This window comes from Ptychodera flava, chromosome 5 (genome assembly GCF_041260155.1).
Source record: "Ptychodera flava strain L36383 chromosome 5, AS_Pfla_20210202, whole genome shotgun sequence".
In the NCBI taxonomy this organism is placed as follows: Eukaryota; Metazoa; Hemichordata; class Enteropneusta; family Ptychoderidae; genus Ptychodera; species Ptychodera flava.
Window position 1 is genome coordinate 34669605 of NC_091932.1, and position 288358 is coordinate 34957962.

The following is a 288358-nucleotide window of genomic DNA, read 5'->3' on the forward strand; positions in this document are numbered from 1 at the left end:
AATATGAATTTACATATCATAGATCAGTTGCTCCCATGATGCATTGCTCTTGTCCACGGTTGGCTATCTTAGCTCTGAGATTTTTGCCTTGGATTTCCCCGGACTGTGTTAAGGCGGCCAGAGAGGGCCCCTCACAGCAGTCTGGGTAACCTCGACTACTATGACAGCAACATGTTGTTATCCATGTACAAATGTGATTGGAATTGAAATTTTTAAATTTCTGCCGGAAAAACGAATTCACTTAAGATATGAACAGAGATGTACTCTCTTAAGATATAATATGGTATAATATTGCAACTGGTTCCATAACGGAACATATCTGTTAAGGTAAGAACGTGAGAATGATTCTGTGTGGCAAGCATGGGGTTTAAGTTTTAAATAGTCATTACTTGATCTCGTATCGGGATAGTTGAACTCGGCACCATAAAAATTCGTAAAGTCATCTAAGTTAACATCATTATATCCATAGTTAACTTATAAAAAAATAAGTCTGCTATTCCCCTTCTGTATGTAAGGGGCAGAAGGTTAAGTTTAGAAAGCCTGTCTTTGTCATCTAGATTTGGGTAATGAAGGAGTAGCCCTTCGTTGAACCCTTCCAAAGCCTTGGTATTATGTTTGGATATATCCGCTAACAAACAACTACATTATTCTAAGCAACTCCTAATTAGGGCTGAATACAAACTCTTACTGACATTTTGTGGCGCATCGAAACCTAAAATTCGCTTTATCATATCTGATTTACAATTTGGCTTACTTATTATTCTTTTTGTCTGGTTATTCCAAACCAAGGTGGAGGAAATAAATGTATCCCTACTCCCAGGTCAGTAATTGAGTTAATGTGACATAGAATGGTACAAGATAATGGGATTGCCACGGCGAGCAATTGAAATAATAATGACGCTTAATCGAGCGACAGCAAAGATTCCATATATCACCCCGCTTCAGAGAGGAATTAATATCGTTCTGCAGATACTCACAGTCAGCAAGCAACACTATTTATTGCTCTATAACACTTTGAATCATCAGGAGACAAACCAAGAGTAGAATATTGGACAGCACTTGTTATATCATTGATATACAAAAGCAAAAGAAAAGGTCCTAATATTGACGCTTAGGGAACTTCTGAAACAACCGGGAGCCATTCTGAGTCCTTCGACAACATGTTGCCTTTGTCCAGATAACTATGTTTGTTACCATGTTAATAACTCCGAATGAATCCCAAAAGATTTCAATTTATTTATTTACTGGGGAGGAACACTACTAAAGGCCTTCGAAAAGTCCAAATAAACCATATCAACTTGACCACCCTTGCCCAAAGTAGAACCAATATCATTAAAGATTCGAAAAAGTTGAATCACGGATGAACGTCCTTAAACAAAGCATTGTTGCAGATATCGATGATAGATGTGATCCTTTAGGTATACATATACAAATACTTGCAGAACTTTTTGTATATAGCGCCATGCTCGACTAGCGTAATGTGAATTTCGTTAATGGGCCAGGATCGACTAGCGTAAAGCTATATTTCTGGCTCCATATTACCATCGATTTGTAAATGTTGTATTTACCTTACATCGCACGTGACGTGTATTATTTTTCATATTAGGGTAATTAAAAGTAATTATATCAATACAGCCCTCTCCAAAACTTTACAACAAATACTTAATAAGGATACTGGTCTATAATTGTCAACTTTTTATGAATAGGAACTACGTCAGTTGTCAAGTAGTCATCAGGCAATGTACCTGTTTTAAGTGGTAAACTAGTTGCCTGGCACACTGTTTAAGGACAAGTAAAAAAATACCATCCGGGCCGATGGCTTTACAAACGTCAAGGTCAAGTACAATATTCAGCTTTTCATCCAGAGTAAGTGAAACATTTCCTAAAGACATATGCTTGAAAATAGGAATATCAGCAAAAGTATATGGGAGTTGGACTTCGTGAAAACAGAATAAAATACAGTTGTTGAAAAGAGTGGCCTTGTCGTTAGCAGGAGTGGCTGAACCTTGCTGGCTCAAAGGACTCTTCGGTATAATGATTTGAAACGCGTCTTAGACAGAATAAGAGTCCAAAACCGCTTTGGATTTTCGACTACACTATTACTCAGACTGTCAATTTACTGATGACATTTCGTAGTCGGCATATTTTAAAGCCAAAGTTTACGAAATTTCGCCCATTACCGCGAAAGATTTGATTTCTTTGCTCTTCTCAAGGCAAAATGTTCTAATTTTTGCATATGCCTCATGTCCGAATCGATCCAACCCGGTGCTGATTTATCCTTGCCCTCAATTTTGGTATATGAGCAGCCATTCCTTTAAAACGATGTTTCTTAAGAAATAACCAGGCCGAATTAACATCACTCGAAGAAAGAATATCGTCGAAATTCGTATTAGATAAAGCAGACCTAGTAAGATCGAAATTTGTGTTTTTCGTTATAAGTAAAACGGGATCTGCGGTATAAAACTAAGACTGGCAATCGGGAATAATGAATTCAGACAAATTATCTACAAATGCAATGTACATGAAGGCATATGCATGTTTTTGTAAAAATGAGTTAGTGCTGAAAGCTCTGCTGACAACAAAATGTAAACCACAGCTCAAAAGTGAGTTTACTAAGTCTTGAACTCCTTTTAATATTTTTGACAAGTCTTATCCTTAGGGTTGAGAATATTTTTTCTGGTGTCCAGAGCCTTTGTTTATTTAAAAAGCCGTTTAAGTCAGTCCTTGAATCCTTTCTGTAACACTAGCTAGTTGTAAGTTTAGAAGCCATTTTATATCTAGGTTAGTTCTTATAAAAGCAGGACTCCACAATAATCGATTCGGCGCAGTCTAGGGAGTGAAATGCACAAACGACTGTACTACCAAAGTAATTTGTACCAAGCTAACAATAATGTAGACCTTTTGCCCTGCGGTATTTTGTATACGGTTATTACGGACGCTCACGTTAACCAGGCGCTAAATTAGTATAATTTCATAATCATCATTTTACACTAGGCAATCTTAGGACTATCAATAAGGTTCAACGTCCACTGTTACTTTTGTTGGAAAGCTCCCGTACCCATCATGCATTCAATGTTTTCAATCGTATGATTTTGAATCATGCATAAGATGAAGACTGAACAGTCCTGTTCGTTTGCACTAACACAAAACGCTATTTCTTTAATGCGGACTGCTTCATATATTGTTAAACCACATGATCTCACACTTTATTCCGAGGTTGGTGAAAAGCGATCAAGATTTATCCATCGTCCAACATTTTGACTTTTGATACGATAGAGCTGTTGTCAACGGTCAACTGCCAGTAACAGAAGACTTAAAAGTCAAATATAGCAGGAATTACGTTGATAAAGTAAGTATTATAATTTTTGCACTTTTCTCAGCTGATTTTGGAAAAAAATTGTTTTTTAGCTATTTACTTTATTAGGCATATGACAACAATCTTTCGTCTTGTTTTTACAGATATCGAAACACTTTCATCACTTTCCTCGTCGAAATGATGTGTATTTTGACCAAAAGAGTCTTTATTTTGTATCTTCTCACGTGGGGAGCGCTCTTTGGAGAATTTAAGCTTACGGTCGCTGATCCTCCATCGTTGGCGACACTTGGTGAATATCATGACAGTGGAAATGACATCGCAACTCGGACAGATAGGCGTAAGTCTGGATCGTTGATGACACTCTGTAAATAAGCTTGCCCTGGACTTGAATCTGACTCATACCCATAAGAAGTGGCACGTTGAACTTGCTAACAGCTTCATTGACTATATATTGTTCCATAACTTTTGTTCTGTTCGGAGAAAACGATGTCATTCGAACGTCGCTGTAATTTGATAGCGGCGATCAAGCCATTATTTTCAGCAATCCTGTAACCCGACATTCCTAAATCAAAAGTCTTATCTCGAAACTTCTAATATTTCATCAAACTAATGATATAATCATAACAATACTGATATCAAATATTAGTTGATATTCTCTGTCTCTATCTCTCTATTCCTCCTCAAGCCTAACTTTACCTCAGTGCAATTTTATCTGTCTCAGGCCTTCGTGTCTATGTATGTTTTCCCCCTGTTTTCATCACGGTATTCTTGTTTTCTTGTTTTGTTCACGTTCAATGGTGATACCATTTGTGTACATGTACAGTTTTGTCTAAGTCACTTTGTTTCAGTCTAGCATTGCCAACAGTACTAGTACAAATGGATTTTCACATTCTATCTATGTTTTGTTTCACTTTGCACGTCCTTCTCAAAAAAAATTGTTGGGGGTAATACCTGTTTTCTTTGTACAATTAATACAGCACTTCAGCGTGACTCTGAGATTAACGCAAAACACACAACGCGTATCTCGCCTGTATCAAGCACAGTTCGGTTTGAACCGAGTGGATGCCGTCAAGTTGGCAGGTGTACTATCTCAAACGGGTATGTCACCAATCGGACCGATGTCACATCCCGTGGTAGTGGCTCGACTGCAATTAGTGATGATCAGCTAGAGTTGAATAATCGAGCCAACACCAGGGAATGGACAATTCAAAGCAATCAAACACAAGAACGTTTTAATGCGACGCAGAGTAGCAGAAAACACAACTGCACCCAGCCAGAACGCTCGTAAGTATAATATTTCTTTTTCGACACGAATTCAACTGCAACACTGACAATATCAGATTCACATGTAAGTCGTTTAGACAAGCTGCTTGCTTGTTATTTTGACAAACATAACAAACTGAGATATTCAAGTCAATGATAATAACAAACATGTCGAAAAGACAAAATATAGAGTGACAGTTAACGGCGATGGTGTTTACCTTTGCATTGGGTGAAGAATATTGGGTTAAGTGATATTTCACATTGGATTGGTATTACATAACAGCACGAAAACGATTTCCCTTTAGCCGAAAACCTGAAATTTCATGAATTTTCATTTTAAAAAAGTAAAAATATCAGTTAAATTATGAAGATGTTCAGATTTGGAGAAGTAATTTTTGCTTTAGTTGCCTTTGCATATTCCATTGCTGATATTTATGAGGAAAACATTAATTTTAAAGCATTTGGCAGGAAATCCCATACTTTCAAGTATGGTGAAAAAAATCAACACTGATCAATGGTGTAAACATTTTTCCAAATTACAAATGTAAACTGATCACTAATTTGTTTAAAATTAAAATTCAAAAATTTCAAAGAAATGTTGATATCAGTACTCAATCACAGAAAAATTCACAACGAAAAAATCACAATGTGACATTTATGGTTTTTAAACCAATATTTTTGTGTGTTATCTTACACTTAATGGGTTTTGTACTGTGAAGCCTAGACTTGGTTCAAGTCTGTGATTTGTGAATGTTTAAGTGGAGTGAACGCAATGATTTGTATTCTGCTTTCATGTGAAACGCGCGCGTGAGTGGACGCGATGAGTAGGGTGAACGCGATAAGTGGAGTGAACGCTGTGCAGCGGAGTTTCACCCGGAATCACAGACTTGGCTTTCTTGCACGATCTGCGTTGCTATAAATTATTCATGAGATGACGTTTTCTTTACTCATATATTATTCATAAGATGACATCACTAAATTTTACACATTGGGAGGAGTTACCAATTGACCCAAACGAGACGTGCATAAAACTCACATGGCGTTGTTGACAAAATGTCGAGTGCGATCACTCCCACAAAAGTCAGCACGACCTCTGTTGTATCACCGAAAATGCGTGAAAATATCTGTGTTGTTTGTGGGGCCCATGTTGCAAAATGCGAAAATCGTCGCCAGTTATTCAAGGATGGAAAAAGACACCGTCCTTACAGTTGTAGCCTGTTCTCTTACGTGCCCAAAGCGATGGAAATCAAAACAATGTGGGGCGACTTCGTATGTCAGTGATTTTCCGCTGCCGGTTGGTGCGCAGACGAACACATCTTTTCCCTCAATGTAACTCTCAACAAGCTTCTTTGGTAATCTCGCATGATTAGCGATGGTCGACCGATCAGTTGTAAAACGCAGTTGATGTACGAACTTGATGCCATTATTCGCCCAGATATAAAACGTACTCGATGTCTAGCTTTGCACTGAGATGACAACAAACTTTTGAATGCATGCAGACCATGCGTTCTTCTTATTGGCCAGAATAACGGCGGGGCTGTCAATCATTTTGTATTTGCTCTACGTCACTGTGTACACAGTCCGTCTCACCGCCTGTACTTGCAAGAAGTCCAAGTCGGTGAATCCGGCAGAAACTAACTCACTACTGCGCAGACTCAAACTCGACGCATTCAATAGCTGGGAAAACCTGGCGTGAGCTGCCAAATTCCGGATAGGTTTGTACGAAATAGGAGAGACACAAGAGAAACTATTATAAATGATTTTATTTTTTTTAATTCACCGACTTGAACCAAGTCTATGTGAAGCCTATAATTGTTGCATAAAAAGCATCGATGGCAATTATGAAATAGATTTACAGGAATTTCCACTAAAACACATGGGACTTCTTTCGTTTATGTGGTCATTCAAAGTTAGTTCTCATACAAATCAAGAAATTTCTTGCAACAGACACAACCAACCATGCAAGAAATTTCTTACAAGGGACACACCCATCCATGCAAGAAATTTCTTGCATGGATGGGTGTGTCCCTTGCAAGAAATTTCTTGCATGGATGGGTGTGTCCCTTGCAAGAAATTTCTTGCATGGGTGGGTGTGTCCCCTGCAAGACATTTCTTGGACACACCCACCCATGCAAGAAATTTCTTGCAAGGGACACATCCATCCATGCAAGAAATTTCTTGCAAGGGACACACTCATCCATGCAAGACATTTCTTGCAACAGACACACCCATCCATGCAAGAAATTTCTTGCAAAGGACACACCCACCCATGCAAGAAATTTCTTGCAAGGGACACACCCATCCATGTAAGAAATTTCTTGCAACGGACATGGCTCAGAGTTGCAGGAAATTTCTTGCAAGGGTGGGTGTGTAATTTGACTTGAAAAATAACGAAATGCCTGTTGCTTGCATATTTGCACATATTTCCATGGAAAATCATATTAGAGGATATATTATATATTAAATTTAGTTATTTCCATAAAAATATCTTAAACTATCAAGAAAGTTCAACCACTTTTGATCAAATAAGAAATTTATGGTGAAATTATCAAGTAAAGCAGAACTGAATATTATAACCAGTTATTTAAGTGGAAATATTTCAAAAAAGTGTGGTTTTCGTTAATTGGGAAATTGTTTTCGTGCTGTTTATTACATATAAGCTTTAAATGCCGTATCATATTGAATAAGTATCACTTATTGCTAATGTTAATTACATTTGGGTAATACACGCGTTTATACTTGTTATTTTCATGCAGACGTACTGAACAAAGAAGATCAAACAACGAGACCAAAAGTTGTGAATCCCTTAATGATAGTGGGGATAGGACAAGACAAGCCCGAGAACGCAATCCAGCATTAGAGCCGACACTAATTTTTATATTTGCCGTTAATGTCTTTGGACTGGTACTAAACGTACTGTTTGTGACATTGAATCGGTTCGTCAGTCAACTGCGAAAGAAATCTTGTACTTTGACGATTACGTTAGGTATGATTACAATCATGTACTGTTCATTTCAACTGGTCAACTTTCTATGTACATTTATCGACCATAATTCAATCGTAAGGAAATCGCTCGGTGTGGTTCTTCAGTCCGGTTGTGTCGCTGCTGCGTCACTCACAATACTAGGTCTGGCAGTCGAGCGCTATGTAGCTATTTGCAGGCCTATGTTTTACAATACAATTGATTTCCCATTCGCTAAAGTATATGCGTATGTCGCCACAACTTTGTGCGCTGCTGTCACTATTACTTATGTTTGTGTTGACCTCCTGCACATGACAAGTGATGGCATACGCTTACCTAAGGCGCCATTATTGCAGTCAGATTGGGGTATAGTACTGTTCGTCTGTAGAGCAATTTCAATATCATCTATGCTATTCCCAGTTGTGTTTGTTATACCTTTGTATATCCTTATAGCAAGGAAGATTTGGCAGTCTCGGAGAGCATTCGCTGAGCAATCGACCGCAGCCCAGTCCAACAAACACCATGCGGTAACCCTAACGTGTTTCTTGATATCCTTAACGATGTTCGTTATGCTCGCCCCAGAGGTTTTACTGTCCATTTACCGATTATATAATCACACACAGGAAGCCAAGGATGAGTTAACACTTCACTCTGGTTTTCAATATTTTCTCATTTACAATAAAGTTTGTGGCATGAATATCAATGGGTTTATATATAGCCTGGGTAGTTCAGAATACAGAAGTTACATGTTAAATTTATTCTGTTGTCGTCGAAACGTCAAAAGCAAAAAAAAATGACAAAGCCAGTCATCTAACAACCCATCATGTCTGTGATTAACCCCTTTATGTGGTAACACGCATAGAAAAATTTATAGAAATGTGTCGAACACGTGCGTAAATCTTAGCAAACTTGAAGATAAACTGAGCTCAGTGATATGTATATCTAAACATTAAATGGATCTGTAATTTTGACAGGTAAATTTGTTACGAAGGAACTCATCGATCCCTCCACTGCTTCTATTTACGAAATCTTACTGTACTTGAAGATTTATACACCTGTAGCGCGTGTTAATTCCGTATTGACGGGATAATCAAAGGCGATACCAAAAATTATACAGTCGTGAGTAAATTGGGATCATTGGCAAACAACATCATATGATTGATTAAGAGTATGCAATTAAAGCACCAGGGTACACATGAAATGACAACACATACGGGTGCGCACACAGCAAAATTTGAATTCTATTAAACGGACAAAATCGTTTACTTTTCAAATTTGAGCAATATTTATGTTGATCTGCTCACTGAAACAGGCTAATTTTTAGTCGTCATGTATCTACTTCCACTGTACTTGTAGATTCAGTAATAAATGCTTCGATTGCATTAAATTTATATTTCATACCAAAGTCATGTCTTCTGCAGGTCTGCGAGAAAAATCGCCTCGCTTTGGTCGGTAATTAGGGAGCTGTCATTATTTACGGCCGGGGGATGCGGGGGAAAACCCTTAAAAAGAGTGGTTCAATAACAGAGCTGAGATGTTATAATTTTTTCTGACTGCGACCCCTCCACACGATGTAGAGTTCATGAAGCACCCGCACTTACATACTCGCTAGTACACATCACAAACAAACTTTGTTTAGAGCAATGAATTAATGCATCAAAAGTTACAGTTAATGAAGCTCCAAGCAAGTTCAACATGAACTTCTTATGGGTATGAGTTAGAATCATGTCCAGCGCAAGATTATTTAAAGGGTGTCTTTGACGATCAAGACTTACGTGTCTCTGTGTGAGTTGTGATGTCATCTACACTATCATGATATTCGCCATGTGTCACCAACGATGGCGTCTCGGCGATCGTAAATTCTCCAAAAAGCGCTCCCCATGTGAGAAGATACAAAATAAAAACTCTTTTGGTCAAATACAAATCATTTCGACGAGGAAAGTGTTGAAAGTGTTTTGATAGCTGTGAAAATAAGATGAAAGAGGGATGTCATATTCGTCATAAAAGTAAATACCTCAAAAACTCAAATTTTACTGATATCAGATAGCTAAAACAGTGCAAAAATGATACTTTATACTTACTTTATAAACGTAATTTAGGCTGAATTTGAATTTTACGTTTTCTGTCAAAGGCAGTTGACCGTTGACAACAGCTCTATCATATCAAAAGTCAAAATGTTGGATGATGGATAAGTCTTGATCGCTTTTTCCCAACCTCGGAATAAAGTGTTTAACGATATCTGAAGCAGTCCGCATTTAAGGAATAACGTTTTGTGTGAGTGCAAATGGAAAGGACTGTTCAGTCTCAACCTTATGCATGATTCAAAATCATACGATTGAAAACATTCCTGAAATGCATGATGGGTATGGGAGCTTTCCAACAAAAGTAACTTTGAGCATTGAAACCTTCGTGATAGTCCTAAGATTGCCTTTATTGGGCAAAATGGTACGAAATTATATACTCAAGCGCCTGTGGTTAATGTGAGCGTCAATAATGACCGCATACAAAATGCCGCAGGGCAAAAGATCGACATTATTGTTAGCTTGTTTCAAATTACTCTTGTAGTACATTCGTTGGCGCATTGCACTACCAAGACAGCGCCGAATGGATAATTGAAATGGCTTCTAAACGTACAACTAGATAGTATTACAGAAAGGGTTCAAGGACTGACTTATACAGCTTTTTGGACTCCAGAAAAATATTCTCAACCCTCAGGATAAGACCTGTCAAGAGAATATTAAAAGAAGTTCAAGAGTTAGTGAGCTCCTTTTTGATCTGTGGTTTACAATGTGTTGTCAACAGCTTTTATTCAGGGTCATCGAAAGTCACGTTTCACCATCATGTTGTACTGTCTCACACGGAAATACAGCAATACTTCATTTCTTACAAAAACATTTGTAGATAATTATGGGTAAGCCATGCCATAGGAAAATTTTGTTCAATCTTATTATTAGGAATCGACAATACAGAGGAGCTTCTCTATGTCTGAATTCATTATCCCTGATTGCCAGTCTTTGTTTTATGCCGCAAATCCCATTTTACTTATAACTAAAGGCAAATTTCGATCTTACTAGGCAGGCTTTATCTAATACGAATTTCGACGATATTTTCTGTCGAGTAATTTTTTGTCAACTTCTGTAAAATATAGTCTTGTACAGGATTAAATTGTGCAAATTTTTGAAAACCGTTCATTATAATCAATTTCTGTGAAAACCCCTCGGTACTCGAGGGAGGCATTGCGGAGTAGGGGATAGTACAAGTGACTGAGTATCGGAGGATAGTCAATTCGTAATTGTCAGTGGGTACATTATCCTGTAATTGCATGTTAGATTGAATCAATTTGAAAAGGATTAGAGCTTTAAAATCATGTACTGAAAAATTTCTTCCGAAAGGAGTAACATTCAAGGAAACTTGCCGACTTACACTTTTTTCTGTACAGTTTTGTTTCAAAATTCACAGTTGCAGAGTTTCGACTAAACTTTTCCAATACCGAGTATTACTGAGAGGCCTGCACCCAAAAACTTATTATCTGTAGCAAAGACATTGGCAGCATCAAATTTCAACCAATAATTTCCCGCGGGCCTGTGTCAGGTCCATATCATAAATTGATTTCTGAGTGTTAATGGAGGGCCTTCAAGTGTCCATTTTGTATGAAAATATACGCAACTATGGTTATCGAAAAATGTTTTGGTATGAGCTGAAAACTCTGTACATGCATATTAGGAGTACTTGACAATTGCGATCTAAAATACAATTAGTTTTCTTTACAAACAGTACATATTAGAAGATTTTTATTATATTTGCCACTGATCTTATTTATTTTTATTCAAATCCGAAATTAAAGACCGCTAAGCTTTCTAAAGACATTCAACTGTTCACAGATAATGACAGGGATTTTATTTATTTACAGGCACGCCTTTTGATCCCAACGACTGAGTTTCTGATTCAGCTGATAAGAAGATAAAAAACGTGCTGCATTAAAGTTTTCCTATGAAACAAAGGCTCAGTGTGTAAATTGGACGAAGGATAACGGCTATAAACCTTTCACCCAGGAGATGGCTTTGTACAGATTTAATCAAATGCTTGAATACATCAAGATCGGCTATCAGTCACCCTCTATACCATGTATAATCTTTGTTCGTTTCCGCTCCATGAATGAAATAAAAACAGGCACGTGTCAAGCTTTCTCTTTGTGTAGACCTGTTTCTTTATTGATATACGTATTGCCAACAGTTTCGGTTTTCGTACACAACACGTTTTAATAACCGCCTTTTGATGAATAACGCTTGCGACTAGAGCGATACAGATGTGGTTGCCTCTCTCTTATGCTTCCAACTTGTGAAAGTCTCACATGTTATGATATTGGAATTAATGAAAATCAGCAAAACTGCATCGAGCTGCAATAATTGTAGCCCATGGGCTGTGCACCGGCTTTTTCTCTCGTGTTGGGTGTAGCGCTGGCCATACACTAAACTGTACCTGTCGTCTCAATGCTAATATCCAATGTTATTTTGTTTTTCAGTGTCTTTTTAATGTGTATAGGAATTGTGGATTTAATTTCGCTCTTTGTGTAGACATTTCCTGGCCTGTTATAGTTACAATTCTTTTATCAACTATTTTGACCATATACTAATGTGATTTAATTTTCTGATTTTGTTTTTCCTTCTCGATGGTTCGAAGCCTCAGTTAGGTGATAAGTAAATGAGTGGAAAAAATAAGCAATTAAGAACACGGTTGGAACTAATTTTGGATAATTGGATCTTCATATTTTTCAAATTTCTCAAAAGTGTTAGGTGTCCTATATCTGAATGCTGCAATATTGCAAATTACTCATAAAAACAGATGTATGACTTGAAAAGAAAAGCAGATGAGCTTACATATATTTTGCAGATTAAACCAACATTACAATCAAATTATCCAAAATTAGTTACAATCGTGTTTAAGGTAGCTCACTCCTTGAAAATTAAAGAGTGACTTTAACTCTCGCCAGGTGCTCAAACTTTCCCCAAGGAAAACTTTCAACCATTCCCTTTAAAAATATAGAAAAAACCAAGTCATCGTGCAAGGGAAACAAATTACAAATTTTTACAATATTTTTTTAAAATTCGAATTGGCCGCTATCCCGATTTTCACAAAACTGAGCCAGTGAAACATTTATTTACCAGGGCCGATAAGCTTTAAAATTAATCCTCACAAGTGCTAGGTCCAAAGAATATCATAAAAGTTTGGTGTTAGGCTGTTAACACCAAATACTTCAAAATCACACACTCACGCGCTCAGTTACTAGATCCACAGAAAACTGACTCTTTCAAACATGAAAAACGTTTTAAGTTTTGTGCGCATGAGTGACATCTTATATAAGGCCACGAGAATGGCACTGTCTATTGGAAAAACATACTGGTATCTCCACAGGTTGATGCCTACTTTCCCAAATCGATATTTGTTTCTTATTTGTGTTTTTGGCTTGTGACATGTACTTATCCTTCAATATTGTATCCCTCAAAACTAGTTCAACTCTTCAGAATAGGTCGAGTCACGTGAGTGAAGATAGTAAACATATAGCGACAGAATTAGCAATAAATAATACATCTAAGTGACATAACTCGTATTCCACGGAGTATGAAACCATAAAGCAAGTTGACACCGAAGTTGACCTTTTGCCTGTGCTGTAAATAAACTTTACTCGATTAATGACACCAGGGGCGTTCAAGGATAATACAGCAGTTGGATTTCCAAAAAAATGCCCTTTCATGACTGACGGTGTTTTTATGAGTTATTTTATCTTCTTATCAACTGAATCGGAAACTCAGAATTTGGGATCAAAAGGCATGCCTGTAAATAAATAAAATACCTGTCATTCTCTATGAGAGAAATGTCAAATAAGCAGTCTCATCTCTTTAGAAAGCTTAGTGTTCTTTAATTTCGGATTGAATAAAAATAAATAAGATCAGTGGCAAATATAAATCACTTATGAATCTTCCAGGATGTAGTTATTGCAAAGAAAACTAATCGTATTTTAGTGCACAAGTATCCAGTACTCTTAAGCATTTACGGAGTTTAAGCTCATACCAAGAAATTTTTCGATGACCATAGTTGCGTATATTTTGATACGTGAAAAGCACTCCATTAACGTTCAGAAGTCAATTTATGATACAGACATGACAATAATCGCGGGAGATTATTGTTTGAAATTTGACGCTGCCAATGTCTTTGCTACAGTTTGTATTTGAGTAAAGGCCGCTACGTAATACCGGGTATTGGACATAATTTAGTCGAAAACTCTACAGCTGTGAAATTTTGAATCAAGACTGTACAGAAAAAAGTGTAAGTCGGCAAGTTTCCTTGACTCTTACTTCTTTCGTAAGAAATTTTTCAGTACATGATTTTGGATGTTTAAATCTTTTTACAATTTATTAAATCCAACATGCATGCAGGCGAAGGCCCAATTACAGGATGATGTGCCCACCGACAATTACGAATTGACCATCCTTCGATACTTAGTCTGTTGTACTAACCCCTACTCCACGATGCCCTGCCAGCGGGGTTTTCACAGAGACGAGAGTGATTAAAATGAACCGTTTCCAGAAATTTTTGCCCGATTTATTCCTGTGTATTACAAATGTTGAATATGCCTATTAAAGGTGATCTCAATTCAAAATACATTTAATTTATTCATATTTCAGAGCAGTTTTTACTGTGGTTCATTGTCACAGTATTTTTTGTTAAAATCTCTAGTCACCTGTATCTATCTGTCACGGAGAAAACTCCGATAAAGATTTCTTCCCTTCACAAAATACTCAAATAAAGTATACACATCAAAAGGTTTTCTGAGCTCGAGCTCGTTTATAAAATTCGTTTCCAACAACTATTACTGTAACAGTGAATCTCTCTCTCTCTCTCTCTCTCTCTCTCTCTCTCTCTCTCTCTCTCTCTCTCTCTCTCTCTCTCTCTCTCTCTCTCTCTCTCTCTCTCTCTCTCTCTGCTATAGAGTACCCGACAACATAGTCTCTGAATAAAAGCGTACAGCTCAATTTTAATATTACGTTCGTGTTATTCTGCAATGTGTCATTACACAAATATCAAAATTCGTCACGTGGCCACATAAATGTCACAGCTGTGAGATTAATAATACCGGAAAATGGGCAAAGGTCGTTTCAGAAAAAAATTCAAACGCCAATGTGTGGATAATATGGTAGCTATACGAGGTCGAAGATATGATATCGCTGACAAGCACTTCTGATTGTTTACATTATGCGGTTTCACACGTAGAAGTTGAAATCCCGAAGATGCACATCGCCCGCTGCCGTATGTGTTTTCAAGCAAAGTCGCTTGCGCGTGCCTCAAACAAGCACAGAATCATCTATATAATGGTCACTGTATCACTGTTGACGTGGACAATAATATTGATGAGCTCTGGATACCTTGAAGATGTAAGCTGGCATAAAGGGTAATGTCGTAGACGTCAACAAAGTCGAGCCTTCTGTAACTTGAACTGTGACATATATGCTTATGATAGCACCATGTTGGTAACATGTGGTGTTTGTATTATTTAAAATGTTTTTAATGTTTCTGGACTGAAGACAGAAAATATATAGTGAAACAGGCTATGCACATATTGATTTGTGGCTGCATTTTGGCATAACCTCGACGCCACTGTGACGTATATTGATTGAGTTTTTATCTCGGTATTTGATTCAAATGTGGATCGTCTGTTTTGCCACCAATCCTCAGCATTGCCCAATCATAAGCACAGTCACTTGCGAGGCTTAAAAACTATATAACGCGTACACTAAAACGCCTCTCTAGCGCTGTTCTCCACACAGTCCCTCGAAAAGGCCCCGGGAAAGGACATGAAAGCAATCTCGCGTTTTCTCTCCGTCAGTCATTTGCTCATTATGTCGGCACAGCGAAGCGTCCATTCCTGCGGCGTCATCTGGGCCAAATTTCCTTTCTAAGTAGGAAGTAATTTTACCGGTACCGTGCGTAATGACATTTGGCCTGGCGGCGCCGAAAATGATAAAGTAAAGAGCTAGACTAGACGTATAGTCGTACTTGTGCAGGTAGAAAGTACCTCTAGGCTCTACCTCTGTATTCGGACTCGAGATATGTGAGGACCATAATCAATATCAGGGAACTTTTCATTGCTATCTAAACTTATGTTCAAAATCTTACCGATCTAAATAGCGCTAATGCCTGATCGTCCTCGGCGGCATAAACTTTAGAAACTTATTGGTGTTCGACTCGCCAAATTTCGCCCTCAAACAAGGGAAAGAAAGGAATGTGACTCAGGCGAAGGGGAAAGTATGAAATTTTGGGTGGTAAAGAAGCAAGCGACAGCTTCGTGAGGAATACATTCTCCTCCCCTATCGTGTTGCCAACAAAATAGCTGTGCCCGGGCAAAAGCTTTGTGACGTGCCTTTCCGTTAGTTGATGGATGGTGCATACGTAGTTGCAGCGTAATCTTTAAAACAAATTTCAGAGATTTATACGTGCTGAGATTGGAGAGTTCATTTAAAGCTCGCTCCATGTAGATTTTCTTCTCCTTGTCGAAATGCCTGGTGACAACAAGATAACAATATGTATTTATGTAAATACCCGATGCTCTTGTGACATACAGAACAGAATTCCAGCAATTTCAGAATTTCACATGGTACTCAAGATGTGGGGTCGGCAAGAGTGGTTTAGGGCCTATTGTATAATTCAAACTATAGTATATATACAAAGAAGAAGAAGAACGCGTAAAATACATTCAAAGGTTAAGTTTTAAAGCTATTATCCAGTCAAACTGATGATTATTTCTGTGAACTATAGAACTAATTAAAACGCAAAATAGATCAAGGATTTAGTTCAATACAGTATTGTATATAATATGGTGAATACAGTTATTTGGATTAATGTTGACGATAGCATATTTTTTCTCTCCCATCCGGGCAGTTTATATGGCCACTCAGCATTTGACAGTCGGCCTCAAGAGAAACGATCACACATCAACGAGTTCCCATGGATACAACGAAGAAAATGTCTCCCTAACTTCTACACAAACAGGAGGCGGAGGTCATCAAATGTTGGCCCTGAAGAATCAATGTGGCCTCCGACAGACTACTACAAAAACGGCACTGTTGTTTTTCTGCATCATCATAAAGCCGCCGGAAGCTCTGTTCGACAGTGTATCAGCGACATGAAGCCATTAATTTCGCTGAAAACTGTTTCTCATGAATCTTATTCCGGAATCTTCAAATCTCTACGATCAAACGACACCTTTATTTTCAAAGTTTACGTCGGTGGTTACACGTTTGGTCTCTGTGATTTCGTCTCTGACCGCCCGTGTTCCTATTTTACTCTGCTTAGAGATCCTTACGAGCGCGTCATATCCGCTTATGAATACTGCAGAATGTACACAAGCGACCACATTTGCTGGGGAAAGAAGGCGACAGCAAGCAGCCTTCAAGATTGGGTGAAGTACCACAAAAGTTTCTTTTTCTACCAACTGCTTTTCAGGCCAGAATTTTGTCAGCCCACGAGCAACATTGAAGCACGCCCTCTTGGGCAAGTACACCAGAAAGTTCTACCATGCTGGTATATTCAACAGGCTTTGATTGACAGCGAAGTCAACGACGATGCGAAAAGAATTATGCTTGACTACATCCTAGCAAACTTAGAAAACTGGTTTGCTGTCATCGGATTAACTGACGAATATGAAATGTCGCTCCGTTTGTTAGAAAATGCGTTTTCCTTACCATTCAACAGGTGTCACAGTATGAACCTGAAAGGAAACATTACAAAGTCTTTGACCGAAAGGGATATCTCCAAATACAAGGAAGATTTAATGTCAGATGCTTCCATTAATAATATATTGTATTATGATCTTGAAATTTACAGAATGGCAACCAAAATATTTGCAAGACAGAAGGAAACATATTACCGTCAACAGTTCGAATCTCGCAAGTAATAAGCTATTTATATACATGAACAGTTCCAGAAAAATCACTATGGTTTCGTAGTGAACACGACAGCAAGTCATAGATGCAGGATTTTACCGATTTTTAATCTCGAATCTACTTGCGTCGTCACTGAGGTCGATGAAATCATGATATACGACATTTTATTTTGGCCTTGCTAAAATTTCGATTTACTCAGGAGCTCGAGTGATATTATTCCTTGGAATTTTTAAGAATTTGAACTTCTATGATATTTCCATTACGCTGTGTTTTACTTTTCGTTTCAATAAAAAGTCTCAATATGGTGTCTCTCCCGGAATCATTATCCATACAATCATTCCGCTCTCAAAACCAGTTGCTGTAGCTTGTGTGACGTAGATCTAACAACAACAAACAAATTAAATGATCAAAATGCCATTTTCTATACCGTGATGATGCAAACGATATCGCCGACAAATTTCCATTCTGAGAAAAATTGCTTTCCGCGGGTATTTTTCCGAGAAAGCTACATGCATTGATACTGTTTCGTCCCCAGTTGGTCCAACTTTAACCCAGTTGGCTTTACAGAAGCGGGTTAAACCTCGATTTTAGTATTCTTGTTGAAGTGGGTAAGGTTTTCTGGCGGTTCATGAGAAGTGGGACAAGTTTTGACAATGCAATACATACATACACATCGATGCTTTTAAGTGGGCGGAAAATATTTAGACCAAAATGTGGGTTTGAAAGTAATTGTAAGGATACAATTGCGAATGGAACGTACACGTTATGGGTGGGTTGGGATGTATGACGTACAATAAAACATTTCGTGATCAAGTTTATATGTGCAGAGGTCAATATCAATAGTGCGAATTTTGCTGATAAAATTATCTGAATACTATCATGATTGCCTTTTGCATGATCTAAAGTTTGTTGGATGCAGAAAACAGTTGTCGTCGACTTGAAGAGAGAAGATCATTAAAATGGTATTCTAAAGCAGTTCCTGTTTATTAATTCGTTCAAACTACCCCACAATACTACGATGCGTGCATAGGTCCTTATAAAGCCTCTTCGCCTTCGGTAACATTCTATGAATCAGCCTCAGGTTGAGTCAACAGGTGCTCGGAGTTTCAATTTGATAATACATCATTACACCTCTCCTATAAGCTTTGTACTGATCTCGTGATTGGCTAAAACTCGGCCACGTGATATTCCAAAAAAGTAATAAAAATTGATAACATAAGAAGATCGTGCGGCGAGGTTATCATCAGTATTTCGATCAGGATCATCATCCCTTGGGCAGGCCATAATTCGTGATATTGCCCTCACACTCCTCACATATTGTTGGGCGGCCAACTTGACAGAAAACTTATAATGTCTGTTTGCTCCTTCGGTGTTTGAAAGCTATACAATATTCTTTAATGGATGCCCTGCATAGGGAAGGCAGAAAATAAACCTAATTGGACTGACATCGAAATATTAGCTTTAGCTTCAGGTCCCCACTTACTACCGTGACTTAGCTTAGGGTCTAGGCTGACAACCTCATAATACTTTAATGATTCGCCAGTGTAAACAAGCGTCTCCCTTCTAGGGTATACTGTCTATGTTTTTCAAGGGGCAAAATAGCTCTTTTTGACCTTTTTCATGAACTTTGTTTGACACTAAAAGTAGTTTGTGTTGTTTGACTACCCACATGTGCACAACCTCAACTCTACTAGTAGCCAGACAAGATTATTTAAACATTTTACGGTCTGTCCTAAAATTTAAAAATCAAGTTCCGTGCACAGTACTGTCCCCATGCATGGATGAACTTGCACTGTTAAAAAAGTCTGGACCTCATGCAAGCTTTTTGCAATGAAATCTATATTGGTGGTGTGTTTCATATACATAAGGATGGCAGTTTTCATTTTCGATGATGATGGGAAAGCAAGGCGGAAAAGGATTGAAAATTCATTTTGTCTGGAGGTCACAAACAAAATCGTATATTTACATGCAACAAAAAGTTAATTTTTACTAATACACTTTTGCAGCTATGTACCGTTGTACCCTGAGTGACTTGATGATAGTATCCCAAATTTTCTTGATATTGAAAAAGGTCAAAAAAGAGCGAATTTGTCCCTTTGCTCTCTACTGTACTGCTTTTATACAGTATTTTGGTAACGCGTTAGGCCTATAACTGCTTGTGAAGACTATTTTGACTATACCATACGATAAGGTTAGTCGTTAAACTATAGATTCACCAGAATACTGCTTAGTATTTAGTTAACCTCCATGCCCCACTTCAGCTTATCGGTCGGGGCTGTTCAAGTACTGATGTGCAAATGATCGGCCATTATCGGCTAAGCTTCGTGTGAATTCGGACCATAACAAGCGTACTTCCGGGTTAGAGCAAGGTCACACACTACTTCTGGATCGCTGAGCTGTTACTCTCATCACCTCCGTATTTATATTTAGAATTTGCAGCCATGGGAATGTGTTTACCGTGTTTAGGTGGTTCTAGTAGTGACTATGATGACCCAGACCCGGTAAGGAATGTCGAATACGAAATAATTTTTCGTACAATGCCGAGATTTCCGAACTGTGGGTTCAGAAAATTTGCACATCCCGACGGTTACACTACCAAATTACGCGCAATTTACGAGTAAACACTACACTACATTGTCTGGACCAGAGTTCAACAACTGCTGGACATTGTACCTGTGTTCGAGAGGGAACTGACTGCAATAATTTTAGTTTAAGCATTTTTTGATTCAATTTGTTGGTTCTATAAAATTAGGAACACTTACTGTCTCAAGAATATTTTAAAGTCGGTCTGTTGTTGCTGCGGATCCGTAGCCCTACCACTCCCTTTGCTGGTTAACGTGTTGGGGGAGTCCCCCAACACAACCAGTAAAGGGAGTGGTAGGGCTACAGATCCGCAGCAAGTCGGTCTGCTGATGGAGGTAGAAAGAATCTCTTTCTACCTCCACGATCTGCTCAAACGGGGTTCACTAGAACGTACAAACCTTTGTTGTGTGGATTTCAATAGGCCCCATCAATCATCTTGATCAAGTACAAACCAGTATTTTCGGGAATTTGGCATCACTAGGTGTCGTCCAATGACAACACTACAATGTAAATCAGACTTAGTATTTGACAGCAGGAGGAGGAGAGGGAGGGAGGGCATGGCTTTCCATATTGCGGGAATCCCACAATCCTGCAGACTATTTAGTATATGAAAAATGGAACACTGTACATTGTATAACCTTCATGATATTATAGCTTTGTCAATGCCACTGAATTTTGTGATGTCATACTCGCAGATTATTACTGATAATGTGTCCGAATATCCAGCATTGTGGCCCCAGATGTTTTCTACATCTACAAATTCCCTGGCACAGCCAAATCTATAAAATAATAGCAAATGTACCCCTCCCAGCCTATGATGGACTCACCAAGCTTTGCATTCTTTGAAATTCTCAGCTTCGCCTTGTACATTATGTCAGGCAAATTTTGCTTTCGTGCATTATGGGTTGGAAGGGGATCCACTATTGCTTAATTATTGTACCCGGTGTAATGAACAGTGATAATTATTATACACCTATGGAATTGCTCCAGAGTCCAAGTTGATGAAATCTTCAACATTGCTTTCAAATTCAAGCTTTTAGAAATCTAGTCTTACAATCGGAAACAACATGTACACTATACTCGTAAATTCCTTCTTCGCAGATCATGTAAAATACCAGTCTCATTGACTGCTTGGTACTGTATGTCCCAATTTGTATGGACAAACAGACAAATGAGCTGTGACAATACAGTATTCAATGTACAACACTGCACATTTCTCTTTCCTGTTATTCAGATTTGATGAGGTGATGTCACCAGACAGAATCCAGGCATACATATCTTACTATATGCACACTCATCAGAGTAACCAACATACACATGGACAACTGTGCAAGATACTGTAAACATGGACAGACACACACATCTAACCGTTCCACTGCATTCCTTAAAGACGATTATTCAAGACTTGTCATCCAACCAGTTATTCAACAAGTACACACAGTAAGGGTTCCCCAAACTTGTACCCATCAACACATGTACAATCCTTCCAGCTTTCCAAGATCCACCACACACACCCCTATTTTGATATGTCAAATTGAGCCCTCAATGACTTGCTACATACATACTTTGATTTCCCTCAGGAGACAAAGAGACAGCAGCAGGCAGAAGCTGCCCTAAAACGACAGCAACAGGTATGTACAATCATTTGTAGAACACAAATAGTGTCTCTAAATAGTCTCCAGTTTTATCTGGTTGTGAACATTATGTCAATCACTGATTTGTGCCACTGATGATATAACCCTTTCCTTGATTCTCACAACAGGTGCATTTTGTTAGTGTTTTAAATTTGCCATAGAAAGCTGTTGAACCTCATAAAAATATGGTATTCACACAATTTATATATTTTTAAGTAGATTATTTGTTGTTTTTCTCTGTCCCGTACAAAGCCTGTCTTTAAAACTCTATCATAACATCAAGTATTTGGTGTGTTCGAAAAGAGGAAATTATCCCAAAGCAATAATTCTTATTTTGTCACTTCTCTCTATCATAGCAAACAGTAGCAAAGTAAACATGATGTGTGAATTCTATTAGTTACGTAGCAAGAAGTGTTCAGAATGTTTACACCAACTCTACACACATTATACAGTGTCTGCCATGATCACTGTGTTTTCCCCAGAATAATTAAAGCACAGTAGCCACTTACTTTTCTTTAATTTTGGTATAACAATAGACATTCATTAACATAACAATTATAATGCAAATTAGCTTCTATGCTGCTGTCAGAAATTCCTGGGGAGAACAGTGATTTAGAGAACAGTTGCTCCTCTCTGCTCCTTGTAATCAGTTGAATTGACAGAGTAAGAATAGGAAGAATGAAGAATAAGTCAGGGGTTTCACTAAGTTTTTAAACAGGGGCCATATGAAAATTACAGGGGGCCAAGCCATGCCGGAACCATCAAGCATGAGGATGTTTGGTTATATAACCCCCACCCACCGATACATGGTTCAAAATTAGCTATAAAATCTGGACAAAACATTTCATCAATCACAATAAATGGTAAGTTACATGTTGATTTTCATGCAATCTTTCAGAAATGTACAAAGCCAGCAAAATTTTTTCATCTCATCAAGTTCTGAGTCATTATGATCATCTGCAAAGGAATCTGCATCCAGGCCAATAACTTTAGCAGCTATTGTAATCTCACTTGTACAATTTAGGATGTAGTTTGCCCATCTGGCCTTAACTTCATATTTTCACAGATCGACTCTGAGTATTGATTGTCAAAAATATACTGCAAAAATGAGACACCATTTTTGACACAAATTCTATTAATACTAAATCAGTGTACCCCTTCAATCTACCATATAAATGCATATTCAAAAGATGCAGGTAAAAACAAAGTGCTCGAGAGTTATCACTAAAGATGGAATTCATCAAATCAAGAGTGATTTCAAGTGACTTATCAGTTTTCATAACATTAATTGCCTTCAGGAAAGAAGTACTTCTACAATATTTGGTTGTGCCACTGATGATATAACCCTTTATATTCTACAATGTGAATGCCAAACCCAGCTTTTAGTAATTTTGACTAGATCTTTTCGGCCTTCCATACATTTGTGAGTACATTACTGTCAATATGGCCATTACTGAATCCAGCGCCTTGAAGTGCATAGAAAGCTTTTCGACTTGCATTTATTCCATTTGTAATGAGTTCATTTGGATAAGACGATGAAGTGTAACACCTAAATAGTTCACACTTTCACATTTATCCAGTCTTACACTGCTCAGTGACCAATATGGATGGGTGTAAGTGTACATTGACTGAAAATAACATAGTTTGTCTTTTTTGGATTGAAACACAAGCCATAATTTGTAATATATCTGTTTGCAATCTTGATCATATTTGAAGACCAGTAAAAGAAAGGCTAGCTAATATTAAGTTGTCAGCAAAACAAAACAAATTATTAATCTTGATACCATTAACACATGACGACGATTCATCTTGATAAAACAAATAGGCACAGGCATGTTTGATATGCTTGTACTAGGATAGAATAGAATGCAATAGAATAAAATACAATACAATACTTTATTAAAGCCCCAGTGCTGCTAACTTTAGATGGTTTTTTCATTATTTTTATTTTATAAATCAATTGCAACTTCTTATTCTACTCCCAAAGAATGTTGCAACACCCACTATTTAGCTTGTCAACTTAGCGTCTATGTGTGTAAAATGCATGAATATTGTTTACATTTGACTTCTAGTCCGGACCAGAAGTCAGTTTTCATCAATAACAATGCAGTTTACGACCATAGGGGCTGAGTTAACAAGCTGGATACTGTGTATATCAACATTCTTTAGGGAGAAGAACAAGGAATTATGGTTCACATTCAAAATAAAAATGGTGAAATTATCATCAAAAGTTAGCAGCACTGGGGCTTTAATCTCTGCGGAAAAATAACAATGTCTGCTTCAAAACATCCAATAACAAACAATAGACAGTCAAATGCATTCACACACACAAAAAAACATACAATGTGACAAAAACAAACTTGCTTAAAATTTGCCCAGCTTGATTTAAAATGTTTAAAACACTGTGTGCATGCAAAGGGCACTCTAAATCATCTACACTTCTTTCGATATGACGACTATCAAATTCTTTGTGTAATGGATGTGTCACATCACTGAGGATGGTATTTCTCTTTGTAAACCATTTTGTCTGTGAAAGTGTTCTGAAAGGAGCATAATTTCCACCCAACCACTTTACTAGCATTTTTAATTACATTACATGCATTCACATTCTCCCAGGCTGAATCCAAAGGTATCAAAGATCCTGAAGCTTTGAAGAGAAAACAGCAGAGGCTGGAGGAGGCAGAGAAGAAAGCTGAAGCAGCTGAAAGACAAGGGGGAGGTGGAGAGGGACTCAAGGTGAGGGGTTATCAGTTGCTACATGTATTACCTATGTTATGTGAATGCGTGATTTGTATATATAAAAAAGAGCAAAGAATGCGATTTATATCATTTCAAAAAGCTTTCAGATCCTCTATTGTTCAATGTACTCCACACCGCAGGAAAAACAGAGAGGTGACTAATTTAGATAACAATGCATAATATGCATATTCGTTTGTTGTGCGTATGTATTCCTCTGCTTTGGTCATTAACATACAAATAGATTGCTCCAAAAAGAGAGGAGAGGCCCATTCCTCAAAGTCACCTTGTGGAGAACCCTGGTTGTTGGTGATGTGACTTGGGTAGTGAGTAATGCACCTCACTCATATGACAGAAAGTTTTCACAGTCCCTCACATGCTCCAGCTCCAATTCTTCCCTATTCACCGATGTACCAATACTGATATAACTGAGCAAGGATTGCAGCAAAAATGATTCTCAGTGTGCTTTGTTTTATATAAGCTCAGTCAGCAAGGGTTGCACTGGTGATCACAGCTTGAATAACTACCGTAACTGCACATGTTACATGTATGGGAAAAGGATATCTGCATGTACCAGTATAGTGTTCAGTGTTACCAATGAGAGGCTGTGAGAGAAGGTTGAGTATACACAACTGTGATGAAAAGCATTTAAGCATTAAACTTATACACAAGCAAAAAAGTTATTCTTACCATCCATAACATCCCTGAAATGTTTTCAACTTCCAAATTTTAGATAAATTTAAAATTACATCTCATCAGATTTTCAGAAAAAGTTTGACACTGAATCAATCTATAAGTACCATGACATTTTTATGGTAATAATTACCAATATTTTCATCTGTTATTTTCAGTGGCAAGTAGGACAATGATAGATTGGATGGCTTCAATCAACCATGCAAGATATCTCTACAAAAGACATGAACTCATGACAAACGCCAAGATTATATTGTAATTATGGCAATGTTGAGTCATTGTGACATCAATGTACTTCATTAAAATAACTTTGTTGCTTGCTGTATATAGATATTTTCAAGTGACGCAGTCAAGTCTCTAGGTTGTGGTACTATTACAAATCTAGCCTTGTGATTGTGCAAACAAAAGTTAATTTTTTTCAAACGTTGAGGGCGCTAAGTGGAGAAAAAATTGTTGAAGGTGATAGACATAAAAAGACTTTTTCAAGCAACGTCTTGGTTTCATTGAAAAATGTAAATTTATTGTATTTACCATGCAAATAATGGTACATTTGTATATTGAAATGAAATTATGAAAATCTTTGATTGTTTTTGCAAGACACACAATTGAATACAAACAGTAGATGTTATTGCGTTTTCATTTCTGCTTCAGGAAGTTTCTTTTTAAGCGTTAGAATATAATTTTTAGGTATCTGAGCAATGGCTTTGAAATCAATTTACTACATATTTATTTTCACTACAATGGTTTACTGTGCGTTGCTTTCGATAAATAGACACAGTACATGACATGCTTGCATTTCGTGTATACCATCGTATTATAAATAGGCAAAGTTCATTTAGCTGGGCAAACAACAAAATGTGCTATCCTCACTAACGCATGGGTTTTTTATATCCTTTGTCACCCTGAAGTTGAAATGTTAAATTTGTTTTGAAGAATTTCAACATCATTTATATAATGAGAGAAAGTATTTTTTTTGATTTGATGGTCAGAACAAATCTAGGAGAGTCAAAAGGTATGTACATGTCTATATTAGAGTACATAAAATGTCCAATTCTGAAATGAAATTTGATGAAAATTTCAAGGGTTTCAAGAGAAAAGCTGTGGTAGAGCTGTTGATGAGACGTCGCTTACTCTGTATATTTGTTTAAAGCTTCTGAAGTTTACAAAATAGATGTTACTAAATGAAATCACCAAACGTAACTTTTCTGAAACAACACTGTACATGTAACTGTGTTTAGAGCTTAGTTATAATTATTCATCGGAAGAAATTCAATTTTAAACTTGTAAGTGGCAAGTTGACAGGGGCAGGAATTGAAGAGGTTAAATTTTTGTATGGTGTGTAACATGTATTGGTACATCTTTGTGGTCAGTCAGATATTTGAAAATGACCAGGTCAAACCACAAATTGAAATGGACAGTGATACAGAGAAACATGCATTAGGGGAAGACTGCTTTAACTTGCATGGTACCTGAAACCATAGACAGTGGAGGGTCTTCCCCCTCCACTGTCTATGCTGAAACCTGAGTCCTTGCCTGACCAACTCGGGTGACAAACAGAAGACTTTTAATCCCCAAGGTGTGAATGTTCCCTTGTTATGTTTATCTAATCCAGCTGGTGCCATTTTAGTGCCATTGTAGGAAAGGCAGGTCTGTGAAATTGATCCTCTAGGGAAGTAGGGTATTCCTAAGTTAATGGAGCTTTCCCGTAATGTTTGTAAACAGGCAATATGAGCCTTTCACTACTGGCTCTGTAGTTTACCTTGTCACTTGAGGTCTTTAGTAAAATGCAGGAAAGAACTGTTGTTACTTTCCCTTCTTGTGTAACCAGAGTAGACTGCACCTGATTTACAGATTTAGGAAATCTTGAAATTCAGCCATTTGTGCAGCTTATGCAAAGTCATTTTGAAACTTGAAAAACGTAAAATTCAGTCTTGATAATTTATGAAACTGAAGAAGTCAAGACTTTTTAGAAAGTCGACACACAGTGCGGTTACCAGAATGAATTTCAAGTATCAGTAAATTTCAGGTAATTTTGCTCGGCTCAAATCTGTATTGTGAAAGAGTATTCTGTGAAGAAAGAATGAGCAAAAGTTGTAGACTTTTGTTTCTTTGGTTCTTACTACCAAAACAGATAGTTGATAGGTGTGATATTTTTGATAGTTCAAAATTTGACAAGTATAGGTAATCATTTCAAACTGAAAGAAGATGAAGAGTTGTAAAGTGTTGTTTTCCATCCTATATTTCACCATAACAGGTAATGAAATTACAGAATAAGCTATTTGATTCAATCCATTACCACCTGTCATGTGACTACAGATCAGAAATTCCTCTGTGTCTCCTTATGCTCCATCTTTGTCACTGCAACTCAATTGCATGGCACTCAATAAAATAATTATCTTAAATCAGAAACAAATGATGTGCTTAAGTGTGTTTGTCATCGTGGAGAAATTTTGGTACATGTTAGAGAGTCAGTATGGAGATGAGTCACATTGTAAAGTAATGTTACCCTCAGATTGAATATAATATTAACTCAAATTATTTCTGTGTGATTGCATAGCATATACATTCTGCTACATTGAACAAAGTTTCTATCAGCTATACATACAGTACAGCTCAAGTGTAGCTTTCCAACCTCGCTAGCCTGGGGTCAGCCTGGGGCGCAAGCCAGGCTAACCTGGTGTTAGCGACCTATTGACTGGCGCTGGCCAGTGCATCAGCGCCTTTTCGCTGTAAGGCATGAAAACAATGGAAGCCAAATGAGCATGACATTCATGGCAAAACAAAGAAACAATTCACACCTTCCCCAAAGTATGCATAGGGAATGTTTCCTACCCTTCCAATTGCACAGTTGTCTTCAGAGGTTGGGCAGTATTTTTGACGAAGTGAAGACGATCAATTTGTCTGCAAACTGTAACAATCCCAGTTAAGGTGGTTGGAAACCTTCTGTATGTACCATTGCCATTATTGTAACGTAGACTGGTGTTGGAAATTTATGGAAAATAACAACTCGACATCTATAGAGGTAACTGAAAACCAATGTAAGATACTTGAAAACTTTATTTATTACTTATACCATACATACCGGTATGACTTCCGCAAACGAAAAATTGGAAATTATTTCCATCCTTCCATTTGTACAGGTATCTATGTAATTTAATCTGCAGTACCAAATTTGAACCTGACATGGGCATAGAGTCATTTTTTATTCAGCTGCAAATGATTTCTCCTGTCCCAGAGGTTGACATCTCCCTTTGAAGATATTGGGAACATACCTAAACCTGGTAGTTAAAGAGTTAAAATTGTGGTACTGTTTGAATCACATGAAGAAATTTCTACCTGACAGATCAAGTCTATTATGATGAAACGTAACAAAGAACGATGTTCATTTTCTGCCAGAATATTTCCCTTGTTTGCAGAAGGAATTTGCTTTTAGTTTTGCAATCCTTGGCATATTTTCTGGTTCAATTATAATCGTGCCAGTTGACTTTTGAAAAAGTTGTTATAATAATAATAATAAACTTTAATTCAGGATAAAAGCACAATAAGTATTAAAAATACAGTTTGTTGCATCCCATATAAAAAAAGAATAAACAAAAAAGGACATAACATAGTACATAGACTAAAAAAAACCTGCCACAAAAGCTAAAAGAGTCAAAAGTTACTAGGTTAAAATATACATCGACTTTCTATATGTCGCATTAAAGCTAGAATAGACAAATGCATCCGAATTTCGAATTGTGGCTAACACGCTATTATCACTATTTTGCAATCGGTCTGAGAATTTAAACAAGAACTTGCGTCGCAGAGCTTGGAAAGATGGAATTGAATTTTCAACAAACATTGCACTTGCACTACAATCACGAGGCAAATGCATAAGAATACGAAACGCATTGTTGTAAGACACTCTGAGGTTGTTCATACTCTGACGGCTGAAATTCCACCATAATTGTGAACAATACATGTTGGTACAGTATGAACGGAAAAGAGTCACCTTAACAGCATTATTACAACTATGAAATTTACGTAGGAGTGAATTCGCATAACCATAAAATTTACGTGTTTGTCTCTTAATGTCATAGTCATCACACAAATTATCAGTGAATACATATCCCAGGTAAGTATGTTTTGAAACGGCATTCAGTTTCTTGGCGCTCAAATAGACAGGTGGAACCAGGTCAACAGAAAGCCCAAATGAACGAGGGATAAAGTACATGCATTCTGACTTTTTCGGGTGATATACAATGTCATGTTCCACTCCATAATTTTCACAAATTGAAATCAGTGCACGCAAACCTGCAATCGATGGACTCATTAAAGCAGTGTCATCTGCATACATGAGGTGGTTTATCATCAAACCGCCTACATTGCAACCTTTGTTACAACTACGTAAGCGAATGCTAAGGTCATCCATGTAAACATTGAAAAAAAGAGGTGACAGGATACCTCCTTGGCGAACACCATTATTCACTGAGAAGAAAGCAGAGAACACATTGCCCCACTTCACACAGAATTGTTGTGTGCGATACCAAAAAATAATGAGACGAACAAAGTACCAAGGCATCTTTCTGTCTATGAGCTTTTTGAACAAAGTCCAGTGGTTGACCCTATCAAACGCTTTGGTAGCATCCAGAAAACATATATATACAGGACTGTTAAAGTGGCGATAATAATTAATTATTTCCTTCATCACATAGATGCAAAGGTCAGTTGAGTGACCGCTCTTGAAGCCAAATTGATAATCTTCTGTGTATAAATAAGCTTTACAACGGTCTAAGATCACTGACTCAAGCAATTTTGACACTACTGTTGCGAGTGCAATTGGTCTATAGTTGTCTTTACTTGTCAGATCTCCCGATTTATCTTTAACAAGCGGAACAAGAACAGTTTTCATTAAATTATCAGGTAAATGCCCATGGATAAGCATAGCTGAAAAACACAATGCCAGAATAGTATGCAAACGATCATTAGCATGTTTAAAATGCTCAGATTGCAGACCATCGAAACCAGCTGCTTTCCCCAGTGGGAGCTCATGAATGGCTTTACTAATTTCTGCAGCTGTAATTCTTGGAATGTTGCTTTTGTTATAGTTACTGTTTTGCCAATTAGAGACGAAATTTTCGTGACAATTGTTGGTAACAGTAGACAGCAGGGTGGAGAAATGATCCTGCCACATATTAGAAATATCCTGTTGTCCAGAAACACCACCTACATTAGCTGAGAGAGGCGCGGCGTGACTGTTCATCAAACGAACGTTTTTCCAAAAAGTCCTGTGGTCTTTGCCTCTGAGTGAAGCAGCGAGACCGTCGGCCTTCAGCTCATTTTCATGACGTCTGCATAACCTAAGCGCTCGTTTGAAGTTCGCACGGGCTGTGCTCATTTCCCTATAGATAGGCCCAGTTCGAGGTTTCCCCAGGTTAAGCCACAATCTGAATGCATTTCTAGCATTTTGGTGAAAGTCTTTCACGTAATCGTTCCAGCCGGGAATGACGTAATCGGTCTTTACATTCTTGCAAGAAAGGCAATCCGCAGCTGCATGACCAAGCTCATGAATTACATTATTATAGAAACGATCGATCAACGATCTATGATTGCTGTCTCTGCAGAACTTATCTTGGCAATATAATGCTTCAACAGGAAGAGAGATTCGCTGCAAATAAAAGTCCGACAAATAATTGAAGGAACGTAATTCCTGTTCATTGACCTTCGCCCAATGAACACACTTAGTTATCTCTGAATTAGATATAGTACTGTCATCTAGCAATGGAAGATCTTCGAACGACATTAAAATGGAAACAGGTAAATGGTCTGAAGCCACGTAATCTGTAAGGATCTTAATAGAGATAATGGCATCATGAGCTGATCGCGATGACACACAGTGGTCTAACCACGAGGTTGTGCCATGAGTATCACTGATATAAGTGAAAACATTGGAACACTCGCCTAGGATAGTAACGTCAGATATGGTATAACCATGCTCGTTGCAGAATAAATCAAGTTCTCTGCCAAAGGGTTTGCCAGGATCAGCATTCCAATCGCCGACAACAAGAAAACTGTTGACATCTGGGTCTGATACAATAGTTTCAATTTTCGACAGATACTCAGCGAACTTGTGATAATTAGTGTCACAATCGGTCGGAAGATAGACACAGAGGATAAGAAGCGATTTATTGCCACAACGTATCTCAAGCCCAATAATGCGACTGTCATTATAATGTTTATACTTGATACTGAAGATATTAGCAAGCGATTTCCGCCATAGGACAGCAACTCCCCCATAGGGTCTACCCACTCTGATACAGGTGTCATCACTCATTGCAGAAATACCAGATGCATAGAAATCCTTGTGTATGATCGAAAGTAACGGCAACTCAGGCTTACATAGCCAGTGTTCTTGTAAAAGTATAATATCATGTTCATTGCACAGAGATCGAACAGCGTCAATGGTAGATTTAATACCGCGACAATTAAACGTTGTAATACGAAGAGGCATTACTTATTTGATGGATAAAACTTTCTCACCAGAACACCAGCAGGCCAAACTGACGGATCCAGCAACTTGTCATATTGACCATTTTCTACAGTGACAAGAAATGACGAGTATGTATCATACTTGGTTTTAAGTTTCTCACACTGCATACTCAAATCAATTTTCTTTCTAATATAACTCTCGACATCGGCTACAGAGGTTTTTGGTAATAACCTGCTGATAAACAATCTTGCTGGAGGGCGCGAGTCAACAGCTTTCAACGCAGCGTCCATGTCACCACAGGAGACCGTACCAATGCATAGCTTTGTACGTCTAGGTCTTGATTTCTTGTAACTTACTGTCGTAAAAGGTCTGTCGTTACTGGAAAGCGTTGAATCTGATCGAATAGCATGCGTTTCTTGTCTATATCCTAGCGCACGTGATTTGTTTTTGTCATAAATCACAACATCCGCATACGATTTTCCTCCCGTAGCAGCAGTTGTTCGGCTGCATACGCTGGATTGCTGAGATTTACAATTCTCTTCGGGACGATCGTAAGATAGCTCCGACCGATGTAGATCTCTTGCCAAAGTAGAGTCGAGCACATTTACAGCATCGGATTTTGAATTCGTTCCACTAGATACATTTTCTGATATGTTGGCGAGTGACTTCACACACAGCTGCTTCAGTTCATTGACTTCAGCACGTAGACTTTCGATTTGGTCAACTGCTTTCTCACCTTCAGATAGATGACCTGTACCCTTTAGACTCATTACATCTTGACGCAGAGAACGCATTTCTTTAAGCATAGTTGACACGTCGATATGGGACATATCAATTGGCGGAAGTTTGGCCAAATCTTTTGCTACAAAACACGGCAGTACAGCTGGGTCAGTTTGATGGAATAGGACCAGTATGTCTTGTACACTGTTGGACTTCTTGTGTTGACCCTGTCTCTTCTTATAGCGACCATTCGCATCGGAACATACTAGATCATAAATTGTTCTTTTGGCTTTCTCAATCTCTTGGTCGTCAAAATTTTCAATACAAAGCTTCACGATAATGTCATTGGCCAGCACATCAATTTTGTTTGTTATAAAACACAGTAGCTCATTAATTACGACGCCATTAACCACGATGTTCTCTTCAGGACATCCACGACTATCAGACTTACTTGGAGTCAATACTGGTTCGTAATTGCCGAAACGTTTCTTTTCACATACTGAGCAAAGGTCGAGATCGCCTTGACACAACCTGACTAACCTGGTCACAGTTCCACAGTCGTTGCACGCAACCATTGTAATCAGTTATGCGATGTTACGCAATGAACAACGCACACCTGGGAGCCGATCTAGTATTCTTCAGGCAACGGACACGTCAATAAAGCCACCGATGAAGACGCATGAGAAACGTGAGAAATACTCCAACAAACACTGCTTCTTCGACTATTTGTCGGTCCAAACGTGCTCACCAATGATTCATAAAAAAGAATATCTCAATTCCAACCAAATACAGGTCCGAAAAGTACTAAATTTTTGCAGTAAAATGCAGAGCCGATACAGAGCTGTCAGCACACTCGGAGCCAATTTGCATGGATAAATAGATAAATAATTAAATCAAAATCAAAATAAACATAGATAAATTAGTGAATGTAAACATTAAAAAAAATGACTGGTAATACTGCTGACATAACTAAGTCAAGGAAACTGACAGCATTTATTGTAAAAGTGAAACACATTTCAGGGTGTGCTGATGAAATAAACAGGGAGTTGTGCCTATTTTATTACAATATGCCTTGACAAAACCGAAGATGTAATTCTGATACCCGTTACTTTGTTGTCTTGTATATCCATAATTTTGTTGTACTTGTTTGAAGAAACAATGGGACTAAAGTTACTGATGGTCAGATCAGAAGGAAAAACAATGTCATGTGTTATGGTCAGTTTTCAATTACCTCTCAAAATTTCAAAGTACATTTGTCACTCTTGACTAGAACTTTCACAGAGAATTGACTGAATACAACAGATCATTACATCAAAAGCTTAGCTCCAGTTAGTCCAGGGCAGTAATTAAAACAATAAACAATGGAATACCTTTCGTGGATTTTTAGATATGTAAAATAGGAAAATGTTTTGGTATCCGTTTCAATCTATTCCATTCGAACTTCTGGCTTTTCAAATCTGAGAAACAATGTACGAACGTCGGAGGAAAACTAATATTGAGTGTACGTGATGATGGGCGATGTTCTTTTGTTTCAAAGTTTTGCTATGACGTCATGCAAAGGATTCTGGGTAGCATGTGCGTATTTCAGCGGGGCCTTTTGCAGGTATGGGACACTAGAGCTGGAAGTTGTTGAAGTCGATTAGCGTTGAATTTCGCTTTTTGATTGAATTTATGCGCCAAATTTTCGTCCAAGAAACAAAGAAGCCACGAGAAGGAAAATTTCGAAAGAAATGTTTGAGGTAACGGTCATGTTTGTACTTTCATTAACTTGACAAGCAGTTGTCATCAGTGAGACCTAGCCGACCTTGACACTGTAATCGAGTTCGAACTTGAAGACAGTCTGATGTGCACCGATCCAGCTGCCTTTTTTTCATTGTGGGACTCGGAATATTAATGTTGAATTTTCTTTTCATCATGTTTTTATTGTAAACGTTTCGAGTTGTGCTGCTATACTCCGGGGCTATACTATGAAAGCTTAGGTAGGCACCGGGGCGGGGGTAGGCATTTCTGAATCTACGTGTACCTCTGCCGTTCCATCGGGTTTGAAGTTCGTTTATCGCAGTATTTTCGTACTTTACACAGAGCTTTCATAGTTTCCAATTATTTTTAGAGAAAACTCAATTTTTTCAAATGATTCGACGCTGAAACCTTATAAAATGATGATATTTTTTTGAAAAATGCCACTATGCAAAGTTTTCTTTGGAACAGACGACCACATGTTCAGCAGACGATACCGTAGTCGCTCAGTTTTGCGATCACCATATTTGAAACAGTTGGTCAGGTTAGGTTGTGCGATTTTTTCGTTCCAAGATTTTACATATATTGTTGGTTTAGGCAACAAAAAACTTGTGCTGTTCCGATAACATGGTTTTCAAAAATAGGGTAGGTAGGTCAACAGGAATTTTTTTTTCCAAAATATCTTTATTTGTAAATATGTATTTTTCAGGGGATCAGGGCAGTCAAACACTGGTCACAACATTTCTAGAAAAATGTATCATACATATAAAGGGAAACAAAACAAAACATTAAAGACATCTTCGTTCAAGCAAAAACAAATGCCAAGTAACGAACGCGTGATTTTACGGGTTTTTTTCTTTCTTTTCTTTTACTTCCGTGTTTACGTAGCGAAAAAGTTTGGGTCGGCAGGTAAAAAATAGGTCGTGTTATGGGAACAGCACAGTTTTTTTTTGTTCGGCCTCAGGTAAAACGACAAACTCTACGCTGAATTCAATTCTTTGTCTTTTAAGTTTTGTTTTTTAATCTTTGAGAAGCAGGAAAGCTCAGACGTTGGAAAAAAATCACTAACTCACGTACAAGCACCAACCTGCCCGGTATACCAGCAATATACTAGTATTTTTGTATTATGTTTTCACTTAGGGGTGACGTCAAAAGTTCAATGTAGGATAAAAAACTTAATTCCCTTAGTTATCCCCAAACCCCCCACCCCCCTAGAAACTTAATCGACTTATATTGAACATATTGGCAGGCTCTTTCTATGTAAAGTGAAGCAAAGGACCAGTCAATTATGGGGTGAAATAAAATAACGACGAAAATAATACTTCATTAACACTGAGAACACATTTTAATTTTGTGTGTTTTATCTTATGAAAATTACAATATTAACAACAAACTTGAAGTTTATCGATGAGTGAACAAGAACAATACAAATAAAGTCAAGGTTTTTTCTTTCAGAGGTAAGACCTTAAATCGATTTGTCGGATAGAAACTTTGTGGGGTCAAAACCCCCCCCCCCCCCAAAAAAAAAAAACAAACAAAACTAAAAAGAATTAAAGTTTTTATTCGACATTGAACTTTTGACGCTGCCCCTTATTATCTTGCTATAAGGATGTATGAGTTCCTCTCAGATATTTGGTGTTTTCAACATATGTGTTTGCAATTTTAAGTATCAATCATTGGAAAAAATTATCTGTAAGTTACCCAAGCTTAGCTTTATTGCCTTTGTGTTGGCTTGATTTATAACCGTTGTCCACCATACCTAGGTTTACATAAGTCTTACATGTATGATAATAATAAAGTGCGTTTTTTGTCAAATGCATGATCAGAATTTCCAGTATTTTAGCATAAAAGTTGTTTTCTCTGTCATTTACTTTTAGGAGAAATAGTTCAAATAGTAAATTAAGTGACCATCATTGAACGGTGGTGTAATGAAAGGGACAATTTTTGTCGCCTTTATAAAATAAACTCTAGTCAACTTTTCTCAGATTTTTGCCAAAATTTTGATAAAAAACTACAACCAATGAAATATGATGCCCATTTGGTCCAAAATTATCAAAACATTTCAGAAAAATTCAAGATTCTGCCCATAGTTTTCTAGCCATTTGATGTGAATATTGCATACCCATGGGAAACAGGTATAATGAACGAAAGTGATACTCAAAGTTTTGGTGACCTATTGACAACCTGTTTTACTCTCAGAGTTGTAACTTGTATGCAAATTTTTATAGCCCTCATGACAATGACACAACCTTCTCAGCACTGATACATACTGTAGCAGGGCTAAAATAGACCATGGGTTTTCTGTAGGGAGGAGGAATAATTTCCGTGTAAAAGTGACGGACCAGCCATGGCATGCCAAGTACTGACCGAATTTGAGGTCTCAGGCTTTAGGAGTTCATGTGGGCTACCATTTCATGGATTTTGGTAGCCCCAGAGAAAAGTTGGTAGTCTGTGGACGCAGGACTATCACTAATTTCAAGCCCTGGATGAGTAGGTGACAAAAGTAACTATTCTGATGGCAAAATGCAAATTAAATGCAAGAATGAAGTTTTAAAGGCTACTTTCTAAATGTTAACACAGCTCTTTTTTATTATTTCCACTAGTCCTTACACAGATTTTATGCCACATGTACCTAAATTTTCTACAGATGTTACATTGTAGTTGAGGAGCCCATTTTAGCTCTGGTATATCCTGATTTTTATTCAGCCAGCATGAACCATATGAACTACTGTAATCCAATAAGAACGATGCATTGCCGTACTTGGAACACTTATATAACGTAATTCAAGTATGGAAGGAGAGCAAGCCATGTATGAGACAGTATTTCCCTTTGATTGACCAAGTGTAAAGTGAGAATACAGATTATCTGACAGAAATCCAACAAAGTGAATATATTTAATACTCCAACAGGAAATTAGAAACTGTGATGCTTGTGTATGTATTCCACTATTGGTGTCAAGGGCCAGTCATCTCACTTTCCATATTTCATTGATAAGATGAAGTACTGTAAAACGGACTCATGGGATTTGAAAAGGTAATAAAGGTGTGATTAAGGCCCAACAGTTCAGTAATTCTTCATGTTATATTTTGGTTTGCATTCAGCAAGGGTTTATTATCCATTTAGAGGATTTGTCATCAACGAATTTAAATATATTATTAAGGTGATAGTATGTTGATTGATAGGTAGGTATCTTTCTCTTCAGTCAAACATTATGCTACATGCATAATCATTATGTTACACTGGCACCAAATGGATCAATTTTAAGACACTTGCATTTCAGTATTGGCATATTTAAGGGATGGTGCGCTGTCCTTAACTTTTGATCGAAGAAATAGTGGAAAACTCAAATAAGAAAGACACGCTTGATGATTTCAAATTGTAGTTTTATGCACAGTACTAATCATAACTGTTTTTTTAAAGATACATGTAGTCATTCATCCCCAAAATATTTATATACCTACCAGTAGTGAATATAAGATCACAGTACTTTTAAACACCGCCAATGGCATAGAAATACATTTCCTACTGATCACATAACTTTTTCCAATGATGTTGACATGGGAGCCTCTTTTTAAAGTTGTATTGATCAACTTTGTATCATTTCAGAAGTCAGTCACATTTGTAGCATTGTGACAGTTGGCTAACATCTTGAAAAATTGATGCGCCACTTACAAAATCAATTTTCTTCTTGTTGCCTTTGTACACCTGTTGAGGAAACATCCAAATTGACATGATGTTAATATGGGTCATAAAAATACTTAGCTCAAAATGAATATCACCAAAACTCGGAATTAAAGACTTGATTAGTAAATTCTCCTAAGAAATGTGACACCTGTTTTCCAATAATGAATTTCCACTCACAATATACAATTCCAGTACAGTACACGTCTTCTATCACTTAGGTATTCTGTATGATTTAATACTCTGTGCCCATAAAGTTTGATCCCTAAAGTAAGCTCCATTTCCTTTGTTCAGATAATTTGTATAAAGTGTAACTTCAGTTGTGATGTCAAGTTGATCAACTTGTTTATGCGACAGTTCCATCCTGTCAATATAATAGGATTAATCAGGTGGATGCAAAAAGCGTAATTTATCATGGCATCTACTTTTTCTTCAAAGGAAACTTTTATGTGTCATAAAATACATCTACTGTATTACATCATAGACAGTAGCTACTACTGTCTGTAATGACATGTACATCATCTGTGATATTTTAAATGGTAAACTATCACAACTTACTCCTGTAGGAAATCTTTTACCTGTATGTTGTATCACAGTAACCTTGATACATGTATGTATTTCCAGTGGACTACGCCTGTGAAGAGTATTCCAAGTTTTCCTCTTCAGTTTATGTCAGCTGGACAATTTGCATTCAGTCATTTTGAAATTGAAATGCAAATTATTTCATTTCAGATCTCTTTTTTCAAGTTAACTTACTCCATTTTTTTTGCAACCACTGGAGATACTCTTTTGATCATGATTTTTAAACCAAAAAAGTCTTCATATTATGCAGTTGTTATTACATTGTACATGTAAGTAACATTGGAGTGTAAGTTTTACTATAATACCTAAGTGAGGCCTCTGCATGTGTTGAGTGTAGAATTAGTATTTGAACAGTCACTCTGGCATTTTAACTTGGGTCTTCTAAGTGGATACAACTGTCATTTATTTATTAGTCCCCACGGACACCGTCCGGGGGGACTTATAGTTTGGTCATGTCCGTGTGTGCGTCCGTGCGTGCGTGTGTGCGTCCGTGCGTCCGTCCGTTCACGCAGATATCTCAGAGACGCCTGGAGCGATTTCGTTCAAACTTGGTACAAGGATAGTACCCTACCTCATACAGATGCACATCGATTTGTTTCACAATGCGATCAAATTTGGCCGTGTTAGAGGACTTTTTAGTTTTCACCTCCATAGACTCCCATGTATAAGGCAGTCCATAGACTCCCATGTATAAGGAAGTCCATAGACTCCCATGTATAAGGCAGTCCATAGACTCCCATGTATAAGGCAGTCCATAGACTCCCATGTATAAGGCAGTCCATAGACTCCCATGTATAAGGCCAAGAAAAATAAAAATTTAGTTTCTCATCGTATTCGTATTGCAAAAAGGATGCAGTTACACAGTTTTTAGTCCCCAAAGATAAAGTCAAGGGGGCTTTTAGATTGGGTCATGTCCGTCCGTGAGTCCATCCATGAGTCCATCCGTTCACGCAGATATCTCAGACACTTTGACAAAATGTCATGTGACCTTAGTGACCTTTGACCTCGAATATACATATTTGTCCATAACTCAGTAACCACAAGTCCTAAACCTTTCATATATGGTATGATGGGACACCCTATGACACCACATATTGTACCTCATTAATTATGTGCATATCTAATTTTGAGTGAGCCAATAGAGCTAGAGGTCTGATTTTTTGTATATATGGATAACTTAGCAATAAAATTTTTTTGACAAAATGTCACGTGACCTCGGTGACCTTTGACCTCAAATATACATATTTGTGCATAACTCAGTAACCACAAGTGCTACACCCTTCATATATGGTATGATGGGACACCTTATGACGCCACATATTCTACCTCATTAATTATGTGCATATCTAATTTTGAGCAAGCAAATAGAGCTAGAGGTCTGATTTTTGGTATATAGGGATAACTTAGCACTACAATTTTTTTGACAAAATGTCATGTGACCTCGGTGACCTTTGACCTCAAATATACATATTTGTCCATAACTCAGTAACCACAAGTGCTACACCCTTCATATATGGTATGATGGGACACCTTATGACACCACATATTGTACCTCATTAATTATGCACATATCTAATTTTGAGCGAGCCAAATAGAGCTAGAGGTCTGATTTTTGGTATATAGGGATAACTTAGCAATACAATTTTTTTGACAAAATGTCACGTGACCTTGGTGACCTTTGACCTCAAATATACATATTTGTCCATAACTCAGTAACCACAAGTGCTACACCCTTCATATATGGTATGACGGGACACCTTATGACGCCACATATTGTACCTCATTAGTTATGTGCATATCTAATTTTGAGCAACCAAATAGAGCTAGAGGTCTGATTTTTGTATATAGGGATAACTTAGCACTACAATTTTTTTGACATAATGTCACATGACGTCGATGACCTTTGACCTCAAATATACATATTCAGGGTTCTGCCCAGAGTTCAAAGAGTGCTGGACGGCTCATTAATATTCATGAGCATTAATATTCATGAAAAACTGTAACATTTATATGCTTGTATTTTTACATTCTTAGGGCTTGATATACAAATAATAGCCAATTCCACTGTACCTTCAGAGTATTTTTTCAGTTTTAACTGAACAAAACAGAAAGAAAACAATCTTTAGTACTTGTAAAGAAATCTTTTGAAGCTTCTGAAAAATAATGTACCACTTTTTTGTCATCATTTTCCTGTGCTTATATCATCCCTCACCACTATGAAGTTTGGATTACCATTGCACTGTACCAGCATCCAGTGTTTTTTCAAATGACCTAGGTGGTCTTGTTACTGCTCATGCGCAGACTCTATAGAGTTTAAACCAAGAACTTAGGGGTTGGCTAATCGGCCATAGTTTTGAAAGTGGAATTTCTCGATGTCAAATTCACTTCAATTGCTTCTTGATAGTCATTGTAGAATGGGAAAATTCACAAACAGAGAGGCTTGTTGCCACGGACAAGTAACTTTTGGCTTATTGACCTGAAAAATAAGTGAATGTTCATTGATAATTCAAAGACTGGATTCGTTGACACCAAACTTGCTCGTGACTTTCATTGCATGCAGTCTTTCCACAATGCCACTCATTGAGTTTGAACTGAACATTGAAGAGTACGTTTTAGTTAGAAGTCCTGTTTTTTGTGCTCATTTTCGCTTCCGTACTTCATTTTTGTGGTGTTATAAACCTTGATACAAAGCAAAAAAACTTCAGTTTTTCTCCTTCTTTCGATCGTACAGAGATACTGTGTGACAGGAAAACCGTGTCTAGTTCATTAGGGCGATGATCTTGTGAACGTACGTTCAACAGCTGAACAGCTTTTCATATGCAAAATCAGCGTACGGTAATCAACCAGTGGTATTGTTTAAATAGCATTTTATTGAAAGGCATTCTATAGTACCATTGTTTTATCAACTCTTCATGCAATTTTATGAACTGCTTGACCTCAAAAGTGTCACTCATAGACATTCATGTTGACTGTTCAAAGCATTGAACTGCAAGTGCCGGTCGGTCACTTGTCAATGCTGGTCGGAAATTCTGAGTGCCGGACGGGCCCGTCCAGCGCCGTCCGGCGTGGGCAGAACCCTGCATATTTGTCCATAACTCAGTAACCACAAGTGGTACACCCTTCATATATGGTATGATGGGAGACCTTATGATGCTTCATACTGTACCTCATTAATTATGCATATATCTAATTCTGAGCAAACCCATAGAGCTGGATGTCTGTCATACATATGCACATAGATTTGTTCTGTGATACGATCCAATAAGGCCGCCATGTGGCCATTTTATTACGATTCTTTCATGTCCTGAACTACAGCTCAGACATGTATCAAGCGAATTTAGTCAAAAGTATTTTTATCACAGACCTAATGAAGAGGACTCTATCCTCTCTGAGGACCTGTAATCAAAGTACCCATTAACAAGTGGGGACTGTGTCATCAACGATGACTTGTTCAACAAATTTTTTTTTTTGTGGTAAAGTAAGACATGTTATTCATTCAACCAATGTTATAATTTTTGGTGATAACATGTAGGAGGAAATACCGGTATACCGAAGATCCATGAAAATAAATGATGTGCTTAAAATCTCATTTGGCTTCCACCATTCCTTGAGACGGAAAACTTGTGAAAAGCGCCCTCTGCAGACAAGCTTGATTTACATGTGTCATTCAATTTGTTGAACAGAGAGAGAGAGAGAGAGAGCAGTAATTTGGCATAGTTTAAAGCCATCAGTAATGCTAACTTTGGTCAGTTGTTTGCATATGTTTTTTTCAAATGGTATCTTTAAATTAATAGAGTAAATGATAAATGAATCACACTGATGCCTAGCCTGGCTAACAATTGTACACGATTTATAGTAAAACAAGTGATAGTAAAATTTTTGTCAGGACAGGAATTCAAGCTTTATTGATAAACAAAACTGAAGGTAGTCACACTGCTGTACATACTCAACCACATCAATGTAAGTTTTTCTGTGGCGTCCATAGACACCCGAAGCTGTTCTAAGCAGTTTGGTCAACCTAAACATGTTGACTCAGAAAGGAAATGTGCAAAACTTTGGCAGAATGCCAGAAAGATATACATATTGACACACAAATTATGGTATTTAAAGGGTGTACAGAGTGTTCTAACTGTTATGTACAAAGATTACAAAACATTGTAAATTACTTAAATCATTTTGCCAAGGTTTTGTTTCATTGGATCTCTGAAAGATCTATTTGATGTTGCCTGCACAAAAAGAAATGAAAATAAAACCACAGTGAAGTTGAGTAGATCACAAATGTATGCTAATGTTAAGGTGGAATGCACCTAGGGGACATTTGGACTCTGACACTTTAAAAAAGTTCTTTTGACCCACTACCACAGTTTGGAGGCTCATTTTGAAACTTCTGCAGTAAATAAAGTTTCCACTGGCTTAATTTTGTGAAAGTAGGGTATTTTATTTTCTATAGAGATAACACAGAGGTAGCTGCCATTTTGAATTTCAAAGATCGATAAATGTTTGGTAATTTGTTTCTCTTGTACTAAAAATTTGCTTGGTGACTCACAAGATTTTTATTCTTGATTGTGAAAGAGAATGTTAAAAAGTTAACTGTTTCATTTTTGAGGCACGAACTACCTTAATCATACAAAAAATTAGCCTTTTGATGCTATAGCAGTGTCCTTCATTAGTTTATAAGACAAATGAAGTTACTGCTTTAGTCTGTGAGGGCGCCAATAGCTTGACACAAATTTTGGCACTTGCTTAGTATTGCTGGTAACGCTAATTACTGGTACACTCAATGTGAAGTAGACTTTACCATTCATTCCTGATGGTAAGAATATACAATATGGACAGTCAAGGTTGTATCTTTGTTAGAATATAGCTCACTCCTGTTAAGTGTGATTGTAAATTGGATACAATGTGCTAACAAGTGATTTTGAAATAAAAATATCACAAATTGCTCATCAAGTTGGCCTTCTGATCAAAGAATTTTATGACTAATAATTTGAGCTGAAATGGATTAAATTTTTACACTATAATGGGTTTGTTGTTGGTTCTGACAGAGAGAGTATCAGGAAAAGATATTACTTTATTAATTATGCAATTGATGACATTTAAGCAACGATATTCTGGTATGAAAGTGTGCATGTGTGTGGACTTATGGAGGTGAACAAAGAGCATGTTTAACTTTTTAAACTCTATGACACAGTGAAATTGATTAAAAGAAGGCTACAGGTTCATAACTTAGAATAAACAAACAGCCTGTACTATATTTCTGAATTATAATGTTCTATACACTATGAAGTGAATATTTTTCTTTGCAAAATTTATAAATTCTGTCATTTCCCTTACAGCATTTCTGTCCGATTTTATTTTTCCTTTATGTGCCAGATCTTTTTAATATAATATAGATAATGTTGCCAGGTGAGAGCTTTACTGCTTTTGTACCAGGTTGTATGGTATTGGTTCTTCCAATCGATTGCATGTAATTTGTAAAATGTCAGTTCCTTCATATATTCACCGAAGAGAAGAAAATGTCTTCACCCATGTAGCACAATGGTTTCATCCTATCATGCTTCTATTTACTTTCATTGCATTGGGAAACACCCTAACCCCTGTAGCACAATGGTCGAGTCCACTTTCTAGCAATCAAACAGTACAATTTTAATGACAATGTTGTGTTTTGTTGTAGGAAGGAGAAATGATTGGTGGCAGGGGATGAGAGCCAGCTTCCTCATGTTTCAACGAGAGGGAAAGTCAGACAGAGCAGGAACACTGCAGTTCAAACATCGTAGCTGTGAAAATCTCTCAGCAGCATTGTGTCAAGGTTATGATATCACGCTGAGCCCTCCACCTGGATCTATTTAGGTTTTGCAGTTGGAGGCATCACACACATGTTTGGGCTTACGGAAACGCCACACAGTGGATAAAGTTGGTGCTGGTGTGAGTGCATTAGGAGCAGCCTTAGAAGTGCTGGTGATTATATTACATCCCAAGGTTGATACAGCATCATAGGAAATTGCAGTGTGTACTGAGATCAAGATGGCAAAAACTTTGACAAATTGCTTCTGTGTGGCAATCTGTATTCTGTTGGCATTTGACTTGAAAGCGGGCCATGTGTTGGCAGCGGTTCGCAACGTTAATATCGGCTTTCTGATGAGCAGTGAGCATCACCGTGAGTATGTGAATGAAGTCCTACGAAACCTCAACGAACATAGCCAGCTTCTACCTTCCAACACCAAACTCAATGCAACATTTGAAGTCATGAGTTGGAACCCAATAGAAAGTGCACTGAGCGTGTGTAAGACTTTAGTACCCACACAAGTTTATGCAGTGATTGTCAGCCATCCTGCAAATTCCTCATCAACCTCACCGGCGTCCATTTCATACACGTGTGGATTTTATCGAATACCTGTCATCGGTATTAGCACAAGGGAGTACATCTTTTCAGAAAAGGTCAGTATTTGTCATGATCATCCTAGTTTATTACTATTTGTGTAGTTAACATTTTGGCCTCAACACTCACTGCATTATTGCAACATGGCAAACTTGCTCCCAATATTTTACTGTGCATGCTACTGGATTTTACAAGTAAGCCCTGTTATAAAGTACCGGTAAGGTCAGTTTTGTCAAATGTAGCTCTCCAATATAGCTCACACTTTTCAAGGGATTGATGGCATTATTTCAAGACCTTTTGCTCTATAAAGCATGAACTACCTTCTAAAATTGTGGTAAAGTGATTGTTGGAGATTAGATATAATTGGAAAAATATTTTCCAATGAATCTTGCTTGTGACATATTTTGATAATGATTGGATAATTCTTATTAATTAGTTAATATATCTTTCTCTAACCAAAAACATAAATTAATAAAAAAACCCAAAAACAAAAAGGGCAGAATAGCTGCAGGTTTTTGACTTTGCTTTAAAAATGACTATGTATGAATGTTATCTTTATTTGAGTTCTACAGCAGAGCTGACAACAGGAAAAATTACATGAAAAATGTGTAGGTGATGTTACCATGCTATGAGGCGAAACAAAAAAACTGAAATTTTCTGTGGAAATTTCTTTCGTGGTTAGCCGACTGTGATAATCTGCACACATTCAGTGATGGGTTCCGTGTTTTGCTGCCAATGACAGACATCAAACAATTCTGCAGCAAATTGAACTAATTTGGTGTCATGTTTGGCCTTGGGTAATAGAGTTGCCTCTAGCTGACTCACAGATTTTTCAAGTAAAGGCAGCATGTACTGCAATTCGAACAGTTCTGGTGGTCGTTGATTATGGGTAATGTTGCCTGTAAAAATGCATGTCTGTGTGTTTCACAAGTCTTAACTACTCCCAGAGTTGACTTAAACAGTTTATTTCTGTCAGTACCAATATAACTCTTATTTTTCACTGATTTGCCTATAAATTACTTTCAGCAAGAAAAAGCAGAATTTAGAAAAAAGAAATCAGCTCCACTGCAATACACACTAACCACTTGTGGGTGTACATTTACCCCTGTTGTTAAGGTTTTAACCTCAAAATTTAATTCTGATCTTTTGATTGAGTTGTGAATTATTGAATGTTCACCAGCTCAGGATCTTTTACTCATATCTAAAGTCATAAATAATGAATCCCATGTGACATAGATACATTGTAGCTCTCTCTTTAGTTCATACTTTCCTACATGTATATGGTTAGAGTAACTTGGAATTTGTATTTTTTATTTCACTTTATTTTGGACTAAATCAGTCCATATAATTCTGATTTCACACGTATGAAAAGTTTCTTAAAACATTAAAAAATATAATGTGTTTGATATTGTTTGATAAAATGAACAAGAAATAATATTCTTTTTGCAAGGTATTTTTTTGAAAACGATGGTTTTGGTTGTCTTTGTACCTTACCCTGTACATTCAAGGTCATTTACAAAGTTTTCAATAAAGTATTGCACAAGTGAGGTAAATTCATTTTTATGAAATATTTTCAAAAATTGTAATACTGTTAAAAATACCGTTATGTTAGAATGTGTTCTGTGTTTCCGCTGCCTCTTGTTTTTTTTCGCATTTTCAGAAGAAAATCAGTCGTTTACGAAAATATTCGAGTTAGTATTCGTACATTTTGCGAAGATATTTGACCACTATCCACTATGAAAAAACGTTCGTAGGGAAATGTAAACATTGTTTTACGCCAAACCTTTCATTTTGCCGAGTTGGTAACGCGAACCTGGCCCGAAAACGCCATGGTTTTACACACAATAGAACACAACTCAGTCCCTCTACTAAAATGACATCGTCCAAAATCTTCAACCAATCAATGACTCTGTATCAACTATAGTTAAGTCTCTGCGCTCGTAATGCCCAGGTTTTGATGTTTGGTCCACTTGCGTCATGAAAGCCATCTTTTAATTGGACAAAGCATTTGAAAGTCCGACACACAGCAGATGGCGCATGGCAATTAGTCAGATATGGAGCGGTCGATACTGCTTGAGATCGAGGATCACTAAACTAGTAAGAGGTCCGATCTCCGAAACTTTACTAACTTAAAGGCATTACCGGTGGTAAGCTTTATCAGACAAAGAAAGAGATTGTGTAGCTTTGGCTGCCAAGAGCCACAAACTGCGACATTGCTGGAGACTTCGCAAAAAAGAGCATGCCGTTTTGAACTACGTGAGCTCGGCAAGATGTTGTCACTGTGCTGCAGATTTGAATATCATAGAGAGCTACCCACGTTTGAAATTGGAAAATAATTTTAAAGATGGTCATACCAGTTCCGTAACTCAAATCTCACTCAGTAACATGATTGGAATATTGATTTTAGATACACTCAGTGTGACAGTTTTCGGACAGGGCAGTGAATTTCGCCCAACAGCCATTTCATAAATGACGAGCAGTATGAAATCTTATTACCACACCCTTCAAAACTTTATTGTGTTTATCCTAAAACTGTTAACAGGACGGAAATGGTATTTAGGGGGTCAAAGTTGCCGAATTTTTGACTAAATGTTGAGTGCGTAGTAATCAGACTGCTATCGTAGTAATCGGACCATGGAGGTAGAAGGAGAGATAGGACTTGGTCTTTGGAATGTGATTACAGGGGATAAATATTGATATTTTGGAACTTCAAATACCCGATTTTCAATTTCGATGTGTTTAGAAAACTGTTTGTAAAAATTTCGTGATAAATTAATTATGTTCAATCCATGGTCGACGCAACTATACTTTGATATGGTTTCTATTTAGCACGTGTATGGTGCTTACATATCGGACATGGGCTGTCTCTGTGTGTTGCTTTCGACACCTCGTATTGTACGGTGTGTTAACTTCGCCAAGTTTGTAGCGTCCGATATAGCTTCTACCAAAAAAATAACTATTCACAACGGGACAGCAGTATCACCTGACTTAATATGCGGACACATGACTTGTGAAATGCTAGTATCAATACAGAGCGAAGTGAGTACAACGAACAGTGCATTATGTCATTGAATGCCCGAAAACTGAGGTCGTCCGAAAACTGTCACACTGAAATTAGGGGGTCTAATTTAACTTCGAAAATCATTTAATTTGTTTTGGGATTGAGTGTTGGTAATGTACAGTATTTATCTTTTATTCGGTCTAACTTGTCTATATTGACATCCCCATTTATTTTGTCCAGCGAATCAAACCAGTATTATTGATTGGTTTACATTTGTGGCTTTTTATTTTATATGAATTATCGTCTTTTTGATGCATCTCTTGTACAGACAGTCTCGCTTCTCCATGGTCCGTCCACCCGGCACAGCACTTTGTACTATGGTGCAACATACGTCAACACGTACAACCCAATTTACATAAATATCAAAGCTCACAAAAACCCCCGAATATGATATAAAAAGCACGTCACCGCATCATTTTTGTAAGCAACCGAGGATGAGAAATAAACTTAATTTTTTTTGCCATAATACCTGGTATTTTATTGTCATTTAGGGAATATGACTGGACAACATTGCTGCACAGAACAAAATATTGAAAAATGCAGGTCTACATTGTTACTTTCACTGTCTTACATTTCAGTATTTTCACTGGAAATAAAGATATCTGACTTCACAAGTTCAAACTTATGAACGTACGAGTATGATTTGTTTCAATTGACTGTATCAATTATGATCAATTCAAGAAATACAGTGAAATTTAGAGTGTACTGGGATGGCCTATTTTTTTATCGAGGAAAAAAGTCTATATGGTACTCATTGCATGAGAAAATTTTTCTCAAAATGGAGAATTTTTTCAGCACACCATTCTCATTTTTGAGAACATTACCTGCTGACCAAGAGGAAACCCGGGTGTTGAATACTATAATATTCATGTAATCTTGCATCTGATATCTCATTGATTGTACAGAGCTTAAGTGGCACAATTCAATCCTAGCTTCATCATCTGTTTTAAAGTTACTTTGGGTTTGAAAGGTCATGGACACAAATTATGAAAAACTAGTTACAACAGAAAAATTTATGTAACTACTTGCTTTAAATAATTGCTACAAATGTAGCTTTTATCACAAAATGATCTTAATTTTGGTCACAGAATGTACTTTGAGTTGTATATGTGAACGAAAGTGACAGGCATAGTAATATGTTGAATATGAAATACAGTAATGCAATGAATATAGGTTCAGCATACAGTGTTATCGTTTCAGTGGCAAATTGGAAAGTGTACATTCTGTATGCTCCAATGCCTCCTCTAGACTAGCATATCTGAAATATCATGTAACTTGAACTGTAATGATATCTACAATCCATTAGATATTGATTTTTCCGCTGTAAGTGATATTAAGAATGTAGAAATGTTTTTTCTGGCAATCAGGTTCAGAGAGATGTAAAGTTAATCAAACTAAGTCAGGATTGAAGTGACCTATTCCCATTATTTCAAAACATTCACATTTATATAACATGCAGTAAATCATTAGTTTTTGAGTGATAGACATTCAGGATTCATGCAATTAAAACGGCCTGTATCAATCTTATCTTGGTCTTATTTGTGCATTCCAGTTATGATGTATCTGTAACTAATATAGCTATGGATGATCATAAATTGTACTTTTATGTGTTTTTTCACTGTCTTTTATGATGGCAATTTAGAATAGTGGTTGTGATTATATTATCTCCTGTTTACTACAGGTAATCAGTCTTATAATCTTAGACCATTACAAATGCAGCATCATCAAGGTTTAATCAATTCTTTGGTAGCAAGTTATAAAACCTTTCACGTCACATTTTTACATTTGCGACTCGTAATCCACACTCTAATGAAAATCGAAATAAAATGCAGCACGTGTCCTACTTTCCTCCTATTTTTGCCATAAACTTGTGAAACCTATATTAAATTTTTTTATGCACTTAGTTAGAACATTGCTGCATACATCATTTTTACATGCCTCATACCGGTATATTGAATGTCACATGCCCCAAAGGATTCAGCATATAACTTGTAGTTGATGACGTAGCAGGGTGCATAGTCATTGCTTGACTGAAACTGACAGGAAACTCTTTAAATTTACGACAATTTGGGATTTAAAAAGGATCAAATTACATGATTGGCATAGGGAATCCCAAATTTACAAAATTACCATTATGATATGAGAGAAAAATTGACAAAGTACTCCATATCAGTGATTCAAATATATTCATGCATTTGTTTACTGACAAAAGTATTTATTTTTTTAACGGATGTACATCATGTAGAATGTATAAATCAAGCATATGGTGGTCATATGCATATAAAACCAAAGATTAAATACAGTGCATATGGAAATAGGTAGGAAAGGCATGTAGTACAAAATTACAGCCCCACCAAGGGATAATTTACATGTAAATGTACCCTTGAGGCAGGAGACCAATTGCCCTCCTTACATTGTCGGGCAAATAGTCACCCACCCTCGAACTTATTAGTTCCTTGTTTGGACTATAATGTACAATACTGAATACCGATATTTAAAGAAGTCTGTACAGACATGCATGTCCGTACAATCAATCACGCTGGAAATCTCTTCCATTGATTTTTAATTTTCTTAACTCCAAATTTACGATAAATTTTCAGTTTTTAATTCCGACTGTACTTTTCATGATCGTTTTTAATAACGTTTGAAAGTTTGTTCTCGCCGCAAAATTTTAAATACAGATGGCTTCTAATTGATGAATGGTACGTTATTTGTAGAATATAATAAGGACAAAGGATAATACTGGTAGATGAACACTGTGATTGTTACAGTAGTTGTTTATTGTAATCATGATGGTTTACTGATGGGAAGACTATTGGTGACACATTTATTGGTACAGTATCAATTTACAACCATAATGCACCACTAAAGCTGAACATACCAACTCCCAGCAATAGCAACATGTGACTTGAAAAACAAAATGAAGATTGAAATTTTTCCAACCTATTGTGCAGTCAAAGTTGATAACCACATTTGATATTTTCTACACAACTTACATTGATAGGCATGCAATTTTGGAAATTTCACTACATTGTAACAACAAATCTGTTATACTAATTGTTTGGGCTAGGGCCCTGTATAAGCTTAAAGCTTACGAAAAATCACAATGCTTTAACACAAAAATGCCATACATGACAAAAATGCACGTGTTACAGCTGTTTATCCCATTGATGTATGTTTTGATTGTACTGCAGCTATGGCTCTATAAAAGCAGTAAAAAATATCCCAAAATACACAAATGGTATGTGGTGGTCAAGAACCGAGAACTTAGGCGTAAGAAAAACAATTTTACAAAAGATGATCATGGTACATGCATGTACATTCCAGATGCAGATCTACATGTACCTGTTGATAACGGACGCATATTGTAAGTCTCAATGCAGTTTGATCATTGTTCACAAATTTTAATGTGTTAATAAGAAACTTCTCCACAAAATTCTCGATTGTAAGCTTACAGGTTACAGGGAATGGTTAAATATATATTCAATGTAGCTTCCAATGCTATGATTAAAATTATATAAATCACCGGATAAGGGTGATTAGTAGTACAAACAATAGCAATACAGTAATTTTATACAGGTGCCACCATTTAAATGTCCGTTGACAATGTTCAGCAAATGTTGTCATGCATGTGATGCTGTATACTGGCAAATCTACAGTTGTGATCAGCGCTATTGTTTGATCATGTTTTAGTTTTCAATAGTACAGAAAAGTACTTTATAAGACAGCTGCTGTCTAAAGTACAAAGCTGTAGAAACGAACAGTCTTGCTAGGTCGATGATTTCATCATAATTATGTATAAAAATGTATACCAAATATCAAAGCTATTACATGAGTAACTTTTGAGAAACAAATATTTTGACCAAAAACGGCAAAAACTGACCCAAAAATACAAAAATTGAAGATTTCATCAAATTTCACTATATCACACTAAGAGAACCCCCAGGAACCTGTATACCAATTATCAAAGGTCAAAGGCATCAGACAAGTAGTTTTTGAGAAACACATTTTTTGACCAAAAATGGCAAAAATTGCACCAAAAAAACAAAATTGCAGATTTCATCATATATTCTGTATATCATATTTAGTTTATCTGTAGGAACCTGTATACCAAATATCAAAGCTGTCAGACGAGCGGTTTTGATGAAATAAATTTTTGACCAAAAATGACAAAAAAATTCCTTAAAAATACAGATTTGCTTATTTCATCACAATTTGAACAAATCCAAGTTGGGTTATCCCTAGGGACCTGTATACCAAATATCAAAGCTGTCAGACGAGCGGTTTTGATGAAATAAATTTTTGACCAAAAATGACAAAAAAATTCCTTAAAAATACAGATTTGCATATTTCATCACAATTTGAACAAATCCAAGTTGGGTTATCCCTAGGGACCTGTATACCAAATATCAAAGCTGTCAGACAAGCGGTTTTGATGAAATAAATTTTTGACCAAAAATGACAAAAAAATTCCTTAAAATACAGATTTGCATATTTCATCACAATTTGAACAAATCCAAGTTGGGTTATCCCTAGGGACCTGTATACTAAATATCAAAGCTGTCGGACCAGCGGTTATGAAGAAGAAGATTTTTTACCAAAAACGCCTTTTTTGGCACTAATTTGCATATTTTCAGCAATATCAAAAAATCAAAAAAAGCACAATCATTTCAGGTCAGCCCAAAGTACTTACATGCTAATTTTTAGCTCCCATAGCCATATTTATATATGGCAATGGAAGCTATTCTTATAGGCTAGGAAAATGTCTGTATGTATGTATGTCTGTATGTCTGTATGTCTGTGTGTCTGTATGTCTGTATGTCTGTATGTCTGTATGTCTGTCCGTCAACATCAAAAACTCCAAAACCGCTGTACATTTCATCTTGATATTGGTGTGTACATGGATGATGGGCTGTAGATGAGATTTTGTTCAAATGAAGTTGTCATTGCCAAAATATGCAAATTAAGTGAAAAAATGTAAAAACAGTCAAAATTGAAAAAACTCAATAACCACTGAGCAGATTACATGAAAAATAGCAATATGGAAGCTATTCTTATAGGCTAGGAAAATGTCTGTATGTATGTATGTCTGTATGTCTGTATGTCTGTGTGTCTGTATGTCTGTATGTCTGTATGTCTGTATGTCTGTCCGTCAACATCAAAAACTCCAAAACCGCTGTACATTTCATCTTGATATTTGGTGTGTACATGGATGATGGGCTGTAGATGAGATTTTGTTCAAATGAAGTTGTCATTGCCAAAAATATGCAAATTAAGTGAAAAAAATGTAAAAACAGTCAAAATTGAAAAAACTCAATAACCACTGAGCAGATTACATGAAAAATTAGCAGGTAAGTACTTTTGGCTGACATGAATGATTGTGCGCATCTTGGGTCAGTATCTTGGACTTGCTATTTTTCATGAATTTTTTTGTAATTTTCTCCCATTTTTGGTCAAAAAATCTCCTGCTCTGAAACCACAAGTCCGATTGATTTGAAACTTGGTATGGAAGTGCATAGGAGTGACCTTTCCCAAATTTGGGCAAATCGTGGTGAAATTTGCATATTTTTAGTTTACACGTCCATAGACTCCCATGTAGAAGGCAGATCTCCATAGACTCCCATGTATAAGGCCACGAAAAATAAAAATTTAGTTTCTCATCGTATTCATATTGCAAAAAGGATGCAGTGACACAATTTTTAGTCCCCACGGATGAAGTCCAGTGAGCTTATAGATTGGGTCATGTCCGTCTGTTCGTCCATCCGTGAGTCCATCCGTTCACGCATATATCTCGGATATTTTGACAAAATGTCATGTGACCTTGATGACCTTTGATCTCAAATATATATATTTGTCCATAACTCAGTAACCACAAGTGCTACACCCTTCATATATGGTATGATGGGACAGCTTATGACGCCACATATTGTACCTCATTAATTATGCGCATATCTAATTTTGAGCGAGCCAATAGAGCTAGAGGTCTGATTTTTGGTATATAGGGATAACTTAGCAAAACATTTTTTTGACAAAATGTCACGTGACCTCGGTGACCTTTGACCTCAAATATACATATTTGTCCATAACTCAGTAACCACAAGTGCTACAGCCTTCATGTATGGTATGATGGGACACCTTATGACGCCACATATTGTACCTCATTAATTATGCACATATCTAATTTTGAGCGAGCCAATAGAGCTAGAGGTCTGATTTTTGGTATATAGGGATAACTTAGCAATACAATTTTTTTGACAAAATGTCACGTGACCTCGGTGACCTTTGACCTCAAATATACATATTTGTCCATAACTCAGTAACCACAAGTGCTACAGCCTTCATGTATGGTATGATTGGATACCTTATGACGCCACATATTGTACCTCATTAATTATGCGCATATCTAATTTTGAGCGAGCCAATAGAGCTAGAGGTCTGATTTTTGGTATATAGGGATAACTTAGCAATACAATTTTTTTGACAAAATGTCACGTAACCTCGGTGACCTTTGACCTCAAATATACATATTTGTCCAAACTCAGTAACCACAAGTGCTACACCCTTCATGTATGATATGATGGGACAGCTTATGACGCCACATATTGTACCTCATTAATTATGCACATATCTAATTTTGAGCGAGCCAATAGAGCTAGAGGTCTGATTTTTGGTATATAGGGATAACTTAGCAAAACAATTTTTTGACAAAATGTCACGTGACCTCGGTGACCTTTGACCTCAAATATACATATTTTTCCATAACTCGGTAACTACAAGTGCTACACCCTTCATGTTTGTATGATTGGACACCTTATGACGCCACATACTGTACCTCAATAATTATGGGCATATCATATTCTGAGCAAGCCAATAGAGCTGGATGTCTGATTTTTGGTATATAGGGATAACTATAGGAGAGAAATTTTTTGACCAAATGTCATGTGACCTCGATGACCTTTTACCTAAAATATATGTTTATGTCAATAAATAAGTAACCACAAGTGCTTGTCCTTTGTATTTAGTAGGATGGGAGACCTTATGACAACACACGCTTTACCTCATTCATTATGTACACATCTAATTCTGGGCAAGCGAATAGAGCTAGATATCTGATTTTTTGGCATATAGGGATTAATTAGCAATATAATTTTTTTTTTTCAAAATGCCATGTGACCTCGATGACCTTTGACCTTTATTATACATATATATGCATATTTCAGCAACCACAAGTTCTATACCCTCCAATTTTGATAGGATATTAGACCTTAAGATGTCACATCTTGTACCTCATTTATAATGCGCATATGTATTTCTTGGCTGGCCAATACTGCTAGAGGTCTGATCTTTTTTCCCGATTTAGAACCATAACTTAGACATGCCTCATGTGTTTCAAATTGGGAACAACGACATAGATCTATGTGCCCATAGATCTCAACATATACACTCCAGTGATACTTCTTAATGACCACATTTTCCTGCCCCATTAAGACTAATACTCCTATTACAAGTGGGGACTATGTCATTGTAAATGACTTGTTGAGTTAATGGTTGTATCACAGTATTCGATATATCTAATTCTATATTTTTTCCATTTTATATTCTGAATAAATACATTAAACATATTTCACTGTCTCCAGTACATTACATTTAAGTATTTTCACTTCATGCACTTTATCCCTTTCACACATGTTCAAATATCTGACCAGAGAACAAACACTAAATAGTCCAGGATGGGAGCTACAGTGTCATTGACGCTATTTTTCATGTATTCTGCTCAGTGGTTATTGAGATTTTCAATTTTGTTTTTACATTTTTCACTTAATTTGCATATTTTTGGCAATGACAACTTCATTTGAACAAAATCTCATCTACAGCCCATCATCCATGTACTCACCAAATATCAAGATGAAATGTGCAGCGGTTTGGAGTTTTTGATGCTGACGGACAGACATACAGACATAAAGACGTACAGACATACAGACATTTCCCTAGCCTATAAGAATAGCTTCCATTGCCATATATACATATGGCTATGGGAGCTAAAAAATTGATTTCAAGGACATTGTTTTATAAGGACGTCCAGGAGAAAGTCATGCTTACATTTGGTAGCCTAAATTAGGTGTTGAATGGCTTTGTTTTTGAAAATTTCAAATTCAAACTGACCAATCGAAAAATATTGAACATACAAATTCAAAAACAACCTTGAAAAAGTAATGTTTGTGATGATTTTAGGCTTACTGATATCACTCAGTATGTAAAATAGAGCCAACACCTCTCAAATAATCTTTATACTGCAGAGACCAAAGATGAATTGTCATTCAGAAACATACTAGTGTTGTGTGAACATATGTTTTCAGATATTCATCGGTGATAATTGCCTTGGGTCACCGTTGTTAAAAGAAGCATATTTTGTGTTCAGTGTCATTTTTTACTACTGCATTACAGCAGATTGCAAACTGCCGATTGCCTTTGTAGTTTTCATGTAACATCATAAACAAAATTAAAAATCTGTATTAATGATTGCCATTCAGTGTTTTGTAATTGCAAATTTCCAAAGCCTGTCAGTGACTTCATAAAAGTGATGTGTGAATGCCATGATGTGTATTTTAAAAGGGCCAGCAGCCGTAACTTGTGATTATTTTTTCACAATTTTGTTTCTAATGTCAACTACAATTCTTGTTCTACTCCCCAAAGCATGTTGAGAAATGCAGTATTCAGCTTGTAAACTCAGCCTGTACCAAGTGTTAACGTGTTGTTGACAAGTGAACTCAGGTCTTGATCAGAATTCAAATGTAAACAATAACAGTGCATTTTACATGTACATGTATAGATGCTGTATCGACAAACTATACAGGTGTCCAATGTCAATGCTTTGGAAAGAAGAACAAAAAACTGTAACTGACATTAAAACAATGGTGCAGGAATAATCTGTAGCTATACTGGCCCTTTAAAATATCACTTATCAACCTGGTAGCATTTTTTCTCTATCATTTATGTAAAGGCTATGTTTGTAATTCATGGCGGTCAAAGCTCTATTCAAAAACCAAAACTAACAAATTGAACTACATAGATTTCAAAAGCATGTACATGTAGCCAATATAACAACTCATCTGTGTTCTCAATTGATTTTGGTCAGAATTTTCTCTCTCTCAAAACATACTTCCAAAAAATACTAGTATTTTTGATAACCATCAGATAACCAATCCATCCTCACTGAAAAGTTAACTTAAGGTAGAATGCGCCTCGGGGACAGATCCAGTCGGACTTTCAAATTTCTACAATTCTTTTCTGATCTACCACTTGTGGGCACTCATTTTAAAGCTCTTGGAAAAAGAAAAAAACTTTCACTAGCTTTGTTTTTTTTTAGAATCTAAGATTTAATTAAAACTGGAAAATCCAAAATTTAGTTAACGCAGGAATAGTGGTCATTTTGATTTTCAAATATTGCAAAATGTTGGGTAATTTGTTTTGCTGGTTCCAAACTTTGCGCTGTGACCCCCAATTTTTATTATTGATTTGATAAGAGAATTGTTGAAAGTTTCATTCAGGAAAGTTTGAACAAAATTTTAAGTTGTTCACTTTCGAGGCGCATACTACCTTAAGTACTGCTCATATATTTTCCATTTCGCTGGAACGTAATTATCAGTAATCAGAGCAGCATGTTTGAATGCCCAGGCGTGACAAATGCTTGTTGACTTTGCTTTTTACTCAGAAAATGGCGATTGGATTATAATATGCTATAAAGAAATGATCAAAATAAGTTGAATAAATTATCAGTAAGCAACATTTCTGTGAAGCAGTCTTTTCAATATTTTAACCTTTTTTAATTATCAATTTATCATTTTCACAATCTCTGAGGAAGCTTTGTCTTGGTTTAATACATGAATATGAAATTACGTATGATTCATCGGTAATCTTTCTGTAAGTTTATCATCTTCGTACACCAGTGTAATAATAGCTATCATTTGTAATTCTAAGGATAAGGATGAGGCCAAACATATTTTCCAAATGAGGTAGAACCATAAATATGTAAGGATTAATGCAAAGAGTTATAGGGACATATAAAATGTACAAGTATCATCTCCTTTAGCATTTTATAAAACAGGTCTTTGACACCTGTACATGTATGTGCATACTGAATATGTTCATATTGATTTTGAAAATGAAAGCAAAATGCAAAACATTCATTGTGCAGGGTGAAAAATCAGTCTATTTCAATCCATGAGTATTTTTGGCTTTTCCCGAAATAGACAGTGCAGAATATCACAAAATACAGGCTCCTGTGCAATTTAAAAGAAACTGGGACACTTATCTGTATACTGTTGCATCATGGCAGTTGATTTTAAGTTTTACAGATCATTTGCATTTTTATCTCATATACTGTAATGTAAACGTTAAGGTTTTGAGCTGGTATATAATATACCTATTGCAGCATACATACCGGTATGTGAAGGTATCAAGCTTTTAATTAAGTTATATACAAGCTGTACCTACAAGTTGCACAACATATTCCACCTGGGAAAGACCTACACTCAGGTAGATGTCACCCAGATAAAAAAAGGTCTGAGTTTGGTAAGTGCTATCAAGGATTATAAAAACATGTTGGGTCAAATATAAAGCTCTTGATGCCTGCTTTGAACATATCTATACGTAAACTGGTAATTGCAACAAACTACATATTCAGCAGTTACAATTAAGTGCATATGCTGGCTGGGATTTTAACTGGCTGTGAATACGCAAGTGTATCGATTGCACTTGGGTCAGGAGGTCATCACCACAGAACCGCTGCAAGCCAACCCATATGCTTCTCATGAGTTTATTACATGTATGACACCAATCGATGTCTTTGATTTAGCTTGCAAATAATGAAATATGTTGACATTTGAATAAATCAACCTGTACCTTCTATATCACTATCTACGACTCATGTTTTACTCTTGTTAACTACCTTGACTCTGACAATGTGTATTTTCGACCATTTTTCAGTGAGCCATTGCTGCATTCTGCTCGAGTTTTGAACCTTTGCCATCTGTAAGGCTCTAACACATTCAGTGTGAATACGCTAGAGGTCAAAAATTTCACAATTTATGCAGAAACTGTCAAGGGCTCATGGAAAAAATGGTTGAAAATACATGTTGTTACACTGGAGGTGTTACTGTGAGTTACCAGGAGTGGGAGATGAGTCCAAAATACAGCAGTCACTGGGTCAGTGATAAAGCAGGTAAAGGCTGATTTGGCAAAAGTAGCTGGCATTGAAAAGAGAAAATGTGAAAGACAATAACGTTTCAACATTTGAAACTCTTGTACTGTACATGTATAGATCTGCAAACAGTTGAGCAAATAATTTACACATCCACCAGCCCACACCGGGCTAGAAGCCAAATGAAACTGCTAGCCTAGCCTTTTTCCATTAGCCCACCAGCCAACACTTTGTCACCACCTGAAAAATTCAGTTGTCAACTTGGCCAGTATAGTAGGAGCAAACACTACTAGCAAGCCATACAAACTACTAGTAGCTCTTGAGTTGGAATTTTGAATTTGTTCCATAGGTATTAAACATAATTGCAAACAGTGTTTCTTTCAAATCCATTTGTCTTTTATCATTTCCAACTACCAACCAACTCCACTGACATAGAAATGAATAGAGCAACGTGATTTGACAATAAATGATGAATTATAATTTTTTTCAAGTTTCCAGTAAATTTTGTATTACAAGAATGGCTCCATTGAAAGTATCAGACTTTCTATCAAATGTTTGTTCATGCTTGCATGTATATTTTAACACTTCGTGTTTAAAATATCTACTAGTAGTAAGTTTTGTCTTTGCTTTGTGACTGATTGATAGTCACCCATTGACTATTGATACCCTACAACATATATTTACCAAGTGGAAAGACTTAAACAGCCACTACCTTGAAATAAAGTTAGCAATAATGAAAAAGTTTATAAAATTCTCTGTGCGCGAAAATAAAAAAAAGCACCGGTAGGGTAAACCAATTCAGGTTCAGATTACAAGTATATCCTGCTACCTGTTTATCCACAAGGTTAATTATTTTTAAACGTTATTGATTGATTACTCTGTCAGGCTACTGACAGATCATCACCAAAATATGACAGTGCTTAACCTATTAAAAAAACTTTGCAGTATATGAGAAAAATAAAACCACTTATAGTTACTTTTTCAAAAGTTGTGATCTAATTTCAATTATTTTATAATTTCCCCATCTGTGGCTTACATCATTAATATTGTGTGACCTTGACCATGATAACTTGTTGCCTAAATCAGGACAATTCTGTTGAGGACAAGTTTTAAATGCCTGTGTCAGGCTTCAGATTGTCTTGCCAGGAAATTTACTTACTAGATTACAGTTTCAATGGAAAACAAAAGGTTACAACAGCTCCATAATCCTCTTACACAGACTAGAACAAACTTGATCCCTGGGATCGAGTCCTCTACCTTTAAAGGGTTGTGCCAGGTAGAGTTGACTTTTCAGATCCTCAGATTCAGATCCTCAGATCCTCAGATTCCAGATTCAGATCCTCAGATCTCAGATTTCAGATCCTATAACTTCAGATGCAGATTCGAATTTACAAGCCTTTTACAATACCCGTATTAAACGTATGCTTGCAATATTTAAAAATAATAATTTGAATATGACATGTACAAGGCATTTATGAAAACAAAAAAGTCTACATAAACGTTTTCGCTCAACAAGTTTCAACGAACACGGGTCTGCAATTGCAGATTAGCTAACTTGCTTCTTCCGACCCCTGAATTCTGATTTAGCCCGGGGGCTGCGGTCACTGGCCTCCAACATGGATTAGTTATATTCCCTAGCCATCAATATTACGAACGATGGTAAAATACGGACTGTCGATAGCCAGCATTTACATGATTGTCGCGGTCTTGATCGTTCGATCGCCGCACAGTCCCTCGTGAGCTATTCAGCTCTTGGACTATTCGCTCCATAGACGTATGTGTCGCTTATGTACATACGTCTATGGGGCGAATAGCCCCAGAGCTGAATAGCTCACGAGGGACTGTGATCGGGGACACACCCGCCCGCGGGTGTGTTTATCTCTATGATATGGTTCGCTGATCACTGCGTCTCACGTGACTTGACTAGACGCAGCACGTAGTAAGACGCAGATACAGGCAAACCGCCATTTTGAAATGAGACAGTTTTTGGTCTCCCGGAAGCTGTTAATTGCGCATGCTCGCACATAGTGCATCATTTTTTGTCGCGTGCTTTTTAGTCTAATCTGGTACCTGCCAATATTTCAAAACTTGTAAAAATGGTAATTACATCCTTTGTTAAATTCTAGCCACGTTTGCATCATGAAACTGTGATAATTTTAGCTTAACTTCCAAGTAAAATTGAACAGCCAATGACAGTGCCCCATGATTCAACAAATCAGATTTTGTAATTCGATACATGGCGGTTTCCCATTACCTGCCTCTTTGTGCTTGTCACTGAGGCGGGGACCAGCCAATATGATATGAGGGAACGTTCACGTAATAACAAGTGGAATAATTGCACACCCTGTCTTCGACTGATGACGTTCTGATTTGAGATCGAAGTTTTTAAGTTCAAGATTCAAGATGGAAATAAAATAATTTCTAAAGCCTTTTCAAATCTAATTATATTTTATTTATCAGTATATTACATCAAACTTTGAAAATTGTGAAATTTTAATTCCGAATCTGCGTCTGAAGTTATAGGAACTGAGGTCTGAGATCTGAGGATCTGAATCTGAGGATCTGAGGATCTGAATCTGAGGATCTGAAAAGTCAACTCTACCGGTTGTGCCAGCCTCAGATTGTCTCGCAGGGAAATCCACTTATTAGATTACAATTTCAATGGAAAACAAAAGGCTATGACACTCCATAATCATCTTATAGACTAAAACAAACTTGATCCCGGGGATCAAGTCCCTGGCCTTTAAGCAACAAAGTACTTTCCTATCAAGGACACCTCTTTTAGTAAGGACTCAACCAGGTCTTTTGAAGGATAGTAGTACTGTGTAGCTGTAGTAATATTTCATTTTCACTGTTTTTGTTGGAAAAAAACAAATACATTTTCTAATTGTACCCATAAATTATGTTGAAATGCTAAATAGCAGCCCTGCCATCATTGTGTGCAATGCACAATATTGTTTTCTGGCAAATATTCTAGCCTGTCTGGACTAAAATTCAGTCAGCAATGATTATCATTTTGACGTTTTATATGCACTGATAGTTGATCAGTTGAACAGTAGGATTTCAAAACTATTTGAGTATTAGAATGTGAATCTATTGGACCGACAGGCCCATTGTAAACTAAAGGATGTAACAATATAATGAGGTAGCTTGCGCTGGTGTATTAACTTACCAAGTTTAATCTGCAATTTGCTGCTGAGAGTTGTTTTTTCACTGTGAGCGCATGGATCGTAAGTGTGAATGCAGTAGATTTCTAGTTGAGATTTTGTTAGGTGGAGCAATTTAAAATCAGATTTTCTGATCCAAATTGAATCCTCCAATTTCAATCATTCAATTCCAGCATTGCGGCTTCTGTCATTCACAAAGACCCTGGTAATATCAGGGAAGTGTGACCAATTAATTAACTCAGCAAGTTGTCCTGACACACTGTCAGGACATGCTACATTGCTGGTACCTCATGTTGAGCTGTTTTTGTACAGGAGCTTCTGTAAACCATTAGACCATTATGTTATTGGTCTCCAGCCACTGAGGTCTGGTACACTACAGGTCATCATTTGTTATATGATACCATCGATATGCAGCGCCAGTTATCATCCCGTCCATTGGGCCTTATAAGCAATAGATATCAGTGATTTTGCAGAGGAGACGTATAACCAGGAGAAGATAATGTGACCCTTTTTTCAAGCAACCTTGTAGCTTACAAGCTTATTGGGTTATTTTAACACTGTACAGAGAAAATTAATCATTGAAAGAATTTAGCCATATTCCTCAAAATGAGTCATGCATTTAACTTACTAAGTTAAATGCATAACTTACCATGCTACCGAAACTTCACTATAAAGAAAGTCAGATATGATTTTATAAATATACCAGACTGAGTATACATATATTTATTATTCTTAGGTATTACCATACATTTACCTCTCACCTGTGAGATATCCTTGAGTACCAGCACTACTATTAATGGAAATAAATATACGTACACATGTATTTTCATATTACAAAACACAAGGTTTATTACGCTGATAATGAAATAGGTATGGTTTAATTCATTCATGAGTCATGATGTAGACCTGTACAACACTTCCAGGACAACTTTGTCTAAAACATAGTTGGGGATATTTCTGTTAAATTTTCTGAAGACTCAAGTGGAATATCAAAAGACTGATTTAAGGTAAAATGAACTGTGGGGACAGATAAAATTTTTCCAATATCTTTCTGGTCTACAGCATGTTTCGGCTCGTTTTAAAGCTGTAAGAGTCAGAAAAAATTTTGTCTTTGTTGTTCAACAGTCAAAAAATTTATTTTTCTCTATGGAGTTAATACAAAGATAGTGGCCATTTTGAATGTTGGTAAATATTAAATTATTTGTTTATCTACAATAGCATCAAACTTTGCACAGTGATCCCAGATTTTTATTCTTGAAATGGTATGATTATAAGATTCCTTCAGGAAAGGTTTAGCAAAAGTTTAGGCTTTCACCTGTGAGACACAATTTACTACTTTAATTAAAGCATTGACTATACAGGTCCACTAGCATTGACTGTCAAGTTTATTACTAATAGTACTATTAGCAAATGTGTAAATTGCTTTTTTCTGTATTTTCTTGAGTTTTTCATTCATGACACATCAGTATTCAGGAAGTGGAATCTTTGATGCAGCACTTTTCATGAGAGCAAAATTACTATAAAATTGCTGACTCCTTTAAAGGTATACTATGCTGAAAGGTCGTATGGGACCCATACAACCAATATACCAACGGTAAGCACTGTATCCAAGGTACGATGGTGATAGATGAAAGTTAAAACATGTCTGTCATAATCTACATTGTATAATTTAAATGTTGCAGCTATGATGATGAGGTGCATCTAGATATCGTGCATGAAATACACTGTTTGTAAACAAGAAACTCGCACAGGCACAGTTCTGACCGTGGTTTCCCTTTAACATAATGGTAGACATTAGGAACGACTGTTGCGACTTATTTTCCTATCCCTTGTCCAAAATAGTACATTCAACAATCTGAGGATAATGAGAAAGAACAGGCATATAGATATCCTACATGTGGTATTGATCAACCCTTCTAAGTTCTACCTGTCTTACAAATTTGTTAGACGAATAAATAAAGAAATAAGTAAATAAATAAATAAAGAAATTAATAAATTCATCACAGCAATATTTCTGACATGAGCAAATAAACGATATGCAAAGTAACAATGAACTGATTCAGGGCTTTAGGAATTCAGCAACTCTCGTTCCATACTGTAAGACTATCTTGTGATCATGCTCTAAAGCTCAGTCTGAACAGAGAGTTGACCAATTTCGCTTGTTCATCCATACATTTATGTCTATTAGAAATTCAGATGTTATGGCTTTCAACTGTGTACAGCTATATCTGGGAGCAGTACAGTACTTATGTTGCTATGGTGAATTGTTGTGATAATAGAACAGACTGTTGCTGGTGTTTTTTATTAAAAAAACAAATCTGAGCAGATTTGTAACAGCTGATCCATACAAGGCATCTAACATTAGATCAATCCAGTGAAGGACCAATCAACACATGTCAATCAATATTATATTTGTTTTTCTATGAGTTTTTTAATAAGGAATTTGATCCCTTTTTTATTTTATAGACTGAAACACACGGTTAATCCTAGCCATGTAATTTACTTGAAGACTTTCATGTGATTTTTATAGAAATGTTGATGTTTGTTTGCTCACAATTGTACTGGTAGTTGACAGTTGTTCAGATAGATCTGATTCACAGTATGTATGTTTACACAGGTATAACTCAATACATACAATATAAACCTGCATTTTACAATATTAATAATGCAAGTTCTCATATGCTTCAGGATGATAATTGTATTAGTTACTCTCTGTTAAATTTTTGAGGTTTTCTCACCATAGGGATATAGTGTTGACAGTACCAAGCGTCTTTTCATGACCAATTCACCCTAATTGTATTATGCTGGTTGAAGAAAATGATAGAGAATGCAGATGAAGTTACACCATTTGGCAGTGGATTAGAAGCAAGTTTTCGCCATAACTTTGTTTCTTTCTTTGGCTCAACTGGTACAGTGTATTGAACCCTGTGAATGATAATGCATTTTAATTACTTATGTGTGTAACATTGTACAATTCCAGTAATTTACTTACAAGCTGTCAAGGCAAAGTGCCATTAATACCTTGGTACTATTTACTAAAATATTGCAGTTAGCTAGTTGAATTAAAATTTGTACCTTGGCACTATCAAGAAAATATTGCAGTCAGCTTGTTTTATCACTGTTGCACTTTATCCTACATCGCAAAACTTTAATGACCTCATAATGTTACTTTTGACATGTAACAAAAGCTAGACTTTAAAATTCAGATAATTTACTTAGGGAAAAAACACTCATATTATTCATACCTGGTTTCTGTAAAAATTACAACAGACTTGTGTCTTTTTATCACAGTTACAGTTTGCCCAAAGTACTGTAGTGAAAAACCAAATTGGTATACATGTAAACTTGCAATAATAATCCAAACTTGTAACAAAGAAAGACATGCAGGAATTTTAGTTATATAAACCTTCGCACCGCCATGATAAGGCCCGTGTTGTTTATCATCATCGATGACTGTTGACCTGTTTGTTGGGAAGTCAGGGTTGGAGAGGGAGAACATATAATTCATAGGATGTTATTCCTCACCGGATGGCTTTATCATGTCAAGCAATACTGTAATATGTGTACTTGGAGCTTTAAAAACCCACATCTAAAACATTTGGATACCTTTCAAATATATTTTTCATCACTGCTGCAGTTTGCCCAGAGTGATTATAAAACCAAATGGGCTCCTTCGCTGTACAAAAGACGAATTAATTAATAGAGTCATAGTAACCCCTCTTCTGCTCAAGACAATCTTGTTCATTTCCTCTTTCACTTAATGTTTAAGAGACTTGCCGAGCTCTCTTGTGGGCTGCATACTTTAATTTAGAGAGTGTTTGCCGTAATTGAGAGAAATAAACAGTCGCATAGAAAGACTTTAGGAGTAAGCTATATGCCTAGTGAATATTCCCCTACAAAGGTTGAATTAAACAGCCCACTGAGTAACAAATTTGAAATTTACAGGTGTCTGTGAAAATGATAGCGAGCTCCTTATTCTTTAAATGTCTTTGTTGACAGGTGTCACACAGGTGCTTGTTGTTGACGAGCTCAGGCCATACATACACACAATATGCAAACGACTTGCATAAAGCTTTCAAACAGTTGGTGCAGGTGTGATTCCAGAGACTTTTACATTGTTGATTACAGTGCAATTTACTACCAACTCCTTAATGGCCTATACATATAGATATATCTTAATTGGCAAATATACGGTATTATACAGTAGTACTTACTTTTTTGAGAGAGCTACAATGTAAGACCACTCTCTGCTAAAAAGATTGTCTGTTTGATTTAGTAGTTTTATGTTAATTTTGAACATTTTCATTTCGAACAATGGTGTTTCTTACAAATTAGAGTATACCGTATACTGTACAATAGAAAGACCGGAGGCTTATAACATTATGTGTACATCTGGTATATCCAAGGTTACTTCGCACTTACATCAACATACATGCATGTACTTATTGAGTAAAAATTCGAAGATGCAGATATTATTGTACGACATTTTTTAAAAAACCTTTCTAGATACACCTGGTATGTATTATACAGGTTATTTAACATAAACAAAATGTCTCTTTGTAAGTAACCACCATTCATCTAATGTTGGTATATCCCACCAAAACAATGTCACCTGCAAAGTAGGGCTGCACTACTCCAAATAGACAGCTACTCTCACAAAACGACATGTGTTCATTAAAATGAATATTGATCCAAGGAAAATGTCATTCATTTTCCAGGTTTTGAGAACAGTTTAACGCGAACACACTATAAATAGTTCTGCTATTAATGTTTCAAGATATTGATTCTTATTTCAAAATGAAGTGCTTGTGATATGAGCTGAGGAAAGTAGCCTTCATTTGTTGCATTTTATTAGACCAATGAAGAGCTTTGTTTAACCTTTGTTGACATTTCCATTGAGACTCCATTTCATTTAGATTTTGATTGGCTTTCATTTTTTGTTGAATACTATATTGTACTGAGTATGAATTTCTTTCAAGTCTAATTAAGTGTTTAATTTACACTGTACATTCATTCATCTAGTTTAATATATTTCTTTTGGAAAATTTTCAGCACCATTCAAGCAGTCTGTATTCACAGTTAAATTTATAAGCTAAAATCAAATAGTACAATCAACTTATATTTCTGCATGGACTAGTTATGTTGTGTGGGCATGGAAATGCATACTTAAATACGATGATACAACCAGAAGGTATATATGGCCTGATTATCAAAATATGAGTAGCTTAATACCATGTACATGTAGCTGTATCTCAGATTAAAATATTGTTGAACATATTTCAGGACAGTCTTCATAAATATTAAATTGATCACTGTTTTTTTATAGGGGTGTTACTCAGCAAGTTACCAGACATTATTGATTGTATACATCTTTTGTTCAGGCTGTGATTTTAACAGTGTATCCCAGTCATGTCACTACATGTAGGCTAGGGTTCCTCCCCTGCAGCATAGCATTAAGGTACAACAAACTGTTACAGGGTTCCCAAACCATTTATTTACCGATATCCATATACATATGTACATCTGAAAAAACACTACATTAAATTTGTGAACGGCGTTTTCCATTTACATAAAAGGTTGTCTTAACAAAAGGAACGTGGTACTGAGATTAGGAATAGGATAAAATCAAAGACTGTAGATCCCTCAAAATAACTTCTAATTTCCCCCTGATCATGGACTATATAAATGTATCTCTGCAATAAATCCAAATCTTCCCTTGAATTTGCTGTGCAGGGCGTTGCCGTTGTAGGCAATTCTTCTTACTGTGGCCCCATAACACAAGTTAAACATGAAAGGCTTGGTAACGGTAGGCATACATCTTGATCTTAAGAGTCATAAATTTGTCTGTCACTCGTAAAAATTTGAGATCGCCCTTTGAATTTGTGATACTGTAGCTTTCTAGCATTATTCTGGGCTTTCCAGTAGAAGTAACACATTGATACCAGCACATTTGCCCAGATTTTATCACTGACAGTCACTGATAATTTACTACGTATTGTACATAGGGAGTATGATGTGTTTTATTTCTCTGCTATTTTTCAGTATGAAATGTTTTGTAAGGAAAATAACATTTCATGTTGCTTTGTGTCGTAATTGTCTGAAATGTACCAGTACATATAAATTGTTTCAAACTGCGCTTCATAAAAGCAAATAACCCAAGCAGAAATAAAGTAACTTTCCAAACACCATATACCTTTACAATGTACCAGAAATGAAAGCACATTAATTGATATCAGAAGAATCATAAATGTTTTGCTTTGATGGCTTCATTCTCTGAGTCTGAGCACACTGTTATGGTGCTGATCCCAATTGAAGGTGTTTGTTTGACATTTATACTTCACATTCATGATATTTGTTGTTGCTTACAGAAATTCAGGTACATTACATGTACATCTGTTCATATCTGTATTTTTTTTTGCATATATACTGCACAGGAAAATTTTCAGTTCACATCTGGTTAATTAATTTGAAAACTCAGAATGTAAAATGAGAATATTTGTGGTATAATTAAAATTGCCAATTACTATTCTGTGCCATGCGTTTTATAAATGTCAATTGTGTTCTTTTCCTTCTAATTGGGACAATACTGTACCTGTCTTTTGACAACTTTTAAATTTTTTTTGTTCCACAAAATAATTACATTTTTGTCCTTCTACCATAAGGATATATATTCAAAATATTAGCCTTATCAACACAGCACATAATTGTGTTCAAATTGCAATGCTTTTGTGTACAACTGAGTTCTGTCAGTCTGGATTAGAATGCAGTTTCCAACAAATTGGATTAATAGACTTTGTATGTTGGGCAGGTTGTCACAATTTTGGGAGTTGAACTAACATGTAAAAAATGTTCTTGCAAATTCCTCTACCAGTAGGTAAAAAGATGCAAGTTCCTGAACATTTGAAATATACAATTACCTCGTTATGCCCATCCTAGTGATGTTTACAATTATATATCCACTGTGATATTTTGTTGTAACGTCTACATATGAACATGCCTGAAGGGTGCGCTGAAAAATGCAACTGAATGATTAAAATTTGTGGCTTGCATGATACATTTAAGGCAAATATGAGCCCGTGTTGAAATTCAAAAACTCACTGACCCCCCTCGTGGGCATTTCAAAAAAATGGTGATTCCCCATCACCAAAGTAAAAAACAGGGTGACCCCCCTCCCGCAGTCAAATTAACTGACCAGTCCCTTAAGGTGTTCATTGAGGTATGGAGGATTTGTTGGATGTGATGTTGAATTCTGTGGAAACTAGATCATATATTTTCTAAATAAAACGTGACACTGAGTACACAAAAATTTCCATATTTATGCACAAGGCAGAATAAATTAAAACTAAATTAAGCCTCACAATTTGAGGTTTTCCCTATCATTTGTAAAATTCTGGGTATGAGTATAATATAATCAGTTATTTAAATAATACATGACAACCCAGTGATGGTATACCAAGAGATTTTGACCAGTTCACGACATATATACACAAGCGATACCGAGTGCATATATGAAGTGGACTTGTCAAAACTGACTGGTATACCATCGCTGGGTGTGATTTATTGCTATTATATCATAACAGTATATTGAAATTCTGGCATTGAACATCAAGAAAAGGATTTTTGATCAAGTCAAGAGCTTGCACTTGTGCCAGCCATGTTATATCACGGATATGCCATCATGGTTCTTTTCATGTCTCAACCAATCAGATTGCTGCATTTGCACTATCAATATACTGGTATGGTATAATACCCAATATCTCCAGTTCCTTGCGTTGTACATGTACATGTTTCAACATTTGTTTTTGTGTCATTTGTGCTGCGTCAGACGCTTAACTTCATCTTTTGTCTAACGCGGCACAACCGACACTCCTGCTGGTACACAAAGGAAGAGGCGATATTGGGTGATACACATCAAAAATTAGTGTCTGTAATATTTTTCTGGGTTTTTCCATATCCAGACGTCAGCCATACACACTACATTATTCTTTACAGTGGCCTTTCACTAATTTTCTTTTACGGATTATTTGATTTATTGTTTGATTAATTTTTGTTTTTGTGTAAAGTGAATTAAAGAAATTACAATTAATGAAAATGTTTGCGACTCTGAAGTTACTATTTAAATGTATATTTTAAAAGTTTTTAATTTAAAATTAACTTCATCAATTTAGTTTTCTGTCAACTGTTGAGCTTTCCAAGCGGTTTATAAGCAGACTTTAAATTGTATTTGAAAAAGATTGTTATTATTATGGTCCCCTGTAGAACTAACTATTTGTACATTCACCTTATGCAGTACACACTATACCCGCCATGTCTATATCTACATCTACCTGCCATCTATATACAACTACGTGTCACGTTGAATGGTACATGTATATAAAGCATCTGAAATGCAAAGAAACCTTAAATGCCTGTCAGCTTGTTACTCTTGCTGAGCTACATGACACCAGAAAAGCAAATCTGCCTGGCACTTGTGTGTTTGTCAAATGTTTGATATGCGTGTGATTAAAGTCAGCTGTCATGTGCTTAACCTGAACAACTTTGACAAGGAGTGGGGACCTGTAATAGTGTAAGCTCTATAGAAAAGTGTGATCATTTGAATAGTTTGAAACGCTATTCAGACATATATGCATACAGCACTGTATCTCTAGGTTACACATGTATACCAAGTTTCACATATGTGACAAAAGTAAAAAGTATGAGGTTGTCAGTAAGATTTTTGATAAATGCATGCATGGATGTGTTCATTAGCCATGGTGGGATATACAATGTGAAATCTCATGTCTATCTCCTGTATTCCTGTGTCATTTTCGTTCAATAAAAATCTTGGTCTCTTTGAATAGAGTTGCAATGTTTCAGAGTGCCGCTTGAGCCAGAGAAAAGTCTTCAATTTCCATCTGTCCAGAGAAAGTCCATGTAATATTATGTTTTATACCAATCTCAGTTTAGACGCAAAATTAACTGCCCTGTATTCACCAGTTGAAATCAGTCTCCAACTGGCCCCGAACATGAATTGATCTTCTAGAGTGTAATTTATAAGCAATCGATACAGTAACTTAAAGGAGGTTATTAAAAATGGAGTTACAGATTTATCTAATAGAGTTTAAATAAATAACAGGAGACATAAATAATTACAGTACGGATGTGTATAATTTTTCAAAATGATACATACAAATATTTTGGGTAAATTGATTTATTTTCCGCAGTACGACATCTTACAGGTATCTTTGTTGTAATGATTCATATTTCAGGGCTGATACAACAAAAATTTTATTCAATCTTTTGTATGATAAAAGCATTTTTTGTATAATAATTTATACCAGTATGGTGCGCAAGAAATTGAAAATAATTGTAGTTATGAAGTAGCAATGCATGATGTACCTAAGTGATAGGCATACAACTCAATATTCATCTGTTACTCTGTATACTGCAGTACGGTACCTCTGACCAACATGTCTTGAACTCGTCAAAATCTTGTGCTATAAGCGTTGTAGCTAGAGCATGGTTTATAACGTAAATGTAATGGTACTAATGCACCTTTTTCAAAAGGGAGGTTACATTTCTCACATACTGTAATTGTTTTATTATACAGCAATTGTTCCAAGTAAAACTATGGAACCCCTTTGTTATGTAATCTGTACAACTTGAAATGGTAGATTGCCACATACAGTAAGTTCTGCGGAAAACCTGTGTCAACAAAGTGACACAAAAACCTGGGTCAGCCCACAGACTATATCGTAAATTTTGTTATATTGTTGAATTTGGAGAGTTGTGGATGAGTGTGTGCATGGTCATGAATATTTGTCAAAGCTAAGGATCAATCTAAACCTGCATACTTAAATAATTGGAGTGAAATACCGGTTTCTGAAGTAAAAACAAACAAAATGCTGAACAACACTAAGGGACACCTTTCTTTGTACTTTAAAAATACTAAAATAAATAGAGTCGTTGGATTAATATTGATTGCCAGGTATGTGACGATAGTTAAACATGCCATGCAAAGTGAAATGTTCCAACTTGTTAGGGAAATAAATGTATGTATCAAATTACCTTTTACATTATCCTTCGATGATCTCATGACTGTATTAATTTAGTTGTACTGAGGCAATACATGTATATATGCTCTGAGGATGAGTGAGTTAGCAGGTGTTGTTTGATAACTGTTAAAATGAAATAAAATATATGTGTGTCATTGATAATATATCAAAAATGGTCTGGCCATTAAAGTGCCACTGACAGTTACAAGTTTATTGTTACTGATTACTGGTATGTTAGCTGCACAAACATGACATTGGACACTGCTGCTTGAAATGTGGACAAATTTTGTCATTGTTGCATGCATGGCTGTTGCTACAGCATGAGTCTAAGTTGTTGTGTCTCTTCCAGTGTTCTGGTAACATCAACAGTAGCCTATTAAGGGAGTCTTCAGTAAATACATTGAGGGGAGGGGATTGGGGAGTGTCATATTTTTACAAACCTGTCCTTGGGGGAGCGTCATATTTTTCATTAGCCAATTTTGTAATTAATGCAAATTTTCAAATTTGTTGTTTACAAAATGTTTTTGTTGTTTACAAAATGTTGTTTACATAATTTAAAAGTTGTTTAACAATGTCCCTTAAAAAGTCTATTGTAGTAGCTGTCCCACAGTACATACATTACATTTCATAGGTTAAATACATAAATGTGTTCACTATAAACAGCTCATTATGACACAGGCATGGTGTGTGTAAATTTGTCCATAAAATATCTATCCATATGATATGTTATACACATATATGACATATAGTGCTTGTGAACACATACTGGTACACCAAAAGTTAGAGCTAATAAAAAGGCTCTATGCACACGTATGACATTAAACCACCATGCACAGCTAACTAATTTCAAATATCTATGTAGTTGGCTTGACTAGAGGGGGATGATTGAAAGTGCATGCATGCTAGAAATTTTCTGTGGAATTTCACCCAAATTTCAATTTTCCCTGATTCTAAACTAGCTAAATTAGTGCATATATTTGTCAATAGATATGAATGTACTTGACTAACTTAGGGTAGTTAGAATTGCATATGTAAAACAAAATGTGATATTAGAATTTTACCCAAAAATGTAAATCTTTATACATTGGGATGGGGGAAAGGGGGAAGAAGGGTGTGTCTATGGGAAAACCAATGACAATTGGTTTCCAATACTAAACTAGCCATATATATATCTGTGCATTTGTTTACTTGATTACTGATATGAATATACTTGATAATAGAATGGTTAGACGTGTGCAACAAATATGCACACAAAAATGTCAATTAACTTACAGAAGAGAGTGCAAGGGGCATACAATACACACATTTAAACAGGTGGCATGTACTCCATATTGAGTTAATTACAAAGAGTAGTATCTTTTTGGTATAAAAGGAAGACCTAGTATGTTTAAAATATGAAAATCAAGGTCAAATTCTGAAGAATGGGCAAATGATAGATATGTAAATCAGGGTGAGAATGTAGGATGAACAATGGAAGTCATGGGGATAGAGTATGTTAGAGAATTTAGTATCGTCCAAATGTTGGCATGTGATTTCAGTGCATAAATTATGTCATTAAAATTCATATTTTAATGAGGTCAGTAATAATTCAAATTAGTTCAGTCATATGTCCTAAAGTTGGGATTGAATGTGAACTATTGCTGAGCAGAAACAGAAATGGTTGTTAATGCTCATTGTTACTGTTGCGGTAGTTCGCAGGAGTAGACGATCAGTGATTGGGAGTCCGTGAGAAAGAAGGCACAGATATGTTTATTCAAAGATTATCATATTTCATTATTTTGTGAGCTAAATAAACGACAACGGTCAGTGTTAAATAAACAACTGAGAAAGCCATTAATGTTATGACCTCTGACCCTGCAAGATCGATATACCCAAGCACTGCAAGCGTATTCATAGCTATAATAGTGGATCCATGTGACAAAGAGTGTTGTTGTGCTGTCCAACAGTAAGGTTTAGGCAGATTATTTGAATGCCAACCATTTCTTGATAAGGTCAGAATAATGACCAACATGTTTATCAGTGTAACATGATGGTGGAATGGTACATACTTGTAGAGTTATATAAACACATGATTTTATTTTCCATTTTAAAATTCCTCTGTTCATCATCAAAAATGGATATGATAACAAATAACCAGGCAGTAGTGTCTGTTTCAGTATAACTGCCCATGCAACTGGATACTGTCCAAACAGTGAAAGAATTGCTTCTCAATTTCATGGACCATGCATACATTGTTTGCTATTTATGGCATGTGTCAGTAAAAGCAATAATTATTTGTCATGAAATCTGCAGCATTGACAAAGTTTAATGTGTCAGTAGCAAAGTTTACTTTTTTAGACATAGAAATTTCTAATTTTCCTGGCAGTTTTCTTGTGGTAGCAGGATTTTTGTAATAAATGTGCGGACTATTGATACTTTTGTTGTGAGGTTTTTCAAGCTAGGCTGCGTAGGCGAAATATAGCTGGTGAGGTAGCTATAATGAACATGGGAGTTTCGCTAATCATTCCCAAGCAAAGTCTTTTTTGACAGTTACTAACTCAATGATTGCCTTGAAGAAGCTGTTTATTTGTATTAAAAGTTAGACTTCACATTTTAATGGAAGGGATTCTCTATTGTGAAAAGATATCTCTTGCGAAAAAGCCAGAGAAAATTACATTTTGCACTGGGGCTTTTCTGTATGCCTGTCTTTGAAAAGTACCATAATGATCCGCCATCTGCTGAACTATCACGACTGTACGGCTGCGGTTTTCATTTTGGCATACATGACTCAGTAAATTGAATTTTGCCGATACATCAAAAGTACACAATATGGCACATTGTAGCAGCTTTATTAGTGCCTATGCGCAGGGATCTGCAGTACTGTTGCTTATTAAGTCAGAAGACTTCTGAATTACAATTTTGGATGTTATTTGAGTGAAATTTGTAACTACTGTAATATGTAAAATCTCATCTTTACTTTATTTTTTTTTTAAATTAAAAAACCAACATCATGCAACCTAACGCCTAAAGGTACCATGTGTTGCAGCGAGAAAGCCTGTTGAAGGACAATATTTCATTATATGCCTAGGTAGTCTTTTTTTGCCAAGTCACATAATATCGTGATTCCAAGTTGATTGAACAGTTATGTACCAGTAGTATATTAATTGTGAGAGCTCATTATCTTTACTGCTTTTGTATTTTTATCTGCCATAGGATGATAATTCTGACAATATTTTTAGTTAAAGTTGAAGGCATGGAATAAAAGAATAACAAACAAGTGAAATAAGTGATTTTTCTACTCTTTTCTTACCTGTATACTAAGGCTAAGCAAACAAATGTTAGGTTATTTTTTTCTGGTCCTTGATATTTACTAAAATGATTCCATGATGCCTTTCCCCCCTTTGATTCTTAACCCTCTGAAAATGAGATTACCAAAAGCAGTTAGTTTTTGGAGCTTTCAAAATATAATGTCTTCTCTTTAGTGTTTTAATTATGTTTAGAGAGAAGACAACTTATCAGTGGCTCTGTACTGTAAACCTTGTACGGTAGTTTGTGGTTTAGCTGTTTGTGAAGGTAGTACACACCTAAAAATTGAAAGACCTAAACTTTCGCTCAAACTTTGTGTAAGGAAACTTTAAACCAATCCCTTTGGAAATCAAGGATGAAAAACAATGGTCAACACACTCAATTTTTTAATAGACAAACAAATTACTCAACATATTTGGACCCATGGAATTCAAAATGGCTACCATTTCTGTGTTAAATTTTCAGTTTTCACAAAAATAGGCCAGTGAAAACTTTATTCCATAAGCCACTGGGAACTTTGGCTCCTTGTTTGTTTGTTTATGCATGTTTATTTGTTACTATTTATTTGTTACATAATTATACGTAACAAATAAAAAAAAACATGCATAAAAAAACAAACAAACAAGGAGCCATAGTTCCCTGTGCATGAGAGTCCTAATACCTATCCCAGAAGTGCATTCTACCTTAAGAAAACTATGAAATGTTAGCAGAACAAAAGAGGAGATACAGAGACGTGATGGACAGTTTTGAAGTGATTGACACTAATTATCGGATAGGAATTTATTTTTTTTGCATCATATATCCAATTATTAAAAAATAGTTTTATGTGATAATAGATTCATAGAATGCATGATCTGAAATAAATTAAAATATCTTTTGCCAAGGTTTTTGAAATGTGATGGATGATTTGGAAACCTGGTAACATTTCTGCCGTCACCTTATCTGATGGCATGCATATAACAAGGGGAACCTTAGTAATATTTACCCTGTAAATGAATAACTTCGGGTGGTAGCAAGTCATTATCATAAGATTTACCTGCCTACCGGTATATACTATCTATATATATCAAAAGATCAAAAAGATGGGAAATCATGTACATTCTCCAATCTCTACTGCAAATAGTTTTGAAGGCCTATTAATTCACGCCCACACAAACAGTCTGTTCTAGCTCCAAAATGAATGTTGACATCATTTGAATGGCTGGCACAGTCAAGTAGACAGTCTGAAATTCTCTCAGAACTTATGATGTGTGTCCTTTTACCACAAGTGATAAATCTATTTTCAATATCCTGTAGGACCACACAGGCATAAATCTTTTACATTATTACTGGTTAAGTGCCGCTCTTTGAAGTGGAATCTGCTCAACTCATTTGCTTTTTTCCTGCCTGAAAAGGTTGTAAAATTTTAATCGGCACTTTTATTTTCATTGCATGTAGCAGTTGATGTTGATGAGAATCTGACTTTCAACTGTGAAGTGCAAGAGAGCTTTCTCTTACCAACAAATATTGGTGCTTATTCCATTACTACCGTATACCATTTAACATATTACTAAAAGTTAAGATACATACAAATAATACAAAGGAAAATTGAACTCCACCACATAAGTATGTGTACCTGTATATGCCCTATGCATTACTTTTGCACAAGTCTGGTAAATTCTATTGCCTAAACTAAATGACAAAAGCCAAACCTCTGATTCTGAGAATATGACATCAAAACTGATCTAATTATCATATCCATTCTAGGTACATGCATGCAAAACATTAAGTGTTTTTGCTTACTGTATAGTAGTATTGCTTCAAAAAGTAGACCTTTAACCCTAAAACCACTTACCTTGATTGGACTACAGCAGGGTTTCTAGCTATATCTATTTATGTTTCCTTTGTGTGATAAATATTTTATTGGTAATCTTCACTTTGTGGAAACATCTAAATTTATCATCATATGATAAAAGGCAAAACAGAATATCACTGTGAAAAGTTCCACCACAGACTCATAGAAAACCCAGCCAAGTTGGCAAGACAGAAAGTAAAACAAAAATATGCAGAGGTAGTGTAAACTTACAAAAGTATGATGTGTCAGCTGTACCTCATGGCATTTATTTTTATTTTTCTATGCACCCTTTGGCCGTGATTTTATAATAGCATCTCATCTTACTTTTCGAGGTGCCCTTCAGGCATTACATTTCCTACAGTGCTCTCTTGACAGCATTGCAGGGCATTGACTCCAATCTTACAATTCAATCTTACAGCATGAAAATAAACTACATTTTCATGTACATTTATGTACATGTATGTCCAGATGTAATTCTATCCACGAAAATGCTCTAACATCTGTGTAGTATATCATGGATGGCAAGGTTACCCTGTGCACTGGGTGCATATATAAGAACAAAATTTGGATTCAAAAGTTGTCTGCACTTTAAGATTTGCTGCAGATATTGTGGGCTGTGAATCTCTCAAGGAAATCTCAGAAAAGCAAAATTTTACTGAGCAAAAGTTTTTAGCTACTATAGACTATAGTCTATAGAAGCTATTGGGATTGGTATCTGTCCGTCGTCAGTCTGTATGTATGTATGTATGCATGTATGTATCCGTTTGTGAGGTGTCCGTCCACTCTATATCTTGAGAACCGCAGTACTTACTGATTTGATATTTGTTGTGAAGATGAAAAATATGATTATGAGAAATAATTTTTTGATATTGTTGAAAATATGCAAATTAGCGCCAAAAAAGGCGTTTTTGGTTAAAAACCTTCTTCTTCATAACCGCTGGTCAGACAGCTTTGATATTTGGTGTACAGGTCTCTAGGGATAACCCAACTTAGATTTGTTCAAATTGTGATGAAATATGCGAATCTGTATTCTTAAGGAATTTTTTTGTCATTTTTGGTCAAAACTTTATTTCAGCAAAACCGCTCCTTTGACAGCTTTGATATTTGATATACAGGTTCCTACAGATGAACTAAATATGACATATTGAATATATGACGAAATCTGCAATTTTGTATTTTTGGTGCAATTTTTGCCATTTTTGGTCAAAAAATGTGTTTCTCAAAAACTACTTGTCTGATGCCTTTGATATTTAGTATACAGGTTCCTGGGGGTTGTCTTAGTGTGATATATTGAAATTTGATGAAATGTTCCATTTTTAGCTACTATAGACTATAGTCTATAGAAGCTATTGGGATTGGTATCCGTCCGGCGTCCGTCGTCAGTCTGTATGTATGTATGTATGTATGTATGTATGTATGTATGTCCGTTTGTGAGGCGTCCGTCCACTCAAATATCTTGAGAACCGCAGTACTTACTGATTTGATATTTGTTGTGTAGATGAAAAATATGATTTTGAGAAACTAGTTTTTTTAATTTTTTGATATTGTTGAAAATAGGCAAATTAATGCCAAAAAAGGTGTTCTTGGTAAAAAATCTTCTTCTTCTGGTCTGACAGCTTTGTTATTTGGTATACAGGTCCCTAGGGATAACCCAACTTAGATTTGTTCAAATTTTGATGAAATATGCAAATATGTATTTTTAAGGAATTTTTTTGTCATTTTTGGTCAAAGTTTGACTTACATTGTATGTAATTCTTGTACTGTATAAACCCTATCATTTCACCCAGGAAAAAATAATTAATATGATTTTAAATAATTGAATTAATTAGGAAATCATCAAAGCCAAAATAAATTTAGTGTGGATTATCAGAAAGTTCAACTGTTTTTGACAGTTCATAGTGAATTGAGGATTAAAACATGTAAAGGCAACTTTCCTGAATCCCAACTTTGATATATTCTGAACCACCATTTATGTTATCTTAAAGAATTTGCTCACAATAGTTTGTCATGATAGGGTGGTCAAATAAATAGAGATAGAGAAAGTTCTAATTTCCATTTATGGTTGACTTGGTAAGGATAAAATAAGATTACTTTTTGAGGAAAAAAATAGAGTGGTCAATTATAAGAGTGGTCAAAGTGATAGGGTTTTTATGGTAAAGCTCTGCTGTAAGATTCCTCATGTGCTATTTATAGCAATTATGCAATCTGTGTAAACAGTGCAATGAAGTGTAACATGATTCCTTATAATGCTTTTGATGACCTTGAACTTCTTAAGTTTCAAACATTTGTCTCTTCAGTGTGCTTTCTCTGAGTACGTACAGTCTCAACTTATTCAACAGAACTTACTTACAATGTTAATTTGAAAGTTAAAATGTGCTTGGTTAATAGGATGAAAGTACTGATATTAAAAGATAACCAGCTCAAGATTTTTTATAACCTGACAGATATGCTGTTTTTTTATGACGTAAATCTTGATTTAAGCAAGTCTTGTTTACTTTAATTAGAATGTAATTAACTCTCGTTTATTTGCTATTATAGACTAATATAGTCTGATGAAATATGCAAATCTGTATTTTTACGGAATTTTTTTCCATTTTTGGTCAGGCCATCCTGAAATGAGCTATCAAAGATATCCACCTTCTTCATCAATACATGTGTCACAAAAGGCTATTCTCTACATAACACAGCAGAGCTCTGTCAACTGTTGAGTCGCTTGTTTTTTCAAAACCGCTGGTCAGACAGCTTTAATATTTGTTTTACATGTCCCTAGGATGACCTTAGTGAGATAATTTCATACAGTTAGGAAATACTTAATTTTGTATCCATGTTTATAGTAGCTTCAGGGACTTTGGCCCTATGTTTGTATTTTTGGGTCAATTTTAGCCATTTTTGGTCAAAATATTTGTTTCTCAAAAGTTAGCTTTGATTTTTGGTATATAGGTTCCTAGGCTTTATCTCAATGCAATATATTGAAATTATGATGAAATCTTCAATTTTGTATTTTTGCAGCTAATTTTGCCATTTTTGGTCAGGCCATCCTGAAATGAGCTATCAAAGATATCCACCTTCTTCATCAATACATGTGTCACAAAAAGTTATTCTCTACATAACACAGCAGAGCTCTGTCAACTGTTGGGTCGCTTGTTTTTTCAAAACCGCTGGTCAGACAGCTTTAATATTTGTTTTACAGGTCCCTAGGATGACCTTAGTGAGATAATTTCATACAGTTAGGAAATACTTAATTTTGTATCCATGTTTATAGTAGCTTCAGGGACTTTGGCCCTATGTTTGTATTTTTGGGTCAATTTTAGCCATTTTTGGTCAAAATATTTGTTTCTCAAAAGTTAGCTTTGATTTTTGGTATATAGGTTCCTAGGCTTTATCTCAATGCAATATATTGAAATTATGATGAAATCTTCAATTTTGTATTTTTGCAGCTAATTTTGCCATTTTTGGTCAGGCCATCCTGAAATGAGCTATCAAAGATATCCACCTTCTTCATCAATATATGTGTCACAAAAAGTTATTCTCTACATAACACAGCGGAGCCCTGTCAACTGTTAGGTCACTTGTTTTTTCAAAACCGCTGGTCAGACGGCTTTAATATTTGGTTTACAGGTCCCTACATGTACATGTAGGATGACCTCAGTGAGATAATTTCATACAGTCAGGAAATACTTAATTTTGTATCCATGTGTATAGTAGCTTCAGGGACTTTGGCCATATGTTTATAATATCCTATGTATGTACATGACTGTTGATGATAAATTTATTTGTCTATTACTAAACTGAATGTATAGGCGAGAGTGAAATTGTCATATATTCTAAAGTGACCAGAAATGCTCAAGAGCAGCTTTGATTGGCAGCATTGTTTCATAATGGGACATTTTTACATTGCATGTGTTGGATGCTTTAAACGTTCGTTAATGATGTTGCTGAAGTATGATGTACTTGCATCCTAAAATATGTGTAATGTTACATCATTTCGGCCATATTATGTAGGTTTCAAGTTGTTTGTTTGTTTGTTGTTTGTTTGTTTAATGCAAACTCTTCTAGTATATACCACAAAATGTTAACGTTTTGATGAGCTTAGTTAATCAGTGGAAAAGGCAAGTAAGATGGTAGCTCAAACATACCGTAGTTCTTCATCTCGGAGATGAGTTCCAGTTTACACCTTTGCTCACCTTCCTTATTGAAGAGACTCACTTACAAGATTGCCTGCATATTACATAGAAATGTATGATGCTGGTCAACTGATTACCTGTGGCACACTTCGAGTGAATGTTACCGTTGTTGTGTATCTGAGATAATAATATAAGGAAAGAAGTCGACATACAGTGCTGATTCAAACTCTTAAATCTTAGCCTTAGTGCCATATTAAACAAGGGATCCTATAGACATACTGGTATATGCAATCATGGAACTCACTTATATTTCTTGCATTACACTAGAAATTTGTAAATTCAGATATTTGTAACTTAAGGTAGTATGCGCCTCGAAGTGAAAGACTTAAACCTTTCCTCCAACTTTCCTCAATGAAACTTTCAACCGTTCGATCTCACCAAACAAAAATCAGGGGTCACAGTGCAAAGAAACAAATTACCTAACATGTACTGATTTTTGAAATGCAAAATGGCCGTCGTGCCTGTGTTAAGTCTATGGGGAAAAATGATATTTTCAATTTTCAAAACACTAAGACACTGAAAATGTCTCTTACTCCAAGGGCTCTAAAATGGACCCCGACAAGTGGTAGATAGAAAAGATTTGTTAAAATTTTAGAGTCAGAAATACCTGTCCCTGAGGTCCATCCTACCTTAATGTTATCATGAACAAGGTCTTTTTGAAATCAATGGCAGGTAGTGCAGTACCGATGAAAGGCTAATGGACTCATATGTAATACTTTAAGCTTGTTACAGAGTGAGAATTAATAATGGTCTCGGTCATTAAAACTAGTAATTTTAATACAAAGTCTTTCCTAATGCTTAAATGTGATTTGCAGAAATGATGATTGAATGTAGAAGATTATGAAGTATTACAAAGGTAATGTTCAATTTGTTTGTAGAAGGTGAGGAAATTAATTTCCATGGCGCTGATATAAATTTTTGTACCCAAGGTCATATGATATAGCAAAAGGACCTGACCTTGGAAGCGCCGTATTATGTATCAGGGCCATAATGATTTTATACATAGTCGGTAAACTACTTGCAGTCCTTGATCCTTTAATTCTAAAGTCTATGAAGGTCGTTTAGAATGAAATTGAATTTTGGAAGGTTTTGCAAAATTGATAAGCCATCTACTGTTTTCAAACATAATACAGTGATCAGTCATGATACTGTAAAAATGGCATGTAAAACCATACATATAAAATACCTGGAAAATAGTGTTTGGACATCATAAAGTCCTCCAAAATTGCTGAAAAAGGTCGACTTTCAAAGTGAAGAATTTTAAAAAGTGGTGAATTTTAAGTGACTTGGGTGAACCTGTAATATTAGACTGATGCTACTGTAATATTGTAATATTGAATCTTAGAGTAAATGACTAAAACCCACTTACAACTAAATCACTCAAATGCCACAATGTATGGTTTGCAAATTTTAGCATGTAAAACAAAAGAATAACAATGAACTATTCTCTACTTAGATTTTAAACATTTTATTCAAAATCTGCAGCTCACACGGACATTGCTGATGTTGTACTGAAAATTTAATGTTTCACAGGAAGTGTATTTCATTTCAAAGTAGGGAGATGTGCGGTGTTAAACTCTGATATAAAAACAAATGCTCTAAGCAATGCTTTAGATAGGGGATGAGGATGGAGATTTCTGAGTGTATTGAGTTGCATGGGTCCATCCCTGAAGGCAGCTATTAACTCTGAGGAAAAAAAAAAGCTTTTCATCTAGTTCCATTCAATATCTTTATCATAGTTTATGGCTATGTTTCCTTGCTTTACTTTTTAGAGATGAAATTGGATCACAAGTCACAGGTCACACACGATTTTTTGCAGCTCTCAGCGGCATGTTTCTTTAATGATTATTCTGTGGTTTAGTTCAGTTCCTTTGTTCTAACTTTTGTGAAGTTTGAATGTTGATGGAGGCTTAAGGGGTAGCATCTGCCAAAAGCGTATTATGAAAATCACGTTGCTGACATTTGCCAGAGAACTGTATATGTTCAAGACAAGAAAACATATACTATATACTTGTTTCACCAAAAAATTGTGTCCGCCTTCATAATGGCTAATTATGAGGTGGTTTGTGTTGATAAGGTGCCTTTCATGATAATTTTAATCATAAGCACCTTAAGATATACGGTATTTACAGTGTCAAAATATAGCACAAAGCAGAATTTTATGTTAAAGTTTTATGAGGGCTGAGCATGACGCCTCTTCTTCAATTTGGAAACAGAATTACTGATAGGTATATCACTGAACAAAACATATAACAGCATAACCAAGGATTTGGAAGTCTTTATCATGCTAGTCAGAAGTAATGATTATCCATTGATTCAAAATAATATTGATTAGATCAGATAGACTAAATCCAATTTGCAGTACAAATGCACAGCCGTGGAACTCTCTAATGGAAATCCGACTTGTCAAACAAGTTTTACAGAAAGAGCTTTAAGCTGTCCAGAGTGGATGATATTTCTTGTATATTGACAGAAAAAAGTGCTATTGAAATGAATAATTGACAGTGTATCTTGGCACTGTTGTCTTTGCTCATCCATTTTCACTTTGCTAACCTTCAACAAAAGGACAAGGCACTTAAAATGTGAGACTTCTCACCTTCTTCAGTGATTCAGTGAAAGACAAGGTTAAATCTAGACCAGAAGCCTGTTGCGTTATTGACAGGCAAGACATTTAAAGAGAATAAGAAACTTTTCCATACCATTTATTTCGAAGTTGAGCTCTTTTAAGATATTCATCAGAAAAGAAGAGTTTAACAGAATAAAATGAATTGAAATCACTGACCCTGGGACAATCCCCTTAGTAATGCTGATCACAAATGTTGCACAAGTCAGCTAGGATCTTAGCACATTGATTCATTAAAATTGCAATCCTTTTTTACTACAGTAAATGCCTCCCAGATCACAAGCTTTAATTGTGTAAGTTTACAGGCAATGCAGAACACTTTACATGTACATTAATTTTACGTTGTTGAACACACCAATATAACCCATGTCAATTTGTTGTTTGACTAAAAGATTCTATCCTGAGTAATAGACATGCACGTTATGATGAAAATAAACCATGGCTATAAGTTAAATGAAAATTGTTATTTTTAGGATGTACACCTGAATACAGTAAAGTCACAACTTTTATAGTTGCATTGAAGTGCACACTGTCAGCAATATAGCACTCTGTACAAAGTACAATCAATTTTAACAGTCACATTTGCATCTATTTGAAAACTGAAAGCTGTGTGGATATGTGACTGTGACTAGCACTCTAATAATATATTAAAGGGCCATTGCCTGTAACTTATGATGGTCTTTTCACTGTTGTTAATTTTTAATTTCAACTTGTGCTACTTCCCAAGATGAGATTGAGATACACTGTAGTATTCAGCCATCAACTCAGCCTGTACGTGTGTAATCTGAGTTGTTATCACTGACAAGTGAAGCCTGGTCTAGACTACAATTCAAATATAAACAATAACAAAGAACATTTTACATGTTACAGTATAAGCTGAATAATACATGCAATTTACAGAAAAAATAGTGGGGAAAAAATCATCAAAGTTACTTGGCCCTTTAATCAAATGTCATATTGCTTGGTGGATTATTTATGAAATATTTCACTTTTTCAGTGTGCTGAAATACAAGTAAGGTACAGTATAGCCTATGGTAGACTCTAAAAGTGACATTCTGTCTGTGATTATAGTAAAGAAGTTATGGTTCACTATGATTCTTTGTAGATGAATAATTTTGACTGGAAACTGGATTAATGCCTTTGACTGGCACTGGTGTAGTTCTTTTTCTTCCGCTTTGATCACCAATAATCAGTTTATTATTTTCTCCTGAGTATAAACTTGTATGATATGGAGTACAATGTTTCTGTGGAAGGTGTGCGCTGTACTAGCAATATGTAAAGTATTTTTTTTTCTTGATTTGGGATCATATTAAGATTCTCCTTTGTAATCTGATCAAGATCCATGATAGATGTATAGGATACATTTACCAGTAGATAAAAGGCTGTAGAGGCTAAACTAAAATTACAAATTAGAGAGCAAAAACATAATTAGGAAGTTAGAACTTAGAACAATATGTTAGGAAGTTCATCTCAAATTAAGGTGATACCGAAGGATTCAAATTGCTAAGCAACGGTTGCTAAGGGTTTTTTCCAAAATCAATCACGATGCAAAGTTTTCATGGTTTTCTTTGCATAATAAAGATTTACAGAACCATACGATTCCAAAAGACGCAGGTTTGTCGCGTGATTGGTCAGTGACGTCACACATATACAAATTTTCACAGGTCTACTTTAAAACATTTCAGCTCCTACAAATTTGCACCAAATTTTCCAAATTTTCAGAATGTAACTCATGAGATATCTGTTCAGAGCCCCTAGCATGGATTAGGTTATTCATTCAAGTACAAACGATTTTTGAACAGGAAAATATCTGTGTCATTTTGTGAAATTTTGGAGGGTTTTACGGCGATATCTCATAAACGGTCCGGAATTTTTAGAAACGCATGCTTATCTATATTCTCATGTATGACTTCAATAACCCTACCAAAAGTCAGCTAAATTGGTTTACAATTGAGAGAGTTGAAAGATTTTGAGCATTTTCAAAATACCAGGAGTCGAAAATCCATAGAAAACAATGGAACGGTAAGATTTTGCATGTGCAAAAGTGTAGGTTTGGAATGTTATCAGCGATAGCAACAAACGCGCGCTTTCCTTTGGTACACCTTAAGTTCATGACAATAAACTGACTCCTGACCAGTTGTAGTACTGGTACTGAGTGGCTTTTGCAAGTCATAACATTATTCCCTTAGGAGAAAACAAATTCTACAGTGACCAAAGCTGTTAAATAAGAACCCAGTTACACTTGGGATGAGTATAACGAAGATTTTAGAATCAACACTTCATCAGGGGTAAAGACTTTAATGTTCCACATTGGCAAATAGAGGCCTTGTAATGCATTTAGTGTATCTGTATAGTCCCTCGGCACTTGATAGAACTGCATGGCACTTACGACAAACTTTAGCATGAACATTTAATTTGGCTCAGTGGGACTTACTGTACTCCCCAAGTACCATGCTTTCCAGTAGCACTTCTTGGACATTAATGATCATTTACTAGCGAAAGTCACTGCAGGATAAATATGGGTTTCGATGTTGCATACACCGGTACACAATCTGTCACAGTAAGAATGTTTTTCCCTCCCACTCACCATGATTATTCAGTCTGAAGAATTCAATATTTATACATGTATAATCCTTGAAATTTCCTCCCCAGGTATTCCAAGCCCCACATGACATATGTATAATCTGTGAAAAAGTGAATTTTACCATTTCATCACCAAGTCGTGGAAATAAATGTGTCAATGTTTTTAAATCGGCCAAGATCTCAAAAAGTCTAAAAGAATTACACTTACAGGAACTAAAAAACAAGGACTGTTGAGTCTTTGTCAGGTGTGTCATATATTATGCTGAGTTATAAAAATCTTAAGAGCCCATCAGGCTGTTGTTTTACATGAATTAAAGGTATGCTACCGTCATGAAAGTTTCATCATTTTGTTCTACTACACTGATACAGTATCCTAGAATTTACTCCGCCACAGGAATTGACTATTCCAAGTTATTCATGATGGCACCAGCATGACGTTAAATGCAAAATGTTCAGACTTAGGTTGGCATATCCTGTCAAAACAACGGGGAACACTGGTACATGCCTACAGCATATCAGAGCATAATGTTTGAAAACTGCAGATACATACTGCCTATACCTTTGTACTTGTGCTTTGTATCATTGGCGAACAGTTAGGTTGTTTTGGTAAAGAGGAAATTTGATTCAGCAGTGAGTCTTTCACATCAATCCTTTCATGAATATCAACTGCATCACACTTGTAACCTAGTTTGTAACGTACTCAGAGTGTGCCATGTGTGGATAATTTTATCATAAACATAACTTTTGTACCTCTCATGAAATGCAGAATGTGTGGATCTGCATTGATCCAACAGTGTTTTTGCTAAGGTTTGGTAATATTGGTAAATTATTTGGGAACCCCAGTAACATTTCTGCTGTCCCCTAGAATCTTATTGCATTTATATACCAAGGGGAACCCAGTAAAATGGCTAGCGAACCCTGGTAACATTTACCTAACTGCCCTCAGCAAAAACGGTGCCCAATACATTTTGAGTTTCAGAGTTTGGAAACACTCAGATTTTTTCAAGTTCCTATCATAATTGTAATTGTGATAAAAGCCTTGGTTGACATCACAACCATACCACAGCTGTGATAGGTTCAGACCAGGAGTGAAATTATTGATCATGTTTTGTGTATATAAGGATAACCTGTTCCTCAGGTGGCAATGTCCTCACTGTAATTACGCAGGTGCATAAAGTATTAATATTTTAATTAGACAATTAATGGAGATGTATCTGCTCATCAGTTATGATTTCATCATACATGTATTGTATGCATTTTAATTTAGAAGAGGTTGGTGTACAGTGTAAATGTTTTCCACGCCTAACAATTTTATCATTATATAATACGTTTTTTAGTGTAAAATACATTTCTTTCTGATTCTGCAGAAGTAGCCAGAAATAAACGTACTCAGAAGATAATAGGTGTAATTTTTGTAATTTTCACAATCTTTGCTACAGAATACAAGTCCATTGTCATGCTTTCAGGTGAAAGTAGTTGAAATGAAATGTTGTTGTCTTGCAAGTGTCAAGTGTACAACTGTATGTACCAGTAAAATAGACAACCAATTTTGCTCTAGACTGAAGTTGGATTGCAAACAACTATGGGCCGAGTTGAAAAATTAAACACTGCTAGGCATTCTTACATGAATTGAGAGTATAGTAATATAGTAAAATTTATAAAACTGTCCTGGAGCTCTAAATTTGGCATAATACTTGCATTGTACTTTATTATTTGGCATGAAATGGAACATGTCCAAGTAAACAACAGAGACATTTGTGTATTTTACACATTGTCAAGTTTCTTTTTTCATTTCAAGGTCAGATAATGACTCTTTCAAAATTAAATTGCCATTTTTACTGATGGGACAATACTGGTTACAGTGGTATCAGCAATTAGAATTCGCATTTGTTGCAAACTGTTGCCACTCTTAGAATAACTTGCTGCCTGTGCAATGAACCCTGAAGTACCGGTATCCTGCATAGCTGCATTGTATCAATTTTGTCGGAGATTATAAATGTGAATGCAAACTGGGCTTTGATTTGAATAGAAATCTTACTTCTACAAGCAAGATGAATTTTGCATTCATCTAATATCTGATCATATAGTTAGAGAGAGGTGCACATCAGAAGGCTCAAGGCTATGGCTTCTAATATAAATGTCAGACAGGAATTATTAGATGGGATATTGTAGATATCAGTCTGGTTAGGAGAGAGTCATAATGCCACAAAAGTCATAGTTATACCATCCTCAGAGGTCGTCTTTGTAGTTCAACTCCAGCAGCTTTTCAAGGAAAAGCGTTACATGCATGTGGATCTTGCTGTCCATCAGTATCATTGCCTTAAGCTGTAATTTTCCAGCTAAGACCAGAGTAAAGTAACTTGAGGAGCTCAAACTCCTTCACTCCATTTCCGAGTTGTAGTTTCACCTGTATGCCTTCAAACTATGTGACTGCATCTAATATAATTTTATACAGTGATAACATCAGAGGAGAACTCAATTGGGGACAGCTACATGTAGATATTCAGTCTCAGATCCCACCAATATTTTTCTCTACAGTTTGCGTTGACTTATTTATGAACTTGTTGAAATATTTGGACTATCTATGTCCTCTTTAAAATCAAAAAGTATGTTAATATATTCAGTAGTCCTAAACCTAAGCCATTGTTAACCTCAAATATTGGTAAATTTTTGAGAAAGTTGCTGCTCTAAGTTTGAAAACTTGCACAAGTATATCCTGTTTTTACTTGCGAGGTTCAAAAGAAAAGTTTAATGTTCCATTGAGTAATGATTAATGATGAGTAAAAATTTTAAACTTTCATTTCTCAGTCAAGTATTGTGTTATAACTAATAGTCGCTTGTAGTGCTTTTTTGTGATATTTTTTTTTCATGAAATTATAAGTACAGTCTTTCAAATTATGACATCTTTTTGGTTGTATTGTATTTGAATTACTGTTTTACAAGAACACTATCATATTCGTACTGCTATTTTGTGTATGTGGAAAATATTTGAACTTCTAATTGGATTATATGTCTTTTACACTCAATAGTAAAGGTTTTTATTTCACATGTTACCACTGATGTTAGACTGCACATGTGGCACTGGCAGCAATAGATGGCAGGCAACCCTTACTCAAAAGAGAAAAAATATTTTTTTTCAACCTTCTTTTGTATCCATATATTGTACAATTTATAATGTATTATTATAATATAATTTTATTAGCTTACTGTACAAGATTAAAATGCATTTATTATAATTAGACTTTTTCATCAAAATGTGCCAGTTAATCAGTTATTCCCCCCCTAAAAAAAAAAGAAAGGAGAAAAAAGAATTATGTCTTACCATGATTTTTACAAATGCAAAAACATTTCATCTCTGATGTTTGTTAAGGAGCAACCTATCATCACATTTACTTTGAAGCAAATTGATATAATTAAAACTATCTATTTTTGAATTTCTTACTGAATGATGTGTTTTATAAACTTGTACCGGTATGTGTTACAGTTTTCTGAGTGATTGGGATTGACTGATAACATTTATCTTGCTTGTTGCTTGGACAGCTGCAATGAGCATAAAATACCCAATTGTGATCAAAGAAGCAATCAATGTAGGTATGAAATGTATCAGTGAGCATATTGAAATCAAACATATACATGTGCGTTTCAATTTGCTGAGGAATTCTACCATGATGATGTCATTTTATTGGACAAGATTTTGCGGTAAATTGTAATCATGTACACACAATATGTTAACTCAAATAAAAGGTAAGAGGTTTATTTTGTGTTGGAATTTGATAAAGATTTGTCTTGGAGCATTCAACAGTAAACTTTCTATATTTGTGCATGTGACATACATGTAGACCGCTGATAGTAACAGCGCAGATAGCAAGTACACACCTCTTTGATAGTTTTGGGACACAGAATCTAAAATGCAGTTTTCACCATCTTTTTTCCTGTGTTAATTGAAAGTTTAATGTCTCCAAGTCATGTACACAGACTGTATGCTGCAAATTTCAATAGTAATGGCTTTCTTCAAAACGCAAATTTCTCTGCATGAAAGAAGGCTTACATCCCTGTAGTTCACTTTGTTCACGAACACAATCATATAAACTTAGACTGCATGCATTTTACAAAACTGAGAACGATATACTTTAACTCAGAGTTCTTCTTTGAAATTCATGGTGAAAGCTAGGAAATTTCAGAATCAGATGTGGATTAATTTCATTGCAAACTTCCATAGCTGACATTCATAAGCAAACATATGGCGGCCATATTGGATTATATACCTAAGATAATTTCCTCAAAATGTAATTACGGTGTCCTTGTGCCAAGTTTGAAAGACATTGGTCGAAAACTGTCTGAGTATTGGCTGTAGACATCAGATACAAGAAAGAAAATGGCCTTATTGGATTGTATCACAAAAAAATTAACATGCATAATCCTGCAATCCCTGTATTACCAAGTTGGAAAGAAACTGCTCAAGGCACCTCTGAGAAATTTGTTTGAACAGACACACGGACAGACGCACAGACATGACCAAATCTGTAAGTCCCCCTGCACTTTGTCTGTTGGGACCAATAACGGGCTCATCAACATGTAGAGTGTCACACTGTAAAGTTTATAAGTGATCGGTCATTATTAAGCCTATTTCATTACTTTTATCATATGTCATGTAAAGAGTAATAATACTAATAATATATTACTTGATAAAACATAATTCCCAGGGGTTAAATCCAATTAATATAAAAGTAGATGCATTACAATTGATGTGGTATATGCATGTAATAAAGTATATGCTAATTTACACATCAAATTTGTAAAAATTTTCTTTAATTTCTCATTGATACAAAGAGATGTTACTCTGGGTCGTTAATTTAATAACTGATGAGCAAGAGCCCATTTATCTGATATGTCAGGATATACATTGTTCCAGACAGGTCACAAATTCTCGCCAGCTTTGTGCAAAATTATTCATTAATGGTTTATTTGTTGGGATTTCATCAGTTTGGCCTATTTTGCCATTTGGTATAAATTTTGTCCGCCCCTTTGAGGTATTTTACATCAGTCTCTTAACTTAAATGAAGGCTATTTTTCCAACCAAAATATCCTGAAATAGTTGGTATACGATGTTGACTTCCAAGATGAATATCTGTTAGGTCATAAATAAACTTTCAAGTTGATGATTTTGTTGTACTTAGAGATTTCAATTTGTGTGTGAGTATCAAACATGTATCCAGGAAGATGCATTTTTTCTTTAATCCATCTGTTATGAGTGCAAAGGAAATTTGTGGAAGTTTGTGGATTGGGCATTAAAGTATAAACGAATGAATAATTCTGCTGTAAGTGAAGCTATCATTTGATACCTTCAGGAAGTATTTATTCCATTCGCAGAAATGGCCTTGAGCATTTCTACAGAGACTGCAGTATTTGATTTCATCCATTTCTGTACCCTAGATAAAGTCCGGGAACATGAAATATCTTGAGATGAATGTCCCTGGAACGGCTGTTTGACTGTTCACTGTTACATACAATGTACCGGTATAGACATTATACTGAGTATCTTGTCAGTAAAATGATCAATGGCATGTAGTATGGTTTAGTTTGAGTTAAACCCTTTGATTAGTGTGATTTTTCCCACTAAAATTTTAGTGTTAAATTTTACCAATTTTTTGGAATGTACAATTTTTTGAAAATGTTGGTCCCAATTAATGAACATCACATTTTATTGCCTTCCATTTTTTATCAAAGTTTGGCAAAATCTGAAAAAAAAATTACTGGAAAGGTGACAAAAATTGACTTTGACGCTCTAAGGGTTATGCAAAGTGAGAGATCCAGTGCCCTATAGTGCATTAATTGATATAAAAATCATGACACATCAGTCACACCATACGTTTATTTGGCATAATTGTCCAGCTGTAACTTCTCAGCATGCTAGCAGTCTTCAGGATAACGGGTCTGAATTTTTCACTTATTTTGCAGAGGGCATTTTGACACTAGATAATCTTGATAGTGCTGAAATAATAAGAAGGTAGCGTAATTGATGGTTTGGACAAAACAAACTGAGAGAATGGCCTAAGCCAAATGTAAATGCATAAATTAGCATTAATCCCAAATCTTCATTTATGTTGTACGGTATACCTGTATATCAGACCCCAAGACTTGCATCTATTGACGTTTGCATTTCTAATGCGGTACATCAGAAAACAGGCTTGTAGCATATGAGGTTTGCTTCCAGGATCGATTTCCGTGTCCCCCTGGAGGCTCACATTAAGAAATCCAATGGCTCAGAATAATAGCCCAAGAACACAATAAGTGCATATACTCTCTGAATCATGCAATCTGAATTTGTACCCCGAGAGATGCCCAGATAATTTAACTTAAGGCTTGGGGCAGACAACACTTCAGTGTATCAAATTTTGTGCGTCAATTCCTCTTTCCCCCAAATTTATTTTTTGAGCTTCATAAGTGAAAATTCATGTACATGTGAGTGGGTGAAACCTTATTTGACACAGATATGCAGCATTCCATTTTTAGATCCGATTCCATTACTATGGTAGACTTAATAATTTTTTTCATTGTCGGAATTCTCTGAGCTCTCTAATGGCTTTGATTCATTAATATTTCCACAACTATTTATAGGTTTTATTAAAAGTACCAGCTTTCTATGATGAAAATGACTGATTTGAGGCAACATACAAAATTTCCTATTCACTATTAAAATTTGAATTTATTTGCTGTTTGTGCTATATGTAAAGTTAGTGGAAACCAATAATGAAATTTAAACCCAGCAGTGGCTGCATTAGTAAGATTAAAATTGTTCCAAAATGTTCATCATGATGTACGGTATTTGTAGTCCGGTAGGTCAATATTCCACTTCGACTGCAAACTACATTTAAAGAAAATTTTATGAATATTCTCCAGTCACTGATAGCCAATCAAATGGTGACCATATAATGTGCCTTTTGTAGAATCATAATTTAGAACAGTGGAATTGCAACTTTTAATTGCTATGAATTTATGAAAAAGGTATTAAGTGGTCCTAATTGAACCAGCAAACAATATGGCCTAGTGGCAAGTTCTGAAAAAAGTAACCTTTTATCACAAGGATGTAAAGTGTATCTTTTAACATATTAAACTTCATAGTTTTATTATAGAAATATTTCAGTGATAGTGTCCCTATGTGATGATTTATCCCATAGAGTATACATCAGCAAACTGAGCGTGATTCTGGCTATTTTGTAATACATTTTAAAAGAGTTCATTGACCTGTATCAAATGATAGCAATCATTGATTTTTAATTTTGGACCACACTATAAGTGTGTAGAGCTTTGATATTCCGCTTTAGTTTTATCATACAAGCAATTCAACATTGTGGTGTAATTGAACACAGGGACCAAGTTTTAGAAAAAATTCAGTTTTTGCCATACATGTATGAAAGCCTATTGGGATTTATATGTAAATGGCTGAAGAGAAGAGATACTGCATGACCATTTTGCTGAAAGGATCATCAAGAAATCAATTAATATTATGAGAAATGCAAAAATGAGTGGCTAAATTTTAAATTTCAAATGTCTGTAAACTGAAACTGAGGTAATTTAGTTTTCTAGTTCTAAATTTACAGGGACTCCTAATATTGTTCTTCATTATCAATAACCTGAAGAAAGTTTCCTGTAGCAATGCCTGAGATTGAGCAAGATACGGTTGAAACTTAAGTTATTGTGCCTTTACTGTGATATGATAACAAGTTCTTTATGTAACCATTTCAGTGTCTGAGCTGTTTGAAAAACACTCTTGTGCGCCAAGATTTGACATATGCAAAGGAAAATTAGATAAGAGCATTAATGCATCTCTGAGACAGCATTTTCCATCTTTCCCTGCGAAAAAAAATAAGTCTCCTTCATTTTCTCGACTCTGTTGGGAACATGTATCACAGTCTAAAGTACAGCTAGAACAAACATTTAGAGGGTCATTTGCGTACCCAAGTGTGAATTTCTGGACCAGTGAACATCTGCATCATTCAGCACAGAAATTTTCTGTTTTGACATTACTCAGACTCCTAAATTCTCCTTTTCTCAGTTCTAGATCTGCGAAACTTGTCAAAGGCGTATAAAATGAACACAATCATGATCTTTCATTTGAAATACAGTGACAGTGTACTGTACCTTGTTCATAATCAGTCCTTTGAAAAAGATTCCATGAATTTATGTGGCTATTCATATATGATCAAATTTATGGAATTTCATATCTTGATAAGAATATGAGTGCATCAGCAGCATTTACATGTTATAATTATATTTTCAGCATTTCTGACTACTGTTTTGCTCTCATTTTCTGTAAATTCTTCATTTCATGTTGACTTCATGCATGCATATACTTTTAGTCTAGTCAATGTAGTGGACAGTCATGACGTAAATTTAGTATCTAGACTAAATGAAAACAGTCCATTCAGAGAGAGTTTTCATTATCCACATCAGCAAATAAACATGTAGACTCTTCTTTTTGTATGTAACATTGTGAAGACCCGGTATAATATGCAAATCCAACTGCAAAATGCATTCATATTTAAATCAACATTTGCACATTGACTTCCTACATCCCCTTTTTTGATCAAAATACAGAATACATTTCACAGAAACCTGGTGTTGAAATTTGAGTTGAATACCAAGTTGTAAGAAATTGTCTTATCCTACAGGTAAACAAATTTGACGCCAAAAATAAATAGCAATCTATAAAGCGCTAGATGTGCATAACGCATTGTGAAAACTGGAAAAAAGCTATGAAAGAAATCCGTAGATTTTGTGTATGCAATTGATGGCATAATCAAAGAACCAACGAAATGTCAGCTTTTTTCTCTTTTATATTGATCAGGTGTGCATTATTCCCAATTCAATGGAAGGGAAGTCAGATTTCAGATTCCACTTTGCCATCGTGGCATAATAAATGCAAACACTGACTCAGATACAGTGGGCAGGAAATGAAGTAGACCAAAGAAGATTGCCTGGTATTTCCACAAATTCTCTTTTTGATGGTGCCTTTGTGAACAGCATAAAGGAGCTTTCCTTCTGCCGATTAAAAAAGCGACAGTTAACAGCAGACCGCCATTTGGTATGAGAATTGTGCTTCAAGGCACTATAAAAGTAGCCTCCACAGGCATTGCATCTCAGTAAAGGCAATGTCTAAGGCTAATGCTTGAAATCTTATGTGTTTGATTGGAATCGTACTGAGTCGGTTCAATGACAAATTGAATGTGACTTTTGGTAAAGGTACTGGCGGTTGTGTCCCGGAGGGTATAACACATTAAATGTTTGAATCAAAGTGTTAAGAATAACTGAATATGTGAATTGTGAAAACACTTTCCAATCCATATAGAATTTTGAATTTTCAATGCTTTTACTCTGCCTTCGAGAAATTGACAAAGTATTACTTGAATTCAAGCAACAATGGGCAGTACAGAGCCATGAATGTAGAAAATTATTGTGTTGATAAAGCAGGGTGTGTATATCATCTTTCGAAAGATGCAGTCTTTCACTGATGTTGAAAATTGAGATCTTATTATTTGTTTTGTTTGCCACTTTGTCGAAATAAATTTATTTTTTCGAAAAAAAGGAGAGATTGTTCATGGGCCGAACTCTGAAAAGAGCTCCAGAAGTTGACTTTTTAAAAGAGGATATTTGGGCATGTTGATGTGTGCTGAAAATAATATCTTACAATATACTTCTATAGAAAATGTAAATTTCTACTGCAATTAGATTGGTGATTTTCAGATTTTGTGACCAAATAAGCCCAGATTTTCATATTTTTGACAAAAATGAAATCTATGTTGCTTCACTTTTTATTGCATTTATTGAAATGTTTACCAATCAAAATGATGCTTTATTAACAAAGTAGCAAATTGCTTGGAATTACGGAAAAGAGGCTCGTTTTATGAAACATCAGCATTTGTCAACCTTTTCCCAAAAATGTTGACACGAATGCAAGTTTATTTTCTTTCAATAACAGTAAACCATTTACCTTTCTCATTTCATTTTATTGACTTATAATACACATATAGTTTGTTAAAAATTTTTATTACACTTTCTTTGACCAAAATCATGTTCTTTTAACTTTTTCACTAAAATTGAAAGAAAGACCCCTAAACTGAATTTTCAGTGAAGAAAGACCCCTAAACTGAATTTTCAGTGATTTTATTTTAACAGTCTGTGACTGTAAGAGAAAACATTTGAGTCATGTCCTTCTATTTGGAAAATGATATTTGTAACTAATTTTTAACCTACCATCATTCTTTTACCTTCATTCTACCCAAATACTGAGAAAACACTATGGCCACGCATTCTTGATGACTGTGTACTAATTTTGTCTGTTATATGTTCAAGAAATTAGGTTTTGATTATTTCTAAAAAATAAATAACTACACTCAAATATTTCTATCAGTTGTCAGTGTCTGTGTGCTCGATAAATTTATTTAAAAAAAAACAATAAAAAAAGTACATTTCTAATGCCTTACAATTTTAAAATTAGCCTACTGCCATATATTCGAAAGACAGCGATATTAGTTAATATCCATCTTGGTATTCTTATGATAAAAAATATGATTTTGTCTCTCAGACAGTTCATTTTGTTTTTTCAGCATCACTATTAACTATCAATCTCTCAGGAGCTGTTATTCTCTTCATCTCTTAGTATGCTTTCATCATCGTTAGACTATGTAATTTGGTGAAAGCTCATTCCCAGCCAGTAAATAAATGTAAATATAAATGTAAATGTAAATTTGTTTGTATGAGTGTTCACAGAATAATGGTCTGTGGCTCCTGTATACAATAGAGCTAATTGTCTTGATTGTAGTTTTGTAAACAATGATTGTCACCCTATGGCATGTACAGACTGCAGAATTTCAACAGAATTTCATAAAAAAATTGTCTCTCCAAGGCTTTGTTTGTTTGTTGATTTGCTGCACTTTGGATCACATTATGTGATTTATTACACTGCAGTGTCTGTCTCAGCATTGGTGGTCAATGCTAGCAATTTTGTGATTCCCTGATGTACATGTAAGCAAGGTAAAATTCTAAGAAAGAATGGACTTGTCAAAAATTTTAGACAAACATGTTTTTAGCTCATATTTGGTATTTATATAAATACCGAAAAGAACTTATATGGTGAGGCGATGGCGTCTGTATGTATGTGGGTATGTATGTGCATGTATGTCCGTCACACGCAAAGGCTCCCATACCGCCAAAGCTACCATCTCAGTATTTGGTGTACAGGAAGATGCTGGGGTTGAGATGTGACGTTGTTCAAATGAACATGTCAGTGTCAAAAATATGCAAATGAGGGAAGAAAAAGGGAAATCCTGCAAATGTGCAGGAGTGATGGGAGTAGCTGAAACAGCTCACACATCTGAGTTGGAGATTTTTGACCTTTACCTATTTGTATGCAGGGTACCTATTATGTGTGGGAGTGGTGGCAGTAACTGAAACAGCTAATTAGTCATTTCCTGTCATTGTTTATGAACTGTGACATATTAACAGACCTGCTCAAACCATAGACAGTAGAGGGGGGGGAGACTGTCTAAGCTCAAACTAAGAGGGACTGCATGTTGCTAAAGTTGACCTCCAGTACCTCAAGTTTCAGACCTTATTTACTTTTGTCATTCTTGTTTTTCTGGTTTAAATATTTCTTGTTGTTTTTCTGGTTGTACTGTGCAGAAATCATTGTCATAACATCAACGTAGAATTTTCCTGCACTGAACAGATAGAAACAACACTATTGTTGATCTTTGGTATGTACCAATCTGATCAAATTTGAGCAACACCGTATAATTGCGGTTTTTTTTCCATATTATCGATGACATGACAAAACTTAGTGAATCATTCTGTCTGAATGGATGTTTAAATCTCAGACTCATAAATCAAAGAATTATCCAAGGAAAGCATACAAATAAATACTTCTACTGTAGTGTGCATTCATAGTTGTAGAGAGAGTGAGATCAGAAATTTGCATATTATTCGAGGGGTAGTGACAATTTCATTTACCTCAGAGGCCCATAGTTAATGAAAGAAACCTATCTTCTTAAAGAATAAAGTCTACATTCTAGTATATCTAAATATCCAAATCATATATTTTTTCTCAGTTTTACGCATGGATAAGCAGTGACAGATTTCTGTATTTGAAGGAAATTCAATTTTCCCAACTGTCAGCTGAGTGTCAACATGCAATTTCAGTTTCCTAACTCTTGGAATCTCATTATTTTGGTACTTATATACTTTCACAGCATTGTGACCAATTTTACAGTTTTCAAGACTTTCATTGAGTGTCTCATGTAAATATGGATTACAAGTAATTGAAAACAATCTGTATGTATTTTGATAATTTCTGTCATCCTATGCAACAACGCGCGAAATTTTTATATATCTGTTAAAGTCTGTGCAAGTTGATTTTAAATATTCTCATCGGTAGCAGAGAGAAAAGGAAAAATGCATGGTTGCATTTGCCCAGTTACATGCCAATGATGTTTTTATATTAAACAGTGAGAGTTTCAAAGTTTCAAGTTTTATATAGTTACTAAATGCTATCGATGCATTTGTTACGGGCCTATTAAAGGTTTCCCATGCAGATCCCAATGCATTGATACTGTACATAAGTCATACTGACGAATGAACATGAACATGTAATGCGTACTTTGTGTGCTATTTTATAATCCAGTTTATCAATCAATTTGTGTATTTGCTGCGTCAGTGGATGATACATGGTTTTCTTGGATATTGCTAATTTGAGTGATTATGAATTTTATGTGTGCCATCCTGTCTTTTTATGGTCTCAGGAGTTGTGATATTCTATTATATAATCATATAATTCTATACAATTACCAGTTTGAGTGATTACAAATTTCAAGTGTGCCGATAAGTCTTTTTATAATCTCAAAAGTTGTGAAATTGTATCATATATTCTCTCCTAAAATGTAAAATTAGTTTGTAAATGGACGAAACTCAAATTGTGCCTGTGTGGTGTATTCCCAAGCTTTTTGTTACTTTACCACTTTGCTATATGCATCTAGCTTTTCTGATTTGTACTATACATGTTCTATAAATGATAGGCCGATAGAAATTCCTTCTTGAATACTGCAACATCAGTACATTTGCTTATTAAAATCTGAAGCTGATAGGGCATTACTATGGTCATTCATCGTTCTTGATATAACTTTCAACTTTGTAATTTGTATGAACATACTGCATGTCCTAAAATGTACTGTTAATGGTGTTGATATTAATAGCATTTCTAGCACTCTATCTATAAATGTACAACCGTAAGTTCCATCTGTCTTGTCACTCATCTGATGATATTCTGTCAAAATTACTTTCGTCATCTTGTACTCATTTGCTCAACTTTAAAACTCAGCAAATACATTCACTCTTTCACAGCAGGCCATACATGTACTGGTATCAAAATACACTGAGTTTCAGATATTAAAAGGTAACAGTTGAAATGCTAAAGATCAATAACACACATGTTAAGGTAAACAACACATTTGAATGAAAACACAAGATGGGGGCTCATTTTAAAGCTTTTTAAGTACATTAACTTTTGACTGTCTTAGTTTTTTGAAAACTGAAAAATATTTGCCTTGAAGGTAGTAACACAGGCTGATGGCCATGTGTTTCAAAAATCAGTAAATGTTGGGTAATTTGTTTCTCTAGTACAAAAATTTGTACAGAGACCCCTGATTTTATTCTTGATTTTGTAAGAGTATGATTGAAAGTCCACTGTATAAAGATTGAGCAAATTTACTTTCGAGGTGCATAGTAGGATTGTACTACCTTACAGACTTAAAGCAGATGCTTGGGTGCACAAAATGCCCAATTGCTGAATGAAAACGAGTCTACCTCTCATATCCCAGGTGCGTTGAGTCTTAAGAGAATAATTTGCAATATCAAGGTGATATCATGCATTTAATTGAGAGAGTAAGTTTTTATCGAGTTCCTTAATTGAATTATATCAGCTGTGACTTTGCTTCAATCCCTCCATCAATCAATAGGAATTTGTTGGTACCAACAGGGAATTCTTTGTGACTTTGCAAAACTGCGTGATGAAATGGGGCAATCAGCATGACGAGTGGCATTTTTAAAAGTTACATATAAATACATGTTTCTTGTTCATTCATTTTAATGGAGGGATTGCACTGCTTTCAAATTGCCATATTTAAAAAAAATGTAGGATATAAAGTAACTTTGAAGTATTTTTTTAATGATAGAAGTTACAAGAAGACTTGAAGTTATTACATTTTTTATGGTATCTTTTGAATTGCAAATGAAGCCAAAGAGGCAAGAGGGTTGTTTTATGTATAAGTGCATGGTGATATGCAATTATATCAGTGCGTGTTGTTTTATGTACCACAGCTTTGCAGATCACCATTTCCTTTCTGTATATGTCTTAGAACTTTCCCTGTCAACACTACTATATGTCAGTATTGTTTTGCTTCCTTCTAGAATTACCACCTCATCATCTTGTGTTTTATTCAAATGTGTTGTTGCCACAGAAAAGTATGAAAATGGCAGACCACAATTCAGCCATTTATTCTGTTGTCATAGCAACATAATATGTTCCTTTTGAGAACAACAATGACTGTGATATGTTGAAAGACCATTGACTCTTTTGCATCTGTACTAGCACCATAAATGAACCGGTGTAGCAATGAGAAATAGTGGAACTACTAGCGGGTATGATTACTGACTTTTATCTGATTCATACTTTTTCTCGTCATACAGCCCCGACACCCGCTGTCTTGCTTGTTTTCCATCAATGGCCGGTAACTTTGAGTTTGATAGACCTGAATGCATCTCCCTAGGCAATTACTGAAAATTGCATGCAATGAGAAAATTGCTGTGACTTAAATTGTAGCTGGTAAAACGGATTAAGATATAGTTATCTACAAAGTGTTATCACCCACAGGGTTAGGTTGTGCTGATGCTGACCAGATTTCTATAAAAGACCTTGCATTTAAGCTTTTTAAAGGTTATAGTCCATCATTAAACATCTTCTATTGTAGAAACTCATCTGCTTCTTGATCTTTTGCCTTGGTATCACAAAACTACCGTAACAGTAAAATAGAATTGAAAAAATAATTTGAGAAAACAGCAGATGGAAATGGAAATATGCTTTGACTTGGTGCTTTGATCACTATCAATTAAGAATTTCTGAAAATGCTCAGAGATATTTGACATTTTAGGAAGGGAATTTTTCTGCTAATTTAAGCCTTGTATTCTTCACGAGTTCTACCTTTGCTGATGGTAAATGACAATACTACACTTCTTTCTTGTTGAGATTCCAATAAGAATTTCTGAAAATGCTCAGGAATATATTTGACATTTTAGGAAGGGACTTTTTTGCTAATTTAAGCCTTGTATTCTTCACGAGTTCTACCTTTGCTGATGGTAAATGACAATACTACACTTCTTTCTTGTTGAGATTCCAAAACTTACACATTCAGGATAATTTTTTTTTACAATCAGTTGCTCATCAAAACACTTTCCTTTTGATTTTTTAAATTTTCAGTTATCATTTTACAGTGATGCACCGGTAGCTATGCTTTAATAAATTAATAGTGTTTGTTTTGTCCTGTTTAGACAAGGAAGAGACTTTCATATATTGAATATATACTGGCAGTATGAAGAAAAATTGAATGCAAATAAAGAAATTTTGTCATGATGCATACAACTAAAAAAGAGTGTAGAATACTGTTTGTACTGACAATAAGAGTAAAAATGAAAACTATTTTGCATGAACAACTGTATTGTAATATATCTTGCATTTATATATTTTTGACTGTAAGGTTTGTGTTCAGAAAATTTCTCTAAAATGCAAATTAAAGCAAAATTCCAAATTTTGTTGGCAGAGAAGGAAATTAATACTGTCTGCAAATTACTTGAACATTTTGTATCATTTCAACTTTGGCATTCACTGCATGGGCACTACCTTTTCAATAATGCATGGATAGGTAATGAGTTAGGTTTTATTTGATGGACCAGATGAAATTACAAAACACTCTACAGGGAGATTACTTTCCTATCGCGATATTGGTCTTGGATAATATAATGGATATACATTTTATATTCTGTTGTCTTTCCATTAAGATCTCAATTGTAGTACATGTAGTTCCTTTATTGGAGATAAAATCTATCTGAAGATTGACAAAGTCATGATAGCTGTCATTTGCTCAGTAAATTTTATACTATCACAATAAGAATGGCAAATGATCAGTGGATAAATCGATGTTGCATTCCAGACAAATTGAGAAACAAATTGTAGTAACATAGTGAATAAGTACAACGTTGCTGAGTTGCAAGGGTTTTTCAGCATACATCTACTATGGACTTTTGAACTAGGGACTTTGTTGCACTCTCTTTGACTAGCCATCGTGCCTGTTATTCTCAATCCTACGATCAAACATTACGAAGTCATGGAACGTTGTTGAAATGACTATGGTGTGTACACGTTGTGTCAGGTAATTTTTAAATTCTGAATGGAAGTTGGAACACACAGTATTGAACCTTCTTCTTTGGCAGACTTCCAAGTTTTCTTGAAATCAGACTTGAAAATTAACTCCGTATCTTATAAGTAGAAAGATTGCATTTGAGTTTTGCTTGATATACTGTATATTAATAGAGTGGTTCAAATCAAGTGAAGCTATTAAAGAACCTAGCCATTTCTTGTATCATATGTGTGGGTTTGACACTGTGTAATACCTACTGGTACATGGTGACATACTTATTTTTCCAGGCAGGGCAGTTTGACTCTTGCAAATAACTTGCTTTTAGATTATGAAAACTTACAAGCAACATGGAAGATTTTCAGTTTTGACATCAATAACTTAAATTCTTTGTGATGATGACTGATGATAGACCAATATAACTTTAATAATTATTTTCACTGCATTTTTACTACATGATATCATAGAAATGGCTAACTTTCTACTCACAGATGTAAGTGGTCATAGTAATATTTTTGCACTACATTTTCAATGTGCACTGAATGATATTTATCAATTTATGAAAAATCGTAACTTCCAATGACTAAAAGATCCAGTTTCAATTCTGCTTTTTCGTTTAGCATGATACCATTTGACCTAGTCTTAGAGTATGTAAATTGCAATGGTTGTATCCTTGACAAGCTGAATTTTTTCATTCTCTTGGTCATGTTTTGTATCTTGCTTATAGAACAGAAAATTTAATGTCCTACACTATTATATATAAAGAGGAAGTTAAAATATGTTTGCTATTTTTTTTAACAGAATACATTTTTTGAACACTCATAAATATACCCAGACCATGCAAATTATACGGAACAGAAATATAAAGAAAGCTGTGCTATTTTTTAACTAAAATATATGAATTTTGGAACTCCCATAACTATACTCAATCCATGCAAATTTCAGTTACATTCCCATGACAGAATCATAAATTACCTGTACTTTTTGTCAAATAGCCGTAATAAAGGCTGTAATAAATCTGCAAAGATATTACAGTTTTACATCATTCAGGAGATGCATGAATAATTCTTCTTTGAAATCCCAAGATTTAGCTCAGCATAAACTATCCTCTTATATCTCTTGATGTCATCTTTGATGATTTAGTGTTGCTGCTCTACAGATATTTTTATCCTTTGATGCAGATAACGATTTTTTTATGATGATCAACATTGAAGTTGCGATTTCTGCTCTTATGTCTCTGAATATATTTTATGGTTGACTCTATCTCTCTCGGTCATAAAACAAATATTTCGATCAGCCCCATGAACTTGAAATGTCATTGGAATGTAGTCAGTGGCAGACAACCTGAGGTTATAGTAGTGATATATAAATACTGAAACTGCTTTAAATTCCCCGGAAATTATCTTGAGAAACAGATATATGAGTGTGGTTTGTCTATCAGATAATGAAAGGATTTCAACATTTTCTCAGTGCTCTCTGAACAAAATATGAAACATTGTATCAAATGCAAACAAGACTGGTAGTTTTCTTTTAGTTCAAAGCTGTTGGTACAATTCATTTTGATTTTCATGTGAGTCTAGCTAGTCGAAGGAATTGTGTTTATTTTGTGAGACAGTTGCATATACATTGGGGAAATCAAACCTTGAGCGTTAGATTACTGGTTGGTGTGTTTTACAGAAAATGGATGTTTGTGCTTGCGGCTCAATAGCGTATTGCTTATTGATCTGTGGGGAATGTAACTTGCCATCAGTTAAAGGTTTTGCATTGCAATGTCTGCTAAGACAATCGCAGACACCCTGATGTATGTGAAGAAAACTGGGTTCTATCTGATGGCAGTTCCCAACTATAGTATTGTACCGATACATGTAGCTCTTTTGTATGCCTAGTGGTATTGTGGGAAATTTCAAAGTAATAGGGTACTGTATAGCTTTTCTCATGTTCAAATTATGAGCAAGTGAACAAGCAATCAAAAAAATATTTGATGTATTGGTTCCTGTCAGCCATCAATTTTTCATCTAAATTGTCATTTTGAAATTTTTATTCACTAAGGAGCTAAGATACATCTCCATGTACTACCCTTCATTTATTCCCGATTCAGTTTGATCAAAATACAACTCAATTACTGACTTTTCTCAATTATAATTAGTTTTCTTTGTTTTAGAATAAGATTTTCTCGTCAATACAACTCAATTACTGACTTTTCTCAATTATAATTAGTTTTCTTTGTTTTAGAATAAGATTTTCTCGTCAATATTTTGAGCTTATTAACCTTTTTGGTGCCAAAGTGAATGTTTTTCCTAATTTTTCCCAAAATTTTGATCAAAAATGGGAGCCAATAAAAATTAATGTCCATTTGGTCCAAAATTATCAAAAAATTACAGAAAAAAATAATATTTTGCAAGATGTTTCACAAACATTTTGATGGGAAAATTTATGGCACTCAAAGGGATGAGAAGGGAAGATTCATTCAGATGCCTCAAACTGCTATCCAGAGAAAATTGCATCTTCCATCATGGTACCTTAACTGCTCATTGGTAATTTTTGACAGCTGAAGTGTATTGATCATCAAAGCTTTTTACATTGCACGGATTTTTTCATTAAAATGAAGTCCAAAATTAGCTTTGTAGGTATGTGAAAAACAGTCATTATACAGGACTCATTCTGAATCTCAATATTGTTTCCATATTTGAGACCTCTTCAACTTTCCAGGTCAATCATACTTTTCATCTGCATATGTGAATCATTAATTTGGTATTGAAACCTGATTCCCAATGGTGCAGTTTTATTCATAAGTACATTTGCTGCAACTCAAGAAATTGCTATTTCAACAAAGTGTAAGATAGTACATGTGTAAATATTGCATTCTGGTAGGGCTAGTATTATATTTCACATTAGATGTTTCTTAAAGTTGATTTTTAATAACTTTCATGGCAAAGGTATTGCAGTAATGTACATTGGAAAAATTAAATGACTGATTGTAACCCAATATATGTAGCACGTGTAAATTAGGTCATGCTAAAGGATCTACCTGGAATATGTATTTCAGAGAAGGGTTGATTTAGACCTGACCAGCAGTTTGGTTTATTAAGACTGTCATCTACAGTAGCACAAGTATCAGGAATAACGGTAGATTTATTTTGTCCAAGTACAGTCACTTTAATCACCACAGACAAAGAATTTAGTCCTTCATTGTAATTTCTTTATGATTTATTTGTAAAGTTTCACACATTGTATGGAATAAACTATCATCAGAATATGCAAAACTATACAATTAAATATACAACACAACAAATTGCTTGATAATTTAAAATCAAAATGGTCGGATTTCACAAGATATGCAATTGCTGAGTCAGCACTTTTTGCTTGATTTAAAATAGAGTGCCTGCTAATTTATCTGAAAATCAAGTTCAAAAAATTGTAGCTGTGATTTTTATTACATAATGTAATGTCATCTCAGAAAATGATACTAAAGGTGATATTCTCGTCTGACTTTCTAATCTAAGGTAGATATTCGGAATTAGTTTTAGCAAGCAGGTTGTTTGCAATCAACACATTCATCGCAACCTTATCTCATTTTCATATAAATAGTGCAATATGGATTTTTATGGTGAAATATAAAAAAAAATTGCTCTAAAGGTCAAAATGGCATGCATTGCAGGAGCACAAGGTAAAATATTTAATGTCACTTCCAAAAAAATTACAGCCGGCGAGACTTTTTACGAGATTAGTGTTGTCCTTGTCCACTCTGATTTACTCAGACAAGTTCCAATTTTATGGATCATAGGCTTTTATATTAGTCTGTTTCATTGTTAATTTACATGAGTGGAAAGCCTGTATGAAGTTGTTGTAGTGCCGCTGTAATTCCAAGTGGTTGTCCAGGATGAGTCAATAAAGTTTTGTGTGCCGAATAAACTAGCATTGATGAGTTTGAAACTTCTGCCTGGCAATCTTTACACAGAGACCCGCCCATCAGAGTTACAGTGCATGTATATATACATATATAGTGTGTTAGGGAAATTATGTTTATCTTAGGTAAATTAGGATGGTTGGGGAAATGACTTGTAAAGTACCCGTATATTCTGTCTATATTGGCCAGAAGACAAGACCACACAGTTTCCAGTTTTTTATCCTGTACATTGTCAGATATAACACTAATTCATAGCACAACTGAATGACACATAGGGCCAGTTCAGTGCTGCAGCACAGTTCAACATTATCTGAGGGGATATCGTATCGATGCAGCAACAAATTAGAAGATATGATCATTATTCTTCAAGTATGCTCTTTTTATCATGCCACCATGGTGTACTCTAAGGTTGAAATTAAGGTACATGGTAGATGCACCTTAGGGACAGATATTTGGACTCAAATTTTTAATATTTTTCTGATCTACCCCATGTGTGGACACATTTTAATTAAAACTCTTGGAGTAACTAAAATTTTCAAAAGTTATTTTTGTGAAAACCATAAATTTCATTTTTCCCAAAGAGTTGCGGGGATACAGCCATTTTGAATTTCTAATACCTTAAATGTTGGGTTCTTTGTTTCTGTGCTACCAAAATTTGCACGGTGACCCCTGATTTGTGATTTTGAAAGGGAATGGTGGAAAGTTTGAGCAAAAGGTTAAAGGCAGAGGGTTTTCTTGTCAGTGGCTGCACCACTTCCTTGTTGATAAACATTGCCTCGTCCTTGAAATTTGCGATGAGAACAAATGTGAAGCAAATTCAACATTTGATCATGTTTAGGCACATATATTATCTTAATTTCCAGCATTCTTTTGCAGCAAGCACTGTGTAATTCTCTCAGAAAAAATTTTGAAATCATATCTCGTCAACTTTGGCTATGGCTACAGGTAAGCATAAAGTCTTGGTTACACTGCCTTTGCTGTAATCTCAGGTATTGTCTCGTAACAACCTTTCTGTTCAATCTCATTTTGCTGAAGCCTTTCCATATCTCAACATCAGTGACCCTCAAGAAGTGTGTGATTAGGTTACATTCGGACATATATCGAACTTGTGCATTATTGAAATAGGTTACCCATTGTGTACGCTTGCTGTGCTCAACAGCCATATTTCACAATCATCAATAATTTCACACATACCGAATTACAAGATAAAAGGAAAATTTTGTTTCCATAATTTTTTTTGTCAGCTCATCAGGCCCATATATGAAAAAAAATCTGTTAATTCTAAAATGATTCATTCAAATGTAATTCATTCTAAGAGTATCATTTATAGACCAAAATTAGTTATCTCTAAAGCTTTTATGTAAAATTCTGTGAATCTACTACAGACAAAGTAGAAATTGAATATACTGCTTACTGTATGACTATGAATTTAAACCTTCCATGCAAAGTTGTAACAGGAGCATCAAAGTATGGGATTGTCAAATGTCAAAGGTAATTTTTCTATAGCTTTATGTACTATATGAAAGGGTTTACCTACATGTAGGAAAGACTTTTGGTGAAGTGGTGATATTTAAAAAAATACTCTGTTTCCATGAATATTATAGTACTATAAGGCTAAATTTAAACTTGATCACAAGGAGAGCTACCAGTATTTTGCGTTATTTTGCTGTCACTACTTAAGAATCACTAAATCATCTATTCATACGCCTTTATATCAAAATGAAATCAAAATATATTTGAAATTTACATCTGGTCAATTATTGTTAATTTTTTTATCCTTGATTGCAGTAGCGAAGATTTCATGTGTAGCATTTTGATGATATTTAAGTGAATTGCCAATGGTTATAAACCCACCATGTTGCCATGAAAATGAGCTTTAATTCATACTTGTATAACCAATTTGTGCCAGGGAAGATGGTCTTGATTCCTGTTTCTGTTGTCATGGAGATTATCAGTTTTTACTCCTCCACAAAGCTTAAATTGATTCCAGAGTTGATACGTCGTATATGACTGTAGTTTTAATTGAATTTGAATCTATGAATAAAATCAAGATTATATTCAAAACAGGTAAAAGAGTTAAAATGTTTATGTTAAAATTACCAATTTGCACATATTGGTTAATGGCATTGATTTTGAACTTTGATATTCACATCTTTTCTCGTTAATTTATTTGTGAAATTTGAAATTTTGCATGTCAGTACAACAGTTGATTTGTGTTTGGAATCACTTTTATGATAATATGTTCTGTACTACTTAAATTATTTTTACGAAAAGTTTGCATCAGTGTGTGTTCTCACTGTATCATTGTGGATAAAACCAGGTGAAACCAGGTGTACATGTATTTTTCTCTTCTTTGTTTGCGAATTGATGGAGCCCTATCTACTGCAATTGTTTATGAAAGTGTAAGAGAAAGAGGTGCATTTGTTGAATTTCAATAATTAGTTAAACAGCATACTTGTGTCTTTTTCTCTATCATGTGATATCATCATTTTCAAGAAACACATTAAAATTTGATCCCTTTCTTCTCAGAGGCAACGATTAAAAGTGCAATGCGAGTTTCTGGGAAAGTAAATACTTCTTGATATGTCATTTTGAGAATGAAAGGTTTTGTCTTTTAAAGCCCCAGTAATGCTAACTTTTGATGATAGTTTCACCATTTTTATTTTGAATGTGAACCATAATTCCTTGTTCTTCTCCCCAAAGAATGTTGATATACACAGTGTTCAGCTTGTCACTTCAGCCCCTATGGTTGTAAACTGCATTGTTATTGTTGAAAACTGACTTCTGGTTCAGACTAGAATTCAAATGTAAACAGTAACCATGCATTTTACACATATACAGTAGACGCCAAGTTGAAAAGCTAAGTGTTTCAACATTGTTAGGGGAGTAGAATAAGAAGTTGCAATTGATTTATAAAACAAAAATAATGAAAAAATCATCGAAAGTTAGCATTACTGGTGCTTTAAGTACATATTACTATTGTTACAATGAGCTGGTAAAATTCTTTGTCATATACTGGTACATACTATTGTACAGCCCAATGTTCGCAAAAAAAATTGATAATAATTCAGAGCATTCATTTGATTTGTTATTTACTTATTTGTATTTGTGATGCTACATACTTCACTGAAAGAGAAGAAAAGACTAGTCAGATGAAGAGGAAGTAAAAATAGGAAGATACAAAAATTGTGGTCAGAGAGTCATACTGCATCTACGGTACATTAGTGTACGTGTACAGACAAATAAGTTATAGGAACTACACATTGCAGAATAAAATGGGGTACACAGTCACTGACCTGAAAGCTGTCTTTTAATTGCAATTTTTTAAATTCCATGTCCTAAGAACATGAGAACATATTGATTTCCCAATGGATGTAAGACAGATTGATGAACACAATCTACAGAACTCAATTCTCATGTGCTATTCTATGTCATCACTGATGGCTAATAGGGGCTGACATAAACATGTAATAGGTTGTCTCCTTGGTATTCTGCAAATCCCATTGCTAGCTTTCAATTCACCTTGCTATGTCAATCTTTGCTATCCCATGAATCCATGGTCCAAGTTGACATTTTGGTGTTTTGTCCCGAAGGAGCACAATCCCACTATGCTATAACTGCAACTGAGATATATCTCCACATGCACTGTTCCATGATTCTAAAGGTCAACCTAATTGTGCATTATTCAAAATGCCAACAAGATATACCGGTATTGCACTATAAGCATTAGGCTATAAAGGTGCAGAAAATCCAGAAACAAACCCATGCCTTTAACAGAGTTTGTAGATGACAGACTAACATTTATAAGCAAAGAATACATCTTAGTTAACTCACTATATATATGTTCTATGGACAATGTTATTGTAAATTCATTTTAATTATTCTGTTATTGTAAATTCATTTTTTTGCATGGAAGTCCCAAAAAATAATTAATACTGATACAATTGCTGCGCGCAGAAAATTCAAAATTTGCTATTGTAGTGATATGCTTTGGTGCCTGAAGGGCAAAAATAAATACAAAAAATATGGGAATTAGCTATCATGCTTGTACAAATTCATGGTAGTATGATATTCTTATATTGACAGCTACTTAATTAAATGTTAATTGCATTGCATTAATAAAGACATGTCCAGCAAGTCCTTAAATTAACTTTTAGGCCACGTATAGAGACAGTCAACTACCACTAGCATACCGGTATTACCAGTACAGTTTGTATTGTCATCTTACTGGTATATGCAGTCCATTACCTAAAGCAAATTGTGTGTCATTAGTGACATGTAATTGATGTTGTTCTGGACAGCTGTGCTATAGTTGTACTCAATGTGAAATCATTGAATTCTGAACCGTTTTCAAACTCAATGCACCTTTTTATAGTAAATTGATAAGATTTTAATGATAGCAGGCCATTATTTTTTTCTAGCAAATGGTAATTTAGCTGTATTTCAGTAGAATAAAGCTGAGTAATCTTGTAAAGTTAACACAAATAATTGCTAAAAATGGTTAAAAGGCGGCTTTCTGTTCAGTTAATTTTAAAAGGAAGTTGTGAATGAATGAAAGTCCACTTTTAAAATATGGTACAGAATTTTCAGCCTGTAGAAAAAATCCAATAGCTTAAACACCATGTGTCTCTCAGTTGAAAAAAATGATGTCAACACACTAACATTAAAATTTTTCCTATACAACTTTCAACTGTATTTAAAACTCAGAAAAAGCAATTCTGGCACATTAGAATATAAAAAATAAATTTGAACTTGTGAACAGTATGAATAGACCTAGACTAAGAACTCTTTGTGGTATATCCAGTGATTCTAAGAATTATACTTAGGAGTAAAAAAGTAAATTAAAATCTTGTAAGATTATTGTAATAAACCCTTTCTTTCATGGTACCAGTATATCTATGCTTTAATTTCAAGGATCTTCAGGGTGTGGTTTTTGAGGCCTTAAAATTCTGCAGATTTTAGCTCATATGTTCACACAGGTGAACTGATGTCAAACCGATGTCTGTCTGTGTTTCTGATTGTCTGTCTGTCTGTTAACATGATATCTCAAGATCATCTTATCTGATTTGAATCAAATTTGATACATTGATTCTGTTTGGGAATGGCATGAACTGATTACATGAGCTAATTGATTTGACCATAAAGATGAAAAGCCTATGTACATTGACGATACTATAACACTAATGAAAGTTGTTTTACTTGACTAAAGGCTATTACACTTGCTGTGTAAAGTGGTGATACAGTGACAGCAGTCACAGAAATGTGGTATTTTAATTTATGCTAAATACCTGGTATACCAGTATATTTGTATACTGTGGAATTTATCTATGGTGAATGTCGTTAATGATATTGATCATAGCAGTTTCCCTTATAAGTTGTAAAATTGTGACAAAAGTTTCAATGTACAGACAACTGCAATTTATACTGAAACATGGGAGCATTTTCAGTTCATACCTACCGGTAGTTACTTGAACTGTTGTTACGTGTACCATGTGTTATGCTTGACCAAAATCAGCTACTCCCAAATATCAGAACATAAAGTACAGTGTATACAACAATTTTTTTGCTCTGATATATGAGGCAAGAGCATGCAACATTTTCCTGACAGTATACAAATGACTTTTATTTTACTGGTACAGGAGATCAGTCACAGGTTCTAGAACCATTTTTTTTTAAATATTTTGCCTCTCTCTAACACAAAATTATTCTTTTAATTTTTTTTACTTTTTGAACATAGTTTACTGACTCAGACTAATACACAGAAAATAAAAAATTATGAATGATATACCGGTATGTGATAGAAATTTTACTGATAAAAAATACAAAGAATACAATATAAAGTATTCTGAAATTGTTTTTCTGTAAGTGTAACGTTTCCAAGGTGAAATTAGTCCTATATGTATGTGTACCATGTAAGGAAGGACTAACAGGAGATTTACACCACAGCAACAGTGACTTAATTGTACTTTTAATTGTACTTTATAGTTGTGCTATGCGATTAAAAATGGATGACAAATGGTTGAAAATTGCTTCAATCTTTAAATACATGAAATTTCACCATTTCATAGAAGGGAGAAAATTGCTCTTTTAGAATTATATGCACTTTGTATTCAAGTGGTTGTAACATGCTATTGTCTACTCTCTTCACAAAGACAGCATGAGTAGCATGCTTTACTCCACAGGGGTTTGATAGTAAAGCTCCCTGGATCATCAGAACATTGATATTTGCTATGCATTTTGCAGTATTGGATCTCACTTTCTGATACTTAATCTCCAGTTCAGCAGAACAAAGTCCTTTGAAACATTACCAAACATACCATCAGTAAAATCAAATTTTCATGTCACCACTACCACAAAATTGTTCAAAATATTTTTCACACATCTACTATTCATGTGGAAAAAATTTGAAACTCTAAATAATGTTTCAACTGAATTATTAATTGCATGCAACGTGTAAATTACCCTCTTCTGAATAAACCTCATTCTTAAGCTTTTCGCATTTAAAATTTACAATATTTTGGATAGAAAAAACTCTTGGTAAGTGCATCTGCCAATGGGATATGAATTAGACACAGATTGTAACTATATGGAAACTAATACCCGGGTATGTAAGTTGGTGTATGTAGAAGGAATGTGGTTTACATGAATTGCCTGTAGATTTTACCCAAAGGTCTAATTTTGTCTTTTCTTGTCCCATACATACTGATTACGATTATTAATAAAAAATTTCAATATCAAATGTATATTGATGGAAGGATTTTGCATAGGAAAATTCTTCACTCTGTCAAAGTTCAGGACAACAGTTACCGTATTAAAAAATGATTTTACTGCACTTTGTTTCAATTTCTATTTCAAGCTACCAGTTGTGAATAGTAATATCAGATTTAAATAATACATCAGATACATGTAGGTGAAAGTATGAGAGTATAAGACTTGCTGAATTAAATCAGCCATGTGATATATCAAACGTGATGACATCACTTGGATTATCTCTGTGATGATGAATTCGGTGATATTTCTCAGTGAAGGATCAACATGTCTACTTTTCCACTTATATTGGTGGATTCTGAAATAATTTGAGGAGTATAAATCTTTTCTTTAAGTCAGGATTATTGGGATGAACAAAAGTGACTTCGCAAGCGAAATGGCTGACAAGAAATGAATTTACAACCTTTAACAGGAAATTACTTTACAACTCAAATCCTTTAATTATGAGGACACGATATACAAAGAAGTAAAATAGTGTCCTGACAATATTTATTATTCTATACCTGGAAGTATACAGTACCAATGATTTGTAATTCATCTTCTGCTTATACAGTACATTCTCTTGCACTGTAATTGGATATTGAAGTGACAAATATTTTTACTGTTAAAGCTGAGTGACTGAATTACAAGAACTGCTCCTTTCAGGTAAACAAAAAAACATTTCACAGAATATCTTGGTGTGATCACATGATATGATAAACTAAAGTGATCGATATATGGTACTATAAACATACTAAATGCTTAGGCTGGTGTGCAATATAATCAAAAGAGACATTGTGTCCTATAGATTTAGTGAGAATTGGATAAATCCAATTGTTGATGTTTACATCTGAGACAGTTATGTCATTCTCATTTACCGACTTTGATAAGACGTTCACCATTTCACAGGTGTTTCACATAATAAGTAGGTCACTGCTTAAACCAGTGAGTCATTCATCTCAATTATTGCTGCTGGCTGCTGAAATGCTGGGAAACCGAGAAACATTGTGTGACTGCTTTCTAAATGAAGTCACACACACATTCTGGGTGGGCGATTGGCACCCTGACAACAGTACACCTCTGAAAATCCCAATACATATGGAAACATTTTTCATGTTTTTGTTGTTCTAAACTTATAGAACTTCCAAATAGCTTGATTAAGGTAGTTGAAAGAAAACGAAATAGATGTTACTTATGATATGATGATGCCATACCCAAGAGCCTAGGATAGTAAACAGAAAAGTAGTCAGTAATTATAAATTAAAATTTACATTGATGAGTTAGTTTCTTATATTTCATTATTTACACTATAATTGTTTAAATTTAACCTGTTAGTTGGGTTATTGTTCTGAGGGATAAATTACGCTGGCAGTGAGAAGAAAATATTGTTTGCATTTTCATCAGCCAGTGTAAAGGTTGAGTGAAGCACAGTAAGGACATTTCCACCAGGTTGGAAATTTGTCTGCCGCTTCTATAGAGGAATACAGGAAGAAGGTTATCTTCAAGTTAATGTGGTGGTACTCCGAATGCTACAAATTGTACATGTATACATTTACATGCACGTCCCCGAGTGAAGTGCAGATCTAACTGTGCTTATAACTTGTAATGGTAATTGCAGGATGTCGGAGTAGGTAATGAACATGATGGCTTGTCAGTCAAAAAGAATCTTTAAAATGGACAAAGAAAGAATTTAGGTTTTCAATCAGTGAATGAAAGCACGTCTGAAAGGTGTTGTAACACTTTTAAATAGTAGCTAAAATCAAATCGACATTTTAGGAAAAGGAAATGCCAGTACTGATGGATTGTCAAAAACTGTCAATTGTAAGTTCTCTCTCAAAGGCGCCAAAGTGTATCCCAACTGCATCCTAGCAATTAACCTGCTCATGTCCATGAGATTTGAACTGTCAGTCTGTTCAATGAAATTAAAGAGAAAATTATTAGGGATGAGGAGCCATACGTAGGCCTGTCTCAGTGAATAGCGTCCAATTTGTGCCAGAATTAGATGAGACGAGGTACATTAAATCACTCCTGATTGAATATAGCCCATCCATATCAACATAAAGAGAAACATCATTTTTTTTTATCTTAAAGACATTTCTGAAACTGCAAGGAATAATGTTTTCCACACTTGCAAATGAAATTACTTTTCCTACATGTGAACAAATAAAAAATGCCTTTTTATCTTAATTGTCAAATACTACTTTTCATGTCAAAGAAGATGAAAGCATGAAGACGAGTTTTATTAATGACAGAACTGTGTACAGAAGGGTTTCCAGCTGTAGCTATTTAAATCAAAACTGCAAATGCAGGATATGACCAGAACTTTTTGCACAATCAGTATGAATAGCCGGGACTTTATTTTGCCAGCAATTTGCACAGCTTTGCATCAATTGCTCTAGTGTAGTTCAAAATGATGTCTGAAGAAAAGTGTGTTGACCTTTACCAAATTTCACTCATCAACATGCACGCAAAACCCACCGGTATTAACCACAATGGGTGCATGTATATCAGGTCCACCCATAACCCACTTGAAAGTATCATGATTTCACTATCCCTAGGGTGCACCCAGAAAAAAATTGTAGGTGGGTTGTAGGTCAACCCGGAACACCCCTAAACACACTCGTAACCTACCAAAATGTACTGTGATTTGGCCATCCTCCAGGTGCCCCGTAAAAATTGCAGTTGGGTTGTAGGTGCACCTATAACCTCCCATACAGCACACCAATAAACCTACCCTTAAGTACCATAATTTGGGCCCCCCACCCCCAGCCCAAATAAAACAATGAATTATGGTTGACATTCAAAACAAATATCATGGTGGAAAAATTACCAAAAGTTAGCATTAGTGGCCCTTTAATATAACAGCCTCATCATCCCCCTCCTCTACCAGCTAAGCCTTTCACCAAAAAGGGAAGAGTTGCAATTTTTTTGGACACAGAATGTGTACTTAAGCTCCTTACTTGTTCATTCCTGCAATGTATAAGGCTTAAATGTACCAGTAGCTGCTACTGGTATGTGCCGTCTCAATGTTGCCAATTACTGCCATAATGATCACTACAAAGGACTTGTGAGTGGTTCATCTGGACATTAGAACTTATGAGTGGTTCATCTTGAAATTAAGGAGATAACTTGTTAAAATCCATCTTGTGGTGACCGGGAATTTGAGCAAAATGAGCTGGTATTTCAGCATCATGCTCTTAGTTTCTCTCCTTTAGCTTATAACATAGCTGCCTGAAAACATCTTTGCAGGTTGAAGAAGTATACACTTATAGTTCTTGCAAAGGAATTTCCCTCCATCCTTAGGACCATTGAATTGAGCATTCATTCACTGTCACCTTCGACTCATACATCTGTATATAAGGGTCAGAGTCCCTTCAATTCCCTCAAGATGTCAAATTTCCCCCCTGTAAATTAAAGTTTCTGAATCACATTTTATACTGCCTGATTCAAAGATTTATGATAACTAAAGTACTGAAATCTGCAAATCATTCAACAAAGACGTGCTTTAATAGCAAGATATTTCTAAAAAAAGTGCACACGTAGTAATATCCTTTACAGCCCATGTTGCAAATGATTTCTGAAAAGCCAATGTCCTCATCTTTTCAAATCCCTAATAGATCTCAACAGTGCTCACTGTAGTAACATGATTGTACCGGTACGGTAGTTCCACATATTACAAAAACCAGACACTGTAGTGGTTAACCTTTTATTGAATGTTTTACTCAAGCTCTTCTGAAATACCTGAGTGAAGAGCTTATATTAATTCCCCAGGTGAGAAGGTAGCTTTCAATTACTTGCAATTCACTGAATATTGATCATATATAGTTCACAGATTTTGCAATTCATTGACACCTAATGACATCCATGGTCAATGGATTTCATTTAGAGAATATTAAATGCTGCTTGAATGATTGTGAACACATGAGCGTCCAGGAAGCATATATCTACCAGTAAGCTCCTTTGACAACTGGAAATTTCCTGTTGTAAGATCTACATTTATTGCCTCAGTGTTAGTGTACATGCTCTACAGGGCTGTAATTATCATATATTTTTTTTATCACTGACATGATAGATAGTTAAATAATAACACATGAGAGCTCGGGCAATATCATGATTTATTGCCTGCCCAAGGGATGGTGGTCATGATCGAAATATTGATGATGCCCTCGCCAAAGGCTCGGGCATCATCAGTATTTCGATCATGACCACCAGCCCGAGGGCAGGCAAAAAAATCATGATATTGCCCGAGCTCTCATGTGTTATTATTTTTATAACACCGAACAAGCAAACATGCAAAGAAACAAAAACACAAAGACTTCTTCGAGTACAGTTTGCCTTCTGAGTCCGGAACTCAGCGTAAAATGTTGTCAGTGCCGAGTCTAGGGTTGCCGCTAAAGTTTGCCGATCTCCTTGGTGGCGTATCCAAATTTGTTGCTTGCATAGTCGCTAAACACAGAAATTGCATTCCTTGTTGCCATTTTCGTTCGTTTGCTGTTTACTTGCATCAAAATATCGTCTAACTGTGCCGGTGACAGCTCTGCATGATGTTTCGCAGCCATAAGTTGCCGACTGCAAAGTACAACAAGCGAATGACAATTTGTTTTGCGCAGAAAGGATGTGCAGTAAGTAAAATGACGTCATCTATGTAATATCAAATGCAGAGGGCATCATCAAGTTCGCAGAGGGCATCGGCACGTTCGCAGAGGGCATCATCACGTTCCTTTACATGTCACGTGAGTCGTGTTTAACCAATGGCAGTGCACCCTGAATGAGTGAGGTGTAATAAAAATGTATATTAACCTTGTAACTGTTCAGCCAAATAAATGTCTTGCAGAATCACAATTTCCTTGTAATATCATTTTTGTAAGAGACGTGATGGGTAAAACTGTGAGTGTCCCTAACGGATTTTGTGTCAGTTCAATTCAGTTACCATTGTTGCAGTATTTCAAAATGGATTCATGATCAAATATCGAGTGGTATCCCACTCGTCTTTAAGGGCATTCTGGACTAAATAACTGACAACTTCAGGGGAATGACTACCTGGCATGAACATGTATTATTAAGTTGTTTGTTAGCGTGCAGCACATTTATCACTCAATACATTGTTATCTTTCTGAAATGCAAATCAATCAGGTAATAGTCCCATTGAGGATTGCCATGCATTGAAAGTGTTAGGAAAGGTTGATATTTTACATTACGTTTGACAGCCTGACTGTTTCATTTACTTAGCTGTGAATATATTGAATTAAAAGCTGCTAGCTTTCAGCTAGTCTGTGCATTACGTTGGGTGCGTAAGGTCACCAGAAAAGACATACAGGTGACTTGAAGCTAACAATATCACATTGCCTGTTTCCAGTGAGACGACATTTGCCAAGTGTTCATGCATGAATGGCTGATATGTTTTCCTGTTAAACTTGTAGACAAGTTGGGTGATATATGCTTTTGCCTTTGAAACGTAGATTGGTGATGTAATCTAAGCATATTGAGAAAGGTTATTCAGCCTGAAGAAAACTCATTTTTGTTGTCGATTCTGATACAAATGTCTAGTAATATATGACAGATTGAATCCCTTGATGTTGCAATAACTCATTCGGCATCATTGATCCATATACATTTTACTCTTTCATACTTGCAACCTCAATGCATTTGTCAATTGATAAATAATTTTGTACTGATTAGCCTAGGTTTATTTAATGTATCCAAGTGACATAATCCTCATAAGGTAAATAATTCAAAAGTCAAGCAAATATGCTTAGCTGTCAGTCTCCTTGTAAGTGGATAATGTATACTTTTAGTATACATGTACTTATATAGTACCGGGGTTTTTTGTTATATCACTTTCTTTCGCATGTTGTTATCATTTTTGGTTTAATTTTTAAAATTATTACTTTTTTAACACAGTAAGTCATTATTTTCAAATGCAGGCTTCAAGCAGACAAATTGATTAACATGTCCAAATATCATCATCAGACATTTGAATGTACCGGTATGGTTGTGCACCACCTAACGAAACAACCATATAAAGTTAAAACATGGTTTTAACCTATGGTGGGCAATGGTTTTGTATCAAGCCAGTGTATGAAAATGATCTCACCTTGATGCCCTTCCACGAGCATCCTGGTCAATATGTAGCTAAAAATTGTGCCTATTTATTATATTCAACCATGGTTAATCATGGTTCAGCCATGTCACTGACATCAAGTCATAGTAGGGTAACCATATAGAAGATTAGCTGCTAAGGTCCCTTTAGTCTAGATTAGCTGGATACCGTACCTGGGATATGTGTATGATTTTATAGTACAGTTTTAGTCTATTCTGACTAAAAGTAATAGCTGACAATGAATAATGACAGACCATATGGAAGTAATGGATAATTACTCATCAATTGATAAAATATGATCCACAAACCATTCTTGATGTTCAAGTACTAACATAGGAAGTTCTACCTAAAACCACCATACACACCAGGGATACATTGAAGTAGACTCTAAGCGAGTAAATGATTTGTCAGTGGGTTCACCTGGAATGAGGCCAGTGGAGCATGAATATACTGATACTAGATGATAAAATTTATTTAGCACTTTTCTTTACATGTCATATAATGAGCAAGCATGGCCAGAGATATGTGTCATTAATTTTTACTTTGATGTATTAATCTTTCAACTCTACTGTTTAGCTGTCACAATGTGATGGAATACTTAGTGCTTTCAGGAGAATGTTTGGCAAAATGCTTAAGAGAGCAAAAACTCATCTAAACCATCTGCATGCATGCAAGGTAGAATGTAAGTTGCCAATTGATTCACCGCAAGTGGATTCATTGAAGCACAAATGGTGAAGGCACACCTCATTAGACTTTCTGTATATATAATCAGTGTTCGAAATAATCGGTGGCAATGGTGGCATTTGCCACCAAAAACTGTCAATCTGCCACCAAATTTTTTTTCTGGTGGTATTTTTCTGCCACTAAATTTTGGGTCATCATGTCATCGATCCTACGGCTTGAATGAAGGAACACTGAAGGAACACGCGTTGTCTGACGGCGGAAAAACTCATTAGCAAAAAAAAACAAACAAACTAATTGCGACATTTTGGCATGAATGAAAACATAGCGTGAATCCAAACTTGTGATTGGCTAATCTCCATATCGATGACAGCAGCTTTTGTACACTTGACATGTTGTTGCCCTATGTGATAGCCGCATATGCAGTCATACGGCACAAGATAAAAGCATGTTGTGACATTTTGAAAACAAAGCCAAACTGCAGCCATCATGATTTAAATAATAATAAATACTTGCAATTCATTAGCCAGTACAGGGCTCAAAAATTCCTATCGACCGACGATCGTGGCTAGTGAACTTTGCGTTCGGGAAAGTAAAATCAATATGCTTCCCATCCGACGGGCAAGTGCACCAGCGGTTGAATCAACTAAGCTCTGGACAATTCAAGCTTGAAAACGTATTTCATTAGGTCTGTACACGCCTACAATCATTGTAAGTCCTTCAACTCTCAGAAGTTTTTTCTGAAAACCCTTGAAAATCCGCCCGACATCGCAAAATAATCGTTCTTGCTGTTGTAAAACACAAAAAGTGGTTCTCTCAGATGACACGGAGTGAACTCACTGTTTTGTATGTGTGCCGTAAAGTGGTATGCTCTTGACAGTGGTTGCCATTCTCTTTGTGCAAGTGTACTACTCGTATGACAATCGATCGGCTTCACGGGATAGTGTAGTTGCACCACGTGCTTGGTAAATGGATGTAAACTTATTCGAAGCCATAGATCTCGGCAATGCTTACTGTTCAACGTAATTAATCAACACCCAGTTGAAAAGTACAAGTTTACATCGTAGTTGAAACGGGCTCAGTCGACCAAGGAGGCCACATATTGCAGCTACGTAGTGTGTGAGATGCAGATAGTTTCAAATTACGTGACCTTGGTTGTTAGGGATCGGCTCTCACTTACAGAAAACAAATCTGCACTGAAGAGTAACAAAAACGAAACTTGAATCTGCTCTCTTGACGAATACATTTATCAAAATAAACTGCTGTGCTCAGTGAGCAAACATGTAAACACGTAAAAGGGTTGAAGATGTACATGTATGCATTGGCAGATAAACACTAGCAGAGCAGTTGTCTGTGATCTCAGCTTGATAATAAAGAGCAGCAGCCAGCCATGCACATTGTAAATCACACAATCTTATTACTCTTACATGCAAAGATTTTAATTTGGATTAGGTTGTGGAAAATTCCAAATTCAAAGATGTTTTCTAGATGACCAAATCTACAGAAAGACTAAAGTATTCTCACATTTCTTCTGCGACATTTCAGATTTGGTAATAGTCCTTCATTTTAACAAGATGTAGTTCATGTTTGAATCTGTTTTTTCCCTCTTTGAATTCACTTCATATGGCCAAACTCTTGCCCTCTGTTACAAATTACTGGTACAGTTATTAGAAATTTAGGGCAAGTAATTTTTCCTCTCGGGCAAGTAAAAATGAAATTCACGTGTCCCACGGTTAGTAAGTTTAAAAAATTTTTCGAGGCCTGCAGTATGGGTTGACTTTTTGTGACGTGTACTCACCATATTTTCAAGAATTTATAAATTAGAATGAGTATGTGGCAATGACAAAATGTTTTATTATACCGATCACATGATGTGTTAAACTGCCACCAGATTTTTCATAATTGCCACCTAATTTTATATCCGGTGGCAAACTTTTGCCACAAGAAATAAAAAGTATTTCTATCCCTGTAATATAATGACAAAAATCTATCATTTCGAAAGTTTAAAGCACAGAATATGACTTCAAAAGTGGCCCAATAAATTCTTATTCACTATTCTAATTTATAGTCAGTATTGATACCAGTTGCTCAGAATTGGCAAGTGACCATGCTAACTGACTTTGCTGCTGTCCAAAAATGTCAAATTTTAAATTTATACAGAAGCTACTGAACTATTTCCTCAAGTCATAGCTGAAGAATGTTGTCACTTGATCACCATTTGAGTAAATGAAGAGTAAGGTACACGTATGTTGCCACATATGTTTCTACCAATGACCTTGATGAAAGGATACCTTACCACCAGTCTACTTTCTGAGTATCCAGTGTTAATCAATGGAGTAGACTTCACTTGAAATGTCTGTAAATTAGCATGCATTGCAGTATGCATAGAGTTGAAGTTGTCAGTTTATTAACCTCGTATGCATGCATGGATCATTGTATGCACCAATGCAACAATGATGAAGCTTCGTCATTATCTTTGGTTGGTACTCCTGTGTAATAACCTGGTGATCCTCATTTCACAATTGTGACTTGTTGATCAATAACATCACTCCCTTGGGAATTCATGGTAGAATGAGTAGGACATTGAAAAATTCATCTAAACCATCTGCCCATGCATGCATAATATGTTTGCATTGTTCAACTGTCAATGGATTCACTTCAAGTGGATTCAGTGAAGTGAAGGCTTCAGTTTCCAGAAGAATATGTTTCACTATCTTCTCAGTGCAATGATGATACTATTTAATTGGCAATATCTGTGTTTTTTGTGTAATGTGAAATTTAAGTGTAGAAATATACTGGACTGGCCGAATTTTTAGCTCACATTGAGTATATGCACCCCTGGTATATATACCAAAAAGAGCTTATATGGTAGGTCGGCGGCGTCTGTAGTCTGTATGTTAGTATGTGCAGATGTATATCCACCCACATCAAAAACTCAAAGCCACAGCACCTACCAACTTGGTGTTACAGGTGCACTCATGAGTGGAGATGTGAATTTGTTCAAATGATCATGTCAGTGTTAAATACATGTAAATGAGGTAAAAACATCTAGGAAATCCAGCAAAAAATATCTGTAACCAGAATCCAGATTTGGTTGAAACTAGGGATGCAGGTTCTTTATGGTGACTTTTGTTAGATTTGTCAGAATTAAAGTGAAATTTTCATGGTTATACATGTATTTTTGGGGCAATTTTGCCTGTTTTTGGTCAAAAAATCATCCTCTCTTAAGGCGCTCATCCCATTACCTAGAAACTTGGTGTGAAGGATCCTAGGGTTAGTCTCTGTCAGATCCTTGTGCAAGTTCATTTGTGCACTCGCTATTCACAATGTCTGGCAAATTAATGATTGATCTACTTATAAAACTTCACCAGGTCCATTAGAATTTGTCTTTGTGATGTCTAATGCATTCTATGACTCCTTTCCGTAATTATCCATGCATTAACAATTTGTTTCAACATCAAAAATTCAATTGATTTCATTCAATATCTGAATCTCAGTGACTTCCAGCTGGTCTAACTTGGATTACATATTTCAGCATAAAGATACATGCATGGTATACTCTTATGGTTTTGATAAATACCTGTATTTGCTCATCATGTATGAGCATATGGGAACTGAGATTTATGTGTACATCCCGATGAGCATGATATACAAATACATTGACAAATTACAGACCAACTGGTTTGTTGGCAAATATTCTCATATTTCACATGGGTAGTAAAAACATCTTGCTTTAAAAGGGGAGATATGACACAGAAAATATGAATTCGTTATTTCTGCCTGACTTGAGATGGTAAATGCATATAAATAACATTATACTACAGAAATGGGATTAAAAGTCTGAAAAACTAAATCAAATGTGCGATAAATTTTGCCAAATATGAGGGCATACTTAAGAGGTTTAATGGAAAATCAATGAATAATGAATCTTTGAATTTTTTTTAAAATTCAACAGGGAAAGCCCTTGATAATATAAGTACAGATTTGCCGTGAACCTATTCAGTGTTTGTGCATTAATGTATGTAAGACTCTGCAAACAGAGTTTTGTTCCAACCATGACTTCAACAGGTATCAGCAAAATTACAATAAACGTGTGTGCACTCTGTTACCGGTTACTTTCATTGCAAATATCTATTTCTGTTTTCCAACTTTAGTGCACCTTAAAAACTTACAATACCAATGTATTGATTTCTGGTAATAATACTTAGGATATGTAATAAATATTGGTTTACTGAATAAATAAATGGTTTAAGCTTGTACCCTGGCATGACCATTCCAGTCATCACCTGATGTAATTGCATTGATATTATGGTAAGGTACCATGGGCAACCCTGATACAATTAACTAGGGTACCTGCTCTAACAGAACTCTGAGTATCTATTACAGTAATGGTATATATTAATGTTCACATGGTTTGCAGGTGCTCATTCTCACGCAAAAGCAAAATTTAATTTTTCCCCCTTTCTCTCTCTCTCTTCCCATTTATTACAGCACATCCATATGTCATTCTTGAGGACAGTTCCGCCATACTCACACCAAGCCATTGTCTGGGCAGATCTACTCAAACATTACGGCTGGACGCGTGTGGTCATGATAACAAGCAATGATCAAGATGGTCGCGCAGTTTTAAATACTTTTCAGAATTTTGCTGAGGAGTTAAACAGCAATGGCTACATGGTAAGGGTAGGTGTTCCATGTGCCGCTTGTCTTGTACAGTCATGCAAGCTTGTCATCCCAGTGTTGTCTGGCATGATCACCCTATCCATGGAAGAATGATGGGGCATGAAGGTATATATTTGTAAGTTTGGTTGGCATGAAATCAATGTTACTGCTATGGTAGGTTAGCTTTGCTGACATTAAACTGACATGTGTTGTAATTAATCTGTGTTGATGCTACTTACTGGCAACTTAATACAACACAAACCCCATGAAGTTGAAAACAATTTCCATTTTATCTCATTAACATCCATTTATTAACAATTCTACAACCATTACATACAAAATGATATAGCCACAGTTGATTTGCGAATTTATGTGGGAAATGGGGATATGAAATAGTCTGCACTTTTTCCCAATTTTGTAATTGCTCTAAGAGGCATAGTTCATGAGAGAGTAGAAATATTAATGTGAATTGTAAGTATAAAAAATATGAAATGTAGAAAATTGAATGCACTGTGTATCATATGGTATAAATGAATTAAAAAATATTTCTGCTGCATGTAGGTAATTGCAAACCCTATCTGATCAAGAGGCTGCCATCAGAAAAATTTGTATGGATATAGTATTAAATTCTCAACGTCACCGCATATGCCCGGTCAAGTTCCCTTCCCCTTATACTATTTTGATCAAGGTATCTAATTTTGGTCATTATCCGGCAAACCACCCAGGGCTTTTGATAATAAACGAAGTAAATATTTAACAAAATAACAAAATAGCGAAATGATGAAATTTCCTCAATCAAAAACATTTATTACAATAAAATAATTGTCTGTGACCAAAGCAGCTGGTTGACTGGGTTTTAATATATGGATAAAGTACGTAAAGGAATATTTTGATCGGACCTCGATAATGTTCGAACCACAAAATCATAATAAAAACGCAAAATTTGATCTGCTTCAAATCCTCTGCTTTTGCACAAGTGCTCATGGGAAAGAGCGAGAGTCACAATGGTGACTGATACGGACAGTCCCCTCGCATAGAGAGAAAAGCAGGCTTTGCCTAAATTTAAAGGCGCAGCTCAGCACATCCCATATCTAGAATGTTAAGCATGCTTGAAAACAAGATTGATCAAGATTTTGGATTAAAAATCGGCTGTTTTCAGTGGAGAAACTGCGCACTTGCAATCAGAGGCGTATAACCAGAGGTTAACAGTTTTTGTCTATGGCAGAGCTGTGGTGGAAAGCTTGTAGCCTGTAAAGCCATATAATTAGGCTCAACAGGTTTATATGTACCAGAAGTATGAATGCGAGTAATACAACCTAAGGTCACAACAAAACATGGCGGAGGCAGGTTGCCCGCAGGTTGTATGTTGTGACCGTGGTCTTCCATACACCGAAACAAAATGGCATCCTAGTAGAATTTGTGTAGCTTGACAGCCTAAACAGATACTTTAGGCATTGTGCGTGTAGATCACATGTTCAAAGTGATATTTCCATAAAGATATGAGCAGCGCCCATAAATTTTGTTATTTATCACTTTGTGTTCAACTGTGATCGTCCGATCACAATATTCCATTATGTACATATCCATTCATTAAACCCAGTAAACCAGCTGCTGTTGTCATGGACAATTATTTTATTGTTATATTTTATTGAAATAAATGTTTTTGATTGTGGAAATTTCTTCACTTTTACTATTTCAGTAAGTATCCATTTCATTATTATCTAAAGCCACCACCCAGCCCAGTTTTACCAGGTCGCAATTGCCTGTATCATGATCTTTGACTCGCGTACTATTGTCTATTGTTATTGTAAATTGAAACAAAGATGCCAGATTTCTGTGTACATAGCAAAACAATATCACTTTCACACATTTTTTTGTGTGAAGTACATGTATTACACAGCATTTGTGAATGATCGCTCCACAATCAAAATCCATGACAATGATATACTACACACCACAGCTGCAATACAACTGTAGGCCTCTTGGTAAGGCCAAAAAAGAAAAAGAAATGTTTCTGGTCAGCGCGCGCGTCACTTGAACAACAGCGCGTCACCCTTTTTTTTCTGTTTGTGCCGGCGGCTGTGGCTGACACCAAACCAAAATGGCTGAAGAGAAAGAAAATTTCTTTGGGGGCATGATCAGTGACTGCATGAACAGTATATATGTGACTATATTGATAAAACTATAAAACTGACCTTCCTCCCTCCCTTGAGGCAAAAAAAAAAATTAAAAAAAAATGCGCGTCGCCGCACCATATTTTTTAAAGAAGGACCTGACCAGAAACATTTCTTTTTTTTTTTGGCCTAAGATAGTGGCTGGGTGTGGAGCCATTTTAGCAAGACCTGAAAGGTCATGAATATTGATGCACAATTCTCCACTACGGCAGAAATTAGTCTTATATACAGTGAACTGCATGCTGTGCTCATAATGTAATAAAAATGTACCAGTCATAAGTTCATACTAAGATACCACGGGTCCCTATACAATGACCCAGTCTCTGCCAATCCGTGACCTTGTACCAGACATTTCTGATTATCTATAGCCTCACAATTCAAGTTTCTGTTGTACTACTTTATCTATGAAATCCAATTTTGTCCAACTTTTCATTGGACAAAATATTCTACCTTCAAGCTGAAGTACTGTACAGAGATATAGAAATGGTGGCTGTTTCAAGCTAGCAGCTATGATAACATTATTAAAACAATTTGTATAAATGTTCACCTTAGATTTGATATGCCGATTTATGTGTGCTCCAAAATGGTAAAATAAGCGTACACTGCAGTGAATGTCCTCCATTGCTTGTGTTAATTTACCTGTTCTGGTCCCTGGGTGGTGACATGGAGAAATATGGTATTCACACTGTTACATACACTTTGGTTGCAAAAAGTCATGCAAACATCAAAATTACAAGATAGAGTCATTAACTTAATATTCTTCTTATGTCAGCATGAAATAGATATATGCTTAAATCATTGACCATTTATTTCCAAAGTGGACCCGTTTTTATCATTTTATGTGGTATGAAAAAGCAGATAAAAACTTGCTCTTCTTCAGCTCAAACAATGCACATTTCAGTTTTATTCTATCATCTGGTATGAGTCCAAAATGAAAAAAATACCTATTTGTACATAATTTTTTCACATTATTTACCCATTTAGACTTAGTTGTCACGATATTTTCTATTACACTTACACACGAATAGGTCTTTGTAAAAAACAGTTTCAATGCTTCTTATAGTTACAGAAACATGCAATACATGTATTAAACAAACTGAAGATGGCCGAGATTTCTTCAAAATTCATTTTTTTCCATAGTATCCCTTCCAAAGAAATTATAGTATTTTTCTTCACAATTAGGCAGGGGCATGACATGAAGATTTGCTGGCAAGAGTAACTGTGCCATGGACTGTAGAATAATAATAGCAACAGCAAAATCCATTAACAGTACAGCATTTTGACCATAGATCTTGTGTGATAACATTGAAAGTCTACAAGTATATGTCATAGGTTAATGAGACAGCTGTGAGTGCAATTTTAAGCACAACTTTCGTACAATTGAGTTTACTTGCCAATCTTTAAAATGCTTGTCACATTGCTTGTCTGGTAAGTAAAATGCCTTTGGGATCCTTAAATTACTGATGGCTCATTTTTACTAATCCTAACATTTTTGACCGTGATTTTACTTTATAGATTGAACAGTCACTGGTATATAAACCTGGTGGAGACAACATAACCAACTTATTTACTTCGATATATGAAATCCAGTCTCGGGTGTTCCTCTTGTATGCAAGGTACAGTGGTGCTATTTATATTTGTTTTCTTTAAAGTTCTGTTCTTTTAATTTGTACAAGGTATGTTTTGCTGTGTGAATGATTTCATAACATATATGAACCAGTGCTTTACACTCACAACTGGTAAAAGATTCTTACAGCCAAATATTGTCTAATTGTGTTAAAACATGAAAAGGATGTGTCACAACTACGGGAGTAAAGACAGTTTTGCTGTGTAAAATAATTGTTTGAATATTGACTTAAATTTGTTGAATGGCTATGTTGCATTACAAGTACCAGTATGTCCTCTGAGTCGTACTTAAAAAACTTAGGTGAAGATCAAGTACACCATACTGGTACTTGCTATACCTGTTGGCATATACTGTCTCAGGTGATGATTGATAAGTAAAAGTAGATTTTACTTTAATTCCTTGTTTGCGCATAAGAAGGAATGAGATATGTATACTTGAATGAATTATTATGCACATACATATGCAGGGCATTCCATTTGCAATAATAATATCAAGTTCATATACTGCATTAAGAATGATTGCTGTTAGTGTACTGGTACTGTATATCAACATTTCCTTTGAGTGCCAAAGTCTATTTTTGTTGCCTTTATACAATGTAGTAACACCAACAATTTCTTTCAGATTGTAGAAATTTTTTATCTGTTTTTTTCCAAAATTTTGGTCAAAAGATGTAGCCCATGAAAATTTATGTCCATTGAGTCCAAAATTATGGAAAAAATTACAGAGAAATTCATAAAAGTCGGTAAAATGTTGCCTTGATATTTTGAGGGGGAGGGGGGGGGGAATTACAGTGCTCAATAATTTTGCAAGCATTTGCATCTGGTCCAAATGTACATTTGTTTTTATTTAGCTGTGTCAGTCTAAGATCAGAAAAACTAAACTGATGAGACGACAGATTCGTCTGACAACTGAGAGCTTATGGACTATTTGATGTAGTACTAGGCTTGTAATCAAGGTTTATTGTGGCTAATATTTTGCTGTGTGCAATCTTCCTGGAGAGATTTAATAACACGGTTGTGGCAAAACACCGTTTGAAATTACTGTGAAGATGCCAGACTTTCATCCTTATAACTCATCATAGCCATCAAAAGGTGACAGTGACAATGTGTCTGTATCTGCGATCAGGCATTGCAGTAGCAAATCAAATATTGCTTGCTGTCCCAGCATATTCTGCAAAACAAGAAATATGAATAATAAACCAAAATTGTCATGATCTACCGTAAATAATCACTTGCTTTCAATGCCCTCTAATGATGGTTTTTATCAGTAGTCCCTATCTTATAAATGCTACATCCAGGGTGATTGGCTGACATAAAGTAAACAACATTAAAGATGTCCTTGTCATTCTTGTCTTTAAAAGTTTGCTGCTATTATGGTAAGCTGTATTCATACCATCTTCAATGTATTTTCAAAAAACATTGTACAACCTAACGGGTAGATGAGTGAGTCAGTAACTTAAGTGTCAAAGGCACCAGTAGTATGTGCGTCAAAAGCGAAAGACTAATCAAACTATTTGCTTAAACTTCCTATTCTATCACCAAATCAAGAATAAAAATCAGGGGCACCATGCAAAGTTTGGTACTAGAGAAACAAATTATTGGACATTTATCAATATTGTGAAATTCAAAATGGCTATCATCTCTGTGTGAAAAAACAAATTTGATTTGCAAAAAATTTAGTAAAATTGTTTCTCACTCTGAGAGCTCTAAAATGAGCTGTCACAACTGGTAAATCAGTAAAAAATTGTACAAATTTAATTTGAAAGTCTAAATATCTGTCCCCAAGGCACATAAATTACCTTAATATGACATATCATCAAATATACCATTAAACTGTGTTATGTAGGTCATTTCCCCCACACTCATCATGACCTGAGTTCAATTAGTCTAGAACATTCCCAAGGTCACTGCCCTTGATGACCTCACAACCTTGAATTCAATTAGTCATGTTTGGAATGTTCTGGAAAGTTGATTAGTTGTGTAAGGGAGATAATTTTAGAACAGTAATTAGCATGTCAATAAAAGTTCTAGATTGTTCTTATATGCCTTTATAAAAGGGACGTGCACAGCTTCCAGTCGACTTTTGGGATCGTGTCTCTTGTGTGTTACTAAACTCCAGCAGTAGTCATTCTCAAGACTTTTCAAGACCTTCACTGTCAACGCTGGATTTATACTGTGGACTTTGTGCAGCTTCAAGCCTGCAAGCCAAAGGACTGTTCATTCATCCGACTGACTGTTACAACTCTGAGACTGGAGCTTTGCCGTCCCAGCTGAGATAGTAGTCTGTACACTTTTAAAGCTTGTACTCTGTCCCTAACTTAGCAATTAGTTTTGTTTTCGTAATAAATTTTGTTTAAACGGAAACTGCTGAGTTCACCCTTTTGTTCGTTTTCTCTGCACGTAACAAAATTGGGGGCTCGTCCGGGATACGAATATTTTGAGCCGTTTGACAACATTTTGCCAGCCTTTTCAAAACTACTGTATACTGTGAACTCAGCGAAATTTAATCATGGCGGAATTTAAGCCAGACGAATTTATGGATGACCTTGATCAGGACACATTTAATTCCCTCAGAAAAGACAACCTCATAGCACTGGCAAATTTCCTTAAAGTAGATGTCAAAAGATCTATGCGCAAGCGAGAAATTCAATTCAAGATTGCAAAACATTTAGTTAATTCTGGCCATTTTGAAGAGTCTGCCTTAAAAGATTATGAGCCTGAGTCTTCCTTCGAACTCAAAAAATTAGAATTAGAAATTCAGGCAGATTTGGAGCTTAAAAAATTGGCATTAGAAAAAGAAAAAATACAAATGCAATTACAAATGAAAGAAAAAGAATTGCAAATGGAAGAAAGACAGAAAGAAAAAGAAAGGCAGGAAAGATTAGAAATGGAAGAAAGACAGAAAAGAGGGAATTGGAAATGAAAGAAAAGAATTGCAAATGGAAGAAAGACAAAGGGAGAAAGAAAGAGAGGAAAAGAAAAAAAGAAAAGGAAAGAGAATTAGCAGAACACCGACTGCAGTTAGAAATGAGACGTTTAGAGCTTAGAAAGTCAGGAAAATTCTTCCCTTCAGACAATTTTGACATCACTAAGCATTTCAGGTTAGTTCCCCCTTTCCAAGAAAAGGATGTTGATAAATATTTCCTTCATTTTGAGAAAATTGCTCAGAGTCTGGATTGGCTAAGGAGTCCTGGTCTATGCTTTTGCAGAGTGCTTTGGTGGGTAAAGCCAGAGAAATTTACATTCAGTTGTCAGTAGAGCAGGCTTCAAATTATGATTCTGTGAAGGAATTAATTCTCAAGGGCTATGAGTTGGTGCCTGAAGCTTACCGTCAGAAATTTAGGGATTGTGAGAAGGTGAAAGATCAAACTTATGTTGAATTTGCTCGAACAAAAGAACAACTGTTTGATCGTTGGTGTTCTTCTGAAAAGGTCAGTCAGAATTATGACAAATTACGACAACTTGTTTTGATTGAGGAATTTAAAAGGTGCATCCGGAGTGACATCAAGACGTTTATCAATGAACAAAAGGCAGATACATTAGAGGTTGCTGCACGTTTGGCCGATGATTATTCATTGACCCACAAATCTTCATTTCTCAGCAAACCATCCCAGTCCTTTTCCTACAGAAACAATGCAGGTAAATTTAACTCGTCCTTTTCATCCAAGAATTTTTCAAAGGAGAGTAGGAAATCAAATGACAACAGTTCACAAAATTTAAGTAACACTCACACATCATCAGATCCCAAGTCTCAATCTCCTTCTGAAAAACAGTTTGGTACACTTTCTTGTAATTATTGTAAGAAAGACGGCCATTTAATGTCAGATTGTTTCAAATTGAAAGAAAACGTGAAGGTCAAGTGGTCAAAGTGGATCTAAGCAACCGGCTTTATTTCTTCATCAACTCAATTAGAGTCTAATAATGTGTGCAACACATTTTCTGAGGTTAAATCCCTCTTATCCCCAATTAATGAGGTCAAGGTCAATTCTTCTCAGGATAGCATTATGGGTATTTTCGAGCCATTTATTCATGATGGTTTTATATCACTTTCTAGTGATTTTTCTTCCGCTACCCCTGTCAAAATTTTAAGAGATACCGGGGCTTCCCAGTCTCTTTTGTTGGCAGATACCCTGCCGTTTTCTGAAAAGTCATTTTCAGGTTCTAAAGTTCTTATTAAGGGGGTAGATTGTAATGACTACATTCCTGTTCCTCTCCATAATGTCTATTTGTCTTCGGACTTTGTTTCTGGACCTGTGGCTTTAGGTATTAGGCCTTTTTTGCCTTTTGAAGGGATTCACCTTCTTCTTGAAACGACCTTGCTGGGGACAAGGTCATTACTAATCCACTTGTGACTGATAATCCTACTTTTGATCAGGATCCAGAGCCAATTGAACAAGAGATACCCGATTTATTTCCTTCATGTGCTATTACTCGAGCCATGTCAAAGAAAACTTCCGAGAATCAAAATACTCTCAAAAATAATGTCACAGATGTTGACTTAAATGACACCTTTCTCAGTCAGGTGTTTGACACGGATCATTCCGTTATCCTCGTGGATTTGAAACTTCCAGTAAAACTTCTGCTGACCAAAGTCAGACATTTTCTAGATCAAATCTCATTGCAGAACAACACAAAGACCCAGATATTTTGTCTTTGTTTGACAGGGTAGATGATGAAGGTAAAACTTCGGATAGCTCTGTTTCCTATTATACAAAATCTGGTATTCTCATGCGTAAATGGAGACCTCCAGATGTTTGGTTGATGACGATTGGGCTATAAAACATCAAATTGTGGTTCCAAAGCCCTACCATGCTGAAATATTGCGCCTAGCCCATGAAACCCCCTGGGCTGGTCACTTAGGAGTCAGGAAAACTTATCATAAAATTCTCAGTCACTTTTATTGGCCTAATCTCAGGCAGGACGTAGCACATTTCTGTAAAACTTGTCACACATGTCAAATGGTAGGAAAGCCAAATCAGACCATTCCAAAGGCCCCTTTACAGCCAATTCCTGCATTTCAAGAACCATTTAGTAGGATACTAATAGACTGTGTTGGGCCCCTACCAAAAACAAGATCAGGAAATGAGTACATGTTGACAATTATGTGTACATCAACTCGGTTCCCAGAAGCCATACCACTGAGAAACATAAAGACAAAGACTATAGTGAGAGCTTTAGTCAAATTTTTCACTTTATTCGGCCTCCCTAAATGTGTCCAGTCCGATCAAGGCTCCAACTTTATGTCTGGAATTTTTCAACAAGTAATGGATCAGCTAGGCATTAAACAGTATAGGTCATCCGCCTATCATCCAGAAAGTCAGGGTGCTCTTGAGCGATTTCATCAAACTTTGAAAAACATGATTAGGACCTACTGTTTTGACACAGAGAAGCAGTGGGATGAAGGAATTCATTTTCTGCTCTTTGCTGTTAGAGAGTCAATTCAAGAGTCTCTTGGTTTTAGCCCATTTGAGCTTGTATTTGGACATACAGTCCGTGGCCCACTTAAGCTCGTTAAAGAGAAATTCCTATCAGACGATGATGATTGTCTGAATATTTTGCAATATGTGTCAGATTTTCGTACAAAACTCTCTAAAGCATGTGAATTAGCCAGAGGAAATCTTGAGTCATCTCAGCAGTCAATGAAAACCAAATATGATAAAACACCTCAAAACGGAAGTTTGAACCCGGTCAAAAGGTTCTTGTTCTACTTCCAATTCCTGGAAAACCACTCCATGCTCGTTACTTTGGGCCATATCTAATTGATAAGAAATTGAGTGATTTAAATTACATCATAATAACACCTGACAGGCGAAAACAAAACAGCTATGTCACATAAATATGCTTAAGCCATATTTGGATAGGGATAATCCTACTATAACTCAGCCTGTCAGTGCAGTCAGTTCAAACCATTATGAAGATAGTGATACTGAAACTGACTTGAGTGAAAATACTCTAAACTCAAAGCTGGGCTCGGTCAAGCTTCAGAACTCAGAAATCCTGGAGAAGCTGGAGTCTACAAAGTTGGCACACCTCCAGCCAGAACAACAACAACAGGTGAAAGAACTGCTCCACGAATATAAACACCTGTTTCAAGATATTTCAACGAGGACAAACATCATCTATCACACCGAAGATGTCTGCGACAGTAATCCAGTGGAACAACATCCAGACAGACTGAATCCTGCGAAAGCGGAATATCTCCAGGAGGAAGCCAAGTATTTGCCGAACAATGACTTTATCGAACTCAGTAAAAATAACCAGACTTTGCCGTGCATACTTTATGCCAAATTCAGTGCCATTTCAAGTTTCCAACAACAAATTGCAAGAAGATAGTCATGGGACATCCTGTTTGCTACTTTTCACACAAATTTAACAAATCCCAGAGAAACTACTCTACAATTGAAAAAGAGTGTTTATCTTTGATATTAGCTTTACAGCATTTTGAAGTTTATGTTACTTCTTCAAATCAGCCAATAGTGGTTTTATTGATTACAACCCTCTTGTTTTTCTGCAGAAATTTAAAGGCAAAAATCAGAGATTGCTGAGATGGAGTTTAATGTTACAGGAGTTTAATCTTGACATTAGACATATCAAAAGCAGAGACAATTTAATTGCAGACTGTCTCTCTCGTATTTAGAAATTATTGTTGTTCACTTTCAAGAAATTTTATTGTTGTTCACTTTCAAGAAATTTACTTTAGAGTAAAACAAAATTTGAGTACTTAAATCCTTTTCAAGATTACATTTGTAAAAGAAAGATTTTTCTTTGAAAAATTTCTTTTTTGAAGAGGGGGTGTGTTATGTAGGTCATTTCCCCCACACTCATCATGACCTGAGTTCAATTAGTCTAGAACATTCCCAAGGTCACTGCCCTTGATGACCTCACAACCTTGAATTCAATTAGTCATGTTTGGAATGTTCTGGAAAGTTGATTAGTTGTGTAAGGGAGATAATTTTAGAACAGTAATTAGCATGTCAATAAAGTTCTAGATTGTTCTTATATGCCTTTATAAAAGGGACGTGCACAGCTTCCAGTCAGACTTTTGGGATCGTGTCTCTTGTGTGTTACTAAACTCCAGCAGTAGTCATTCTCAAGACTTTTCAAGACCTTCACTGTCAACGCTGGATTTATACTGTGGACTTTGTGCAGCTTCAGCCTGCAAGCCAAAGGACTGTTCATTCATCCGACTGACTGTTACAACTCTGAGACTGGAGCTTTGCCGTCCCAGCTGAGATAAGTAGTCTGTACACTTTTAAAGCTTGTACTCTGTCCCTAACTTAGCAATTAGTTTTGTTTTCGTAATAAATTTTGTTTAAACGGAAACTGCTGAGTTCACCCTTTTGTTCGTTTTCTCTGCACGTAACAACTGGATGTTATTAGTATTTTGTGCGATCTGTTTGTCACTGACAAAGTATTGCCTTGAAATACCAAATTTAGCACTCATTTTCCCATCATATACTTTGCAGTTGTCATACCAATCCGCTCTTCAGATGACATTTATATACAAAAAAGGTGACTCAGAGCACATTAAACTAGTTCTCTGCAGAGCTGGTAATGTTACCTGAAACAAAGCCAACCAAAAATAGTACAAGAGGACAGGAACTCAGGAGTAGATTTTACAGGCATAGACTCATCTCTTCCGTATAGCTTTTAGTGAATTCTACTGCTGATTGTATCTCTTCAGGCAACTTTTGATGACATGATGTGGTAATGTGTCATTGGACAGATATAAAAGAAATGTTGCTTTGGATGATTTGCTTTCTGTAAAATTTTGCCATTAGCACAATATTGTAAGCGGAAGATAAAAGAGTAAAGGGGAAGCATTATAGTCTGTGTGTAGTAAAGAATGTGTATTGATTAGATAAAATTAGACATTTGACAAAAATAAAAAGCAAATTTATCCTGTCATTGCGTTTGGAAATTTCCCAATATGTTGAAAAATTAATTCCAATCAAACAATTTGTGGGCTTTAATTGCAAATGTAGAAATTCAGCAAAATTTTCAAAAATTAGCAAACATTTTCATTTGTCATGGATGCCGAACTCCATTATTCCCTACTGAAGCATGCAAAGCGAGAAGCTCCCAAGTTGGACTTTCTGTTTTTCAAATTAAAATGTAAATTGAATAGGATCAAATTATTTTTTTTTTGCATGTATGCAATAAATACTCTGTTATTTTAAATAGTACCCTCCAATCCCACAAATCGAAATTGTTGGAAAATATGAATGTCTTATGAATTTTTTGCCACACAGTTATACATATACTGGTACTGTATCAAAAATCATTATTTGAAATTACCAAAATAGTCTTCAAATATCAAGTTTTATAGCTCAGGACAGATTATTATGACAAGTAAAGGCCTCTGTGTTCTGAACTTACTAAATGTTCACAAAGAAGAATGTAATTGTGCAATGGCCCAAACATTAGCACGTGCGATGATTTAACCATAAACATTAAAATTTTTGTTTGGAAACTGAAAACAAAGCAATTATTTTGTACTGCTTACATTTTTTGTTAGCCAAGTATCATAGTGCCAGAACAATAACATATTATTGGATATAATTTGAAAATTATTGTGAAATGACACAAGTCACCTAACACAAACTATCAAATTATAGAAAAGGTCTAAATGTCCACTTTGTGTACCCTTGCATTCATCTACTTCACTTTAGGGTAGTGAAATATAATTACCAGGCTCTAATATCAGAGATTGTTGTCCAGCTGTTCAGTCTGAGCAAGTCTGTTATCATACTGCTCCTGATTATAAGCTTGAATGAAACTTGATTATTGAGGAGGGAATATACTCTACCCCCGGGTAAGGCAAATTTATAATTCAGTTGTATAATTGGATTAATACCGATCTGAAAATTATGGATGTATCGATAAATCTCGGAGGAAATTATGGCAAATTGGAAAACACAACGGAACAATGGGCCCTGATCTGTTTAAGATTACCACTCCATACACAATGAATGAACATGTTTTGGCAAAGTGAACTGACAGCAGCTACAGCCATCAACAATCATATATTATATGTGTAATGGAAACACATGAATTTAGCAATGTACAATTTTACTGTATCTCATTCTCTAAAAGCACAAGGGGGTCTATTGCATGTCTGCTGTTTTCATATTTTAGAGGGGAGGGGGCACATCTTAGGAACTGGGACAAATCCCTATGGCAGAACTTCTGAGGGTGTCTTTTATGATGACTTAATTAAGAAACTTACCCCCTCAGATAATGTTGAATTGTATCATGGATTAGCCCCGTATTCTTATCATCTTATCATTTTTCTTTCAAGTAATTGTATTGATGCCTAATCCATACAGTATACAGTCCAAAAGTGTTCCTGTTAAATCTTTAGTCTATGTCAGTTTTTTATATTCCATATAGATTTTTTCTACATACTAGGTTTAATGCAATCCACAGATTGTGTTTACCCACCTTGCAGGCTTCAAATGTGACTTGCATTTTCTTCCATCTTGTGAATCTATTCACAAGTTGCAGTTGATGTTATCATACACACATTTGACAGAGACAGAATTACTTTCAGGCACATATGCAAGGGAAATGTAGATGTATTGAGATAACATTTGTTTTGTTGAAGTGAACGCAAAAGAATGCAGGCAAAAAGAATACTGCAAACTAGCATTTTTATTCTCCAAGAAGAGGCAGTGAGGATAACGCTTTGAAATGAAATTCTTATCGTATTTTTATCAAATACAACATCTAACATTCAGAGATTGGGGTCATAAAAATCAATAAGGTGGGCGTCACGTTACCTGATGGAATGTGACAAGGGCCTGTGCCTTGGGGCTAAAATCCATACTTTTTGTTGAATAACTCTTTCAATCTATTTCTAAAACATCAATATTGTGAGTTATCTTTGAATTATCAGAGTGTATGTGGTTTGATTTATTTTTGCGGCTTGGCTTTTTGAAGAAATACCGTCCGAATCAATGCACCAATCTGACGCTGATTGTAATCTCAAGCCTTTATGTCGCTGGCGGTATTTCAAACTATCTTGTACAAATCCCTGAAAGTCGTGAATCAAACCCAAGTACAGATCAAATTGGAACTGTCTCTAATGAGTCGTTATTTAAACTGACGTTCACTAGTGCGTTTCATATGCATAATGAAAGTGATGCATGGTTTGCGCTGACATACACGTACTGAATTGTGTAATCACGTGATTAAAATTTTCTATTGTTATACAGTCATCACCTTCAGGTTTCCAGTTCAGATGTTTTTTACCAAATTTCACAAATTCTTATAATTCTGTTACATTCGGTAAGCATGAATTGGACAAGATCAGAGTTAATTGATCTTTATTCCCCAGTGTAGTGTTTGACCTTGAATGTATGCCAGCACAGTTACCTCTAGCTTTACTCTGTATTTCCTGAATAGATACCAGGAATCATAAACTTCCTGGTCATCAGAATTTTTAAGTTTCACACACAGGTAAAATGTCATAAAGTCTTCCTGTAAGACAATAATGGGATTTCCATATATTCATTTTTAGCACAATTGCTATACCGTATACTATGTCAAAATATTTTTTTGGAGTGTACCTATGAATAGCAAATAGCAAATTGCAGGTATGATTGATTGGTTATGGATCATCCGTTGAAATCTTTGCTCAAGTAACCTTTGTATCCATCAGCAGCTTGTAGTCTGTAGCTTTTATCTTTGTGTTCTGTACAGCCACCCATGCCCTAAAAACCTCAAATCTCATATCCTGAATGAGATCTGGCTTTTTATAAGAGTAAGGAATAGGAACTTTTTGCATATCGCATAATAGATAACTGAACAGCTGTTACTATGTATGCGTTTTGACATATCCCAGCATTAGCATATCAATACAGATGAAGCTGTCAATCTTTCAGACCTAGATGACAGCACCATCTTTTCCATTAGTTTTGGCAACCGTTGATTAAAACATACCAAGAGCTTTGTATTGAGTGTATGATATTTTGTGGCAGGTCGCCAAGCTTGCTTGGTTTTCAAATGGGGATAATGTGCAGGATTTTATGGTCTGTGGTAGACAGGAAAAGAAAAAGTGATATTTTCAATTCACCTCACAATATTCTGTTGAAATCATAAGCTGTTGTGTTTGCAATGCTATGCTTTTAGTTTTACAATTAAATCAACATATTCCCTCCAAATACAATGTGGTTAATTTTGAATGAAATCAGAGCTCCTATAATAATTTTTGGAAATAAATTTTTTGTGCAAGTACAAGGCTTTTGGAAAATATTAAACAAAGAATGAAAATAGTTCTTTTTAACTTTTGATGTTGTAATGGAGACCACAGAAATCACATTTTATGGCCCCCTACCAAAAAGTGGAGACAGTAAATCCTTTTATCATTGTGAGCCAATACTGATTGTATTATGCTATAGTTACAATGAAGCTACAATTTTGATGACAGTGTTATTATTGATACACCGCTTTGCCAATTTCTGCAGTGATTTGCCACTCTCACTAAAATCTATGATTTTAAAACTAAATCTAACTGTTGAACAGATACAGCTCCCTATTTTCCATTATTTTTATTGTGTCTGTAAAATGCAATTTTTTTTCCTCCATACACACAGATGTTGAAATGCCTAAGTCTGTAACTCGTCAACATGGACAGCCTGAGAGTATGTGTAACAGCTGTTAATTGTCATTCTTTAAATCAGAAGTTTAGTCTGGCCTAAAATTCATTTCTTGATAATAACATTGTACATTATAGACTTTGTATCATCATTGAAGGGAAAGAAGAAAATGTTATGTTTCCTAGAACAAAAAGAAGGAAAATGTATTCAAATGTTTCTGCTATTGTCCCAGGAAAGAAATTTGTGGTACCATGTCACGTTAACTTGAGACAACGGAGTCTGAGGTCAACATACACCGTACACCCGTCCGAGGTCTGTAAAACCTGTATCACGGCCGCCATTATGGAATGATAAAAATATAGTACATAATGGCATTATTTGTTTATGTGTAGAACTACTAGCTATTGAAAGCAATTGATGTGTGCATACCAACAGAGATTATTATACCGTATACCTTGAACTATGTTCCTGTGTAACTCTATGGAAAAAACGCCCTCACATTTGTGTAATAATTTGCTGTATCACACCCAGGAACACTTTGCCCAAATATCGGCAAGCGCATGCATTTCAGAACAAGCTTAATTCTGGTTACTTCGTGTGTTGCTATCAGCAAACGTTCCATTTGTAAACATAGCCAGCACGAGATTCAAACATCTCCTCATTCTGGTGGGTACGGTACGGGTGACAGTGAAGTTAGTGAAATCAGGTTTCTCAGGGTTTTCTATTAAAACTTAGTGTTAACGAAGAACACTATTTGATGATGTCTGGGTTTTTGAAAGATTTGAAAATGAACTGAAGATAAAGAATGAGTGGAGTGGAGATAAGCAAAGTCTAACTGCAGCCGTCACCAGTAGACCAGCTTCAGGCTCAGAAAAGGAGAAACTGTGCTTCAAGTACACGGTCATTTTAATCGCGAAATCCTCACAAACTTACAAGCACAATATTTCTGTCAATCAAAGTTTTTGCTGATTGCATCTCGCTGCCGGTGTAATGTAATTTATGAGAGGTAACATTCTTCTCACACCTCGATTTACACCTCATTCTTTGTTGGTTTATTTATGTTGCTGTTAGGTTCTACAGATAACAAATGATGTCATCATGTATAGTACGATGGGGGTGGCCATCACTTTTCTGAAAAATTTACAAAAATGGCGATAAATGTTTGATTTCGCATGTATTTCTATCTGCAAATCGTTGCACAATATGTTTAAGCACATATTTATCATGCTATAAGGTATATGATAAAACTTTACGACCCTGATAAGTGTTTTGCAAATATCGGTCATACCGCATACAGGCCCTCACACACTCGGGCCCTTCTGCCATACAATCTCAGTCCGCAAAACCCCGATCAGGGCTGTAAAGATTATTACTGCACGAATGTGAGGGCGCTTTTTCACAAAGCACTATACAGGAACATGGCTTTAGGTATTGTATATGGTAATTTTAGATATCATTGCTAAATCTGTACACAGTGCCATGAATGTGTCATGGAAAAATTACCATATTAGCATATTCTGCCAAGTTGGACAAAAGCAAAAAAAATTCTTGGGATATCTTCTCATTACTCAAATGGTTTGATTATGTAAAATAAGCTTTCAGGTCTTACTGATCATTGGTTGCAGACAAATCTGTGTACATTTTTATAATATATTTCCACAAATGGAGGCATCATGGGCAGAGGCATCATGGGCCAGTGGCTAAAGCAGTGGACTCACGATCAAAGGATGGCGAGTTCGAGCCCCGGCATGGCTGTGGTGTTGTGTCCTTGAGCAAGGTACTTTATTCCTCATTGCTTCTCCCCACCCAGGAGTGATGGGTACCTGGTAGGATAGTGGTTGTAATGTGTGTGTTTAGCTCTGCTGCGCTTATTGGCTGCACATGTGAGCTGTTGTTTGCTCCCCAGGGAGTTGAGTGGTATCATATTAGGTCCAGTGACCAGGGGTAATAATAATTGTAAAAGCGCCTTGATCACATGTACTTGTGGATATGTGCGCTATATAAGAACCCAATATTATTATTATTATTATTAAAATAATTTTTGAAATTTTCCCCTTCAAAGATACCGGGTGTATGAAGAAGAGCTATTTCATTAAGAGTTTGTCAATTGTATGTGGTGATTTTTAATTCACTTTTGTACTGGTCACAGCAGTACTGTTAGAATACCAGGGATGTTGCTTGCATACAGAGAGTGTGATTGCATTTTAATGATGATGAACTACCCCAATATTTGCTCATTAATGGTCCTATAGTATAGACTTCAGCTCTTAATGGAAATAAATGTCTCTGCCAGGTGCATACAAAAGTAGCAGGGAATGATGTACATAACAGATATACCGTAATGTTTTTCAGTTTACTTTAAAAAGTACATACAATGAATATCATCTTGGTATATGAGACTGCAGGAATAAACTTAAAAGCATAATGTAGATACAGTGTACCTTATAAGTCCACATAAAATGTACCATACTGTATTCAGTGAAAACAGAACTCCATCACATGGATATTAGCAACAGGATGTCTAAGATTTAACAGGCAGGAATGTTGTAAAATATTTTTTCAGTATTCTACACAAAGTGACTTTTCATCAAGAATTTCTTTTGGTTGACCGACCAAGGGTCATTTTCTGTCTGCCGTATCTCCCAATATCCATGCGGTCAGATAAGTTGAAAAGAGATGAAGCAGGTGGTTTCTGCGTATGGTACTATGCAGTTATTGAAAGGAAATCTTCATCTGTATATCTTCTTATCTTGCACTTACCATAGGAAATGCAAGAACATGATTTTTAATGGGCGTATTTTTCATGCATGCATCACTGGTTGAAAGAGTTACATGACTCTGTTGACTGTATGCTATATGTGGTCATAAGCCTGTGTTATAATTGTATTACTTTATAAAACCTAATCCTTATTCTCACAAGAACAGAGTTACCATCTTAACTTTCATGCTGTAGATGTACTTTCCATAACAATAACGGGGGGTCATGTCCTGCGTCAACGCTGCATACTAAGCTTCCCTATCTTGAAATCAGTATTTCCATAGACATTCATAATCCAAAAATGAAAACTGCAGAGGAACACCCCTAAGCGTATATTCCAAAAGAATTATGCAAATAATTTTCAGGAACAACAAACTAGAAGCTTGTCGCATTATCATAGGTTCCGTCAGTATTGCAACTACTGAACTAGTCAGTATTGCTAGTGACACACCGTACTGCTGAGATTCATTTGATGTTGTTCTCGAAAAATAGTGTAACTTTGTCTGTAGCACAGTAAGTGAGGCTACCCACATTCTCCATGATCTGTACACACGGAGATCACTCACTGAACTGAAGCAAATTTCTTCTGTACACAGAACAACTCAGTCCATATCAAAATTCTGGCAACATTGTATTGATAATCATAATTTTTTGATTACTCACTGTGAATAGTGAGAAAATCAACCCCTTTTTCGCGGAGGAGAGAGTAATTTTGTAAATTTTGTTGACATAGATTTTGACAGCCATACACAATATTTTCTAGGAAACTAAGGGAATAAGTTGCATCTGTGTTGGCAAAAGAAGGGTATTGATTTTTTAATGTTCGTAACAAAGGAAATTTGCATGTCTGACAGGTGGTATGATGAGACCATCTTAGTTGCTGATAACTTTATCTTGACAAGTGTACAATTTTTAGCACCTCCAAACATCGACTTTTCATTCAATTTACTCTTGAATTTTAAACATAATCAATAATTTTGGAACATAGTTTTAACAAATAATCCTGAACTTAAATTGTAAGTTAAAAATTGTTAAGAAACTGATAAAATTGAAAAAGCCTTTAGCAAAAAATGTCTGAGTGAACAAATCAAGGGGAATTGTGGGTAGCCTCACTTACTGTGTGTAGTTAACATCTAGGCCTCTGCTATCTTTAAAATCATGTATAAATTTGCAGAAAAATGTGCATAAATTTGTAGATGTAGTGATCTTCTGGCATTTATCCCGTACACAAACGTGAACACTGTCCCTTGTTCACATGACCATGACAACTAGACAACTAGAAAATGATTGAAAACTTGCATGTGCATATTGATATTATTCCAAAAGTACTTCAAAGTTTACTCAAGTGAAAAATAACAAATCCCCGGTTTGTGCATGTGATAAGTATAATATTTATAAATAAACAAGTTCCATTAGAGGACCTGAAGTTTATAATCTCACAACATCTTCGTTTTGAAACTTTACTTCTGATTAAGAATTTGCGTTTTTCTATAACATTACACTGCATATGGCTGTAAAATAATCTTGTATCTTTCATATGGTTTTTACAACAAAAGTTTACACACCCTATATGTTATTACAGTTATGATATTGATAGTACATTTGATATAACCATCACTTTCCATGAAAAGGTTTCACCAGTAGGAAAACGCTAGCTGTGACCACATTTGTGATGATTTTATAAACTGACACAATTTTAACATTGATTTTGGAAAGATTGCTAGTATTACAGGAGAATGTAAAAACCCAAATATAGATAACTCTCAACTTATTTTACATTTACGTACATCAAGAAATCATCAAAACTGCTGTACTCCCAAAGCTCAGGTTTTAACCGTCTTCCAAGTAGCTGCATGCTGTTGGCATATAGCAGATCAACCATGGCATTATCCGAAATGCACAGTCAGTGTATATAAATATACATTACGATTGGATAATTGAATAGACTTCATTGCTTAAACGCCATTTGAAATGGCGGAACAGATGTGTATCTGGATATTAAAGAGGGTATCTCACACAATCCAATTTGTAAAGAGACATTATTCCAATTTACAGAATGTGCTGTTGAAAGTAGTAATCCAATTTTCTTGAGAGATTTATCATCATGACAGACAAACGTGGTACAGCTTTGGAGGTATACCGGTAAACATCGACAGAATGATAATGTAAGATGCAACTTCAACAGGAAATCACACCCGTGGCATGTGCATCCTAAATCAAGATCAATGTTTAAATGTTATTGGGTTATATGTTGCAGAAATGCACACGCCGACAAAGTACTAAGTCTGAGATATGGAGGTTTCAATCGGATTCGAACTCACAATGTACGGCACCCATGCAGTCACCTAGCGGAGAAGCCACACACAAAACTGCTCGACCAAATTCTCAATCTCAGAATAGATTGGTTCAATAACCGAACTAGGTTGTTACATTTTCCTGACTGCGACCCCTCCACACACTGTAGAGTTCGATGAAGCACTCGTCACGCTATACGCTCACTATCGCACATCACAGAAACTTATCAAAACGAAACAATGAATACACCACTTAAACTGGGTGAAAGATTAGTATTATATCTTGTTACGTGCAGAGAAAACGAACAAAAGGGTGAACTCAGCAGTTAACGTTTAAACAAAATTTATTACAAAAATAAAACTAATTGCTAAGTTAGGGATAGAGTACAAGCTTTAAAAGTGTACAGACTACTTATCTCAGCTGGGACGGCAAAGCTCCAGTCTCAGAGTTGTAACAGTCAGTTGGATGAATGAACAGTCCTTGCAGGCTTGAAGCTGCACAAAGTCCACAGTATAAATCCAGCGTTGGCAGTGAAGTCTTGAAAAGTCTAGAGAATGACTACTGCTGGAGTTTAGTAACACACAAGAGACACGATCCCAAAAGTCTGACTGGAAGCTGTGCACGTCCCTTTTATAAAGGCATGTAAGAACAATCTAGAACTTTTATTGACATGCTAATTACTGTTCTAAAATTATCTCCCTTACACAACTAATCAACTTTCCAGAACATTCCAAACATGACTAATTGAATTCAAGGTTGTGAGGTCATACAGGGCAGTGACCTTGGAATGTTCTAGACTAATTGAACTCAGGTCATGATGAGTGTGGGGGAAATGACCTACATAACACACCCCCTCTTCAAAAAAAGAAAATTTTTCAAAGAAAAATCTTTCTTTTACAAATGTAATCTTGAAAGGATTTAGTACTCAAATTTTGTTTTACTCTAAAGTAAAATTTCTTGAAAGTGAACAGCAATAATTTCTAATACGAGAGAGACAGTCTGCATTAAATTGTCTCTGCCTTTGATATGTCTAATGTCAAGATTAAACTCCTGTAACATTAAACTCCATGACTATCCTCTTGCAATAAAACAGCACCAGCAGCCGTATCACTAGCATCCACAGCTAATTTGAATGGCAAAGTGAAATCTGGTGCAGACAACACTGGAGCACTTTGAAGTATGGCTTTAAGTGTATCAAATGCCTGTTGGCATTGCTCTGACCAAACAAACTTTACTTTCTTTTTAAGTAAGTTAGTCAAAGGCTCAGTAATGTGGAGAAATTTGGACAGAATTTCTGTAGTAACCAGCCATACCGAGAAAGCGCATCAGTTGTCGTTTGCAGTTTGGTATGGGAAAACTTGAAATGGCACTGATTTTAGCATCAACAGGTTTTACCTCACCCTGTCCTACAGTATGTCCGAGGTAAGTTACCCTTGCCCAACCAAACTCAGATTTGGCAAGGTTGACAGTCAACATTGCTTTGCTCAGTCTCTCAAAGAACTTCCGCATGAGCTTGATGTGTTCCTCCCAGGTGTCACTATACAGGACGACGTCGTCAACGTAGCTGCACACCCGTCTAGCCCGGATATGACGTCGTTGATCATCCGTTGGAACGTTGCCGGAGAGTTCTTCATTCCGAATGGCATCACCTTGTACTGGAACAATCCGTCTGGTGTAACAAAGGCGGATATTTCACGAGCACGATCCGTCAAAGGACTTGCCAAAATCCCTTCAGTAGGTCAAATTTCGTCACATACTTGGCTTTTCCCACTCGGTCGATGCAGTCATCAATCCTCGGGATTGGGAAAGTGTCTGTCTTTGTTAAAGTGTTGACCTTCCTAAAGTCCGTGCACATACGATAACTGTGATCTGATTTGGGAACAAGTATGCACGGCGAACTCCAGTTACTTTTACTGGGTTCAATAAAGTCATTGTCCAGCAGGTATTTGACTTCTTCCTGGAGATATTTCGCTTTTGTTGGATTCAGTCTGTATGGATGTTGTTTTACAGGCTTACTGTCCCCAACATCAACGTCGTGATAGATGACGTTTGTCCTCGTTGGAACATCTTGAAACAGGTGTTTATATTCATGGAGCAGTTCTTTCACCTGTTGTTGTTGTTCTGGCTGGAGGTGTGCCAACTTTGTAGACTCCAGCTTCTCCAGGATTTCTGAGTTCTGAAGCTTGACCGAGCCCAGCTTTGAGTTTAGAGTATTTTCACTCAAGTCAGTTTCAGTATCACTATCTTCATAATGGCCAGAACTGACGGTACTGACAGGCTGAATTATAGTAGGATTATCCCTATCCAAATATGGCTTAAGCATATTTATGTGACATAGCTGTTTTTGTTTTCGCCTGTCAGGTGTTATTATGATGTAATTTAAATCACTTAATTTCTTATCAATTAGGTATGGCCCAAAGTAACGAGCATGGAGTGGTTTGCCAGGAATTGGAAGTAGAACAAGAACTTTTTGACCTGGTTCAAACTTCCGTTTTGAGGTGTTTTTATCATATTTGGTTTTCATTGACTGCTGAGATGACTCAGATTTCCTCTGGCTAATTCACATGCTTTAGAGAGTTTTGTACGAAAATCTGACACATATTGCAAAATATTCAGACAATCATCATCGTCTGATAGGAATTTCTCTTTAACGAGCTTAAGTGGAGCCACGGACTGTATGTCCAAATACAAGCTCAAATGGCTAAAACCAAGAGACTCTTGAATTGACTCTCTAACAGCAAAGAGCAAAAAATGAATTCCTTCATCACACTGCTTCTCTGTGTCAAACAGTAGGTCCTAATCATGTTTTTCAAGGTTTGATGAAATTGCTCGAGAGCACCCTGACTTTCTGGGTGATAGGCGGATGACGTATACTGTTTAATGCCAAGCTGATCCTTTATGTGTTAAAAAATTCAAGACATGAAGTTGGAGCCTTGATCGGACTTGACACATTTAAGAAGGCCAAATAAAGTGACAAATTTGACTAAAGCTTTCACTACAGTCTTTGCCTTTATATACTCAGTGGTATGGCTTTTTGGAACCGAGTAGATATACACATTATGGTCAACATGTACTCATTTCCTGATCTTGTTTTTGTAGGGGCCTAACAGTCTATAAATATCCTACTAAATGGTTCTTGAAATGCAGGAATTTGCTGTAAAGGGGTCTTTCAAATGGTCTGATTTGGCTTTCCTACAATTTGACATGTGTGACAAGTTTTACAGAAATGTGCTACATCCTGCCTGAGATTAGGCCAATAAAAGTGACTGAGAATTTTATGATAAGTTTTCCTGACTCCTAAGTGACCAGCCCAGGGCGTTTCATGGGCCAGGCGCAATATTTCAGCACGGTAGGGCTTTGGAACCACAATTTGATGTTTTATAGCCCAATCGTCATCAACCAAAGACATCTGGAGGTCTCCATTTACGCATGAGAATACCAGATTTTGTATAATAGGAAACAGAGCTATCTGAAGTTTTATCTTCATCATCTACCCTGTCAAACAAAGACAAAATATCTGGGTCTTTGTGTTGTTCTGCAATGAGATTTGATCTAGAAAATGTCTGACTTTGGTCAGCAGAAGTTTTACTGGAAGTTTCAAATCCACGAGGGATAACGGAATGATCCGTGTCAAACACCTGACTGAGAAAGGTGTCATTTAAGTCAACATCTGTGACATTATTTTTGAGAGTATTTGATTCTCGGAAGTTTTCTTTGACATGGCTCGAGTAATGGCACATGATGGGAAAAGGCCGGGAATGTCTTCCTCTATTGGCTCTGGATTTTGATCTAAACTAGGATTATCAGTCACAAGTGGATTAGTAATGACCTTGTCCCCAGCAAGGTCGTTTCCAAGAAGAAGGTGAATCCCTTCGAAAGGCAAAAAAGCCTAATACCTAAAGTCACAGGTCCAGAAACAAAGTCCGAAGACAAATAGACATTATGGAGAGGAACAGGAATGTAGTCATTACAATCTACCCCCTTAATAAGAACTTTAGAACCTGAAAATGACTTTTCAGAAAACGGCAGGGTATCTGCCAACAAAAGAGACTGGGACGCCCCGGTATCTCTTAGAATTTTGACAGGGGTAGCAGAAGAAAAATCACTAGAAAGTGATATAAACCATTATGAATAAATGGTTCGAAAATACCCATAATGCTATCTTGAGAAGAATTGACCTTGACCTCATTAATTGGGGTTGAGAGGGATTTACCTCAGAAAATGTGTTACACACATTATTAGACTCTAATTGAGTTGATGAAGAAATAAAGCCGGTGGGCTTAGATCCACTTTGACCACTTTGACCTTCACGTTTCTTTTTCAATTTGAAACAATCTGACATTAAATGGCCGTCTTTCTTGCAATAATTACAAGAAAGTGTACCGAACTGTTTGTCAGAAGGAGATTGAGACTTGGGATCTGATGATGTGGGAGTGTTATTTGAACTCTGTGAACTGTTGTCATTTGATTTTCTACTCTCCTTTGAGAAATTCTTGGATGAAAAGGACGAGTTAAATTTACCTGCATTGTTTCTGTATGGAAAAGACTGGGATGATTTGCTGTGAAATGAAGATTTGTGGGTCAATGAATAATCATCGGCCAAACGTGCAGCAACCTCCAATGTATCTGCCTTTTGTTCATTGATAAATGTCTTGATGTCACTCCGGATGCACCTTTTAAATTCCTCAATCAAAACAAGCTGTCGTAATTTGTCATAATTCTGACTGACCTTTCCGAAGAGCACCAACGATCAAACAGTTGTTCTTTTGTTCGAGCAAATTCAACATAAGTTTGATCTTTCACCTTCTCACAATCCCTAAATTTCTGACGGTAAGCTTCAGGCACCAACTCATAGCCCTTGAGAATTAATTCCTTCACAGAATCATAATTTGAAGCCTGCTCTACTGACAACTGAATGTAAATTTCTCTGGCTTTACCCACCAAAGCACTCTGCAAAAGCATAGACCAGGACTCCTTAGGCCAGTTCAGACTCTGAGCAATTTTCTCAAAATGAAGGAAATATTTATCACATCCTTTTCTTGGAAAGGGGAACTAACCTGAAATGCTTAGTGATGTCAAACTTGTCTGAAGGGAAGAATTTTCCTGACTGTCCAAGCTCTAAACGTTTTATTTCTACCTGCAATCGCTGTTCTTCTAATCGCAATTCTTTTTCTCTCTGTCTTTCTTCCATTTCTAATCTTTCCTGCCTTTCTTTTTCTTTCATTTGCAATTCTTTTCTTTCATTTGTAATTCTTTTTCTTTCTGTCTTTCTTCCATTGCTAACTTTTCACGTGCCAAATCTGCCTGTATTCTAACTCTAATTTTCTGAGTTCAAAGGAAGACTCAGGTTCATAATCTTTTAGGGCAGACTCCTCAAAATGGCCTGAATTAACTAAATGTTTTGCAATCTTGAACTGTATCTCTCGTTTGCGCATAGATCTTTTGACTTCTACATTAAGGAAATTTGCCAGTGCTATGAGGTTGTCTTTTCTGAGGAATTAAATGTGTCCTGATCAAGGTCCTCCATAAATTCGTCTGGCTTGAATTCCGCCATGATTAAATTTCGCTGAGTTCACAGTATACAGTAGTTTTAAAAGGCTGGCAAAATGTTGTCAAACGGCTCAAAATGTTCGTACCCGGACGAGCCCCCATTTGTTACGTGCAGAGAAAACGAACAAAAGGGTGAACTCAGCAGTTAACGTTTAAACAAAATTTATTACAAAAATAAAACTAATTGCTAAGTTAGGGATAGAGTACAAGCTTTAAAAGTGTACAGACTACTTATCTCAGCTGGGACGGCAAAGCTCCAGTCTCAGAGTGTGTAACAGTCAGTTGGATGATGAACAGTCCTTGCAGGCTTGAAGCTGCACAAAGTCCACAGTATAAATCCAGCGTTGGCAGTGAAGGTCTTGAAAAGTCTAGAGAATGACTACTGCTGGAGTTTAGTAACACACAAGAGACACGATCCCAAAAGTCTGACTGGAAGCTGTGCACGTCCCTTTTATAAAGGCATGTAAGAACAATCTAGAACTTTTATTGACATGCTAATTACTGTTCTAAAATTATCTCCCTTACACAACTAATCAACTTTCCAGAACATTCCAAACATGACTAATTGAATTCAAGGTTGTGAGGTCATCAAGGGCAGTGACCTTGGGAATGTTCTAGACTAATTGAACTCAGGTCATGATGAGTGTGGGGGAAATGACCTACATAACAATCTCAGATTGGCAAGTTAATAATGTATAACTTTCAGTTTGAGAATCTGACTGTTTTCTGTGCACCAAGTTTTTTTGCCAAGAAATGCGACTTTTATTTGCAAGCAGCAGTAAATAGGTGGAATCTGTGTTTTATCACAGATGTGTTTTGTGATTACACCTAGCTATCTGCCTTCCTTACATCTTCACTGTCATCCCCTTAGCCAATCGGCTCTTCTACCCATGACTGTTATCAATCCTCCTTCCCAGCCAATCAGCCACGTTTGCACACGACACTACATAATCAAGCCTTTGTCTCATCGCTCCCATTCATTCATTCATTCATTCATTCAGCCGCTGGGTTCATGCCATACCAGCTCAGCCTATTACACTACGTCCGGAATCGTTTACGATCCCTTCCTTCGAACAACCATGCCGGCCAAAGGACGTCCAAAGACAGCCAAGAAATCTGAGTGTCCGAATGCTCAGCCTGCTTCGAGACCCCGTGCTCAGCCCTACACAAGACCGGCCACTGACCTTTGTCCCGCTCCGCTGCCTGTGACGTTGGATCTAGCTGCGAATACGGAGCACGCCCGCGGTACCGTAAAATTCCCAATTGAGGCCGCACCTCTAATTGAAGCCGCACCCTGACTTTGAAACATTGTCTTGGTTCATTGTTTGCCCATTTTGGGTTTTTGAATTGTACCATTATAGAAGCCGCACCCCTTCTCTGAGCCCATCATGAAACAATGCATGCTGAAAATCACACCAGCTGGCTTGTGTGGTGTCATTGACTTGTGCTAATGATTGACAGGTGTCTTTCTTACAGAAAAAATACCCAATAAAAAGTTCCTTTTTAACACTACTACCATTATGCATTTTGTCATTGATAGTAACAAAAGTACAAACAATGCCCCATGTATCGGCACGTTTGTGTGTATGTTTGAACACGGCCTAAGTTTTTGTCAGTGTGGTAAACACCGCCATAGTCATTACCTGATGCAACAATTTTGAAGCAACGGTGTTTGTGTACAAGTTAAAATAGTTGAGAGATTGAGATACCATGTTTCAAATACGTAGTTTTCATTCAATACCCACGTACCCTTACCGATGCCTGACGTACAACAACACCACCTGCATCATATTGACATAATGAACTGCCTATACTGTACTGAATGACCATGGTGGGTGCATATAAACTTGTACACGTTCCGTTTTTGATCATGAGAAAATAAAATTTGACCACAAAACAGTTCACAAAAACATGCCAGTAAAGTTACCAAAGGTCATTCACTTGCCTTTATTGCACTATCCGAGTATGAGCCACCGGTTCGGCAAAACAAGACAGCTGTAAATCAAGGGGACCCACGCTATGGACGCTTAATTTATGCTAATTTTATGCACGATTTTTTCAACACCATTTGATCTTCTATCGCTTTCAAAATCGACTTGCACGTCCAAGAAATTGATTGTACAATCTCTGAATACAGAAGCGACATTTTGTGAAATTTCAGCGTCCAAAAACCCCTAAACTTGAAACAAAGACATCATGCATGCATGCCATGCATGTCAACATGGCCGACCTTAGTGAGACTATTCTATTTAGGGGACCGGGGTCAGCAGGGTCAGTACGTGTCATTTTCCTTACGATGCTGTCAAGGGAACTCCAGTTTCCCATTGTTTTAACATCTTTTAATAGTTTCCTTATTATCTAAAAGGAATTTTACCAAGTTTAACGACCAAATACACTCTCCTAATGTTTCTATATTGGAGTTACACTAGGGTAGGGGCTTTTTATGCGGGTAATTTATTCACGCATAATTTGCATAACAATAGCAATTGCCCCTGCACTGCTTGGTGAGCATTGAGAAAAATATTGAAACAAAGGAAATGTACGTAATTGAAGCCGCACCGGGACTTCAGTGCGCGATCCCAGGGGTCCCTCAAAATGTTTCTAATACAAGCCGCGGCTTCAATTAGGAATTTTACGGTACTAACGTATTATTACTCACAATCCTTCTGATCGGCCTGCCTATTTCCGACATTTCTAGCTCGTCTGTACGTTGGACAAGTTGCAGGCTGACTACGAGTAACCATAGACTGACTTTGCTTGGCCATATACCGCCCATGGCGATGTTTTCCTGGCTTATGTCGAGCCCGGTTTTTCTGTCACGTCCGACCGCTCAATCCGACCCATCGTACCAATCCAGCGCCAGCTCCGCATCCGCAAGAATTTCATAAGCATTATTCAGATGACTGCGGATCAACAGGACACAACAGCCAGGCGCCGTCAAGAAGCGAACGTAACGACGGCCAGAGTGTATACCACAGTGACTCCAGACTCTGTCGACCTGCCTGTTTTGGTGGCGGGGCCAGAAACCTCATCGAACCTGATGTCATCAGTTCCTATCACGTACATCGTATCACGTCCAGCAAGAATCGACAAGAGGATCAGTTGACTGACCGACGACTATATCAGTTTCCGTTTCAGATTAGTAATTAGTCGTGCGTAGCCCGTCATAAGACAGCTTGCTGCACAGGGAAAACAACGGACCTTGACCCTGTGACGTCAAACAAACTCAGTCTTAGGACCAAAGATGGCGGCGCCCATGGTGTCAAGTGGCCGCAGCGTCACTCAACTTTATGTCGAACAAAGATCACAGGCGACTATTTAAGTAACATCTGCATGATTTCAAGCATACTAACGAGTCCTTCCGACCGGCAGTTCACAACGATCTACACACGGCCTCACTTTCTGTTTGACTAGCATTTCCTGTTTGACTGAAAGCGAAACAAGGTACAGTTTCAATTCAAGACTCAATCGAGTCAAGACTCTGTTTACGCGGTCAACCAACAATGACTAGCATATTCTCCGAGCATGTAAATATGCGGCAGCTTAAGGCTAGCCCTACCTGTTGAACTTTCAGACTGTTAAGCGAAGAGTTAGATGCGTATCAACATGACACTCCTGCGTTTGCGGACAATCAAGTCTGACTAGCAAATAAATTCAGAGCATACATATGCGGAAGCTGAAGGCTAACTCTCTGTAAAGCATCCTATCGGTGGCCTACTTAACAGTCGTCTCACCAATCGGACGTACCTGCTCCCAGCTACCTATTGGATTTTACAGACCAGTTTCACCTGTCAGTTAATGTGTCACCAAGCGCAGCTGCTGGATGTCACCTGATGATCTCTCCTTACTTCTACCTTGGATTACGCTGCGGTGCCACAAGAAAGAACCAACAAACTACAGCTGGAGATCGAGAACGACCGGTCATTCTATATCGCCTTTCAGACTGATGTTTGCCATCTCGTTGGCATGTTCTGTCTGCTGGGGTGGACTTGGCAATGGATCTTGCCGCCTTCGTTTTTGTCTTATGCTATGACAAGGCCATGACTTACCTTTTACGTTGAAATTACTACTTATTAGTAGTTCAGTTTTGCTAGCATTCGCCTACTTGTCGCTCGTTTATTTACCTGTTTGCAGCTCATGTTACCTGGCTCTCTTCGGTTTGCATGCATTATCGTGCCCCCCCTTTTTTAGCATGTCGACTTGGCCATCCTGCACAAGCGTTTTCCCAGCTTTGCATGTATTGCGCAGTCTGCAGTCTGGCCTTACATGCGGCCCACGCATTTGCTCTTCATACAGCGTAGCGATGTTTTTCACGTTTCTTTTTCCTTTCATTTTAGATGCACCGTTTCAAACTACTGTGTCACTCCCTGGAAGCCGAACCCTGCAGCTGCACTTGTCGGCAATCTCACAAGCATCCCAGCGAAAACATACGAAAACAAAAACATTTGCTAGACCCATGGATACCTTACCACAAACCGCATTACGGCATCACGTCAGCACTTTGACTTTGCGGATTGTACAGTTCACATCAGTGTGACTGGAGTAACATGCTTTCTTTCAGAACACTTTCACTTTCAAAGCAAAGGACTACATACTTCATCCTTTGCCATTTAGCAGTATTACAGTTTTTTAGTAATGTCTCATAAATGCCACTTTTTTCCCACATCAGTTTCCTCATTTCGAAAGAACTGGCATTTAACGCTGTCATGGACTTCACACTTCGTTCGACCAGCAACATGCCATTGTAGAGGCTTTGCTTCGCATGCTCGGACATTTTGCCAGTTAACAGCGACGTTCCGCTTTGCCTGATCCGTTCACTGCTCTACAGGGAAATCCCAGACCACCTTTTAGGTAGATGGTCTAGCAACTGCCACCGACTTACATGTACATAAGAACATCAGAAATCTCCCTGCGTCACACTTTTCAGCGACGTTCCACTTTGCCTGATCCGTTGACTGCTGCTCTACATGGAAATCCCGGACCACCTTTTAGGTAGACGGTCTAGCAACTGCTACCGACGTACATGTACGTCAGAACATTAGAAATTCGCGCCACGCCTTTCAACGGCTAGCCTCCTTACTGTGTGAACACTCAAACACTTATCTACTGCGGTCTTGTCGTTTCTTCAAGTCTGCCGTATTTCACCGCATCAACAGACTCACACGTTTACACGTCTTGTTGTGTTCCATGTCTGCGTTTTGCCATCTGGACTCACTGGGTGCACACTCAAACACTTCTAACGGCTGCCTATTCGTCATGCAAGTCAGCCTCATTCCATTGCATTATGACTCACACGTTACATGTCTCGTCGTGTTTCACGTCTGTGTTCTGTCACCTAACGTTCCTACATGTACGTTGTTTCCACCTGGGCTCGCACAGTTTACCTGTCCCCCAGGACCCCCTCCCCCCAAGCCGTATCATCACCACGGTGATCCCTTGGGCGCGAGAACCTTGTCTTCGTTCCATGTTTCCACCCGGGCTCGCACAGTTTACCTGTCCCCCGGGACCCCCTCCCCCCAAGCCGTATCACCACCGCGGTGATCCCTTGGGCGCGAGAACCTTGTCTTCGTTCCATGTTTCCACCCGGGCTCGCACAGTTTACCTGTCCCCCGGGACCCCCCCCCCCAAGCCGTAGCACCACCGCGGTGATCCCTTGGGTGCGCGAACCTCGTCTTGTTCAAACCACGTTTCCACCTAGGCTCGTACAGTTTACCTGTCCCCCAGGACCCCCTCCCCCCAAGCCGTATCATCACCGCGGTGATCCCTTGGGCGCGAGAACCTTGTCTTCGTTCCATGTTTCCACCCGGCTCGCACAGTTTACCTGTCCCCCGGCCCCCCCCCCCCCACCCCGTCTCCCCACCGCGGTGCTCCCCCGGCTGCGAGAACCTCGTCGCCGTTCCACCATGTTTCCACCTGGGCTCGTACAGTTTACCTGTCCCCCAGGACCCCCTCCCCCCAGGCCGTATCACCACCGCGGTGTTCCCCTGGGTGCGAGAACCCTTTACTAACATCATTCTCAATTTCTTCCCTCCTTTTGGGGGTCACTTCAGTCATACTTCCTTCGTTTGGGCTTTGGATTCCATCCTGACCCCCATTTCTCGGGAATTCCACTCCTTTCCCACATTGCGGCCTCTCAGGATGGATTCATCATCAAGGTCATTCAGACCTTGACCCCAAGGTCACCAATGACCGTTGCTCGGTTGCTTGACTGAAGGGGCCCTCTCCCATATATTTTGCTCATATTTTATTGTAGGTTAGTTTGCTACTTCTATTTTGACTGTTTTGTATTGTAAGTTTTGATAGTATTTAGTTTGAGATCTGCGAGGGCACTAGTTCTATGCCCTTTACTGCTTTATATTTGCCGTTTCATCTTGTGCTTTATTCTTTACTTTGTTGGCGTTTACATTCTCCTTTTGCAATAAACCCTCCTGTCTTTCCTCAACTTAGCGGTGGTGTGTTCACAAAGTGGAATCTGTGTTTTATCACAGATGTGTTTTTGTGATTACACCTAGCTATCTGCCTTCCTTACATCTTCACTGTCATCCCCTTAGCCAATCGGCTCTTCTACCCATGACTGTTATCAATCCTCCTTCCCAGCCAATCAGCCACGTTTGCACACGACACTACATAATCAAGCCTTTGTCTCATCGCTCCCATTCATTCATTCATTCATTCATTCAGCCGCTGGGTTCATGCCATACCAGCTCAGCCTATCCCACCACCATCCCCTGTCTCCTCCTCTCTTTTCCCTTTCTTTCAGGTGTCCGGGCTTTGGATTCCATCCTGACCCCCATTTCTCGGGAATTCCACTCCTTTCCCACATTGCGGCCTCTCAGGATGGATTCATCATCAAGGTCATTCAGACCTTGACCCCAAGGTCACCAATGACCGTTGCTCGGTTGCTTGACTGAAGGGGCCCTCTCCCCGGCGGTGGCAGTCTCTGGATGGGTGGGTACCCACGCTCGTTAGCAGAGTTTGAAATGTACCCCTTTTCCAGAATTTTTCTCTGAAAAACACCCCTTTTTTGGGAAAATCTGGGAGAAAATCACTGCGAAAAACACCCCCTTTTTCCCGATATCTGGGAGATTTTACCTAATGTTTGCAAGACATTTGAATACCATAATTTACCAATTTCAAAGCAAGTGTGCTGACTCTTGGTGAAAAAGGAACACATAATACACTAGCTTAGCATGGGTTGACTTTGTGTTTGATGTGCACAGTAACAGACTGCCTTGTTCAATGTATGCTTAGTAACATAATGAAAACTTGAAATACAGTGATCGTTCAATGTTTTGTCTTCACCATATGTTCATCAGTCACACTCATATACAATCACTTTTCTGATCCGTTTTGATCTTGTATTAGTTGATGGCTCTTGAGTTATTAGACATCATCCGTCATCTGTAGCTGCAAAAACAAAAAAAACAAAGAAAAATCCTTTTGTAGAAAAATCACTTGTAGCTAAGGGAAATTTGCCACCAGAAGCAAACATTTTTTTCACAGAATTTCAGCAAAGATAAATAGTACTCTCCTGCTTTCAGGTAACTATCTATCTACTACAATCTCAACTGTTAATACAACTACATGTAGTACAAAACACTACATGTAAATGTCAGTACAATAAACCGGGGTACAATCTACTGAATGACAGTTAATTCAACTAGAAATACTTCTTAGTACAAAACACCACATGCAACTTTTATTACAATAACCTGAACAGATAATCTACCAAATAAATGACAACCAACCCAAAGAGAAATACTACAACTACAAAACACCTCATGCAAGTGTTAGTACAATCTATAAAATGACAACTGATTCAACTAGAAATAACAGTGGGCATTATCAATATCATGTTGATTCGCTGACTTGAGTTGACCAGCGATGCCTTACAACTTGTAGCTATGGACGAAGCTGTGATATCGCAGTGGTGTTGTTGTGGCGTGTATCGAACGCGCTCGGGTCAAGGGTCATTGCCACAGACCTTGACCCGAGCGCATTCGATAGATTCCATAGCACCCCTGCGATATCACAGCCACTGTGTACCAAACAGCACAGCTAGCTATATTTTTGCTGCGGATCCGTTGCCCTACCACTCCCTTTGCTGGTTGTGTTGGGGGAGTCCCCCAACACAACCAGCAAATTTAGAGAGTGGTAGGGCTACGGATCCGCAGCAAGCTACATTTATTAATTTATGAGTTTCGCTAAGTTTTTGAAAAGACTTACTTGACTCGGAGAACTCACTTTCCAACATTTGAATCACTTCTGGAATCACTGTGTGTACTCCAGGTACACATCCACAATAACCGCATCTCAGACTGTAATTTTCACTGACAAATTCCATGCATTCTGCACAAGTTTTGCATCTCCCGCGAAGAACACCTCTACCATCGACCGCCATATTGCTAATCATACAGGAAGTTGTTGTTGGATGTTGAATTAGCTATCTCTCCCCCCCCCCCCCCCCCCCCCCCCCCCGTAATTACAGCGTATCAATTCATAAAACACAAGAACAAAGATTACCATCACAGGGACGGTCACTGGATTTCTAAACAGCCGGAACATACTAAATTTTAATCAAACTGATTTGAGGGGTGGGCACGTAGCTACAATCACCTTCACGATGTGATGTACGGTTCTCCGGGACGGTTCTGGATCATGGCTTTGGGGACCGCTGCTGGGTTTTACTCTCTCGAACAAGAAAGCGTCTTGGGAGAAGACCTATTCTCGGAGGGTGATCTGAAAAAGTACCCCTTTTTCTCGATTTCACGGACCTAGATTTCTCCGTGATGTCCAACTAAAATTACCCCCCTTTTCCGCGAAATTTCTAACGAGCGTGCGTACCCGGCTGCTCCGAGACTGCCACCACCGGGGCCCTCTCCCATATATTTTGCTCATATTTTATTGTAGGTTAGTTTGCTACTTCTATTTTGATTGTTTTGTATTGTAAGTTTTGATAGTATTTAGTTTGAGATCTGCCTGAGTTATGGCACTACCCGTACGAAACAGATTTTTTGTGGTAAACATGCTGCAAGCTCTGGGTAAACATACCACGCATACTTTTGTGTGCCACAACTCTCTATCCATCCTGCGCCGATAGTCACCACTAGTGGTGCACTTGTGGTGATTGCAATCTTTCTCTTGGTATGTCTACCACAAGACTGAAGTAAACAAAGTTGCAGATTGCTTTGTGGTATGTTTGCCATTGAAGGCTTTACGTAAATACAATGGTCACACAGCACAGACTGTGCAGAATCATGTGTAAGAATTCAAGGCTGCACGGTTACAGGGCAGCCAAATGAACGTGTGTGCCCAGCTGGCTTCTGTAGATGTACCGTATATCATATGCATGAATAAAGAATATACATGTTTGCACTCTAAATTTAATAACAAAATAGTATCTTTATTGATTTTCAAATGGGGATGTTAAAACGTGAATACATATTTGTAGGACAAATCTTAGTCAGTTTCCAAGAAATTAGGAAATTCACATACAAAAGTACCTGACTCTCCAAATGATACTTCTATACACAGTGACAAGATTTTACGAATCCAGATTACATCAACAATAGCACATATGTAAAGGTGCGGGATCGCTGGATTTCCAAAATAGCTTAATTTGAGCGATTTAGCAGCTATAGGCCCTATGGTGTGATCGAGGCGAGAAAAGTGACGAAGTTGATCTAATAAAGACGGGTATTCTGTTGATAAAAATGTTGTTTCATACATAGGCCTACACTGTAGGCAGCCACAAAAATCCCATGAAACCATTTTTCCCTGTCCATCGGGAAACGTTTTGAGCCAATGATCTGCACGATAATTCAATGTTAAATTCATCAATTTCATGGCAGCAACGAAAATCTCTCGAAAATCGGCCGTAATCCACGAAGGAAAAGAACTTTGCCACAGTTTGGGTAGGCCTAATAATAAGCGGACAGAGCATGTCAGTCACCGCGGTCGGAGAAAACACTCATTCTATTTGTGTCTTTCGACAAGCATGGAGGTAGGTATGGTATAAGTTACTATATCGCCGACTTAGAAAGACAAGGGAATTATTAGTCGTATTGCCATCCACTGTACAAATGATTGACATCTCACTCAACCTGCCGTGGACACGTACGTACGTGTCTCCAGAGAAACGCGCCCGAACAAAAATCTAAGAACTTGTTGAACTGGTATGTTGGATTTTTTGTATCTCACGCCTGTCGTATAGAACACAGTTTTTATCGAAATTGAATTCCCGTATCTCAGGGAAGGCACACTATAAAATAGTGCTGGTATAGTGCCTATGTGAAGGCTAGGGTTTGAACGGTTAGCCCCGCGATCGAGGCGCCACTGGCACTGCTGTGCTAACTGCTATGTAATAGGGCCTACATAGTGCATGTAGCATGGGGCTTAGTGTTGGGTCATAGCCACTGGTGCTGTCAATACACTTTTGCTTGGATATAGTCCGTCGAAAGCTGTAAGTTTTCAGTGAATTACTTTTGAATGAATTACTTCTAACAAAACTTCCACTACGATTCATGCTATGTTACGTACGTGTACAGCGATCGCGATTGCAAGGACTTTGTATCGGAAGTAAATATAGTATCACGCCTGATGACATCATAGATCATGTGAAGACTTCGTTGTGATTGGTCAGATTGGCGTGTCACAGGTCAAATCTCAGCGGCAAATCTGATATCAGAAAGGCAGTTACGACCCTTTTGAATTGCTCAATGCATTGTCGCTGTTTTTTCACTCGACTTTTGACAAAATTTCACTGAAATTTGCCGTTGGACATCACCTTGACAGCTTCGTATACCCTAGCTATGAATGTACAACCTATAGGCAATGTTCAAGACGCGTTAATTTTCATGTCATCGTCGTCACGATCGGCGTGTGGAGATCGGCTTGTGAACAATGGTCACCATTCTTATAACCATGATAACACCCTGAGCTGGCCGAGCTGAGGATCAAGGCGATCGTTTGAATTTCGGTAAGTAAATTTTCGAGTATCCTTCTCTGCAACGTAACGACGAATTTTATCTGTTTTTGTTCTGTGCAATTCTCGAGTAACACTGTCCAATTGTCTGAATAACTCCCGAGGTTGAACGTTGAGTGAACAGTGTGAAAGGAGTGGCCTTTATCTGTTCATACCGATGTATTGATAGTGTCTATGTCTGGGGAATACATACTTCGACACTTTGGCGAAGGCACAGTCCCTCGGGGACTGTACCCAGGGTGAAACTTTTGCTTATATGTATACAAATTTCCCTCGATGTACGATATAAAACAATGAAAAAACAATACATTTAGGAATGGTTAGGTAAGAATTAAGTTCTTAAACTCTGACCTAGTATCGTTTGTACACGTGTTCATGTTGGACGATGCTGGACGTCTCTGTCTTTGACACTTAAGTTTCTTTTGAAATCTTCATTAATGTATTTTGACATTTGTTCAACGTTACCCGTAAATATTTTGCTGGCATATTGTAAGGCGAAATCCAAATCAATGATTGATTTACAATATTTCATTGAAGTTCTACATGAAATCTTACAACACAAAACATGCATACAATATTTTCAGTTATCTTTCTGTAGCTGTGGATCACTGGTAGCGTTGTCCCCCCCCCCCCCCCCCCCCCATCTAAAAGTAATTTAGATTCACAGATATAGTAGTAAACTAGTTTTCATGTCACATGTAGTCAAAATCACCAAACATAATCGCTGGGACTTTTTCCTTTACATTCCTTTTTATTCCATTGCATTTTCTTATTTGTAGCTGGAAGTGACGACATGTCTTTGTGGCAACGGATGCTGAGAAAAAGCAATGCTGATGACAACTTTACATCACCAATCTCATAAACCCAAATTGGTCCCAAAAGAGTAACCAAGCTTGCCAAGGCAAATATATAAGTGTAAGTACCGTTTGAAATATCTTTACAATTTAGTGACCTGGATTCCATTTCATGATATGTGCAAGACTCATTGTGAAAGGTATGTCAAGGCAGTTGCAATTACATACTGACTGGCAGATTGTTCTCTTGGCATTTTGTCTACTGTACTGTGCTAGTATATGTGATTGCATTAATGTTTCTTTTCTTGTTTTTCTTTTTTTTTTGTTTTAGCCCTTTCTGTAGTCTACGGAAAGTAAACCAAGACACTGAACAATCAACTGGATCAAAAGTAACTGTTCCCACTATATCGTTGGATATGCCAACACTTTGTTATGAAGATGCCATGGATTAAGGGAGATATCCTGTGAAAGAACTGTTGATGAACTTGTGATTTCTTTTGTTTTGAGTCATTTGTTAGCATTTCCATCTGCAATAAATGTAAGGTAGGAATTCAATGAAAAACCTGGTAAGATTTTCTTTTGTTGTGAATGTGTGTGAGTGTTTGTACCTGTGGCTACATTCTGAAAACTTTAATACATGAGCACAAGGATGAGTAGCTACAGTGTGAGTGGTCGTGGCAAGTGTGAAGGGTAGGGGTATGCTACTGGGGGGTGGGGTACCCATAGGGTCAGCTTCAATAGCGGTACATGTATGTATACCGTAAATCCTGTTTGTGGCAAGTATACCGCAAAAAAATTCTGCAAAGCCTAAACTTTTGTGGCAAACATACCAGGACATGCTTGAGTGTCGTGGTAAGCATACCACAATATGTGCGCCGCAAAATCCATCAACATGTGAAAATCTCAAGCTATGCGTAAGCTTACCACAACATGTTGTGGTAAACTTACCGGGCAATTATGAAGACTTTACCAGAACTGTTCGCCGCAAGGCTATAATTTTCGTAAGGGTAGTTCTATGCCCTTTACTGCTTTATATTTGCCGTTTCATCTTGTGCTTTATTCTTTACTTTGTTGGCGTTTACATTCTCCTTTTGCAATAAACCCTCCTGTCTTTCCTCAACTTAGCGGTGGTGTGTTCACAAATAGCATATTATTTTCTAAATGGAAATAGATTGATGAAGCGCCAGCTGTTGAATCAAAAAGTAAGGTCAAGGTTTTTCAATGTTTAATCTGTGCTCTCTGCTACATGTTGTGATTTTGCCATGGTACGTGTTTCCAGTGATGGTTTGTACATGTAGGTCTGTATTAAGACATATATCTAGACCTTGAACTTTTTCAGCAATCGTACGTGATAATTGCTAAGCATACATACATTTGTCAATGAATTGTTTACGAAAAGTTCCTATAGGCTATGACCAATTATCAAGGTCTTATATTCTTAATTTTCATTAGGAATTACCTTTGATCTATACAACTTTCTTCAGAATTCAGCAAATGCACATGGGGATCAATTAAGTCGAATACTTTGGATCACATAAGGCATGTGCTAGTTTTATGACAGAGTACAGTACTTTGTATTCACCTCGTTATTACATATACACCGGTATGACATATTGTGGAAGAGTTAAATTTGTACAAAACTCTTAAATATGAAACAAACAGACTTACAGAATAATGTAGCTGGTACTTTTACTGAAACCTCTATATTAAATGAATCCCTAATCCCATAAATAATATAATTGCCCATCTTAAAGTGCTACATTTTAACATACATTGTACCTAGGCAACCCAGTGCTAAGGTGCTGTGTATATCCATACACAGATACACAGCACCGACACCAGTATGATGTGTATATACACATATCTGATTCATCAATATATGGGCATTTGCAAATAAGTCAGACTGAGTATATAAGGCTGTGTTCACTTATTTGTCAGCATTGTTAGAAGTACACCATGTACATGTAGGCTAGCTTTGATGATGAACTGTTGTCCGTTATGTTTGAATAATGCATATTAGTAAGGAAAAATGGAACAGAAATCTGTTGTAAATAGATCCACTGGCAGGATAAAACAGAAAGATTGAAAGCCTGCAGCAGACTGTTTCATTATTTTTTCATCACAAGAGAAATACAGAAGCAGATTCTTTCTGCTTCCGGAGAGATCAAAAGGTGTTCACTCCTCGAGATTATTCAGAAACACTCACTAAAATTCCTCAGGTAGATAGTTATGACTGCTCTCACATTTGTTTGAAGTTTACCGGTACATACCCTTTTGTGCCGTATGCTTATTGTTGCCATGGCAGTGTTGCTAGGTGATGACTTTACCACTACATTCAATCAATATGCGGAAAATCGTCGCTGCAATCACACGTAGGATACAAGCACAAGTGCTTTAGAAAAGAAGATGTAATCGATGTATACTGAAATCAACATGGGAATCGGGACATCTGCTGCTGTCCATTTTATTGTGCAACTGTATTTTATGTAGTGTTGACAGTGAATATACATAAAAGAAAAGAGCATCAACAGGAATTTAACATATGCATATGCATGCATTCATGTATTGAGGAAAGTTACTTTTTATCGAGATACATCAAATCAAGCCATATGTCCCATAAAGTTGTACTTCATCATCATAGCCTATCAGAGATTGCCGTGTGATCTCTGAATTCTGCAGTAATCCCAACAAAAGACATGAAATTGCAAAGCCAGCTGTCACCTACCTACCAGAGCGACTCATTTAATGTGTAAGTCTGCATGGTTACCAGGCATTAAATCTATAAGCTTCAATCATACTGTAAACTGTCAACACAACCATTCAATGTTTTCTTTCACAAAGTACGGTGAACCATAGACAGTAGAGAAACTCTCTATGGGTGAAACAGCATACAGTAATGAGATATTTTGTCCTAAATGATCAAATATTTGCAGGTTACCCAGTAACATTTATTCTTTAAAATTTACACAATGGTTGACCTGGACCTGTTTCAACATCATATACTTTAATGTAATCAAAAGTGTTTAATGTGTTTACATAGAGATCTGGTTCTAAAATCAATCTCTATTGAACAGCAATAAGGTTTATTCAACTGCATGTCCCTGCGGTCCAACTGGTTAAATATTTTCATTCATCTTTGCTAAAACATAGTCAGCCTGTAGTTATAAATGCAAATCATCATGGTCATGACCATAAAAGATCTTGTGTATCAGAAATCTGTGAGAATTAATCTCCAAGGTGATTTGATAAATGCATTCTATTGTATCTTTTTCCTGTCTGATATGATATAAATGCATCTTTGTACAAGCTGTCGTTCAAATCATTTACATATTTTCATCCAGAGGCAATGGAGAGTCATTACCCGGCCCTCCTTGTGTTTGCATGTCTAGTAAGATGTGTTAATATAGCCTGGCATTCTCATTTTCAGGAAAAATCAGTTATACAGGTTTTCCTTTCTCCTAAAATATTGTTAGCAAAATACTGTAAACTGATTACAGTTGCTAAAGTGATATTTGGATGACCAAAAGATTGTGGCTTTAATAATCTAATTGTCAGGTTGATTAGAGCATTTCTCATCAAGTAAATAAATAAGACATATTTTCGTATAGAAACAATTGTTCAGGAAATTGTCATGCCGTATTTTTTTAATAAATGTTTTGAGTGGTTCAGCTACAATTACTTGTTTGTGAATGACTTTCTAAACAAAATTAAAAAATTCTCACAATACCCATTGGCAACTTGTTGGATACGAATTCAATAATCTATGGGCCCGGCATTAAAAATACAGTGTGATAATATATATTACATATAATTATTGTAAGAAAAATTATTACATATACTAAATATTATACCTAGTTGTCCATGCTACTTAAACCAGTATTAATCAACACACCTTGAAGTACAAAGAAACTGTACATGGAAGAATTTGTTTAGTGACTGGTGTAGAGGAGGAAAGAATTCTGAAACAATTTTTACAAGAAGTTGTGAATAAATATGTGTAGGAAAAAAAAAAAAAAAAAAAAAAAAAAATATATATATATATATATATATATATATATATATATATATATATATATATATGATCAAAATGCTTCATACAGTTATAATATTGTTCTATTATTGTGTAATACACATAAATCATTTTAGGCTATTCTAACGGTATAGTGTATTAAGTCATGTACTGGAAATTTATTAGCTTTCCCACGATAGGAGTGTGTGCAGTGATAAGAATGTATGAGTGACAGATGGAGCAATTTTAACCAACAAGACTGTAATAATGTGGTACACTTAAAAGTCTCATCTACTGAGTAACACAAGCAAACTCTGCTACTTTACTTCTGCAATATTATAGACATTAGAATGCAATGAAAAGTTTGTTCTAGATTAAGCTACGCATGTTGAAATTGGACATTTCCAGAAAGGTTTGTTGCATTCAAAGTGAACAATCACACGAACCACATTTGCAAATTCCAGGTTGATTTCAAATACCTGGTATCAGATTGTACTGCACACAGAAAAGTGATTACCGCAAAATTTTAACTTAAGTACTACAAGCTTTGAAATTACAAAACATAGAATTTTGCTCAAACTTTCCCTGGAATTAATTCTAAATCATTTTCTTTCATAATCAAGAATCAAGGTGACTGTGCAGATTTTACTACAGGAAATACAATGTATTTAGTGGTTTACAATTAGTGATGCTTACAAGCTTCTGGCCAAAAGTATTAGGTTACATTGTAAACCGAGAACAACGGGTCGTATTTCCGACTTATATCAAGAACATTATCGATTTCAATATCAAATTTACTAACTAATCCTTATAGGGTACATGGCAACATGATAAGCAACATGGTAAATGACGATCAATACTACTTTACAATTAATGGTAGGCTTGAGAATAAAATATCTGCATTATATACTTTTGTTCATATTGGTTCATTAATAATATTCAGTGACACACAAGGTTTTATTTACTATCTGTACACACATATGAAATGCAAATATGATAGTGAAAGCGGAGTGTTTCCAATTCAACATTTCCAAGTTTGATATTGTCTCCATAGAATAGACTTGTTGGAAGACTAACTTTTTGCTGAAATAGCACCCTTGCTTAAAAATTACTTAATAATGGCACTTGATTTTTGCAAAGTTCCCTAAGAAAGATGATGAAGGAAAATGGATGTTAAAAACTATATTTTTAGTCCCCGCGGACGCAGTCCAGCGGGGACTTATAGATCGGGTCCCATCCATCCATCCGTCCGTCCGTCTGTCCTTCCATCCGTCCATCCGTCAGCAGCCATTTCTCTGTCATCCCTGAGCTGATTTTTTCAAACTGTGTGCAAGGATAAAGTACTGTGGCATACATATGCATGTCAATTTATTTTGCAACACGATCCAATATGGCCGCCTGGTGGTCATTTTGTTGCAATTTTTTCATGTGTTTGAGCCATAACTCAATTATCCCTGACCTGATTTTGTTCCATGTTGGTACACAGATAAAGTACTATGGCATATATATGCATGTCAATTTATTTTGCAATACGATCCAATATGGCCGCCTGCTGGCGGATGTTATGATTTTTTCATATTTTTGAGCCATTATTTTAAACTCAACTGTCCCTGAACCGATTTCGTTCAATGTTGGTACACAGATAAAGTACTATGGCATACCGGTATATATGCACATCAATTTATTTTGTGATACGATCTAATATGTTCACCGGGCAGCCATTTTGTTGTGATTTTTTCATGTTTTTGAACCACAACTCAACTTATCCCTGAACAGATTTCATTCAAACTTGGCACACAGATATTGTATTGTAGTGTGCATGTGCATCACAATTAATGGTGCGAGCGGGGACTGTATCATCAGCGATGACTTGTTTATTAGGATTTTTATATTATTATTGATCGAATGGCCTAGAAAAATTTGGAACATGTAGGGAAAACTGAAATTTACCTCTAAGTTTTTGAATATGTATATTGTTGAGAGGGATTTTTTTATTGTAAGATCTTCATTGAAAAATACCAGTGTTTCATCCAGGATGGCATCAACAGGGGTGATTTTCCTCCTTTACCAGAAAATTTAGGGGGGATTTCACTAGTTTATGTGTTCTACTTGTATCTCTAAGGTGTGACTGCCTGGAACCATTCATGGAGGGCTGGTCCCCCCTTTACAAATTACTAAGGGTGCCAACTGTCAATAAGAGAGGGGGAATTCCATTCCCCTGTCCAGATACTGAAATATCAATGTTACTTTGCAATCATTGACTGATAATCTGTGGTACATATGTATAATACTTCTAGTTTTATGGTTCTAGGTAGATTGCAAAAATAAGGATGCAAAACAGGTTGTTATGACTGTCAAGTGAAGCAAATTAGACTAGGTTTTTTATAGAAAAACTACACAGCTGGTGAATAACTTTGACATTTATAATAACATTGTGCCGAGTTGTTGTTGATGTGTAACTTTATTGGTACAGATGATTATGAATAATGTCATCTTACAGTATAACAAAGGCTCTGGCTTTGTCAAGATTGAGCTCTGGACATTTTAAACTGAAAATCGTTACAGAAAAAGCTATGTAATGGACATACGTTATACACTGAGGAAGTTTAGCTCGTTTCAAGACGGTTTTGAATGGTACATTAGGGTTTCTAAAGTGTTAAAATGCTCAAGGCAGTTGTCAATAGTGCTGAGAATTCATACACCTAGCCCCATATCTGTCTTCATTAATGCTCTCAAAATACAGCGCCCAAGTGGAAGCTAAGAGGCAGTATGTCTGTTAGATTGAGAGTGAGTGTTACTGAAATGTGTGATGTCTTAAGAGGGTGATTATCTTGAAGGTTCATCAATGCTCACAGTTACTGGGAAGCTGGTTCCTTCAGTGAGTGATCAATTCCCAGCATTGCTTGTAGTGAAGATCAGGAAATAAACTTTGGGAACAAACTGTCTGCAATCGGAGACTTAACAGAAAGGCATTATGGGAAAACTAGCCTTCCATGAATACAGATATATTCTAAAGTCACAAACATATATGAATTTACATTTCATTTGGTGTTATTTCAACATTTTGTTACCTTTTCCAAATGTGAAATATTTCAAAAAATAGTAAATGCCCATTCCATAAACTCCGTCAATTGTATACCGGTAGAACATGTACCGGTACTGTTGCAAATGTTGTCAGGTTATACACCTTTACCAAATAATTATATCATCATCATGAAAAACCACAACATATACTGCCTTTGTCAGCATCACATGTGATACGTAGGTGTACCACATCTCGGAATAAAAATGTGTGTTCATCATCCGTAATTACCATGTCAATCCCTTCTCATTTCCATTAGTTGTGTACCGGTAATTGAAAAAAAATGGATATTTACGTTCACATGGTTTCATCAAAACTGAGACATTAAATGTCATTAGCTATTTCCTGATTACTGCACTGCAAAGTAGGTGCATCACTCATTCTTAAAGATACCAAAGTAGCAAAATGCTGAGTGACTATAACCTAAAGTAAAGTGTAAAAGGATGTGTTCACTTGACAATGTGTGGATTTCTGGACCACCAACTTTAATATCTCTCCAACCTCCCAGTATTTTCACAAGCTGTTTTGCATTACAGTAATATGTTAGTTTGAAAGCAGAAAAAAAGGATTGAAATCGGCAGGTCAATTCTAAGTATTCATCAAATGAATAAGTAAAAGTAGAAGAATATAGGCTTTAATAAAAATTGTTTAACTCTTTCAGGCTTGACTTTCTGGTAAATTACCAGAACTACCCATACACATTGGAGTTTAGGACCGTAAGGGTTATTCAGTAAATGCTACAGGAAAGCCAAAAATTATCAAGCAATAGGGTCTAGTTACCATAGTCTTGCCTGAAGACTTAGACTATTTGTGTGCATTGAGGAACACATATAGTGGCTGCCTATTAGATGTATTGTAGTCTTGTATTTTCTGTCAGTGTCCTCATAATGTAATAGCTCATTTTAGAACTCTTTTATTTCAGTGATTTTTCAAATCTTTTACTCAGCACGTACAATACTTATGCATATTCATATCAACTTAGATTGTACAGGCATGTACAGTCACTTAATTGTGTCTGGCAATGCAACTCTTCCTCCTAGAATTGTACTTGATTAGAAAGCTACTTATACTAAAGCCAGCAGTACTGTGTAGTGTCTAGGTTTTTTTATGAACTCAAGAATTCTTAGGCTTACCTTTGCAATTACTGTTCTATCACAATTCAGCTTACTCATTTTTCGTGAGGGACACCCTAAACAAACACATTCTCACAAAGAAGAGCAGTCTCTTAGTTATCTTTGTATTGTTGCTTTCTATTGCGATGAAGATAGGAATTTAATTTAGAAATTAGCATTATAATAATATAATATCTTTGATGATCTTAAACCACAAAAAAAGCAGTGTTCAAATTTCTTAGAACATCTCCTTGATAATAATCAATGCCAATCTGAGAACCTCATTATTGCAATGCAAAATGGGAAAATACTAAATCTGAGTGTTTCCAACGTTACAAAAAAATTAATGTGCGTCTTCAATCAGCTATATTCTATCAGCCAACTTTAAAATATTTCCAGAGATACCGGATACATCGTAATGGTTATCTATGTCATTGGGGCCTGTAATAAAAAACACCTCCATCGCAATCATCACTTTCTTCCTCATCAACTCTATAATAAAATCAAATTCCGGTGATGCTGAATTACTTCAGAAGCAAAATTAAATCACAGAATTTATTGGCGGTTCGTTTGGTTAGGTGCTCACCAACACATCATAAAACAGATATAAGGTAATAACAGCCTAAGTAAATGTCAGGTCTGTGAATTATTGGAATTTATTGAGACATTCACCCAGCTTTAATGTTTGCAGCCTTGTGTAATGTTACAAATTTTTCACATTTAAAGAGGCATGCTCCGTCAACATATTGTTTAAGAGACAGTAGCCAGTATTTATGTAGGAATTTTACACTACCGAATGAAATATTCTTTAAACTTGAAGAGAGATTCCTCTATAATATGTAATGGCCATATTTTGAATAAGATGGATCAGAAAGTTTTTGTCAATCAACTGATGACGCAATGATTTTTTACTATAGACTATTAGTCTACAGAAGCTATTGGGATGGTTATCTGTCCGGCATCCGGCGTCAGTCTGTATGTATGTATGTATGTCCGTTTATGAGGATGTCTGTCCACTCAAATATCTTGAGAACCCTGCTAAGTGCTTACAGATTTGATATTTCTTGTATAGATGCAAAATATGATTATGAGAAACTGTATTTTTTTTATTTTTTGATATTGTAAAAAAATTTGCAAATTAGTGCAAAAAAAGGCTTTTTTGGTAAAAAATCTTCTTATAACCGCTGGTCAGACATCTTTGATATTTGGTATTCAGGTTCCTACAGATGAACTAAGTATGATACATTGAAATTATGATGAAATCTGCAAATTTTGTATTTTTTGGTAAATTTTTGCCATTTTTGGTCAAAATCTTTGTTTATACTTAATTTTGTATCCACGTCTATAGTAGCTTCAGGGACATTGGCCTTGTGTTTTAGTTAAAACTCATGCATGTTTCATTTCATTTCTTGACAACAACAACATCAATTTACACATTCTTAAAATACAGGATCTAACTCATTTTGTTCACAAAAACTCAAGATTAATTATTTTTTGTATAGTATACAAAAGAATAGTACTATAGCTATTCTTATATTTTCAATTATTAGATGCTATGATAGATCTACCGGTATGCTTCCTGGTAATAGATTGATAAAAATACATTGTATCATCTTTGCATTTTTTCATGAACTTGAAATATATCCATGAAGATGCTGTGCAGTGATTCAAATGAAATCTTCACGGCATTCTCCGCCTGACTCGTGATCCAATTTAGTCTCAGCTGGCTTTTACAATGCAATTTACACAATCATAGTACCAGTTTGCTAAATTTGTTATTTGCATGTGCAGATGCCTTCTTAGGTGATTAGAGAAGGTTTGTTACCACCACTTAGACATGAATGCAGAAACATACCCGTAGCCAAAGAGATCCTGTTCAATACAAAAGATGCCTGCAGGCCATTCCACTTATTTGCTTTTATTGATAGACGTTGATCAAATTACAAGTCACAAACACATGGCACGAACAAGGAATTATTTAGTTATTCTGGTTGTACCGATTGAAAATGCTGGAAATCAAGTTAGTTTTACTGTAATTTCTTGTACCATTTAATTTTCATTTGTATACATTATTGATGTAGTCTTTCCAATTTATTTCACAAGCTTTGCCCAGTAACATTCAAAACTTTCATTTCAATTGTATTTTGTCCAGTTCTAAAGTTGAATGAATATTATCATTGAATGTTCATTTGCAAGCTTTCCTCGGATGGCAGAGCATCTCCATAATTGATGACGGAAAGATTATGCCGTACAAATATTCCTTTTCAGTTACAAGAAAAACAGCTTTGTGTCTTTCTTGTCTACATTGTTGCTATACATATAGTGTTATATCATTCAATAATCATGTACCAATATACTTGCATGCATAGAATCTGTTACCTATAGTATAGAAATCTATGTAACAGAGAAGATATGCCTCCCCGAAACTTGCATGATAGTTGGGAATATGATGTCATACAAGATTTTCAGGCATCAGCTAATTGCAGCTGCCACCAAAATGTCATTGGTTGTGTTTTTCTATCGTGATTTGATAGATGGCTTAGTTTTCAGTGTTTTTAAAAAATGTCAGCAGACCTATAATCTCCTAACATTCATGTCAATACTCTCATTTCACCTTGGCTGAGATATCCAATCATGGCTTCCCTTTTGGGCTATGAGTACGGAAGTTTGTTAATTTTACCATTCACGTTTGTTTGAAAATGTATACCTAAAGAGAGAAAATAATTGTTCCCTTAATCTAACAGTCTAGCAGTCAGAAGACAAAAGACACTATAATCTTCCAGATTTTTAATAAATCAGTAAAATATTATTTTTTCAGCAGAAAAATTCATATATACAGGACTGTGATTTTAATTTTCACTCTGTGTTGCCATGGCAATACTTCCTTACGCAATGGTATTGGTTCCATGTTTTCGTCATAGCTACTATATACCCATATACCGGTATGTTAGAAAAAAATGAAAATTACTGTGACTATCAAATATCGATTGTGTAGTTATGGAGTTTGCTGAAGAATTAACTTGAGCAATTCAGTCTGCTGTAGCATTCATTAAAACTAACATGCAAACTGCGATTGGAGATACAGAGCAGTTTGATCATATTACAGTGGTTTGCGACAAATCAGCACAATTGTGCCTGGCCAGCTAATTATGGTTGGAATTCAATTGCAAAATCCCTAACAATCCAGATAATTTGATTCTGATTCTGGCTATATGATCACAACATTAATATTTTGATGGTCATGAGGGGACAAGGAGAATCCAGCTTCAATCTTTACCTATCAGATGCCAAATTATTGTACTTTTTACCATACCAGAGGCAGTGATTAATAAACTATCCAGTGGTCGATCATAAGATAAGTTTTATCAATCAGTATTGCCATGGTTACAAATAAGCTTATTAAAATTAAGCTGCATAGTCACCAGTGACTTCTTTGTTAGGTCATATACATTTTTCCCTGCAAAACAAGATCCAGTGAAAAAGGAAGAAATGTACAGTTAGATGTTCAGGTGAAAGGGAAAAGGAAAAAGGATTGTTTCTGGTCCTTGACATTTGGTAAAGTGATGCACATATGTATTTTCTTTTTTCCTTTATATTTTATTGCCCCAGTACCATGGAGTGTGAGTAGTAGGGTTATTATTGTTTTGTACACTGACTCTACAGATCTGCAAGAAACACTCGTATCCAATGATGTCAAACACAGAAAAATTTCATGGGATTATGCATGTATATGATAATACCAGAATATTATACGCTAAAGTTTGTGATTGAAACAAAAGCGATAAAATAGTAAACCAGTACAATGAGCCATCATGCCTTCATGGATTTTTATCTTAATGAGAGTTTTCCCTTCTTTAGGAAATTGGAAGTGCGATCAGTTAAATGAGTGTTTCTTGTACAGTGACTGTTGTCAATGTTTCCCATCTACTCGTTTCCAGAATGTTCATCATGCCAAAGACCTTTTACACCCATCATTCCTTGTCGATATTTCCAATGTTTTGCAAGGTAATATAAACAATGGCAAGTTTGCACACATTTGTATAGTCCTTTTAGTTGCCATAGCAACCATCCAATTGACTGATTTCCCATGATGCATCAGGTACTGGGTGAGTGAAGTCCAATCCTTGGATTACCTTGTGTCTCTGAGTAGTCTATGGATTAAAATACCATACTTTGTGAAGAGGACAAGTATTTGTGGAAATACCATATGTCACATTGCCTTGAGGCAGAGCTTGTGCAATTTGAAAATCTTGCAGCAAGATGCACAGAGTGTGTTTCAGATCTGGTCATCAAAGTATCTTGCAAATGTCAAATAGAAAACTACAGATTTTCTGTCAAATTTGTTCATATTCACAAAATGACAAGCAGTGACAGTAATGTGGATAGACATTCCTCATTGCGCGGAGAAGATCATGAAATGTGATTTGATGTAAGAGGTCAATGTTTCTGTACACATCAGTGATATTTGATTGAGAACATTGCTTCATTCAGTTTAGGGGACAAATATCAAACAAGAAAATATCATCTTGAAAAAATAATGTCGATGGTATCTGTTTGCTGCTTTTGTGTTCCTGCTCATATGTCAACATGCATCCAAGGCGCTCTCTTGCTTTCCGCAAAGTGTGCTGAGAAGATATGAAACGTCGAATATCAACATCTCAAGAATATCTTGTTCAATTGCTTTGCACATTGTATAATGCCAGGGATACCTGTAAGTTTAGTTAACATCAGTATCAGATTTTTATTTGTTCATGATATTCATAGGGGGAAACTTATTCAAGTTTGTTAAAACAAAAATGTTGCAATTTGCATCCATAAGGTCTTAAAGTTGCAATATGGATCAGAATTGACCTTCATATTTCAAAGATTTAACTTTATAGAAAAATCCACAAAAATTTCATTTGCAGATTCGACCATTAACAGGAACACGGGGATGGCTCTAATTTGAGTAAATTGATTTAATTACCGAATAAATTGCTGTTTTGGTACGTACTGTTTGCTAGATTAAAGCACAGAATTTGAAACGTCATTTTTACTATTTGAATATGTACGCATGCGTTTTTGATTCATGGTGACGGTTTATGAAATTGCAACAACGTGTCAACATGCCTAGCTAGCCTTCCCACGGGCAAGCGGTCAGGTCTCTGACCGCGCCCTGGGTCTCTGCTGACCGATTCGGCCTTGCAAAAATGGAAGAAATTGGCCAAAAATGTCAGCAAAATAAACACTGTTTGGTCAGATCGAAAGATGGAACCAGAAAATGAGTGACACGCGACTACTGCACCACGACGAGGAGGCAGACTCTGTCTACAGTTTCTCTCGAAAACACCAACGTCGCCACTGTGTGATGATCAACTTCGCTAGCCAGCGGTGTTTCCTCGGCAACACGTGCACCGACCTACCAACACCGTGGCCGTGCGGACCCCACGATTTGTAATGTGAACCGGGCTATAGTCCCCCCGCAAGGAAATAACTTAGATCTGTTAGCATTCATTGATAATCTATATCCTTCAGGTCAAATATGCATTTTTCGGAAACAAAGAAAAACGGCAGTCTCCATCATTACATGTCATGGCATGGTCTCATTTACGACGCGATACTGAAGTGGGCAAAGCTTTCAATAAATATAGCATGCAGATACCTCGCTTTAACATGAAAAATGTAACAACATGCAACGGGGAGAGGATTGCGAAAACGCTGTCAGGCACGCGGTGAACACAACCAGATCGGTGTACGTGGTCTGGACGCTCGATCGATCGAACGTACACAGTAGGTGCACACGGCGCGGCACTGACATACATGTATATGGGTGAGAAAAATCAATCACACGATCTTTTGTAGAGCTGTACTTTATCATATCGATATACTTATATTTCTGAAACATTGTGATGCTGTCAAAGTTAGGCAAACGCAAAGTTTACAATGAATTATCATCATGTATGTCAAGTTCTGTCAGCGTAACAACATCGCCCCTCCAACGTGCACTCCAGTGCGACGTCATCACTCTTGGTTGTACTTGTCACGTGCACAGCAGAAAACGCCAATGTTTTTGTTTTGAAAGTTTGTTTACAAAACAGCTTTTCTAGGCGGCCGCAACGTATCAAAATGAACGTATTTGTGTGTCGGGATTGGTAAGAGGCTTAGCTAAGAGGAGTACTTCAACGTAGTATGGTCTATTTGCTTTAGTTTTACGAAAAAAATCGACAATTTTGATCCATATTGCAACTTTAATTGTCACATCAAATCAAAATTGTCTCTTACTTTTGCCAAAGAAAGTTCACCTCTGAGAGCAATCTTTAAATCGCTTTAAATTAAGTTTTCAGCCTTGTAGGGATGATCTCATTCAAGTTCAAATTAATATGAATCAGGGGTTATGCAGTACCGGTACACAAAAAGACACTTGTTACATTGCATTGAAATTTGTGATGTACATGTACCCAGGAATGTCTTAACCCTGATCTGTCCAATGATGAGTCCAAATGATGATATAATTCAAAATTTTTAAGTTATTGGGGCTGACATTTTCCTTTTTATATTTATAAATATGAAGAAAGCATTTCCAATTTGGGCAATGGTTTCATTTTAAAATTTATGTGATTTTCTTAGAATGATTCTGTACCTGCTCCATCACTGTATGTAAGTCAGATTTTTTAAAGCAGAACAATCTCTGCCCTAGTTACACAATTTTCAAGATATTGCCAATGTCAGTATTCTTGATAAGAGCATAGACGAGGGGAAAAAGTTTAAATAGACCTTTGTTCTCAATTTAAAACTCTAGAATGTGTATTAAACCCTACCGGTACAAGAGTAAACACTTTAAATTGGCTTGATACAAATTTTCAGAAATCAATTACTGGTCATTGAGGAGAACATTTTAGTCGAAAAGTGCACACAAAAATTCAATGTAGTAGATTAGCCAAGCATCAATCTTCTACAAATTGTGCTTCTGTGACATACAGGTAGACCTTATTTGTTGCAGAAGACGGAGCCATCGTTGCAGTCATCTTGCCTGTGAGGGCATCACACAATAAAGAATTGTGGCAATTCTTGTAAGCATAATGTGACCAACAATGATTTATATCAAGGGTTATTGAATTAGACTGTTACTTGTGTAGCAGGACATATTACAAGCAACAGAATAAGTGGGCTAGACAAATCTAATAAGAGTTGATTAGACAATCAAAATGCAGTGGAATATTCAATTACAGCCATGATTTCTCTGATTGTCATTCAGCTGTACCATCTGACAGCTGTTTGCAGGCAAGAGTTGATTTTTATTCATTTTCATAGAGCTTCATTTTATCATGGCATTTTTTATAACCAAATGTGAAGTTTAAATGAAGTAGAAGCATATTTGATGCAAAAATAAGCAATTCTTCTGACTATAGATAATAGCTACTGTCCCTGGAAAATGTTATGTGGAAAGCAAGCTCGCTTTTTTGTTTTAAACTGGTAATACCGGTATATACAGATTACTTTTACAAGAGCACTGGAGATCAGTGTGTTCTCACTAGCACCATTGTATAAAGCATTTCCTTCTCTTGGAACAAGTCAAGCTGTAAATCAATGACGACTCCATGGACGTTGACAATTGATCGTATCAGTTGGCAGAATCAAGGAGAAACACTTCAGAGAGGTTGTACAGTCATCTGCAGACGGGTTTGATGAGCCTTGCATATGCTGGCTAGGCGCCAGCTAATACTTACTTTGTGGATGGTTTTGAAGGATGAGACAGCATGCTTCTGACAGAAAGAAGCAAGAGCTGATTATATCCTGTTTAAGGCTTGAGCTGTATGAATCTGTCAAATATGCCAACATGACATCTATAAAGCGCTGGTACAATACAGAAGTACGGTAGCAGCTGATATCCAATTTGAAATTTGCAAAAAAAAAATTGTCTATTGATTATATTCATATTATTAGCAACATCACCATCAGAATTATATCCCGTAATGATTTTAGTGTTTAACTATCTGGTTACTCTGCTCAAGCTTTCTGTAAATTTTACTTTAGAATGAGGTTTGTTAGACAGCTCACTCAGCAGAACAATCAGCTTCCTTGATTGATGAGTGAGTCTACGAAGGTGCATTTCATGAACTGACAAGCCAGCTAGGGTACTCTTTGAACTGAACTGAAATTTGGTAAAGAATTTAATTGCAAAAATATTGTCATGAAGAATATTTTCATGATTAGTCACAATATTGATGTTAAATTATTATTCAATCACATGATTTATGAAAAAAGTTCACAATTATATATCAAATGATTTTTCAGCAATCATACGAATAAACAAAACAACTTTCCAAACCTCTCATGATCACATAAAATCACTCTCTACATTTCTCCAGACTCGGAATGACGTAAGAATATGTAAACTGTTATGGGAAACGATGCACACTTTATGCAGATGAAATAAAAATCGGTAAACTCAAAGTTAGGTGTAGTATTCAACAGTGCAGGATGGCTTGTGGCATTTTCCTATACTGTTAAAGGTAAAATGAAAAAAAATGTCTTTCCATAATGAGAGAGCATTCTACCTAAGTATATGTGCAATTACTGCATATGCTAAAAATTATTCAAATCTTTGTATCATACATTGATTAGACAGTGTGGTCTGACATTTTAAAGATGAATGCCTTTGGCTCTATTGGGCCTTGTTTTTTTCAGAGATACAATATATCATTTGCTCAACAAGAAATGATGCTGGCCAAACAGCACTTGATTAAAAAGATCATATATTGTATGAAATAATACTGATGAAAAAAATTACACACAAGAAGGTATATTGTGTTGCATTATATTTTCAGCATATTTGTATAAAGTCATGCTTATGCAAAGGGCATTAGCCAGGAATTGTTCAGAGATTATCTTCCGGTAGTTTGTTTTAAAGCCCCAGACATGCCTGCAGGGCTAGCTGTAACTCACTTGGTGATTGCCACTGGGATCATTCAAGCAAACCTGATATGCTGTACATTATATTAGTACATGAAGAGTGTGGGTGTACCAATTGAGAAAAATAATCAATCAAACGATAAAGAGATTTTTAATCGGAAACAACATCAATAACGTTAATGACATCAACAAACTGTAAAGTTATCAGTTTGTGTTGATACTTCATTGTATTTCTTATGTAAACCTTTTCATCACTTGATTGATGACATCATTGATGTGGTATGTACATGTACGTACTTCACATCAGATCTGTACTTATTTAAGTGAGCTCAGTAATTTTACTCATTAATTACTGCCATTGTTTCAAATACCAAGAGTATGAAGCTTATATTCAGGGGCAGGAAGTTAAAGAGGTAACAGAAATTTCAACTTTTTGGAAGTCGATGGAAGAGGCACTTGGGAGAAAACGACGTATTTGCATTTTTCTGCATGGGTGAAATAACTGGTTTTGGCATATATATTACACCAAGGTCAGGTGGGTTTGCTCCCAAAGAGATAAAACAATTCTAAGTTTGTACGATCTACAGTAGTTAGAGCATTTTCAAAATTCCTTCTCAATTTTACTATGCCTCTCAGAATATATTAGGTTGTCAACAGTTCACTTGATATCGAGTATTTGGTTGTTGGTGTTCCATTTAAATGTTAACACCCCTTTTAGATTTGTGAGTTTACTTCTCTTAAACTGAAAAGTCAGGAAAAACTTTATTTTGCATGTACAGTCCCTATGTATTTCTTACAGTGAGCACATCTACACTCAGAGACAACCTCAGGAATTGTGAAGAATCCTCAATGTTGTGTTCTGAAAACCTGTCATAGAGCTATCAGCGTTCATTTTCATGCCAAGTACTTTAGATGCAGGCCATGGTTCTATTAAATCGTAAATAAATTTACCATCCTGCCCAGGTGATGACCCCACTTTAAAAGACTAATTTCCATTGCATATAGGCTTCAACATGGCCAAGCATTTTAATACCAAAGTTGCCCTTACAACGACTGGTCCATTGGGTCACATTATCAGGAAGGACCCTCAATTCATCAAATGATTTGCTGAAAGTCATCAGTGTACGTAGCACAACATGATAAATGAATGAATTGGACACCCGATGTGTATTCATGTACAATTGCTGCCATTCATCAATCTCAATGAAAGTCATAACAGTATATTGTTGCACAAACTTTAAGGTACCGGAAGATGTAGTATGCGCCTGGAAAGTGAAACTCAAAAGATTGCTCAAACTTTCCTTAAGGATTGTTCAACCATTCACTTTCAAAATCAATAATTAAAATCGGGGGTCACCATGCAAATTTTGGCACTAGAGAAACAAATAACCCAAGATTTACTTATATTAAACATTCAAAATGGCCACTATCCTGGGTAAACTTTACAGCAAAAATAAAATATTTGAATTTGGAAAAACTAAGTCAGTGAAAAGTTTTCTTACACCAAGAGCTTTAAAATGAACTACCACAAGTGGTATATCAAAAAAGAATTTTAAAAGTTTGAGAGTCCAACATCTGTCCCCAAGGTGTGTTTTACCTTAACTTAAACTTTTTAACAGTGACCTAAAAAGTTATGTATATTTCTAATGTTCCCCTTAAGACATGGTATCCAACTGTATGATGCACTCTCTATGATTCCGCTCACTCATTTTTTGTCAAAAACTCAATCATCAACTAATTAGTAATATCAGGATAAAATTGTAGCATACATTGGAAAATATGCCATGACTAAAAATTAATGGTGTTGTATCGTAAATATCCAAAAGTATGAATAAATCTGCATAACATACAGGTGTTGATGTTCGACTACAACTAACAGAAAAAAAATAAATATCAATATTCTCTATTTCAGATATTTAGTACATTATAACTGGTAGTGACATGTATCACTCATGTCTAACATTCATTGCTTCGCTTCGATAAAGTTTGTATGTGCGATGTGTGATAGTGAGCGTGCGTGCGTGAGTGTTTCACAAACTCTACAACGTGTGGAGCGGTCTCAGTCAGAAAAATGTAACAACTTAGCCGGCTATTGAACCACTCCTTTTTGGGAGTGGAGATTTAGCCGAGCGGTTCTCTCTGTGGCCTCTCCGCTAGGCGACTGATGCCGTATGTTGTGGGTTCGAACCCGATTGAAAACTACATGTAGCCGTATATTCATGATAACGATGTCTGTGATTGATCAAGTTTACTGTCTCTCCTCTTGTACATCACGCTAGCTTTTAAGGCTTCTTTTATCTTATCAAATCAAATTAATTATTCCAATTCAGTAAGCAGGCTATCCAACATTGCGGTGCATATTGTTGGAAGTAATTTGGAAAGCCACACAAAATATTTCTACGGAGTAATCTAAGGAGGAACAGTTTGCTCATTCTGAATCTGTCTTTTTATGTCTTCTTTGTCGGGACAAACTGTCACTGATTAGCAAACTGCTATTTCTTGTGATAGTACAATCCAATGTGTTACAAACCCTGCACTGACAACAAAGCTTCTCTGTACAAAGCTTGAAAGCTGTCGTAAAAGGTGCAGGAGTTTTTGTCATTGACAAATACAGAATAGGTATATCTCTACATAGTTATCACTATTGATTTCTTAGAAATGATTACTTAGCTCATAGGTCAGATTGAGACTAATCAGGAAAAAAAAAGTGTGAATGAAACAAGTACTGGGGCACCTTCTCTTGAAGCTCAGTTTAACCATCATTAATTGCAAAAAGAATACAAATGAATCAACTCAAAGTTTGATTCCCATTACTGCCCAGTTCACAGTCATGCTTTCCAGTGTCGTAGGTTTTAACGTATACTGCATGTGCTCTTAATTTTGGTAATTAATACAAGGTTACGTGGTACTGGTATGTGTTTTCAGTACCAGTACATCAAAGTGGTAGAGCACTTGTCAGAAAGAGAGTTCACTAAAAATTTTCTTGACACATCTGTGCACAGCTACAGGTGTGCTATAGGTATTACAGCACAGGACAGACAGTCATTGTATCTACCCTCAATTGATGAGAGTGGAAATTTTGTTCATGTTAAAAACACCTCTGGCTGTATTTTGTGTCACTATCGCATAGGCACACTAGTAGTATTTTGGTCTTTATACAAAACCAATTGATCAGCCTTGTGAATTGAGAATTGAAAGTCAAAAGAGTCTACAAAAAGTAGTATTGATTATGAGTCACCAAAGCATGTGGGCTGGAAATACTGAACATTTCCATGAAATGCATGGAATAATCTTTCAGAAATGCTATGAATTTCATGAATTTCAGACATGAAAGACTCAGGAGACCCATACATTGCAAAGATGCAGGTAATAGCATTGATCACTTATCTTGAATGACACAAGAAAACATCTGATCTATAAAAATAAAAATTCATGCTGTTATGCCGCAAGAAAAGGTTAAAATAGCAATATTTATCTTTTCTGACACTCTCTGAGAATACTATCATTTGTTTTGAGTGACAAAATATGTGGTTTTTCTGTAGGAAGAAAATCAAAGGTTATTGAAATAACATGACAGTGTGAGGTCCTTGACTTTTATCATGCTAAACTATGTCCCTGCTATAGATCAGCTGTCAACAAAATAAATGTTTTCCTTTGTGAAATTGAAACCACTGGTGGTGAGCCATAAGATTTCCATTCCATGGTAAGGGCTCAGATACTGAGCAAATTACAAATAAAAGCTTGTAGCAGTTGGCATGAGTGTTTCCACTTAAAGGCTCGTTTCTGGTACAATGCAGAAATATATTCATTGCAAATTCCGATTCCTCAACTCACATGATAAGATAGCCAATGCATTAATGGTAGAATACCATGCTGGCTTTTAAAGTATACTTTAATAGGTTAGGTTCTCTGACCTTATCGCAGCTTGCTATCTTTGTGGCATTAGGAAGGCTTTTAGCGCACAGTCAGCAAGCCGCAATCATTACTTGACATTAAAGCCCTTGAGAGGTAGTACATAGCCATACAATTGATAATACTGTATTTGTCCATTTGTCGGCAGAAGCTGTTAGAAAGCTTTAAGCTCTATGAAAGTAGATATAACTAAAATATACATAGACTCATAGTACCGGTATGTATTTTCACTGGTGAAGGAAAAATTCATCTCATTTTCTGAAGCTAAAAATAATCCAAATTAAAGAATAAAGAGGCTTTATCGTACATGTTGAGTAAAGTAACTGCACAGATGCTATATATATTTAAATATTGATATTTTCAAAAATTGGCAATGTTTTGCCCAAGGCACGTTTTGTAAAATTTCCATGAAGACTTGGTAATTCAAACTTTGACGAGGTTTTGCTATTGGTACTAGAAAGACATGTGTTTGTCAGTGTGTTTGAATTTTACTTGCTGGACACTACTACAATTGACCAGCAACTCTCTTGGCTAGCTATTTTCCAATCAAAGGTTTGATTCTATGAAGAGGAATGTCAAATAAATAGTACCTTATAAAGAGTTTTTAAAACTATGTAATATATGTTTTATATGTAGGATTGCAATGTTTTCTGAAAACACAATGTTTCTCATGAACCAGCTTTTATGTAATCAAAAGGCGAAGAGGCTATCATACCAATCCAAAAAAATGAAACTTTTTGTGACAAAAGAGCCACGTATTTTACACATTCCAGAATTCAAAAAGTTCAAAACAAAGAAAAACAGAGTGAATACAAGTAAGAATGATTTGAGGAAGCTCACTCAACAAAATTGAGAAATGAAGTCAGGTAAAAAAGACGAGAGTATCCACATGGATGTTAAAGTTGCTGTTTAACTACTAATTATAAGAACATGTATTTCTAGCTCATATGTTTACACACATGAGCTTTTATCATACTTATACCTCAATCTATCTGTTTGATGTCTGTCTGTTGATCTGTCTGTAAGTTTGTTTCAGTCAGTTTTGCGGTTGTATGAATGGCTCATCAGATATGAGTCAAATCTGGTATGTAAATTCTGTTTGGCAATGCCAAGAACTGTTTGTTTGTTTTTGATTGCTATTGTTTGAACATTTAAAAAGAATTTGCATGATAATTATTTAAACTGTACCAAACCCCCAAAAATAACTTGCATAAATTATTCAGATATAGTCTCAGAGTGACTGCATCCGATGTGAGGAATCTTGCTGCAGATATTATTCAATATGCAAAAATGAAGGAGTTTTGAAGGTCCATTGGGAGTTTCATACAGATGACATAGCTCATTAGCGTATTTCTAGTGGTGAACTTTCACAATTGAAGCTATTTATCTATAAGGTCCAAAAGTTTATGAACCTTTATGAGATACTTTCGTGATACAAGATATGATAGTGTAACTAAAGACATTCAGCAGTTTGATACCAATTGATTGCTAATTAGCAAATACACCTGCATTTTTAATTGAAGCTGTATATCAACAGTGAAATTGTATTCATTTATCATCAATTTTATTTCATTTTGATATTTAAAAGTTTCATTTTGACTAGATTGAAACTTGTTGAAGTAACTACAGAAAATGAAAGTGTCAATTATGGGCATTTTTTCACTACATACACTGAAACAAAGGAGTTTATTCAGTTGGTTCATGTCTGGCTTGAAGAAATCCGTATGCGATCCACTTACACTTATCAAATTGAGTCCAAAGTAGGCTGAGAGGAAATCCCATTCTGTTCAAATCCATGACGTTTCATGAATAGTTTTTGATGGCTTTTGTATCACACTACTGTTGACTGAAAACGTATTTGAATGTCACACAAGTGGATTGGAAGTAAATCTAATAATAGGAATGCTATGATCAGTACGCACATCGCTGTATTGTACCAAATGAAATTAAAACTAAAGACGGTCACATTGTAAAATTAAAACCATTTAACACAAGTAACTATATTTATTGAGGTTCATTAATTTGGCAAAGTTGTCGTGTGGAAGAGAAATAGATATACTAACTGCGTAGTGCAGCCATGCAGTTCGACAACTTCTTCAGGATGGCTGAACACAAAGTGCTAAAAGCGTATGCTCACCAACTGAACAATGATGTTAAAGGGGCCTTTATGTTAAGGCATTCCCCTGGAGTGTACACTCCCAGTCTGATGATGTTTAAGTAGCATTCCAGCATTCATTCATTGTGAAAGTTGACATCAAATGCATGCAAGATTTCACATTTGACTTTGCTAGGATTGAAACAATATCTTTATTTTGGTAATTGACTGAAAGTAGCTCTGTTTCACAAAAGTGGAAGCAGTTTTAGATTCAAAACCATTTTGATACAAGATAGTGATATAAAGATCAAAAAGTGCTTGATTTTGACTGTTTGGTAATGTCTTTTTTCATGTTGCATAGCTAGGGCCACTTTTTCAATTTCAGCCTGAGCTGTTCAACACATCTTCCAGTGTAACACAATACATTCTCACTTTCAGGTTCACACCGTTGGCAGGCTTCCTTGGACTTTGCTCTTTGGTTAATTTCTCCTTCTTCATCTTGAAGTTTTTCTCTTCTTTCCACAAATCTGAAAAGTCCACTGTGATGGCATAATTCACATTGTTTTGATTTTGTATTCTCATTCTGACATTTATTCTATTCTTGGTACTTTTTTTACATGACTACTTTGAATTTTTGTAATGTTTAGAGTGTCAGTAACAGATATTACATTCTGATCTGTGCAACTTTTCAGTTGCTGTCCTCTTTGTTAATGTCACATTGCACAATGTAGTGAAATTCAGCCAGATTTAGTTCTGTTGTCATTATCCTTTGCTTCCAATCTTCATGTTCTGCTCATTTGATTTCTCTGCAAAGGGAACATAATGAAGTTACCTATATCTACCAAACCATTACTTACCACATAAAATGATAAATTGAAAAAATACCAGTATCCCCGCTATTTTCATAAGTAAAATGTTCATAACACAAAATCTTGGTTTCAGCCACCGGTACTGTTAAGCAGACTGATGACACAGTCAGTACCGGTATGCTTCAACTGTATGACGACAGAGATCAGACTGTAGTTCTTGAGGTTTGGAGACAGTTGCTGTCAGATCTATCTATCTGATTGCAAAGATGAAGTTGAAGGGTATTTAATAGTTTGATGGCCTCATGTGATGATTAATTGCCTTGCCCATACCAAATGAAATGAGATATCGATCATCGTTATTTGAAGTCCAATGGTGGTTTTCTTCAATCAAATGTTTGTGTTATATTAGTAGCCATGCATTGCAGCATAAGATCGGTAAGCAATTTGAAGGACAGTCTGATGATGAAACTGTCACTTTCTATCTTTTCACACATGGGGAATGACAGTAATGCCATAAAAGTTCATGTTAAGTCAGAAATTAGCAATCATGCTTCCCCATTGACCTTGCCTTAAATTAACTTTGAAATTGACTAGCAGCTATGACCCAGCTTCTCTGTCTTCCATTCTAAATGAGTCACATTGATTCGCCTTGCTCTCAACAGTGCACAACATGATCAATCAAAGCTATTAACAGTCTTCATTCATTCTTGCAAATCCATATCTGTCTCATTGAGAAGCATCTTTCATTGTGGCGTTCTCTCAAGTAACCTCAACTCCTGTCAATCAAATGGCGATCCGCGTCCATCTGTGACACAGCTTTTATAGGTATCCATCAAAAAGTGCTACACTGATGAAGCCCATTGTGAAGCTGATCACTCACATGTATGCAATTTTACCAACTGGGTATATCATCAGTATGGAAAGTAACCTAACAGTAAGAATGGCAAGCCATGCAGTGAGAAGTACCCTCCACTGAAAAAAGTGACGATCGTTGAAAAATTTAGAAGGATATCCACTTTTCTAAAATTTCAATTAAACAGGAAATACAAAAGGGTTGTACGTTGTAAAAAAGCCACTAGCCAGCTGAGTCTTTCAGCATGTCTTGGAGATAATACAATATGCATAGACAGTGCCACAGGGGAAAAACTTAATTCCATCTGAACTCTTAACTCAGCAGCGAAATCCCTGTAGAACTGGAAAGCCTTGGCAGTTATCAGGATGTTGAAAAGATTCCAAATTGACCTAAAAGTAGAATAAATGCACCCGAGTGAGTGTAGCTCTGAATGACATGAATGCTGTGATGGGTGTTTGTTGAGTCTGAGTATTGAACAACTCCAGTATCTGTATGCATGAAGAGTTGCATACAAATGACAATGAATTTAGTATCGAAGTTGACGTCAACTCAATGAAATAATTCCCAGTGCATAGGAAATATATGTGGTATACTATGCCTTATGCATGCTGGGAAGTTTGAATTATCAATATCTTTCTTGGGGTGGCCAAATAATTGGTATAGAAGAGAAAGAGAGACAAACACCAAGAAAGTTTCTATGTTAACTCAATTGATTCTTAACAGTGTTTGTGTCAGTCTTGCTGAACGAGGACACTGAAGATTACTGATGTAATATAAATCAATATCCCTTAAGTCAATTATTGATTTCTTTATAGATTAGTTTAAACTTCGATCTTTAAATTCATTCATGATATCTCTATGCTTCCACTTCTTGAGGACACTGCATCAGATTATATCTGTTTGTAAATTTGAATAAGGAGCTTAATTCTCACAGGCAATATGTACAGAGAGAATCTACTGACCCAGCAGGAGCTGTGCTCCGCTTAAATGGAATAGCCATCAGCTGCATTCCTCTAATCAAGACAAAAATGTCCATTGGATGTTCAGAAAGCTCTAAGGAGAGTTGAGACTTATGAACCCTTGTTACCATGGAAATCCTAAAGGCATACATGTACACTCAGGCCATACGGAAAATTAATTGTGTTTAACCAGCTGATGATAAGTAGTTCAACTAGCTCATTCATGTGCAAATAGCTGAAAGTTAAGCTTTATTTCAAGAAAATTATCAAAGTTTGTCAAATTATTTAATTTGATCTTTAGTTAGTTCATGTATTTTCAAATAATCTGTAAATAACAAAAAGAAGGAAAGATGTTTAGTGTCATTGATAAACTATATTGGATTGGGAATCAAATGCTACACACAAATGTGTGTGTAACTTACTGTACTATGGAATGTTAACCAACCTCCATATAAACTTCATCTGTGAAATCAATTGATTCATGTCATATTTTTAAAATACCAATTTGTAGTTGCTTTAATTTGCAGTATTGGAATTGATGACACCCAAATGAATAACAGTTATGGGTACACTGTCCTCGTCTGATCTTACTAGCTAGATATCAAACATATTATCAGAATTGCTGCTACATTCAATGACATCTACCGGTAGCTATGTGTATTTAATGTCTTAATCCTCATTGGAATGAATGATATGGTGATAACAATTCTGAAACCAGAGTTTACAACATCATAACATTCTTAAGTCTGCTGCATTTTGCCATAAACTTCAATGGTGTGATAAATAGCACTTCAATATACTGCAAAAGTAGTTCTCTCGGTCATAGTTTTTGATTTGTGTGATTACTTTTCATTAAAATTCTTTCATGTATTTTTTTTAACGAGAGCATAGTATGAGTGTCTTACTGTCCAAAAGCAAACATTGCAGATATTTACTTCTCATTATTCCAAAATTTCCAAAGTATAACCTAATATTAGTTTTATAGCATGATGAAAATTAATCTAGTTTTACAGGTTCTGTGCTTAAATAATAACATTAGACTAAGCTGGGTCCTGCAATATTTCAGCAGTAATGTGTCCTGTGAAGACAGTGTGTAAACTTTGAATTCTAGACTCCAACAAAGTCCCTGCCATTTTTTGCCACATTTAATTGATTATCTTGTCATATTTTTAATCCTCAGTGAAGATGATGCCATTGAGATCTATGCAGAAGCTGCTAAGTACAACCTCACAGGTGAAGGAAATGTCTGGTTTGTGACAGAACAAGCAATATCGGGTAAAGCTCTCAGACAGGCTCCATTAGGTAAGTATATCATGTCTTCTCTGTGATTTTCAAAATTCTACATTCTAAGAAGAGTACAAAATATCAATCTGCAGTTTTTGGTTTTGGATTAGATTTATTGAAATATTGCTTCTCATATGCTGTACAAATCTGAAGGCAATAAACTTGAATCATCGGCCATATTATTAGAATTTATCATTCTTTCAGCAACTGGAATGGCTCATTTTACTAAAAACTATCAATTTGCTAAACATTATTTTCTGAAATCCTGGCTTGATCGCTTTCTCCATTTAAAATTAAGTAAAATCAAAAGTTCTCAATTTCTCAACAACACAGAAACAAGACAACTGATATAACCAAAAATATGTTCCTTTGCTGGTACAATAGTAATATCATTTAACATTGTTGTTAAACAACAAACTTGATGTTTTTCAGAAGTAAAAATCAAAGGAATTAAGCTGAATGTTCATCCCTATAAGCATTGGGTGCTATTGTCCCATAAATGACTATGAAACTGTATATCAAGTCCTTGTAATGTGTAAACAAGATAGCATAAAATCTAAATTGACAGTCTCTGTGCTAGCGAACCACATACACTTCTTAATCACAAATTTTGAAAAAAATGTAAGAGGTATAATTATTAACATCGTTCCCATGGTTAAATATTTTCAACTGAGTATCTGACAAAGCCGTGTGGCATTCAGCCCTGGTCGTAGGAAATTACTATTCCCTCAAGGTGAGTGATTTTGATGGATATGACCCTATGTGACCTTCCTGGCAGATTGATATCTTGCAAGTTGTCAACATTCTTGTAGAGATCCAGAGTCAGATAGCATCATCAGAACATTCTATTTTTTCAATCCTCAAGCATAAACTTTATCAGAAAAAATAGTTTGTAAAGTGGATATCTTCCGGTCACAAAATACGAACTTCCTGAATTTATATGACACAAATGTTAAAATTTCTGCAATAACTGTAAACGTATTTCAGCAACATTATCTCAGAGTTACAAAGTGAGTGGTCAGTAACCTCTAGAAACAAGCAGACATCTTCAGTTCACATTCTTGAGAATACTTTCAACATTTATGAGACATGCATTTAATCTTTTATTGGTGGAACAGGTCTGTCTCGGCTGATATAATCTGCGATCAGACGTGTTTGCAGGATGCCTTGTTGTTAACTTGCAAAAAGTCTCATCATATTAAATGAATATTGCAAAAAATATCCATTGTAAATTGAAAAGCTGTCGCAGAAATCTATATGTTATAGATTATATTTGTATTTATCATATATTGCTAATCCAGAAAGATAATCATATGTCAACATGTCTGTTGTTTGTACAAATTCTGGATAATATAGACACCTATTTGTATTTCATTAAAGTTAAATAATGGTATATCACTTTGTTTCCCCACGAGTTAGTCTCTGCAACATTGGAGAAATTTTTTTCTAGCCAAAATGCTCAGCAAAAAAAGAAATATTCCATTGTGTAACACGATTTTCATAAGATCATTTTTGTTTGTTGTATTTCTAACAGGTGTAATTGGGTTACATCTGATTAATGGAACCAATGAGCTAGCCCATGTAACAGATGCCATCCATATTATCGCCAAAGCTTTGCAGAATTTTTTCTCAGAAAACACAACACTACCACCCAAAACCTGTCAAACTTCTGGAAAATTTTGGCCAAGTGGACCAGTCTTTCACAGGTAAATCATGTCTATATTTGCTTTTTCACGGGCCAGATACAAGGTAAATCCATTGTTTCAGCAGCTAATATAGGTATAAGTCATCCACTCATAAATACTATACATACTACAATTCCTTCAGTACCCAAACAGTAGAATGGCAAATTCACCGAAGGAAAACTAGCTTAATTTTAATAAGAGGGAAATGCTATCTATACAATACATGTTTGCTGGCAATGCAGAGAAATTATGACAATTTAAACAAAGGCATTCTCAAGTTGTGCTGATTTATGAGAGTTTTACGGCATTGAAGCAACCAGAGCTGAAGTTGCATTCGCCAATTGAAAACAAAAGCATTTCTGTGTGTAGCTGTATGAGGGCGGTAAAGCCATACAAAGCGTTTTTCAGTCAAGGCAATCATCAAACAGGACTTGAATGCAAATTTTAATTCATTTTCATGATAGCATTTAGTATTGCAGAACCCTGTCTGTGAATTTAGCTCTCCATATTTTGTGTAACACTATTTGTTAGAACTATTAAAATGTTGAAGTGATTGATCTTTCTACCTGTTTTCCAAATAAAAAATAAAAGTTGAAAAATGCCATTATTGCAATTATAACCATTTTCTTGTCACAGGTTTCACAGAATAGGAGAGCTATATAAATCTACTCTCCCACTTTCTTTTCCTTTGTAGGAAACTAATAAGCACAATACTAAATGATGGTGTTACTGGTAGAGTTTCATTTGACAGCCATGGAGACAGAGAGTCACCATCCTATGTGATTGTCAATGTACAGAAATCAGCAAATGACCAAAATATGGCTGTTCCTGTTGGATTATGGGAAAAGTCTCGGCTTAGAGTTGGTTCTGTTGTATGGCCAGGAGGTCAAGTTGGTAAACCACCAGAGGGTGTTTCTTTGTCATCAAGGTTACAGGTAAATGGGAATATTAACGTAACAATGAATCTTAAAGATTTTGGTAAATGTGAACTAACTAAATGATATTCAGTATTTTTATTTACATCATAAACATGCCAAGTGTTAAGCTAGTATTCACCTCAAAATCGAAAGAGTCATTAACTTTTGCTCCACTTTCCTCAACAAAACTTTATTTAGGCTGTTCTCTTTCAAAATCATAACAATTTTGGGTCACCATGCAAACTTTTGTTCCGTGTAAAGATTTTTGTTAAAATTTGCCAATATTTGAAATTCAAAATTGTATCCATTCGAATTTTTGCTCTGTGAGGCAAAAGAGAAAGTTTCGATTTTAACAAAAAAAAAAGAAATAGAAAATTTTTGTATTTCCCATGAGCTTCAAAATAAAGCCCCACAATTTCTAAGCCAAAAAGTATTATAAAAGTTTGAGAGAGTCAAAAATCTATCCAAAGGGTTGATTCCACCTCCAAAAAAGCTTAAAAGCTTATGCTGAGCTATCTCTGCTGTTTTAAAGTGTACACTAAATCTTGCTAAATTTTTAAACCAACAATTCTGGAAAACAAAAAATTGAAAAAGCATACTTTCCAGGTTGTCTTTCATATTTTCTGAAATATTTTTTTTTAAATTTCTCTCAGTCTGCCATGTATACAAATGTAATTTGGTCACATACAAATCTCAAAGAGACTTTCCCATCACAAGCAAGTCACGATATCTGACATACTGTTATATTCAAAATCATATAACATACTATGTAATCAAAAAGAATAAGTCAGTAATGTAAACAATATTAATCAAACATCTACTGTCCCTTTTTCCATGGTCTCATTCCCAGATTACAACTATATTGACTCCACCATTTGTGTTTGTGGATCCATTAAACAGTGATGGTACATGCAGCGATGAAGTCAATGCTGTTGAATGTGCACAGTATAATTCATCCGATGATTGTAAGTGAACACTTTTTATTTATTTTTTTATGTGATATTTTTTTAGTCTAAGAACATGGCAACATCAAGCAACAGATGATTCATTTCTTGAAGTTTATAAATGAAAGCATGTGATTTATTTATCAATTTGTTGTTTATTTGTTTGTTTGTTTCTATGCATCATAATTTATAAAACAAAATTATTCCATTGGTGAGGAAAAAAAAGTTTTTAGAGGTCAAGACACAAAAAAGATTGATTAAAATCAGTTGTTCAAAAGGTAAATTACATTTGCAGAAAAAACTTTAGGAAAAAAGTAATAGTGCGCCCATTAAAAGAGAGAAATTAAATGACAGGTTATTTAAAAGTATGAGACTAGGAAAATAAAAGGTAATTTAGAGTTTATGTCTCTTGTATGTTGGACAGTAATGGAGTACCCATATCCAAGACAAAAAGTACATTAAATTCATAAAATTCATTAAAGTATTAGACTACAAAAACAAAAGATAAACAGTTTATGTCTCTCGCGGCTTTGTAAAACCTGCACATTTTAAGCTCCCATGTTCATAATGTGGCGCGAATTTCTATTTGTCTCTCCATCCATCTATGGATGTGATATCTTAAGAACCACTGATTAGATGGAAACAAAATTTGGCACATAGGTGAACTTTTTAAAAATCAATGAGATCTGATTAGTTTTGATGTGCTTGGCTTGAATAATTAAGGATATTTTTATAATTAATAATTCCCACAAATTAGGAGATATCTCAAAAATCACTCAGTGAATATTGAGTGCAAAGACAAACTGCAAACTAATTACTGACAAGTACTTTCTTTTTGTCAATATCAATCCAAGGAACCATGTCTACTACATATATTTACAGGCTGAAATTTGACTAAACAATATGACTGATATTATAAATTTAATATTTCCATAAAAGGTAAATACAGTGTACCACATTATAATCAATAACATTTTTAATAGCAAAATGATAGTTTAAAAACAATAGAAGCAAAGGAAAATTTTGTTCATATGTCCTTTCCATTATGAAAGTGAAAATTATAGTCTCTGTTTTTTTTGTCTTGATTGCACAGGGTCAATGATGTGCTGCAGTGGATTTTGTATTGATTTATTGGTCAGACTAGCAGACAATTTGAATTTCACATATGATGTGCACTTGGTTCCTGATGGTTTCTATGGACAAATGGAAATTACTAGTGGAAGACAGAATGGGGTAAGTGTAAGGTATTGCAGAACATTGTGGGGAACTACATTGGATACCATAGGATATTGAAGAATCATATTAGAGAAAATAATAATATGGGTTTACATCTCTCAGAATGGGTAATGTTTTTAAGCTTTCCCGGAAGGGAGTAATTCATATAGCCAATCATAGAACTAATGGGGTTTGACGTTTAATAGAGTGGGTATTTTTTAATCAATCAGCTGGTAAAACTAGATATTGATTGATATATCACAGAGTGTGTCAGAAAACTGCTTCATATGGCACATATTGGTCAGATTTTATTAGCCTTTGCAGAGTGATGGGATGGTGTACATGAAAAAAGTATTGCACAAAGTAACCAGTAAATCCTCTAACAAAGCGTTTCTAACATGATTTGCTGGATTACATATTTATATATGACACAATGTTTATTTCCAGAAAAGTGGAAACACAAAGAAATCATGGAATGGGATGGTTGGTGAGTTGGTAGATGGCGTAGCCGACATGATTGTAGCACCTCTGACCATCAACAATGAGCGTGCTCAGTACATTGACTTTTCAGTTCCATTCAAATATCAAGGATTGACAATTCTTGTCAAAAAGGTAAGCCACATACTGGTACACCTGTGTTGTCAACCTTTCACTGGAAGACTAGTGTAGATGCTTGCTTTTACTCTTTTATTGTTCAGTTCCAAATGTGCTTGCTAGATTTTGCTTAGCAGCATCATTAGAATATACATATTCATGATATTGAAAGGTTCAACAGTGTCAAATATGAAATATTCACCAATTCTTCACCTTTATTAGGGTCCTTTTTTGCCCTCCCAAAAATATGCCTAACAACCCAAATTGTAATATCAGTTTTCAAAATACTAAATACAGAAAGTAATCGTTTGATTCATATAATTAGCAATGCAACAAACAATGTCCAACTGTTGACTCAAGTGCTCGCTACCATTTTCAAATTAGAATGAGACAGAACTAAGAATGTTTATAATTTTATTGAGTTTTTAACTCCGCTGTCAGCGACGCGGAGCTTATCAAATAGGTTGATTTTCCGTCGTCGTCCGTCGTCGTCGTCGTCGTCGTCCGTCGTCGTCCGTCGTCGTCCGTCAACATTGCCTTCTCCTCTGAAACCGCAAGTCCAAATGCTTTGAAATTTTATATTCAGCTCACTTGGAGTGACCTCACTTAAGTTTGTTCAAATCGTAGTGAAATTTGCATATTTGTATTTTTGGGGCATTTTTTGGTGTTTTTGGTAAAAAATCTTCTTCTCTGAAACTGCTTGTCTGATTGCTTTGAAATTTGATATGCAGTTTACTTAGGGTGACTTCAGACAGATTTGTTTAAATTGTGGTGAAATTTGCATATTTGTATTTTTAAGGCAATTTTTTTCATTTTTGGTAAAAAAACCTTTAAAAATCTTCTCCTTCAAAACTACCAGTCAGATAGCTTTGATATTTGGTACTATGTCCCTAGGGATGATCTAATTCAGATTTGTTCAAATTGTGCAGAAATATGCAAATTTGCATTTTTAAGGCAATTTTTGTGATTTTTGGTCAAAAAATGTATTTCTCAAAAGTACTGGTCTGATAGTTTTGAAATTTGGCATACAGGTTTCTATAGATGAACTAAGTAATATATATTAAATTTCTGATGAAATCTGTAATTTTGTATTTTTGGGGCAATTTTTGCCATTTTTGGTCAAAAAATGTGTATTTCCAAAAGTACTCATCTGATAGCTTTGAAACTTGGTATACAGGTTCCTACAGATGAACTAAATGATATTTATTGAAATTATGATGAAATCTGCAATTTTGTATTTTTGGGGCATTTTTTGCCACTTTTGGTCAAAAAATGTGTATTTCCAAAACTACTCATCTGATAGCTTTGTAATTTGGTATACAGGTTCCTACAGATCACCTTAATGATATTTATTGAAATTATGATGAAATCTGCAATTTTGTAATTTTGGGGCAATTTTTGCCATTTTTGGTCAAAAAATGTCTTTCTCAAAAAGTACTGGTCTGATGGCTTTGAAATTTGGTATACAGGTTTCTACAGATGAGCTTAGTAATATTTATTGAATTTCTGATGAAATCTGTAATTTTGTATTTTTGGGGCAATTTTTGCCAATTTTGGTCAAAAAATGTGTATTTCCAAAACTACTCATCTGATAGCTTTGAAATTTGGTATATAGGTTTCTATAGATGAACTAATAATATTTATTGAAAATTATGATGAAATCTGCAATTTTGAATTTTTGGGTCAATTTTTTCCATTTTTGGTTAAAAATGTGTTTCTAAAAAGTACTGTTCAACAGCTTTCAAATTTGGTATACAGGTTTCTATAGATGAACTAAATTTGATCTTTTGAAATTATGATGAAATCTGCAAATTTTATTTTTTTGGGGCGATTGTTGCCATTTTTGGTCAGAAAATTTTATTCTCCAAAAAACTACTCATCGGATAGCTTTGGTTGACATGTTCTTGGGGATGATCCAATGTGATATACTCAAAGTACAATGAAATGTTCTATTGTGTATTTTTTCAGCTATTTTAGCCACTTTTTTCTGGCCACTGCATTGAGCTATCAAAGATTTCCACCTTCTTCATCAACATGTGTCAAAATAGTTATTCTCTACATAAACACAGCGGAGCTATATCGGCCGCTAGGTCGCTTGTTTTGATATTGAATTGTCTTTCTATTTTGTATACAATACCATAAGGTCACTAAATGATTGCTTTTCCCCCATTATTTAAGTTCATCAAATTGTTCAGATATAATGTTTTCAAAGATATTTTTTTCAGAACTAATGTCTTTCAGAGCTTATATAATTTTCATCTATTTTTTTCTGCATAGAAAGACCATGGCAGTAGCTTTGCATCATTCTTCCAGCCATTTGAGATGGAGCTGTGGCTTCTCATTGGTTTAGCAGTACACATTGTGGCTCTTATCCTCTATGTCTTGGACCGCTTCAGTCCATTTGGCCGCTTCAAGACGTCTCAAAGTAATGAGGACCAGGACGCCTTGACTTTATCCTCAGCCATGTGGTTTTCCTGGGGTGTTCTGTTGAATAGTGGAATGGGAGAGGGTAAGTTTGGAAGTTTGGAAGTCATTTCTGATTGTCAAATTGATGTTTTCCGACTATTACAAGTACATGTACAGTAATAATTTCCATACCAAAGACAGAAAATCACTGTTATCACCAAATGCAGGATTTGGGTTTTCAAATAATCCAAAAATTGCAAGTCCAAAATGTTATTTCTCAAAATTTATCTTTCAGTACAAATCACACAATGCAAATATTTTTTATGTAAGGCCTGTTAAATCAATTAGTCAAAAGAACCAGCAGTTCTTCCATGAAAATGCCAAAAATGTACATGATATATAATTTGTGCATGGTTTTGTTTCAGGTACACCACGCAGTCTTAGTGCCAGAGTGCTTGGCATGGTATGGGCGGGATTTGCCATGATAATGGTTGCTTCCTATACTGCCAACTTAGCAGCATTCCTTGTCTTAGACAGACCAGAATCCAGCATCACAGGAATAAATGATCCAAGGGTCAGTAAGGAGGGTCTGTGTACCACAACTTTTCAGTTGCTATTTCAATATTGATGGAGTGTTTAGATTTTCACAGTCACTTGCAAATCACTGACTGTTATAATTTGTAATTAAGTCAGGGTGTCCCTGCAGTTAATCATCGAAGTCTTCTCAATGTAGTACACACAAGATAATATGAATACCCAATGCTGATTTGTACATTGTGTTTTTAATAATCCACATCCTTCAACATGCACTGCTGTTTTCCTCATGAAATGTCCTCTTAGCCAACCTGCTGTTTTCATTTTGGGCTGCAGACTACCTTGTGCAAGGAGTTATCACGTACTGTATATTCTTTCCTTTTGGGATCAGGAGAAATTTTTTCGTGGCTATCTGTCACCTGAAAGAAACATAAAGATCCTTCTTACACAAGATATCTCTGACATGAGCAGGGAAAGAGCATACTGTTTTAAAAAGTTCTTGTGATGAGCAAGGTCTAGAATAATTATGGGAAAAAAGATATGAAAGTGCTACAATGAAATTACTGTCATTAAGATAACTTTGATTAGATCAAAGACAAATCCAGGTGTTTATGCAGACTTGCTTTTATTTATTTGTATTGTGATTTGTCATACTAAACTAAATATTTCCTTTACAGCTAAGAAATCCATCAGATTCCTTTAAATATGCAACAGTCACAGGCAGTTCTGTGGAGCAGTACTTCCGGCGTCAAGTTGAACTGTCAACAATGTATCAATTCATGGAATCCTACAATTATCAATGTAACAGATGCTATAGAAGCCCTTAGAAAAAAGTAAGTAGCTCTTACCATTAAGTTTGTGAGCACCTCACAGTTGTGAAAATCTTGAAAATGAAAGTAATTTTCTTCATGTGTGAAACTTTGTTCTCTTTTGTGGGCAGTAAACCCCCCAGGTAAACTGTTCTTCGATAGTTTTGAGTTAGCTTTTGTTCTGATGTTGCACCAGAGAGTTAAAAGTGTCCACTACATGTGTAGATTATGATAAAAATGTGGAAAGGCCAAGATTGTGTCATTACTTCTTTATTTTTGATACTTGTACCTTGCTTAGCTTAAATATTCAAAATGTAAACTATTTGAAATTCTACTGCACCCATGCTTTAGTTTTAATGCTAATCATAGTAAAGAGATATTAAATACAACGTTACACAGAAAAGTAGCAGAAATGTAAAAGACGTTTGTGACAAACAGAACTTGAAATGTAATGCAAGTACTTTCATGTTTTCTTTTTCAGTGAATTAGATGCTTTCATTTGGGACTCGGCAGTATTAGATTATGAAGCGTCTAGTGACTGTTCATTGGTTACAGTTGGTGAGCTGTTTGGAAGGTGTGGCTTTGGTTTAGGTTTACAAAAAGGAAGCCCTTGGACAGAAAAAGTTTCACTTCAAATTTTAAGTTTCCATGAGAGCGGTGTCATGGAAGGACTAGACGCACAATGGATAAGTTACAAACACTGTAAACTGACTGATAATCAGCCAGCTACTTTAGGACTGTCAAACATGGCTGGTAAGTGATTTTTTGTGTATATTTATAACCTCTGTCTAGTAGTCTGTGGCACACATTTGCAGTAGGATGTCCTTAATCTCTTGACAAATGTGCCTTCTAATATATCTTTATTTCTTGGTAACATGCCTTGACCAGGTAGGTGTTTCCCATTGCAAGTGATACAAGCATATGTATTTTATTAAAGGTCGTTTCTGGAATTGCCTGGTCTTCTTGAAGTAAATACATTTTTAAGAATGAACTTGATCACTTGATAAGACTTAATTAAATGAATACATGGTTATTCCATCTGATATAAATGGTTAAATATTTCATAAAGGACTAATACATACACCAGCAATACTGTAGTTGTTCTCAACAATGTGCAATGGCTGTACCAAAACTCACTTGGTACAGCATATCCTAAAGTGCAGATGAAAATTCACCTTCGCAGAATCAGCTCACCTCAGAACATCTATATTACATGGATACTCAAGATGCAGATATCAGTAAGTGACTGCAGAAACTGTGTATGCTTGTAAATTATCCACTGGTCATCGACCAGTTAATAATTTACAAGCATATACATCTTCTGCACAGTCACTTACTGATATCTACTTCTTGAGTATCTGCCTTCAGTTTTCACATATTACTGGTAAGTCAGAGGCTGCAAAGTGCAACTGAAAGCACAGTATCAAGTCAGTGGTTTAAAATATTATGATACTGCAATGTCATCAAAGGCCAGAATTGACTTTTGACATTAAAACGTGATGACTTTTACAACACTATCTCTTTCTTTCTCAATTTTGGTCAGGTGTTTTCATTCTTGTGGCTGGGGGCATTGTTATGGGCATACCACTTATCTTTGTTGAAATTTTCTACAAGCACCATATGGAGACAAAGGAAAAACAGATGGAATTAGCAAGAATGGCAGCCCAGAGATGGAGGGGTACTGTCCAGGTATTTAAGTGATAAATTTTGTCAAGTATTTTGAGTTAAGATTTTGAGCTCAGAGAAAGGAGTATTGCAATGTAAACAAATGCAAGAATAAAAAAATATACAAATAAACCTCAATCTTTTATTACTAGTCCAGTCAATCTTACTGTTATTAAATTGTCCAAGACGAAAATGAAGGAACACAATGCAAGATAGCCTGAGTGCAATACATTGTAACTCCTTCCTGTAGTTGTTTTCTGTTGCACTAACAAGTCATCAACAAAGACAACATGCAAATAATTCACATAATGTCCTAAAAAGGTTTTGTGGTTGACAAAAGGACCTGATAGTATGTTTTGTTCATTAAAACATACAGAGTACTTGAGAATGCTAAATTTTAAGAAAATTCATGACCAATGTGCCAATATGACCTCAAATCAACATATCATAACCTGCATATCATAACCACTATATTGATGATTTTAGACTCATGTAAAAATAAAGTTCAAATCAGTTACTATTTGTGATTGTCTTTGGAAATTACTTGAGCCTGCACACTTTTATCCATATTTCAGAGAAGAAGAACCATACGGCAAACTCTGCTGAATAGAGCACAGCAAGCCAGAGCCAATCTGAGATCGAATACCCATTCAATACCACCCAAAGTTGTGGAAGCAAAAGAATCAGAAATTCAGACAATATCACAAACACAGCAGGCAGATCAGATACGAGTATGTGACTCACCTCTTTTACTTCCCAGAAAATCCAGTCTAAAGAGGAATCATCTAGCCAGCCAATTTGAAATCTTAGAACATACTGTATGAGAAAATATTGTTTCATATGGTTTGGTGACCATTTGAGGTATTCAAAGAAGAATCTCTGTACTTGAAACTGGCGTTGGTGAGTGTATTATTGAAAATTGTCAAAGTGGAAATGTGACGACAACAAAGGCTGGAAACCAACAGTGAACAAAGAACTGCAAATCTGTCCTGGACAGAGAGTTACTGAACGATCACTTGTGCCAGGCAAAAGATGCATTGCCTTGAAATGGTTTGTAGAAAGTCAACTCGAGAACAGCAATACTCCATAGAGTTAAAGCCTAAATAGTAATTGGCTGGATTGAATGAAAATGTATCCCACAGAGTGTTAATTGTTGTATCATGCGAGATCTGTAAGAGATTTGAACTTTTTTGATACATGAAAATCTAAAGTGAGGAAATGAAGCAGCAAATTAATAAAAGTTGATTTGGAATGATGAAATAGATTTAGGAATGATGTGTTACATGTACTTTGAGTTATACACAGGTTTGCTGTTACCATAGAAACAAATACATGGCATTTTACTTTATTTGCTAATAAAGTTGATTGGATTTGTACATGGGATCACAATTAACAACTGCTGTACCAATAATTGAAAGGTTATCTACTTGAGTTGTATGGCTACTTTATCCTGTTCACATCAATGAATTATCTGTATGAATGCGTTCAGAGTGGTCATCATGTAAACAGAATGAAAGATTGGGATATTGACATGGAGCAATTGGTGTAAGAAGCAGAACTGCATTTCAGTTGTTTTCAATCACATCTGTTGACTCAGTATATCATACCAAAATTGCTTGTGCAATATGAAGGTCTGTATTTTATTGAGAAATTATGTCACTACTGCTTGCATAGACATAGACCAAGATAAAGGTTACTATGAGACAATACCGGTGCATATGAAATAATTTTGGATTATGTTACTGCTGTTCATATCTACCTCAGTGCTTCAGAGCGATTAGATTGTATTAATAATATACTATATACCTTAGATAAGAGTTTTAAGGTACTAAGCTTACTTCCCGACAAGCCTGATCTACAGAGAGGGCACAAGCCACATAACAAAGATGAAAAACATTTTAAGAGCAATGGAAATTTTAATTTAATCTCATGCAATGTTAATATTCCGAAATTATGGTGATTTTTTTGAAACAGTTGTGGGGGGAAATTAATATCTTCTGCTACAGTTACAAAACCTGAAAAAGCTGACACCACATCATCAAAATCTGTAATACTTATCACATTATCACCCAGGTTTGTAACAAATGTCTTTGTTTGCATTGACTGTTTGAAATAAAAATGAACTCTAGCAGATAGCAATATGAACAGCTACCAGAGACTAACACACATTTTTGCATGCCTACCGCCTTCTCTTGGATCAGACAAGGGGCCAATACACTTTGCAAAGTATTTCTTGAATATGTTCTCTTCTTCTTTCTTTGCTGCTCTGTTGCACTTGTGGATAATTCATTGTGCATGATAGGTTAGCAATCAGTGTAGTATGAATTGTTCTATTAATGCACCTATTTAATTTACACTTCGCAGACCTTTGTTTTCCAGTGTTTTTAAATGGGTTGAAGCAATTTGCATACTGTTTAATCTCATCAGAAATGTGCATCATTAAAGTTTTCCTTTCCAATATACATATTGTTTGCCATGTGAAACCCAAGACATGACATTCATATCATGGTAGAAAAGACAGCTGACAATTACTTGTGAGCATGTGATTTCAAAACTTGTAATAAAGACAAATGAAAAATGTTATTCATTACTTTTTTAAGTGTTTTAATTACTGTAGTTAGATTTATTATGCCGTGAATGGCACCTTATTTTACAAACTTTTAAATTATGTGAACAATAGACGATTGTTATCATTGAATTTGTAAGTTTTGACGGTATTGATGAGTATGTTCAGTTTTATTGGATTGATACTGCATATATCACATATGACACAGCTGAGAACTCTTCCAACCTTGAGAATTCTTGTTACAGCATCTTCACATCTTAAGTTCATGAAAGAATGTAATATACACATTTACTTTGGTCCATGAGACCTACTCGGCAGTTTTTACATGAAAAGAAGTCTTAACGTCCTCCTATTTCATTTTGTTGTGTTGTGTTTTTTCAAAAACTTAGCCAATGGCACTGTTTATCCTAAAAACTCAGGAAGTCTTTATTGGCTCAGTCATATGTTTATAAAAAAATGTAAATTCTGTGGGAACATTATCTCTATTTATATGATTGCATGTCTTTTGAGATTAGAAACAATTTAGCAAACCCCTGAATGTTTTTATATACTGAGCATGTGTGTTGAAATATATCTTTATACATGTAACCCTTTACAAGGTTGTGCCTCTGAATACCGATATGAAGACAAAATAGTGTCATAGTAGTAGTGCATTTATCGCATTGATAGTGATTATCCGCTGATGTTGAATACAAGAGTCATTTCAATTGGAAATGCACAAAGTAAAATCAGAAAGAGCCGCTCTTTGAGCATGACATACTTCTTGATTTAAAGAGCTACTTTTCTACGTTTCACTTTATAACACCTGAGCAGAGTTGTGAATTTTACATTTTGCAAGGTCAAAATGATTATGGCCAACCCTGAAGGAACAAGGACATTATCACATTTCTTGGATTGGTATGGAGTAGCGAAGACTTATCTCAAGAGTTTGCATGTTGTGTGTCCATTTCAAAGTTGATGTCACCACTTTGACTGAAAGTTAGAAAATGGGTGTTGCACCATCTGGTTTTCTTGATTTATAACTATGATGGTTATACAAAATAAATATGCATGCATATAGAAACTTACAACAAACAGGGTTGGATAAAATACCTATGGCAAATTGCATTTTATATTTTGTATAATGACAGATCTATCATTTAATCCTTACTACCTGTAGGGTACAAATAGCCTTCAAACAGAGTGTTGACCAACTCAAAGAAGTCTTCCCTTGTCAGGCATTCAGTGTAAGTAATGTAACTTGTAGACTAGGCCCTTATCAATACCCATTGTGTAGTAGTTAGTCAGATGTGTCTTTCCACTGCAAAGCCAACTTAGTCAATTAAGTTTTAATTTGGTTAAACAGACTTCAAATGTTGCTTCCTGTCAATCTTTCAAATGAGTTGGTTTTGTGTAATTTTTTTCTTTTCTGTTATTCAGCAACAGTTTGGTTGAGTTGTTTTCATTGTTTTATTTTTGGTTATCCCCTGTACTACAAGCTTTGACATTTATTTCACCTGTCAGGAGTAACATGTTTGTAGCTGGATACATAATCAGGGCCTGCCACAAACACAGCTAATGCATGTTCAAAGTTCCCCTCTAACAAGAGAAGATTGCCTATGTATAATTTTGTAATCATATTCAATAATGGCTATACAACCATTTTCAGTATTAGACAGCGAAGCCACTGCAGTGAACTGCAATAAAACTGCTGACACACTAATTAGTTTCAGCTGTCGACAGCTGGCAAAATCGACAATATTGTATGTCCCATGCAGACAGTTTGTCTGGGGAAGTTGAAATAAACAAGATTTGTACATGGACCAGTGCATGGTAATTTTACATTGTACATGTATCTTAATCTTGAACACAGGGTGCCAATCGTAAACTCTCATTTACAACCCCAGCCCCAGACAGAGCTAGTTTTGCCTTTGTACAAGCAGACTTTTTGTCTGTATCAAGTAGCTTTGTTCCACACCAAAGAGGCCACGGCTACAGCTGAAACTAATTAGTGTAAGTACTTTTATTGCAGTTCACTGCAGTAGCTTTGCTGTCTAATACAGAAAATGGTTGTAATTGTATGATCAAAAGCATGAAGACGGTACACAAATGACCTGGATGAGTTTGAATTAAAATTAAAAGTCTCTGGATTAAAGAATGGTAATTTTCAGCCAATAGTTTGCCTTAACAGTTGTTGTCTATCTATGAGACATACTAACTCATTTACATTTCTTCATTGATTGCGAAAATTTGGGCACAGACTGCATTGCCATTACAAGAATGATACTTTGATATGTTACACTATAGCACAGTCACTCGTGAATCAATACACAATGGCCAATGTGTAGCTATGTGGTGTGCATTAGAAAATGAATGCCACACAGTAGACTGTCAACAGTCCCTTGTGCCTTTTGTCTCTTATTAGTGTAGTCTCTCACACATACGATGGTGTGGGGAATCACAAGCGTAGCATCGAAGGCGCGAGCTGGGCACATCCTAGACTGTCAGCAGTCCCTTGTGCCTTCTCTGTCTCTTAATGGTGTACCCTCTCACTCGGGGTGAGGAATCGCAGGCAAAAGCATACATGGACACAAGGGACTGTCCTCTGTTGCAGGACTTTGGTTGCTATTAATTATTCATGAGATGTGATGTTGAGAGCAGGGCAGAGGCAATAGAAGAAATTTGCCTAGAGTTCATAAGTGCAATTGAGTTTTCATCTGACATCTCGAATTGACATTGAACAATCTCATTTCAGAGAACTTTGTTGGCTTCCCGTCACGCACACGATATCACATTATAAGCTCAATCATGTGCATAAAGTTAACGTGGGACTACTCCAGAAAAAATAGTTTACAATCCTTTGTTTTTGAAAGTAATATTTACAGTACTGAATCAGGCCCTTATTCTACTATTATTCCCTTAGTTTTACCCATGCAGGTAGTGTTGAGTTCCACAAAATTCCAAATGACACTCAGAGCATTATTTCAATTAAAAGAGGTTAAAAGCTGATTTTTAGCTCATATTTGGTTTTTATATAAATACCAAAAAGAGCTTATATGGTGAGTCGATGCGTCTGTATGTATGTGGGTATGTATGTGTGGATGTATGTCCGTCACATGCAAAGGCTCCCATACCACCAAAGCTACCATCTCAGTATTTGGTGTACAGGTAGATGCAGGGGTTGAGATGTGACGTTGTTCAAATGAACATCTCAGTGTCAAATATATGCAAATGAGGAAAGAAAAGGGGGAAATCCTGCAAATGTGCAGGAGTGGTGGCAGTAACTGAAACAGCCCACACATCTGAGTAAGAGATTTTTGACCTTTAACCTATTTGTATGCAGGGTACCTATTATGTGTGGGAGTGGTGGCAGTAACTGAAACAGCTAATTAGTCATTTCCTGTCATTGTTTATGAACTGTTACATATTAACAGACCTGCTCAAACCATAGACAGTAGAGCAGGGGAAGAAAGTCCATGCTCAAACTAAGAGGGACAAGCTGTTTCTGCTATGCATGTTGCTAAAGTTGACCTCCAGTACCTAAAGTTTCAGACCTTATTTACTTTTGTCATTCTTGTTTTTCTGGTTTAAATATTTCTTGTTGTTTTTCTGGTTGTACTGTGCAGAAATCATTGTCATAACATCAACATAGAATTTTCCTGCACTGAACAGATAGAAACAACACTTATTGTTGATCTTTGGTATATACCAATTCTGATCAAATTTGAGCGACACCATATAATTGCGGTATTTTTATAATTTAATAGAACTTTTCTAAATGGTACTTTCCTCTTTTATAAGTCCCCACAGACGAAGTCCAGGGGGACATATAGATTGGGTCATTTCCATCCGTCCATGCATCCGTCCGTCCGTCCACGCAGATATCTCAGACATGCCCTGGTCAATTTCTTTTAAACTTTGCACAAGGATAGTACCCTACCCCATACAGATGCAAGTTGATTTGTTTCAAAATGCGATCAATTTGGCCGTGTTAGATGACTTTTTAGTTTACACCTCCATAGACTCCCATGTATAAGGCAGTTCTCCATAGACTCCCATGTATAAGTCAGTTCTCCGTAGATCCCATGTATAAGGCCAAGAAAAATAAAAATTTAGTTTCTCATCATATTCATATTGCAAAAAGGATGCAGTGACACAGTTTTTAGTCCCCACGGAAGAAGTCCAGGGGGCTTATAGATTGGGTCATGTCCGTCCATCCATGAGTCCATTCATTCACGCAGATATCTCAGACATTTTGACAAAATGTCACGTGACCTCGGTGACCTTTGACCTCAAATATACATATTCGTCCATAACTCAGTAACCACAAGTGCTACACCCTTCATGTATGGTATGATGGGACACCTTATGACACCACATATTGTACCTCATTAATTATGCTCATATCTAATTTTGAGCGAGCCAATAGAGCTAGAGGTCTGATTTTTGGTATATAGGTATAACTTAGCAATACAATTTTTTTGACAAAATGTCACGTGACCTCAATGACCTTTGACACTCTAATATACATATTTGTCCATAACTCAGTAACCACAAGTGCTACACCCTTCATATTTGGTATGATGGGACACCTTATGACACCACATATTATACCTCATTAATTATGTACATATCTAATTTTGAGCGAGCCAATAGAGCTAGAGGTCTGATTTTGGTATATAGGGGTAACTAAGCAATACAATTTTTTGGACAAAATGTCACATGACCTCAATGACCTTTAACTCAAATATACATATTTGTCCATAACTCAGTAACCACAAGTGCTACACCCTTCATATTTGGTATGATGGGAGACCTTATGACGCCACATACTGAACCTCATTAATTATGTGCATATCTAATTCTGAGCAAGCCAATAGAGCTGGATGTCTGATTTTTGGTATATAGGGATAACCATAGGATAGAAATTTATTGACAAAATATGTGAACTCGATGACCTTTTACCTAAAATGTATGTTTATGTCAATAAATAAGTAACCACAAGTGCTATGTCCTTTATATTTAGTAGGATGGGAGACCTTATGACAACACACGCTTTACCTCATTAATTATGCACATATCTAATTCTGGGCAAGCGAATAGAGCTACAGGTCTGATTTTTGGCATATAGGGATTTATTAGCGATACAATTTTTTTGTTTCAAAATGTCACGTGCTTGATTGTACATATCTATGCATAACTCAGTAACCACAAGTTCTGTACCCTTCAATTTTGATAGGACATTATACCTTAAGATGTCACATCTTGTACCTCATTTATTATGCGCATATGTATTTCTTGGCTGGCCAATACAGCTAGAGGTCTGATCTTTTTTCCCGATTTAGAACCATAACTTAGACATGCCTCATGTGTTTCAAATTGGGAACAACAAAGGCCTATGTGCCCTTAGATCTCAACATATTTCTTAATGACCACATTTCCCTGCCCCATCAAGACTTATACTCCTATTACAAGTTGGGACTATGTCATTGTCAATGACTTGTTAATTCTGTATTACCCAACACAATGTGTTACCCAGCACAATGAGTCCTGTCTTTTGTCTGCATTATATTATATGTTTGTGGTGTTTGCATATGGATATATTGTGCAAATTAAATCAAATACTGCCTGGAGCAAATTCACTAATTCGAAAAATGAACATGACATCATTATTTAAGCAATCCCATATCTTGGTTGTTTGCATTTTGTACATGACAGCGTGTATATTGTAAGTGTTCATTATGTTTTTCTGTTTATTTTTGCGTGGAACTGATTAGCCATGGCGAGACATAGTTGTAATCTGAATGTCTAAACACATTCCCAGCACCGGAGTGGAGAGATATGTATGACACTGTGACACTTTGACGCTACGCTTCGAAACCAGAGTTTCAAAACCATGGAATGGTTCTGTTTTCGAAAGATGGCTTCAAATGATAAGTTTCCTTGATAACCTGCGTATAACCATCCCATGGCAGTCCCCAGGGGCCACTGCCTTGCTGGAAATAGGTTCATAACTACAAATACCTGTTGATCCCTACGCTGATAAACAGCAGATGCAGCTCATTGTATGTATATCATAGTTCAATAGCCGGACACTAACCCGGACACATAAGGCCAAATACACAGTCAGTATAGAAACGTTCGACCCAGTAACAAATATGAAGAGTACATCACACTTTATAGTCACTGTATTTCTCAAAACAGATGTTACATTCAACATTTATAATCTAACCCGAAATCTGACCTTCAGCATGCAAGTTTCCGATATGCATGGCCATCTTTTCCTCTTGTGTTAGTTTACATTTAATGAAACCAATGATAACTGAAAAAAATACCATAACGTAACATGTCAGTAAGGTCGCATATAGACTGAAAGATTCAGTCGTGTATTAATATAACTGGTCGGATTTTTCATGATTACAACTGTATAACATGTTGCCTTTTGGATAACAATTAGCTTACTCTTGACTTTTCATAATTCAAGTGTGTTGTTGAATCAAAATCTGCCGTATGCCTAACTCACTTTTGACCTGTTAAACGCCAAAACAAACTGGCTGCTATTTACACAATGAAAAAGCCACAATAATTGTATTTTAATGTAACAGCATAAGGTTTGTCAAAATACTCTGCAATAAATGGGTATCACCTAGACCTTGAGCACCGAACCGATGACCTTGACCTTCATTATGTTTTGACCTTGCGACATATTGAATTTTGATGCCATTATTTCTAAATATGCAAGGAATACCGGATACAGTAAGGCTGAGTTACTAAACATAAATCTGAAATGCGTTATCGCATTATTCCAGTGGAATAATCGATATCGATATCAGTGGAAATGTGGCGTAGAATTGGTATAATGACAGAGTAGTAAGGGAGCCGTCATTTTCTATAGGTAGCGGTCAATGGAAGTGAAGCTGCGTATATGAAATGAAAAATTGTAACACCCTAATTCCTCCACTGTAAATTGTGATCCCTTTCATAGATACCTCCTTACGACAGAATAGGGTTTATACACTTATCGTTCTCATTAATATGCAAAAATAAATATTTGTCTAAAATGTTGATTACATTTCTTAAAAATATGCATGCAAGAACAATGAAAGACTAGGTCACAAGGTCATACGCGACTATCAATGTTACGATGAAGAAGGGAAAACATATTAATGACTTATAATAAGACTGTACTCTGCAACAGCAACCATTTGTTCAATACTCAGAGTATCTGTTTGAATAATGAATTTCCCTGTTTAAATATGGAATCATCCTAATATTTCTCCAGCACATTTCAACTTCCATTGATATCCATAACTTCACTGGAATAATATATACAATATTGTTTTCCTGGCGTATGGTTAAAAGTCAGCCTCAATGTATCAGTTCGATATGCCGAAAAGTCAACACTCGTTATGAAGGTCATTGTCATCATTTCAGGCCAGTTTCATATCAGTGTGTCTTGATATCTTTAATGCTGTTACGTAAAAATGAAATTATTATGGCTATTTAGTAGCGTGAATAGTACCAAGTTTGTTTTGGCATTAAAAAGGTCAAAACTGAGTTTGCATTATTTTGATTCAGCCTACAAGATTCGACAATGTGTAGGGAATTGATACAGCCAGCGGTCTTATGTTTCCCAATACTTTCACGCTACTTTGAACTTTCAAGTTTAAGGCAAGAAAATAATTTAGCTGAGCGGTAAGGCTGTAAGCTGCAACAATTTTGCGATTTAACTTTTTCCCCAGTTTACACTAACGCTTTCCCATCTTCCATGTCTTGCATTGCCATTTCCCTTGTCATTTGGAAAAATGTGACAATTACTTCAACGCAACCGAAATCAGGCGATTAAGATACGTCGTTGATTACAAGTCCAGCAGTACTTGAAACACAAGCTGACTTGATTGAATGCACACCGTCTCGATACAAATAGAGCAGTGCCCTTCAGCGATATGGGATTCATACCAATTACTGTTTTCTCTTCATCCTACAGTTTGGCCCACTTCTGCATTTTGGTTTGCATGAAGTGGAACCTCTTCCAAAAAACAGTGTTATCATTTATTGTACACTTACATCAATGGTGCGACAGGGACCTTTGCCCCTCGCCCACTTTATGAGAAGAGATCAAACAGCTCAATGATAAAGCCCGATGCTTTATTAAAAGAGTGGCCAGAGGAATGCATTTAGTAACTAGCAAGGCGAAAACATTTTTGAAATTATGTGTTCGGAAATAATAACAAACTATTCTAAAGGTATTTCTATTAGATGTATTGAGGTGAGTTTTGCTGTTTTATCGTAACTGTCATAAATCAACATAACGAAATTCACACAGCGCGTCATCTTTGACACGGTGAAGTACCTTGCTATCGTAAGTATGTCAATCAAACGAAATGAATACAGATGTGTTAGCAGATGTAACGCCGACGATATGAATCATTATAAATTATGATACACTTTTCAAACGAGATCTGTCAGTGGCCGTACGATTGATTGGTTGAGTTCTGAAGTGATGCGAATGGGCACTTATCTCATTGGTGGCCATTGGTGCACGGTTTGAGCGCATGCGTTGACAATTTAATCGGAGTTTTGGGAGTGGAAATCCGACAAGACCTGGCGTCTTCGTCGCTTCAGCTCTTATCAGATGCGTTAGCAAATGCCAGAAGCTTCGAGTGAGATTGCAGTGAAAGGGTGACAGAGAAAGTCAAGTACATGTGCCTCTTGAAGGTAAGTTGAATTCATGCGTATGCTTTGAGCGAACCTCAATCATCTTTGACTATAACTTTCTCTCTCTTTTTAGGGGGGGGAGTCACTCAAACAAACATTGCTTGTAAACAAAAAAATCATCTTGCTTTACAGATGGAGACGCTTGCACACATCACTAACTTGTGATTTGCAAATATGTGCTAGTTACTTCTTAAAAATGTTCTCGGAGAGTCAGGATAAATCCAATGGAATAAAATCCAACATTACAGGCATCACCATAATGAGCATAGGAAACTGTAGTACAATGAAGATGCTTAGGCCAAACAAAATAATATCACAGTATTTTCTGGTAACCTGAACTACATGTACCCTTGAAAAACCTCCGATCCTACACACTTTTCATGCATGCGTAGCACACTCTCATAATCAACAGTTTACAACAGAAAAATCATTATAGACAAAAAGAACGATGAAAAGACAAGGGATTCCAAATCTTTGGGATATAATACATGCAGAGCCGTGTCATCATGAATCTGCAGACCGTTCAAATGTAATTTTAGCGCTTCGTCGTAATTATGTGAAAAATAATACATCAAATTTCCACCAAACACAGGCGTAAATATCTAACGCGTTCTCCCGCATAGCATCTCTGCATGCTACCATACACTTGTATGAAAACGTTGTTTATTTTGATGATACCATCAATGGGCTTCCTCTTCGTGCCCAATTTCTGATCCAACTTCGAAACTGATTTACTTCTGCAAACTGCACCATAAAGATAAATTAAAACAGATTAATTGCAAATTCTCTCCTGATTTATGGAAAAACCAGAAGTTCTTGGATAATCATTTAATATTTTCACCACTGTTACAAAATGCCGAGCAAATGGTTTAAGTTCAATCTAAAAATTGACTTCCCCCTAGTGATATTTTGAACATCTGATTTCTCCATCATTATTATCTTACTAATCTCGTCAAACTCCAACTCGACGAAACGGTTGACTAAACGTCAAAGTATGTCTGCGAATGCTTCATGAGCTCTACAGCGTGTGGAGGGGTCGCAGTCAAACAACTGTAACAACTGAGCTCGGTTATTGAACCATTCCCTTTAAGGGTAGGGATTTGGCCGAGTGGTTTTGACTGTGATGTCTTCGCAATGAATGGGAGCCGTACGGTGTGTTTTCGAATCCGATCGAAAATCCACCGAATTTCTTTACTTTCTCGTATATTATGGCGTATTTACCGTTTATATCATGCCAGTCTTCAGGCTACACAGACAAGCAAATGCTTGTTCCCGAACCTTTATCAGCGAAACCAATCTCTCCGGCATATAGTTTGCAAGCCCAAGTTACACTCATTTATCAATGTTTTAGCATTAAGGTAGTATGCGCCTCGAAACTGAAAAGTCAAACTTTCCTGAATGAAACTTTCAACCATTCTCCTACTAAATTAACAATAAAAATCGGGGTCACCGTGCAAAGTTTTGAACTAGCGAAACAAATTACCCAACATTTTGCGATATTTGAAATTCATAATGGCCGCCATTCCTGTGTTAACTCTATAGGGCGGGGGCATAAAATTTCGGCTTTCGTAAAGTAAGAAATTTAATGTTTTTCTTTTTCTAAGAGCTTTAAAATGACCCCAACAAGTGGTAGATCAGAAAAGAATTACAGACATTTGAGAGGCTGACTATTTGTCCCCGAGGCGCGATCTACCTTAATTCACTGGGTCACTGGACCCCAGCAATGTTAGGTCAGCTCACTGAACAAAGTACTCGTGGTCGTAGATTGTAGACTATAGGATGTGCCCATCCCGCTTAAAATTAAACTTCAAGTATTGCGACAATTCAGTTTCGAACTTGTCACATGCAACGGTGACACAAAACGCTCGTCATGGATCGCAAATATTCCCATGAATAGCGATGTGAATGAAAAATTCTTTTTAGAGGGAGAGAAGGCAGATGTTTGCAGAAGTCATTTCAATAAACAATGAAACTCCTTGTAGTGAAAAATTAATACAATAGGTGATCTAGTGCAAAACTTATGTCAACACCACGTATTCATGCAGAACTGACTGTAAGGAATTTAAATGTAAATCCCTGGAGGGCAGTCCATGAGAAGCGGTAATGTCAAAACAATTACTTTACCGGAAGTCAAGCTTTTACAAAGCGAAATGACAAACGGTGTGTTCTACCATCATTATTTCAGATAAAAGTTTATAAAGTTTGGAATTTTATTGGGTAAAAGCGTCGCATGGTTCTTCTGAAACGATTACATGACTGCGCTGTAGGAAGATGCACCATGCAAACAATACACAGCCTATTCCAAGCGAAGGTTCTCAGAACGAAGCGTTTGAATTGAATGAAAATCCTGGTCACTCTAATGGGGGTTTTCCGGACGAAAGTATACGAGAAAATGGAAGTACCCAGTAACTCAAGCAGACAATAGCAACCAAGACAATCAATCGAGCCAGCCTAGAAATTTTGACGGCTGCATTTCGTCAAGAAGAGAAGGCTTCAACTTTGATGAACATGGTGAGCAAGTTTCTCTTTTTAAATGAGCGGTACCAAATTATAAAATAGATATAGCTGTGTGTATGATCGCTTGCTGTAAATTTTTACCGTAATACACTGGACCACGTCTGTAGTTTTTAGACTCGACCAGATACAGTGTCCTTTTATTTCCTGGTCAATGGGAAATATCATTTCCCCGATACAACACATGTGACATGAAATAAGCTGGACTTTGTGTACCCTCAACGTACTTTGCGGGTCACAGTCTCCTCAATATAATGCAGCATGCGCGTACAGTGTTTATCATGCACATTGGCACAAACAAGGAAAAGAGGTCACTAGGTTTGATAAACTAATATAATTCCGTTCTGCGAAGTTTCATCGATCGATCTAGCAGACTAGTCAGCCCACTGGCGCCTGTGGTCACAACAATATCATAACATTTATATAACTTGACAATGAACCCACGTCAATTTCTTACATTTGAACTGTCTTTCTAGCGTTGAATCCGTGGATAGTTACGCTACATCCTCTTTTCCATTTAAGCGAAATATGCGTTTGAGAGAGAGAGAGAGAGAGAGAGAGAGAGAGAGAGAGAGAGAGAGAGAGAGAGAGAGGCTAAGGCTAAATCTATATATGCTGCCGGTACACCTGTTGCAGTCTCGGTGAATGAGGGTACGATAAAGTTGTTTGATATTCCATTTGTAAATGCACTGAAAAGATCGACATTTATAAGTCTTATAAGTATGATAAATGAAGATTTCCGATATCGAATGATGGCTGGAAATGTCAACAGCTATTGGTAATCTCTCTGGATCACAGGAGGACAATTCGGAGTGCTCAAAGACAGCAACGCAAATACAGAAACTCAAATGCTGATGAAGTATTTCCACAACCTATCTGGATTTGAGGATGGAACTGACAAGATTGACCTTAAATTCGTCGCTGGTTTGATTGAAGCAGGAGCCGATATCAACGCAAAGGATGACCAAGGACAAACAATACTACACGAGGCAAGTATTAAACATATCAACGAAGACAGATAAGATTGTCTTTGGATTATAGCTTCCACATATACATTTGGTGTGAGCTTTTAATCTGCAGCTGAATGTGAGCAAAGATTGTCAGTCATCAAACATACAGACGGACTTTTTGATATTTTGATCGATCAGCGCTCTCCCTGCAAATGCTTCAACTATGGGTAGGTCTGCGAAAGCTTAAAGGATTTGAAAATGTGATGTTGGTATAAGGGCGATAGGCTATCATTAGGGTGCTAGAGGGTGATATGATATATCTGTGAACTTCGTTTCAAAAAAAGAAAGAAACACTAAGGCCACGTAAAAAGGCAGTGGCGCCTGGAAGTAAAAATCATCTACACTACATGAACAGATCGAAAATACCATAATCGAAAGTTACAGCAAATACCATGTCATAAAATATTTCAATTTCACGCTGGTTGTATCAGGTGTCGGGCTTGAAATGACCAGACTTTGCAGGGGCAAGGTCTGAAGTTTCGTGGCGGTACTGAAAGGACACCTAAAAGTAATTAAGATGTAAGGTAGAGTATGCGCCTCGAAAGTGAAAGACAAACTTTTGCTCAATCTTTCCTCAAGGAATCTTTCAACCATAGTCTTTCACAAACAAGAATAAAAATCGGGGTTCATCGTGCAAATTTTGGTACTAGAGAAACAAATTACCCAAGATTTGCGGATATTTGAATTTCAAAATGGCTGCCATCCCTGTATTAACTCTAAAATTTTCGATTTTCGGAAAACTAAATATTTTGTCTAACACCAATAGCTTTAAAATGAGCCCCCACAAGTGGTCGATGACAAAAGAATTGTGAATAATAACGTATCGATTAACTGATAATATCTGATTAAGCGATTCATGGGGAGCGATGGATCGATCGATTTATAGATAGATAGATATCAGATAGATAGAATCGGTTAGTTACTACGTTATCGGTTGTAACAGGCCCTCCGGGCGAGTAACTTTGAGACATATTTCGGCGCTCCCTTCGGGCGTGTTACTTTAATGTATCAGACATATCTGGATGTTTGCATATTGGAAGTTTGTTATGCAAAGAAACTGACTAATCCCTTACTGTTCATTGAATGTGACAGTGAGAACAATAACAACACAAATGAAATAATAAAGTCCTATTTAAAACAATATAAGATGTTTGTGTTATCGATACACAGCATTCGTCTTTATAACGGCAAAGTATTCCATCTATTGTCTACGGTTATAGTATACTTGTATTTTTGACAGACTTTGTTCGTTCCCATAGGTAGCACGATGCTGGCACACTGACGTCGCCGAGTTTCTGATTGAGAGAGGGGCCGATTTTACATGCGAGGACCAGGACGGTTGTCAGCCGTTGGACGTAGCTTTGGCGGTGAACAACCTGGACATGATAGAGTGTTTTCTGGAGCGTCAAGAAATAGATGAATATAGAGAATACAATAGGGGAAGACGTGAGGGTTTCGACTTTGAGGAACAAGGTGAGCGGATGCATCTATTGTGTGTTTCCTTCTGCAATGCAACAATATGCATGTGTGTTCAACATGTTAAGGTGTACTCATATTCGACTCTAAAACTTACAATAATCTAATGGTGTAGCATTTTTGAGGCTCATTTTGAAGCTTACGGAGGAAAACAAATTTCACATGGATACTTTTATGAAAATCTGGAATTGTATTTTCTCCCATAGAGATACAATAGTGACGGTGGCCATTTTGAATTTCAAATAGCAGTAAATATTGGGTAATTTGTTTCTCTAGTTCCACAATTTGCATGACGATCCCTCCCTCCACCCCCCCCCCCCCCCCACCCCGATTTTTATTTTTGATTTTGAAAGGTTACGGTTTAAAGTTTGCGGGGTAAAAGTTTGAGCAAGAGTTTAAGTCTTTCATTTTCGAGGTGAGAACTACAATTTACCTTAATATAACTTTTACGGAAAATCTGGCCTCACATGATTTGCCTTAATTTGCCTCTTTAATTCCGACGTGTAAGGTCGCTGATTTCGCAAAAGCGAAAATATTGTCATTTTCTGTGTAATTGTATGTTGTACCACTCAGTGAGTAGACAAGAAATATGATGAGAAAAAGCAGTGTTCCCGTGATAAATTTGAAATACATCCCATAGAAATACGCTATCCCCTGATTTTGTGCAGTTCACACTAATTAATGACAAATTTAGCGTTCAAACATGTAAAGAGCGGATAAGAATTGAAATAATTCTTTTGCTGTTTCCTATAGCATGCAATTTAACACATTTCTTTACAATGCTTTTTAGATATATGAACAAACAATGTCGGTTGCCAACCGCACACTGAAGGCACACAATTATATTTTTATCAAAATCTCCAAGAAAATTGCCGAGTCAGCGTTTTTTCACAGGTTCTCCGAACGTAAAGAAATTTGCTATTTTATCTTGAAATATAGCACGGTGACACCAATACTTAAAATATTTTTTCCCCAAAATGACTACTGATTCCAAGTCTTAGGTGAAAATCTCAAGAAATGACAATATGACGAGGAAGTTTTCTTGCATTTGTGTGAAATAGACAGACATCCCCATGACTAGTCCCCCTACAATTGTTCTGAGAAATATCACAGACAAAACTCGTTGCTATGCTTACTCCGATACCCTCTCTTGCCTGTGAATCATGACGCTAATTCCCACTGCCGTTCAAACCGCTCACGTTTGGTGAGTGTCGAAGTAACTGGTGATCGTCCTTGCGAGAGCCAGTTCGTGTCCAGTTATTTCTTCTTCTACATCTCTGAATTGAGCATTTTGAAAGATACAGGCACGCTAGTCATAGCAAAACATCATCGCTTATTTCTCTGTTCTGTCTTTATGAATGCACGAAGCTGAGGACACGGTAGGAGCTCGGCTGGGAGAGTACGAACCCTATGAAAACACGGACTCCGAGATGGCCACTAAAGCTCTCATGAAATATTTCCGCCGATTAGCAACATCAAAGGCTGAGAGAGTCAGTCTCTACTACGTTGAACACTTATTAGACAATGGCGCTAACATCAATGCAAAGGATTGCAATGGACTGACAGTATTGCATGAGGCAAGTCTGGTATCAACAATTTTTGTTTACAATACGTTGACTAAATGCATACGTAGTTTGAAATAAATGGTTACTCTACAAGGCGGTTAAACATTGTCTAGTTGAAGTACAGTTGATTGTACATGTATTTGCAAAGCTGATCACAACAAGTTTTTACTTGATTTTCATTGGAATCGAAGTTTTGCGTCTCAATTATTGTATGTTCTTCTTATCACATTTCGCAATGAATCCGCACTTTGACTCCTTTAACTCGTTAAAATACGGGCGCTTCACTCGCACACAACGCTATAGCAACCATGTGTACCAAACTTTGTGTAGTACAACAGCAGTCTCTGGTGTGTTTGCGTGTTTTGACGGACTTTGTTCGCTCCATACAGGTAGCTCGTTGTTGGCACACAGACGTTGCAAGGTTTCTCATTGGCAGGAAAGCCGATGTAAACAGTGTCGACAATGAAAATCGTCGACCGGTGCACATTGCATTGGGCGTGAACTACGTGCACATGGTAGGGATTTTGTTCGAATATGAAAAATCAAAGAATTCTGACGACTGTAATAAGAGATACGGGAATAGAAGAAGACGTGAGGATTTCGACATAAAAGATAACAGTGAGCAGATATATATATATATATATATATATATATATATATATATATATATATATATATATATATATATATATAATATTACCCTCCACCGTCCGGAGGGACGGTGTGCCCTCTCAAGTCTGGCGGTACACTGCTGCATACCAATTTAAAAATTGTAATTTGTATTGACTAAGTGTCTTGCAATAAACCCATTATCTGTTAATTTTTCGAATGTAAAGGATAAGACTAAGACACAATATGCATCGAGTTTCATTTTCTTCAAAATGGTTAGCAGTGACTCAGCAAGCAAATTTTGTTATATATATGATTCGTCTCTTTTATATAGAGGTGCGTATCAGAGGCCTGAACACCGTGAAATGAAGTTCGACGTGTATAGAAACGGCCGCTACAACATGAAATTGGCCTAAAGCATCTTTAAGAAAATTTTCCAGGCTCCAAATAAATTCCATTATCGACCAATTACCATTCTTTTCTATCTTCAGCTTTGTTCAACGGCGAGGGCGCAAAAGGTGGCCAGCTCGATGGATCTCAGATCAACAAAATCAGTGAAAGGGAAGAGACTAGAACCCTGATGACGTACTTCTGTCACCTAGCAACATCTACAAAGAAGGATGAGGAAGTCAACTTGTCTTATGTTGAATATTTACGTCAAAGTGGAGCCGATATCAACGCAAAGGATCAACATGGACAGACAATAATGCATGAGGCAAGTCATGTAGTAGAAGGGATAAATCAGATATGATCTATGGCGATCACAAACCAGGCATGGCACAGCATCTGTTTCTAGCCTTGCTACCTGTCCTTTCCTGATCAGACATGTGTTTTGGCATACAGTTTTTAATATGTCATCTATACGCAACACTAAAAAGTGCGACTCTGAACATTTTGTCCGAAGTATATGTAAAAATTATGTTTGTTACAAAACCTGCTAGAGTAAGGGGGGTGTGCTGAAGTGGAGCAACGTAAATGTTTAGTCAACAAGATAAGTCAAAGTGTGTTGACTACATTTTTCCGGGGCTTATAAATGTTGTAATCTGTGACATAGCAAACTGTTGAAAATGAGTCCTTCCTAAACGTGATGTGTTCGACAGAAAATGTTTTTGTTTCGCTTTATTTGATAAAGAACACCACTACCAACTCAAATCGCATGCAAGTAAATAAATACATTCAAATTCCATCCATACCTTTCAGGTCGCCCGATGCTGGCACACAGATATCGCTAAATACTTTCTTAAAAAGGGTGCCAACGTGAAAAGTGGTGACTTTACTGGTCGTCAGCCCTTGCACGTGGCTGCAGCGGTGAACTACGTAGCGATGGTTGAGTTACTATTGGAAAAAGGAGGTACAGTATCATGTGGTTAAATTTGCAAATTTAAACAAGTGGCATATGACACAAGACGCATCATTTCTCAACATTTCTTCGTCACAACGTAAGCTGAAATACACAATATTAACCTGGAAAACATTGTAAATCTTGTTTAAATGTTCAATGTCATTGCCGAGAGAAATAAGTGATCAGTATAGAGCATTGATCTATGATTTTTGAAGTAAACCAGGAAACTGCACTTCACGAGCGGAACGGAAAAGAGCAGGCTATGAATGGTGAAAAAAACACACCACATGATACTGTTAATTGAACCATATAGAGGGGTTCCCCCTCTACTGTCTATGATTGAACTATCAGTTTGGTCTTCACAAACCTGAAAGACTGACGTAAAAGGTAAAGACCGAGATCATCTCCATATTCTGATTTTTATCACATTGGTATAGGAAGTCAAAACAATATCTCGCAATAATGTAGCAGACTGGATTCCCACCTTTACACAGCTAAGTTGATTTCAGCATATTAAGTGAGTCTTCACAGTCAAGGGTGCAAGGAGGGGTAAACCATCCAATAACGTAAGCTTAAACACGATTTCAGCGGAGATCGATGCCAGGGCCGGGGAAAACGGTTATACGCCGCTTGCCTTCGCAGCTTCAAACGACGCATGTGATGTTTTGTCACTCCTGTATCAACGTGGAGCTGATATTCACTTGAGAGGACGGAAAGGGAGGACAGCGTTGATGGCAGCAGCAATAGCAGGTACGGTGTACCGTGCAAATGTCTTTGGTGTGTGAGATGAAAGAAAGTTGACACTTCTAGTCAGGAACGGCTTCAGAGAAATCGGAACGGCGGTCAAAATTATGTCATGCGAAAATCTGTTTATGTGTATTGATTTTCATATCCACTGAGATGCTAGGTTTGCCATAAAACTCGTATTATAAAGATTCACATATACTAATCATACCTAAAACAGGGCAGCGTTACCGAAGGAAATCAGTAATTTTTGGCACCACCCGTCCAGTAAAGGGAGAGCAATCGAACATTCAGTGGAATTAAAAGAAACCAGCAAAACATCTTGTTTTTTCTCAAATATGACGGTATTTTGTACTGCTATGCGTAATCACACGTTTAGTCCTGCGCCAAATTAAACAGAAGAACATCTTTTCTCACATTCCTGGCCGCTGGGAGTGCGGGATCGACAGTGCGGGAAAAATCGATCCCACACTCACAGAAACCGTCCCACACTCTGCAGTAAATATTATACGAGCTCTGATTGGATGATAAACAGTCTGTTTTGTTCCACGCGCAAAATGTTATCCAATGACACGGCGAGTAACACACGGACCAGAACTACAAAGTAAGCATGTTAAAGTACAGCGTCAGGCGACAGAGTTGTCACGACTTTTGATAATATTTTGTGGTCATGTGAGAAAAAGAATCTCACACACCAAGGACCTGGGATCATATTTCTCACATGTACACTCGTTGGAGATATTGCGGCTCGTGTGGAACAAAATATCCCCAACTCGTGTGAGAAATCTGATCCCAGGTCCTTGGGGGTGTGAGATTCTATCAATCTTCAGCTCCGTCATCAACAGCATATAGAGTTCACAAGTACATATAGCAGATCGTGCAGGACGTGCGTCGTCTTGCAAACGCCGTCGACATTCTTGGACATGCAATGCGCATTAAAATGTCGATAATCTGTGAAATCACGATAGCTGACCTTTTGTGTTTCTAATGTATGATGCTGATGATCAACTACCTTCAAATTTGAGAAACCCGTAAGCATCGACCGTGAAGTTGAATTTTATTACAAAACGCAAGTCATGAAGAAATGTATATAATGCAAAGTAATAAAAATCGTTATTTACAATGTTTTAAACATATTTGAGAGAGAGAGAGAGAGAGAGAGAGAGAGAGAGAGAGAGAGAGAGAGAGAGCGCGCGACCCGCCGTCCGTCGTGGTTAAAAATAACCTTTATCTTGTTTTTTATATACTTAGATCGCAGTGAAGCCAGTAAACTACTGCTCAATTTAGGTGCCAGGGCTGAGGTAGTAGATGATAATGGAGAACCATGTATTGTGACAATGCTGGCCAAAATGCCAACTGTGGTGAGTCGAAAATAATCATGCACTTAATGTGGTTTTAAAAAATTTACTGCGCCTTGGTCTAGTTGTAACTTCTTTTGTCTATACCTGCCTATCCATTTATTGTGAAACGAGCCAGAACTGAAGTAGTTTGTATTTGTGCGTGTAACGTGCGCACCATTGATATGTGCAAGGTGTGCGCCACATTTATCTAACCAAAAGTAAGGGAAAACATTGCGACCACAGGCGCTTGGCACATTGCTGGGATAATAATCGTATTTAATATGTAAAATGTCTATATTGAACCTGATTATTCAATAAAAGAATCACCCTACGCGATATTGGTGTAGGCCTATAGGCCTATAGGCCTACACCTTGACTGGCATTGTACCTATGGCTGCCTGGCTCGGGCCCGGCGAACGCACTGCATAATCATCAATGTGTAGAATGTCTACATGACTTCATTATTTATTAAAGAATAATGGTACGTGATATTACTGTACATGTTGGCTAGCTTAACCGAGCGGCTGTAGAGCTCTGCAGGGCTTGGGCCCGGCTTTGGCCCGTTGTCCACTGCTGCACAGACAGGAAGTCAAGGCGTGAAAGTAATTCACAGCCCGATTTCATAAATCAGCGAACTTCACGGACTCTGAGCGTTTCCGGTGAAAAAACTGGTCAACGGTCAGATGGTTGCATAAACAATCGATCGACTGGCTTCTTTTGCCTAAAATCATACCCTACCCTACGCTACTGGCGAGAAATCGTCCTGAAATCGGCTGGGCACACCAACCCAGCACCGGCCATTTTGAATAAGCTGCATGCAATGTATGCGCCTGTGCATACAACCCTTGGCAGATGACGTCATTGCTCTTCTCTCATTGGACGCGTACATTGAATGCAGCTCATTCAAAATGGCCGGCGCTGGGTTGGTGTGCCCAGCCAATTTCAGGACAATTATTCGCCAGTAGCATAGGGTAAGGTATGATTTAAGGCAAAAGAAGCCAGTCGATGGATTGTTTATGCAACCATCTGACCGTTGACCAGTTTTATCACCGGAAACGCTCAGAGTTTGTGAATTTCGCCGATTTATGAAATCGGGCTTTGAATTACTTTCACGCCTTGACTTCTTGTCTGTGCAGCAGTGGACAACGGGCCTAAGGCGGGCCCAAACCCCGCAGAGCTCTACAGCCGCTCGGTTAAGCTAGCTGACATGTACAGTAATATCACGCACCGTTATTCTTTAATAAATAATGAAGTCAGGTAGACATTCTACACATTGATGATGCAGTGCGTTCGCCGGGCCCGAGCCAGGCAGCCATAGGTACAACTACAATGCCAGTCAACATGTAGGCCTATAGGCCTACACTAATATCACTTACGGTGATTCTTTTATTGAATAATCAAGTCGTATATAGACATTCTACATATTAAATACGATTATTATCCCACAATGTGCCAAGCGCCTGTGATTGCGACAGTTGTTCATGTGAATGAGAACACATGACCTCGCTACATCTTTGTCTGACTTCCGGAATTCCCGATGAAACTCCACACCGTCGAATCATTTGTTGCCACGTCAAATCTTGACCAATCAGAATCATGGATATGGCTCAGTCAGGTAAACAAAGTGACTCATATAGTAATATTCATTGTAGCACGAGACATAATAGGAACCCACCAAGAGGAAAAATTATGAAGACAGATACAAAGCGCTATAACAGCGACGTTTTCTTCGATTTCATTGCATTCGGTCCAGGAAACGTATTAATGTTGTCGTCTGTTGATAATTTTGTTGCAAAATTGCCGCTGGAAAAGCCGCATCTGTTCGTATTGTGAAATAACTCGACCAGCACTTGTATGCTGTAGTTATATTCCATTTATCAATGTTGAAAGAAGTTTCTCCGTTCAAAGGTTTCGTACATAAAACTTGGATGGCGAAATAGCTCAAGTGACCATAGTTGTTCATACTGTAAAACAACTTATGCACAATCACATATGCAAACTGGTCGTATCCTAAGTTTTCAGGTAGTCCAGGACCTGCTAAGTTTTCATTGAACAAGCCGCTAATTATGTCAATCATGTATATATACATAGTTTTGTTACAATAAAAGCGAGCAAAGTATAAAAGTTGTCAATCTGAGCAGCTTAAACCGACATTGTTCACTTACAATTTTTTCTGACACGTATGTGTCAATCGATATTAGTGTATCTAACACAGAAACCAGTGACGATGTACATACTCTATTGCCTGAAAACGACTCTTCGTCCCCGTTGTGCATGAGTACATTAGCAGAAAGGCTTTGCTTTTTGACAGACGATGCCGCCATATTGTTCGATTGGTGTTCCAAGTACAGAAAGATTGCATAATCCAAGCTACCGCAGGGCCAAGAGATCTTGTTGCTTGAAACCTTTATCAAGATGTCAATCATTGTGATATACTGCCTAATTGCAGAACTGAAACTTGCACAATGTCGATTCGGTATAGTCGTCCTGACAAAATCTGGCAGCCGTCCTTGGCACTGATCACCGGCCCTCTTTGTAAAATTAACCCTATTTGTAACACAACCAAATTTGTAACAAAACTTAACCCTATTTGTAACAATAACGTAATTTGTAAAAAACCTTGACTGTGTTGTTTAGATTTTTATGAAATTTGCATATTTATATTTTTGTGGGCTATTTTCCTTTTTTTCCTTGTCGAAATTCATTTTTTCGGAAACTGCTCGTCAGATTAAATGTTTTAAATTTCGTTGCGCAGGTTCCTAGGGATAATACTCGTAAGATATAATCAAGTTGTGCAGATATATGCCAAATTTTATTTTTGGGCAATTTTCACCAATTTAAAAATCTTCTTTTTTAACACAAGTAGTGTTAGGGTGTAGTATAGGATCTCAAGCTTCACCGGAAATAGCCGATATTACATTTCACGAGACAGAAATGAGAATAATACAGAAACACAAAGAACAGATATCGATCTTGCTGAGCGTCAGAGACGATGTATTTCTGATTTTCATTGGACCACAACACGAACAAAATGAATTCATATTAAACATCAACAAAATGCACCCTGCTTTCAAATGTTCGTTTGAAAGCTCCTTTCAAGAAATCACATATTTAGACCTAATTATCTACAAAGGTCATCGGTACAACAAAGAGAACATTCTCTTCATAAGAAACACACAAAACCAACAGATACATGCCAGTTCTTACAGACAAACTCATGCCATCCCGCAGCTACATTCAAAGGCCTGGTCAAAGGTGAAACATTACGATACATTAGAATATGTAACAAAGAAACCGATTTTACACAAAAAGTCACACAATTTAGTGAAAAATTACAAGACCGACAATACAAAAAATGAAATAGAACGCACTATCAGAGAAAAAGATCATAAAAGCAGAAAAAGACAACTTGAACAAAAAGAAAAAATAAACACCACCAACAATACTGATGTCTTCATAACAAAATATAGCCCATACATCGAAATGACAAAAATCAAGCAAACCCTGACAGAAAACTGGAGTGAACTTGAAAAAGACGAAACACTAAAAAAAATGTTCCAAAACAACCAATAATCGCATACAGAAGGAACAGAAATACAGGCGATACACTTATAAACGCCATACTTCACAAGAGTTACAATGGCTCGAACACATGCGCCTACAAGAAAACAACAAGTTCAAAACATAGACTTTCTAGCTTCCCTACTTGAACAACGTAAGTGGAACAACATACTAACACATAAAAGCAATCCACCAATCAACATGTCTCACCAATCAAGAATGAATTTTAAGCAACTGATGAAGAAAACTGTTTTCGACACGTAGCGCCAAATGATCGCAGTGTCACATTAGTCTCTCCACTCCAGTGCGGATTAACATCAAGACACGTAGAGTAATACGGGCGTGTCTCGCCATGGCTAATCAATATTTTACATAAAACAGCAACAATGATATACACTTCCAAAAAAATGAGTTTCGACAAGGAAAAAACAGGAAAATTACCCCCGAAATACAAATATGCACATTTCATCAAAATTTAAGCAAATATGGTCAAGTTGTTTTTCAAAAATCAGGTTATTGTTTCAAATATGGTTAGTATTGTTACAAATTGGGTTATTGTCACAAATGGGGTTAGTGTTACAAATAGGGTTGATTGTTACAAATAGGGTACTACAGGCACTAAAAGGGATTTGATTACGACCTCTCTTATCTCTCCAGGCTCCCGGCGGTCTTAACCAGTTGCACGAAATAGACAGCGCAAACAGACAGCAAATGTTCCATCTTCAGCATTTAGAGCCATGGAAAGCGAGTAAGTCACACATGTAGCAGTACTGGAGAGCTGTACTACGTTGATCCTCTGCAGTGGATGTTACACGGTATATTTCATATTATTACAGTGGATACAGTTTGTGATAACAACCTACTTTTTGTCTCTGTACAAAGCAGTCTTGAGAGCTATATGTGTTAAAGATAGAGCGATGCGCGATATATTTTTAAAAGCACGTCCGAGGTGAGTTGTCGTTTTCTTAGGAGAGTTATGAGAATATTATATCGCTTCCTATTAAAGTGACGCATCAGCTGATCAACTTTGTCGTAGCTATCAATGACCGTTCTATTATCATCGACATGTATTAGCGAATCATGGAACAGACTGAGCACGTGTATTGGTAGTGTATTTTCCATACACGTTATGCTGCTTGACCAGTCTGATTAAAATCAGAAAGAGAGATGGCGACGTTTCCACTTTTGCTCATTCTTTGTCGTTCGCGTCTACAGCCGGTCGCCCCACTACGTCTGACCCACTACTACGGAAGATTGCTTTAAAGACTTGCGCTTTAGGGACTTTTTTGTTACCCTGGAGTCCGTACAAAAGTGGTGGTCATAAACCTCTTTCCGATTGGTCGGCAATTTCGGCCGAAGCGCGAAATGTGGATATTTTGGACAGTGGTTGAGATGTAGTGAAGCGATGTGCAGTTAACGAGATCGGCAAAGAAGAAGCAAAGGTGGAAATGACGGCATCTCAACATCTGATTTTAATCAATTCTAATTTATCGTTCACAGGCTACATAACTCTAGCGGTAAGGCAAAAATCATTTCTACTGTATATAGTGTCTGCATGTTCGGCGTACAAGTGTTTGTCGTCAATGAGACTAGCAAAAAGTAAACTGCACTCTGTCTAGCTGTCCATCTCGTTCTATTCGGATGTGTCTTTCTGTCCACCACTTTCTCTGACTGTCTGCTTCCTTCCCTTTCTCTGTTTTATGTCATTGTCTCTGTCAGTGTGTCTGTCTCTCTATCTATCTCTCTCTCTGACCGACATGTGTAATTTATCTTGTGCTGTCTTTTTGTCCATAGGTCCAGATAGCATTATATATTATTGCCTGAATTCATGGATTTATGTGCCCGAGAGCAGGTGCCCGACGCCACGAGGGCAATTGCCCGACGCCAGGAGGGCAAATTGTCTCCTGCTGCGAGGGCACATAAACCCATGTATTCAGGCAATAATATTTTTATCACATGCCTCTTCACAGTTAATGCTATATGACATTTAGTTACATGCAGTGCATTTTCAAACAATTTACCATTATAGACCAGCATCAAACAGATTTTAACGAACATCAAAATATTAGTGCGCGCATGGATATTTCACATCTAGCGATAAGCGTCTACTTTGACGTCGAAAACGTCGAAGGGCTTCACTGCACCGGGTAACCATGAAAAACGGTCAGTGCATTGTTCACCGGCCCGCTAACTCCCCGGATGTTCCTATTCAAATCAGTGCACTGATTTGCACTCACATCGAGGCATGTAATAATATTCTAAGAGAAAAAGTCGAAGTTATAGTGGCCAAAGCTGCTGCTCCGACCGCAGCCATCTTATTATAATATTATTCGCGTGTTTTGCTTTCTTGCAATGACCACGAACTCTCAGAAACGCCTCATTCACCCTTAGGGTCTGGAATCTAAGGGCAAATTGTTTTCAATATATGTCTCATGGGTAGGAACTCGAACGGAAATTATGTTGGCAACTGCAATTTCAACAGGAGCTTTCTTTTGAAGGATGTGCACGAAATGATTTTCTTGGTATACCTGTCTTTCCTTTGAAATTTTAAGGGAGACGATGTTCCAAAACCAGATGAAAACGGTGAGTTGGTAATTTTCAGCGAATTTTAAGCTACGAAATATGTTGTATCATGATAATTGTGTACTCGGAGTCTGACTGGACTATTGTGTGTCGGCCTTGTATTTCAGATGCCAACTAAAATTAGAAATTTTACGTACAAACGGTAATGTACTTACATGTTAGATCAGTATTGGAAGAATGGGAAGATTTGCCAAATGGCGTGTACGCTGTGCGAGCTGAAAACGATGAGCGAATATTCATTTAGTTCTGTTTGCTCATATTAATAACAATAATAATGAGAAGACAATAGTGCATAATGTTCATGATAAGCATTCTCCCATCATTTTTCTTTTCTTACAGATAAAGGAAGGTTGAACAGTTGTACGCGCACGCCGGTAAGAGTACAGACTACCTTTCCGCTTCTGTCGATGGTATCCCCCTTTTTTTCTATGCTTGATGTCTTTGCATATTACTCAACGTCGAGTGTTTAAAGGGCCTGAAAACTAGATACAGTGGAGGAAACTTTGTCTGTTTCCATTGCTCGCAGTTGCCAAATCGACGTTTAAAACCCTATGCGTGCTTAACTCCACTTACAATCAACCAAATGTACATTGTAATAATCTCATTTACTTTCGCCTCATGGCAATGAGCCACCTGTATGTCGATAATTTGAAATTTCTCTCTCCATCAAGACTTCTGTCATTAATATGTGATTTTTCTTATGTTATAGCTGCAGATAATCGTCCATTTTCGACTACATGAGAATATAGAACATGAGGTTATCCGGAGACTGCTTGAAGTCATGTGGATTGTGTTCGGAAGGTGTGTTGCCATACTTTGCTTTGATGTGACTGCGTATTTTCATCATTGAAGAATGTTCTGTACAAATCGTGTTCATCATCATCATCATCATCATCATCATCATCATCATCAACAACAACAACAAAGGCATCATCATCATCATCATCATCATCAAAATCACCGTTCTGACCGTGAAATAGAAAATCTTTGTCATTTATTATGCTGGGATTGTTTACTTTATCCTCCAAAAGTCTTCTTCACAAGATTACGTAGTAAGGCTAGATGTAAGGCAGCTTATGTGACCATTACAATTGCTGTGCCATAAGTCTTCCGTTACTTTGTCTTGTTTTAATATAGACGGGCTGCCCTGACCGAGTTTCTGTTGGATATCGTTTACATTCTACTGTGGTCGGCACTTGCTGTGATAAAACCCGATGCCAGAGCATGTTACTACATTCCAGGAGATATTTGGAGAATTATTCTTTGGGTAATAGCTTACGGTACTCATTAGAAGCGAATAATAGGTTACGATATTCATTAGAAGCAAATTATCAATAGGTGTAGGTTATGCATAGAGCAAGCTCGTGAAAAAGTGGTCCCAACTGGGAGTTCCACGTGTCCTCATTGAAGCTTGATGAGCCAAATTCTCTGAACGGTAATCCTGCGTGTTACAAAAACTCTTTATTCAGCTTCCTTAGAAATTCTTTGTACTTAACTTCAAACAACAAGTTGAATATTGTTCACAAAAATGCACGCAACAGCTACTGACCAGAAGATATCATGAAGGCGTGTCAAAAAACAACAACAATGGACTGTGATGTGATAAATCACATGGTGCGGTTGCAGGAGAAAAAAGGGATTCTAGCTTGCGGAAGATATTGTGATATATGTGTGCTCTGCGTGCTTTGCGTGCTCTGAGAAAGTTGGCAACATTTATACATAAAAATATTATTCACTTTCCCATTCTGTTCCATTCTTCTTCCTCGAAAGTTTTAAAAGAGAGTCACGCATAACGTCGTACATATCAATTAACCATCAAACCGACCTCAAGTAAACTTCATTGGACGATCCTTGTTGCAAATAAGATGTGTTGGTCTTCTCTTTGCAGATTGTGGCCATTTCCTTCACTCTTTATTTAATTGTTCAAGAACTTCTTGACTTTGCTAATTCTAAGCACAAAGTGGACGTAAGTACAAGACAACATAGATAGATAGATAGATAGATAGATAGATAGATAGATAGATAGATAGATAGATAGATAGATAGATAGATAGATAGATAGATAGATAGATAGATAGATAGATAGTTAGATGGATGGATGGATGGATGGATGGATGGGTGGATAGATAGATAGATGATAGATAGATAGATAGATAGATAGATAGATAGATAGATAGACCTGTCAACTAACTAGACAAGAGATAGCAATGGCACAAATTTAGAGTGATATATTGTTTTTGTTAAATACATTTTATGTTCTGTAGTTCGCATATTAGTCTGATTTGTATTACTGGCTTATTGGAACAGGGTATGTCTAATTTTCTTGAACCCATTTATTGTATTCAGATCACCGCTCCCCGTACTCTTACATCATCCATACTAAGTGCTAAATTGCCCGTATACTCTATTTTTAAGAATACAACTTGAGAAGCATGTCTTCCCCAAAGAAGTATTAATATATAATTCTTGAACTGATAATTTGTCATTTCATGACCTAGGCTTGGAAAGATTGGAAACTCAATCTCATCGAAGACGATTTCAAGGATTGTCATCCAAGATGGCCACTTGAAAAAGAATGGCTTGAAAGAGAAAAAGAAGAAGTTGAAAGTGTGAAATCATCATACTTCCATAATTACTGGTTAGAAAACAAGCTATTTGAGACATTCTGTCGGAACTCAGTCAAATGTATAGGATTCTATTGATTCATGATCGTTTACACTTGGGCAAATTTCCCTGAAGAGCGAATTATAAAGCGTTGTTTTCGCCTGGTTGGCATCGGCTTGAATACTCTCTTTGAAAAGAAAGTTGTCGTTTTGAGAGACCTTATCCCGTCAGCAAATTCCCTTATAAATGCAAATTTATTCGACTGGTTTTGTGCTTTAACAGACCACGGTCACTGTAAAAATTGTAGAGTGACCGAAGACAAGCGACAATACTTTAGCAGTTACTTACAGTAAATCTGAACAAAATATTATCAGAGTTAGTGACCTTTCTGTTTTGCTCTGTTCACTGTTTAAGTGTCCTTACTTGAATTATTTTACTTCAGTCAAAACATGAAATCAACATCCTTTGTATAAATTGTTGAGGAATATTCCTGAGATACTATACATCACACACTCACTAAAACTGGGTATATTTGAAACAATCAGCAATGTGATGCGATCAAAGATGTTCTTAACAAGCATACATAAAGTAGGTTTTCATGAAAGGGAACAAAGTATTAAGAAATTGTCACATTGAAATTTGCTCTTTAGAAACAGAATTACATATATTGAATCATTGAGACACAAGCAGCACTAAGGCGTCCAGCCGTGCATTCAATCTGGTATCAGGTTTAACATCTGAATTTCTGAGGCACCCCTCGATTTCATCTCATTCCATGCGACAACTCGAGCGCTATGATATATTGAACAGGTATACCCTCATGGTTTCCACTTACTTCCATGGATTAATGCAACACAAACCCATCGAAATCAATAGTTCTTGCGTATAACATTCAGAGCGTCTGCTGCCCAGCTATCTATCCAATTTTCAAGGCATCTTGTTTTTGATCCGGGCTGTTCACATATTTGAAAAGCATATTGATTGAGAATGAAAATTAAAGTAGTTTAAAATGGCTAGCTGTCTATCAATTCATTCTTAACGCACAATTTTAGGCCAATGAATATTGTATCGGTAATGACCATTCGCTTGATTGGCATACTGAAACAAACTCATTTGTGTAAACTATTATCAATATTGATAAACTCATGCATTAGATGATTCATTCATTGGGAAAAATAAATTCGAATTCAAGTTTGTTTTTGGAACTTGAAAATGTGTTGGCACTTGAAAAGATCGGTGTCTTATCATCTAAATCCTGAACGATTTAAGTAGAATGTTTGCAGGTGAAAAGATTCGGGAACTGCCTTTAGTTCCATAGTAGCCTGTAAAACCTTGCTGTTAACGGCCAATTGTCAATGTTTTATTTGACTTCAAGAGCCTGCGTGGCTATGATGTTGAATGCCACAATTGGTGACTATGACCCTTGTGGCTATGATGAAATAGCAGAGCCAAACATCTGCAGGATCTAAACTCATTTTGTAAATGTTACCAACAAATTAAATTTACCTGGTGTTATCTTACCTTGGAACGTGACCAGTTCACCATTCTGTTCTGCGTTGCATTGCAGGAATATTTGTGACTGGTGTGTCTATATCCTCCTGATAAATTGTGTTATCTTCCATGTCATTGACATCTTCATCGTATCTGATGAACTCTGTTGGCCAGAAGACAACACCAATGCCACGTCGCCCGCCGTTGAGACGACTGGAATAGGAATCTTTGGGGATGAGAGTGAACTGGAGAGCTGGGCTGCCAAAATCCACATTCGACTTTTTGCCATAACAATAATCTTTGTGTGGGTTAGACTTTTGAAATCTGCGAGGGCATTCACGTCACTGGGTGAGTGTTCAGTCTTATGGAAGGTCAAAAATATGTGATTTTCCTACAATAATGCTTTTGAAAAATGCGTGGAATGGTTTAGACTTTGTTGGTTTAATCTTTTGCCTAAAATTATAAAGAACACAAAACATGTAAATTCCACGAGTTCTTTTTTTACAACAATGCTTTTAGGATCAGGGGTGTAAAGTGAGGTGGGTCGGGTTAAGGAAATCACGTATATTTTTGTTTCACCTACAAAATGAATAAAATTTCCATCGTTTCCCTTTAAAGTGGCACTCACACTTGGTAACATTTTTAAAGCACATGTTTTTAATGCCAACGGTCGATATTTGACGAGGCAACTGCGCGCGGAGCGCAAGATATCGATAAAAACATGTCTTCAAAAGAGTAAAAATTTGAATTCCGGTGGCCCACGTAAATTCAGCTTCCGAACATCGAACGTTCGGCACTGGGGCCATTGTCAACTAAGCTATGGAGTACGAGTCTACGCTGACGCTGCTGTACGCCACAGTATACCACTGGCGTCGGTGATCGGTCATGGCCTGTGGGAGAAAGCTGAGTCTTACTGACTTGGCGTATAAACGAAAAACAATTTTTGCTGATTCCACCAGAATTGGCAAATGATTCCACCAGAATTGGCAAATGTGACTAGCACAGATACGTGCGGTTGATACATAGCGGCCGCCGCGTGATATGCATAGACGCATGCCACGCGCGCGGCGTACTGTGTGGCAGACGACAAAATGTAGTCATCGGAGGCGGCTAATATTTGACATGTAAAAACTGACGTTTACGTGGTATTGGTTAGAAATATAATACAACCGATTTAGAATAATGAAAACAACAAAAACTAAGGAGAAGTTTTTAATAACTTACCTGAGGTAAAGGCATAATGCTGTATATAAAGTCTTTGCAGTGGGAAGTAAATTAATTGCGTCGTTCGAACTTATTGTAGACTCCCTAGAATATCGTCAGTCAGCACAACAACAAACCTTCGGGGATATCGAGTCAAAATTAGAACGATCGTAAAACTTCGGGATCTGAAAATGACATGTTTTTATCGATATCTCTCGATCCGCGTGCAGTCGCTAAGTCAAATATCGACCGTTGGCATTAAAAAAATGTGTTTTTAAAATGTTACAAAGTGGGAGTGCCTCTTTAAACTTGAACAGTAGGTACAGATTTCTAGATGATATTAGGTTTCCCCCCTTGTGTTCGGAAATCGTTATTTTGCTTGGTTTATTGTTGTAAAATTCAGGATGCAGGACGGGCAAGTTCAAATTAAAGCGATTCACATAAGATTTATACAACTAAAAGTGTCATGAATTAAGGTCCTAAAGATTCTAAGCATATGGCCGGTTGAATACTACAGTTTCCTTATTTGGCACTGTTGAAAAATCAGAAGTTTGGTAGGGAATCAACCTGTCACCAAATAGAACTCTTCAATTTCATTTAAATTCTTCCGAAAGTTTTCCATGGCACGGTGTCAATCGTCCACGATGCATTATGGCAGTATAAGGTCGCCGATAGAGGTTGCTTAAACCTGACAAATGTTATGATTAATCTATGCAGTCTTTTAAAAATATTCCTAGGCATCTCTTTGTCGTTCCTATGTGCACCAGACAATCACTGTCAACCATGGGTTTTAGATTTTATAAGAACTGTTTAATGCAGCAAAGAAAACAAAGGTCACTGTTTTAAATAATGAAATAACCGCATACACAAAAGTTTGAAACTAGAGACAAATTGTCAATGAGTAATACTTTATTTGGTGACGGAAGTTGGTTTTTTTTATTGCACTGAAATCTTTCGGACCATGACGGTGAAATATCTACTTCGTGAGTTGTTTGTAATGTAATGAAATTTGCTATTAGTAAAAATAGTATATATCTTTCTGGGCTCATGAACCACATAATTATACATCATGAAATATCCTTCCAGGTAACAGTTGATGAGGTATGATTTACTTTCCGCGAATATTGCATACGTGGTGAACTTTTACGGCTGTCTTGTTCCTTATAGGTCCTTTCATTGTTATGTGTCACAATATCCTTGGCGATGTTGCGAGATTCTGCTTCCTTTATTTCATCGTCTACTTACCTTACAGTAAGTATACAACACTTTCTAGTCACGTGGTAAACTTGCCTCACAGGCTGGATATTCATACGTATTTGATTTCTCATTAAGCAAGCGTAAAACCACTCTTTAAGTTAAACTTTACTCTTGAAAATTGCCTTAAAATTTTATTTCCAGAGTCGACTTGAGACAATCAGTGTCCCGGACAGAGTACGGTTCACAGTTGGAAATACATAATTCAATTTATTATTACCATGTAAACCTAATCTACCCTGCGATATTTGAAGGGCCACTCAGATTTTGAAATCTACGTTTTATAGTTGTTAAAAAGAGTTAACATTTTCAATTGCACCTTCAAAACCAGGAAACTTGAGTTTGCAAGTAGTACATGAATCATAATATCACTACATTCGCTGTTGTCGACTAACCTGTCTCCATAATAATTAAGTGGTTGGTTTAATAGTTACATAATTCATAATTTCAGCCTGTTCATTCTGGATGATGTTCGGTGGTGACGTAGAAGAGTTCGAGACTGTCTCGGAGACGCTCTTTAGTTTGTTCAGAATGACCCTTGTCGATGAATACAACTATGACGTGAGTAAAACTCCAACAGTTGACCAGTTGCGCTCTGTAACTTTTGCATTGTTCACTGTAACACACATCATTCGAACGACAATTACAGAGCCAAAACGGGCCATTGATGAAGTTAAGATTGAAACAAACTTGTAGGTAATTTTCGGAGTACCACTACATCGATCATCTATTTTGTCAGGATTTCATGTTACTTTTGTTTTGCCGAAATGACACCTTAAACCATTTCAAAATCCATAAAAATCACATAAAATTCGTTCGTCAAATAATGTATTTTTCTTTAAAATTTAATATTCGTTGAAATGTAGTTGCAATAAACACGATTGGAACTAATTTGGGATAATTGGATTTTCATATTTTTCAAATTTCTCAAAAATGTTAGGTGCCCAATAGTTGAATGTTGCAATATTACAAATTACTTATAGAAACAAGTGTCTAATGTAAAAAAGAAATCAGATAAGCTTACATGGGAATGAAATCGACATTGCTTCACCATCCAATTATGCCCGATTAGTTCCAGTCGTGTTAATATCACAAAATAACTCTTTATTAAAAATTGCATGAGCTGACTCATTGACAATTGACTTTAAAATATTTTTGCTGCACACAAAGTCACAATTACACCTTATAAACCTGTTAATTTATTTTACCTTTGGTCGCGTGAAGTTATCATTAATTGTGTCAATCTTTTGGTATGTCTATGACAGGACACACAGAATTAATTTGATTGATAATTTTAACCCCTCCCAGAGTTAACTTTTTCAGGTTACTCAAAAATGAGTGTTAATTCTGCCGTTAAACTACTAGAGTACCTGCACCTGTTATTTGTACCGTAGGGACTAAAAGAAGAAAACCCTGTTATGTGTGATATCCTGGTTGGTACCTACCTGGCAATCTCTGCTATTGTTTTGCTTAACCTCTTCATTGCTATGCTCAGCGAGACATTGTTAGGTAAGCTAAGGATGCCATCTCCAGTCAAATCTTAATTCTCTAAGCTTTATGGTACTCTCCTAAGAAACACATTCGTTTGGTAAGTTAGAGGTACTACACTCTGTGAACTATTGTTTGAAATTTAGATAATTCCCTTTCAAAATTAAGAATAAAAGTCAAGGGTCACCGCGAAGAAATATACACACAAATGGCCAATTTTTTTATTAAGCCACCAAAATCGAAATATCGATCTTCAAAGAACTAAGAGACGGTGAAACATTTAGCCACTCCATGAGCTTCCAACAAAACGAGCGTCCACAAGTGGTAGACTAAAACAGTATTTTTACAAGTTAAGGAGTCAGAATATCAGTCTCCGAGGCGCATTCTTCCATTAACAATGTTGACCTGACTTCTTATCTATGAAAACTACAATGTGCCATGTTAACAGAAACTCCGATTTATTCGGTGAAAGAAAAGGATTTGTTGTCTTTACAAACCAGTTGGCACAATTTCACTACATTGTAAAGTATAACTCCGTGTACTACCTTGTATGTCACATTCTCAGGACGTAAGAAGCATCTTAACCGCGGAGTAAAACCTCTACCAGACTTTAGACTGAGGAATATCGATATACGCAGTTGTACTGAAAGACGCTGAATGCTTTGATGTTTACATGACAGATTGTGTACCGTGTACACCTCTTTCCTTCACTCTGTACATTCATAAAACATGGTAGCATATATCTTGTTAGTCATGGAGATTTCTAAGTAATCGCGATGGCTGTTCTAAAAGCGATCGATTTTTGAAATTACCAACGCTCAACTTTTGAGAAATAAAACGCATACGATTTCAAACTCGATAAAAAATGGAGGCATGATGTTAGTGATACGAGTATTTCTGTTGCCAGGCCTGGCATTTCAGCGGTACTACGATGGCCCATAACGCTCATATATTGATTGTCATTATAATTGCAGAGATGAATGTTACAGAAACGATGTTGCCATTTCTTATCTCATAGGATCCACGATAATGCAAGTTCCAATGCTCTGATGGAAAGAGCCGCGATTATTTTGTCTTTAGAGGACAACCTCTCTGATGAGAAGAAGCTGGCTTACTATAAACACGTACAGACAAAGTGTGCACCGATGGTAGAGTACTATGACGACGACATGGCCCTGGAGGGAAAAGACAACGATGTCAGGAAGGTTACCTTTCAAATAAAGGTGAAATATCTATTAGTAAACTTTAAAGAAACGACCAAGTGCGTATGCATTATGTTTTCGGAACTATAACTTTGAAAGAAGGGTGACCCTGAAAGGATCGAGTACTGTCAGAAACAAAAGACTACGTTGTAATTTTAGTTTAATAAATAATGCAATTTCTGTTTTTTTAAACTGCCCTACCTTTAATGTGATTGCTGCATACTCCAATGTCAGTGAGGTCATATATACTGCGTGAAATAAATATTAGTCAGGGAGCATTCGCTTTTTTACAGGGAGGGGGTCGTTGGAACTTAAGCTACAAATGAAATGCAAAAGGTGACCCCTGAACTTTAACCCCAATTCATTAATTGTAAAATGTGACCCCCAAATAAATTCATCTGATTTAATACATTAAAACTTTTCACCCAAAGGCCCTTGGGTGAACAACAGTGAACCTTCAAAAGTGTTTGCAAGAAAAAAACACCCTCCCCGATTTTCCTCCAGAAAAACAGGACCCTAACCAAGATGTCACATTCCGTATGGTTAATATTTTAATTGACATGTAATTTCTCATTTGACCTATGAACTTTCAAAGAGTCCTTTTTGAATGTACTTGTCAAATAATGACGGGTGAAATACCAATATTTGATGTTCACATCTGCTGTTTCAAACACCCTATTCTCATCCCGTATATTTATATCAATTGTCTATTATCAATAAAAGCACAGGTTTAGCTAATTTTGTATTGTAAAAAATTATTCATAGTTTCCTCGTAGACTACAACGTATATAGTGAATCAACATTTTGGTGAAATTCCAAAATCAAATTTCTTGCACAGACATGCACTTGTATCCACCTTAGTCTAATCAAGTAAATTAATATCATGATCAAGTGTCTATTAATACACAGATTTAGCTAGTTTTATATTGGAAAAACATTGTTCATAGTTTCTCATAGACTACAGTATGTACAGTGAATCAACATATCAGTGAAATCCAAAAATCAATTTTTTTGTTTAAAGTATGTAATTACAAACTTGCAACACTTCGTAAAACACCATATTTCCAAACATTTGAGGTATTTTCAAGGTGTCATAAAAGTTATGGTGCGAACATGGCATGACGCTTATCTCTCTTGGTCAACTTAAGGATTTCATTTTTGTGTACAAAATGCTCTTATCTGCTGTTATCACCCGTTCAGAGAGAATAAAGCCATGCTCGTATTCTGTTTTATACATTTTTGTCAATTCTGTTATTTTTTGTCATAGGCTCATACAAACCTTCGCAAAATTGAACCAACCCCTCCAATCTTTGATGTAAATATACCCCCTTAAAAACGGTTGTCGGGTGCACTTCCGGTTACTCGCATAGTATGTTATGAATCTGCGCATGCATAGTAGGCCGCTGGCTAGTCTGGTTCCCTGCCCCTTTCTACCGCTGGCTGCGCTACACTCACGAAAAGGGGGCAGGGAACCAGACGAGCCGCTGGCGCGACTATTAACTCACTGACTTTTTTAGTCTGCTAAATGAAACAATGCACGTTCTTGTCAGGTGTCAGTGTTATGATGAGAAGAAGCCGCCTATGGTTTTAAATGATACCTTTCTCATTTTTCGGTGTTTTTTTCATCAAGGATCAAATGGCCGCTCTGGTGGATACAATCAACAAAAAGGGATTGAACAGTGGAGAAGAGCAAAAATATGAGCAGCAATTGCACGAAATACATCGCATCAATCACGAGTTAAACTCTCTTAAGGCACAAAACGAGAAAGCGATGGCTAGTATTCACGAAATTTTGGACATACTGAGAGGTATACTCTCTCTCTCTCTCTCTCTCTCTCTCTCTCTCTCTCTCTCTCTCTCTGCCACTGTCTCTTTCCGTTGTCTTTCTTTCTTTTTATTCCCCTCTCCTAAGACATCAACGAGTCAGTGCCATCTTGTCATTAGACAATAAATAGATCGAACGATATCAATTAACGTAGCTTGCGGGTAACGCGAATATTCGTCCTGCGCATCGTATCTGCGCACGCGTACGAACGTTCTTTCTGCGAGCGTTCTTTCCGGAAGTGGTCTTTTTGTCGCGATGTAGCATACAATTAATTTGCGGTGCGACTTTCAAATCTGGTTTGTCCGAACAGTTCACACGAAGATAGCAAACTCTGTGTAACAGGTCCGTTTTAAGTGTGATAAATGTTGAATTATTTGCATTATTTAAGTGAACTAAACTTTATTTAATACCTATTAAACAAGTTTCGAATATATCAAACTAAACAGGGATCTGTCGCTAGAGAGCGCTTCAGTGTAGAATTTTTTGTATTAAAAATGCCAATATGTTAAAAAATTGTGCGGTGACCCCCATTTTTTTCGTTTGATTCGAAATCTATATATTGTTGGGCTTAATTTACGAGAGTTTAAAGAAAACGTAGATTTCAGATCATTACATTTGTAATGAAAATATCAAAATTTGGCCAAACTTTGCTTTTTATAAGCACTATTCATGGAAATGTTGCTATATTTTCTGATATTTTCAAAAGTAGACCACAAAACTAATATATTACAATACGGGGACTTGTGTTGTATAAAATCTGTCAAATTGTTTTTACTTTACTTCAGTTTTATTATTCAATAACACTAGTTAATCGAATAATACAACATTTTAACCAATTTCAGCTAAATGTTTTCGCGGGACAACATAGAGGGCGCCATATCTCCAAAATTTGCATAGGGACCATATTTTTTTATTTTACTATTTAACATATCTATCCAAGCTTGACATCTGTACAAAGTTTCAGAACAATCCTGATTTCATTCTTTCTTACCAGCAAGCCACCTTATTGCAATTTATGTCCTGTCTTTGATTGATTGTCTGTTTCTTCTTTACTCCAGGTCCAGGTCGTTTCCGATCCACCAAGTCAGTCCACGTTCGCGCTGGTAGAGGTACCTTCCATCAACGACGTGGCATTAATGAATAACACTTGGGGCAGTCACTTAAAATAAAATCAAGTGTAAATTCGTGATAAAAAACAGTGAAATTTCTGCCATCGAACTCACCAAAAATTAAACGGTATTGATAACACTTTTCATAAAACCCATCTTTAAACATCGAACTCCTGTTTTTCAGGATTTAATAATCAATGGATGTGCATAAAATGTAAACCCATTTATAATGGTTACTGTCACCGAAACGCTGAAATGTAGTGTCATCTGCTAACATTTTAGAGGACTCAGTGATTTGAAAGGGTACTGATTTTTCATTAAGTGACTGGACAGGAGAGGGCGGTATTTTTCACGAAAAATAGTGACCATTCAAAAGCGCGGAAAAAGTTACTTTCCCCAATTTCCATGCGCAAAACTGTGAGACCTTCCCATATCAATAGTGTATTAATTCCATTGCAAGGAATACTTTTTAACCTTACCCCTAGGTTACCATGAAAAGTGAATTTATATTTTTGATTGAAATCCCAATATCATACTTGTTGTTCACAGCTGCACTTTCAAATACCCTATCCTGATCAAGAACATTTGTATAAATTGTCAAACACTTGTAAAACACCAGATTAAGTTACGGTAAAACAATATAATGCATAGTGAAATTTGTATCGCTGAAATTCCAAATTCAAATTTCTTGTACACATATGCTCTTGAACCACCCTAGTCTAATCAAGAACATTAATGTCAATTATCAAAAGTCTATAAATGTACAGATGTTGCTAGTTTTATGTTCAAAACAATGTTCATAGTTTTCTTATAGACTGCAATGTATTGTGGATCGACATTTGCGGAGAAATCCAATGTCTTGTACAAATATGCACTTGTAACCATCCTATTCTAAGTAAGTACATTTTTATCAGTTATCAAACGGCTGTAAATGCAGAGATGATGCTAATTTTGCATTGGAAATAAGTTGTTCATAATTCTTATGGTGAATCAGCATTTTCGATGAAATCCAAAAACCAAATGACTTGTACACACGACAACTTTTTACTTCCCACTTCAAGCAAAACACATTTACATATATTATCACACACACACACACACACATATCTATACTGATATAGCTTGTTTTGTGTTTGAAAATTATTAATAGTTTGCATCGATAGACTATGATTTGATATTTTTGGGTGAAGCACCATATCGGCCACATCTGGCCTTCATATAGTTGCGCACCCCACCTCCCTGTAATTACTAAATGCTACCTTAATTTGCAGCACTTCCGGACACACCCCAGCAACATCGTGAACGCATTTAATACAAACATACTGGGTTGTACGAAAAGGAAAATCTGGATAACGCTTCTCTGAAATTTGTTTGAAAGTTCTCATGTTTGCCGAATCCAATTGACTACATGTTGTGGACATCGCAGGCTGCACTGTTGCCTGCTAGTAACGTGCAGCAATGAATAAATCTTAATGAAATTCCAGCGGATTTGTATTTTATGCCAAATTTAACGTGGTTTTTTTTGTTACCATGATTTTTTTTCACGTCTGCATTAATGTTAACAGTATGCCTTTCAAATGCTTTCGTGGGCTGGTGAAAGGTACGGTAGGTGGGGTAACCGGAACCACGCGATGTTTTATAACACGGCCTAAGGGAGTGTTCAGTTATTACGGCCGGGGGTGGGCCGGCAAAATCAGGGGGGTCACCTTAAATTTCAAAACTGCAAGGGGGGGGGGGGGTTATGTATTTTTCAAACAGCTCAGGGGGAGGGAGGTTCACTTCATTTTCATAAATCCGTCCCTTCAAAAAGCAGTTTCAGTGTTCATAAATATTCTCGGAGATAGAATGATTCAGTGCATGATTTCATTCTCCGAAGTCATTTAATTGTCAATATGAAAAAAGGTAGAATTGACTCCCATGTCATGTCATGAACATCTTGACTTGGCATCTCTGGAGCTCGTCTTATTGTAAATCGAGGTCACTGAGAGCAAAGAACAATTCCTATTACTTACATATTACAGATATAGCAAGTTTTGTCAGGGAAATTATTTAACAGTTACCTATAGACTACTAGTACCATGATAACTGAAATTATACTTTTAGATGAAATTCAAATAATATAATTGTTGTCAACATCTGAACTTTCATTTACCCTTTTTGAATCAAGTATATTTGTATCAGTTATCAAACACCTATAAAAGCACAAATTCATTTACTTTAGCATTGTAACAAAAAATATTCATAGTTTTCTCATAGACTTCAATGTATAGTGAATCAACATTCGGGTCAAATTTCAAAATCAAATTTCTTGCACACATTTAAACCTTTAACCACTCTTGTCTAACTAAATACTATAAAATGAATTATCAAACGTCTATAAATACACAGATTTAGATAGTTTTGTATTTGAAAAAAAATATTCATAGTTTCTCATAGACTCCCATGTACAGTGAATCTACATTTCGGTGAAATTCCAAAATCCAATTTCTGGCGAACACATCCATTTGTTACCACCCTGATCTAATCAAGTACATTAATATTAATAATAGAGAGCACATAAATACACCGATTTACCTATATTTGTATTGGATAAAAATTCATAGTTTCCATGTATAGTGGATGAACATTTTCAGTACAATTCCAAAATCAGATTTCTTGTACACATTATCACATAATATGAACCTTTAACCATCATATTCTAATCAAGTACAATTATGTTAATAATTCAACCGTGAATATGCACGAGTATAGCAAGTTTTTCTTTGGAAAAAGGTTATTCACAATATATACTGGATAAACATTTTGGTGAAATTCTAAAGTCAAATTTTTTGTCCACATACCAGTTGTAACAACCCTATTCCAATTAAGTACATTTATGTCAATTATCAAATATCTATAAATGTATAGATATAGTTTTGTATTGAAAATGTCTTACATAGTTTCTCATAGACTAAAACTGTATAATGAATCAACATTATCAACAGCTGATTGTCGATTAAATCCAAATATCAAAATTTTGTACACACAGGCTTGTGCAAAAATATTGCAATCCACCTGTAATTTCTGTCCAATCCCTTTGAGGGCTAATTTCAAAATTATAGCAAGTCAGAAGGGGAAATTTGAACATTAACAACTTGTGAGTTTGTAAGTGGGTCATTTGAAAAATCTGAGAATCATTTTTTTACTCTATCGACCCCCCCAAGGTGTTGGTGTGTGCAGCTTTACTCAAGCAATGTGTGTGTGTGTGGGGGGGGGGGGAGGGTGTCATTAATTTTCGTCATTTTAAAAGGGGGTCATTAATTTTTGGGGTGTCACTTATTTTGACTGACGCGCAGGAAGAATTTGCCGGCCCACTCCCGGCCATAATAACTGAACCCTCCCTAACGAGATTGTTTTCTATTAGTACTTCAGTGTAGTAAATAGTCGTTGTCTTTACAGGCTTTCCTCAATTAACTTTAGTTCTTTTTGTGCCTGGCACAGATGTTGAACAAAGTCAGGCAGGACTTAGCACAGAAATGTAACGTCTGCATGAATGGTCGATTGATAATAAATGTTCTGTTCACCACAGAATCTCTATCTTGGATTGGTTGTAGTCGAAATTTGAACGTAACAGGATACTCAACCATACAAGTCTTATGTCGGTTGTTAGGGATGCGTCAGTGTTTTCGGCCTGTGACTGTTTATTCGTGGGGGATTACCCTGACTTTGGCGATGGGGTGGGTCACAATGTTTTTGAAATGGTCAACGGGGGGGGGGGGGGGGGGGGGGGGGGGGGGGGGGGGTCAGTGTGTTTATGAATTTCAACATGGACTCGTACCTGCCACGAATTGCATCGCTCAGTTGCAGTTTTTGCGTAACTTTGGTATATCAGACATATATTTTTATCGCGTCCTTCGGGCGCGTAGCCTCAATATATGAGACATATATATCAGAGATATCTGGATGTTTGATATTTTTGGACGTTACTTTAATATATCAGTCATATATGTCAGAGATATCTCGATGTTTGCAAATTTAAAGTCTGTTTTGCAAAGTGTACTAATCATTGTAAAACCTGCAGTTCGTATGAAAAGCTTGACAAATTCCTGATCCTTTTTCTGTTTTCTCTATGAGAATTCAGTATAAGAAAGTAATATTCACTATAATATAGTTCTGTCAATACCAGTGAATTTTGTGACGTCATACTCCCTTATTATTATTGATAATGTATCGGATTATCCAGCATTGTGGCCCCTCAGCGAGCATAACAATACAGGGTTTTGGTTTTCAAACGAATAAAGGCGTGGGCATTTAAAAAAAGGGAAATTAGGGAGTAAACATGCAATAAATTAAACAATACATCCTGATAATGGTGTACAATATCGATATAACGCGTTTCTGCACGATTTATCAAAATTAGTGAGTCCTCCCGGATGCACTTATCGTCTGCTCTAACTGGCTCGCGCTCGGCTCCCTTGCGATACGCTGCGGTATGCAGCACTCGGTACTAAGTTGTTTACAACAATGCCTCGCTTCGTTGATGTCAGTGAAACAGAACTCAGTGCGCCGGAAAATGCCAGAAATACAACAAACCAAATGGGGAGTACGATTATTGAGAGGTAAGGCCAGAAAGAAAAAAATAAATTGTTCATCGGAATCGCCGATTCTACTTTGCCCGATTTGGATTTTTTTATTTCGGAAATTCATACTTCTGCATCGCAAATATTTTAGTACCGCCGCTGGAGGCGCCCTACTCTTCGTCAAGTTTTCGAGGGTATGTGGGATTCAGAATGAGACATCCGACGTGTCTGCACTGAGCTCGGTCAACACGTTTGTGCGACGTCTGAATTTCGCAAATCACGACACAAACTTGGTCAACTTTTCGCTGAAATTTCTTCGTTTTGTCAAGGTTAGTACACCCTGAGTATTAATTTGATCGCAGGCATTCGACGTGATAGCCAAGCTGTGGCGTGTACCCAATGGAAACAACTACAGTGCAACAACAGTATCATCTGAAGCTTGCTGTTTCTGTTATGAAGGACAAGAGAACTTTCTGAACGATGACTATATACTTCACTCAGATCACAATACAACCCTGTTTGATCACTGTGTGAAATGTGTCGGGACAGCGGTAAAGAGGGCAAGACATTGGGGCCAAAGTAAATTGAAAAAAACTCAGATGCTAGGTTCTGGCAGGAGGATATTGAAGGACAATACTGAATTGTTGGATTTCAGTGATTTGCTTTGCATACCAGTTTTATTCTGAGAGCATGTTGAAATACTCAGGTTATGTTGTGCAAACACCGACTGTATATATAATTCCCTATGCTATTTTTGTAGGGTTGAATTTTAATAACAAGTATCAGTGTATCTTGTCTGAGATATTTCTGGTTAGCCTAAAAGGGGAAAAGATTATTTTGCCTTGTCTGCATCCCGGCAAAAAAGTCAGAGGGACCGCGGTTACCTTTGGCCTAAAAAAAAAATTAAAATATTTTCGCTGGCCGCTCCTGGACCTTGGTCTATAAAATCCCATGAACAAGATTTTTTTCTCTGGCCTGATGAATATCTTTATTTTTTCCGATTCGTCGCCGACGAAAATGAGTGGAAAATACGTACATCTAGTTACTGCGAGGAGACACTGAGTTATGACTGCCGATGTTTACAGTCATGTTCAAATTAATCAGCTGTTCACAACAAGTTAACTAGTAGCATAGCATATTCACTAGAATAAAAAAACCAAAACGAATATTTTGTTGGTTTTTATTATTTTTATTCTTCTAAAGAATGGCTTGATTCCAAGCACTACCCGTTGAATTTTGACGACATTCCGATCGATCAACTCGCTGAGCTACTTCGCGAATTTTATGCGTCAGCTCGAGAACAAGGCAGGCCGTGATTGTGCGGGAAATCCTTATCTGGTTTTCGAGCATCAATTCATCGCCACATTACAGGTTTCCCATACCACTGAAAGATAAATATCATACACGACAGGGAATTTCAAGTGGCAAACTGCATATTTCGTGGCGTGGTCCAGACCATGATAAAAGATGGGAAAAACATGACAACACATAATCAGCTGCACAGGCGAACTAGACATTCATTATTCATAGTCTAAAAATATTATATTATCTTTGTAATAATTAAAATATAAATCGTAATTATGAACCATTTACATCACTAAAACCTAGTTAGGTTGAGCTTCCTTTCTACGGAAATAATTACGAAAATAATATCATATATTTAGACTATTAATGTCTAGTTTGCCAGTGTCAGCTGTGGTGACCTGTGATCTTAATTGCACGCAACGTTGGTCTACAACAAAATGTCTGGTTTGACTTGATGCTACACTTTTGGAGAAGAGGTCGCGAAGGTCTGAGAAGTTTGACCAATCATCATTCGCTATCATCTATTATGTCGCTATACGTCAAGTATACTTTCAACAAGAGAGTGAAAAACCACGCCGGCAATGCAGACCACAACTGCACTCATGACTTGTCATGCACGGATGTATGCCACAAGCACAGACCGTTGTCAAGTGGCATGAAAAATACGTCAGCTTTATTAATCCTAGCAACGCATCCCTATAGACCAAAGTCTCCATTCAATCCGAAATAATCGTGTTGGTAAGTGAACGCGCCTGTGGGCCATAATTCATAACTCTGGGGGCCATGATGAAAACTTTGAGCAAAGAGGCCGAGCTATCAAAAAGCTACACAAACCACTGTATCCGAGCCACGGCTTGCAAACTCTTAGATTGTGGGGAGTGATGAAGCAGGTTCTTTGATGGCAGTCACGAGTCTCGGACACCGGCAGTAGGAGTAAAGCATATAAAACACTTGAGGTTTTATTGCATAGAAAAACGACAAACAGAACTGGTACTCTGAACTCCCCAAAGTAGCTAGAATCTCTAAAACTACAGTGCTCGTAAGGCGGGAAAAATTGTAGCCAAAACAACATGAGAAAATTGCTACAAAGATTACAGCTTCACTCTGATTGGTCCTAAAGTGACTACGTAATGTAACCTGATTGGTCCATTTAACTCAACTGTGATTGGTCCGCTCCAGGATCCGCGTTTTGCATCAAGCTCGACATGTATTGTCAATGCACACATTGCATAGAGAATATAAAGAGTCACTCAGTCACGATATTCTCCCCCCGCGAAAAGGTAAAAAGAGTCAGAAGTAAACACTGAATAACTTCAACAACACTAACGTGAATGAACAAGTGTTCAAAATGTCATCCAAGAGTTTTTGGACAAAGCAAATATAAATCATCAGAAATAATGTTTGTCTGTTCAAACGGTAATCAATCCGTGCAAAGTCAGATACAGTCCTGTATGCGCATACGGGCTGCCACAGCAGCACTCCTTTGAGGTCTCGCGTTTTCCCGAGAAATGTCCATGTCCTCAGGTTGTGCTGGATCAGCTTCCATGTTTTCATCCTCGTGGGTAGAAATTGTCGGAGAGACCACTTCTAGAGGGTAGAGTTTGTGTATTGGACGATTAGTGATTCCTGAAGAAGTCTTAATCTCTGCCGAACGCACTAATTTATCGTTGCCGCGAATCAAACGAAGAACAGTAGCTAGACACCACTTAGCGCGACGATCGATGTCATTGTGGACGAGTACCACATCACCAACCTTGATGATGTTTCCTTTAGTACCCGAAGTCGTCAAATGTCTCTCGCGTAGTGCGGTCAAATATTCTGATGACCATCGTTGCCAAAAGCGTGCTTGTAATAGCGATAAATGAGCATATCGCCGATTCAAAGTATGGTGTCCATTAAATGTAGGATCGTTGAACTCATCTTCGTCAACGGTGAGGTGAGGCAGCGACGTTAAAGTCCGTCCATGTAGTAGGTGCGCGGGAGTCAACGCAACATCATCGTCTGCGTTCCCTGATACGTAGGTCAAAGGTCGATCGTTGAGTACACTCTCCACTTCAGTGAGAATGGTTTGCAACTCGTCAAATGTTACAAACGAGCGTCCAAGCACTTTCTTGATAGTGTTCTTGGTAAGTCCTATGAGACGTTCCCAAAACCCCCCAAACCAGGGAGCACGTTTAGGGATGAATGTCCACTGCACGCGATGACCGGATAGGTAAGTCTTGATTTCAGGTGCGTTGAACAGTGCGTGAAGTTCTTCAGACGCAGACAAATACGTAGTTGCGTTATCAGACAGCATTCGGCTCGGTAGCGAACGTCTTGCGGCAAAGCGTCTGAAGGCATAAATGAAAGTTCGCGTACTCAAGTCTCTCACAAGTTCCAGGTGTACAGCTCGCGTAGTAGCGCACGTAAACAAACACGCGTACGCCTTTCTCTCGTTATCGTTGGATGATTTCACATAAAGTGCGCCGGTGAAATCTACTCCAGTGACAGTGAACGGCGGAGTCTCGCTTACACGATATGACTGTAGGGGAGGTGAAACCGGGTTGCAGTACGGCTTCCCATCAACTTTGCGACATGTGACACACTTTGATACAATATTCCGTACGATGCGGCGAATTTGCGGTATCCAGAACCGTTGTCGTAGTGCTGTCACCGTGGCCAGTACTCCTCCGTGCAGTATATGTACGTGTGTACTTTTAATGATCAGTTCAGTCAGTCTGTTCTTGGCAGGAAGTAACAGCGGAAATTTCGTAGCGTAATTCAATGGTGCGTTGTGCAAACGTCCACCAACTCTCAGAAAGCCATCTTCATCGAGAAACAGCTTGAACTGTTTGACCAATTGACCATATTTAGCATTGTTATTCCGTATGGCGTGTATCTCATTTCTATACTGTTCGCGTTGTACATCTCTTATCCAAGTATATTCAGCGTGCTGAATTTCTTCAGCCGTAATAGTTCCATGAACTCGAGTAGGATCGCGTTTCAAACACGAAATGAATCGTAGAACGTAGACGGTAACTCGCAATAATTTTCCCAACGAATTGAAGCGACTGGTATCGATAGCCTGGTTGATTCCAACGCGCGTAGTGTATTCTGGCTCAGTGGAGGTAGCATTGGGCGATGGTCCAGGACGCGTGAAAGTCTCTGTTGCCTTGGCAACGGGAACAGCTGAAGGTAACTCGTCTTCTGCAGAGAGTAGGTCGTCGTCATTGCGGGCGGCCGCAATATGTAGAATTGGGCTCTCGAATAAACTGCAAGTTGGCCACCTTCCTTGTTGACCAAGCCAAGATGGTCCATTCCACCAAAGTTTGGACTGTGAAAGTTCTTGAGAATTAATCCCCCGTGTGAGTAGATCGGCGGGATTGTCCGCGCTAGGGCAGTACTTGAAGAGAAGTGGAAATTCATTAATTTCCCGAACACGGTTGGCTACGAAAACTGGAAGTTTCTTTGTACTTTTGATCCAGTGTAGTACTATCTGCGAATCACTCCACAACACTCGTTGCAAAATGTTGATCTTGTCTGCTAGCGCGTTATAGACAAATTTGCTCAGGCGTGTAGCTATCAATGCAGCAAGTAACTCCATGCGTGGTAGAGTCAAGTCCGAAATAGGAGCTACTCTAGTCTTTGCCATGACAACCGTAGTCTTGTCATCATTACGTAAGTATACGGCGGCACCATAGGCTTTTGGACTTGCATCTGCAAACACATGCAATTCGTAATCTTTACACGTGTTGGAGGGAAAGTAGCGACGTGAAACGGTAGTGTCCGTACTCGCGCGTAGATCAGCTGCTATGTTCTCCCACTCGGTAGTAGTCTCATCGTCGAGCGGTTCATCCCAGTGCAATTTGCGTTTCCACAGTTCTTGTATGAAGAGCTTGGCTTTGATATGCACTGGTGACAGCAAACCAAGAGGATCGTATATCGAAGCAGCGGTGCTGACAACTTCGCGTTTCGTAGCAACGCGATTAGGAGATGGCGCGTCAATCTGTTTGTATGACAACGTATCACGATCGGTACCCCAGCGTAAACCTAGCACGTTTACCTCAGGCGAGGGGTCAAGTTTGTTTTCACTGCGAGCAAGTGTGCAGAGTTCGCGACTGTTTGAAGACCATGCCCGTAAATTGAAACCACATGATTCCATCAGCTGATTAGAGTCATTGTAGTATAGTACAGCTTCTGTCTCTGTGTCACAACCGGAAATTACATTGTCAACGTAAATGTTCTTCTCAAGGTCATATGAGGTTGGCGTCGCGTCAGCATTTTCCTCCAAATGCGTCTTTACCACTGCGTTGAGAATAAACGGTGAGCACACTGCTCCGAAGAGCACAGATTTGAATTGATAAGTCTTGAACTCACTCTCCGGATCGTTGGCATCGGACAACCACAGAAACTTTGTGTATTTGCGCTCATCAGCTTCAAGCCGTACTTGCAAAAAGGCTTTCTCAATGTCGCTACAAAGTCCGATTGGATTTACGCGAAATCGTAGTAATATTGAAGTAAGGTCATTCAACAGCGGTGGCCCAGTTTGTAGACAGTCATTGAGGCTGGGAGAATCCACCGATTGTTTACAACTGCAGTCGTAAACAACTCGAATAGGTGTGGTGACGGAGTCCTTTTTCACAGATCGGTGTGGAAGATAATGACCTTCAGAACTGTCGTCATCGACGACTTCCTCGATAAAGTCACGTGATTTCTGATCTTGGATGATGCGGTCATATATGTTTACCAAGTCGGAGGGTAAACGTCGAATCATGGCACGAGTGCGCGATTTGGCAACGTTGAAATTCGTAGGTAGCGGAGCATGTTCAGGTTTCCAAGGTAACCGTGCGATGTAGCGATTATTTTCAGTTCGGAGGTTCGTGTCGCGATACTCTTTGTAGGCGGCTTCCTCTGTAGTCTTGGCATTAGATCGCGACTCGTCCTGTACCCCAATCGTTTCGAGGTCCCAGTAATTTGAAATGGCGGCTTCTTCCTTGCAAGTGTCCGTAAGAACATGTAGTACGTTTGTATCATTTGTTTTACCACGTCGCGTTGGTCCTGACAGCAAATAGCCGAAGGATGAGGACATCGCAGTAGGACCGTTGCCTCTGATGATTTCGTCACCAACGAAATCCCAATAGTAGTCGGCGCCAATGAGAAAGTCAATATCAAATGACATGGCACCTGTTGCTGGATGAGCCAATCGTAGACCGCGTAAGTAAGGCAAAGACAGTATTGTAGAGTTGACGTGACTCGTCATCTTGGTAGAGATTTCCGGAATGAGTAGCGCGTTTACCGCAGTTTTCGCTCCAGACAGCGAGTGTAAATCGAATGTTCCTTTCTGTAAAGTGCGGGACCGTGTGAGCTTGTCCCCAAATGAAGCAAGATTAATATTCTCGGTAGTAGAAATGTCCGCATGAATTTTCTTGGCGAATTCTTCGGTCACAAACGATCGGTTTGCACCCTCATCGAATAACACAGTAGCGTTATGTGTATGTCCATTGTTCACGGAAATGGGAATAATCGCAGTTTTCAACAAAACCGGTCCCGTAATCTTGAACTCGTCCGCTTTAGCAAATTGAACTCGAGTCTCTGTATTTTCCCCTTTGCCGGAGGGGTTCGAAGTATCGGCGGTAGCATGTTTTCCAGAGCGACTTGTTGAAGTGACGTCGTCGCGGTTTGCTTTGTGATCATGTAGCGAAGAATGATGTTTTCTTTGGCAATGTCTGCAGGAGAATTTCGATAGGCACTCGCTCACACGATGCTTGAACAGGCAGTTGAAGCATAATTTCTCACGCTTCACAATTTCCATTCGTTTCTTGGGATCGACGACAACAGTACATTCTCCAGACCGATGTGTACCTTTGCAATATGCACACGGCCTTGGTTTGAACGGACGTGTAGATTTCGAGTTCGCGTGAAAGGTAGCGGTGAACGTGGGTCGAGATGTACTTTCACCCATAGTGTCGGTATCGACGGTTAAACCAGCTTGGATTGCGTTTATTTCCTTGAGCATAGCCTTGCGGAGATCGGGTAATGTCCATGGAACGTCTCCGTGGTCTCTGGCAATTTGCTTTCTTGTATTGACGGATAATTTGTCCATGATTATCGGCACGAGTAATTCTCCATACGAAGATTCCTCCTTTCCGAGTGATTTAAGTCCCCGGATATAGCTCTCCAGCGTGTCGTAAAATCGACGCAGACTGGATAAATCACCGTTCGGCTTTTGAATCTGCCACAGAGCCCGCATGTAAGCATCTATGATCTTATGTTCTTGTCCGTATCTATCTCGCAGTAGTTGTAGGGCGTGAGAATAATTAGCACCAGTCAGAGAAAGTCCTTCGATCGTATGAGCGGCTTCATCCGAGAGAAGCCCTCGCAAGTATTGAAACTTCTGAATGTCTTGTAAGCACTTGTTGTCATGAACAGCGGAACGGAAAGCATCGTAAAAGCTTACCCACGTGAGAATGTCTCCGGAAAATGTAGGAAGTTGTAGCTTGGGCAGTGCAATCGTCTTTGGATCTGAACTTGTTGTAGGTGTGGACGCGGAGGGTCCCGTAGAAGCTTGAGAAACGGTGTCGGCACTCGCGATCGGTAGCGTAGAAAGTACTGGGTGGCGTTCGATGTATCGGCAAACATGGCTCTTTTTGGCGTAAGCTTGTTGAATGTAAGTGTCCGACTCTTCCATCACAGTGTCGAGATCAGCTTCGTCTGTATTCTCCACAATCTTGGCATCGATCTCCAGTAGAGTAGCATATTTCGCATTTAGTAAGTCCCGTGTATTCAGTAAATCGTCGAAACGTGCCTGTTTGTCTTCTTCGGATTCGTAGGCGGCAATCTGAGTTTCTGACTTATTCAGAAGACGTGTCATCTGAGCGCGGTGTCCACGTCTCGTTGCCTTTAGCTTGGAAAGGTCTGCCATCCTGGTCTCGGCACCAAAAACAATGTGGGGAGTGATGAAGCAGGTTCTTTGATGGCAGTCACGAGTCTCGGACACCGGCAGTAGGAGTAAAGCATATAAAACACTTGAGGTTTTATTGCATAGAAAAACGACAAACAGAACTGGTACTCTGAACTCCCCAAAGTAGCTAGAATCTCTAAAACTACAGTGCTCGTAAGGCGGGAAAAATTGTAGCCAAAACAACATGAGAAAATTGCTACAAAGATTACAGCTTCACTCTGATTGGTCCTAAAGTGACTACGTAATGTAACCTGATTGGTCCATTTAACTCAACTGTGATTGGTCCGCTCCAGGATCCGCGTTTTGCGTCAAGCTCGACATGTATTGTCAATGCACACATTGCATAGAGAATATAAAGAGTCACTCAGTCTCGATATAGATGATACTGGGTTTGACACACGGCACATCATGTACGTCAGTGGCCATGTAAACGAGGCAAGCGTTAAAGGCTACTCGAACCAGCCATCAACGGGTCAACAACGGCAGCTGTCATCAACCTGTCCAGTAGCGTCTACGGAAATGACTCCTGAGCCATCCAAAGTCTCGGTACAAGGTCAGCTACAGCCAACAATCATGACGACCGTGGACTCTGCGTTGATTTAGCATCTCGGCTACCTATTTCTGATGCACCTGTGTAAATCGGCGACAAATAGTATCATCGGTTTCGACAAGTTCCCGAAAAAGCCTATTAAGTATGTTTGTCAACTGTTACCTTTCAAGCACCCATTTACGTCGAGTTTTCCCGCTCGCCAAAGTTCAATAGCTCTCCTCAAGAAGCTAATCGAAATTAAACTTATTGACGCAATTATTAATGAAATTTAAACATTTCAATGACATTGTTGAACTCTGTTGATAATTGTACACTAGCGAATACACTAGCTGTTTTATTGTCAGTGATACTGATCGTATCGATCAGCTGATAACATAACGCTCGCTGCAACAGGGGTTGATGCCGATGTTGGTATTAGGGACTGGTCAGTTTCTTCGGCCTAGGGGACCGGTGGATTCAGGGGGGGGGGGTTAACCCTGTTTTTGACTTTGGTGGTAGGGGGGTCACCATGTTTCTGAAATGCCCAATAGGGGGGTCAGTGTGTTTTTTAATTTCGACATGGCTCATACTTGCGAAAAATGCATTGTGCCAGCCACAAATTTCATCATTCAGTTGCATTTTTCGGCGCGCCCTTCGGGCTCATAACTTTAATAATAGGCCTAATAAGATATTTTTCAGAGCCCCACCCTAGTGCAAAACTTTAATATATCAGACATATATATATCTGAAATACTTGTATGTTTAAAATATTTAGGCGCGCCCTTCGGGCGCATTTCTTTGAAATATTAAGGTAGTATGCACCTCGAAAGTGAAAGACTTGAACTTTTGCTCTAACTTTCCACAAGGAATCATTCAATCATTCTCTTTCAAAATCAAGAATAAATATAGGGGGTCACCGTGCAAATTTTGGTACTAGTGAAACAAATTATCCAAGATTTACCGATATTAGAAATTCAAAATGGCCGCCATCCCTGTGTTAACTCTATGGAGAAAAGTAAAAATTTTCGAATTTCGAAAAACTAAGCCACTGAAAAGTTTTCTTTCACCAAGAGCTTTAAAATGAACCCCAATATGTGGTATATCAGAAGAGAATTGTAAAAGTTTGAGAGTCCGAATGTCTGTCCCGACTGCGTTCTACCTTTAACAATATTTTTCAGCGTGCCCTTCAGCTGCATGACTTTCAGTTTGCTTTTTTATTCGTTTGCTTTTTTATTCATTTTCTCAACCTACACATTCACTGGCATTGCCAAAACTATAAAATAAAAGCAATAATATACCCCTCCCAGCCAATAATGGACTCAAGCCCCGGGACTCAAGCAAACTTTGCACTCCTCCATAATGTACTCGTTCTGCACAGACTCGGTTTAAGATTTGACGGGCCACCGTCGCTTGTTTCCTCGGCAGCAGTTACTGGCTGGCAGAGCAAGGTCACATGTCCATGTGCCATCGATCGCGTTCACCAAATTATCTACGTAACAGCCTACCACTAATGCGACAGTCCGCTGACGTTTATTCCTTTTATTTGCTCTGTTTTGATTTTTTACGCCCATAGACGAGTAAGTCTGCCGACTCATAAGCTTACACCCGACTCACACACTCGCTTTGTCTCAAGAAATTTGCTTTGATATCGGGTCAATAGAGCACAGAGATGAAAACTTGAAATACTGAGATTTGATTTGTGTTTAACAACCGTAAAAAGCCACGAATGTATTAAAATAAATGATAATGTTGATTTCAGTCTACCCTGAACGTTATCAGCAGACTGAGTGTGTACGTAAGCGATGTCTGCCGCACGTGTGTCCGTCGGCAGATACTTTTGCTTTTTTCAGCTCAACTTTGTATCCTTTTTGTTACCTCAAATATTCCAAAATCAGACAGCAATTGACAAAACAAACGCAACAATACAAAACAAAATGAATGTCAGTATTGAACAATAAGTCTATGGCGGGAAAGGTGTACGTGAAAAGTGACGGCCAAACGACAAGAGAACGAGTGACAACATGACAAGAGCGTGAAGAAAGTGATGATGTATCCGTTCACGTTCCATTCTCGTATGAAATCTTAACCTCTCTATTATGCCGTGCAAAGTTTGCTTTCTTTCGGGAGAGGGTACATTATTGCTTAAATATTTCACAATACATTTAACACAGTGTGACATATTTTAGAAAGTAGAGAGAAATTACAAACAGTAGAGAAATTTTAAACAGTGCTGAGAATTGTCGTTTTCATCCCAGATACTAGTCTGCAATAATGAATTTTTGTGAATGAATGAATGTTTTAACCGTGGCTGATGCCTATTTTGCATTTTCAGGAGTTATCTCTGAGAGGGGTAACATTTGACAATTGATGAATTTAGCACGCCCATTTTTACCTTCGTCACACACCTTAATAGAAAATATAGAATCCCTTATTCCTTTCTGATTTTAATATTTCTCGATCACATTTCCACCGATATTTATATCGATAACTTCACTAGAAACTACAATAAAGAATTTCTTATGTGTGTTTAAAAGTGAGCCGCAATGTATCATTATTCATTACATATTTAGAAATAATAACAACAACTTTCAATATGCCTCAAGATCAACACTTATAATGAAGTTCAGCGTGTAAGGTCAAGGTCGGGCCCGTTTCATGGCAGAGTGTCTTAATATCTCTAGTGCTTTTACGTCTTGACAGCTTTTCGCCGCACATATCTAGAGTGGCCAGATTTAACTATATGAGCAAAGAGTCACAGCTGGCCAAGCCTATTAATATTAGGGACTGATCAGTTTCTTCGGCCTTAGGAGGGGGCCCCGGGCCTGAGGATAATATTTATTCGGATGTCAAAAAGTGACTGACCAACTCTATTCATATATATATATATATATATATATATATATATATATATATATATATATATATATATATTATATATGTATTAAAAATTCAGTAATTCTGTTTTTTAGAAATTGTTGACATGTCAGTCTTAAGTTAGAAATTTCAAAGTTTCAATTTTAAACTTGCCTTTTTGTACAGTATTTGAATGAGCTGTGACTGTATTTAACACTTTATATGCATAATCGGATGTCTAGAACTGTTGTAATGGATGTCAATCATTAATATCATAGAGAAAAGCAGCAGTAAATCAATACTCTAGTTGGTAATTAGACTCTTGCCAGTCTTACAATTACATCTCCTCAGAAGCCACAGACAGCTATTTTTATAAGTTGTAGCCAAATTTGATGCGCGTAGTGTCTGAGTGGACTTTTTTAAACCTTGAAACCATGAAAAAACAGTTGATAATGACAAAAACTACCTTTTGTTAACTATCATTTTACACATAAAAAGCCTTTTACTTGAACCTGTGACACAAAGGAAAATAGTTGCATCAATAAGATGAAAAAAATGTCTTGTCATTTTTCACTTTCTAAAATATGTCACTGTATCAAATGTATTGTGACCCGTAATATAATTCAAAAACACACACTGACCGCCGCTATTTAGAATTTCTAAAATATGGCGACACCATCACTAAAGTAAAAAACAGGGTGACTCCCCCCATGAATCCCCCGGACGAAGAAACTTACTAGTCCCTTAATTCATGTCTACTTAACCTCTCTCCTATTACACGAATGTCGAAAAGTCATTGTACATTAGATTGGTACCCAATACATTTTAGCTGACAACATTTTGTAAGTAAACTTGAAATCATTTTAAATAGTAGCAAAATTACTCTCCTCTAGCAAATAACATTGAATTGTTAACCCCGCCAGGGTTACAAGCCACAAGGTAAGCATTTTAATAAAAGTTATGACGATCAAGCTTAGCGCTACTGAAACTGAGAACAATGGTGCAGTGAGAAATCCGAACTTTGCTCTTTTCATTCACCTTTTCACTTACATTTTGATTTTTTCCACCCCGCAATGAGAATACAAAACGACGCAAGAAACCGCGCGAAAAACATTTGCTTCGTAGGGATTTCCCAGGCATTGGGCGACCAAGCCAGCATGGTTGTGCCCACACTGTACAAACAAACGGAGACGACGACAGGAGCTCAGTACATTGTTCTGTATATTTTGCTCAGCTTATAGGTGTTAAAAGCAGTTTGCCATGGCGTCTTTGTAGTAGTGTGACTGCTTTTTTGTAGCTCAGAAGTTATTTATTGGCAACAAGATTTCTAACACTAACACGTGACCAGTACATAGGTCTAGGGGTAATACAAATGGTTGGAACGGCCGCTTTGACCAACAAGGTGCACGTTTCGCAGTCGGAAAGTTGTCAAAACATTGGACCATAGAGGGACCTTGGGCCGATCTTACAGTAGACTTATAGGATGTGTTATGATTCCAACAAGGCCACTTTCTGTGATGGGAAAAGTTAGAAAGTTAAAATACAATGTAAATAGTTGCCAGTTTCTTTTGGCATTAAAAAGGTCAAAACTGAGTTAAGCGCACGGCAGATTTGAATACTTCTGAAAAGTAAACCGTATGCCCACTTTTCCCTGAAAACGCTTCTATGTGTCACATATCTCAAAAAATCCAAACAGTCTATATGATTCTCCGCCCACTTACATATGTCAAAAAATCCAATCTGTCTATATGGTTCTCCGCCCACTCACACACACTACTGAACTTTCAGTCTAAGTCACAGGGAAATACCATTATTGGGGTATTGTACAGAATGGGGACGTGTAGTTTTCGCGCCTTCAAGATTCAACAATGTGGATGGAATTGACAGAACGGTCCAGTTTTTTTTTTCTGAATACTTCCACGCCATTTTGAACTTTCAAGTTCAAGGCGTGTAAATAATTGAGCTGAGCAGCAAAGCTTCAAGTTGCAGCAATTTTTGCGATTCGGTTTTTACGGTTAATACTATAACTTCGTCTAAGATCGCCTAAACTTTTCATTTGAAAAAAGTGACAATAATTATGAATTCGACGTGATCGAAAAACAGACGATTAAGATGCATCTTTGATGACAAGTTGACCTGAACTTGAAACATATTGGGAATTAATTTAATTACTATCTTTCACTCTGTGAGTAAAATAACTTATTTATCTGGGTAGATACGTGTAATTAACTCTATTGCAACCTACGTCGAACTTGGATCAGATGATAAATAGTTCGATATCGAGATTCCGGCTGGGAAATTTTACATCTTGTAGATTGACAATACTTTCAACCAAACTTATCGACCTACGGCCTCAGTAGGTGTTGCGTTACATTTACAAGGAATAGGTGACTTCAGTGGCATGAATAGTTATCGTCAAGAATCATGATAGATGAAGAAATTTGATTCATGTGAACACATACAGCGAAAGAAAGCCAGCCGTGCAGAATGCCAGTCGTGACGCCTGTAATTGTTGCAAGTTATTATGTCTACTAGTGGACGATCCAGTAAACAAATCAACATGAAAGGCGCCGCATGATTTCAGTTTTTGGCAGTGAATGAGTAATTACACGTGAAAGTGGTCAGGGCGATATTTAATCAGGGGGTGGTCGAGTCACTTGACTTTTAAATGTCCTCTTTGTTGAGATGAACAGCTTTTCAGAAATGAATACATTTACTGTATGTCAGTCAGTAAATACTAATTTTATGCTAAGTTGTGCAAAGTCATCAATAAACTTCATCTAAAATTTACGAGCCTCCATGGTGACTGACAGCCCCTTCCTTGGTACTTCATAGTATTCTACGCTTTTATACATTTTACCCAATAAAAACCCACTTGTTGACTTGTGTAGAATCATACACAACTTTTGAAATCGTAACGAAAACGCTGTTAATAACGTCTCTCTTCATAAACAAGCATGCAAACAAACGCTCGCCAAAGAAGGTACAAAAACGGTAAAGCTTTGAGTGAAGATATTTGCAAAGTCATCGTGGACGATTTGCAACGGCTTGGTGCAAATTCAGCCAACAGTGTTGTACCACGGGGTTACTGAAGCAAGCCAGAGAAAAATATCGACTGTCTGACTCCGATGTGATATGGTGGAGGTACTGCACAACAGGTGACTACACTGCCAAACAGCGACGCGTGAATCAAAGGGCACTATTGCATCAAGACATAGCTTTCCTCGAAGTTATGAAACGTCAAAGGCCATCAGCAACCTACGGTGAAATGCGTGATGAGCTCAGTTTAGTTTCTCCAACTCAAGTAACTGTACGGACAATAAGTAATTACGTACGGAAACATTTCTCTGGCGGAGAGTGGACACGTAAAAAGATCACTAGAGTTGCCACAGAACGACTAACCGAAGATAATTTAATGTACACTCAGGCATTTATGGATTTGCTGCATGAAGTCGAACCACATCGATTAAAGTTTATGGATGAATCTGGATTCAAGACTCCAAACGTTGGTAATCCTAAGTATGGTACCAGCCCTCGGGGAGATCGCTGTGTTGAAGTTATTCGCTACCATCAAAGACCCAATTCGACACTCAATTTGCTGGTAGGTTTGAACGGCGTCGTGCACAGCCAGGTAATTGATGGTGCCTCGGATTCAGCCACGTTCCAAACTTCATAGAGCAATGTGTTAACACAGTTTCTCAAGATGGTTACCCGGCGTTACAAGTTGGCGATTACCTAGTAATTGACAATGCCCCGTTTCATCATAGTGATATGGCGATGACACTTGCTGAATGGTTGAACATACAAGGAATAGAGTATATTTTTACCCCAAAGTACTCACCAGAATTTAACCCGGCTGAATTTTGCTTTAGCAATATAAAACAATCTCTGCTCCCGCCAGATCGTTAAACGCTTGTCTATGAAAACACGGCATTCGCCATACATGACGCGATCCACGATATCACACCAGCAGATACAGCTGGCTATTTCCAAGCAGCCGGATACATCCGAAATTTGTAGGCGACAATCACCATTGAAGTAACAAGTGAACTTCACTCTAGATGCGTGTTTTATTTTCTCTAATTAATCAATGTGACTAACAACGGATGAATCACTGTGTTGAGGACAATGTGTAATATTAACAGAACTTCGTATATTTCGGGTTATTTTGCAATAACGTTGTACTGACAATTGGGGTCTCATACTTTTCTGGGTTGTTTTCAAGTATTCTAACGATACATTTCAACGATTTTAGAAATTTGCAACGATTAAATATAATGAAGACAGTTTTATGAAAACCTACGTATCCACTGATCTCTCCATTGATTTTTTGTTGTCATACAGTGTTCCAAGTCTTTGCAGATCCCTCTAGACTACACACAGGGACACGCAAGCAGAAAGACGAACACATATCTGAAAATACACCTTTGAAAATAAATTACTATAGGCATCTCATAAATTTCATAACATTTAATGCATGGAACGATAAATCCATAAAAAGTGAATTATATTATATCATGCTACCATGCGCCATTCTGATTGGACGAGAGCTCATTCCACTGATGCTAAAATACTGTTTTAGCACTGATAGCAGTGGTAAAACGGGCCCCTAAACCAGCATTTTCGCTGCATTTGAACGTACCCATCTAAACCATAGACCCTCGCGAAAAACTGAAACAGTCCGCTTTGTTTCAAAGAAAGAAGACCGAATTTTGATACACAGATAAAGTGTGGGTCTGTAACTCACCTCCTGGTGAAAATAAGTTGGGATCGATGATAAAATACATCTCTGAAGCAGCACATTTAAGTGTGATGTAGACGAATTATTGCATTGAGGCGACAGCGCACCGTGCACTTTTCTTGATATTGCGGGAATCGAGACGTGATATATCCTACCGCTCTTTAAAATGAAGCTAGTATTCGTTCACAGACTAATAAATTGACACTTCCTCACAGTAACGGTATGTCAGATATTCTTTACCAAAGTTTGGGCTGCAACAGACCAGGGTGTCCTAACGATGTAGACCAAGAAGTTCAAAATAACAATGGGACGACTCCTGGCGACTGCGACAAAATTTGACATCAAATGCTACGAACTATGCTGATTCAGCGTCCAGCTCTCGCTGCATAAGCTGCATCGGGCAACACACACTGTACAACTGTTCATCACAATTATTTCAAATGGATTATTTCAAAACTGCATGTTTTCTGGTACGTCCGAATTATCCATCAAAAATACATCCTGTAACTTCACTGTACCACCTCTGAATGTCGCGACGGTCGACGTATGTATATACCGTATACGCGTAAGCGGTACAGAATGAGACAAATCTATTTTTAGTATGCCAAAAAAACCAGGACTATTGTTCATATGTAAATTTACGAAAAAATTGTTACTTTTTCTTTTGATTTGAACTCTTGACCTAGTGTGCAGCAGGTATTTTAATGATAGTCTTCGCGTTGCATGCGAATAAAATGCAATGTTGATGAACGTATGCGTACTTTTATCGTACGATAAGCTTAGGGATGGACCATTAGACCTGGGAGGGGGGGGGTGGTCACAATGAAATTGTGAAAATTTTTTTTTACTATTGTAAATTTCTGAAATTTTTTTTTCCAATTGAGATTAGCTGTGCAAATTTTTTTTTTCAGAGTAAATTTTCAGATTTATAATTTTTTTTTCGTTCGTCGCTGTCTGAAGATAAAGAGGGCAAACATGTGGTGGTGCTAAGCACCACAAGCGGCCACGCAAGCGGTAACTTGGAAGAGGTCAGGAGAGGGGTGTCCCCCTGCTGCTGTTGGAGCTTTTGAAAAATAGAGATTAAAATGGTGTTATTTGGTGGCACTTGGGGAGTATTTTTGCAGGGGGAGGTCAGGAGGGGGTGTCCCCCTCCTGCCGTTGGAGCTTTTGAAAAATAGAGATTAAAATGGTGTTATTTGGTGGCACTTGGGGAGTATTTTTGCAGGGGGAGGTCAGGAGGGGGGTGTCCCCCCTCCTGCTGTTGGAGCTTTTGAAAAATAGAGATTAAAATGGTGTTATTTGGTGGCACTTTGGGAGCATTTTTTTCGGATTACAGATCTTCCTCTGAAACATGGTCTTCTTGCTCCTCAGTAGCTTCGTATAGTTTTGAAAATTGACTATTTTGGTTTCCTGGCTTCCCTTTCTACTGCGTGGTGAAATGCCTATATTCACCCCACCAAACATCATGCATATCTCATGATTTACAATTGATTTTGACAAGCTGAGAAGCTAAAATAAGCTAAATAATATAGTGAAATTTGCATATTTGTGGTTTTAGAGCAATTGTTGCCCTCTTTTGATCAAAACATCTATTTCTCTGTAGCAGCATGTCCAAATTGATTGGATGTGTATAGATGTGTTGAAATTTCAATATTTGTCTTTTTGGGCAATTTATGCCATTCATGGTCAAAAAATCTGTATTCTCTGAAAGGGCTTGTCCAATTTCTTTGAAATTTGCTACACAAAAACGATTAATCATGCAGATTTATTCAGTATTTGCTATCGAGAAACTTTCAAAGTTCAACCCTTTAAGTGTTTTTGTGTTGGGATTTGTTGGATAGATGGCATTCTACGTAGTGTATTGTTGAATGTTAAAACATGTGTTGCTGTTGTTATTTGAGGCTGTTTTTTGAGAAACAAGAATTGAAAATGCCTTTTTAAAAGCAAAATAATACATAATGACTTGATATGTTGTTTTATCATTATTGACGTGTTTCTAATTGTTCACCCATTCTTGCATTCATCATTGTAATAAAATGCTGTGGAAAAAAATGAAACTGATGTGGCCTGCATCTGTTTACCTTGATCTTAAAAGGCAAATACAACTTTCTGTCTTGACAACCATACCATAGTTTCAATGTTTTACCTAGTGTACCTGCTTGGTTTGTACGCAGGAAACAAGTAGAAAACAGGCTCTATAATTTCATAATTTTTCAAGTGATCAGAATACAAAAGTCCTGAAAAGATAAGATAATCACAACTTCCAGTATAAGGATACAGTCACTCTACATGTATAAATTAAAATTAAAAATGTGCCGGGAGGATGTATTAAAATACAGAAAGTTGCTTACTGTCGGTAAAATCTAAAAAAAATTCAAAATTTTAAAGACTTTTGCAGATTTTTTTTTTACACCTTTGTCTTCTTATTTATTTTTTTTTTATTTTGCAAACTAGTTTGAAGATTTTTTTTTCCTAACTTTCTGCTCTGAAAATTTTTTTTTTCTTTTTTGACCACCCCCCCTCCCAAGATCTAATGGTCCGTCCCTTACTGTGTGCGTGTACATAATCCCAACATAAAAATGCTCGGTCTCGGGCGCAGAATTTCCGACGATCGATCTCTCACACGTCCATTTTCTGCATTTGGGGCTTAAAGTGACGAAAATACTCAAACAAGACAACAAAGACACACAAGTTGATATAATATAATAGCAATAACCCCCTTCGCAGGAGGGTATACACTCGATTTTGGTACAATTCGCTCCATATAGCACTCGCCTATCGGCTCGTGCTATATGTCGCGCATTGTACCAAAATCTCGTGTATACCCTCCTGCGGCGTGGGTTATTGCTTAAATCCACCCAGGGAGTTCAAGTTCCAACCACATAAGTTCGCGTAAATCGGGCTGGAGAAAAAAACTTAGAGTTCGTTCATGATCAAATATGCTCCAAACACGTTTTCGCATAAACTCATTTACGGGAAAAAAGATTCAGAAACAAGAAACACCAAACTGACGTGCTCAAATGTTGAACAAATACGAACATTAGATATTTTTTCAAAACAACTTGAATGACAAGCGAGTTCACAGAGATGCATAGTTCCATAGACAGTGATGCGATGAAGCAAATGTACACTTGTAATGCACTCCCCAATGGCTGCACGTTTTATTTCCTTGGAGAAGTGCCTTTACGAAAATACTTGTTTGAGCTTGTTACGGTGGTAGCGGTGGTTGCTGTGATGCTTGTCGCTCAGGTGGTAGAGAAGGAACAAACGTGTTGGTTTCTGGTAAACTTGCATCCATACGGTGACAATCTGGAGTGAACACTGAGCTTGCCTGTGGCTGCTCTGTTGCTGCCGGTACGTGGGGATAGTAGAACTGTTGTATTGGAGTCGAGGAAAGTGATGTTGTATCATAGTAATAATATGGCAGCGGATACATCCATTGTGGATAGTGTTGATAGGCCAGCATATAGTATTAGTAGCTGCAATGGGCATTGGTGTTGATCGATTCGGTGTCACTTCGTCGCGTGGAGTTTCTGTACATACAGTTTCTGCTGTTGGTTTCGCAACTGTACTATCTTCTGGATAGTTTTGTACTCTGGTGACGATATTGGAAATCGAACATTGTATTTGGTGTTGTTTTCCAATAGCTCCCGCACAGGATTGTGTCGCTTTTTCTGGTGCCTTTGACGGTAACTTTGCAGAATCGTCTGGAATTTCATTTTCTCCGTAAGATTTTCTGGGACCTTACAATGAAAATGAGCTTTCAGGATGCTTATATCTTCGTTTAAGAGGTAGCGGCGCGGCTGGCTTCCAATTGACGTCATCACCAAGTAACGGTTTCTTGTCTGAATTAATCAAACTGCGCTGGCCTAAATCTGCCGTTCGAAACTGGAGTTTACAGCGTCAAATAACTTCTTACGCGTGTCAATCTCTGCCAACTTTTTGTCAATCTGTTTTTGTAAATCATCACGTTGTTTTCCAAGCTTATTTAATTCTGTTCGTTCATCAATATGATCTCTATGGTTTATGTCACCGCACACTTTCGCTGATACACAACGGCCGTTCGGACATTTATCACGTGTATGGTTTGATTGCATGTGACACAGTCCACATCGTCTTCGAGTAGGATCTCTCTGTACCTGAGGAATATCTGTCTGAATCGCGTCGATAGCTTTCTGTACACATTCTAATTCAACCTTTAACTCGTCCAATCTCTCTTGTCTTAAGCTGTATGTCAAGTTCTTGAGGAGAGACATAATCAGGGATAGTTTCCCGAATGTTTGACTCAACTTGTGTCTCAGCCGCCGTTCCGTCACTTTCATTTACCCGCGTTTCATCGAACCTGAGTCTTTTCGGCTCCAGTATATGCTCACCTTTGTCCTCAATTCCTTTCCTGGCACAGATTGTGGCCGGTGAACAACCCTCGACAATTCCAATTTTTATCCTCAGATATTCAGCATTGGACACCGAAGCAGCGCACCGGTACATGTCACTCATGTCAAACTCGTTGTCTGATAAAGTTATCTGTGATCCCTCATCGTTTGTGTACAGAACTTGGAAGTCTTCGTCACACAACGATGGGACGTTGGATCGCAAACATGAATAAAACTCTGCATATCCGACTTGTTTACTCAGGTAGAACTGCCGAATTTTGTTACGGTATCGGACTTGAATTTGGTATGCCATCTTCGATGAGAACAGTACGGAAAGCTTGTGATTTCCCGCCGTACAATTCGTGCAGCGCGGTGAGAAAGTTTGGATTGGCTATGCCGAAAAATGTGGAGGGGTTGTCAGCAACTATAATAAACTTTACACTTCATGACTGATGACTGAAGTTTACTGATACTTTGCAAAACTTGGCTTGATATTACTACTATTCACTGACTGAATGAAATACAGTGGTTTTATTCATCACTGAAGTTGTTCGTTTTCACGAAAATAATAGATCTGTAAATTTTATGTGGCCTGACCACCCCTAATTAAAATTACTACTCTGGCCACTTCTCCATGTAATTACTCAGTCACTGCCAAAAACAGTGAAATCACGCGGCGCCTTTCATGTTGATTTGTTTACTGGATCGTCCACTAGTTAGACATAATAACTTGCAACAATTACAGGCGTCACGACTGGGCATTCTGCACGGCTGGCTTTCTTTCGCTGTAATGCACACAATGCTAAGTAAATAGAGTAGTTCCCTTCAGCGAGATGGGGTTCATGCAAATTAATGTTTTCCTGTTAATACTACAGTTTCGTACACTTCTGCATTTTGGTTTGTAGCATGAGCCAGATGAAGCGGAATCCGCCCGACAAAATAGTGTTGTCATTTGTTGTTAGTCACATCAATGGTGCGATAGGGACCTTTGCCGCTCGCTCACATCGTGAAAGTAGATACGACAGCTCAATGCTAAAGCCCGACACTTTCTTTAATGTTGCCAGGCGGATTATTAGTAGCTTGGCGATGAAAACATGTCAGATTAATTATGAAGAATGTCAAAGAAAACTTAAGGACCGCAAAGAGCGTGGGAAAGTTGTGAATGGCTTAGTGTACATAAATAATAAATAATCAGGTATTCTAAAGGCATTGATGTGATTGTAGCCGTTTTTATTCTACAGTGTATAACCAACATCACAGACTTACTGAAAATCTGTTTAAACAGCGCGTTATGCGCCAGTCAATGTAAACCCCCACCCCCCACCTCGGGGTTTAGTGGGGGATTTGGAAATTAGTCCTGTGAAATCTGCCAAATGCACCACCCCCTGGGGCAAGACAATCCGGAAAATCCCCACCTAAACCAAGTAAATCCCCCACATACGGGGGTGGGGAATTTGTAAATTCCTACACACAACCACTCTTTGGAATTTTCATTTCATGTCGTAAACAACCTGCATCAATATAAAAAGTTCATGTTCAACTTTAGAACAATTTTTATCATTTAAAACAGGGTTTTGTGACATTTATGCTGTTCACAAATGTCTATCACAATCAACACAAATAGATCCAGGAAAATAACATACTTTTCGCATTTGTTTTTCAGCCACTTATACTGTGACCAGATAAAAGTGTTGAGGTGTCACCTATTTTGGAGCAAAAATTTACAATATTTTTCAGTCTAGTTTGCTTGTATGTTGTCAGGCATAAACATATTTCAGGCTAGAACAAATGATTTAATTAGATCAAAACACCAGATGTATCACACAAGACATATCATGTCGCCTCAATAAACTAATTAAAGCTGATAAACAAGATACATGATTTCCAATCTCACAAGTGCAGCTTTTTTGTCTTCTCGCTCTCATGTTACAAGCACAATGACACATTCTACATCAGTCATGCACTGATTTAAAACAAGCAGAGGAATGAAAATTCATAATGATCCGTGATTATTCATCATAAAACACGGCAGAAAGATACTGTGTAAAACTCAACAGAACAGATGATCAGAATGATCACACTGATGAAACAGAACTGTTTCCCTATATGGGTCATCATGAATAAATTTGATAATACATTTAGCGGACATAAAAGGAATCCCGTCGTGACCGAACATGTTTTCCAAATACACAAGCAATTTAAAGGGACAAAGTCGGCCATTTTTCATGAATTTTGTTTGATGTGAGATACTACTTATATTGTTTGACATGTCGAAAGATACCGAAAGAATGGCTGACCATGCTATATTCGACCCCGGTTTTAGACACGATACATGCAAACCATCGCGAAAATGAATTAATGGTCATGACCATTAATTCGTTTTCGCGATGGTTTTACTTAATTTGTATAAAACTGGGGTCGAATATATGTATGGTCACTCATTCATTCAGTATCTTTCAACATGTCAAACAAAATAAGTAGTATCAAACAAAATTCATGAAAAATGGCTGACTTTGTCCCTTTAAGCTTTATCAAAAATAGAGTTGACCCGGAGGTCTTTTTAGTGCTGGACCATGTCGATGACGCATCGTGAACATCCGAAATGTCACGCTCACGTGGGAAAATGCGGGAAATTTTGCGTATGGTATGTTCAGTTTTCCAAAAAATAAGAATACACGGCGGATGAAAATCGTTTATTTAGTTATCGATATTTAAGCCATCAATCACAAATATACTGTCATACACACCTCTGAATATTGCTGCATCGCGTTCATCAATAGCCAGTTGAAAAGCTGCTTACCGGCCCACATGGCCTTGACAGCCACCTTTTGCCATGCTACCGCTCTGAACAACAACATCCATTACCAGGGCCTGAAAATTTCTGTTTTTTTCCCACTGGTCCCAGGACCAGTGACCTGTTTTCTTTTTCACTGGTCCAAAGGTAAAATCCACTGGTCCTCAAAATTTGCATAACAATACAAGAATGATTCATTTCTCATACTCATGTTATATATGCATTTCTATCAGATTTGCTTGGGATTTACATACAGCATAAACTGCTGATCTTTTTAATACAGACACACTGCATAAACATTTACTTGGTAGTTTTCTCAAGTTCTTGTACACACACTTGACATGTTTTTTACTATTGCTATAAAGTTCACTTCATTTTTATAATTGCCCAGCGGTTGATTCTTTTCCATTTAAATTGTAAAAAATAGGTTGAAAACACCAAATATCTGAGAGGGACTTCTTTTTCCTTTGATAGCAATAGCAAATTGCCATAACGCTGTTTTGACAAGCTAGGCGGTTCTTGTTAAGGTCAACTACAATCGAGCTAGGGGGTCTTGACTATATAAAGAATTCAGCATGGTGACCTTCTAAATTCAGAAGCTTGCTTGCTACGGACGATCGGAAAGTTGTAATGAGACTCCTTCCAGAGAATTTTACTGCAAAATACTACTTTAATAGACAGAGATATAATATTTTCACACAATTTTGGGGTTGCTGATATTTTTAGCTGAGGCTATGGTCTGGTTTTTACCACATTAAATTTTACATGTAAAATGAGTACGTGGCCCGTCATTTGATTTTTGCAGTGCAGTGGCTAGTGGACGCACATCGCCTGGCTCATATCATGAATCGCAAACTGTAATAGAGTAACTGATTTTCCTTTAGAGTTTATGTTGTGATGAAAGAAATAGACTAAATTTTAAATGTTTGATCGACGCGATAATTATTGTAATTTTGTACCTATAAGACGTAGTCTCTCAATGGAATGGGCTCTTGGTTTTAGTGTAACTGGCTTTAGTGCGTCTCTGCTACCTCCATGGTTTCAGTAACTTCGGTATTTTGGGGGGACGTAGTTTCTAATTTTTTCGTCAAAAGACACTAGAACACAATCTGGGAAAAGCACTGGACATTCCCTTGCAAAATAAATTGGCTCCTTTTTTGTATTGGTCTGCGGACTTTTTAGGGGTAATTAGTTCTGGTTCGGGATAAAAACACTGGTCCGGGACCTCGGGTAATTTTCAGGCCCTGCATACGTGCGCATGCGTAGTTATTTACGAACATATTCTGGGCCTGTCCGTCAAAGGAATAGGGGGATCAAAACGAGGCAATTGCCCCACCCCCTCAGGCACAGTTTCATGGCACACACGGTCTAATCCCCCACATTTTTCCCGTATCGCCCGAGGTGGGGGGGGGGGGGGTTACATTGACTGGCGCATTAGTCACTGATTAACTCGCTCCGTCCTTGGTCATTTTTGACACGTTGAAGAACCTTGCTATCATTAAGTGTATGTCAATCAAGCAATACAAATACACATGAGCGGATGTAACGCCAATGATATGAACTAATATAATTTATGATACACCTTTCATACGATTGGTTGAGTTATGAAGTGATATGAATGAGCAATTATGTCATTGGTGGTCATTGGTGTACGGTTGGAGCACATGCGCTGACAATTTTGGTAGTACAAATCCGACAAGGCCTAGCGTCTTCGTCGAGGCAGCTCTGATCAGGCGCGTTAGCAAATGCCAGCAGCTTCGAGTGAGATTGCAGTGGCAGGGTGACCGAGAAAGTCAATTACATGTGACTCCTGAAGGTAAGTAGAATTCATGTATACAGTGATCGACCCCCTGTTCACAAGCACATACACCTGAAGCATCTTTGACCACTATTCGAAGGGATTTTATTACTCTGTTTTCCCATCTGTTTTTTAGAGGGAAGATCATCCTCACATAGATTGCTTGCAATCATAACATCATCTTGAATTACAGATGGAGACACACATATCGATCATTTGTAGGTTTAAAATATTTATTCAGACGATGTAACTTGCCTACATCGAAGGCCAAGTGCAAGGGGGACGGATACCCTGTGTTAAAACATAGGAGATACGCCCCTCTTGCACTGGGCCTTGTCATGTTCCCGTTGAGGTAAGAGAAATCCAATGGAATAAAATCTCACGTGACGATCAGCACCATTATGTTCATGAGTAGCAAGTGTAGTACATAGAAAATGTACATAGAAAATGGTTTGGCTAAATGAAATAATCTGTATGTTTCTGGTAACCCGACCTACCCTAGACAAAAAACCCCGCCTAGCTATTACACTTCTTTCGCGTTTTCAAAAAATTTCAAATAAATTCTCCAAATTTTACCGTATGTTATCTTTTTCAGCCGACAAAAAGAATACTAGCAAAACATTTTCCACCTACCTATACCTAATTTATTTTTCGGGGGCGTGTTACCGGAAACACACTTTTTTCCATCGGGTCTTATCATCAGCGACCGTTCAACGTTTATTAAATCAATAATGAACGGTAAGCATTGCTTCATAGAGTAACTGTGACGATCTGTTGGAACACAGGCCCACCAGAAGACCCGAAATATCTAGAATAAACAACTAATCATCGTCTGATAAAGACACCGTAAACGGTAAACAGTGGGAGTACTCCACCTGGCACCAGAATCTATGAATTTATCAATAGATGACCGGCCAATGCATTCGTAGCACACTTCCATAATCAGCTGCTTATAACAGAAAGCTCATAAACATGCACACAAGTGTATATATGTACTTGTGTGAAATGCAGTAGATTTTTGATCGGATTCGACCTCACAACGCACGGTACACGGTCACCCAGCGAAAACATCGGCGTCATCACCGCTCGGCAAATTGCAAATATCCACCATTGAAAAGAGTGGTTCAATAACCGGGCTAAGTTGTTTACTTTGTTTACGATATTAATTTTGATGATAACATCACATGGACTTAATCATTATGCCCAATTTCTTATCCAACTTCGAAACTGATTTACTTCTGCAAATAGCACCATAAAGATAAATTGGAAAGATAAATTATATATTCTCTCCTGATTTATGGAAATACGAGAAGGTGTTTGATAACCAATTAATATTTACACCACAGTTACAAAATATCGAGCATATGGTTTAAATTAAATCCAAAATTTGACTTCCCTTGAACATCTGATTCTCCATCATTATTGTCCTATTAAGTTGAATATCGTACAATTTTAACTCGAGGAGCAGTTGCGGAAGTGTCACAGTCGAATTGAACTATTCTTTTTAAGGATGGGGATTCAGCCGAGCGGTTTTGACTATGTTGTCTTCACTAAGAGAATGGGTGTCGTACCGTATGAGTCAGAATCTGATCGGAAATCTACTGAATTTATTTACTTTTTTGTATATTGTGGCGTTTGGACGTCTGTGTAATGCCACAGTCACCAGGCTACACAGACTAGCAAATACTTGTTCCCAAGCCTTTATCAACGAAACCAATCTCTCTGGCATAAAGTTTGCAAGCCCTGCTTACTCTCATTTAAAAGTGCTTTATGAATTAATTCATCGGGTCACTGGACCCGCGCAATGTTAGGTCAGCTCACTGAACAAAGTACTCGTGGTCGTAGATTGTAGACCATTGGGTGTGCCAATCCTGCTTAAAATTAAACTTCGAGTATTGTGACAATTCAGTTTCGAACTTGTCACATATCACGGTGATACAAAATGCTTGTCATGGACCCTAAATATTCCCAAAGAACAACGGATGTGAATGAACAACTCAGTTATTTTTAGAGGGAGAAAAGGCAGATGTTTGCAGGAGTGATTTCAATAAACAATGAAAATCTTAATAGTGAAAAATTAATACACTAGGTGATCGAGTGCAAAACGTTAGTCCACATCACGTATTTGTGCAGAAACTAAATGCCCTGGAGGGCAGTTCATGAAAGTGTGGGATGCAGTAATGTCAAGACAAATACTTTGCGGTACTCAAGCCTCTGTTTACAATACGAAATGACAAATTTTGTTTCTTGCCATCACCATTTCAGATTTCGGTCGATGAAGCTTTACATGGTTCTCCTAAAACAAGTACATGAAAGACTTTTATGAAGATGTATCATGCAAACAATCAAAAGGAAGGTTTTGAGAACGAAGCGTTTGAGTTGAGAGAAAACCGTGGTTACTCTTATTGGGATTATACCAACGGACGTGTACGAGCCAATGGAATCAGCCAAGTATCTCCAGCAGACAATAGTAACCAAGAAGGCAGATGTTTGCAGAGGTTTGCTCAATCGAGCCAGCCTATTTCGTCAAAAAGAGAAGATTTCAACTTTAAAGAACACGGTGAGCACATTTCCTGTTTAATAAGCGGTTCCAAATAAGAAAATAGATATAGCTTTGTGTATGATAGCTTGTTGAAATTTTTACCGTTATAGGCTAGATCAAGTCCGTAAGGTTACCAGATACAGTATCATTTCATTTCTCGATAAATGGAAAATATAGTTTCCTTGATACAACACATATGGCAAAAAACTCGCATAATGTCACGTTTTTCCGGCTCAAATGACAACTTTTCGCTATATTTTGCCTGTCTTCATCATACTTTGCAGGTCCCAGTCTCCTCAAACATAAACAGCATGCGAGTACTGTGTTTATAATGTGCATTGGCACAAACAAGGGGAAGAGGTAACTCTGTCTGATCAACTAGGACAAGTCTATCATAGTAGTTCCGTTCTGCTAAGCTTCATAGCTACCTAAATTGTATATTGACATTAATGTGATACTTATCCAACACAGATTTATCCACTGATCTGCGTCCATAACTTTTTCAGGGCTGAAAAGCCCCGGTCCTGTTGGCAAACGTTGTAGGAGACAGCGTCTTCGGCGTTTTGTCATTGGTCCCACAGAAGTCAGTTATCTTAACCACCCAGGCCCTGGGGTGGAGTTGACATATAGAAGTACCGTGTAGCATGACGTCTGACTTTAAAAATTATCAAATACTGTCCCCATAAAATACTTGTCCAAAAAATATGCAAATTATGGTCATGTGACCTCATTATATATTCAAAATAGCCACCAATATATAAAACTTTGTATTTTTACAACATATTTCTTTATTTTCATAGGGATTCCTCATTAATTCATCATTTTTCATCACCAAACCACTGCTTTCTGCCAAATCAGCATAGACTGATATAAAATTGTGAAAAAAATTGTGTAGAAACACTGATATTTTTTATTGTTCTGACCTACTAAGTGTAATGTAAACAAACGCCCTGTATAAGGGTCAGGTCCGTCAAAGCCTAATGAAATATTTCCAACAGTAGGTATTTTTTGAATTATAATGGAATTCTTGTCCGAAAAATATGCAATACTGGTCATGTGACTTAATTAATTATTCAAAGTGTCCGCCTACATTAGAAATTTATCATTATTTTTACATGTTTTTCCTATTTTTCAGTAAAAGATAATCAATATTTTATCATATCCCATCACTAAATCACATTTTACATTCCCATTACCATGAACTTTATTGAAAAGATTATTTATTATGATAAACTTGATAAACTTTACACATATTTTCTTGTCCGTACTCATAAGTGAAAAATTTCCCACAGGCCTTTGAATAGGGGTAAGACGGGTCAAGGCATACGGTTTTATAACATCTGACATTTGAATTTCTCAAACTTTGTCCACAATAACAGGATATTTTTGGCATTGTAGTATAACAATTGCCAAATGCATATGCAAATACTGGTTACATGACCTCATTAAATATTCAGAATGGCCGCAAGTATTCAAAATTTACAATGATTTTAACATATTTGCTTCTCAAGAATATATCACTTCCTATTACTCAATTATGTCTTAATGTAGATTAGATCTGCAGTCTATAACCGATGATTCCAAAAAATGTGTTTATCATCATTCCATGAACCCAATATAAGCTTCTTTCAAATCAGGGTGTAAACTAACATTACAATCATTTTGCAAAATATAGAATTTGATTATCCGAGTTTACAAACTTCATCCAATGTACAAGCAAAAACATAAGAAAACCCAATTTTAATGTAACCAAAACAATCTTTACTTTTTTCCTTAAGTAAGAAAAATTTAACAATAAAGTAGCCACACACAAAGTTTGTCCACAGTAACAGGATATTTTTGGAATTGTAGTATAACGATTGCCGAAAACATATGCAAACACTGGTCACATGACCCATTAAATATTCAAAATGGCCGTCAGTAATTTACAATGATTTTCACATATTTGCTTCTAAAGAATTTATAATAATAATAATAAGGAGAAGAAGAAGAAGAAGAAGAAGAAGAAATATTTATTTATAAAGCGCATTATGCAAAAACAGCCTTAATGTGCTGTACAAGAGAAACGAAGTTAAAAGTTACGACAATTTATAAATCTGCATGGAATAGACACTTAAACACACAACTACACATAAGATGTACACAATTGCAATCGATTTTTAAAAACCTATAAAAGTCAACCCGGGTAAAAGCATTACATGAAGACCTGGAAAATAGAAATGTTTTGAGTCTACTTTTAAATGAGTCAATTGAATGCGTAGATCTGACATTAACTGGAAGGGAATTCCAATTTTTTTGAGCAGCAACAGAAAAGGCTCTGTCTCCGTAGGTCGATGTTGTCACACGTGGAATGGAGAAGGACATTTGAGAACTTGAACGAAGAGTGCGGGTTGGATTATGTAGTGATATCAGTTCCGTGACATAAGATGGAGACTGTCCCTTTAATGCCTTCCAAGTTAAAAGTGAAATTTTGTAGGTGATACGTTGCCTTACGGGAAGCCAATGGAGATCGCAGAGTACAGGCGATTTTTGTTCGTATTTCTTTGCTCTGGCAATAAGTCTTGCGGCTGTGTTTTGTATGTGCTGGAGCTTCTGGATATCTCTGTCAGGGAGTCCATAGAGAATGGCATTGCAGTAATCTAGCCTGGAGGTAATAAAAGCATGCACCAACCTTGCAGTACTACTAGCGTTGTCCAGATACTTTCGAATCTGGCCAATCTTTCGAATGGCGATTGAAGCAGACCTGCAGATGCTGTTTACATGAGAAGTCAGTTTAAGTTCTAAGTCCAGGGTTACACCTAAGTCACGTACCATTTTAGATGAATTAATTATACTCTCACCGATGCTAATTCCAGGAATGTGATTTGCTCTGCTAAACCGTGATGAAAAATGGACTATTTCTGTTTTACTATCGTTTAGTTTTAGTTTGTTTTTTAGCATACTATACTCTGACATAACTAATACATCTTTCAATTGTGTAGATAGCTGAAGTATGCTGAGATTTGTTCAAGGTCAAGTAAAGTTGCGAATCATCTGCATATAACATGCAGTTGATATCGTGCTCAGAAATGAATTTATCACTTCCCATTACTCAATTATCTGTAGTCTACAACCGATGATTCCAAAAAATGTGTTTAACATCATTCCATGATGCCAATACAAGCTTCTTTCAAATCAGAGTGTACACTAACATCATAATCATTATTTTGCAAAATATAGAATTTGATTATTCGAGTTTGCAAACTTCATCCAATGTACATGCAAAACATAAGAAAACGATTTTATCGTAACCAATACAATCTTTATCTTTTTCCTTTAGTAAAAACATTTATCAATAAAGTAACCACACACTAAAAACCAGACCAAAAACCCTCAAAATATCATAGGGACCATTTCTGGACGAGCTGGGTTTTGTGGTATGTCCATAGGTATTAAATAGGGTCCTAGAACAGAACACTGTCAATTTTGATGATGTCGCTGTCTTTTATCATAGTCTGAGGTATCCATGTCGTCTCCAAGCTTTCCACTTTCCATCTACCAACAGCAGGGAAAGGACCTGACATCAAGATATTACAATATTAAGGGTCAAATGGTCATAAAGTGCCGAGGGGGGTTCAGAAGTTGATGCGGTCACAACAACATTATAACATCAAAATAACTTAATAATTAACCCTTATCAATTTCTTACATTTGAACTGTCTTTCTAGCGTTGTATCCACAGATAGTTACGCTACATCTTCGTTTTTATTTAAGCGAAATATGCGCTGAGAGAGAGAGAGAGAGAGAGAGAGAGAGAGAGAGAGAGAGAGAGAGAGAGAGAGAGATTAGCTAATTTATATTTGTAGCCGGTACACCTGTTGCAGTCTTGGTGAATGAGGGCATGATAAAGTTGTTTGATCTTCCATTTAATGCACTGAAAAGATCGAAATCTATGTCTTATCAGTTTGATAAATGAAGGTTCCCAGTATCGAATGACAGCTGGAAATATCAACAACTATTGATATTCTCTCTGGGTCACAGGAGGACAATTCAGAGTGCACAAGGACAGCTACACAAACACAGAAACTCAAGCGTTGATGACATATTTCAACAACTTATCTGGATTTGAGGATAAAAATGATAAAGTGGACCTCAGATTCATCGATGACTTGATTGAAGCAGGAGCCGATATCAACGCAAAGGATGACCGTGGACAAACAATACTACACGAGGCAAGTAAAGCCAAAGAAGACATCGAATTGTCTTGGGATTATAATATCCACACATACATTTGTTATGAGCTTTTTAATCTGAAATAATGCAATTGAACCGAAACAAACGTTGTCTGTCAAACATACATATGGATTTGTAGATATTTTAATCGATAAACACTGGTCCTGCAAACCTTCAATAATGGGTTAGGACTTAGAAAGAACTTCTGAACGTATCAATTTGTTGTGGATAGAAGGGGCATAGACAATTGTTAGGATTCTATTGGCCAATATCTTAATATTTCCGTTAATTTCACAGAAGGAAACATGCGTAACTTTTCCCGGAGAAAACATTTAAAGTTAATGTCATCCATTCGTACTCAAACAAACATAGTATGGAATAATTTGTATTACTCATTACTTTTGTTTAAGGAAAAATATCAATCATATATCATAATTGCCATGCTGTTTTCGTACAAACGGTTACCAACTACCCGTTATTGCTTCAAAACAATCAATGAACATCGATATCCCCATAAAATGCTAATACTGCATTTTTATTGTTGGCCACTGACTGAAAGTCCATTTAAATTCACTTCTAAAACAATTAAACAAAATAAAGGGCCACATTGAAAGGCAGTGGGCTATGGAAGTAAAAATAACCTACACATGTACAGACCCACGATACCGGAATCACAAGTTACCACAATGGCAACGTTATAAAATACTTAAGTCTAAATTTCAGGCTGGATTGATGGGACGTTGTCCTTGAAAAGAATAGACAATGAAGGGGAGGTCTGAAGTTTGTAGCGGTATTTAAGGACACCTCAAAATAATCAAGATTTAATCACAATATCTTTGACCCCTAGCCACTATTTGTGCACGCTGCCTTATCAAGGTTGTCTTCTGACTGAAGAGAGAAAAAACTACTGAATAAGACAGACTTAGGGAAAAGGTGAAGACGACAATAGCTGGAACTTTTATATTTGATGAGCTATTTTGTACGAGAAAACTAGGACATTTCCCCTTCCCTTTGACGTATGTTGAAATACGAAATTTTATGACATACATACTACGCCTGTATCACCATTTTCCTATTGTTTGGAGAGTGCTGATATTTTAACATGTAAACCAGATGTGAACTGAATGTGCTCACGTGTTTTACAACAGGCTTATTAATAGAAGTACGCTTCACAGAACAATCAGATATCTGTTACATCACAATATTTAGCAGGTTTCATCAACTTCGTACAGTAATCTCAGAGTTTAATCACTAATTACAAAACTTTTTAATATGCAAATGAGCTGTTAAGTAATTTGACATTAGATATCCATCAGATTAACATTTGTACTGTAATTTTAGAGTAACATCACTAATTACAAAGTTCATTAAATATGCAAATGGGCCCTTCATTAACTTGACTATGTTCAATGTTTCATAGCACGATTAAATATTTATCAGCTCAATATCTGTAGCAGGTTTCACCTAATTTGGTGCCGTAATTTCAGACTTATATACCGAATTACAAACTTTATTAAATATGCAAATGGACCCTTAGTTAGATATCTGTCGGATAAGTATCCGCAGCCGATTTCATGATATTTGGTGCAGTTATATCGGAGTTATATGACTAATTACAAAACTTCATAAAATATGCAAATGAGCTGTTTGTTAACTTGACACTGCCCAATGATTCTCAGTACAATTAGATATTTATCAGATCAATATTTTTTGCACGTATCATCAAGTTTGATACAGGACTTTCAGAGTTATGTCACTAATAAGAAACGTACAGTAAATATGCAAATGAGCAGATAAGAGCAGATAATTGACATAACCTCACAGTATCATGATAATGTTCGGAGATTGCCATATGTGAAAAGTTTCATGAAAGTTTTTGCAGTATTCCTTGATTCATGTCTACACTGTCATTACTGCCTCCATAGGGAAATTATTGTACGGAAAAAATGATATTGCATAATTTCATTAATGTGCAAGCCAAACTATCAAAAATCTAATCAGTTCTTGCAAGTAGCATATGGTACCTGTCTACCAAATCTGAATTGAATCTGTTCAGGCGTTTTTGAGTTATCGTGTAAACAGACAGACACACACACTGGACAGACAGACAGACATACATCGCTATGACATTAGCTCAATTGTGTGAACACGTGAGCTAAAAATGAATCATATTTTCATATTTCAACAGTTTCTTGCGTGCTTTCATGTCTTTAAAGGACTTTGTTCGCTCCCTTCACAGGTAGCTCGTTGTTGGCACACAAATGTTGCTACGTTTCTCATCGACAGGGGTGCCGATGTCAAAAGCGTCGACCGTAATTTTCGCCGACCGCTGCACATTGCATTAGGCGTCAACTATGTTGACATGGTAGGAATTTTATATAAAAGTGAATTGCTTATGACAGAATCTGATTCAATGAAGCTTGACAATTGCAATAGAAAAAGGCGTGAGGATTTCGACATCAAGGATAACGGTGAGCGGATATATATTTTTTTAAATATTGGCCTCTCCAATCTAGCCGTATCATTACTTTACATTAATTTATACCAATTTAAAAGGGTATAAATACATTTTACATTGACTCAGTGTCCAGCAAAATATGCATTTTCTGTTTATTCAACGGGTGAAAAGGATAACACAGATGCATCTATTGTTGTTTTCTTCAAAATGGTTGGCAGTGACTTAACCAGCAAATAAAGATAATTTGTGTATAATTGTAGTTATCATTCGTCAAGTGCACGGAGGTCTGTGTCAGAGGCCTGAACAAGGCGAAATAAAGATCAACGTGTATAGAAACGGCCGCTGAAATACACTATTGACCTCCTAAACCATCTTTAATACAATTGTCCTGGCCATAAAATCAATCATATCAACCAATTACACCTTTCTTCTCTAGCTTTAGAAAAGCCCAAAGGCGAGGGCGCTAAAGGTGGCCAACTCGATGACTCTCATATCGACAATGTCAGTGGGCGTGAAGAGACTAGGACTCTGATGGCATATTTTTGTCACTTAGCAACATCTACAAAGGAGGATGAGGAAGTCAATTTATTTTACGTTCAATGTTTACTTAGACATCACGCAGGTATAAACGTGCAGGATCAGCATGGACAGGCAATAATGCATGAGGCAAGTCAGGCTTTGTAAGAGATGACGTAACTTATGACGATCACAAACCAATCGTGGCTCACATTATTTGATTTCGAGAATATATTTTCTTCCCATGCTACTTACGGTTTTCCTGATCCGAAAGTGTTTGGCAAATAGAGTTTTCAACATGTCATAGATATACTATACTAAAAAGTGAAACTCTGGATATTTTCTCCAATCCCCCCCCCCAATTGTGGATGTTACAAAATCTGCCAAAGTCAAATGAGTTTTTGGAAGATCAACAACGTGAATTTTAGTCAACAGGTGTATGTTGACAAAATTGTTTCGGAGCTTATGACTGTTGCAATCTGTTACATACCAAATCTGTTGAAAATGTAAGCTTTTTTGCGGGACATCTTGCGCAATTTTCCTGCCGGTGGTCTTTAAATGTATGTTAAGGAAATCATTATCTAAATTTGTTTCCCTTTAAAATTTTATTAAAATAGTACTGCTGACTCGAATTGCGTGCAAGTAAAACTATGTAAATATCTTAAACAATCTTAAAATCTCATCCATACCTTTCAGGTAGCCCGATGCTGGCACACAGACATCGCTAAGTTTCTTATTGATAGGGGTGCCGACGTAAAAATTGCTGACAAAACTGGTCGTCAGCCTTTGCACGTGGCTGCCGCCGTGAACTACGTAGCGATGGTTGAGTTACTATTGGAAAAAGGAGGTAGAGTATCGTGTAGTTTTATTTGCAAATTTAAACAAGTAGCGTATGACACAAGACGCATGTGTCAATTCTCAACATTTCTTCGCCACAACGTGTACTGAAGTACGCATTTTTAACCTGGAAAACATTGTAAATCTTGTTTAAAATTTTCGACATCATTGCTGAGAAACAAGTGATCAGTAGAGTACTGATCTTCCGACATGGTCTTGGAAATAAAAAAAGAAAGTGTTCTTTACTAACGGAACGGCAAAATTACAGGTTTGGAATGGTGAATAATACACCACAACATAATGTTAATGAATATATACATTAATCTTCACAAACATGAAAGGCTGACTGTGCATAAAAGGTAAAGAGTCGGAACATCGCCATATTCTGATTTATTCACATATGTATAGAACCCCGAAACAATATGAAAGTTTCCCCCCCAGGAAACATCTTTCTGCGAGAACTCCTACTTACCTGTCACTGTTACTTTTGGGTTATCTCATTTGCTGTCTTCCAGAACGAGGCAAAAATTTAAATACACGTGATCTCACCCCAGGCGGAAACCGCCATGAGATTCCATATTCAAACAGTTCTCAACCTCCATAATAGACTATCAAAATAGTGGGGAGGAGGGAGGGAGGAGTGACAGGTAAGTAGGAGTTCTCGCAGAAAGATGTTTCCTGCGGGGAAACTTTCGTTCTGCTTCATCCTCCTACTTACCTGTCACTGTTACTATTGGGTTACACAGAATCCAAAGCTTATATGGAGGAGGGTATGTCAAACAAATTCTCCCAACCTAGGTAGAGCCACACCTCAAAGAACCTAAAGCAAAACTAGAAAGCATTTGCAAGCAAAAGCGAAGTTCCAGAGACCAGAGCAGCGTAAGGAAAAGAGAGTGTGTGACGAAGATTGGTGCAGATTGAAAGAGTGCTTGGGATTTTAATATGCAAGCACGTACCTATAGTGAGGGCTGATACAACAACAGAATACAACTAAAAGCAAGGCAGTCCAGGGAATTACAGTACACAGATTACAAATGCCTACATGTACGGTAAAAACGCAACAGATACATACGGGGGCGACAACACACGGAAATGTATATCAGACTTGAGGAGACATCGGACCTAGGCCGTTGAACTTGAAAACCGAGGCCACATGCATTTTCATTTGATTAAAAGCAATTAAAGCTTCATCTGTTAAGAGTTTTTACCAGCCACTGACCGAAACAATTTTCATTGCTATGTCGCTGTTTTCACAAAATACTGACCGTTTGATCTTGGAAAGTTGAGTTGCTTTTACTTGCAGCCAACGCATGCCGGTGCGGTGACAGACAGTTCACTATGAATGCCTAGCTCTGCATGGCAGGGCTGTGTGTTACCGGCGTTAAACGGCCTTCCACCACAGCCCTGCAGACTGATATAGAAAAAACCGCTGGTGGCTCCTCAGAAATACGGCGGGCAGTTTCTCCGCCGAAACAGCCGATTTTGAATCCAAATTTTGCATTGATCTTCGTTTTCGAGCACACCCACCTCGCCTAGGTACATGATGTACCCAGCCACGCTTGTAAACTTACGCAAAGCCTACTTTTCTCTATGCGAGGGAAGCGTTCGTATCCGCCGCCATTGTTAATATCATTCAACCCATGAGCACTCGGGCGAAAACCAGCGTGACAGTATAGCGCCACGTATGGCGAGTATTTAGAGCAAAATAAAAATCAAAAAGCAACAAAAAACAAAGCGAAAGAAAGCTAGAATTATTAATAGCTGAACGCAATTTGATGTTTGTGCAATGCAAAATAAAAAATAAATAAATAAACAAACAAGAAATGCCCGTAAAACCCGTCCGAGCTGAGCGATGACGTCATAGGCGTATCGCAATGTATTCTGGGTAATGAAGGGAAAAATTGTATATAGCATGTTCTATGGTAGTAATACGAGAGAAAGAAAGAAAGAAAGAAAGAAAGAAAGAAAGAAAGAAAGAAAGAAGGAAAGTGAGCAAAAACTAACAGTTCCAGATCTGGTCTCTGGAACTAACTAGCTTCCATAGGCACATCCTTGAGGTAATAGTTAATAAAGGTATTTGGAGAAGCCCAAAAACCAGCTTTACAAATGTCATCCACTGACATTCCTTTAAACAAAGCCCATGAGGCAGCCATAGCTCGCGTATCATGTGCTCTGATGGAATGCACAAGTCTACAAGGCCATCGGAAGAATCATAGGCAAGTTGGATTGTATCCCTTAACCATCTAGAAATAGTTTCCTTGGACGCTGGTCAATGTTTACCTGCTGGGGATACCTTAATGAACAACTGTTCTGTATTACCACGAAGTAGTGCAGTCATCTTAATGTAGTAATGAAGAGCCCTACAAGGACAAATAAGTTTATCCTGTGGATCACTTGAAATATTTTCAAGACTCGGAATGAGTATCTCTGTACCAACACGAGATACAGTTTCATTCTTTGACAGAAAATCTGCCCTCGGCAACAACCTAACACCTGTAGGCTCCCATCTGAGATAGGCACTGTTGATAGACAAAGCATGAATCTCACTACGTCTACGCCCAGATGCCACAACTCTGAGAATAACAGTCTTCATAGTTAAATACTTCAAACCAGATTCTCCAATAGGCTCGTAAGGAGCTGGATTTAATGACGCTGACACTAATGGAAGACTCTAAGAAGGCAAAAGTCTCCCTGAGGAGGACACTTAACAAAAAAACCCCTTAATCAGACTATCCAAAAGAGGATGCTAACCTACACTATGTTCACCATAACTCTGAAGAAAAGAACTCAACGCTGAACGATATGTTGAAATAGTTTGGGGCTTTAGACCTCTAACTAGCCATGTCAGGCCAATTTTAAATATTTGGAGTAGAGAATTGAAATGTACTTCAATCTAAAGATCTCACTGAGGGGAACAAAACAAGCTTTAAATGATCAAGATTGGACGAGAGTTCCGGAGATACAGATTTTTAAAGTGATAAATTTTCGTATTTTTTTTCTGCCGCTCATTAAAAGTTTTTGACGTTTTTAATTTTAATGAAGTTTTAATGTCAATATATCAGAAATAATACATAAATAACTTTGATGAAAGCTGAAAAACCTGTTCCAATATTCCTTTTGAAACCAATTGTGGCCATTCACTCTGAAAAAAAAACATATTCAACTACAAATTATATGCGGTGAAAATTTGAATATTATCTAATTTCACCGACCGTAAAAACAGTGCGTTCACAGAAAAACTAAGTCCACCTAATTAAATATGCAAAAATTAAATATCTCGATTATTCTTCCACATAGAGACATAGAATTTTCAAATTATAGGTTTTCAAACATGCTGAATTTAATGAAATCATTCAAAATGATGTTTGACCATATCCTATGTAGTTTCCCTGATCAGCCTTTCAGGTAAGCTAATTTAGGCAAATTATTACATTTCAAAAAGATTTATTCATTGTAAGTTTCTGTGATTAGCAAATCGTCAGCTAAATGGGTAACTACAATCATTGGTGCTGGACTAGCCCATAAAAACCACTCATGGTGTGCGATGTATGGATTCTGTCACGAAATTTTGTTTGCATTTGTTAACATTAAAGAAAGTAACATTTTGTTCAGTTTACGAAAATTTACCAGTCCCAAAGCATCTTCTTTAAGTAAATTCTGAATCGCAGTGGTTTCAAACTTTCCAAAGATATGAGTAAATACTTTGTTTTACGCGAATATATACAACCTATCAGCACACGCACCCGACCTTGCTCGATCATTAACGTACGTTGGTGGCACTTGGGCTTCTAATTGACTCAACCACAGAGTAACATGGACAGAGTGGCAACACTTGCATGCCTTTTGTTCCATGGTCGTCTCGGTAGACTATTGGCTTTTCATATGAAAATGAGCTTCAAAGGTGTTAAACTTTTCGGAGGCTTTGTTTGTGGTTGATAATTACACGAGATTATGCGAAACTTACGACGAGATGGCATCGTACCGCCAGTCGCGTAGCAACCATAGTTACTTTGTGAGCTCTCAGGCCAGAAACACTGCTTCACGCCAATCAAAACATAACACGCCAGCAGTTTCATAAACATGTCCTTTCTTGACGCACGAGTAAAAGACGGTATGACTGACCGTAAACCATTGAGTAAAACCAGACAGTATCGATAAAAGACTTTCAAATTTGGTTCAAACACACTCATTATACATTCATAAAAATATGAGAGGAATTTTTAAAACGGTAAAACCCACTTTCCTGAAGCTCAAAACACTCCCGTTTTTGCCAGCACATCAATTCCGATCAGCACCACACGACAACAACAACACAAACTTTGTCGAACATACTTTCGCTTAACAATTGGCGAAAATCCGAAAATTACCGAAGGGTGCATGATCGGCACTCTTCGGAAAAGAAAGCCAAGAGCTTCGTGAGGCGAGGCAAACATGGATTGCTTGCGTAACCGCTTCACCTTAAACAATAGGTGTTGCCACTCTGTCCATGTTACTCTGTGACTCAACGGACTTGTCGATCAATTTCCATCAAAATCGCTCGTCAAATTGACACTTCACAATCTTACAATTATGAACAAAACTTTATCATCAGAAAGTCAGTTACCCCCAATTTTGCTGTCTTGAGGTCAAAAATTTCCATCAAAGTTCGTTCGTTTTGCATACTGCGAGCTGCCACCCGATGTTTATTAGCATGTGTTAACAATAAAGCCATATTGTCCATTCGTTAAGAAAAAAATTACAAGTTCCAATTTTAAAGCATCTTCTGAAGTAAATCCTGAATCACAGTGATTTCAAACTATCCGAAACTACGAGTAAAAATTTTGATTTTACGCGAATATACACTCATCCAAACTGTCTATGCAGTACGCGATAGCGTACACACACTGGCCTCACTCAAGTCACAATGTCGGTAGCTGCAATACGGGCCTTTGTTTACCGTGTAGGCTATTCAGCCCCGGCCATGCGAGTGGCTGAATAGCCAACACGGCAAAACAAAGACACGTGGACTACAATTATTGCAGCTATGTCGACAGCCAACACAGCAAACAAAGGCCCGTGGGCTAAAATTTTTGCAGCGAAAATGTCGATAGTGGCACTCACGCTACCTCCCGATCGCGCTCAATGTACTTGTCGATCAATTTCCATCGAAATCGCTCAACAAAATTTCATAAAACCTTCGAATCTTACTACATATATACACCAAATTTTATCATCAGATAGCCGCTCATACAAAATTTTGCTGTCTTGAGGTCGAGATTTTCGATCAAAGTTCTTCTTTCAATTTCAAACGATGACAACATGTGAATATTGCAATATCGGGGCTCTGACGCATTAGAGTATTATCTGACCTTTCCATCAAGGGGTCAAACATTGAAATCGGCCCATACGTTTCAGTGGAATGTTCCATTCAATATAGGGGTCGCAAAGTCACCCTTTTCTGGCGATCCGCGCAAGAGAACGAAACCTAATTTTCAAGTTTTTATATCTTTTTATTAGTTTTATTTTTTCTATTTTATTTCTTTACAAATGAAAGAAGAAGTTTATGACAATCAAAATGAATTATCATGAGTGAAAATAACATCATTTATTTAGGAGAAATATGCCTTTAAAGTTGGGACTTTTTAGGTGAACTTCACTCGGCAGAACAATATTTCGGGTGTTTGACATGGCTACTCTAACCTCAAAAAGAAAAACCAAAAAGTCACCCACAGAACTTACAGGTGGGGTGCATGGGATCGACATATTCTCTGCACCGATCACTGAATACTCTGAACCTGTAATTATAATGATTTAATGGTTGATGACCGACGAGAGTTCGCTGCATATTCTGCAGCTCTCGCTGAAAATCCCTCTAAGCAAAAATGTTTCTTGACAGTTTCCAAGCAGTCAACTGGAGGACTGATGGATCTGGGTGAAGAAACCCCGACAACGGCTGGCTCAGAATGTCTGGGGTCTTTGGTAGCTTATAGGAATCTCTATTAGCAACCACGGTTGTCTTGGCCAATTCGGCGCTATTAGAATAACAACACACTCCTCGTGTCTCTGGCTTAGAACTCTGGCAATCAGAGACGCTGGAGGAAACGCGTATGCAAACATGTTTGTCCAGGGAATTGAAAAAGGCATACACTGCCTCTGCTCTTTGGTCTGGAACTGATGAACAATACACCTGCAGATGGGCATTGTGGGTGGTTGCAAACAGATCTATGTGAGGCCTGTCTAACACCTTGACAAGGGACTCCACCACCTGATGTTTTAACATCCACTCTGTTGGGATAGGTCGTCTTCCAGACCGAGCATCTGCTATCAGATTGCACCTGCCTGGTATCTGAGCTGTTCTGATCCTGATATTTCTGATAATGCACCAATTCATTAGATGCCAAGTAAGGGTGCAGAGAGATGGAGACCGTGTTCCCCCTTGTCTGTTCAAATATGCTACTACGGTCGAATTGTCTGACCTTACAAGAACCAATCTCCCTAAGATATGAGGGACGAAGGCCTTTAAACTTTCCCATACTGCCTGAAGCTCGAGAAAGTTTATGTGCTCTTGTCTCTGGGCTACTGACCAGATTCCTGAAATGGTCAAATCTCCCATATGAGCCCCCAACCTTGTATTGAAGCATCCTTGGTTATTGTAACCTTAGGGGACTCCAGGGACAGTGAAACTCCCTTGAAGAAATTGACTCTATTGGTCCACCAATGAAGATACTGTGTTAACAGGGCGTTTACCCTTATAGGATGACTGAGAGGATTCTGATGTGGTCTCCATTGAGACAGAAGGAAAATTTGAACTTGCCTCATGTTTAACATTGCCAAAGGTATGAGCTGAACCCAAGATGCCATAAGACCTAGGGGGTAAAGAAAATACCGAGCCGTCTGAAAACTGCCGGACAAGAGGCGACTTACCATTTTGCAAATAGCTTGAAAACGCTTTGGCATTTA

At 36.9% G+C, this 288358-nt stretch overlaps 7 protein-coding genes, 4 long non-coding RNA genes and 1 pseudogene across 13 annotated transcripts; 10 read left to right on the top strand and 2 right to left on the bottom strand.

Annotated features, from left to right (window-relative positions):
- Nucleotides 1–3221: 3221 nt before the first annotated feature.
- LOC139132587 (blue-sensitive opsin-like) lies at nt 3222–8456 on the top strand. Its single transcript, XM_070698877.1, has 4 exons — nt 3222–3349; nt 3460–3653; nt 4294–4600; nt 7336–8456. The coding sequence occupies exons 2-4, from the start codon at nt 3494–3496 to the stop codon at nt 8336–8338; spliced, it is 1470 nt and encodes a 489-aa protein (XP_070554978.1). The 5' UTR covers nt 3222–3349; nt 3460–3493; the 3' UTR covers nt 8339–8456.
- Nucleotides 8457–14700: 6244 nt separating this feature from the next.
- LOC139133736 (uncharacterized) lies at nt 14701–17784 on the top strand. Its single transcript, XM_070700503.1, has 2 exons — nt 14701–14988; nt 16476–17784. Exons 1-2 carry the CDS (start codon nt 14756–14758, stop codon nt 17488–17490), a joined length of 1248 nt encoding a protein of 415 aa, XP_070556604.1. The 5' UTR covers nt 14701–14755; the 3' UTR covers nt 17491–17784.
- A 2034-nt stretch (nt 17785–19818) lies between these two features.
- On the top strand, nt 19819–44129 carry LOC139133743 (small VCP/p97-interacting protein-like). Of its 2 annotated transcripts, none has more exons than XM_070700511.1 (4): nt 19819–19980; nt 21643–21693; nt 24313–24432; nt 25284–27538. In XM_070700511.1, exons 1-4 carry the CDS (start codon nt 19921–19923, stop codon nt 25299–25301), a joined length of 249 nt encoding a protein of 82 aa, XP_070556612.1. In that variant the 5' UTR covers nt 19819–19920; the 3' UTR covers nt 25302–27538. The 2 variants fall into 2 exon arrangements, with proteins under 2 accessions (XP_070556612.1, XP_070556611.1); XM_070700510.1 differs by lacking the exon at nt 25284–27538 and adding an exon at nt 43990–44129 and having other exon boundaries at nt 19825–19980.
- A 32-nt stretch (nt 44130–44161) lies between these two features.
- On the top strand, nt 44162–203690 carry LOC139133742 (glutamate receptor ionotropic, NMDA 1-like; annotated as a pseudogene).
- Nucleotides 158411–159591, bottom strand: LOC139133745 (uncharacterized). Its single transcript, XR_011552635.1, has 2 exons — nt 159452–159591; nt 158411–158632 (listed from the first exon to the last, which is right to left on the bottom strand). It is a non-coding gene; the product is annotated as an uncharacterized lncRNA (long non-coding RNA).
- On the top strand, nt 161896–163565 carry LOC139133744 (uncharacterized). Its single transcript, XR_011552634.1, has 3 exons — nt 161896–162203; nt 162989–163124; nt 163335–163565. It is a non-coding gene; the product is annotated as an uncharacterized lncRNA (long non-coding RNA).
- Nucleotides 203691–211922: 8232 nt separating the features above from the next.
- On the top strand, nt 211923–215522 carry LOC139132588 (uncharacterized). Its single transcript, XR_011552363.1, has 3 exons — nt 211923–212042; nt 214228–214553; nt 215355–215522. It is a non-coding gene; the product is annotated as an uncharacterized lncRNA (long non-coding RNA).
- Nucleotides 215523–220428: 4906 nt separating this feature from the next.
- On the top strand, nt 220429–226968 carry LOC139133659 (ankyrin homolog). Its single transcript, XM_070700411.1, has 4 exons — nt 220429–220567; nt 221147–221308; nt 222554–222663; nt 226861–226968. The coding sequence occupies exons 1-4, from the start codon at nt 220540–220542 to the stop codon at nt 226966–226968; spliced, it is 408 nt and encodes a 135-aa protein (XP_070556512.1). The 5' UTR covers nt 220429–220539.
- A 1514-nt stretch (nt 226969–228482) lies between these two features.
- On the top strand, nt 228483–230753 carry LOC139133770 (uncharacterized). 2 transcript variants are annotated; one of them, XR_011552638.1, is made up of 5 exons: nt 228483–228786; nt 229126–229160; nt 229496–229587; nt 229924–230053; nt 230675–230753. It is a non-coding gene; the product is annotated as an uncharacterized lncRNA (long non-coding RNA). The 2 variants fall into 2 exon arrangements; XR_011552637.1 differs by having other exon boundaries at nt 228483–229160.
- A 139-nt stretch (nt 230754–230892) lies between these two features.
- LOC139133660 (polycystin-2-like protein 2) lies at nt 230893–241386 on the top strand. Its single transcript, XM_070700412.1, has 9 exons — nt 230893–230904; nt 231285–231424; nt 232958–233229; nt 235252–235335; nt 235790–235899; nt 236733–236842; nt 237845–238049; nt 239659–239836; nt 240912–241386. The coding sequence occupies exons 1-9, from the start codon at nt 230893–230895 to the stop codon at nt 240995–240997; spliced, it is 1197 nt and encodes a 398-aa protein (XP_070556513.1). The 3' UTR covers nt 240998–241386.
- A 6875-nt stretch (nt 241387–248261) lies between these two features.
- LOC139133661 (uncharacterized) lies at nt 248262–253727 on the bottom strand. Its single transcript, XM_070700413.1, has one exon. The coding sequence runs from the start codon at nt 253725–253727 to the stop codon at nt 248262–248264; it is 5466 nt and encodes a 1821-aa protein (XP_070556514.1).
- Nucleotides 253728–260416: 6689 nt separating this feature from the next.
- On the top strand, nt 260417–260824 carry LOC139133666 (uncharacterized). Its single transcript, XM_070700419.1, has one exon. It carries the CDS (start codon nt 260417–260419, stop codon nt 260822–260824), a length of 408 nt encoding a protein of 135 aa, XP_070556520.1.
- The last annotated feature ends 27534 nt before the right edge of the window (nt 260825–288358 follow it).

What these genes read in the sequence shown, in the direction of transcription:
- LOC139132587 (XM_070698877.1), top strand. Translation starts at nt 3,494, where the DNA reads ATGATGTGTATTTTGACCAAAAGAGTCTTTATTTTGTATCTTCTCACG. An exon ending in CGCAACTCGGACAGATAGGC is followed by an intron (nt 3,654 to 4,293) that starts GTAAGTCTGGAT and finishes CAATTAATACAG; the next exon opens with CACTTCAGCGTGACTCTGAG. An exon ending in TGCACCCAGCCAGAACGCTC is followed by an intron (nt 4,601 to 7,335) that starts GTAAGTATAATA and finishes ATTTTCATGCAG; the next exon opens with ACGTACTGAACAAAGAAGAT.
- LOC139133736 (XM_070700503.1), top strand. Translation starts at nt 14,756, where the DNA reads ATGATATCGCTGACAAGCACTTCTGATTGTTTACATTATGCGGTTTCA. An exon ending in GATGTAAGCTGGCATAAAGG is followed by an intron (nt 14,989 to 16,475) that starts GTAATGTCGTAG and finishes CCATCCGGGCAG; the next exon opens with TTTATATGGCCACTCAGCAT.
- LOC139133743 (XM_070700510.1), top strand. Translation starts at nt 19,921, where the DNA reads ATGGGAATGTGTTTACCGTGTTTAGGTGGTTCTAGTAGTGACTATGAT. An exon ending in CCCTAAAACGACAGCAACAG is followed by an intron (nt 21,694 to 24,312) that starts GTATGTACAATC and finishes ACATTCTCCCAG; the next exon opens with GCTGAATCCAAAGGTATCAA. An exon ending in GAGGTGGAGAGGGACTCAAG is followed by an intron (nt 24,433 to 43,989) that starts GTGAGGGGTTAT and finishes GTTTTGTTGTAG; the next exon opens with GAAGGAGAAATGATTGGTGG.
- LOC139133659 (XM_070700411.1), top strand. Translation starts at nt 220,540, where the DNA reads ATGGTTGAGTTACTATTGGAAAAAGGAG. An exon ending in GATGGCAGCAGCAATAGCAG is followed by an intron (nt 221,309 to 222,553) that starts GTACGGTGTACC and finishes TTATATACTTAG; the next exon opens with ATCGCAGTGAAGCCAGTAAA. An exon ending in TGGCCAAAATGCCAACTGTG is followed by an intron (nt 222,664 to 226,860) that starts GTGAGTCGAAAA and finishes TTATCTCTCCAG; the next exon opens with GCTCCCGGCGGTCTTAACCA.
- LOC139133660 (XM_070700412.1), top strand. An exon ending in TCGATGAATACAACTATGAC is followed by an intron (nt 235,900 to 236,732) that starts GTGAGTAAAACT and finishes TTTGTACCGTAG; the next exon opens with GGACTAAAAGAAGAAAACCC. An exon ending in AGGTTACCTTTCAAATAAAG is followed by an intron (nt 238,050 to 239,658) that starts GTGAAATATCTA and finishes TTTTTCATCAAG; the next exon opens with GATCAAATGGCCGCTCTGGT.
- LOC139133661 (XM_070700413.1), bottom strand. Translation starts at nt 253,727, where the DNA reads ATGGCAGACCTTTCCAAGCTAAAGGCAACGAGACGTGGACACCGCGCT.
- LOC139133666 (XM_070700419.1), top strand. Translation starts at nt 260,417, where the DNA reads ATGCGTGATGAGCTCAGTTTAGTTTCTCCAACTCAAGTAACTGTACGG.